Below are 288,358 nucleotides of genomic sequence, written 5' to 3'. Positions count from 1 at the left end.
ATCAAGGAATCAATAATTTATTATAGCTCACCCCTCATAGTAAATACAGGATATTTTACAACTGATGCCTAGCAAACTGGACAATTGCAGAGGGGATGTCTCCAATGTGAGTAGGGTAATGAATCTGCTCCACAGTTTAGTCTGAACCTTAAAGGAGCTATCAAAGGCATTGAGCACTGCACCTAACATAGTTTCAGCTCCATAGAAAGCACCATTAAAGCCTGGACTCTTCCACACAGCCAAATATCCCAGAATATCAAAGCAGAAAATCCCACAATATCTGCTTTGAACTGGGTTATCTGAGTTCACACTGCCATATAATTCCAGTTCAAAGCAGAAAATGTGGGATTTTATTCAGCTGTGTGGAAGGGGCCTCAGACTAAATTGACTGCCAACTGACATTGAAGACAATGGTGACAATTCTGATAATGGGAAGCTCATTGAAGAGGAATGGCATACCTGTAGACTGAAGGAGCATTGTTGTTTTTAACTTTCTGCAGCATTTCTCTACAAAATGTATACCCCCTTGTGCTAATTAATAGTACACCCCCTTCCCTCCCTTCACCTAACACAAGACCATTAAAACCCATGGATGGAGCCCCCGATGGCGTAGTGGGTTAAACCCCTGTGCTGGCAGGACTGAAGACCGACAGGTCGCAGGTTCGAATCCGGGGAGAGGCGGATGAGCTCCCTCTATCGGCTCCAGCTCCTCATGCGGGGACATGAGAGAAGCCTCCCACAAGGATGATAAAAACATCAGTTCATCTGGGCGTTCCCTGGGCAACGTCTTTGCAGATGGCCAATTCTCTCACACTAGAAGTGACTTGCAGTTTCTCAAATCGCTTCTGACACGACAAAAAATAAAATAAAACCCATTGCCTCATTCACTTCATGTTGTGACCATCATTTGTATTTAGTTGAGACAGGGCATGGCGTGAGTTCTTTAAGACAGCTTTTGTCATCAAGCCTCATTTATCCTTAGGCAAACCTGGAGCCCTGGGAAGAGGGCAATTGCTTTGATTACATACAGTAACCATAAGACCTAAGATAAAACTTTAATGCAATCTTATTGTCTCAGCATTTCTGAGTATTCAATTCTGTTGAGCGGTGCATGTTTCCCCACAAAACCAAGAGGCTATGGTGGTTTAAGATTAACTGATAACAGTGCCAGGACGTTTATCTCTGTTGAGCAAGTGCAGTAGTACTGCTGCTGTTGGTGGAGAAGTCATCTGCAGTCTAAGTTGGTATAGCTGGTGAAAAGGTTAGCAGATGGAGAGTGTGGAAGCCAGGTACAAAACCAACACAAAGCAGCCATCTCATCTGCCAAAGTCATAGCAAATTGTGAGAAACTACCAAATAGAAGAGAAGAAGGGAACTAAAGGCCCACTCATGGGTGTGTGTGAGGCAGAGACACCAGGTTTCCAATATAGCAATAAGGCAGAGCTGAAACTCATGACATGCAAAGTTGATAAACAGGAAGCAAATATTACTACCTAGTTGCCAAATTAATGTGTTATCTTAGCCATGCATTTCTCTGTAAAATGAATATATTGTCCATATTCATAAATTACATGATGTACATGTTTCTATCTTTATGAAAGTTTCTTTCCCTCAAATTACATGATTTTGGAGATCTTGTTCAGTTTGTATGAAAGGAAAACCTTTCCCACTGTCAAATAGGGGATATCCTTTAAAATAAGGGACACCTGCCACTCTGATAAGGAACATCACTTAGCAACCCTAGTGTGAACGGGGAATTGTAATACAGGGCTTGACAAAAGATGTCAGAGGAGAAAACTAGTTGTGACAGAAGATACAGAGCTACTGCCAAAAATATCAGCAACATTGTATCTTATTCTCATTATCTTCCCCTATAGAATACAAGACCGAGTTTTCCAACACCCCAAAGCACTACCTAGTAAATGGTATTATGGTTGTGTGTGCCTAGAAATTACAAGGAATATTCTATAGGCTCACTAGAAGTTGTTGGAGTACAGTCCCCATGGATTCTAGCCAGGGGTAGCCATGGGTAAAGGAACATGGGAGATGTAAACAATGCTTGGAGGATCACGTACTGCAAATTGCTGAAAAGAGTGAAGGAGAAAGAGACGTGACTGCTCTTCTTGGCAATAGTTCATCTCTGTGTTAATATCCAGTGTGATTCTACTGTTGGTATTGGGCAAGATTTTAAACAAATGTTTATGCCTGGAAATGCTCAACCTGCATGAGTTTCAGACTACACCAACCATTACAACCTATATGCATCTCTCTGATTTTTAAATTCACTCTGGAAAGATGCCCAAGGTGCTTACCTATTCCCCTAAGGTTTGGAATTGCCTGTCAGGGGCCACTCATGTTTCATTAGTAAATCCTATTTCCATTTGCCCATGTGGAAAGTGTACATTGCTTTAGAGATTACAGTTGCAGCAAGGTTTTGTTGTTGCTACTTTGCAGATTTGTTTTAGCAGGTTTCAGAAAGCCAATGTTCTTTTCATTCCCTTGACCCCAACTTGAGCTGTGTTGCTATGGAATAAGGCTCTTGCTCTGCCATAGAAGTAATCCAATCCTTCTGGATTTTTAATTCATTGGATTCCAGTGATACCAGAGCTGGGAAGCTGATACCCTCAAAGAAATGCTAATGAGGACCGAAAAGCTAATTAATTAATGACTAAGGAGGAGAGGGAATAACCGAAGAGCGTCTTTTACTTCAGCGCAACCTGCAGATGAGCAAATAAGTCACTCTTTTCAGGTGTTATTGTGTACTAGACTGGCAAAATATTAAAGCATCCCAAGCTGTTATTACAGTTCAGCAATATTTGGAGGCGTTCGAGTTGTCCACCCTTGTTTTATTGCTTGGCAGGAAAAGACCATCTCAGTGGTATAGGTTTGTTGTCTTTTCTGCAGGGCATGCAGCCCTTTGGGGGCAGACACTTCCATTTTTTTAAATGACACAGAAGAGGAGGCAGTTGTCTGTAGACACCTCCAATGTCATGTGGCTGGATACCTTCATGGCATTGATGGCATTGCTGGAAAAAAAAAGACAACAGTGCTCTCGAGGCTATTAAGCAAGTGACCTTTGTCATTTTTGCCTTACCCAAACTGAAGACGTTGGACTACATTGGGCCAAGGGTTTAGCACAGCTGGTAAATCACCAGCAATTATAAGATCTATCAACGGAAAGGTTGCAAGTTAAAAGCCCCGGGTTGGCATGAGCTGCTGACTGTCAGCCCAGCTTACTGTTGACCTAAGCAGTTTGAAAACAGCTTTAGCTGTAATTAGAGAAATTAGGTCTCCGTATTGCCTATACAAAGTGGCATTGAATGTTTGCCATGTATGTGTACTGTGATCTGCTCTGAGTCCCCTTTGGGGTGAGAAGGGTGAAATATAAATAAAGTGTTGTTGTTCTTAAAAGGGGAATACAAGTATACCAAGGGCCTAAAAGAAGATCAGCACAAATTGTTGTGATGTCCCAGAGTTAGGATTACGCCTTCCCAAACCCATATAACTGTATGATGAGGACAATGCCCTGCTTCATGACCCTGCTCTCACATGTCTACAAAGATTGCAAAGTCATAAGACACAATTTACCTCAGCAAGCAGCCTTTCCCCACAAACAAAACCTAACAAACACTGTAAGGAATGTAAAGTTCACTGCAGATATACCCAGACTTTGAATGTTCTGCTGCAGTGTCCTTGAGTGCCCTCCTTCTACCCCAATCCCTTTTTTATAATGCTTTCTGCATTTCCAGTTTAATCCATTTTATGAATTATTCTATCCCTTTCTATCTTAGTGCAGATCTCTGTATCTGTTCATGCTTGCACCTCTCTTGCTTGCTCCTGCTGCATTAATTCTAATTTTACTTTGTCTCTAGACAGAACAATTTTCATTTATGTAGCATAGAACTTTCCTTTCATAACGTAATTCTGTAGATGCCTATCAGAAGGAAGTCCCACTGAGTTCAATGTGATTTAATACCCACCCAAGGGTCTGTGTATATGGATTTAAAAATGTACTCACTTCATAGATCCCTTGATCCTGACACACAACTGCAAATCACTTCCTTTACCTTCTTATCGCCTTTATTTTTATGCTGGAAAGCAGTGGAAGGGCCAGGGTAGGAGGTCCCTGGCTCTTGCTTTCATGTCCACCATTGTTGCTGCCTTTCTGGCCAAACAGATTCCCAGCAGAATCCAGTTGGGGGAGTCACTTGCTTAGAACTGAGTGCCCTTCCATGAGATCAATGAGGAGGAAGACAAACAGGCTACTTCCACGGTGGGTCCACAGTGGCGCAATGGGTTAAACCATTGAACTGTTGAATCTGCTGTCCTAAAGATTTGCAGTTTGAAGCCATGGGTTAGGATGAACCCCCACTGTTAGCCATAGCTCCTGTCAAGCTAGCAGTTTGAAAACATGCAAATTTGGGTAGATCAATAGGTACCGCTTTGGCAGGAAGGTAATAAAGGCACCCATGCAACTATGCTGGCAACATGACCAGGAGGTGTTGATGGACAACAGGCTCCTCGGATTGGAAATGGAACAAGAGCACCTCCCCATAGCCAGAGTTGAATTCCACCTCCAGAAGCCAGAAATGAAAGGGGAAGCTTTTATCTATGTTCTGTGTGTTTGTATGTCATAGTTATTCCACTGTTCTAAAGGCATTGAATGTTTGCCTATCTGTGTATATTGTAATCTGCTCTGAGTCCCCTTGGGGAGATAAAGTGGAATATAAATAAAGTGTTATTATTATTTGATACATAAAAATATAAGTACACAGCAAACAAGATCACTATGCTGGCTTTTGTATTTGATCATACGTTGGACACTTCCCAAGTTTCTAGAACTGTGTGATGTATTGGCAAATAATGCACGCAGATCCAAGTAGGGTGGCCTTTTGTCAGCACCGATTTTTTTAAAAGTGCAGGCCAATGTCTTTAGGCAGTGTACCTAGTGTGCCAATCACTACTGGGACTACCTTTACTGGTTTATGCCAGTCTTTGCAGTTTGATCTTTAAGTCCTCATATCATGTAAGCTTTTACAGTTGCTTCTTGTCAATACTACTGTCACCTGGGACTGCAACATCGATGGTCCATGCTTGATTCCCCCCCCCCCCCCACACACACACACAATCGTGAGGTCAGGACCAATGTGCTTCTAAACTCGGATGTCCCACAGTAGTTTGATGTTGTCATTTTCCATAACTTTTTCAGGCTTGTGATCCCACCAGCTGGCAACAGGCATATTGCTTTGGACAAAGAGAAATAAAAACAGCACCAATTTGAATTTGGGGGTGTGGACAGCAATACAATTTCAGTGCAATATATTACAGGTAAACTCAAAAGGTGAATCTGGGGCAGCATCAGGACTCAATATTCCGAATTGCAACTGAATTATTTTGATGGTGTATACAAGCTGCAAGGAATTGTATACAGACTGGCAGTCCTGCTGAGGACAGCCAGCTATTTGCTGCACAAATGCTACAACATGAATGGGGCCTCAACTGTTAGCACCCACAATATAATGATGGTGGTTTATGTCAGATTTCCTACACAGCAATTTTACTTTCTTTCAGTGGCTGTGATAAACAACAAAACAATACTATTATATTTCTGGAAACTACTTACACTGAACAAAGGGAACATTTTCCTTGTGTGCTGTCTTCTCTAGCAACCATTTTTATTTCATAAACGTATATTTTTGAAACAGAAGGCATCCCTAATTTAAGTTTGTTCAGAAACATAATTCTGTCTTCCCTTCCAATATATGGATAGATTCCAGCTATAATAATGTTTCTGCTTTATGGCAGGCAGAACTTCTAAAATACAAATAATGTGTACAAATTATGAATGGGTGGCAAGCTTAGTTCAGTGCTTTACAGAACAAATTGCGGCACAATTTGTTTGGAAAGAATGGTATGAAAGGGAATTACTAAATTCTGTCAGGCTGCTGAATATCCTCAGTTCATTCATCTTAGGACGATGGAAGGATGCTGAGCAGGGAATGCAACTGGATTCTCAATTCCTGTGCCTGCATTTTTTCATCTTCTGTGTGGATAACAACAGCTTGCAATCATGTATGTGAGTGTGTGTATTTTACCATAATTTCAAATGAAGCTTTTACACTCGTCTTGTTTTGCTGTGTTGATTGATCTTTCATGTGGCTTTCACAAGACATCATCTTTGACTTGTTTATAGGCTGAGATTCTTTCCAAGCTGAAATGAAGCTGGTTTTGTCCTACAGCTTCCTTAACAACCAGTAACTACCACCCCCACCACTGTGTGTTTTTCCCTTCTAAATTGTGGTGCAGACTAAGCACAGCACCATTGGAGTTACAGCATGGTGTGCTATTTTGAGAAGTGTGCCTTTTGACCACATATCCCTGGCTTTTACTGTGGGAGGAAACAAGCAGAGTATGAGCAGCACCATGTGCTACGTTTCTTTTGAAACAGTAGCAGGAGGAACATAAAGAGATATGGATAAGCCACAACTGTAAGGCCTGGGCAGGCTTTCTAGCTTCCCTAGAAAGCCTGCAATTTAATTAAGGGAGGCCAGGGGGAGTAGGAGAGAGGGGGATTGTCTCCCATCCCACTGCTTTGAACAGAATATACCAGAACATCCACAGAAAATAGCAGAATTTTGTAGAATGTCCATTACAATTCAAATTACAGCACATGAGAGACAATGAATGGTTTGATATTGTTGGATTGCAGTTCCCAACATTCTTCAGTACTGTATAGAGTTGATGGGAGATATGATTTCCCAGCTATACTTTGCTTACCCTTGCCTTAGGTAAGGGGAAAGATGCACAGGAAGAAGTGAGACAACATTCTCCTCCATTTCTCATCAAATTTGGGCCTCTTGTATCTCTTCTAAAAAAATTAGGACTGGAAAGAGAAATCTGTCTTTCACTGATGTGTTGGACTGCTCTTGAGTTCTAGAAGGCATTATCTACAGCCCATAAAATGGTACAAATTAAGGGAAGTCTGCCACTAGTGAGGAAGATACTTTTCAGAGGAGTTTCAAAAGCTTTTCAGTTGCTTTTCTAGTTTGGCATGTAGAAAACAAGGTAAATAAATCCCAGAGGAAGGGGTTCCTCTTTGGCTTCCCAATAGACCTTGTGGATTCACACATATTGCTCCATCACTCTCTGTATTTTTTGAAAAACTTTTGTTTCATGTTTAAAAATAGAATTCTCTTGGAACTAAATTCCTCTTTCATGATGAAATTGCTTTCAGTGGGGGGGGGGGGATGTCAAGAAATGTCAATGTTTTTATTTCAATTGGTGGAGGGAGTGTGCTGGTCTCAAAGGTCACCCTGGCAACTGCGTGTTCTTTGGAAGCTGCAGTTTCCAGTTTCCACAATCCTGGTATAAAGGATTATGCCATTTTACATGCAATAGAGATTATATTTAGGAACATAAGACATTCCCTTATAAGATGCTAGACAATGTTTCATTTTTGCCCAATAAATGGTCTATTCTGACTTTCAGCAGCTCTCCAGAGTTTTGTTATTATCTGTTAACCAGATGCTTTAAACTAGAGATGCCTGGGATTGTGTCTGGGGGTTTTCAGGCAAAATAGGTCCCTTTCCACTGTGCTATGTTTGGTGCTGCCCAGGCCTGTAGCCGGGATTTCGATTGGGGGGGGGGGGGGCTGAGTCCGAGTGAAAGAGGGTCTACCCTAGCAAACCTTTTGTATCGTTACCCCAATACCCCCATGCATACGGGATATATTGAGTAGGGTGATCAGATCATGATATGAATAAACATAACAGTTTAAATAATGCACCAGTAAGGCCTTTTCGCAAACCACCATGAAAATTTCGGGGTGGGGGGGGGGGGGCTGAAGCCCCCCAGCCCCCCCCCCCCCCAGCTACATGTCTGGTGCTGCCTTAAACAAATTAGAAAGAATGTTAATGCCCCAGCTAGTGTTCCAGTTAAATTCACCTTGCAGTTCTAAATACCTCTACATCCCAATGAATTCAACAAAACTTACTTTTGAGAGTATGTGTATAGGATCACATTGTAACTTTGGGTAAATTAGACTGCAGTTCTAGACCTAGAATGAGTCAGCCTCATTGAACTCAGTGGAAATTCAGCACCATCAGAAGAACTCTTCAACCGACCAAGCAGGGCAAATGTAAATGTTTTACTCTGCATTACTCAGAAGAGATTAAATCTTGGTAGGGGTAAGGGGTGCTTTGTATTTTTCAAGAAAAGTATATTGGAAAGATAGAAGGAGAAGTATGATAAAGCAGAGAAAGCCTATGAGAGAAGATTGAATAAACCAGGCACATTGAATTTTAAAAAGAAAAGGCCTAGGGAACATAAGATTAGATTCCAAATGTATAAAATATTGTAATAAAAGAGGCTCGAATCAATGTTTCACTATAACTACTAAAGTGGGGACAAAAAAGGGAATAAGATTAGTTGCAGAAAAGAAGAATTTTGTAACTCAGTTGCCTGAATTTGCTTTGTGTGCTTCCAAATGAGTCTGACTGCTTTCCAGAAGCTGTCCTCTTTGGGTTAGCATTCTGTAGCTAAGGTTAAGCAGGCAATGGGTATTTTGTGTTGATTCGGTTTGTTTTATTATTAACTCAACTTTTATACAGCCCAAGTCTTAGAGAAAATGTGGGATAGAAACTGAATTGAAGGTATCCATTTGGCTTGATGTCTTGGTCATCCTGTGTGACTGCCACTCCCTTTTATTCATGTGCCTGGCTATCTAAATATCTGAATTACAGAACTGAACTTGATTTAGAGTGGCTAAGTAGTGGAACAAGTGAGCAGAAGAGTTCAGGAGAGCTAAGTCAATGGAAGGCTTTTCAGACAGACTAGTCTAACATGATGTCACAAATGTTTCCGATCCAATTAATCCTCTTTGGCATAGAGAGTGGTCTTTGAATTATGCTACAGCCTCAATGTTGACGGCATTTGAATCCCTGCCACCTCAAACTGCAGTGGACATATAAAAATGAAAGGCCAAGCTTTTACCACTGTGACATCTGCGAAAGAAGGCGGCCAAAGGGACTTGCATAGCTACTGCTGGTACTGCCAAACTGTCACTGTGTACCAGTGCCATAGAAAGCCCAGCCATTTCACTCTCGCTTGGCCTGATGCCTGCTCAGTCCTGATAATGAGATACAAGTTCTCTGCTTTACAAGCCTGCAGCAAATAATATGTTCCCGGTGGAGGGGCCATATGTGCAAAACTTCAGGTGTCCTAAGCCATGTTGTTTATATACCTCTGTGCATATCAGGGGGGAGGGAGGGAGAAAGCAGGAGTGCACACTTTTTTCTGCAAGGCAATGTAATATCTTCCTTCAGCAATGCAGATTCTATCTAAGGTTGAGAGGAGATATGATGGCCATGGATGTCATAATGAAGAGGGAGCATGCTTGTTTTCTGTTGTCCTAGAAACTAGAACTCAAGTGCAATGGGTACAAATTACAGAAAAGGAGATTCCACCTGAACATTAGGAAGAACTTCCTGACTGTAAGAGCTGTTCAGCAGTGGAACTCCCTGCTCAGAGTGTGGTGGAAGCTCCTTCACTGGAAGCTTTTAAACAGAGACTGGATGGCCATCTGTCAGGTGTGCTTTGATTGTGCTTTTCCTGCATGTCAGGGGTTGGACTGGATGGTGAATAAAGTCTCTTCCAACTCTCTTTGAACATCTGGGGAACAAGCCGTATGAGGAGTGGCTTAAAGAGCTGGGCATGTTTAGCCTGAAGAAGAGAAGGCTGAGAGGAGACATTATAGCCATGTATAAATATGTGAGAAGAAGTCATAGGGAGGAGGGAGCAAGCTTATTTTCTGCTGCCCTGGAGACTAGGATGTGGAACAATGGCTTCAAACTACAAGAAAGGAGATTCCATCTGAACATTAGGAAGAACTTCCTGACCGTGAGAGCTGTTCAGCAGTGGAACTCTCTGCCCCTGAGTGTGGTGGAGGCTCCTTCTTTGGAAGCTTTTAAAAAGAGGCTGGATAGCCATCTGTCGGGGGTGCTTTGAACGCAGTTTTCCTGCTTCTTGGCAGAATGGGTTTGGACTGGACGACCCATGAGGTCTCTTCCAACTCAATGATTCTAAGATTCTAATTAAAGATTTTCCCATCATTCTCCAAAATTGAATGAGGAGTGAGTGGATCAGACCATAGACACCCTCCCCATGGTAACTTAATAAGTCCTGCCTGAAATTCCACTGAACCGGCCTTCTAAAGGGACAAAGATTGAATCTGCATGAAGGCTTTACCCCAGCTCTAGTGTGCAGTATCTTGTTCCAATGTAACCCCTTTAACATCACACTTGCCTTTTTAAATCCAAACCCAAATATGTCTTGAAAGCCACATGTTCACCCTACCCTGAGGTCACCACAGTACAAAAGAACATATTACCATGTTTGTGAGTTTGTTGTATTGGATTATTTTAGGTTACATGACCACAGCAGCTGTGTATCTTTTTTTTTCTTCTGAACATGGAAATTGACTTTTTGCATTTGAGCAAGAGCACATGCAGTGTACTAGAGCAACAGATGTGTTTTTGGCACCACTATCAGGAGTGGTAGCTGAATCAGTTTGGAAGCCCAATATTTTTGGGACTGGTGGGTTTAACCTATGAAATGTGGGTTGGTGGGAGGTTTTTTCACCTGGTCAGATGAGAAATGAGCCATCATTCCCATGTCCTTCAGACCCCTACAGACAGGTGTCTCAATGATAGTTGTGGGGTGGTTGGGTTATAGAGATGCTTCCCCAACTGATTCATTATATGGTGGTTGGGGGATGACTTGTGGCTTTCCATATTATTTATAAAGAGCTATCAGTTTAGGATGTGCCTTTGCTGGTATTAAGTGTAGGAAGTGCAATGTGGTTTTTTCCTTCTTTCTGTTGTATGCTGACACAAGTATAATAACATCAATTTGAACCTGTGATTACAAATTTCTGCTTCTCATTAGAGGAGGATAGCAAAATATAATATTGAGTTTGTCTGTGTATCCACATAAACAGCTCAATGGGAGGCCAAGAGATGCATGCCCTGTGAGTGAGGGAGGACACACCCAGCTTGCTGGATTATTGTCCACCAGGTCAGTTTGTAGCACCAGCAAAGGGACAATATGTTCCCACTTCTACCATCAGCATAATCACAGAGAAACATAGTAAGCCAGGGGAAAGGCTAATTAATGACATTTCAGTCATTAATGACTAATGGTGAGGCTAATGTGGTGTTATAAAGGGGTCCCCTGGCTACATTTGTTCAGACATGGTGTGGCATTTCTTTTTCTCTGAAGCACATATCATGAGACTTGCCAAAGGTTACCCAGTAACTTTTCATCACTAAGAATGCATTTGAGCCCTGATCTCCTGAGTCCTATTCCAGCACCCAATCAACTCGACCATGTTGTCACCTAGGAACGGATTATGGGGTATTGTGCTTTAGCCTGATAGAGACTAATGGGAGCTGGGATCACAGTTTCCATTATTCTTTCTCAGGCAAGAAAGTTGTACATCTTCTCATAGAAGGGCATGGCAACTGTGTTGCTATCATTCCATGAATTGTAATTGCAGACTTCCCTATAGCACTGCCAGAGCCTTGTTATTCATCTTGTACTCTTGTCCAGTGTCTCATGTTCTTTTCCTGCATCTCATGAACAATATTATCAAAGATACCTATTTCTGTGGGTTTCCTTCAGTTGCCTTTAGACCTTCTCTTCACTGCAAATGGTGATTAGGTCCCTAGTTTCTTTCCCACTGCATGACACACCTCTGTCTTTTTTCTTAGCTGAAATGGGCATCTGCCATTCTGTAAACTGAAGACATTTGGTATTTTAAATGCCAACGTATGCTAGTATGCTTGGTATGTGAATATCTGCATCAAGCTTTTGGATGTGGATGCAAACAAGGGAGGTGTCCTTCTATGGCAGTGGTTCTCAACCTGTGGGTCCCCAGATATTTTGGCCTTCAACTCCCAGAAATCGTAACAGCTGGTAAACTGGCTGGGATTTCTGGGAGTTGTAGGCCAAAACACCTGGGGACCCACAGGCTACAAACTACTGCTCTATGGTCAGAATGATCAAGTAACTACCTGGCCTAGATAACTACCCACTAAACACTCCTGCCCTCCAACAATTCCCCCTCACCCCAAATTCCTCCCTGACTCTAATTTGAGGTACAGTGCACATATTTTCAAATAATGTCCCTCCCCCCCCCCCCCAAGAAACTGTAAAAATGTATTTTTAATCACATTAAAGCCACCAGTCCTCCAAAAGAAGTGCTTTGACTTCAAAATGGGAGGAACACTGCTTGCTCAAACAGGATCAGGACTGAGGTAAGGATGAATTGTTTCACAGTTGCAGATTCAGTCCAAGGCAGGATCTTTTGGCTTTAAGTGGAAGCTGGCAGCTTGTGATCCTTCCTCAAGTGAAAAGTTAGGTTTTATTAAGAAAATTATATGTCTGCCTTTACTGCCCTCTGTAGGCACATCATTGCTCATTAAAATATAGTTGTACTTACTCATTTCAAACAGAACTTAGGTTACCAGTTCAAAACCAGGTCAGTGGGAAATATTTGAACTATTCACACATTAATCTTGCAGTCCATATTGTAGTTTGGGATTGCACATTACAAAGCTATGCACCTGTTCCACACCTGCTGATCAGTTTATTTCATCCCATTCAGTGGCTCTAATACAAAAGCATTCTTCCCCTGAGTGCATCTCTATTGTGATGAGTGCCTTCTCAAGGTTGGCCCCAAAGTTCCCAGCCTTGGAAGCCTGCCACTATCACCTTAACCTATGATCCCTCTATAAAATCTTTCCTTGGATTTGGGTTCTGGGCTTCCAAGTGATCTTGGTGCATGTGGATAAAGTCATTGTAAACATGTTTTATTTGATGGTAAGTGTGACCTCTCTTTGTTTCAGGGTAATTGCAATCCATATTAAAATATTACCAAATTAGTCTAACTTTATTATACCAGGAAGAATAATTGTTTGACAAATTCTAGTGGCTACCTTAAAATAATTTACAGAACATAAGCAAGATTATACGCAAAAGTAGTTTGTATTCAATTAACTCAGGCAGAGGATGGGATGAGATAACAGGGGGCAGAATCTTGCCTTTCCCAGTCGGATCAGAAAACAGCAAAATGTTGCAGCCTTTCCTGGCTCATCTATTCATCCATTAATCTGTGTCATCTTCACCATACTCTGATATCACTTGACCACATGTGTCCTGGTTTTCATCTGTGAAATGTTGAAGACTATGATTGCCTCCATGAGATACTGTTCTCACTCTCCTAATCCAGGAGTTAACATCCTTGTTGGTCAGTATCACTGAACAAGTTTGCAAAAAGCCAACAATATTAAATCAGCCTTGTCTCCCAGACATCCTGCTGCCTCCTGAAACTATAGACAGTAATCCCCTCTGGAATTAGGAGTGCTGTTTTTTCTCTATCCACAGTAGCTGCTGTTGACAGCAGTAATATACACAAAGCAGAAAGGAGCGTACGGTTTGATTTTCTCGGAAATTGGGTTATTATGGCTGGCAAACTTGAGCACAGAGGCAATCTGACAAACAGACACATCAGACAAGCCAATCATACAGCTGGGTATCTATTTGCTTCATATGATGCATTTGCTTTGGGGAAAGGAACTCCCCCCTCCTTGCCCCTAGGATCTGTTTCCTGGGGACTCTGGTGCAGCTCCATCGAGTCTAGCAGACTTACATTAAAGATGAATATCAAGTACGAAGGATCAACAGGAAATTAAATTGTTTTACACAAGTGCATGTACACACACACACACACACACACACACACAGAGAGAAGCTTCAGTAGCACATTTTTGTGTGTCAACACTATAAATCTCAATTATTTATAGAATTACAAATGAATAAATGATGCGCTGAAGCATTCATCTGGCTGTGGGCCCGTGCATGTGTGTGTATTTTAATGCTACCTAATTTCTTTTTTGGTTTGTTTCCTAATTTCCCTTTAGTGCTTGCTGTGTTCTAAAAATAGATGTTCCCTATCCCTGCAAGAAAAAGGAGTGCCTTTAATGTATTCATCTAAGCTGCATTTCTCCACCCCTTTAGTTATCTCCCCCTCCTCCAGCTTCCACAAGCTGGAGTCACTGCTGCAGTCAGGCAATTACGTTTCAAAGCCAGAGAATGCCATTGAACTTTGCTGAAAACTGCTGAAGCAAGCAGGAAGAGGCACTGAATTTGAATGTACAGCACAGAAACAAGGGTGTCTTGTGATTGCATGCATTCTGAATTGCTGGCAGAGCTGGAAGAGGCAGCTGATGGAAACTTCCTAGTGGAACTGTTCTCAGTGAATGCCATGTGAATTCCTGTGAGCCATTCTATGCCCACACCCATCCATAGGTCCATCCAACAACCTGAACCAATGCTGCTCACAGAAGAGGAGGTTTTAAGATTGGCCCTCATGCTCCCAGTTTACCAAGATCTAAAAAGGATCCCCCGGTGACACAGTAAATCATTGTGCCAGCAGGACTGAAGACTAGCAGGTCTTATGTTCAAATCCAGGGAGAGAGTGGATGAGCTCCCTCTGTCAGCTCCAGCTCCCCATGCAGGGACATGAGAAAAGCCTCCCACAAGGATTATAAAACATCAAAAAAAAAACAAAAAACATCCAGGCGTCCCCTGGGCAATGTCCTTCCAGATGGTCAATTCTCTCACATCAGAAGCGACTTGCAGTTTCTCAAGTCGCTTCTGACAAGAAAAAAAATCAAGAACCTGTTTATAGAGATGATTTGGAAAAGCAAATATTTCTGTATTAATTACATTCTGTATTGAAGATTAATTTGAGCAGTGATACAAGACGTCAAAGGCAGAATCTCCTCCCACTTCCTGAATCTTTTGGATAAATCAGTATGTCTTAAGGCTTACTCTAGCCCTTGGCTAGAATCCAGATCTATGATTCACTTCTCTCATCTTCCTGAATTAAGAAAGGATTTGTGTTGCTTCTGTGGGTCTTTCCATGACAACCATTGCTAACTTCCTTCTATGCAAGCTATGCTGCTGCTTTAATCATACCCTCTCTTATTTACATGTAGTTGTAGGAAAGGAAGGTGCTATTTATCCTTTCATACTTGTCGAAATAACCCTGGTCTGCTCTGGAAGTTCCACAACTGATTTTATTTTTTGAACAATCTGCAGGTGATCCAATGATCCATCTCATCTTGTGTACACCAGGGTTGGGGCCCAAAGCAGCTAAAAAGTGATACAGATAAAAACATAAAATGGTAAATATTAAAATAGAATTAAACTAATTCAATAATTGATACAATTTAATTGATATACAATTATAAAATACATTTTAAAATATGTCAAACACAGTTCATCACCCTCTAGCCCATTTCTGTTTTAAAAACCTGCCCAATTAGAAAGTTATTGGCCTGTCATCAGAAGGACAAGGAGGCGGGAAGGGAGTCTAGGGGCAGCCACCGAGAAGGCCCTCTCTTGCCTCCCCCACCAACCCAGCTTATCATGGTGGGCCTCGGTTAGCTCACACAGGGAGATGCAATGCCGTGTCATTTTACCATTTATGCAGCAACACAGAAAAACTAACGTGGCAGGGGGCAGGGTAGACTAGGATAATTCTCTCTGACTTTTCCATACTGTGCAATCCTATGCATATGTACAAAATCACATTCTATTAAATTGGTGGAGCCCAGATCCAAGTAAGCTGCAGGGTTAATTTTGTATGAAGGATTGTTTTATCAAGCGAAACAACACCTGGGATACGAGAATCTTCTCCAATGAATTTAAGTCAGCATTTCCAGGCAAAGTACAAAATGTTGGTTATTACCTTTAAAATGTTGGTTATTACCTATGTGTTTTGGGTCCAAGTTACTAACAGGAGGACCACCTTCTCTTGTATAATTCACCCTGCAAAGTAACCTCAGGTTTTCTGCAGGACATTTACTTCAGTCAGTCAGCATCAGAAAGGTAACTGCGAACCGGAAGACTTTTTTCATCAGCTGCCCCCAAATTGTTGAATTACCTTCCAGAAAATATTCAAGACTGGATATGCTGTCTGTGTTTAAAGCAGCATTAAAGACCAGCTTCTTCTTGCAAGCCTTTCCAGATGGTTTTTAAATTATGAATTGATTGTATTACATATGCTTTTTAAGCTGACGTTATGTTATTTTAATTGATTATGTATTCTTAATGGGTATTTATGTTTTTAACTGTGCTATGTGTCTATTTGTTGTTTTATTTTCATCGTTGTTCCCTACTTTGATCCATAGGGACAGATGGGTAAGAAATAATAATAACAATAACAATAACAATAATAATAATAATAAAGCATGGCCTGATTTAAAACAGGACTTTACTACCAATATAAAAACCTACTGCAGCATCTTTCTTTCCTGTTTTGTCTTCATAATATGCTCTGTTCTGCTCTTCTGACTCCGTACACTGATTTCCCCACATATCCAGGATATTTGGCTGCTGTTCCTATGCCTTTTTTCCCATTGGCACTGTAACCCCAATTATGAAAAAAGCCTGAAGGAGCTTTTTGATTTCACAACCGGGTGAAGGCTAAGATAGAAACAAATACCTATTCATGGACAACACTCTCAGTTTGCTCAAACTAACATCATCACTGGGGGTGGGGCTCCTTTTTGGAAATGCAATTCAGGAAGAAAAATGGTGCGACAGCATATTCTCTGGGGGAATAAAGCAGAAAACAGCCTGGCAGTCTCAATTACGATGGAGACATAGTGGCTCCAATGACATTTTGACTCTGGCAGGCTTGTTTAAACCTAGGATTGCCCTAGTTATGTATAAAATAGAGACAGGTTTCAGAAGGAAATAATATTGGGAAAGCTCAGATGATCAACACTGCACTATAGTATTTAAAAAACTGACAGATGTTTCCATTAGGTTTCTAAATAAGCAATTATCTATGTGTTTATTTCAATCGATGCTCTTTCTCACACACAAAGACACATGGAAGCATGGAGATGTCCAAAATATGAAAAGATGGATTATAAAAATGGTGTCTGTATAAGATTTGTTATATTTGTTGCTATTATGTGTCTCCAAAAGTTCACCATACTGTAGAATTAATGTCAATTAATTGGCACCACCTTAACCGTCATGGCTCAATACTATAGAGCCCTGAGAACTGTAGTTTGCTGAGGTACTAGCACTTTTTGGCAGAGAAGGCTACAGACCTTGCAAAACTACAACTCCATACCATTAACCCATGGCAGTTAAAGTAATGCAATTTAGCACTACTTTAACTGTCATGGCTTAATGATATGAATGTACTCCGAGCCAATTCTTATACAGTGGAACCTCTACTTAATATGGTGTTCCAACTTAAGAATATTTAGAGTTAAGAGTTGTTGTTCAGCCTGGATTTAGCTTTGACATAAGAGCATCATTTTTAGTTAAGGGCTAGCAGCAGAGCACAGTGCTTTAGGGCTTCAAGAGAATAGCCTCCATGACTCATGTTTTTGTCTGCTTTGTTCTTGTTTGCTTTTAGGAACTTTGGGTAAGTTGATTCTGTGTGGTTTTTATTTCTAATATGTTTGGCTTCATGAAGACAGAGATCACATTAAGAAATTTCCAAGTCGTAGGACACTTCAGGTCCTCCAGCTGTTTGGGCTTCCATCTCCCAGAAGCCCTAATGAGCTTGTTCAATTGTCAGGAATTCTGGGAGTTGAAGGGCCAAATAGCTGGGGGTCTGCAGTCTGAGGATGCGTACTATAGGGTTTGATGTAGAACTATAGGATCCCATGGAAATAAATGGTTTTAACCTGGATCACTGTCTCTTGCATCCTATGGGGTTTGAGGCAGAAAAATAGGATCCCATGGAAAGAAGTGGTTTAAACCGGTGTCAGTTTTATTTAATGTACAGGGCTTTGGACAGGGCAAGGGATCTCTTGGTTTTCGCATATTGTTGGTTCTCTTGATTTAAAAAATAATAATACTGACCTTGTGATGAGTGTAAGATAAATATATTGCCAACTCTTAAGTTTCCACGTGTGAGTGTGATGGGGAGGCAAAATGTGTAATGGGACTGCTGATGACATAAGAGGGATGATTCTCTACTCTTAAAGGGATGGTCACCCATGTTTTCCAATCTCAATGTGATAAAGTGACAAGAGAGGGAGGGAGGCTGAGTACAGTGTGGAAAAATGATGCTTCTGCCTCTTCAATTTGTGCTTTTGTTTCTTTGTCACAATTTTTTGCTTCTACCATTTAAAAATTGATCTTTCTGTTTTTTGAAGGAACTAACAGAAGTAATCTTGGAACCATTGGCAATCATCTTTGAGAGTTCTTGGAGAATGAGAGAAGTTCCAGCAGATTGGAGGAGGGAAAATGTGGTCCCAATCTTCAAGAAGGGAAAAAAGATGACCCAAACAATTACCGTCCAGTCAGTCTCACGTCGATACCGGGCAAGATTCTGCAAAAGTTTGTTAAGGAAGTGGTCTGCAAACACTTAGAAACAAATGTGGTCATCGCTAGTAGTCAACATGGATTTATCAAAAACAAGTCATGATCTCTTTTTTTGATAGAGTTACAAGCTGGGTAGATGTGGGGAACGCCATGGAGGTAGTGTACCTGGACTTCAGTAAGGCCCTCGACAAGGTCCCCATGACCTTCTGGCAAACAAACTAGTCCAATGTGGGCTAGGCAAAACTAAAGTTAGGTGGATCTGTAATTGGTTAAATGGACGAACCCAGAAGGTGCTCACTAATTCTTCCTCTTCATCCTGGAAAGAAGTGATGAGTGGAGTGCCACAGGGTTCTGTCCTGGGCCCGGTCCTGTTCAACATCTTTATTAATGACTTAGTTGAAGGGTTAGAAGGCACTACCATCAAGTTTGCAGATGACACCAAATTGGGAGGGATAGCCAATACTCCAGAAGACAGGAGCAGAATTCAAAATTATCTTAACAAATTAGAGAGATGGGCCAAAACTAATGAAGTTCACCAGAGACAAATGCAAGATACTCCACTTAGGCAGAAAAAATGAAATGCAAAGATACAGAATGGGGGAAGTGTGGCTCGAGAGCAATAAGTGTGAAAAAGATCTTGGGGTCCTCGTGGACAACAAGTTAAGCATGAGCCAACAATGTGATGCGGCTGCAAAAAAAAAAAGCCAATGGGATTTTGGCCTGCATCAATAGGAGCATAGTGTCTAGATCTAGGGAAGTCATGCTACCTCTCTATTCCGCTTTGGTTAGACCACACCTGGAATATTGTGTCCAATTCTCGGCACCACAATTCAAAAGCGATATTGACAAGCTGGAATGTGTCCAGAGGAGGGCGACTGAAATGATCAAGGGTCTGGAGAACAAACTCTATGAGGAGCAGCTTAAAGAGCTGGGCATGTTTAGCCTGAAAAAGAGAAGGCTGAGAGAAGACATGATAGCCATGTATAAATATGTGAGAGGAAGTCGTAGGGAGGAAGCTTGTTTTCTGCTGCCCTGGAGACTAGGACGTGGAACAATGGCTTCAAACTACAAGAAAGGAGATTCCATCTGAACATTAGGAAGAACTTCTTGACTGTGAGAGCCATTCAGCAGTGGAACTCTCTGCTCTGGAGTGTGGTGGAGGCTCCTTCTTTGGAAGTTTTTAAACAGAGGCTGGATGGCCATCTGTCAGGAGTGCTTTGAATGCAATTTTCCTGCTTCTTGGCAGGGGGTGGGCCTGGATGGCCCATGAGGTCTCTTCCAACTTTATGATTCTATGATTCTATATAATTCAGTTTAAAGCAGATAATCTGGAATCAGAGCTTGGGATATAGGTCAGTGTAGAAGGGGCCTTAAATAGATCGGAGGTCTGATTAAGTGAAAGGCAATCTCCTGTGGTCTTATTTCTTTATTATTGTTACCTTGGATGGAAAACATTATACGTCAAAACTATTTCATGAACTAAATGCTAGCATTGTTGTTTCACTAGTGGAGTGGTTCTAGAGGAAGAGAAAATCAGTCTTGTCTTTTATGGCCTTGACAGCGATTCAAGATGACTGTTTAATCAAAGTGAATCGACATTGACCTATTGAATCTTTATCAGAGTTGCTTAGTCATTTGTGTGCCATCATACTTCAGAGTCAGGAACAAAGTGTATATTTAACCTGACACGAGCTGTTGCCACACATTAGCATTTCCCTGGCATTTGACTGACATCTCCATTTCATGGTGGTAAATGAGTCACCTTCGGATTGAGGTGATAGTGACCTCTGTGGTAACCACATTAGGGTTCAGTCAGAATTTTCCATCATTTCCTTGCCACCAAGAAACTAGCTTATTGGGAAGAAATCATATGTTTCTTTTCCTTCTGGTTTTATATCAATGAAAGCAAAAATTGAAATCTCCCAGTAAACTTGATCAGATAACTTTAAACTGCTCTATATAGGACTAAAGCAGACTATTCCAGACTAAAACATTTGTTCTCCTGTTGCCTTAGGCCTTGGGGAAGGACCCTGTTATTCAGTAAGCAGATGAATATAGCCTGTGTAAGTTTCAGCAACTGAATAGATTGGGTTAGGTGCATTAGCAATGAGCAGGGGGTGCTTTTCATGCAAAGCAGCAGAGTGTAATAAAGCAGCATATTTCTCTGTGAATGGTGACAGACATTACATGTGTAGATTCATAGATGGTCATAAAACCACTAATGTATTCTGCAGTAATGTTCAGATCATGTTTTTGTAGTCTGCAGGGAACCATTTCTGTGGTATTCTGGAATTGTTGTTGAAGGTATGGGGATGCATATGTCACTAGGATGGGTTCTATCTTGAGGAGAATGCATGCTTACTTATGGATGTGTGTGGTCATACATTGAGGGTACAATACAGTCAAGACTGAGAATAAGTCCACAATTAGGAAAGTCTAAATTGGTCTAAAGTCCAGTAAGCTGGAGAGAAGCTTCTTCCATCTCAACAGTCTTGTCCTTAGGAACTGAAATTGTTATTAACCATCTCCATAACATTCTACAATATACAAAAAAAATTCTAACTTATATCTCATGTAGTGGTTGGACTGGGACTCTGGGAAACCAGGGTTCAAAGCCCCGTTCAGCCATGAAAATCCTATCAGTCAATAGGAGGGCAATAATGATGGTTGGAGTTAACCTGATAACATGACCACAAATGTCCACATAGGCAGCAAATTTGTGACATTGAAGCAGGCATATAAAAACAGAACTCAAAATGTTTTTTGGAACTCCAACTCCCAGAAATCTTTGAATCTTCATTTATAGTTGGAATGTTAATCCAAAAATGCAAATTTTCTATCTGCTAGTAGCTTGACCTTTTTCTCTGAGGTCAAAACTGAGAAGTGTAGTCACCATCTTAGGACTTATAGATAAACTGAAACCACACAGATTTATATTTTGCATCACTTGATTACAGCTCACTCAGCAAGCTCCCTTATTGCAACTGCAACTAGTCTTTTTCACCATAAAAACATTTGCCATTTATAGCTTCCTTGTTTGGCCTCCAGAGAGCCAGGAACATTCAAGACTGGGAAGTTTGGGACATCCCATGTCTGCGTTTCATTAAATCCCATTTTGATGAGGGGCCAGGCATTGTAGCTACCTGAAGATCCTTCAATTCAGTCCTCCTTCTGGTTATTTTTTGGCAAGGAATCTGTTTGGCTTTGTAATAAAGATCATAGAATCATAGAGTTGAAAGAGACCAGAAGGACCATCCTGTCCAATCCCCTGCCATGCAAGAACACACAATCACAGATGGTAAGTGGATAATGAGATTGTTCTGCCTTTGGTGTTCTATCCTCTTAAGTAGACAACATTGTTTCTATCAGTTGGTTCAAAGAAATTAAACAACAGCCAAGGAAAGCATAATTCTGAACTACTACTTTTTGATCTACTGATTTCTTGAGGATCAAGATATGTCAGTTGGAACTCTTTAACTGATCCTTAATTCCCTTCTTTTTTCCCAAAGTTATGGCTGATATCAGTACCTGATCTCAGTGACTCCTTCTATCTAACTTCGCCTGATAGTCTCCCATTTGGAGATATTGAGATTATGGTCTGTTTGAATTTTGAGGCTTGTTGTTCATTCGTTCAGTCGTCTCCGACTCTTCGTGACCTCATGGACCAGCCCACGCCAGAGCTTCCTGTCGGCCGTTACCACCCCCAGCTCTTTCAAGGTCAGTCCAGTCACTTCAAGGATGCCATCCATCCATCTTGCCCTTGGTCGGCCCCTCTTCCTTTTGCCTTCCACTTTCCCCAGCATAATTGTCTTCTCTAGGCTTTGCTGTCTCCTCATGATGTGGCCAAAGTACTTCAACTTTGTCTCTAGTATCTTTCCCTCCAGTGAGCAGTCGGGCTTTATTTCCTGGAGGATGGACTGGTTGGATCTTCTCGCAGTCCAAGGCACTCTCAGAACTTTCCTCCAGCACCACAGTCCAAAAGCATCGATCTTCCTTCGCTCAGCCTTCCCTAAGGTCCAGCTCTCACATCCGTAGGTGACTACAGGGAATACCATGGCTTTGACTAGGCGGATCTTTGTTGCCAGTGTGATGTCTCTACTCTTTACTATTTTATCGAGATTGGACATTGCTCTCCTCCCAAGAAGTAAGCGTCTTCTGATTTCCTGGCCACAGTCTGCATCTGCAGTAATCTTTGCATCTGCAGTAATCTTTGTTTTTTGAGGCTACTAGCTTTCAAATTTTGGAAAATCCTTGGCTTGTGTCAACAATAAGTTAAAAAGCAGTCTTTATGATAATAAGGTCATTTATGTGAAATGTGACAGAGACATGACTACATTATCACATCAGCTCTTTAAAAATCATTTTACCCCTTCATATCAAAATTCAGTGGCTTGTCAGAGAAATAAAAATATCCAGATTATCACATGTGCAACTGATATATTTCCTCTCCTTTCCTTTTCACTGCAGCAGCTGTGAGCTTTGGAGATCTGTCTCACAGGGTTGTTAGGATGTATCTAGTCTTAAAAGAATTCCATTGGTTGCCAGTATGTTTCCAGTCTGAATTCAAGATGCCCAAGATGAGACTTAAAACCCTAAGTGGCTCGCGACTCCAGGCTTTTAAACAGAGACTGGATGGCAACTTGTTTCTGCATGTGTGTGCATATGCGTGACTGGGGGTGGGGGTGGGGGGGGGAGTGTTTACTTTGATTGTGCTTTTTCTGCATGGTAGGTGGTTGAGTTGGATGGCCCATGTGGTCTCTTCCAACTCTATGATTGAGGTGTTTTTCCTTCTATGTACCTGCCAGAGAATTAAGATCTGCTAGGATATGGGATGACTCTATATCCCAGCTGTGAGGTCAATATACTGTGTTGGGACATGTGAGAAGGCCTTCTTAGCTGTGGGACTCCAACTCGGAATGCTCTTTCCCGGGTGACCCATCTGGCACCAACACTCTAATCATGTAGGTGCCAAGCTAAAATTTGGCTGCTCACCAAATCCTTAAGGCAACATGAATTCAACCCAATGACTGTTATATGTATAAAGTTACAAAAAACTTTTAAATTTTAAAAACTGCTTTTAACTCATTGCATTGCCTAATATGTTTTAGCATCTTACTGTTTTCAGCATTTAGTTTACACCGAGATCCCTTGATCTAAGGTGGGATATAGGTATTTTAATACAATTAATAGTAAATAAATAATTGCTGGTGTTAGTGTGTAAAATGTATTTATGGAAGTAATTTATTATGTACTTGTCAGTATCCCAAAGATTACTTTGGGAGGTCAACAGGAATGTCCTGTGCTTGGATCACAGCTAGCAGAGTTATTCTTCAAATGTTTCTGTGGTCTCAGGGCCCTTCGACACAGCCCTATATCCCAGAATATCAAGGCAGAAAATCCCACAATATCTGCCTTGAACTTGGTTATCTGAGTCCACACTCGGATAATGTAGAATTTTCTGCCCTGATATCCTGGGATATAGGGCTGTATGGAAGGGTCCTCAGTTTCAAATATGTTGACATCCTTCTCCACAAACAGGGCACACAAGGAAGAGTCTCTTTACTGTGGCAGGGGTCCGACATCAGTGGTAGCCCAATGCTGTTGCACTGTTCCTTCTTCACAGAAAGACAGCTGCTCTTCTTCACTTGCTTTCTTGTTGCTTAATTGTCTAACAGAGCCCCCAGTGGCGCAGTGGGTTAAAGCACTGAGCTGCTGAGCTTGTTGATCGAAAGGTCGCAGGTTCGATTCCGGGGAGCGGCGTGAGCTTCCGCTGTCAGCCCTAGCTTCTGCCAACCTAGCAGTTCGAAAACATGCAAATGTAAGTAGATCAATAGGTACCGCTCCAGTGGGAAGGTAACAGCGCTCCACGCAGTCATGCCGGCCACATGACCTTGGAGGTGTCTACAGACAACGCTGGCTCTTCGGCTTAGAAATGGAGATGAGCACCACACCCCAGAGTCAGACATGACTGGACTTAATGTCAGGGGACTACCTTTACCTTTACTAATTGTCTAACTGCCATCACTGCCATGTCTTTGTTCTTCTTTACTTCCCATAGTTGAGAACCCGAAAAAGAAGATAGCAGTTCATGAGATAGGGAATGAAAACTCACATCAGAATTTGGAGCTGTTATAAATAGATTCATGGAAAATGGAGACCCGAATCCTACTGGTAATTTCAGCTGAAGAAAATCTAGTGAATCAATTATGGAATGGTGAGTCAACATGTCTACTCTTGTTGAAGGAGATAGGAATGTTTAATTTCATTCTGCTTGAATTTTCCTAATAGGATTCCAGTCAAAGTCCATGAACAGCCATAGTGTACCTAAATGTGATCAAACAAGGTAAAATAATGTGCCCAAGGCTTCAGCGCCAGGCACATTTAATACAAAGTATATATTAAAGGAGCCCCTGGTAGTGGTTTAAAGCACTGAACTACTGAATTGATTAAAAGGTCACAGGTTCAAATCCAGGGAGTGGTGTGAGCTCCCGCAATTAGCCCTGGTTTCTGCCAACCTAGCAGTTCAAAAACATGCAAATATGAGTAGATCAGTAGGTACCTCTCTGGCAGGAAGGTAACGATGCTCCATGCAGTCATGCCAGCCACATGACCTTGGAGGTGTCTATGGACAACACTGTCTCTTCAGTTTAGAAATGGAGATGAGCACTAACCCTTACCTTTACCCTAGATATTAATGAACTAAGTGGGGACCTGATTAATAATGGCTATGATTTCTCAACTGGAGTGGGAAAATGATCACTACTTAGATAATTGTGCCAACATGTGTGCTAATCATTGTTGAAGGTTTGTGATGCTACTGTATCAATTTTGTTTCCTGATGCCTTAACTCATCCTAGTATCTGCTATGCTAGAAATTGTCTAGAGAATCATGATATTTTATATAGAAGGACCACTCAAACTTAGTCTGATAACTTTGCTTTCTGGGCCAAGACTTTTAAAAAAATCAGGAATCCATATGATCCTTTTTAAAATGTTTTAAAGAAGGTTATTACGATCATGTCAGGGACTGCTGTGGTTTTTCATGTTTGTATTGATTTAATCTGAATTGTTTTTAATACTAACTTCTGAGATCCATAGACCTTATTTATATTTACATAACTAGATGAAGCCCATATAACACATTGCAACATACATATTTCTTGCAAATATAATTGGGAGTTTGGGTCCAAGAGATGCAGATGGCTCACTACTTAAAAGATAACACTAAATTTTAGTCCACTGCAGCTGCTCTGAAAATGCCAAAGGGGATGCTGTAGAGATACAGAATCCTCACATGTAGGCTTGGCCTGCTAAAGATGCACACATCAAAGGACACAAAGGAAGAATACAATACATTCCATCTCCCCTTCCATTTGTCTACATAAGTTTATTTTTCTGGGAAGCCAACTATAGCTGCTACATCATGATAACGGCATCTGCTGTTTTCAGGCTCATCATAATCAGAGCCCCCCTTGGGTTGCCAGGCAGCAAACTGATGGCTGGAACGCCCATTGGGAACCCATTACTCAAGTCATCCTGCGGACAGGATTACTCACATTCTGCTGCCGATATTTACAGTCACAGCTGCTAGGATAGTATTCACAAATTTGATTAGCTAGTTTGATCATCATCGCTCCTATGAGCAGGATTGGGCCATAAAATTACATTCTGCTGCATGTGTGACTCCATTTGAGGGTGTGTTGAAGAGATATTATGTTAATATCTTGCAGATGAACAAAGAGAACAGTAATATCGCAAGGGCTAGCAAGAGGCCATATGGTGCAATCAAGAGCCTTCATTCCCTGTAGTCCCTGGGCATTTTATATTCTATGAAACTCCAAGGAAGCCAAAGGACTATTGGTTCTTTCCAAACAGTGCAACTTCTCTATGAATCTTGCCATGTTTAATTGCTGGGTCATCTGTTTCCTCTGTATTTCTAGTGGAATCCCTGTTTTCAGGGATTATAATGTTCACTCCCATCTTAATATAGAAATTTTGGACATAGAATGTATTGCTGTTTGGCATTTACAAAGACAAAACAAGTTTATTCAAGCAAAATAATCAACAACAGAAAGAGATTGATAGAGAGAAACAAAGAGTGTGAGAGGGGTGTCTTTTAATAATTTTGCCCTGTTGAGATAACTTCAGAACATTCAACTTATTCCATCTAATAATCTTTCTTCACCAAGGATGCGCAGTTGCAGCAGAGAGCAAATGTAGCTTCTGCATTCAGCTGCATCACCTGACTTTTCAGTTGAAAATCAACATCAAATCAACCCACAAAATGACCAGAAATGTATTTTCTCATTTCCATCCCTCCCCGAACTCCAAATCCAGCATGGATCATGTGGTAGAGTTATAGAAGTTAAACATTACTCCAGGTGGCATTTTTACAATAGAGATTTTGCAATTTGAACAGTTTCTGCCTGATTGGCAGGTAGCTGGGGGACTTTGGGGTAATATTTGGAGAACACACTATCCATTAAGAATAATAAAGGTAAAGGTTTTCCCTTGACATTTGGGAGTTGGTGCTCATCTCCATTTCTAAGCCAAAGAGCCGGTGTTATCAGTAGACACCTCCAAGGTCATGTGGCCAGTATGACTGCATGGAGTGCCGTTATCTTCCCACCGGAGCGGTACCTATTGTTCTACGCACATTTGCATATTTTTGAACTGCTAGGTTGGCAGAAGCTGGAGCAAACAGCGGGAACTCACACCGCTCCTCAGATTCTAACCTGCGACCTTTCAGTTAGCAAGTTTAGCAGCTTTGCGGTTTAACCCACTGCACCACCAGGGGCTCTATCATCCATTAAGAATACTTATTATTATTATTATTATTATTATTATTATTATTATGTTTATATTATATCCTGCTTTTTCTCTCTGCAAAGGAGACTCAAAGCAGAATACTTTCTCCACCCTTCTACACAACTGATAGAAACAGAGGAACTTTCATCATCTAAACCAGTGGTTCTTAACCTGTGGGTCCCCAGATGTTTTGGCCTTCAACTCCCAGAAATCCTAACAGCTGGTAAACTGGTTGGGATTTCTAAAAAAACAAAAACAAAACTTTATTATAATCACTGACTAGCACAAAGTGGGCACAAGTGCCCTGGGAAGGGGAAACACAGCTCCTCAGCGAGGCAGTTATTAAAAAACAGATTAGAAAACAGTTTAAAATAACAGTTTAAAAACACAGATTAATGTAACAGGCATGGAATCGGGGGGGGGGGGGGTACTGATAGGAGGGATCTGAGCATGGGGGGCACTAAGGGAATGGGAGGGGCACATTTCAGTCTAGTAGCATTTCAGCTGTAACATGTTGCTCTAACTACATGCCCAACTGGGTGTTGCCTTGTGGTGTCAATCATCATCTGTCTATTTTTTTTGTGCTGCAGCACAAAAATTAGCAACACTATAAGTTATTGTAGTGCTATAGTCTGAAAGCAGCAGGCTGGAATAATATTTTTCACTGTGTCCTGGATATTTTAGAAGCCATGGTGTAATGAGATTAGTTCTAAAGTCTCTGTAGAACAGGGATCCCCAAACCAAGGCCCAAGGGCTGGATACGGCCCTTCAAGGTCATTTCCTCGGCCCTTGCTCAGAGTCTGAAATAAGTCTGAAATAACTTGAAAGCACACAACAACAACAACAACAACAACAACAACAATCCTTCTCATCAGCCAAAAGCAGGCCCACCCTTCCCATTGAAATAATGTTTATATTTGTTAAAATTGTTCTTCATGTGCTCAGTTGTTTCTACATGTCCAGACTCACAGGGGCATAATCTCTCCTTGAAAAGGATTTTCTAATTCCTCCCCTCCAATACAACCGATGGAAGGGCATGGCATCTTGCCAGGGTAAAAGCCCTTTGGTGTTTGGGTGCCTCTGTTAGGTATGCCATGGGGGACAGTGAGGTATCTATTGGCTTCCATAACAATAAAGGCTGGGAGTTGTAGGCCAAAACACCTGGGGACCCACAGGTTGAGAACCACTGAGATTCTAAACAGATGTCTCACTGATTTCACTTAAATGAATGGAGCCTACTTCCAGTGCATGTTGAGAATTGTAGCTTTCATTTTACAGCTTTCCTCAGATTTAACTCTAACATGTCTGGATAGACAGTTGATATTTTGCCTGTTTTGAACCATCCTTACTATTCCTCCTTTCCTTCTCTTACTTTCCTGTGCTTAAGATCTAAGCAACATTTTTAAAAAACCGGAATGCTTTCAGTGTTGCCACAGATTTAGATGAGCAACAACCATTACACTCCCCTTCTCAAAAAGATCTAGCAGGCAAACTTGACAGCTCAGTTAGCTTTCTGTTCTTAATAAACTAAACTGCAGGTTTTGTCTTCATAATCATGCCTGAAACCTTTAGGTAAGGCATTCATTAATCCATCAGTTTAATTTGCAACGACCCTATTCTCTTAAAACAAAGCAGAAGATAGAGAATGTGCAGTGAATATGGAAGAACTATTTTATGTATATGCCTAGTGTGTGTGAGAGGGAGATCCTCCTACATCTATATCACAATATATAAAACCTAAGGACTGATTCAAACATCACCATTACAACTTTCTTGTTCCAATAGTTGCATGGCTCAATCCAGTGCTCATCTTTCCATAGGGAATGGGCAGAGCATTCCTTGGTGGAGGCTGAAGTGGGAAATGGTGGCCATATTCAAAGCCCTTCATCATAGGTATGCAGACCAGGTGTTAGGACTTTTGGATCCCTCCTTGTTTGCTTTCAGGGTGAAAAAAGGAAAGGATTTACTTGAGCAAAGTACAAATGTATTGTCGAAGGCTTTCATGGCCTTGCCATAGATGCAGGCGAAACGTCAGGAGAGAATGCCTCTAGAACATGGCCATATAACCCGAAAAAACTTACAACAACCCAAAGTATGAATGTAAATAAAGGTACAGTAGCAAACCGTCCACTACTTCATAGACAAAAACTGGCACATACGTGGCCAAACAAAATCAGCCTGCAAAAGTTGTTAATGGGGGGAAAACACACACACACAGACTTAGGGATAACTAAAGCAGTTTATTTCTTCCATAGCAATGACAAGTTTTTATTCATCCTCTTTTCTTCCCTCACTGAGGGTGCATCTACAGCAGGCATGGGCCAACTTGGACCATCCCTCTAGGTGTTTTGGACTTCAACTCCCACCATTCCTAACAGCCTCAGGCCCTTTCCTTTTCTCTCTCATCTGCTTAAGTCCAACTTAACATAATGTAACACAGTTTCACAACTTTAAAAAAATCAAAAGTATTATTTCTTCGATTTTTGGTCGGTTGCTTGAGAATTCTGGTTAACTCAGAGTCTACTGCATTAAGAGTTATACCAGGCATGGGTAAACTTGGACCATCCCTCCAGGTGTTTTGGACTTCAACTCCCACCATTCCTAACAGCCTCAGATCTATTCCTTTTCCTCCTCTGCCACTTAAGCAGCTGAGGGAGAAAAGGAAAGGGACTGAGGCTGTTAGGAATTGAAGTCCAAAACATCTAGAGGGTCCGAGTTTGCCCATGCCTGATCTACACTGTAGAATTAGTGCAGTTTGATGCCACTTTGACTACCATGGCTCAATAATATGGAATGATGGGAGTTGTAGTTTGGTGAGGCACCAGCATGCTTTGGCAGAGAGAGCTAAAGGTCTTGGAGTTAATAGAGTGCAAATTACTTTTGGCACTGAATTCACTTGGCAGAAAGTGGGAAAAGGAGAAAGAAACTGGGGCATTTTAAAAGCAGCTCAAAAAGTGGGATGGTAGCAAATTAATCAGGATTGTCCCTGCAAAACCGTTGCAGCCTTTCCTCCCATGTCTGTTCTTCCTCTTTAATACATGTTGAATCTCAGCCATACTTTGATGTTTCCACGTGTCCCAATTTTCAACTATGAAATTGTTGGAGGATATGAAAAAGTGGCATGTGAATATAATGAAATCACATAACGAAATAACAGTTGCATGTTAGAATTTTCTTCCCCATATTATGGAGAAAGTCTTTGGAAATGTTTGACAAATATCAAAAGGTCAAGGATAATATTTTCAAAGCAACACTGAAAATAAAAGCGGGGTGTGTTTGTGGGAGAGTATGTTTACGAACAGCTCTCTCGGTTGCCAATTGATACACAAAATTTGTTTAACACACTCGTAAAAATGTGATCTCCATGCAAAAGGAACACAGTTCAGGGGAACAACAAACATTAATTATAGGCACTCAATGCTACAATATCAATAGCACAAAAAGACACTAATGAACAAATGAGAAAACTTTGCATGCCTATCAAAGTTTTTAAAAGATGGAGAAGGTATCTTTTGCCATTAATAGTAGCTGGCCTACTTCTAGGTTTTTGGCCATTCAGGCAAGTTGCTATGGCAACCTCAAAGGAACATGGCTCCTCCCAGCAGTCGCTTCATAGAGCTCTTGGCTCGCTCTCTTTGATGCCAAACAGCAGCAATGACAGAGTTGGGAAATTTCTGGATTGCAAGAGCTTGTTGCAACAGTGTGCAAACACCCAACCTCCCCAGAGCAGCAACTCACAACGTAATACCTAGTTTATGATCCTCAGCAAGGCTGCAATCCTGCCCATAGTTACCTAAGAGCAAGGCCTATTCAGTAGTGCATATTGCTGGCTGTTTAAGAAGCTTAAATGAAAGATCCCCAGCCAGCTGAGATGCCATCTTTTTGCTTCACTTAACAATACAAACAACTGTTGCCAAGAAATATTGCCTTGATAGGACTGCCATGTTGAAACTTGGAGTCAGTTGCTATATATTAATGGCTGTGTAGAGAAGGGGATTTCAGCCAGGGTTGCTTATCACACAACCATGTAACAAGCAACACCTGCTGAAATTCCCTTTTCTACACAACCATTAAGGATACATTTCTAGTTGGCAACACTAGGAAGCCCATTTGTTAAAAAGCAGAATAAGACTCCAGACATGATCACTTGATGATTATTTTTCTTGTTTGCTGATTTCCTCTGTGCTGATATGTCTCCAAAAGTAGCAAAATGGGACACCTCATTGGCACCTCATTCACGTCTCAAAGCAAGGAAGGTCCGTCAATTACCCTCTTGAGCCAGCGGATGATGTCTCTCAAAAGAAAAATCCTTCAGCTGCCCACTTAAGTACACTATTCAAGGAAGACACCTAAACCTTGCAGAAGAGTGAGGGGGAAAAAAGAAAAACAAATATCACTTGAAGTATCTCTGCAATGAATTGGTTAGGCCAGCATACCCCTTTACTTAGATAGCTGGTTTCCAACTTTTTTTTTTTACTAGGGACCACTTTAACCAGGGACCACTCTCCAACATTAGTACCGAAAGGATTACGAATCAGTTTTTGGTCAAATATAGATTTGGTTTGTGCTGGTAATTCAGAAAATTGTATTGGCTAGACCACTTCAGCTCTAGTTTCTGATACAGAACATAATGCCATGGTCAGCAACAGGGAAGGAGTGGCAGGTGGTGCAAAAGGAGATGTAATAAAATGTTTATTTGTTCAGTTGCTTCCGACTCTTTGTGACCTCACGGACCATCCCACACCAGAGCCCCCTGTCGGCTGTCACCACCCCCTAGCTCCTTCAAGGTCAAGCCAGTCACTTCAAGGATACCATCCATCCATCTTGCCCTTGGTCGGCCCCTCTTCCTTTTTCCTTCCACTTTCCTGTCTTCTCATTATGTGGCCAAAGTGCTTCAACTTTGTCTCTATTATCCTTACCTCCAATGAGCAGTTAGGCTTTATTTCCTGAAGTATGGACTGGTTGGATGTTCTCGTGGTCCAAGGCACTCTCAGAACTTTCCTCCAACACCACAGTTCAAAAGCATCTATCTTTCTTCGCTCAACCTTCCTTATGATCCAGCTCTCACATCCATAGGTTACTACATTACTTTAACTATGTGGATCTTCATTGTCAGTGTGATGTCTCTGCTCTGCATTATTTTATCGAGATTGGTCATTGCTCTTCTCCCAAGAAGTAAGCATTTTCTGATTTCCTGGCTGCAGTCTGCATCTGCAGTAATCTTTGCACCTAGGAATACAAAGTCTGTCACTGCCTCCATGTTTTCTCCATCTATTTGCCAGTTATTGATCAGTCTGGTTGCCACAATCTTGGTTTTTTGATGTTTATCTGCAACTCAGCTTTTGAACTTTCTTCTTTCACCTTGATTAGAAGGCTCCTCAGCTCCTCCTCACTTTCGGCCATCAAAATAAATAAAACAAAGTAAATAAATGAAGAGAAAGGAGACTCATGGACCAGATTTTCATCCTTGTGGACCACATCCCACAGGTTAAGAACCACTGACTTAGATGAAGTCAGTGGTTGCTAATCAGAATGGTTGCAAATGTCCAAATTTTATGCTTCCTGGGCACAACGTGGCCCCACTTACCAAGGAGCCTCCCATTCTCATCTAAGGAGAAAAATGCTACAGGAAACTCAAACATTTCAATGATGTGTATGGATTGTCCTGTTCCATGCAGAATAATAAAAAAGATCTAGATGTCCAACCACTGTGTTTTCATGTCCAAAGGCTCGTCCAGATTTGTTTGAAGGAGTATGAGTTCCTGCAATACAGCTCCTTGGAATTCAATGGTTGCTATCACCACTATGTCTATTTGTTCCATTCATTTGCGGAGTATTTGAAGCAATTTCTGAGATTTGCCTAATAGTAGTGGTGGTGGTGGTGGTGGTGGTGGTGGCGATGATATGTTCCCCAAATCTTCTCATGGCACCAGGGATCGTACAAAAAGTTTTGGGGATTTTTACTTTTTTAAAAAAACTGGGACATGGTTTGCTAAGGTTAACCAATGGTTTGAAGGACACATTTTCTCCTCTCTTTTTTCTTTTTTCATAGGTATAGTGCAACAGACTTATTAAAAGTGTTATAATGCAATTGTAGCATTATTACTCTTGTAAAAGAAAGGAGGAGAGGTGAAGAGAACACACTGTTCCAATAAAATTTGATATTTAAGGGCATATCCAGACTGAATCAAAAGTCCTAGATTTTGTTCCTGTTCTTTCCAGTTTTTACTGGGATAAAATCAGTTGACATGGGAAAAGTTTCTGATCAGACAAGAAATGACAGAAAATGTTCTGGTGTATACATCTCCAAATTGTGAGAAGGAACAAAGTTTATGGCTTTCCAATCCTTTTAATCAGCTAGGATGCACCCCCCTCCCCCAAATAGTCTTTTTAAGAGTGCAATATTCCTTCTTCTTGGCAGGGGGTTGGACTGTATGGCCCATGAGGTCTCTTCCAACTCTTTGATTCTATGATTCTAAGACAATACTGCATGAAAACAATGTGAGATGACAGAAATATTGTGTGTGTATGTCTGTGAATGTACATATGTGTATATACATATGCCTTGAGAACTATAGTAACACATTACTTAAAGCTCACAACGCAGCTGCTCCATTTAGAGCAGACCTAATCCAATTCTGCCTATATATAGTGGCTGGCCATATACTACTTCTGCATGACAAAGGTTCAAGAGGCAAGGCTCAGGCAATGCAGAAGAAGTTTTGAAATTCCTTGATGCTGGCAGTCAGAAAAGACAGTACTTGGAAGCAGCTTCTATCATGTAAAATACTTTTTTGTCACCTAGCAGGAACAAGAGTATAATGGTCAGGATACTGTTGGGGAATTATGAATGTGTAACCCTCCTTAGTTATATAGCTAAACAATGAATCCTGACTTGACCTCCAGTTGAGGAGCTGACATGTTCTCACAGCAGCTCAAGAACAATCTCAGTTGTGACAGGCACAAACATGGCCTGTCATAATTCCTCCTTGCACTATGTGTGTGTTCGTGTTCATTCATTCAGTCGTCTCCGACTCTTCGTGACCTCATGGACCAGCCCACGCCAGAGCTCCCTGTTGGCCGTTACCACCCCCAGCTCCCTCAAGGTCAGTCCAGTCACTTCAAGGATGCCATCCATCCATCTTGCCCTTGGTCAGCCCCTCTTCCTTTTGCCTTCCACTTTCCCCAGCATAATTGTCTTCTCTAAGCTTTCCTGTCTCCTCATGATGTGGCCAAAGTACTTCAACTTTGTCTCTAGTATCTTTCCCTCCAGTGAGCAGTCGGGCTTTATTTCCTGGAGGATGGACTGGTTGGATCTTCTCGCAGTCCAAGGCACTCTCAGCACTTTCCTCCAACACCACAGCTCAAAAGCATCGATCTTCCTTCGCTCAGCCTTCCCTAAGGTCCAGCTCTCACATCCGTAGGTGACTACAGGGAATGCCATGGCTTTGACTAGGCGGATCTTTGTTGTCAGTCTGATGTCTCTACTCTTCACTATTTTATCGAGACTGGACATTGCTCTCCTCCCAAGAAGTAAGCGTCTTCTGATTTCCTGGCCACAGTCTGCATCTGCAGTAATCTTTGCCCCTAGTAATCTTTGCCCCTTTCCTTGCACTATTGATCACCCAAAAGGCATTAGTTGGGAATATCAGTCAGTGCTTCCCAATTGAAAGGGGAATAGATTCCTATTTATCCCAGTGGCTGCTGCCCAGTAAGTAGGGATAGGAGGACTTTCACCTATCCCCTTCATATCCCTTAAACTGGGCAATACATAGGGTTTGTGAATATCACACAGTTAAAATGCATAACTCTAGGTTATCATTCATAAATCTCCAATAGGATACCAGCCAAGAAGAAGAAGAATGATGTGAGGATTCTGGCTTTCCCAAATTATTTTTCAAAATGCAGCAGTGCTGGATGGCCCTTGTGGTCTCTTCCAACTCTGTTTCTATGAGTCTAGGGTTAATGACAGTAGGGGCTGCTTTGTCCCCAAATATCACTGCATGTGCTGGGCTGCACCAGGGCTGCATTTTCAGTCAGCTGGGCTGCCAGTAATCTGTTAGGAAGCATACATGCTTAGGAGGGATTTCTGAAAGGAGGAGGCAGGTGCCCTGGGAAAAGAGCCACGTGGCTGATGTTCTGGAGAAAGGAATAGATAAAAGAGAAGCCAGTGTTTGTAGTGGAAATTAGTTCATTAGAAGATTATGTTTAGATTTTAAAGAGGCTATTATGGAGGGAGATGAGCTGGTATAATGAGTGCATATTTATATAAATGCTTAATTATTTATTTTTAACAGGACTAATATTGGGGGATGTTAGTCTAGGAAGAAGAACATCCCTACCTTTCTGAAATTTTCTCACAGCAGTGCATGGCAAACAGTTTAGTTCATGCTGGTGTCGCTCTATTTTCTTCTGTCAACACTTTGCTAGATTTTGGCTTTGCTGGAAGAACCAAATTCCATTTATAGAGACAGGATTTCTTACAGGGGGTACGAAGGGGGGGGGCACGGGAAAACTTTTGTGTTTTTCTCTCCACTGATCATTGCAGAAACAGAGATTTGTTTTGAGGTTGAGCTTCTATGGGTGGAAAAAGAACACAGTGTACAGGATCCAGCACAAGTTAAACAAATGAATAGTCCTCATAATTTTTAAAGTGAAAAAAATGAAGCTTATGCATTTTGTCACTTAAACCAGTAGTGTATAAAACCCTTAACTCTCAGCGGGTTGCGAACAGCTTTATAGATTGTGATCATCAATAAATCTACAATTTTCACCTGACAAATCAATTGCAATCCCTCTCCTTCACTGCAGTTGTCAGCACTGCTGACAGAGCGTGTGTTGCCAAGAGTATTAGTTACTGCCTGTGATGTTATTCGTCCTTCCTGTAATGTTCAGTAGTGGGGAATAACTTTGATGAGTAGGGGAAGAAGTTTTCACCTCCATCATCAGATAGCTTCACTTGGCCCAGAAATTCAAGAGAGGGTGGATGGGGGACCCAAACCAGAAGTAAGTAAAACACTTCTGGATTTTCTTGGGGGTGGGTTAGTGGAATAGGTTGTATTGGGCTTTGGGGACAATGCAAATCTCTCCCTGCAAAAATCTTCCAGAACAGAAAAATATCTTTCAAAGTCATTTTTTTTTCCTATATTGGGGTAATGAAGTTGGGGCTCCACAGGATCCTATAAGCTGTAAAAACCATAGGAGCATGTGTTCTGCCATTTGTTCCAAACCCTTGTGTGCATGTATCTAATTTTATATGCTTCTCAAGAACTTATTTATTTAGGCCTACATGCAGTTACTAATCTGCACTTGAGTAGAGGCTCATTAAATCAGTACAATTTCCATCCATGTTGATTTAGCATCCTGCATAGATTCAATTGGCATTACTTTAATTGGGAGTAGACAACTGTTCGCAATGTCTTGGAGAACAGACTATGGGCTGGTTTTGGACTGGGTTGTTGGTCGCTGAATCGGATTTAGATATGGCTATTTAGTTAATAATACTCTTTTAAATGGATCTTAACCTAATGTTTTGACCTATTATGTACTTGCTGTATTTTACTGTGTTTTGTATGTTTGGGCGTTGAATTGTTGCCAGCTGTAAGCTGCCCTGAGTCCCCTTTTGGGGGCTGAGAAGGGTGGGGTACAAATGTTTGAAATAGTAAATGGATTTTTCATTTTATAAATATATTTAGAATTTATTTTAATAGATTAGTGATCATCATGTAGTGAAAAAATAAGGAAAAGGGTGAAGGGGGATTCAAAACTCAGTATCCTTATCAAAGTTCCATACCATTTTTTTTAAAAAAAATATGTGAGCAGATGAAACAGAAACTTTGAGACAAGGATAAGCTGCAAAATGTTTGGTAATTGGTATAAAGTAAGGAGGTAATGGAATATTCCCAAAAGAGAGTTGGCACATTAAAGGGATGCCAGTGGGCAGAATGGATCTTTTCCAGACTTACGTTTAATTATATTTTCAGGTTAAAATGATAAAAATCAAGAAGAGGAGCAGAAGGAAGAAGAAAGGGGAGCTCACAGATTACTTGTCAACTAAAGAGGGTTCATTCAGACTGAACAAAAGCTTTGGGATCTAGTAGAAATTGTGCCAGTATGTATTCAGATTTTTTTAAAAACAAAACAAAATCCATATGGCATATACCTTCTATGACTAGCCATGACTTTATGGAACCAGAATGGTGTGTGTGTGTTTCCCAGTTTGGATAGTTTCTAATACAGACCTTTATTGTCTTGATTCCTAGACAGTTCTAATGATGGCATGTTGAATAAGACTGCAATATTTGCCAGAGACGTTTTCCTCTGAACTTAGTTCCCTCATTGCATATTTAGTTATTAGGCTGAAAAATTTCACTATGCAGTGCTGCATTCAAGAGTAGAGTCAGCCTTCTGTATCCATACACTATGCGCCTGCAGATTCTGCCATTTATGGCTTGAAAATATCTACCACACTTTGATTTTGCAATTTAAGGAAGGGACACCATTTTACTATGCCACTGTATAGAAGGGGACTTCAGCAACCATGGGGGATCCTGGAGCCAGCGGATACCAAGAGCCCACTGAATGATTTTCTTTTTTTTTCATTTTTCTTTGCAATTATAATTGCTGTACCACTATTGCTCTCTGATCCCAAGCATTTCAAATAATGGACATTCAATCTGTATATGTAACCCCTTCTTTCTTGAAGAGGACAATATCTCTCATGCTCACCTTGACTTTAAGGCCATTAGAATGTGGAAACATTCGTGAAATGACCTCACAACATCTGAGGATGTCTGCCATAGATGCAGGCGAAATGTCAGGAGAGAATGCTTCTAGAACGTAGCCATATAGCACAAAAAACCTACAACAACCCATTTGTGAAATGTTTCCTTAATCATGATTTTTAAAGAGTCAAAATGTGCATTTAATGGTTACTCATAACATAGAAGTCCACTTAAAACAACTCTTTGGCATTCTGTTTAGCTCAGCAGACTGATAAACTGTAGAGGAAGCTGCCTTCAGAAGACTAAATATCCAGACTAAATATGATACCACAAGGGCATGGTGAAAGAGGACAAAATTATGAGGAATGTTTGAATGGGGATAAGAGCAAGGAAAGAAGCATATTTATAGCCTGATGCCCTAATTTATTTCCTCTTATCCCAGCTGGAAGTATGGTCAAACTTGATAAATATAGACACAGATTGGTGCAAATACTAATGTATGTTGCTATCTCCTTGGAGCAGAGACTTGTCTTTTAATAATGTAACTATTTAAAGAACTATGTATATTGGAGATGCATTTATTATGTATTATTTATTTAAACAAACCAAAAGGGAATAACGCATGCAGAAATGCTGTGATCTATCAATCAAGAAATCGCTGTGAGAATCAGGGTGCATCTACACTATAGAATGAATGCAGTTTGATTCCACTTTAACTACATTGACTCAGTGCTTTGGAATCATGGTGTCATTGAGGACATCCCAGGCCCCTGCCTTCAAGCTGGTTTGACCACCAGCAGGGAGTTCCACAGTTCCTTATCGCCAAGTTGGTCCAAACTGATGAAATGTGCCCCAGCAGCAGCCTCAACCAGGGACTCTTTGCAACCGTGTGCTCTCTCCTTTCACTCCTTTGTTAGCCCCAACTATGTAACCAATACCCAAATAAAGGATAATCAAATTGCTACTTTTTAACTCTCCAGCTTGATACTTTGTGTCCCTCTCTTGCCTGAAACTATCAAAATGCATGAAACCAACCTTTTCCAGGCCGCGGTAGACTGCAGGCCTGCCCGGGATGCCTTCCCGGCGTCTCGGGGAGGCCGAATCTGCGCTCCCCAAACCACGGATACGGAAACCCCTCGGGCCCTCGTATCCGCGAGATGGCGGATTGACTCCATTTTGATGGCATATTTTTCCTGGCTAAATTTTGCTATTTTAATGTTTTAGTGTGATTTAGAATATGATGTTTTAATGACTGTAGTATTGATGTTGGAAACCGGCCTGAGTCCCTCGAACGGAGGTGAGAAGACCGGTATACAAAACTGCTAAATAAATAAATAAATAAATAAATAAATTCTAACACTATCTGCTATCTCGCTTTTTGTATTTCGGGCTTCTATGCTCGGGGAATAACCTTTTGAGTTTTAAGAATATAATTTTAAGGAAACAGCTGATTGTCAAAAGCCCAGCTTCGCTGCTGCTGCGCTGCCACTGCCCTCGCCACTTCTCTTCTCTGCCCCTGCCAAGCCCCTGCCCTGGAGACTCGGTGTGGCTACCCCACGAGGCTTTCGGGGGACAGCCTGGCCTTGGGACCGCAGCCATTGGAAGGAGTTGTAGTTTGCCAAGGACCGAGGAACGGCTTGATCTCGGCGCTGCAGGATTCCATCCTTTGGCTCAGTGGAAATCACCAGACTCCTTTTTGTGACTATTGGACTTTCTGCCAAGTGTTCTGGACTCAAAAAGACTTGTTTTCACCCATGAATTTCCCCTGAAGGAACTATGGACTCATATATTTCTGAAATTATTGCTTTAATCAATTTCTCCGGTGGGTGGGACATGGGTTTCTTGTTATTCCTATATTTCCCCATGTATTTTCCTCATATTTCTGACCTAGCCCTGAACCCTTTACCCCTTCCCCTCTCCTTGGGGGGAAAATCAACAAGGAAGCTGCCCTGGTTTTGAAAAGGCAATCAGCAACCACAAAAGAACTCTTATCTTGAAACTTGTGCATGGAAAATAGAACTGAAAATCCCTTTTTGATTTCAGAGTCGGGCCATCAAATTGGGGTTTCGCTTGGCCAACTTTTAATCACATAACAATGGGGGGCCAGACGACCCTCGAAAAGTCTCTTCCCCCCGACACTGTTTTTCCATTCAACACTCTCCACAACGGACATCCACCCCAGCCTCTTCATTGTGTCATATCTGATTGTGACAGGAAAACTCGGATTAAGTAATCATTACTTATTGCAGACCCATCAAAGGACAATAGCGTTAGTTTCTTTAGAAGGCCAATCCCCAGACTCAAGGAACCCCCGGACATTTAAATTCCATAATTCACTCAAAGAAAGCATTGTTTCTTTTCGTTCCGCCTCCCTTCCTCCTGATTCGCCAGAGCGCCGAGGCGGTAGAAGCTTCCTGATAGGCTCCTGCGCAGTGGAGGAGCTCTGTGATTGGTTCTGGTGCAGGGAGGGCAGCCACGCCTCCTCCCAGCTGTTATCACATCAGCCAATCAACGTCGAGCCGGGAGGAGGGCGGGGAGTGGGAATTTTGAAACTTCCAAGTCTGTATTTCCTATAAAAATGCCTCTGTTTACTGTAATTGCATGCTCTGCTTGGCGAATGATTGCTGCATTGCATCCTTTTCAGCTGAATCGCTAATAAAACACCTTGGTGCCGCTTTTTCAACTTTGGTGAGATTTCTTTTGGAATTTTAAGAAAATAAAATTGCTGAAAATCAGGCTTTTCTTTGCTCGCCAAAGTAGTGATCCCTCTTTGGTGGGGTCTCAGGGTCTCTCCTCCTGGGGTATAGACCCTCCTAAAGTTCCCATCGATTTCAATGGTGTTTTACAAGGTCTTTGGCTTTCTCTTCCAAAATAGTGCTGGTACTTCACCGAACTACAGCTCCCAGGATACCTTATCTCTGAGCTACACCATTTAAAATGTTGCCAAACAGCATTAATTCTTCAGCGTACACTCTCAGAGAGTTCATAACTGAATTCTGGGCTAAGCATTAGAAGATGCAAAAGAGGAAAAGGGAAAATCACTATCATCATGAAAAACTGTGATATCACATCTTGACCCAAAGAAGAATTGCACATGGATTATACAATGAATTTCACACAGAAAGTTGTCTATTGCTATCCCTCAAAGTAAGATGTTGCACAGGTAATATCCTGTTTGTATTCCATGTTTGGTGTTACTCTGGGAAATTAATCTTTAAGAGGAAGAACAGTACTTCTGTGAAACTTAATAACATAGAAGCAATAAATCAGAGAAGAAAGACCCAGTTTACATTACTGTCTACATTATGCTGACCAAAATCTGTATTTTCAGTACATTTTCCCCAAAAAGCCTACAGCCCATGCTTTGATAAAATAAAATACATTTCTTTTTTCAAAAACCAAACAAACAGGGGAGACATAATAAAAAGACATAATAAAGGCATTTGTAAATGTATGAGTTTCAGAGAAAATCTGGTCATAATTTTTTCTCAGCAACCTTGGAAGGGTCATTCTGTAAAGATGGGTATGGATTTAACAGACTTATTTGCCCCTCACTAGCCTGTGGTTGCTTCCAAATCAGCAGTGCATATTGCTAATACATCACAGTTCTGCTTCAACCAGAATTGTAATTGAGTTTTCACACTGTTGAAAGATACTATGCATTTTCCATTTGCAGACTTATGCATTCCCTTCCTATCAGTACCTGGGTCCTAATCTTCTGCCTTTTTAAAGGAATATTGTTTTGACATGAGTAGTGACTTTCAAGCAGTCAAATCTATCACAACCCAGAACACATTTACAGTACGCAATGCTGTGGTTTCCATTTTGCTTGTTGTAAGAAGAGGTAGAATCCAGTAAAAAGTTCTTTTGCTGACTCTCGCTGGATCTACACAACTATATAATGCAGTTTGAATTGCATTATATGGTCAGTGTAGACATTTATAATGCAGTTTAACTGCACTGAACTGCATTTTATGGGTCCATACTGACCATATAATACAGTTCAAACTGCATTATATGGTGGTATAGATCCAGCCTGTTGGACAGTTTGGCCTTTACTCACCTGTATTTGCTGCCGCTGCCGCCGCCGCCGCCGCCTCCTCCTCCTCCTCCTCCTCCTCCTCCTCCTCCTCCTCCTCCTCCTCCTCCTTTTTATCCTGCTGTTTCTCCAAGTGGCTTACAGATACTCCCAAGTTCCTTACAGTAAAACCAATAAAATGCAATTTAAAACCTACAAGTATACAAAAATTAAAATAGAATTAAAACAAACAGTTTAAACCCTTAAAGCTGACTAAAAACTTACTCATAGTCAAAACCACCCCCTAACGATGTTAAAAACCTCCTTATTTTTAAAAAATGACTGAATAAAAAGATTTTAGCCTGCCACTGGAGGACAGCAGGGAGGGGGCCATTCAGGCTTCCCTGGGAAGAAGCGAGTTCCAGAGTCGAGGGGCAGCCACAAGAAGAAAGGCCCATTCTCTCACTCCCACCAACCAAGATGGAAGTGGGACCGAGAGAAAGGCCTCTCCTGAAGATCTCAGGGCCTGGGCTTTCACGAGGAGATGTGTTCAGCCAAATAGCCTGGACCTGAGTCATATAGTGCTTTAAAGGTCACAACCAACAATACGAATTGTATCTGGAAACAAACTGGCAGCTAGTGGAGCTGCTGTAACAGGGAGTGGTTGTTCGCTCCCTGTAACCAGCCCCAGTTAGCAACCTGGCTGCAGCTCTTTGGATCAGCTGAAGTTTCTGAACACTTTTCAGAGCAGCCCCATGTAATCCATTAGAGTAATCCAAATGGGAAATAATAATAATAATAATAATAATAATAATAATAATAATAATTGTATCCGTCCGCTCTCCCAAAAGGTACTTGGAGCAGCTTACAACAAAAATATAATATACATAGTAATAATCAAAGGCATATACAAAAGGCATGTACCACCGTGGCCAGATCTGGCTTCTCAAAGAAGGAGTGAAGTTAGCACACAAATTTTAATCGTGAAAAGGCCCTCTTAGCACTACAGATACCCTGGCCTCCAGGTTCAATGCCAAATCCAGGAAGACCCCCAAACTGCTAAGCTATGTCTTCAGGGCGAGTGTAACGCCATCCAGTAGAGGCTGAATTCCTGTTCCCTAATATGTCCTTCGACTGACCAAAAGCTTGTCTGGCTTGTCTGCATTAAGTTTCAGTTTGTTTGCTCTCATTCAGTCCATTACTGATGACAGGTACTGGTTTAGGGTCAGGACAGCTTTCTTGGCTTTAGGTGGGAAGGAGTAATAGAGTTGGGTTCATCTGCTAATAGATGGTATGGCACCGTCAGATGACCTCTCCCAGCGGTTTCATGTATATGTTGAAGACCATGGGGGCCAAAACAAAACTCTGAGGAACCCCACAAGTTAATGGCCAGGTATTTGAACAGGAGTCTTCTAGCACCACCTTCTGGATATGGCCCCCTGGGAAGGAATGGAGCCACTGTAAAACAGTGCCTTTAGATCTCGTCCTAGGAAATCAGCACAGAAGGATGCAATGATTGATACCTGAAGATCTCTTGGTGGCTTTTGATACTATAATCCAGGCCCAAGAACCTGAAGTTCCAGAAGACTCTTGGACCTGGATTTACTCCTGGTAACATGCTACCTTCATCACCAGAAGCAAAAACAGGTGCAAGAGTCTGCTTGGACTTCAGAGTATGATCATAGATATGTGACACAAATATGGCTTGCCTCTCTCTTCCTCTTGTTTTTGCTGGCCTGTCCCAAATGCTCTTTTCAATCAATGCCATTTTTTATTTGAAGAGTGGGTCAGTATTTGAATACCAAATAGAAATGGCTAAACCCAGTTGCCATGTGATGCTTACTGAATATATAGTCTTCTCCAGATAATGGAGTGCTAACATCCTAGGTGAGTGCATACGAGCAGTCCCCAACTTATGAACAAGATAAGTTATGTAGGTTTGTTCTTAAGTTGAATTCGTTTGTAAGTCAGAACAGGTACATTTTAAGTGTAACATCAGCCACACACACACACACACACACACACAAATATATATAGAGAGAGCGCTTTGGATAGCTTATGGAAGGGTTAAGACCCCTGTGGTGTTTGTTTTGTTTTCTATGCCCCATTTCAGGTGATTTTGCTTCAGTTTCTGTCCCTGTGATACTGTAATTAGATTTTGAAAAATTGGCTTGTTGTGGAAACAAGGATAGGTGATAAAGCTTCAGTGGAGACCTTTCCCCCATGATAACCCTTTCAGGAATTTCCCTTCCTAGGGGTAGATTTCTCTCACTTCCTGTTATCTCACCCATTTGTAACTAGGGCGGTTCCAGACAGGCCTTTATCCCAGGAGAATCCATGTTTTTTTAAAAAAAACATCTTCCTGGTGGTCCATCTACACTCACCCCGGAAAGCACATGTTTCTGGGGTGGGTGTCCAGATGTTCTATTGGGACACTGTAATCCCCTTTCCAGAAGCTCCCAAAACACAGTAAAAAAGAGAAAATAACTCACTTGGGAAGCATGTGACGGCTGCTAGAGTTCTCCTGGTGCGTACAAATGATGCACCCTTTCTCCTGGTGCATCATTTGTACGTGCCAAGAGATCTCCGGCAGCCATCTCATGACTCTGGAAACCAAGGTTTGATTCCTCACTTGACCATGTTAAACCACTGGATGACCTTGAGTGAATGCCATCCACAGAAACTCCCATGATAGGTTCATCTTTGGGTTGCCAGAAGTCAGAAATAACTTGAAGGCACACATCAATAACAAATGTAGGTAGCAGCAATGTGCAGTTTTATCAGCCCCACATTATTTGAAAGCAGGCCCTAAAGAGCTATCATTTAACACTTGTGTATTCATAACTTCCAGGTTCATCTATAGTAATACACTTCATAGGGGACTGACTCTGAAAAACATTTGAAATCCTTTTTTATTAAGCTTTATCTCCCCAGAAGAATTGAAAACATAAATTTGGAAACAGTCACCTTTAGAATTGTGAATAAAAGGTGAAGACAAAGTGTCTATGTATTTACAACCCCACATTATTTATTTATTTATTTATTTCGCGCATTTCTACCCCGCCCTTCTCAACCCCCGAGGGGGGACTCAGGGCGGCTTACAAAAGGCACAATTCGATGCCAACATAAACATAACAATGGATAAAACATGTAAACAGCAATTATAACAATTAAGACAGTCAGTCCATACATTGAAATAAATAAAAACAATCTAATGCTCAGCGTTCACCATCTCGTAGTCCGTAAATTCATTCCACTTGTCAAGTACTCTCAATTCTGGTCATCATTGTCCTTATCTAACAGCCAGATTGCCCAAAAGCCTGGTCCTATAACCATGTTTTTAATTTCCTTCTGAAAGAGAGGAGAGATGTTGATGACCTAATTTCCCCAGGGAGTGAATTCCACAGGTGAGGGGCCACCACCGAGAAGGCCCTGCTCCTCGTCCCCACCAATCTCACTTGTGATAGAGGTGGGATTGAGAGCAGGGCCTCCTCAGAGGATCTCAAACTCCAAGGTGGGACGTAGAGGGAGATGTGTTCGGACAGATACGCTGGGCCGGAGCCCTATAGGGTTTTGTAGGTCAAAACCAGCACTTTGAATTGTGCTCGGAACTGGATCGGCAGCCAGTGGAGCTGACATAACAGAGGGGTGGTATGCTCCCTGTATGATGCTCCGGTGACTAATCCGGCTGCTAGAAGTGATGGAACAGCTAAACTTTTATGTAAAGATGTGTACAGTGTCTGACTGTTATCCCAGGTTTTTATTTCTTCTCAGTTTTGATAAGAATAACTACTTTATGTTTCAAAATCCACAGGCCAAGGTGTAATTCTAACGAACTGTGATCCAAAAACATCATTTCTCCAAGCTCTGCGTAGTAAAGAGGATGGTTGAGCTATCTAGACAGATGATCCTTCCTTAAGAATGCTGAGAAAAGATTATCAATGTTTACAAGCCATGCCAAACATTTAGAACCAGTATGGAAATAGTGAGGGCTGTCAAATACTGCAACTCCCATCAGCCCCAGTTTGGGAACTATTGATAGGATATGCAGTCCAACAACATCTGGGAAGCTGCATGTTTCCCACTCCTAAATGAGAGCATTTGCATCAAAGATCGCTCAATGAGCATTTCTGATTTCTGTGTCCTGGACAGAGCTCCTACAAGCACTACAGAGCTGAGGTTTGAATGGCCAGCCTAGGGGCTTTCTACACTGCCATATATTCCAGAATATCAAGACAGATAGTCCACATTATATGCTTTGAACTGGATTATTTCTGTCTGTCTACACTGCCCTATAATCCAGTTCAAAGCAGATAATCTGGATTTTATTCAGCTGTGCAGAAGAGGCCCTAGAAACACTAAATCTAAGAATTAGAGTATAAGGCTGTTGTTGTCATTGTCTCCATTTACGAAAATCTGCCTGCCATTCCATTCCTTACTGTGTATATTGTATACATGCATCAGTAGCAATCAAGCTCCTCCACCTGGCTCTGGCTTGTCTTCTGCTTTTTCTTCTTGCCTTTTTCATTCTAAGGAGAGGCACAAAAATGAGCTCACAGAAAGAAGGCTGCATTCCACTATTGCTCCACTGGAGGGTGCGTGACTATATGTTAGCGTGGGAGGCAAAGGAAAGACGGCTCCCGGGAAGCTGGCACTCTCAGCCATCAGCTGACATTAAAACAAACACCATCACCACCCTGCTTTGCAAAGGGCAGGCGGAGCATTTGGTATTTGTAATGAAAGCTTCTGGCTTGTTCACATGAGTCACTCTCAGGGTTGCTTTACCAAACCAGAGCGCATAACAACATTGCATCTAAGGTGGCAGCAAAACCCAGTTCTGTGTAAGAAACTTTGGCACTACTTGTCATTCAATCTCGTTGTTCAGATGGCGGTCAGTGGGTGTCCTTTCCTGTCCTGGTTTTTAGTCTCATGTTCTCTTCTATGTGTTTTGCAACATCTTTTAAAAATATATTTCCACAAGGTCAAAACATAGTAGATTTCCAGACAGGTTCAATGCAAAGTCCAAGGTAGTCTGACTGCACGGTAACACTTAGTTCTTTAGTGCCATTTCAAACCCAGAGCACATTTCAAACATGTGACAACTGTTTGAGGCAAAGGAGATGGTAAATTTTTTGTGTGAAAGGTCTAACTTCAAACATTTGGTACGTTCAATTGGAAGGAAGCTCAGGAACATCTCTGATAGTTTGCAGTAGTACAAGACTTTCAGATACCATATTGTTTCAGATATTAAATTATTTTCTAAATTAGGGCACTGAAATCAAGACCAGTTAAGGGAAAGCAGGAAAATATTTGTGTGTGAATGGATGTGTTTTGGTGATGCCTATCCAAGGTTGAATACATGCTCAGAGGTAACTCGTTCTGCAGTTTTATTATATTTGCCTTCCTGTTCTGCAACATGGATTCATTAGCAGAAAGTAAACTGGGCAGTCCTAAAGTCAGCCTACACTTGTACTTTACAGTTGCAGTTTCTGTGGTTGAAACAACCTCCACACAACATAATCTCATACTGTTTTAATTTGGCAAGGAGAGTCCTGATTAATTTTCTGTCATCTTACTTTCTCAACTACTTTTAAAAGCATCCTGATTTTTCTCTTTCCACTTTCTCCCGTTGGCTTCTGCTCATTTCAGTTGCTACAAATTGAATCCAAATGCTAAAGTAGTCAGTACTCAGGGCCCTTCCACACAGCCCTATATCCCAGAATATCAAGGCAGGAAATCCCACATTATCAGAGTGTGGACTCAGATAACCCAGTTCAAAGCAGATATTGTGGGATTTTCTGCCTTGATGTTCTGGGATCTAGGGCTGTGTGTAAGGGCCCTCAGTTAACTCATGAGAGTAATGAAGAGTGGACAGGATCCTGCCCTTCCCAAAAGGCAAGATAAAAGCAGACTGCTGCATCTTCTCCTAGCTTGTGTTTTCTTTTTCATTAACTGTTTTTACCATCTTGGCCACAGTGCAATGTTATTCAATTGCACATGTCCATTTTTTTAATCTGTTAAATGTCAAAGGCTAAGATACAGTTATGTTGGAAGTAGTCGTGGTTTGTTAATGTGAAATGGGTATAAATGGATTTCATATGGGGATGGATTATGTGCCCAGTGATCATGGTACACAACTGTGGTTACTATATAAATAGCCATTAACCATGATAGCTAAATGAACCTGCATGGGCAAATGCAGTATAACTTAATACCAATTTCAGATGGTGCTGGAGGAAAATTCTGAGAGTTCCTTGGACCGCAAGAAGGTCAAACCAGTCCATACTCCAGGAAATAAAGCCCAACTGCTCACTGGAGGGAAGGATATTAGAGGCAGACATGAAGTACTTTGGCCACATAAGACAGGAAAGCTTGGAAAAGACAGTGATGCTGGGGAAAGTGGGAGGAAAAGGAAGATGGGCCATCCAAGGGCAAGATGGATGGAGGTATCCTTGAAGTGATTGATTTGACTTTGAAGGATCTGGGGGTGGTCACGCCGGCAGAGAGCTCTGGTGTGGGCTTGTCCATAAGGTCACAAAGAGTCAGTAGTGACTGAATGAATAAACAACAACAATCAGATACAATAAGAGCATGATAACATGTGCTGCCACACTTGCACTTCAAGAAGGATTTGGCTGATACTGAAGCAAGAAGAACCACTGTAAGCCGCCCCCGAGTCCCTTTGGGGAGATGGTGGCAGTGCATAAGAATAAAATTATTATTGTTGTTGTTATTGTTATTATTATTACCACCCCCAACAGGGGGGCCTACCACCCCCCTGTTGTGTCAGCTCCACTGGCTGCCGATTCAGTTCCGAGCACAATTCAAGGTGCTGGTTTTGACCTACAAAACCCTGTACGGTTCCGGTCCAGTGTATCTGTCCGAACGTATCTCCCTTTATGCCCCACCCCGGACTTTGAGATCATCTGGGGAGGCCCTGCTCTCGACCCCACCACTCTCACAAGTGAGGCTGGTGGGGACGAGGAGCAGGGCTTTCTCAGTGGTGGCTCCTCACCTGTGGAACTCACTCCCGGGGGAAATCAGGGCAGCACCATCCCTCCTCGCCTTCAGGAGGAGGGTGAAGACGTGGTTGTGGGACCAGGCCTTTGGGCACCTTGGCAATTAAATCAGACAATCAGGCGAGTAAGACCAGCAGGATTGATGAAATGGAACGAAAATTAGATCTATGAGCGAAATGCTGACCATGTAAAGGAGAAATTGGGTTTGTATTTGTTTTTATTGATTTTATTGATTTTATGATAATTAATGCATGCACTTTTGTGAATTATATTATGATATGATGTAAGTTTATGTATGATTGTTTTATGATGCAGGCATCGAAGGGTGCCTTTGCTTCTGTAAGGCCGCTCCCTTCGGGGTGAGAAGGGCGGGGTAAAAGAACCCCAAATAAATAAATAAATAAATAAATTATTAGTGAAGATTAGGCCCAAAACCCCATCTAAACAGCCATATAAAATCCAGATTATCTTTGAACTGGATGATATGAGTATACACTGCCATAGAATCCAGCTCAAAGCAGATAATCTGGATTTTATACAGCAGTGTAGATAGGGTCTTTGGCCTTTTCTAAAACATAGCATTTTAGGCTAAATGGTTTCCTAGCATCTAAATTTCATCTGCCACTAGTCATATACTGGGCAGGCAAGGCACAACACATTTTCTATTGGTTTGTTTGCTTGTTGCCATTCTGAATTTCTTCTCTCTGTTGCCTCTCCACTGGGGGGAAAAAAGATGGGATATAAATACATTACATACATTATTGTGTATTTATAATCCACAACCAAAGTATATCCCCAATTAATCAGAATTACTTGTAAGTCAGGAGTTTGTGTGTGTTTAGCAGTATTCCAGAAATTAGTTTTCCTTGGCCACATCATCCCTTTTCTTCCTTCTCCTCTATTTTTCCTTTCCTCATTGAAAAAGACATTTCCCTTTTTTTACCGCTTTGAGTCCCCCTTGGGGTGAGAAAAGCGGTATACAAATACTGTAAACAAACAAATAAATAAATACCCATAAACCCATTCTTCCCTTCCTCAATTAGAAAACCCTGCACATTTCTGGACTATAGCTTCCAGCATTTCGGACCACTGCTTGGATTGCCAGGGGAGTGAAAGACTAAAAAATCCTAGAGAATGCCAGGCCCGAGAAGATGGCATTCACTTCACCTGCCTCTTCTGAGTTTGGGTTAGTAATACTAAGCCACTTGGGTCTGCTTGTCACAGAGGAGGGCTTTATGCTTGAAAGCCATATTAATGAGCATGAGGCTACGTATACACCTAAAACAGCAGACAAGCAAGTGCAGCCAGGATACAAACAGACCTCCTCATTAAGCTTCTGCCTCTTGTGATAGAGGCACATAAAGAGACACTGACGTCACACCACAGCCGCATACAAAGCCTTCTCTGGGCTGCATAAATCATGTATGGCCACATAATCTATTATAGATTCACGAAGCCGTAATCGCTAATTATAGTGAGGCATATTTAGTTTCCTATGGGATCTCTCTGGCTTGCAGAGCTTCAGGTCTCTTGGCATTAGCTTATTGCACATATGCAGTCTGCTAGTAATTTAATGACAATTTGATTTTATGACTCTTATTCTTGTCTTCTGCACCTCTGCCAATATCATAGAGGGTGTAACTAAGCTTCCTGTGCTAAAGCAAGCAGCAAAGGCCATTACTGTTTCAAGTGGTGACCTATTGAGGAAGGAGGGTAGCCAACTGAACAGTTAGCAGGAGAAACTAACAAAGAAGAAAATGGAGGGTCCTCCCATTTCCTTCCTACATCTTTCAGGGGTTTTGTTCTCAATCTGACAATCTGTCAGCTGGCAAAAGAAATACAACAGGAGATCCGTGGGCCAAGAAAAGTGTTTAGTTGTCATTACATTGTGGTTATCACAAGAATATATGTGTTTTTGTGTGTGGGAAACTGCTATACTCTGATGAGTCATCAGAACTCCCTCCCTCTTGTCACTACATCTTTACCAGCTAAGAGCTGTTACAGCCTGTCATCTGAGGTTGTAATTAAACATGCGAATTCATGCCCTTTCAAGCTACAATCTAACCTTAAAACCCAGTCCCTCTGTACATATATATTTACAACAACATCTGTACCAGGGTGGGAATTGTGTGGCCTTCCAGATATTGTTCAACCACAAATCTCAGCAGCTATGCCCAGCTGTTAGGAATGTTACAAATTGCAGGTCAGCAACATCTGGGGAAGTGCCCATTTTCCACTGCCAATTCTATGTTACTATTAAATATGAAAGATTTAAGGGTAGTGTGCAGTAAGAAGACCAGGCATAATTATCTGGAAAGGGTGGGGGGGGGGGTGGGCCTGTGTAGTCAATATCAGAGTCACTGAGAATGAGGGCGAGGCACTTTTTGTCTTTCAAATATTTTGGATTTCAATTCTCATCAGCTCATTCTTTATGTCTAATGGTAAAGGATCATGGAAGTCATAGTACAAAAATAATGGAGGGCAAAGGTTCCCCATTTCTACTGGTTTATATTATGAAGGAGTATATAAGATAGGCAATTATACATAAAATATAGAAACCAAGGACTTTATACATAAATTATACATAAAATATAGAAAATATAGAAACCAAGGCAGAAACCAAGGACTTTAACACACTAGCCTGTTGTCTCACAGCAATCACGTTATTTAAGCAAATGGTATGGAAACAGTCACTTTCACATTTATCTGTTACAGCACTGCTTTGGTGAAGCATGGTCCCATTATCACAAAACTCCCTTTCCTGCCCATGTATGCTCTATCCAGCACATGGCACCTTTTAATTTTTAAATTTATTTTGCCTAGGTTGCACAATTGTGGAAAAATGGTAAAATAAAAAGACAAGACCTGTAAAAGAAAAGAGAAATGGAATAAAGCCAACCACAACCTGCTTGGGAATGGCAAGAGGTAGAGGAGGAGAATTATATCCGTTAACACCATAGAACTTATCACACCAGAGGCAGTATTAGAACAGCAGTGATATTGGGAGTCATTGACAGGGTTTCCCTGTTCTTGAAAAGATGTGCCCCACTAACAATTGAAATGCAAAGCAGCAACAAGAGAGACACAATGTCATAAGATGAATACCACCCAAAGATTGTGTGCAACTGCAAATTTTGAGCCTAGTGTGATAAAGACCTACTACTTTCTTTGGGAGGAGCTCCTTTACCTTCTCTGTTCCTTCCTGACTTGAAGCACCAATAAAGTAGCTCTGTTGCTGGCACTACCTTTTGGCAGACGACTTGGGACAGCAGTGGGGACTGAGTTTTCCCACCTTCACAGTCCTGCCTGGAAGTCCCTTTGGGAAGAGGGAATCATTTCAGGGATAGCAGCAAAGTCCACTTTATTTGGTAAAATTAACACTAGGGTTGTGTAGGGCCATAGGCCAAAGACTTTGGGGCAGCCTGGTCTTAGTTTGGGCCCATGACCTGGGCCACAAGAATGACCAGCTTCATTGAGAGATGCAAAGCAAAATCACCAATTCTTTTCATGTACACTCATGCTTTTTGCCTTATGTGTCATGTCTTTTTAGAGGACGCTCCACACTACACAAATAAAACATTGTGATTCCATTTTAACTGTTTTGTTGCAATCTGCAGAATCCTGGGGTTGCGTTTGGTCAGATGCAACAGAGGAGAATTCTAACTGTCCCGTCCCCTAAACTGCAAATCCTAGGATTCCACAGGATGTTGCAATTTAAGAGACATATTGCAACCATAATGCTGTAATTGCCATAATGCTGCAGTAAGCCACCCATGAACCCTTCTATAATGGCTAGTGTCAATCTTCCATTTCTGAGCAATGTTCTGGAGTGTGTGGTGGCATCCCAACACCAGAGATTTCTGGATGAAATGGATTATCTAGATCCATTTCAATCTGGTTTCACATCTGGTTATGGGTCAGAGACCGCTTTGGTCACCTTGGTGGATGACCTATGAAGAGAGCTAGATGGGGGAGTATGTCCCTGTTGGTTCTCCTAGATCTCATAGTGGCTTTTAATACCATTGATCGTGGTATCCTTTGAATCGTCTCGCTAGGATGGGACTGGGAGACACTGTCTTACAGCAACGCTGATCCTTCCTGGAGGGCTATACCCAGAAGGTGGTGCTGGGGGACTCCTGTTTGAACCCCTGGAAATTGAACTGTGCAGTTCCTCAGGGTTCCATTTTGTACCCCATGTTATTTAACATATACACGAAACCGCTGGGAGTGGTCATTCAGAGTTTTGGAGTACAGTGCCACCTATATGCAGATGACACCCAATTCTACTATTTCTTTCCACCAAATGCCAAGGAAGCTGTCCTGACCATAAACCAGTGCCCATCATCAGTAATGAACTGTATAGGGCAAACAAATTGAAACTTAATCCAGACAAGACAGAGGTGCTCCTGGTCAGTCAGTTGTCAGGTCAGGAAACAGATTCAACCAGTGCTTGATGGGGTCACACTCTCCTTGGAAACACAAATCCACAGTTTGGGGGTGGTCCTGGATTTGGCATTGAACCTGGAGGCCCACGTGTCAGCAGTGGCTGGGAGGGCCTTTGCACAATTAAAACTTGTGCTCCAACTGCACCTGTTCCTTAAGAAGCCAGATCTGGTCACGGTGGTACATGCCTTAGTTACATCCCATCTGGATTACTGTAACATGTTCTACATGGACTGCCTCTGAAGAGTGCTTTTTTTTTTTTGGCCAAATGGGTATAATTACAGTATATACCCTATATGAATGAGTAATGGATGGATGGACAGATAGACAGACAGATAGATCGACCCATTTTATTGGCACAAAAAGACTATCCAATGCAGAGAATTCATGGTTGAATATAACAGTTGCATCTTCATTTCCTTTACACTGCATTACAGCCAAGAAGAAATTTGATGTGAAAGAACTGTCACCTCCCTGTCCCCCCAAAACATATTCTGGGATGCATACATTGTTTAGAAGAAACTGAACCAGAGCACCTGTCTTTTTTCTGCCATATGGCATCTAGTTTACTATTTTAATTCACAAAATGTGTGGCCAGATATGGCCCTTGACAAGCTTCTGTTAAGGGTCTACCTTTAGTGGTCTGAGACAGAAACAAAATAGAAACCCAAGGCTTGAAGGGAGTATGTGTCTGATGTAGGGCAACATTTCTGTGGCACTTTATTGTTTTTGAAGTTTGCTCCCCCTTAGATAGAATTTACACTCACCCCTTTTGCCTGTGGTGACATGACATCGTGGCTCATGTGTGAAATGACCATCTGAGATCAAACGAGCATCACAAATTTTGATTTTGCATCACCTCACATCACTTCAGGCATGACTGAGGCACTTCACAGTGCCAGTTGAGAGAGGCTGGCTGATGAGATGCTCCATGACAGGCAGGCATGAGCAAATCGGTGTTCCCTCTTTATATCAAGAAGCTTTCTAGTCATTCTTTGTAGAAGTATTTATAAACTGCTTTTCTTTTGGGGGTCTGACTAATTTCTGCTTCTGAACCCCTTCTTTGCTATATCTTGGCCCCAAACCTTCCCCTGCTTTGTGTCCTAGTGACGTGAAGCATGGTGACATCATGGAGCTTGGCCTTGAGTTTCAGATCCATCAAATCAGAATCTGTATTTTGGCACCGGCTGTTCGGCCATTTCATTTAGCTAATTTGTCTGATATGCTTGGACATTTTGATGAGTAAACACACATGAGACCATTGTTGACAAAGTGGGGGATGCGGGGAGATCAGGAAAGAACTTCCTATCTGGAACGAAGCCACTTAAATTAGCTAAACTAAACAGACATGAACTTTTCTGAAAACATTTAATGAATCCACGATATTCAGAGAGTGTATTACTAACAGATGTACTTGAACAGGCAGCAGATAAGCATACTTCAAAGTAAAAATACCTGCAAAATATGATAGGCTGAAATATATGTTGCAAGAGTAGGAACATATGCTGAAGCACTCTTTGGACTGTAGTAATGAGATTGAAAATGTTATGACAGGTTCTATCACAGGTTCAGTTGTCTGCATTGCTGTTTTTAAAAATAAATAAATAGAAAAGAAATTACAGGGGGGTAAGCCAGACATGGAAATAAGCGCAACTATCTATATTTGGAGTCCTATAGGCAGTAGCTGTTCTCTGATTTTAACAGTAATAGTTGCTGTAGTAGAAAAAGTGCAGTGAAATCCTGATGGACTAATTTTGACTCACAGGCAGTGGAGTGATTAGGATACTATCTGGCACCGCTGTGGTAGATGAGCCTATTACAGAGATCCCTTGAATACCTTGAACTAAAGGGCTTCTGTCTGAAAGGGTCCAGGAATCAGTACAGTAAAGTATCAGTCATTACACAAAGCCTCAAGGAGAGAATGCACTCCATTATGTGCTTTCCACAGCCTGCTGTGCCAAAGGCTCCTTTAAGGAACACTGGGCATCAGATAGTGTCTCAATTGCTCCTTCCTCTTCTACCAGCTGGCACCAGAATCCTTTAAAAACGGACACACCATCACAATACACGAAGTAACTGACTCTTCCTCTCACCTCACCCGTTGCTCGGTAATGGCCAGTCATCTGCGTGAGGAGTTTTAGAAAAGATGTGCCAAGCCCAGAGGCTTCCAACTGGTGAAATGCATCCTGTTTCTCAGCACTTTCACCATGTCCAGAGCAGGACACAAGTAATGGCAGAGGACAGGTGATGAAGACATTTGAGAATGCTAGCAGTCGCCAGAGAGAAAATTGGCAAAGGGTCTGGTGCCTTTAATGGCAGTGAAGAAGAAGAGGGAACAAACAACACCTGCAGAAATTCCCTCTCATATACAACTATTAAAGGTATAGGATTCCTTGCCAGTTTTCAGTCTGGCAACAGTAAGCACAGTCTAAGGATGTATAAAGTTTCTTATTACCTATAAGAAAGGAGAAAAAACTGGCACAGTGTAGTGTTTTGAGCATTTGACTTTAGAGATCAGAATTCGAATGACCACTATACCATGAAAATGCACTGTGTGACCTTGGAGGATGGCAATGACAACCTGTGAGCAGACCCCATGATCAAGTGGCCACGAGTTCCTAAATTGAGGAAAAGACATGTTACAAATAAAATAAAATAAAATAATCTATTTATTGGTTCACCTTAGCATCACCATATGTCAGAAACAAATGGAAAGCACATGACAAGTATTAGGAGGGTCCTGTGGATACATTGTGACCCCTTCATCTAGTATAGTTTTTTTCTGACATATGATTTAGCAATCCCTCTTTGTAAAGATTTGTCATACATTTTTTTTTAATGCACCACATAGCTATGCCAGATGAATGAGAAATACAAATGTGGCAACCTTTTCACTCGGTAACAATGATTGTGAGAAAGGATAAGGCTGGATCAGGGCATGAAATCACTGAATCCAGAAGTTTTGAGCATAAATACCTTCAAGGACCCTTTCACACAGCCCTATATCCCAGAATGTCAAGGTAGAAAATCCCACAATATCTGCTGTGTACTGGGCTATCTGACTCCACACTCTGATAATGTGGGATTTTCTGACTTGATATTCTGGGACGTAGGGCTGTGTGGAAGGGCCCCAAGTCATCATATCTTGCTTGATTCTGGAAACTAAAGGGTAAACTCAGGTGTTCACTTGAAGGAGGGATCACCCAGCAATAATAGGTGCTATAAGCTAAATTTCAGAGGATGGTAATGGCACCATTTCAGAGGATGGTAATGGCACCTGAGTGTTAGCTGCCAAAGAAAACCCAGTGACATTTAATGTTTATATATGTGTACCATCTTTTATGTCCCGGCAATGAATGTTGCCCATTTATATGTTGTGCTCCCCCCTGAGTCCCCGTCAGGGTGAGAAGGGTGGAGTATAAATGTTTTAAATGATGATGATGATGATGATGATGTCACCATAAACTGATAGGTACATAACACACAGAGCTGCTAGTGTACTTTGCCTTCTTTCTTGCCCCTGGGAATGGCTTCATGTGTCCAATCTGAGGTGCTGGCTTGGTGTAAGTGTACTAGACTCACTAGTTACTAGTGACTACAAGTTCATGGGGATTACAGCAAAAAAAAAATGTACTCAGGATGGTCTTTCATTCATTCAGTTGTTGTGGCAAAAGAGGAGGTGTTTGCCTTCTTTGCTAACAACCATGCTTATTTGGGCAGCCAAAAAAAGAGCATCACATTTAACTCTGAATGTTTGCAAGGCATATGGTTTTACTCTACCTCTCTTCTTTCTTTCAAGTGATTCTATGTGCTCCCTATCCCTCTGGCCGTTAGCCAAAACATACAGCATTGTGCCTGAAAGCACTGAGCATTCCCAGCTCTGTTTGAACTGCCAGGGGCCTACTTTGTCCTGCCGATCTTTGCTGCACATGCTGCATTGAAACTCTCCGTTGGAAATAAGTCAGTCCCTCTGTGGAACAATAGCAAGATCTATCTCCGATGAAATCATCTCCTTGGGACAGAGCAAACAGTTAATCTCCTAGCTGCTTAACCACTGTGTCAACAGAAAGGGCTGACTTGCAACATGAAATGAATGTGACTTTGGCAACATGACCTTTGCTCACCTCCCCCCCCCCCCTTTTTATCCAAACCAATGTAAAGTTATTAGAATTGTGGCTGTTCTAGTCTCTGGTGGCATTGACTGCTGAGGGACTGTCAAAGGCATCAAGAGAGGCCAGCATAACTCTGATGTGTTACAGCAAAGTAATTGAGAGGAGATATTTGAACTGAGGGTTGCTGTAACTGTCCGGCACATAAAGGAAACATAATACTTCATGTCTCAGCAGTGCTACAGTTATAGGACTGTTGGTTGTCATTCAAGAGAGAAAAGGGGAAATTCAGCGGATGGATACAGGATGCACATCTCCATAAACACAATGCAAAGGGAATGCATTATGCTGTCAACACAAAATGATGTTGTAACTCATTTCTAATCTGGCTGCATTTTGGACACCAGTATGAAATATTGGCAAGATTTTCAGCTCATGCTATCTTTTATTCAAATACTAAATGATACATTATAGATTTTATATGGAGGAGTAAGGTCACAGGCAGCTCACTTGACAAGTCAGTTTTGCATGAGGAAAGTCTCAGCTCCAGTTGAAGGTATCCTGAATGACAGGATTTCCTTTCACAGCCTTGGAGATAGCAGCTGTCCATAGTCTGTACATCTTTACATGCTTATTTGCGAAAATAACAACTCTAAGTGCTCTTCAGGATTTACATGTTTGCAAATCTGTGTGATATGCAAGTACAGACTTTGGAGTATTCACTAAAAGTTGTACAACACTCCATTGTGTGGAAACCACAGCACATTGTACTATTCTTACAATGGAACATTGTATCCTGAGGAGTATAATGTAACCAGAGATTTTATGGCATGCCACTTGTTGCCCTGAATTCTTAATAAACATTTTAAGTCCTTCAATAATTTCTCATGTGCTCTCTTTTTTATTAGTTAGGATTGTCGTTATTTCCTCATTGAAATAAGTTGTCCTTCTTGTGTTTTTGCATGTCACACAGCAGTTTGTTACTATTACTAGTTTTATTTATACCCTTCATTTCCTCCCAGATTTCCCAAACTGGGAGTCAAGGTAGCTTTGTTCAAACAATAGAGCTCTAATTGAAATGTGAGGACAAGTGCCCTGTTATTATTTTGATTTCTACATAACTTCTCTGAGGCCCCTTCTACACTGCCATATAAAATCTTGATTATCTGCTTTGAACTGGATTATAAGGAAATGTAGACTCATGTAATCCAGTTCAAAGCAGATAATGTGGATTATTTACTTTGATAATCTGGATTATATGGCAGTGTAGAAGGGGCCTCAAATTTGTCCATGTTCTTTTTATCTATTTCATCAGCAAACTTAAACTTGGAAAGTGGGAAGTCAAGAAGTTTGCTAATAATGATGTTCCTTTTCTCAAATACGAGAGGTGTATTATAGACCCCAGCTGGATAAGTTTATATCTTTATATTCAAAATTCATTAGATGAACTAGTACTGTTCCATTATCCAGGTGGAGCCCAAAAGGGGGCCTAGACTGAGCAGGGGGGGGGGGGGGCTGAAACCATTTCCCCCTGTTTTCCTGTTAACCTATATTTTCCACTACATTTAAGGGTGACTGGCTTGCTGCTGTAACCATGTTGGGAAAAAGAGAGCAACTTCATCTTTTCGGAGGATCAGTGAGACCTCTTCCACACAGCTGTATAAAATCCACATTGAACTGAATTATATGGCAGTGTGGACTCTGATAATCCAGTTCAAAGCAGATATTATGGATTACCTGCCTTGATATTCTGGGTTATATGGATGTGTGGAAGGGCCCTTAGACAAGTAGGTAAACTCAGGGCTAGCAGCTGAGCTCTATTCTGTTTTAGATTCAAGGCATGAGTAGAAAAACTTGCATTGTTTCCCTTACTTGAGGGTTGTATTTTGATTCATTCGCATTTGTAACTTGATCATAGGGATTACAGATTTTGGCAGCATCTCTACTTCCTAAACATTTTGATTTTTTTCAACTTTTAAGCAAAACAGACACTGTGGCCAGAAATCTATTTGGACTATAAACTATGTTTGCTGATCTACTTTTTTATACCATTGCATAAGGAGGTATATAGTAGCTTCTTACATGAGAAGTTTACTTGCCAGTACAATTGTTAGGCAGTACCCAGGACCAACTCTTACTCAGTCCCCAAAGATTCCCTATTGGGATGAACTGGGAAAGTTACCTCATGTTACCACTCAGAAAGTGGTCTCTGGCAGTCCAGACACCACATAAATGTGTTATGAGACTTCACGCTCTGTCACCTTTATACAGTCTCTGCCTTTGTTCAACTTTTGCACTTTCTTCATTCACTTTCTTCAGTAATATTTAAAAAGTGTTTGCTATTTTATACTAATAGTATAGTATCATCTGCATATCTTAAATTGTTGATGTCCCTTTTTACACCCCTTTTCTCTGACCCTAATCCTACTTTACATACAGATCAACATACAGTTTAAACGGAAAAGATGATAAAATGCAGCCTTGCTTAACCCCTTTGCCAATGGAAGCCATTCTATTTCTCCCTTTTTTGTCTAAACAGTAACCTTTTGCCCTGAGTATAGGTTACACAAGCCTAGAGAAGACAATTATGCTGGGGAAAGTGGAAGGCAAAAGGAAGAGGGGCCGACCAAGGGCAAGATGGATGGATGGCATCCTTGAAGTGACTGGACTGACCTTGAGGGAGCTGGGGGTGGTAACGGCCGACAGGGAGCTCTGGCGTGGGCTGGTCCATGAGGTCACGAAGAGTCGGAGACGACTGAACGAATGAACAACAACATAGGTTACACATCCAGATAAGCAAATATTATGGCACATCAATTTATTTAAATGCAAGTCATTTTTTTCATGATCCACCCAATCAAAGGTTTTGCAATAATCTATAACACACATGGACAAAATTCAGCTCTCCAGGTGTTTTGGACTTCAACTCCCAGAAATCCCAGCCAGCTTACCGGCTGTTAGGAATCGTGGGAGTTGAAATCCAAAACACCTGAAGGATTGAAGTTTGCCCATGCCTAAAATCCAAAGGTTGATTTTGGGAGGAAATTCTGTAGTGTGATCCATTATTCAACAATGTTTGCCATTGCTAGTGATTACTAGTGCCTCTTCCTTTCCTGAATCCAGCTGACCATATGTCATTTCCTCCTCCATATAAGGTTAAAGTATTTGTTTTACAATTTTGAGCATTGCTTGCACCAGAGATTAATGAGAGATCCTGTCCTTACTGCAATCACCAATATCCACTTTTTGGGGGACTGGAATGTGTATTGAGTGTTTCCAATCTCTGGGTCATTGTTTTGTTCTCCATATTTGTTGACAGATTTTAGTTGTGACTAGAGTAGATGTTGCCTCTCTAGCACGAAGAAGCTCTATTGGTGTGTCACTTATTCCAGGTGATTTATTCATCTGAGTGCAGTTTCCATATCACTTTCTAAGGACAGAAGTTCATTTTCAAATGGTTCTTTCTTCAGCCAAACAGTCATCTCTTTTAAATAGTTCATCAATATGTTGTTTCCATCATCTTTTTATTTGTACTGATTATATAGCATCCCCATTCTTGGTTTAAATTTCTCGTTGATTTCTTGGATCTTATTACAGTTTGTCCACGTGCACAAGTTACTAAAAAGTTGCATTCAAGGTTCTGGCTCTGTTTAGGCTGCCTTTTACATTTTCTTCTCATTTGTTCTTAACTTCTTTCAGAGTTTCATCTGTGATCCATTGAGGCTTGTCTTTCCTTTTGGCTGCAAATAGTGTCTTTTTGCAATTCCTCCCTGATAATGTCCAGAATTCTTCTGGCTCCTGGTAAATTATGTTTTGTCATGCAATTATTACATTTTAAATTCTACAGGAATGTTCTTCCAGCTGTATTCTAACACAATTTTGTGTCCAAAATTTTGCTTTACTCTTTAAAAAAAATATTGCAGTTCATGGTCTGTGCCACAATCTGCCCTTGGTCTTGTTTTTGCAGAGAGAATTGAACTTCTCCACCTTTTACTTCTGATTATGCCACCATCAGCTTATGGCCATGTATTTAGTTACTTCTTAGATTGCTTAAAGATGTGTTTGTAATGAAAAACCTGTTGGCCTCACAGAATTCAATCAGTCACTCTCTTGCTTACAGTCGTTCTTGAGTCTAGGGCAAGTATTTCTACAATCTTCAATTCTGCTCGGTTTCCTACTTCCTATAATAAACAAGAAATCTTCTTTTGGTGGGTAGTTTCGTCCTGGACTGGAGCATTGAATCTTTCTACATTTTCTTCTTCTGTCTTCAAAGTACCATTAAATTAAAACTGTACATTTTCCTCTTTGGAGTAATGGATGAACAGTTGGGAAATGTTGAGAAGAGGGAAGATGGGTAATTATTATAGTATATGAATATGACCGCATCATTATTTCTTGAGTCAAGTTGGAAGAATTCAATATTACCTGAAGTGGAAGAATGATTGTCAAAGCTGATACATTTTATAGAAATAGTTTGGTCTGATTAGAAAAAGATTGTTTGTGATGTGTCTTTGATAGCTAAGACCCCTTTAGACTTTCTGAGAAAGAAAAATGAAATAAATTGGTGACTTTGGATTCTGATGATTAGAATGAATAGGCTATTGAAAGAAGAGAATATGCTGTAATGTTTAGAGTGAGAGGTATGAATAACTATATGCACAAATAACCATTGAAAGGAAGACTGGAGTCTTCTTTTCCATTTCTTAAACCATTTCTCTCTTTAAGTTTTGTAATTTTAATGCATTTTTAAAATTATCAATATTTTAAAAAAGATTAAGAACCATAAGAAATGACTGCAGGAACCTGGAAGTTGCCCAATTAGTAGGGAGATGGGCAGCAGATGAATATCAGTCATATAGATCACCTAATTTCAAATTCTCTGCTATAGGAGTTGTATTAAATTTCATTTGAAGTTATAGTAATTATTTCTATATTTGCATCTATAAATATAAATCAACATGTACCTTTAATGCAAAGCTCTTACCTTTTTGGGTGAGCTACTATGTCTCAGATCTTTGCAAGTCCCTTTCAAAAGGTGTGGAGGTCAAAAGCCACAAAGGGAAAGGAGAACTAAAGTCTACTGTGCTTTCTACAAGCATGACCCTATGAAACATCATAAGGGTTTTGTTTTTAACAGACATTTCAGAATACAATGTGAAGGAATGCAAATATTTACATGAGCATTTTAGGGTGCTTTTGGCTTTGCCTTCTGAATGAGCCATGCAGTGGCAATAGACTATAGCATTTACAATCAGCTTGGCCACCAACCTGAATCTATTTTCTAGTTTTCATTTTTCAGTTTCTGTTTGCAGGTATGTTTCTCAGGTGTTAGAAGTGGCATGCACAACTGCCCCCCTACCCGAGAATTGCATTCTGCTTTTTGAAAATGCCATCTGATCCACTAGGACTATGCTAGCGATTAATACTGTGAATAAACAAGTCATGACACAAGAATCATTTGCCTCTTTGTTGGAATTTCAGTGTATTTTTGTATAGGTTGTTTGAGAGTGAGAGAGAAAGGGAGAAAGATAGAGAGATGAAGCAGGCTCAGACAGACAGATCGATGGGAGAGTTTACCTTTCTTAGATTTCTCTCCAATTCGGTCTGACAAGTCATTTCTAGCATTTGCCCTTTTTAACCTTTAGCAGGGTTTGGAGATTGTGTGGATATGTGCATGCACCCATGTGTAGCCTATCTTCAAAGTCTGCTTAAATTGAAATAATGCAGCCGTGTTACTCAAAAGCAAGGAAGCCCAGTAGCCTTGAATTATTCTGAGACAAGAAGCAAAGTATCTTGCTTCGTCTTCTCTCTTCTTCTTCTTCTTCTTCTTCTTCTTCTTCTTCTTCTTCTTCTTCTTCTTCAAATAATAATTTTATTTGTTACCTGCCTCTCCTAATGGCTCAAGGTAGGGTGCAATAGTGTCAAAACATGTGAACATAAAATATATACAACAAAATACATAGATAAAAACACACCATTATAAAAAACATACAGGATAGGTGTAATATTCTCACTCCTGGATGTTACTGTAACTGGCCTGGCCATTGTGTTTTGAACTAATTGGGGTTTCCAAGTTTGGTATAGCCCAAATACAAAGCCCATTACAGAAGTACAACCTTGAGATTACCAGCACGTGAACTTTAAGTCCTCCAATTTTAGGAAGGGGCACAGCTGGCATGTAAGCCAGAGCTGGTAATAAGCACTTCTGACGTATGCATCTACCTGGGCTGATATTTGGAGAGAGGGATCTAGGAGCACTCCCAAGCTGTGAACACAGTCTTTCAGGGGGAGTGTAACCCCATCCGGAACTGGTTGAAACACCTCCATCCCCAGGTTAGGACCCTTGATGGCAAGCACCTCTGTCTAGTCTGGATTCAGTTTCAATTTGTTTTTCCTCATATTAGTGCTAAGCCAAAACAAAAAGCTACTTCGGGAACACTTAGAGTTTCTATTTGAGGGACCTCATCTCTAGTTTAATTGCCATGCTCAATGCTATGAAATCATGGGATTTGTAGTTTGTTGAGGCATGCACCTTCTTTGGCAGAAAAGGCTCAAAACCTTGTGAAACTACAGCTCCCAGGATTCCATAATGTTGAACCACAGCAATTAAAGTAGATTCATTCAACAGCATAGATGCACCCCAAGTCTTTCTTTCCCATCGCTGGAAGCTTTTGTGTTCTAAAACAATTGTTTATAACAAAGGAATTCTAAGAAAGCAGCAATGGTAATGCACACCTTTTTTGGCCAAATTACGAAGAGCACACTTTTTTAACGCTGTGCATTACATTCGGTAGCAAATACTTCTTTTGGTTTCAGGGTTTTGAAAATTGAGGTGCGCATTAGATTAAATGGGCTTTATACTCAAATACTCAAATACAGGTATATTTGAGTGCCATCAGCATACTGATAACATCCTGGCCCATGACTCTGGATATTTCTCCCAGCGGTTTCATGTAAATGTTAAAGAGTATTAGGGATGACACCTTCTGGGATGCCATAACAGCTACTTTTTTGAGGAGCTGTTATCTCAAGCACCACAATCTGGAATCTTCTTGAGAAGTACAACTGGAACCACTGCAACATATTGCCTTTGATTCTCACTCCCCCCTCCCCCAACAAGGCATTTCAGAAGGATATTATGGTTGATGGTATCAAACACTGCTGAAAGATCTAGAAGCATCAATAGGGGCATACACCCCTTATCAGAGTTAAGATGGAGATCATCCACTAAGGCAGAGGTCCCCAAACTATGGCCCACAGGCCAGATACAGGCCCACCATGGTCATTTATCTACTCAACACCACCATTCCCATACCACCATTATTCTCTTTGCACGGCTGCCATTCCTTCCTTCTCGCTACCCCAATCCATTCTCACTGCACACACTGCACATGCCACCAAGGAAGGAAGGAAGGAAGGGAAGGAAGGTGGGTAGGCAGGATGGAGGGCAGGTAGGATAGAAGGAGAGAGAGAGAGAGAGAGAGAAGAAAGGAAGGAAGGAAGGAAGGAAGGAAGGAAGGAAGGAAGGAAGGGTGACTTTATCCAAGTCATGCTTCTCAGCCTTAGATGAAGACAAAGGAGAAACCCCTTTCAATAAATCTTGACAGGAAAACACTGTGATAAGAGTCTGACATGACTTGAACGCACACACAACAACAACAATAACAACAATCCTTATTAACTTTAGTATCTCATCAGCCAAAAGCAGGCCCTCACTTTCCATTGAAACACTGGCAAGTTTATGTTGGTTAACATTGTTCTTCATTTTAAATGTTGTATTATTTCATATTTTTGCACTACAAATAAGATATGTGCACTGTGCATAGGAATTTGTTCAATTTTTTTTTCAAACTATTGTCCAACCGGCCCTCTACTTAAAAGATTTGAGGACTCCCGCACTAAGTTGATCATAGCAGTCTCAATTATATCCTGCTTAAAAGCTGGTTTGAAATAGGTCAGGGCAATGTGTGTCGTCCAAGACTGCCTGCAGTTGATGGGCAACTGCCTTTGCAATCACTTATTATACTTATTACACATTCTTGATTCCATTGTAACAAGAATATTTCTTAAAATTATCATTTTATCTATTTTCTGTAAACACACAAGAATGGAGTTAATTTGTGAGATTTCATATATACGTGGAGCTGCTTATTCTCACTAGCTCATATTTTTACCAAGCAGTATCTTCTTGAGGATAATTATGCTTTATTGTTTTCTTCTGGTGTAAGAGTGTGAAAATGGAGTGTGGGATCAAATTTGGACTTCTTGGGACCCAAAGCTGCATCCTTTAAGAGTGGCTGTTCATAGCTACAAGTCCACAGAAATATGTTGAAAATCTGCAGATTTAATCATTTTGCTAATGTGTTAAAATAGGAGAAAAAAAATCTCTAGGGAACCCTAACCCTAACCCTAGCAGAAACAAATGATGTTCCAATCCTGGAACACGAATGATATTTGAATCCTCTCAAAGATCAGAGGTGGTCAAGTGTGAAATTCAGATACTGAATTAAAACTCTCATAATCTGTGTCATCTTTGATTACGTTGGCTATAACTAATGGAAGATGCAGTAAGTACATTTTTGGTTTAAAAACATTCTGAAGGGAGGGTGTCAATAGGAGCCTGAAACCTAGTAAAAAGCACATTTTAACTTGCTGGGCATAGTTTGGAAAACTTACGTTAGAGCCAGCCTGGCATGTATCTTATTTGGATAGTTACCCAACAAGCACTTTGGCACTGCCAGGAAAACTTACCCATGACTACCACACCTGATCATTTTGCTTTGCAGTCTTACCTGTAGAATCACCTTTGAGCAGTGTCAGGGGGAAAAGATATTTCGGCTGAAAGCCTTTGCTTTTCTGTTACAGCTGTGTGGGGCGAGGAAAAGGAACATACTGGGTGTTGTCCACTCACTTGAGTCTGTTCAGTACATTCTCTTCTCTTCTGCGGAGGGAGGTGACGTTGCCAGCCAAAAATGGGATATTCCACTTGAGCTGTTGTTCTTTCCTGGGCTATGCTTCACCCTGTCCTGTCCCCATCTGCAACATGGATGCAGCTTTGTATTACTTTCTAGCCTTTGTGTGGACATATCCTCTCCTGATCTCAGCAGTTCTTTGTTTTTAAAACAAATTTGGCAGGGGATGAGAACTGCTGTTTGGATAGCCATGGAGACAGAATTCCATTTTATTTTTCTATTATTTTTCTACACAGAACCCCCTCCCCTCTCAATGCCTTATTGTTTTTAGAAATGAGTGCAACAGACAGTGTTTGGACTGAGATGGAAATCTAGATCAGGCTAGAAAGCTGAGGCCCGTTGTTTAAGGCTGTTATAAGAACAAGAGTCAACTGAGTAAAGACAACCAACAATCTGCCCTCAGAAGTGTCCCTTGCTAACTAAAAGATCATTGGGTAAAAGGTAGGGCACATGAAATTTCCATACATAATTCCTACAGGAAGGTCTCTCCTCCTACAGCAAAGCCTGAAGTATTATTCATTTCTCTTAGAGCTGAGATTTATTTATTTATCATATCAGAAGCAAATCAAGGGTACAGTTGTAATCTATTTAAAAAACAAAAAGTTTTAAAACTTGGCATTATATTAAACGTCTTTGACCAGTAGCTGGCCACTTGGAGTGCCTCTGGTGTTGCTTTAAGGAGGTCCTCCATTGTGCATGTGACAAGGCACAGGCTGCATTGTAATAGCATGCCATTGGCTCCACTTTGTGGCCCCATTTCTTGAGTTAGGATCTGCATCTTGTGGTGCAAGAGTGCAGTCTGTTCAGAGCCTTCCAATTTGCCCAGTCTTCTGTGCGCCCAGGAGGGAGTCTTTCATCCGGTATCAGCTATGGCTTGAGGTTCCGGGTTTTAGCCTGCCACTTTTGCACTCTTGCTTGCTGAGGTGTTCCTGTGAGTATCTCTGTAGATTTTAGGAAGATATTTCTTTATTTAAGGTGTTGGAATACTGGCTGATAACCGAACAGGTGATGGGCCAGAGATGTCACTGCCTTGGTCCTTTCATTATTGGCTGCTACTTCCCGGCGCATGTCAGGTGGTGTGATACCAGCTAAACAGTATAATTTCTCCAGTGGTGCAGAGCGCAGACATCCTGTGATAATGTGGAAGCAACCAGAACTGAGATAATGCAACACTTTCCTGCAGCCATCTTCTTTCTCTGGGAAAGCCTTCTCTGAGGACCAAAGTCTGCGGGCCCTTTCACACTATGCAGTTATGAAATCCTTGGAGTTCTCTAAAGAGAATTCTAAGTACCATATTTCATTGCATAATAGTTGCATTCCCTCTTTTGGGATCCCAGTTTTGATAATTTTTGTTTCCTTGCATAATAATTGCATCCCTACCCATGTGCCTGCCTCTTGGAGCAGCACCAGTACCTCAGAGGGGCAGGCATGTGGGTGGATGAAGTTGACACACTTGTATTTCTCCATGTAATAGCCACACACCTTGCTCCAAAACAGGGGGGGGGGGGATGTTGACTATTGTGCGATGAACTACAGTAGCTTTCTCTAACTTCAGTATCCCAGGGTTCCATAAGATGTTGCCATGGTAGTTAATATGGAATCACAGTGCCATATTTGTGTAGTGTGAAAGGGCCCTAGATACAGCAGTGGCACATGTGTTCCTTTACAGTAGGTCAGTCATGTGGAAAGCTGTCCCCACTCCTGTTTTTACAAGCTGCCCTCCTCATTTTACCTCAAGTACATTTCTTTAAGCAAATATTTCCATCCCAATGCCAGGAAGAGAGAGAAAAAAATCCTGGGGAGACTGGTCATGAGAGGTTAAGGAGCAGGAAAAGGGAAGTGCCAGCCCCTCTGATCTATGCACAGTCTTTATGCTTGAAATGTCATCACATTTAATCTGGCCCTTACTTTTCCAGTTCTTCTTGGCTTTGTTCCACTTTGTTCTGATAGCTAAAGAATAAGAATAGATGGCTATTTTTTAAAAAATCTTATTTTGTCTGTGCATCCCTATTAGGTGTGTGCAGATAAATTGCCTGCCAATTTATGGCAATCCCACAAATTGCATGGGTTTTTCAAGGCAAGGAATACGCAGATGTGCTTTGCTAATTCCTTCCTCAGAAATATAGCCTACAGAACCCAATATTTGTTGGTGGTCTCCCATTTGAGTTCTAACCAGGGCTGAACCAGCTTAGCTTCCAAGATAGGTGTCTATGTCATAGCCATTTTCTCAAATGGCCGTGTATTTTTTCTTGTTGCTCATTATTTTGTTCTTTTCCAGGACTTTGCAACCAGAAACTCTGTGAGCTATCACCTCCCTTCACCTTCAAATCTCTTCTCAAAGTTTTTTTCCTCTTGAACCCTAATCCTCATTCCCAAAAAATGAAAATTGAGGCTATGTATATGTATTTCCTCACATTTTTATTGTTAATTTAATTAATTTAAATTAATTATTATAGTTTATTTATGTTCAGATGCTCTCTTTCCCTATAACTTTAATGAACTCTTTCATTCCCCATTCTAAGATTTTCTTTTCATGTCAGGAGCAACTTGAGAAACTGCAAGTTGCTTCTGGTGTGAGAGAATTAGCCGTCTGAAAGGACAATGCTCAGGGGATGCCTGGATGTTTTACCATCCTGTGGGAGGCTTGTCTCTGCATGAGAAACTGGAATTGACAGATGGGAGCTCACCCTGCTCCCTGGATTTGAACCGCCAACCTTTCAGTCACCAGTCCTGCTGGCACAAAGGCTTAACCCATTACACTACACTCCAAGATGATTTCCTTGAACAATTGTTTTGATTTTGGACCCTAGACATGCAAATATTCATATGGTAAATAAATATCGAAAAATATTGGAAGCAAAGAGGCATCAAAAGTTATTAGTGAGATAGGAGAGTCTAAATAATGCCTGTTGTTTATTTTCTCTTTTCTCTATCCTTCTTTGGACTGTCTACTCCAGCCTTTTACTTCCTTAGGAAATTATCTAAGATGGCAAAAATGTAACTCTGTAAAATTCTGGGGTTGCATTTCAGCTGAAATATATTAATGTTTATATTAAAAATCTCTGCGATTAGTTATATCTACAAAACCTTTTTCAAAAGCCCAGGTTATATTTACTGTATCAGTATAACTACAAGGCTAAAACTCTATTCGAATTTACTTTTTGAGTCCTCTAATGCATATGCACTCTGGTTAGAATTACAATTATGTCGCAATTACAAGGATTCTTCTAATCGTGTGCTGTTGTCTGCACATGCTACAAACATGTTTCTGTTGTCTTCATTGCTCTTGTCTTTTTTATAGTCACTGATTTTGTCAATTTTTTGGTATTTTAGCTACAATATTCTCCAGTGCAGAAGGACATCCATGGGGGTGACACCATGAATTACTGCATTGGGTGACACAAACTCTAGTGACACCAATGTTCAGATGTTGCTTTCACCTTTTCTTTTAAAAAGTTAGTGTTTTTTCTTTTCCTTTGTCTGAAAGGAGTGTTCATGAGTCTCCAAACCCAATAATGGATGATACATTTCACCCACACATGAGAAGATGCTTTTAGATACTCTTCTAACCAAGTTCAGGTCAACTTCTTTCACCTATCTCCATTACTATCCTAAAGTGGATTTCCTGAGAGCTGTGGGACCAAACTGGAGATTGGTGTTTAAGTCTAACATCTGGAGGGCTGTAAATATTCCATGCCTATTGTTTTTACAAAAGCTGAAAGTAGCTCCAAAGAAGCCTCACATTTCCCAAGGTGTTTCTTCAGCTTCTCTCTTGCCTTCAGTCAAACAAAACTTTCAGATTTTTATATAGAAAAAAACCCAACAGTGCTAAAACTTTCAAAATGTGTTTACCAAAGAGAAATGTAGGCTGAAAGTACACAATGTACCATGAACAGTGATCCTGTTTTGAAACTTTCATCACTGGAAAAAAAAAAGCAAACCACAAGTATTGGTGCAACATAGGTGAAGGGAGAGAGGGTATAACAATATGGACCTTTCCATCTAGCTTGGAAATTTCAAACAAAGGGATGATTTATGCAACATTATTCCCTGCACAGTGTACTGTGGCTGACCGGCATATGGTGAGCTCTGAATAATTCAATCTATGTTGAAGCTGTCATTTGATTGTTTCACCACGTGCCCAAAGCACTGATCAACCCTTGAAGCTGATGCTTAATGAAAGTAGAAATGTGCCAAAAGCCACAAACCTCTCAGCATGTACTTAGGCGTTAGTCCTGTTGAACTAAGGCTGTAACCCTCTAAAAACAAATGGGAGAGGGAAGCTGGGCTTTGTTGCTCAGAAAACAATGGACAAATCTATTCTCCTCCCTTACACTCTTTTTAAAGTAGTTAGGTTTTTCAGCCCCAAAACACCTTTAATCCAAAAAGTGGAACCTAGTTTTATTATAGTAGTTGGGCCCACATATCCATGGATTCTGCATCCACAGATTCAACAATCCATGCCTTGAAAAATTCCAAAAAGCAAACTTTGATTTTGCCATTTTACATAAAGGGACAGAAATTTACTGCATCGTTGTATATTATGGGACTTGAGGATTCACAGATCATTGCATCCACGGGGAATCTTGGAACCAAACCCCAGTGAATACCAAGGGTCCATTGTATTTTATTTGGAAAGTGTGTAGTTCTGCTCTTTCTGGCACAGCTACATTGTAGACACATTTAAGCATTTCACCCTCATTCCTTTGCCACAGTGCTTAGAAGGAACTTGTTACAACAAATTATTTATAATTAATTTCTTTTTATATTACAAATAACCTACAATATAACATTATAACATTACATTGTGATTGCAGTTTAACAAAGGATAAAATCACACTTACTGCAAAGGAACTCGAAATTTTCCATACTTTTTTTTAAAGCATATGTTTACTGGGATGTGATATCACAAATGATGGAGGAGGAAGAGTTTCACATGGATCAATTGTTGGCTTGTGTTTTACTTCTTACTCTGAGTATTGAGATGATGATGAAGTGAATGGGAGACAGTGAGTTTTGTGCTATAGGCAATAATAATAATAATAACAATAACAATAATAACAACAACAACTTTATACCCTTCCACCATCTCCCTGGAGGGACTCGATTACAACTCCCAACAATTAAATAAAATGAAACAAATTAAAATCACAACATCAGAAAAACAATTGCAGTCACAAGTGTACATTTTAAAAACAGTATAGTGGATGAAAGATTAGGTGCTGAGTGTGGAGGGATCAGGAAATGTGCAATCGTTACTACATAAAGTCCAGGAAAAGTGCGAAATATGATTCAGTTCAGTTCGGGTAACAGTATTCAGAGTAAAAGTAATTGTCCTCTTTTCTATCTAACTGGTTATCATTTTTGACATGGAACTGTAATTGTTGGAAATAGCAACCTTCTACAAGCCTCCTATACTAGTTATTTGTTATGTATATAATTCAGATTGCTTTCTGTATTGTATATGTGCATATCGGTATGCAGTTTTCCTTAACACTATGTTGTAAGAGAGACTGCAAAGCACATGATGAGATCTGGGACTGCTTTAAGATCTCAGACTCCATTTTAGAATACACAGACTCCATTAGATTCTCAGACCAGAGTGATGCTTAGACTTTGGACTGTAAAGATTATAAGAAAGATGCCCTGTGTTATCTGCACAGGGAAACTACTGAAAACTATCAATAACTGGATTTACAAGTAATGTACCTGTATGCTGAATACACAAAGTTTGTGAGTAAACCAGATATGTTACTTATTTTTATCTCTTGAAAGCATGATTTAAAAGCAATGCATTTTATGGGAGAGTAGATGTTTTTGGGCAACTGAAAATAACACTTCTGAAACTCTGCTGTTTTTGTGTATTGACAAATCTAACAGTTCGGAGCAGGCCCGTAGCCAGGATTTTGTTTCGGGGGGGGGGGGGGGGGGGAGTTTGGTTGGGGGAGGGGCTGAGTTTGAGTGAAAGAGGGTCTACCTTAGCAAACCCCAATACCCCCATGTATATGGGATATATTGAGTATAGTGATCAGATCATGATATGAATAAACATAGCAGTTTAAATAATGCACCAGTAAGGTCTTCTCGTGGTCCACCATCAGAATTTCGGGAGGGAGGGGTCTGAAGCCCCCAAGCCCCCCCCCCCCAGCTACATGCCTGGTTCGGAGAGATAACTAGGATTTCAGTCTAACAACTGAGAAACCTAAATTGCCTTGCATTAATACTAGTGGATATTCACCATTAAAGAGAAGGTTGACTCAAATAAGTTTTTAATTCTTCTCTGGAAGATCATACTTTCCAAAAGGTTATGTCCAAACGTATCTCCTTCTATGTCCCACCTCGGAGTTTAAGATCTTCTGGGGAGGCCCTGCTCTCGGCCCCACCTTTATCACAAGTGAGACTGGTGGGGACAAGGGAAAGGGCCTTCTCGGTGGTGGCCCCTCGCCTGTGGAATGCACTCCCCGGGGAGATCAGGTCATCAACATCCCTCCTCTGTTTCAGAAGGAAGTTAAAAACCTGGATGTGGGACCAGGCCTTCGGGTAAGCTGGCAGATGGACAAAAGACAATGACGACCAGAGTAGGAAAGGACAATGACGGTGCTAGATGGATTATGGATTTATGAATTGGCGAACACTGACCACAAGATGATTTTATTGCTGCGACTTTATTGTTTTGATTGTTTTAACTAGTTATAACTGTTGATGTTATTTTGTAATTTTGTATATTGTATTTTGTGAATTGTTGGGCATCGAATTGTGCCTTTTGGAAGCCGCCCTGAGTCCCCCCTAGGGGGTTGAGAAGGGCTGGGTAGAAGCACCCCAAATAAATAAATAAATAAATATTCCAAATAGTGTAAATGCCAAATAATCTCCAAAAGGGTCACACTTCCAAAAGCCTGTGGAGATTCCTGGTTTTCTCAAAAATGAATGCCATTTTCCAAAAATTGTAACCAGATACCACACTGAAGCATTGGTTCAAACCTACAACAGTCATCAAACATTTCTTGTAAAGAAGGAGTTCAGAGGCAAAAGTTTGGAGGAAATTTTATGTTGTCTCTCCTGAAAGTTGGATGGGGCAGAGGGGTACCTTAGTTTTCTGCTAAGGTAGCATGGTCTTGTAGCAGGAGGGAGGAACATATGCCCTTCTACATGATTTTGGAATACAACTCCCAACATTCCTAGCTAGCACAGCATAGGAACTGATAAAGCATCTTGGGAGCAGTAGCTCGAGTACTCTTGAAAAGTCACACATTCCCATTCTTGATTTTCTCTTATTCTTGAAAAAAATCAATGGACAACAAGCAACTACTTATTTTCATAACTAGTTATTTCCACGTTCTGGTTAAACTGACCTGGAGAAAAGAGGGCATTGTTAGGAGCGATAACATTCCTTGCTCCCACTGATGTGTGTGCAACTGCAGCGAGGCTGGAAGATTATAGTTGGTACAGTGGAGTATTATTGTTCTTGCAGCTTTGCTTTGTATCAAGCTCATCAGCAGGCAGTCATGAGTCACGCATACACACAGCCTACCTCTGCGGCCTGCCAGATTTCCACTGTGTTTCTTCTTTGCCTCCCTTTTGCTTCATGAGAGGGAAGATTATAGCCCTTGTATGTCCTCTGGCTTCATTAATTTTTGTCTGGACAAAGGCAAAATTATTCAAGTGGATCTTTTTATTTACGGAAGGGATTGAATTTGTGCATTAGATTAAACGTGGAATAAAAGGGACAAGCCAGTAGAAAAGGCATTAAGGATTCAAAGCCAGGGACATGTTGTTGCTGAAACAATACAAATATTCAGTCTGCTGAACAATACAGCTCCTGCACCAAAAATCCTGTTGGGTTTTCAGGAACAAGTCCTTTTCATCTTAAGAGAAAAAGATTGCATCCCCACCCCTACCCTCACCTTTGTCTGTGTCGAGACAGTGTGATGTTTGGCAGGCTTTCCTGGACAATACATGCTTGGGAGTGCATATATATTGGGACTACCTGGGGAAGAAAAGAAAGAAAGAAAGAACGAAAGAAAGAAAAGCAAGAAAGAAAGGAGATATTTTTTTTCACAATCTAATCCAATCTTAGAGCTGGAAGGGACCACAAGGGCCATCCAGCCCAACTCTCTGTAGTGCAGGCACACACAATCAAAGTAGACCAAACAGATGGCCATCCAGCCTCTCCTGAAAAGCTTCCAGAGAAGGAGATTCCACCAAACTCTGCAGCAGCATGTTCCATCTTTGAACAGCTATTACTGGCAGGAGATGATGCCTATGAACCATCTAGGCACTTAAGATCATCTGATGAGGCTCTGCTCTCAGTCCTGTCCCCCTTCGCAAATGCAATTGGCGGGAACGAGAGACAGGGCCTTCTCCGTGGTGGCCTCTCGACTATGGAAGGCCTTCCCTAGGGATATTAGATCGGCCCCCTCCCTCCTAACATTTTGAAAGGGAGTCAAAACCTGGCTGTTTGAGCAAGTATTTGCAGACGCAGTATAACAGACTGAGATCCACGGAACAACTGGACAATACGACGGAAAAATGATTTTAGTGATGAGACACTGAGGACTTGTGTTTTATGGTTTTTATTGTTTTATTGCTTTTATATAGTTTATATTATATGTAATGTTTTTAACTGTATTTATGTTGTTTGGGGGCATTGACTGCCGACTGTAAACCGCCTCGAGTTGCCTCTGGGTTGAGAGGGACAGTATATAAATAAATAATAAATTCCTAATGTTTAGATGGAATCTCTTTTCCTGCAGCTGGAATCCATTGTTCCTTGTCCTAGGGCCCTTCTACAATGACTGTTTAAGTGGGCTCAATCTGGTGTCCCAGATGCCAAAACAAGCCCACTTCACAGCTTGATAGAGACTCACAAAGCTCCCCAGGTTGCTCCAATCCTCCTCCCCTGTGAATCTAACCTCAGCTGTGACATGACCAGTTATCTTGCAGCCGGAGGTCTGGCATCCTTCTAGAAGGTCTTGGGCCTCACTAAGGAGGCTGGGGTGGAGGTCCAGCCATGTCATATGGAGGAGGGGATGGGAGGAAACAGCCATTCCATGTTGATGGGCTACCTGAGTCTGGGACAGCTGTTAAGATAGTTGCCACTGGTTCCATTTAGGAACTAACTCACCTGTCTGCACAGTCCCTAACTTGGGGGACAACCTGAATCCTGCCTTATTTAGATTTATGATAGTTAGTTTAATACAGATAATAATATGGGTAACCCACCAGTTAGTTTAATGCAGATAGTTTAAAGCGGACAGTATGCAATTTACCAGTTAGCTTCATAAGGACAATAACATGGGTAACCCACTGATTTCAGTGGAACAAAATCCTAAGCACAGTTCCCAAGATGCAAGATGTGTAATAAAGCATCTGACAGAATCCCAAAAAATAGGCATATCCACAAATCTTTACGTGAAATAATCCAATCCATAGATTCAACTCTCAGATTCTGGCCATGATTGTCATGTAATGCCAAATGACTTTGATTGTATACATTCAGTGTTGCAACCCAATGTGCAGATAGGAAGTCAAGGTAAATGAAAAATGACTGATGGGAACATATAGAATAGAATAAGAGGATAGGAAGGCATTCTTGATCTCTGGATCTATCTTTTTAAAAAAATCTCTGAAATGAATTTGAGGAGAGATGAAGTTTACATGAAATTTTTATACAGCTCTGTATTCAGCCCACTTTTGCCAGATCCATAGTAATAATTTTTCTCAATTTGCATATGATATTAACAATTATTAATTCATATGACATGAAGAGGGGGTAGGGCAGCCAGTACTAGTAATGATTAGATTGGTTAAACTATGTCTTGCAAATGCGGCCACCAAAGTGAATAAGGAAATATATTGCAATCATAATTTTATTAGCGTATAAAAAGATTTTATTGTTTTTCAAAGTAAATGTCAGCAATCATTTTGTGACTTAGTTTTGTTAAAATTGTATCATAATGTTCTCATGCTGGGAGGAAATGGAATGATATCTCCAAAGTCTCCTTAATGGTGTGTACTTTCTCTACATTTAGAAAATATAGGGTGCCTGGTAACTGGGCGATGCTGTGGAGCGCAATTGGAGTACCTAGCCACTTCCTAGTGAAAAATGGACATTTTGACTCTATTAAAATACATTTACATAATGACAGAGAAAACGATTTAAATGCAAATAGCCCAGTAATATGGGTGGGTAAACAAATGCATCCTCTGGTTGAGTGTCCATTTCTTGTATGCACGGCTTTCTTCCTTTGCAGCTGTTCTTCCTGAGGGGAGAAAAAAAGAATTATAAATAAGTGCAGCATCTTAAGTTATTGCAAAGAAAATATCCATCCATTCTGCATCAAGTTATTTAATCCACCCACCCAGAGCAATGAAAGCACATATATTTATTAGATCCCTTTAGCTGGGATTGTAAGTGTGGGTATGGTAAAAGAGGGAGTATGGAGTGCTTCCCGCCTTGCTCTATGGCAGTGGTGCACTACCTGCAGCCCACCAGGTATTTGGGATTCCAACTCCCAGAAGCCCTAGCTATCTTGTCCAATGGTCAGGAATTCTGGGAGTTGGAGGCCAAAACACCTGAAAGGCTACAGGTTGTGCTCTATGGTTTCTTTCACCACACGTCCTATTGAGCATCAGGGAGCATGACTCAATTCTATTTTGTTTTATTCTTGGCATTTGATTGGGGCCAAGGTATTGTGAAGGTTTGTTTGAACATTAAGAAAGACAATAAAAATGCTAATTTTTCTTGTCAAGTTCCCCCCAAATTTTTTCTCTTTAAGACAAAAGCAAGTAGGCGAAGATCTCAAGTGGTCCTGAAGAATCGCAGATGATAGATAGGGTGAATCTCTGTTCTGTCACTTTTATTCTTTTTTTTTTTTTTTGGTCAAATAATTGTGCAATGCTGTTTCACTATATAATGGGTTTCAGGGAGCGTTTGCTTAGATGTGTGGTGTGATAAGAAAATCTAGAGAAATAAGGATGATTCAACACAGAGACAAACACACGGGCACAGACATGCACAGTAATTTGAGGACAAACAGCATAATGACATAGTACCTCTCTTAACAATCTTTCTCCAGTTCAGTGATTCTTCAGGCTGTTTTCATGGATATAAATATGTTTTCACTCAATGGCAATTACTTCTGATTATCTATATGTACATAGGATTTCACGGTTAGTCTCTGTTCCCCACTCTTGCCGCCTATATAGAATGCAGTCTTTCCATAACACATCTTTAGTATTGTTATTTGCAAATAAGTATTTTTTTAAAGTTTCTAGGAGTTCAGACCTTTAAAACTGGGTATCATGCCAGCTTTGATCACTGTTCTTTCTTTCTAGAAATATTTGACAACAGCACCTTCAGATAAATTGATGCATAAAAGTACTGTGCTTTCATGCCATCTAGTCAGTCAAACTCTATATTCTTAGCGGCAGTCTATGGTTGAGTGGCAGAGGAGGTAGCCATTTCTATTTTTTAAATGGCACCTGCCATTTTGAATTTTCCAAAATTGAAAAAACGCCTATGCAGAAGGGTTCTGTGAAGATAAAATAGTATCTGCTTCATTTCACTGCCTCAACAAATTTTACTCTATGCTCTAATGCAGCCAGAGCCAAATGTTACGGCTTCTTGTAATGTGATCTCTCCCTGTTATTAACTTGCATTTCAAGCTTAAGCAAAATAGTTTTCTAAATTTCATCGGTTTTTTGAGCTGAAGTTACAGCACCTTTCAAGCTTGGTTGATGGGCACTTATGAGCCTTTACAAGAATAAAATCTTGCAGCTTCAGGCAGATTTGCTACAAAAGTCTCTTTGCATATTAAGTGAAATTTAGGCTCTTCTTTAAAATCATTTTAATGTACATTTCACTTTTTGGAAAATTGATGGAAAGAAATAATTACAAATACAGTGGCCCTTGGCACCCCTTTGAGTTTGGTTCCAGGAATCCCTGTAGGTCCAACGAGCAGCAGCCAGGATGTTAACTGGCGCTCCTTACAGAGAGAGGTCAACCCTCCTGTTCAAGGAGCTCCACTGGCTGCCGTTTATCTACCGAGCCCAATTTAAGGTGCAGGTGTTTACCTACAAAGCCCTGAACGGTTTGGGACCAGCCTACCTGCGTGATCACATCTCCGTCTACGAACCCACACACTCTCTTCATCTGGAGAGGCCCTGCTCGTGATTCCACCTGCGTCGCAAGCGCGTTTGGTGGGGACACGAGACAGGGCCTTTTCCATGGTGGCCCCCCGACTCTGGAACACCCTCCCCAAAGATCTTAGACAGGCCCCTACATTGGCAGTCTTCAGAAAGAACTTGAAGACCTGGCTGTTCCGATGTGCCTTCCCCGAATAGGAAACCTCCAATATCAAGTCCCATAAGCACTTTATTAAAGCTAAGACCGCCACACACCGCACACTGCACTTGCCCATAAGCCTCATATTCCACCTGTCACATCAGCACTTTTAACTCTTGTACCCTTACTCTGGCCCGGCCCAGTTTTATCGTGTTTTAGTGGATTGTTCATTGTTTGTTGTTTAGATTGCTTTAATTGTTTTTAATTTGCCTAGGTTTTGTACTGTTGTATTGTGTGTTGAGGCCTCGGCCTTTGTAAGCCGCATCGAGTCCTTCGGGAGATGCTAGTGGGGTACAAATAAAGTTTAATAATAATAATAATAATAAAAGGTAACAAATGCCCCATAATAGTGTAATAAAATGGCACCCTTATATAAAATGGGAACATCAAGGTCTGCTTTGGAAATCAAGGTTTGGTTTGGATTTTTCTTTGGTATACTTTCAAGCCATGTATTGCTGAATCCAAGGATACACAATCCAAAGATGAAGAGGGCTGTCTGTTTTTGCTGTTGTGTGCCTTTCAAGTTATTTCCAACTTTGGAAAACTCAAGACAGACCTATCAGGGAGTTTCCTTGTCAAGATTTGTTCAGACTGGATTTTGCCTTTGACTTCTTCTGAGGCTGAGAGAATGTGACAAGCCCAAGGTCACCCAGTAGGTTTCCATTGCTCATCAGGGTTTTGAACCCTGTTCTCCAGAGTCTTAGTCAAATGCTCAAACCACTATACCACACCAGCTTTCAACTGTTGCTGACTATTTCTTTTTCAAAAAGTTGGCATGCATCCCATTGAAAGGACACTATCTAGTTAGTACATCAAATCGCTGATATTTATCTATTCACTCTAACTCTGAATATAATTTATAGACTCTATTGTAGCCACTCTAAATATTTGGGGAAATACACTACTTACAAAAAAAAACCCTCCAAAAAAACAAAAAACAAGCTTTTCTAAACTACCATAGCTTGCTGTTTTCATATTCAAGCCAAAGTCAAGTTCAATGTCCTTTTTGAGGGAAGTGATCAATTAAAACATTTGGAAAAGTATAGATCAAACCAGGGTATTTTCACAGTTTCTTCTATGAATAAATCCCAAAATAGAAGTGCTAGTAAAGTGGAGGGTGGTGAGCTCACTGGTCTAAGCCAGCATTTGCACGCCAGCAGTTTTTCTTGTTGAAGCCAAGGAAATGGAAAGGATTGGCAAAATGATCTTTAGGGGACAGTTTGAAAATAGATTTGAAACCTTATTTTTTTCCTTGGGAATATACAAGAAATTCAGGCAGGAAAACAACAGAGGCTTAAAAGGGAAGACTCAAATCAGGTCATTGATACAAAGCTCTATATAGCTTAAATCCAAGGCAAGTCGGCATGCTTAGGCCCAATGAAATCAGTGGGCTTAAGTGTGCTTAACTCTGTGTTAGATTTAGACCTGTATTTTGAAAGCTGATACAGAGAGTTTTGATGCCCCTTGTTATCATGGATGAATTGTTTTGCATGTTTACAGTACAGAATCTGCACATATGTACATTTCAGCTCAAAATATATAGAGCACATGGCAAGGGTTGGGGAGGCAATGCTACATATCAATACATTTTCAATACCCCTATTCTTTGTTACAAGTCTGTCATTTTAGCTGCTGTGTAACAGGAATGTGGGTGAAGACTGAATAGCCTAGGGAGAGAGAAAAAACAAGAATTATACAGATGATAAATATAGGGAGAATCAAGAGATTTCGCCTTCAAATGAGAATCTGACCATGATCTCTGGAGCTTCAGTTTTTCACACTATACTTTATAGCACTTTGATTCCACTTTAATTGCCACGGCCTGCATCCTATGGAGCCCTGGGATTTGTAGGATGGAGAGGCAATGCAGTTCTCTGGCTGAGAATTATAAATAGCTTACAAAACTGTAAGAATCAGCCATGGCCTTTAGAGTGGTACAATGTGCTATAATTATGCATTGTGAAAGAAACATATCTGTGATAGAGAGGCAGGCAGGCAAGGAAAGAAAAAGATCTGTTCAAGTTTTTAACAGTAATATTGGGATAGCATATACCTATGCTTACAATACCTAAACATCTCTGCATCCAAAAAGCCTAATTTGAATATCTGCTGTGTCTCATCACAGGCCATCTTCACATAGTAATTAAATGCAGACTCTATGGCTGAAAGAGTCTCCCTTATCTGAAATTCTTACTACCGGAAGTTTTGCAGATTTGGCCTCCCCCCCCCCCCCCCCCGTTTTTAGAATGCCTATTTTTGCAAATACATAATGAATGATAGATGAGAGAAAGGGACATTAACCGCATGCCCAGCACCCACTGAGTTTTTTCTCAAGGAACACTTGCTCTACTACCATCAGAATTGTGATGGCGAAAGGGAGGACACCAGTTTCTCCACTCACACAAGGCCCCTATAAAAAAAACCAGTTGCCCAAGATGGTTTAGCACACCTTCTGTCCTTTCAGCAAAGTAACTGGGAGGAGAGGGCAAAATTCCTCCTCATTTTGAGTCTTTTTCATTCTCTCTGGGCTAAATAGAAGCAGTGGTAAATGGCGTCACTCTGCACTCACCCTCATGGCTCATTTCTCTAGCAACTGCCTCCTGCACAATAACATTGGTCAGGCTGAAGATGAGCACAAATGTGTCTGGGACATCTACTGTTTACAGGGGCCTTGTGTGAGCAGAGGCACAGGATCTAGGGTCCTCTTCTCATCTACTCTTCTCTTTCCCCATCACAGAAGATGAAGGGTCCTTGAGGAAAAACTCAATGGATGCTAGATGTATAACTACTAGTTCTCTTTTATCAAGGGTGGAAGTGAGAGGGTGGCAGCAAAATGTTTCAGTTTTTGAACATTTCAGATTTTGGTTTTCCAGATAAGGGACACCATACCTTTACTTAACAAAATACCTGTGGAAAAATGAAACACTGAGGAAACAGAAGTAATCCATGTGAAGATAACAACCCATCTAGAGGGATAAGGTAAAGGTAAAGGTAAAGGTTTTCCTTTGACATTAAGTTTAGTTGTGTCTGATTCTGCGGGGTGGTGCTCATCTCCATTTCTAAGCCAAAGAGCTGGCATTGTCTGTAGACACCTCCAAGGTCATGTGGCCGGCATGACTGCATGGAGTGGTGTTACCTTCCCGCTGGAATGATACCTATTGCTCTGCTCACATTTGCATGTTTTCGAACTGCTAGGTTGGCAGAAGCTGGGGTTAACAGGAAGCTCACCCTGCTCCCCAGATTCGAACTGCCGACCTTTCAATCAGCAAGTTCAGCAGCTCAGCGGTTTAACCCACTGTGCCACCAGGGGCTCTGTCTAGAGGGATAGTTACTAGCAAAATGCCCTCCAGATGAACAGCAGAATGCATGTGGTTAAGGAACATCAGAGAGGATTCAAGACAGAAAAGTTATTAAGGAAAGACACACAAGTTAGGAAATGCTGCAGCAGTTTAATTTTGCCAGAACCTGCTGGAAAGAGCAATATATCACACTCTTCTCTCCTTCCCCTGTTAAGGTGAATCAATGGGGAGCAAACTACTTTTGTCCTTTGAACTCAGTTTATAGCAGCTGGAGTAGGCTAAGGACAAAGGTGGGGGAGGAGGAAAGAGAAACTAGGACATTTGAAAAGCAATTGAAGAAGTGGAACAACCGAAGATTAATTGGGACTGTCCCTTCCAAATCTGGACAGCTGGAGGCTATGCCACACTCAGTGTCACAAGCCATGTCACAAACAAGGTGCCATAAATGAGCCAATGGTGATAACCTTTTAATTGAGTTTTTTAAAATAAAAAGTCAAGGGAGCATAAGCAAGGTGGTAACGAAATGACATTAAATGGTGCCACACTTTGTTGCAAAACTCACTAGTCTGGAAGCACCCAGAGTCAAGACTCTCTAAGGTCAGAAGGGCTCAAAAGCGTCCACCAGGTGGGGCCTGGAAACAAGTAGCTGTCCATTCCCACAACAGATTTATCCAGAGGTAGCAGCATATCGCCATCAAGTAGATGGGCCAAAGCAAGGAATGTAATCCTGAGCAGATAAACAGCTAGGGTCAAGTGGTAGAGAGGAGATAGAGGGAGATGGCACTGAGCCCAGTCAGATCTTTTCTAGGTGACAAGTATCTCGGGGGCTGATTCATGCTATGCAGTTAGGGCTGCATCCTATGAGCTCTCCTGGTTTGCATCTTGGGCAGAGGCATCAGAGACACTCTGGCTAAAGCTCAAATCCCTCCAAAGGGAATGAACACAAGTATTCTGCAGATTCTTATAAGAGTATATAGTACACTGGAGGATTAAATAGAGTTTGCCTATTGTTCTGTTTCAATTCTATAAAAGCATTTAGCAAAAAATAAAATTGTGCATTGTAAAAGGGATTCTACTGTTACTGTGGGGCTGAAGTGGTTGCCTGGATGCTGAGTTGTTGCCTCTGCATACCCATTGGGTAGTGCAGTTCATCCTGTTAAAACCTTCTCTAGTGGATGCACTTCTTTTGTAGTGGAGGAGGTATAAAGTGCTGCTGACTCATTGCATGAAGTCTTGGTATGAGACCCTTATGCATCGCACCAGGGACAAGGCAGCTGCATGCTAGGGATTTAGAAGGGGAAAAAAGCCTTGTCACCCTTCCAAACCTGAACGTTACTTCCTCCAATAAAAATGCTTTATTATATTTTGCTGAATCCTAACATGGATGCCCAAACATGAGCTATTTTTTCCTCCCTGTAATTGCTCAAAGGAAATGCAGGCAGCCACTATATTGAAAAGGAATGGTACAGTGGTAGATGTGGGCCCGTCTGAATTTCACAGTCTGCACCAGCCAAGTTGTGATATTATGGTGGCAAATATGTGTTGGCTCAATACTGTTCTGTGCTTGTAACCATGGTAATGCTGATGGCCCAACAGGGCTGGAATAATGCACATGGCTGCCTTCAATAGTCAGTTGACTAGCCTGGCCATAATAAGGTAGGCTACTAATGAAAGGCTGAGAGCTAGAGTGGATGACGGTGGTGTCTGGTTTTTACATATCCCCCACCCCCCAACCCACAATGAGCTAGCTAATGTGCTCTGAAAAAGTAAGCTATTATGAGTGTATTCACTTTGCTTCACTGAAACTGGTTGCTCACATCAACTCATGTACATTTGCCTGAATAACAATGCTACAGAACATGAGATAAGATAAACTAGAAATCTGCATTTTCATGTTGATTGAAACCATAAGCATTAAAGCAGTATGTCACAAGTCTGGGATCAAACTGAATAAAAGCAATATTAAGGTTCATTAATATATAAGCTGTAGATTTTCACATTTTACCAGAAGGTAAGACTTGTGCTTGCCTTAATCATCTTACTATTCTTTTTGAATAATAAAAGCACCAGCTTCTGCCTTTCACGTGTTAACAATGCTGGTTTTTGTTAAGGAACGGATCAATTGAACAGAAGTGCATCCTTCATAGTGTTTACATTGCAGCAGAGAATAACATAAGTTGTTCATCTCTCTTAGGGCTGACTCTCATTCCCATCTGTGAGAATGGTAGCCATAGCAAAAGCTTTGTCATGAAAGATCCCGACCTCTTTGGCCCATAGCGAGCCATTTGTTTGCATCGGCTGCTATGCACACAGGACTTGACGATTGGCAAACACTAGTAGCAACGTTTGCAGTGTCACAGACTGCGGTGCCTGGTGACAGCTAGTACCCCTGACTAGTTTACCATGGGTTGAAGCTGCAGGAGGGATATAAGAAAAAAAGTATCCTTCCCTTGTACCTTCTCTAAAATAACCACTTTTAGGAAAATCAATTCTTTGGACAAAAACTCACACAGTTCCCTAGACAATGTGACCATTGACTTGACCACGCAGTCTACTGTCTACAGAACACTCAGATTTGTTGTTTCCAAAGCTCTAGCAAGAAGAGTCATTGTTCCCAATCCTATTAGAGTAGACCCATTGAATGTTGGTGAGACAACAGAAATTTAAATCACATTTTGTTTGTTACGTTATGCCGGCATTGAGTTTTTGCCAATTTGCTGTTGTAAACCTCCCTGAGTGTCTCCTCAGGGAGATAGGGCGGTATAGAAATAAAGATTATTATTATTATTATTATTATTATTATTATTGTTATTATTATGGATTCAATGAGCCTACTTTTAATGGGGTTACCAATAGGATCTAGGCCATAACCTCCCTTCTTTTTGTAAAATGTGATACTGTGTTTGAGATTATATCTCTCATAAAGAGCACTATGCATAGGGATTTAGGGAGCAGCCTTACTGACTTGGAATCAGATCACTCCATTCAGCTCTATTGATGTGGACAGGGTCTTTGGATGCTTTCAATTAATTCACTGGTTCTCAACCTGTGCATTCCCAGGTGTTTTGGCCTACAACTCCCAGAAATCCCAGCCAGTTTATCAGCTGTGAGGATTTCTGGGAGTTGAAGGTCAAAACAACTGGGGCCCCACAAATGGAGATCCACTGGTTTAATTATAATGCTATTATTCCACTATGTTAAGTCCTTTCCTCAATGACACTCTCTCTTTATATTCAATTTTGAAAAGTGGATTCTGTTAGAAGAGAAATATGCTTTGCACAAATTAGAAAGTTTAAAAAAGCAGCAGTTAACTCATGTTGGACTTTGGATCTTCCATTAATCAAATATTGTAATAATGCATTGTACTTATAATTCTTTGCCATTTCTCTTTGCATAGGAAATATTCAGCTAGTCTTTACAGAAAAATTGGTATAGGGAGTGACTCCTTAATGATATATGCAGCCCAGTGCAGGATTGCTAACTTGATATAGCAATTATTTTTCCTTATGAGGAAAGAGGGCATTGCTCCTGAAGAGAGAGGTCATAATAGCAAAACCAACATTCATATGTTGTTTATATATGCTGATTACAGTTTTTCAGCTCCTTATTTGAGATATGGGAGGAACAGACTTCATGAGCCTGCTGTAATTATAAGTGTAGCTGTAGTCTTATTGTAATTGGATTTCTTATGGCAACTTAAGAGTGTTCATGAACCTATATATTTTTCACTTATCCAGAGAAAGATACCAGCTTTCATCTAATAAAAAGAAACCACCTTTGATGGAAATGAAAACTGGTTGTCTTCTATCAGTGCAAGTCCTTGCAAATAACAAGGCAAAGGATGTTGGTGGGTCTACAGACACTGATGCTCTTTCTTCCTCCAACAGGATAAAACTAGTACCAGACTTTAGACACCCCTGTCTTGAAAAGAAATTCATAGCAATCTATTATTTTATGTACAATTATGTGGCCCTCAAAATAAATAACAGAGGCTTTCATTAAAAATCCCCTGGAAAGGTTATACAGAATTAATTTACACTAGAACATAATCAACAATTAATGAAGTTTTAAAATATTCTGGTGAGCAAAGGCAAACATAGAGATGCATCCTATTTATTCTAGTTTGCTGAAAGACTCGAAGGTATGATTTCAGATTTACAATATATGCTTGGATTTGAAGCTAATTTGTAAGCAGGAACAAAGGATGACTGACTTTTCCACACACCACATAGGTAATTTAGCAATCATAAGTGCCATTAAAGTTTGTTTAGGTTCCATTTCTTATCAGTAATTCACTGCTGCTGGTACAGCCGAGTTAATCAATAAAAACAGTTTATTTTTGGAGGCCATGACCCAGCCACAAAGCAGGGAGATGGCACAGTTTCCTCTCCAGCCAGTAAATTGCTTGAGAACTGAAACACAGAAAGGGAAGAGAAAGGACAAAGTTATGTTTCCAATTCAATCTTCTGTAATATATTTGTGTGGCAATGAGAGCAAATTGATAGCTGATTGTAGATGAGGATGGGAACATCATCATGGCAACCCAGTAATATGAACAGTTTCATCATATACAACTGCAACTGTTACTGCAAACCACCATTATATATACTGAGCTGAGTAGCAAAATGGAAGGACACAACTTGCACCATAGACAACTAAGGTTGCTAAGTAGGGAAAAGAGCAAAAAGCTCTTTCCATGTTGAGTGCATCATCTTTTGAGTTTTGCTGAAGTGAACAGAAATTATTTGACTGGCATGATCAGTGCAGTGAAAGGGTGGTGGCAATTGTATGCATCTGAACAGTGGATGAGGCTACAATGGATTCAATCTAGCTGGCCAGATGGTCACAAAGTTCATGGATACTCCAAAGTTTCCTGACAACTCCAGAATATCCCCCCCCCCCCCAACTTTATTTAATGCAGAGCAAAGTTGGGTTAAGGGCAAACAAACAAACAAACAAAAAAACTCCAGATACTTATCGGAAGTTGTGAAGACTGTCAGCACTGTCAAGCAGACAAGACTTTATGTGATACAGAATGTGGAGTGGTTGGTGTTTTGTCCCCTTTCTTGCTACACAATGTTCTGGAAAGAAAATATGGCCAATATGTCATTCTCTGCAGCAACTTATATTTTAAATAGAATTTCAGATAATGCATGGTTTGATGATGCTCTCTTCTAGATTTCCTTTACTAATTGTTATGGTGAATTAAGTCAAAACTGGACATACAAATGCTGGTTTTGGTAGAATCCTCATGATTAACATCATGTCTTCTGAAGAAGAAATGCAGTTGTGCTGTGCTCCCTTTCTGAATGTATTTTGTGGTTTTGATATCTTTGTTTTATTATGTATGGTATATATCTACCTCATGTAATATGCCTTATCTTCTCATTTTAAAGAACACTTTCAGAAATATCTATCAATAAATAATTTCTTAGAGCTTTTGGATTTTCTTTAGTGGCTCACTTTGAACTGTGTTTGTATTTGTCTTTAAGTCATCTGTGACTTATGATGACCCCATGCATTTCATGGGGTTTTCTTCAGCAAGGAAGACTCAGAGTGATTTTTGCTGGTTCCTTCCTCTAAAATATAGCCTATATAAGTAACTTAGTATTTGTTGGTGCTCTCCCATCCATGTTACAACTAGGTCTAACCCTGCTTAGTTTGTTCAGTTTCTTTATGGCATTGAATGTTTGCCAATATTTGTTGTAAACCGCCCTAGTTCCCTTGGGGAGATAGGGTGGGATTTAAGTAAAGATTATTATTATTATTATTATTATTAGTAGTAGTAGTAGTAGTAGTAGTAGTTGTTGTAGTAACAGTAGTAGTAGTAGTATTTTCCAAGATCAGATGGAATCTGCTGCCTTTTGGAGCATTTGTTCAAATCTTGTATTACAGGACAGAAATAAAAAAAGAATGAGGGCAGGCTTAAGCATTTTTTCTCTCTCTGAAGCAAAGGACTAGCTGCCATCTCCTCCATTATATGCATAAAACAATTTTGACAGCTGAATCTTACTGCAGCATTTGTGGCAGAACAATGTCTTCAACTGCACATTGAGGCAGCAGACACTGAGAACTCTGTGCTCTGATATTTTAATACCATTTCCTGCTTCCCAGCATCTGCTGCCTTGGTTGGCATCCTCATACAACCTAATGGTAAGGGTTAAAACTCATGTAAAAATGAAAGCCTTTCCATCAGGATTGAGTTAAAAGCATGCTGTAAAGGTTTGACGCTTTTTTGATAGCAAATCCCAACCGCTGAACATCAGTTATAACAGATAGGGGATTACTTATGTGTAAATCCCACCAACTGGCCACCACGGGTAATAGAATGTGGCTTTTGTAATTAGAAATCAAAATCAAAAAGCTGCACTAAAGCTGGAACTAAAGCTGGAACTTTCTTCTGGCTGAAAAACCCTTTTGAAAGAACTCTGGCCACCACCAAACTTAAAAGGAAAGTTAAGCCCTTGGTTTACTTGAAGTATCTTAGGCAAGAGTGTGCTGGATTAGCACTCAGGCTTGTGTTCTGAGGTAACACTGAAAAGATTACTCTTTTAATCTCACCATTAGACTTTGATTACTGCAGGAAACAGCTTATAAAACTTCACCCACAGAGGCGCACATGAGGCAGATGTTGTGAATAAATAACAATGATGTTTATTTAAGAGAACTTGAACAAAACAGGCATTAAGCTTAGCTTTTTGGAAAAATTGTCATAAAAGTGTATGGTTTCTTTAAGCAGTTCAAACTTAATCGCAAATAACACTCCTCTATCTCTCCAGAAATTACTGACAGGATTTCTCCTCTGAAAGTAATTCTAAACTCCACCACAGATAGTCCTTTCCTGGATCTATCTCTTCACTTCTCCACCAGCTACCATCCCTAATAGCTGTAAAATCTTCTCACTAGCTATCTCTGCTAGCTAACTGACCAACTTCAGGCCTCTCTCACTATTCTCTTCTCCACTCCTAACGCTTTCTTCTTTGACACCCAGACTCAATCTGCCCTGACAGGGTTTTAAAACACACTCTTAAAGTCATTTTTTCCCTTTTCCAAGTTAAGCTCCTCCCACTCTCTCCCAGCCAATCACTAACTCCCCTCATTTCCATCCAAGTTGTTTCTAAGCACGCCACCTTCAGGAAATGAGATTTAAAATGGATGCCCCCTACAACCTTTCCAAAATGGCTGCTGAACTTCCTGGGCCTACTTTCCTAGGCTTTTCTTAGCCTAACAGGTAGGGAATTCATCACACATGCCTTTAGAGAACTTTGCCAATGGTGAACTTACAAATTAGTTGGTTCACACATGTGTTACCATCTATAGCAGGTGGATACTTAAAATGATACATTTAAAAAAAAAAAGGGAATAAGAATAGGGTTTTTTTTTATCATACCTATGGTTCATGTGTTCAGCATATTGTTTCCAAAAGTAGCTGGTCAAATGCCTTCAGGAGTCCATAAGTTGGGTAGAAATACAACATCTCTTCCTAGCCCATTCAGATGCTGTTGTGGTCCAGACCGATGACAATGAGGGGATTGGGATTCCAGAACCTGTAAAGCCTGGGAGAGTGGTGGATGGGTCTATCTATAAGGGGAATTTGGGGATTTCAGAGCAAGATTCTGTTTGTGAGATGAAGCTTGAAAGTGAAACTGTTTTGGAGTCCAGCAGACAGGGAGGTGACCCTTTACCCCCAAGGAGTTTAGCAACCCCTGATAAGGACCTGGCAGACCAAGACAGCTCACCTGAAGGAATAACTGGGCTAGATAGGGATATCAGGCTCAATCTTGGGGAGAAAAACATCAAGCTCAGGAAATCAAGGAGGTTTCATGAGAAGGAAGCACGGAGAAAAATTCACAATACGGAAAGTCAAGTTCAAAGAAATGACTTCATGTTTTGCAGTCCTTAAAGTAGAGAGTGCTAAGGGCAAGGTGAACTTTGGCTGGGGTGCAACAGGCACATGCACTCTCTTAGTCTAGATGTTTCTGTGTTATGGTTCATAGTTCTTTAAATGGCTATCATCCATGAAGTTGTCGTCAATATTTTAAACAATAGGGATCTAAGAGAAGCTGTGGTGGCTTATCCCAAGGCCTTTGGAAATCCCTCAAACAAAACCTACACATAAGATTGCCTTTCCACACAACATTCAGAGACCTGATGTCTCCATCCTGACTGTTGCAATACATTCTAACATGCAGTTACTTTTGCTCTCTCACCTTGGTGCTGTGATTTTTAATTGAGGAGGTGATTTGGGTGAGACTGGGGGGAATATGAGTTTTAAATGCCATTTTAGTAAATCTACTGTATTTTAATTTTGTTTTTACTACACTTCTATTATTTAATTGCTTTTGATTGCTTTTAAACTTTTAACTTGTCTTGTGTGGGTTGTTAGCTGCCTTAAGTCTAAAGAAAGGCAGGGCATACATAAAGATAATAAATAAATAGAAAATAAATATTTTCTCCTTGTGGAGTTGGGAGTTGAATGGGCCACAACCTGCTCTGTGCTCATTAGAGTTTAATGTTTACTTTGCACCCAAAGCCTGCCTTTCTATTGCCATTTGTTCTTCTCTGCTTGCAAAATAGCTTCATAACTTTCCCCAGCAACAGCCAGAATAGTGCAGGATCACCAAGCATGTCTTGTAGTAACTGTTATGCTGGCTGGTCCCAACCTTTACATTAATTAACTCATTGCATGGCTACCCTCTTGCTTTTCCTTCTATTACTCAACATTTGTTTAAACATAAATAAGGGGCTACAAACTGCCAGTTAGAAATCTTCCATGAATGCATACCAACATACACCCCCAGCTCATGAAGTTATGTTTCAGGAAAGCCACTCATTGTCTCAATTACAACAAATGGTGGTCATCTTCTTTCTCCTATATTATTGTTATTAATTGCCTCCAAGGCCCCTTCTGCACTGCCATATAAAATCCAGATTATCTGCTTTGAAGTGGTTTATATGGCAGTGTACTCATATAATCCAGTTCAAAGCAGATAATGTGGATTATATGATTTGATAATCTGGATTATATGGCAGTGTAGAAGGGGCCCAAGTCAACTTCAACTGATGGTGGTCCTATGAATGAGAAAACCTCCAAGTCAACAGCCTTGCTAATGCCTTGCAGATTCAGGGTTATGGCTGCTTTGATTAGGTCTATTCATTGCGAATGCATTATCCTCTTTTTCCTCTTGCCTCCAACCTTATCATTTCTTTTCTAGTGAGTCATGTCTTCTCATGAGATGGCAAAAGTATGATAGTCTGTTTAGTCATCATGGCTTCTGGGGAGAGTTCAGGCTTGATTTGCTCTAGGACCATTCATTTATCTTTTTAGCTGTCTATGCTGTCCACAGAATAGGATCAGAAAGGGCTGAACTCCAGTGCTGTAAGGTACCCTTTGCACTATCTGAGCATCTGTCATCCTTCCTCTGTCAGTGCTGGGCATCTCCAATGGCAAAATCTGATCTCAGTTTTTGCTTATTGACGAAGGGCTACCTAAAAATACAGCACATGACTACGGAGGCTGCGTCCCCATGTCACCTAGGAGTCAGCTAGGTTAAGGTAAAGGTTTTCCACTGACATTAAGTCCAGTTGTGTCTGACTCTGGGGGTTGGTGCTCATCTCCATTTCTAATCTGAAGAGCCAGCGTTGTCCATAGACACCTCCATGGTCATGTAGCCAGCATGACTGCACGGAGCGCTGTTAGGAGCCAGCTAGTGATAGGTAAAACTGAAGATAGGTGATTCCTGGAAGAGCTATAAAGGCAACCATGAGGTTGAAGCAAAAAACACAAGGTTCTGTTATTTTCTCACTCAAGATGAATATACCCTCCAACTGTCCCAGTTTTGCAAGGAAATCTGTATTTAATCCTCTGTCAGCCCATTTTTTTCTCAGCTGCTTTTAACACTATCTTCTTCCTGCTCCCATCTTGTTCTCAGATTACTTCAATGGCTGCACTTTGTTAACTCAACAGAGGAACAGGTAGAATCTGGCACTTCCCTGGAGACTGAGGCCCAGTCTACATTACCTAATAATAATAATAATAATAATAATAATAATAATAATAATAATTTATATTCCACCTCCCCTTGAGGAGACTCAGTTCAAAATAATGCACTTCCATGCAGTTAAACTGCATTATATGAGTCTATACTGCAGGGCTAATTTTGGCAGGACTCCGTGGAGCTCGTTGCAGCAGTGGAGCCCAGAGGAGTTGGGCTCCCAACTCCTTATTGAAGAAGGCAAGAGGAGCTGAAGAGAAAGGGGGGAAAGATGGGGAAACTACATGGAAAGAAAGACTGCAGACCCCAACAAGAGGAAACAGAGCCTGGTGGTTCCCTCTATTGCCCCACAATTTCCCCTACTTTAACCCTGCCCGTCTGATAAGGTCCTTATTTTTCTTCTGTGAAATGTTGGAAGGTATGAGTGAATGGTACTTATGCATTGTCTGGAAAACCTATTCTCACCTGCAATGTGGGTGTTGAAAAGGTCCATCTATTGTGATAAAATTACATGGCTGGAATCTGATTGTATGGAAGATAGAGTTCTATGTTTAAAAAGCAGCTTACAATTCCCTCTGTGAATTGTTTGATCTAGCCTTTAAATTCAGCCAAATTGTTTTTCTTGAAACTAACATCTTTCCTGAGTAACAGTAAATGAGATCTCCCTCCTCTCTCTTTTCAGGAAACAAGTGTTATCGTGCGGGATTTGAGCACAATAAAAATGAATAAGCACCTCCTGATAGCTCCTCTAACCTTTGACTCCAGTGTTGTCTTCTTGTAGCAACAGCCGAATAAGCCAAGATCATTTAATTGGCTTGGCTGAGCGATTTTGCTTTGGTGTCAGGGTGCAATCAGGGTTGAAAATTTGCCCCATGGCAACCCTTGAGCACATAGTCTCAGAAATGAGTGCCCTTGAACTAAATGCAACTTCTTCTGTAGGAAGTACAATTAGGATAGCAGCCTTAGCAATTCAGAGTGCTGAAGCAATAAAAACTTTTGCCTACTAAAACCAAGCAGTTGTTGCTATGGTGTCTGATTGCTCTCTTTGTGTCACTGGGGTACTGGCTGGCAAAGAAAAATTGAACACTATATTGCTTCCTATAAATACGTACACACATGGCAAAAGAGGAAGGAGTATGTTACTATTTCAATCTCTTAAGAGGAAAATATTCAGCAGAATCAGAAAAATATTGTTTCTGGACTGCACAATTTTTGGTTATTGGGTATTTTGGTAATATGTAGGATTCTTGTACTTCCCATTATAGAATGCTGTGCATTTTTAAAAGTACATGACAGGTTGCAGATAATGTATATTTTATAATGCTCTTCTGTTCAGTCTCATAATCTTTGGTTGCTGATTTCTTGTGAATGATCTTTATTTGTTTTGTTTTATTCAAGCATTTTTAACTCAAGTACAAGCTGCCACGAGAGCCATTGACTGGCAGAAAAGTGGCATATAGAGGATGTAATAATAGCATTGCTTCCTCTTGTCTGCACAACAGGTTCACATAAAAGTTATGATGGAGAACCAGAGAACTGGGTGCAAGCCAGATGATGGCTGCAAACACAACAGTGGAATAAGAGTGGGTTGTTTTGAAAGGTGGAACATGAATAGAGCTTTACTTCTGGATGCCTAGGGTTTCATATTCCGGTATCTTAAATCCAAATAGGATATTGTGAGAATTTGTATGGTATGCAAATGAAACACATTGTGGACATTTCATATTATGCAAATGAAGTATGTTGTTTCATTATTTTTCTACCACTGTGTTTCAGCTTTGACACTATTCAAACAGTAAGCATGGATCTGAGAAAGCCAGGACACAATAGAATGTTATACTCTGAACAGGAATACCCAACTTCTGCTCGACCCCAAAACTCGTAACGTCTATTGAAAATCTGGCTGAGAACTTCATGTAGCCTTTGTTGTACAACAGAGGCTTGGGCTCTCACTATTACTCCCCTCCTCATAGAAAAACTGTAATTTTAGACACAAAATGCCAGCTGCATATTCCCCAACATTTTAGAGATAAAAATCTGGACTTGTGAAGCCAAAATACATCAAAGTGTGATCAGGATGGCACACATTGTTGAATAGGAACACACAGACTAGGACAGCATTTCTCAACCTGGGGATCAGAACCCCTGAGGGGATTATGAGGGGAGTTTCAGAGGGATCGACAAAGACCATCAGAAAACATCTATTTCTGGTGGTCTTAGGAACCCCTTTGTCAGAGAAGGCTGAAGATCTCTCTTTTTGTCTTTCTTTTCCTTTTTTGGAAGCAGATGGGGAATCCTCTCACCAAAAGCCCTCTTCCTCTGTGATTGCCTGGCCTCTCAGCCAAGGGGCGGGCTGTTTCTGAGGCTCCAAGCAGGGAGGAGAGAGCAGGCATGCTCACGCCAGCAAGTCCCTTCATGGTTCAGAATGCTCTTTGATTGTAGGTGAACTATAAATCCCAGCAACTACAATTCACAAATGTCAAGGTCTATTTTCCCCAAACTCTACCATTGTTCACATTTGGGCATACTGAGTATTTGTGCCAAGTTTGGTCCTAATCTATCATTGTTTGAGTCCACAGTGCTCTCTGGATGTAGGCGAACTACAACTCCAAAACTCAAGGTCACTGCCCATCAAACCCTTCCAGTATTTTCTGTTGATCATGAGAGTTGTGTACCAAGTTTGATTAAATTCCATTGTTAGTGGAGTTCCGAATGCTCTTTGATTGCATGTTAACTATAAATCCCAGCAACTATAACTCCCAAATGACAAAATCAATCCTCTCCAACCCCATCAGTATTTAAATTGTATTGGGTATTTGTGCCAAATTTGGTCCAGTGAATGAAAATACACCCTTCATATCAGATATTTACATTATGATGCATAACAGTAGCAAAATTACAGTTATGAAGTAGCAACAAAATAATGTTATGGTTAAGGGGTCGAGCCATTAGGAAGGATGAGAAACACTGGACTAGGAGATGCTACACTACTTTGCTTTTAATTCCCTCTGTCCTCTACCACCTGCTGCCTGAACTGCATTTGCAAGCAGTGAAGAAAGCTGAGGACAAAGGGAGAAAAAAGAGGGGCAGAGAGAAACTGGGGCATTTTAAAAGCAGATGCAAAGAAAGGATGACAGAAGATTAATTGGGAATGACCCCTTTGTCTTCTGAGAAATCTCATCCTGAGGCTCTCTCATGAGGCAAGTTATTTCACTTGTGTTACCCCTTTGCCCTCTGAAAAATCTTGCTTTGAGGACCCATTCAGGAAGCTTCTGGCACTGTACAAGGGAATTAGCTAATCGTTGTGACAACAGCAGAGTGAGGGAGAGAATGAGCCCATCATATTATTTCACTTAACGTGGATGGGAGAGGAGGAAAAGGAGAAGAAAAACTTCAAGGAAAAGAAAGAGGGAGGGAATGCCCATTGCTTACAGAGGAGGAGGAAGCAGGAAGAAGGAGTGTTGGTGTGCTAAGGAGTGAAGTTTATTTTAAAATAAAAACAAGCAAAGGAGCAAGAATGAGAAGTAAAAGTTGTACCTCAAGTTCCAACCAAGTGCCAAAGTGGTCCCCAACACACCTCAAGCAGTTGCCTGTTTCCCTGACCTTCTGTCTCAAATTCCAGAAGAGCTGGAGTCCCGGTTCTGAAAAAGATAGGAAAGTGATCTGGACCAAGAAATTGTCCAACAGGATAATTATGCCTAGAATCCAAGTAAATTGTGTGCTTTATGGCAGCCCCTGAGGTACAGCATCTATGCAAGAGAAGCAATAGAGGAGGACAGGGCTGCAGCTAGAAAAAAATTCGGGAGGGGTTGAAAATTTCGGGGGGTGGAGGCTGAAAATTTCACGGGGGGGGGGGGGGGTTGAAACTTACCTCCTAGCTCACGTTGAAGCAAAGAGCACAGCAGGGGGCAGAGCAGCCTTCAATAGCCTGCAGCTTCGCCCCTGTCAACCACCCCCACCAAGTCTGGCCTCCTTAATGAGAGCCTTCAACAACCCCCCCCCCCCAACTTGGTTGCCTCACTACATCGGCTATTGCTGCAAGTAATGACAGTGTGAATAAATTGTCAATATTTGCCTGAGATAGTGCTTGCAGTTCTGGAGGGACTCTTATTTTTTTGCATCTCATAGACTTAGCATGGGGATTTGGTTAACCAGTTAAAATTCATGAGTAAACCAGTTTTTTTTTTAAAAAAATCTGAAACATTTCGGGGGGGGGGGGGTTGAACCCCTAACCCTCCCCCCCTCGCTACAAGCCTGGAGGAGGAACATCTTCTCACTCTCTGAATATTTTCTCCTTGGGGTTCCTGATCTGCAAATTGGTGTCACCAAGGAGAGGAGGAAGGGACAAGTCATGATGTAACACTGGTGTCTTTTTAGGGAAACATAGTGACCATATCTGTGGGTCTCTGGGTGGGAGCTGAGAGGGAAGACTCTTTCCATATTGGAATTCTGACCTTTTCTGTGATTTTCTCTCTCACTGTAGTATCAACAAACAGTCCCTGACCTTGCCTGTTGCTTTAAATGCCCAGTTACACTGCAAGCATGGGAATGAGCAAGTCACATGGAAAGTACTTAGGCTCACATGGACTGTTCATGTGCAAAGAAGGAGGGGAGGGGAAAGCCCTCACAAATACAATAATCTCTGCAGGAATCTCCTGTACAATCCCCCCACTCCAATAATGACCAGACAGGATAGCTAGGGTTTTCTTTTATTATTATTATTGCTTTAAGGCAGAATCATATCACAGTTTCAAGCCATTTACAAGGTGCCTAAACAAACCAATGCATTTTCAGTCTAATAGTTGCTGTATGTCACAGAGAAATTTCTAGTCTTCAGCAGAGAGCTGGTGCCATGAAGATGGGTAATCAAAAATCCCAGCATTTGCAAAGAGGTGAAGGGAGCATTGGTGGTGGTGTGTGTATAGGGGAAATAATTTCAATAGAATGCCATCTTACTTAGGAGTGAACTAGGCATTCCTATTGAATGTTTGGGTGCCTGCTTTGTTTTATGGCTCAGATGAATGCTGATTCAGCATTTTTTTTGTAAAATAAATAAATAAATAAAAAGATCCACCCCTTCCTGACCACAAAATTCAGATCGCATTACTACATTTTCTTTTGTCCCTGCTTGTCTTCACGGATGTCTATATTCAATTTACATGTTATTGGTAATTTATGCTTCCTTCCCTCAAGGGGAAGCTCAGAGCTGTTAACAGTATAAAAAGCATTTCCAAACACTCAATCACATAAGAATTGTAAACATGAATAAATATGCCACAGATGTATGTAAATTTACACTTAAATACAAATTGATGAACCTATCTTGCTCTAAAAATGCCGTTCTAATGATATTTTATCCCAACGTTTGCTATGTCTGAATGTATCTATAGTAAAATATGTATCTTTGAACACATTTTGATAATTTTTGGGTCATGTACATTCAGAGACGTGAAACATCACAAAGGACAATTGTGTCCTGATTGGCAGACTAGTTCACAAGGTGTGAATGAAGTCAATTCATACTGAAATTCACACAAACTCTATTCCTCAAATTCTTATGTTCGAGGATGATGGGATACAGAGCATGGCCTTTGATGCTCCAGTTAGTCAGCAGTCAGGTCAGAATGGAAGGAAATAATCCTTTGGAAATCATAGCTTGAACTGCATTGTATGGCCAGTGTAGATTCATATAATGTAGTTCCATGTAGTTAAATTACATTATATAGGTCTACACTGACCATGTAGTGCAGTTCGAACTGCATTATAAGGCAGTGTAGATCTGGCCAGAGTAAGCAGAATCATTTTTACCTCTTCTGACAACAAGCAAAAATTAAAACCACAGCACTGCAGTGCAGTTCAAACTGCATTATTTGACTATAAGAACACACTTGCAGATTAACCTCGAAATGGACTGCAAACTAGTGCAAATAAAACACAATTAGAGTAGAAATTATTCTAATCCTAGCACTTTAAACCTACAAAGACTGGAATACAGAGCTACACACACCAGGATAGACTCACACACCAGCATTACAAATGAACAGAATGCTTGGTATCAGAAATGTTTCCATTTTGGGAGGATTTTTTGAATATTTGCATACATGTACATACATGATGAGAGATTTTGGGAAAAGGGCCCAAGTCAAAACACAAAATTCATGTTTGTTTCATATACACCTTATATACATACCTTGAAGGTAATTTTATACCATATTCCTGATACTCAATCTGTATTGATTCATTCATTTGATTAGTCTGTCACCTTTCTCCCAGTGTGGGACTCAAGACAGCTCATATAGCTCTACCAACACTGCTATTTAATGCAGTTTCAAATCGGTATTAAAGAAAGTGATTATGCTGTTCAGATTATTACATTGGAAATCCCAGAACCAGTTTCAGAACTGGATGGTGATTACACAAACCACAGAGCACTGATTCACATTAAGGACCTCATCCCATGTATGTGTGTTGGGGGGGGGGGGGGGAAGCAGGGGGAAGTGGAGAAAAGTGAGAAAAAGAAAAGGGAATCATCTTACTTTACTACCTACTGCTGAGGTTTGTCTTCTGGGATGGCCAGCCATCCCATGTTCTTTCCCCCTCTTTCATTGTCTTTTGCTGAAACATATTCTGAGTTCCCTTTCCATGTGAGGGCTACAGCTGAGAAAAGGTGGATTTGGGAAAGAAGACTTGTATTGGAAATTGTTGTAGCCACATCTACTGATGCAAGATTGCTACCCCCAAGTTGAAAAATTCCCTCTTCTCTACTATAAGCATGCACACTGCGAAAAGCACATGTTTACTATTATATCACTTCTCTTATTCTCTAGTCAGCAATTGTTCTAGGAATCAAGTAATTAAAGTACAAGAACCCTTGAATAAATTCAATTCAAATTCATCACATGGTATCCACCCAGATGAAGGGGAAAACAAGACAGTGTTTGTCAGTCAATTTAGAAGTCTTTCAGTAAACTAGGAGTCCAAAGGAAACAAAGCCAGCAAGAAGTAAAACAGAATTGTAATTAGTTCAAGGACAGGAAAATATTAACATGGTTGGGGAATGGTACTGCTAATCTTCAAGAATGAGGGTTGAAAGCAACAAAGCTGCTGGGAGAGGCTAGAGATTTATAGCTAGCTGTCTCCAGACACCAGGTGCCTAATTAGGTCACTGTCTCCTACTTAAATCCAGGCACACTTTGAATGTGCTGCTCTTTGTCTCTGTGATGCACAACAAACCTTTGGTGTATATCAAGGGTTTCATTCAACTCATTCCCACTTTAAACATATCCAGGGGATACTCTGGAGTTTCCTGCAAAGATGCTCCCCACCCACCACTGAGTTCTATGAAAGTACCTAGCTGTCACCTATTGTGTGTGTGTGTGTGTGAAAGAGAGAGAGAGAGATGTCAGAATGGGGCACCCATCCAGAGTTCTAAAATATCCCAGGACCCGCAGAACATATGAGTTTACTTAGAATCCTGTTTAACAACACCGTTTGGTCCACATAGTAGGATTTTAATCTATCAACTTTTTTTTTTTACAGATTAAGGCCATTCATTTAGTAATACATATGGTAGAGAATAATGAATCTCGCATGGAAAACACAGACATGTGATCACATCAGTACAACACAGACTACGCTATTTCCCCTTCTAATAATCATAATCATAATAATCATAATCATAATCATCATCTTTATTTGTATTTTGCCCTATCTCCTCGAGGGGATACAGGGCGGTGAAATGAAATGAGATGATACACTCACTCTGGAACATTGCTGGGCACCAGCAGTTAGCCATGCTGGCTGGGGGATTCTGGGATTTATAGTCATCCAAAGTTCAATTTCCAGGCTCAGTAGCACATTCTGGTCCCTACTGTGTTTTCGCTTCATTACCGAACAACCAGCCACTTTTGATTCAGTGGAAATGCCCTGGGGACATCATTCCCTTCCAGCCTAAATCACCCTGTATAAAGCTACAATAGGAAATTCTTTGGAGGAAAGGCACAGTACAAATGTAACCGACATTTATTCCTCTCACTGCTTTGTTAATCAGTGCTGAAATTGCTTAGGTGGCAGTCCTTTTATTAGCAATGCAGTTCTCGCTGTGCTACATTTGGAAAATGATTCACATAGAGAGTGAGTGTACAGTGAGTGTCTGGTTGACCCTGTTCAAAAATTAGTGACAGAACTCCTATGCAGGTGCATCAGAATGTCTGTGGAGTTGGCCGCTAGCCCTGGTTGTCTGCTGTTTTTTTCCCTTTCCCCATGAAAGCACATCTGATTGTCTGTTGGTGTTTTCCTTTTCTCCTCCAAAGCACGTTTGCCTTCTCAGCCTTGATCCCGGCAACACAAAGTGAGCAGCCTTCCCACTCTTCAAAGTGCTAGCTTATTTATTTATTATTTTGCTCCAAACCAGTCAACCTTGCCACACTGATTTCGTAACCGTCCAAACTCCAATCCCTTGCAGGATAAACAAGATTGTAGGGCTAATGATTTGTGAGCTTGGCCTGGATACCATTTTGCTGCTAAAATTCCAGCCTAACAGACTTTGCAACTTGCTAATAAAGCACTTTTTGGGCAGAAGCTGTGTGAACAGGATTTCAGAGTCCTCGAATCTGGCTTTCTAGTACTGGTGCAAATTGCAGTGACAACATCCCTTTTCAGAGTAGCTTAACCCTACAATAATAAAATGGTGGTAGTTTTGCCAGGTTGTCTCCTCCTCCCAGCTCCTCCATCCACTAGTCCTTCTCTTCTACTTTAATTCATATATCAATAATAAGTAGAAAGAAGAAGCCCCTGCATAATTTAGAACAAAGTATCACTCCAGCAAATGCCATTTTGTTTTGTTTTTTGGGGGGCGGGATGTTGTTTTGGAAAAGCCCTTCATGCAGATCCAACAAATCACAACAAACAGCACCCCAAGTTGGGGCGAGAAAAGAGAATTACGTTAATGGTGGTTTTTCATATTTATTCAGGGTGGTTCTGGGATATTAAGTTGATCTCTTGCTGAGTTTTTAGTTTCATAGCTGCTGGACTGGTGACAACCTTTGCTGATAATTTTATTTTGATACTGTTTGACTAATGCTGATGGTGGATTTTTTAAAACATTTTTTATTATAATGATTTACAATCTGGATATTGGTTGTTCTTTTTGTGGTATTTTCTGACAACTGTTATTGTTTTATTACTTATCTTAAACACTGCTTATGTTGCTTTCAGTACTACTCTGTTGAGTATGCAGTGCATCTGATTTTGAAACCGGCAAAAACATTTATGATACCAACGTGGTGTACTAATTTGAGCATTGGACTACAACTCTGGAGACTAGGATTCAAATCCCTGCTCGGCCATAAAAACCCACTGGGTGACTTTGGGCAAGTCACATGCTCTCAGCCTCAGAGGAAGGCAGTGGGGAACCTTTTCTGAACACATCTTGCCAAGAAAATTGTATGATAGGGTCGACTTAGGATCTCCATAGGTCAGAAAATGATTTGAAGCACACAACAATGACAAGAAATACTAGTTAATATATTTGACTGGGATTTGGGAAAAAGCTCCAGCAAAGGATCACCGCCTTGTCGTGGCGCTGGAGCTTGAGCATCTCAATGAGAAAAGAAAGCGCAAAAGCTGGGTTGCAGCTAAACATAAAAAACCCAAGATTACGGCAACCAAGAATGATTGACAACTGGAAAATAGAGACAGAAAATGTGGAGGCCGTGACAGACTTTGTATTTCTAGGTGCAAAGATTACTGCAGATGCAGACTGTGGCCATGAAATCAGAAGACGCTTACTTCTTGGGAGGAGAGCAATGTCCAATCTCGATAAAATAGTAAAGAGTAGAGACATCACACTGGCAACAAAGATCCGCCTAGTCAAAGCCATGGTATTCCCTGTAGTAACCTACGGATGTGAGAGCTGGACCTTAGGGAAGGCTGAGCGAAGGAAGATAGATGCTTTTGAACTGTGGTGCTGGAGGAAAGTGCTGAGAGTGCCTTGGACTGCGAGAAGATCCAACCAGTCCATCCTCCAGGAAATAAAGCCCGACTACTCATTGGAGGGAAGGATACTAGAGACAAAGTTGAAGTACTTTGGCCACATCATGAGGAGACAGCAAAGCCTAGAGAAGACAATTATGCTGGGGAAAGTGGAAGGTAAAAGGAAGAGGGGCCGACTAAGGGCAAGATGGATGGATGGCATCCTTGAAGTGACTGGACTGACCTTGAAGGAGCTGGGGGTGGTGACAGCCGACAGGGAGCTCTGGCGTGGGCTGGTCCACGAGGTCACGAAGAGTTGGAGACGACTGAACGAAAGAACAACAACAATGGGAAAAAGACTTATGGCACTTTGAGCTCATAGAATGTGGGATATAAATCTTATAGAATTGTGTTGTTGTATCTTGCTTAGTTTATAGTTTTCCCATTCAGCATCAAGCTCACAGTCCATCATTGATTCAGTGGACAATGCATGCCGCATAACAGTTACAGCTCAGTTTAAATGCTGGATTTTAATATGCCTGATTTAGAAACCTCTTTCAAAACAACAACACATTAGCTGTCACAGCCTGGTCATTAAAAGGACAATAACAGGCTGCCCTGTATATAGCATTCCAGTAAGTACCTGCAGTTGATTCAAAACAGCTCCATTGATTAAAACTGGCTCTCATCATAAGCAGAGAGAACAATACTTACAATAGGATACTGGGCCATTAAAAATTACAGCAAACAAAGACCCTGCCACATGTTTTCCACTTTGTTGCTCTGTTATTTTATTTGTTTTGTTAGCTGCGAAATTACCCTTCAATCACTCTTAAAGCTCTTGAATGAAAGGGGAAAGTACCATGGGGCTTAATGAACTGCAGGCCAGTTTATTTGTATTTAATTCCTTTTTGTGAGGAAAGGCCTGTTCAGTTCCTAAGATTTTAGATGACAATTTTTCCCATACTCTGTTTCCATGTAGGGAGGTTTGCCTTGTAGCTGATTCACATGGCTTTCTTTAAAGGATAAGCAACCAGCCGTTAACTTCATCTTCCTTGTTGAATTATTGTTTCTTGCTCATGATCTTGACTAGTGGGAGATCCCTTTGGAAAACTCATTGCACATAGTTGACATATGGGTCAAACTGCTAAAAAGAAGAGGTGAATTGGTTGTATGTGATATGTTAGAGCAGGGGTTCTCAAATGTTTTCACCCGCAGAGCCCTTTTTGAAGCAAACGTTTTTCATGGAACTCCAATAAATGTTTATATATTTTATATTATATATAATGTGTATGCGTGTGTGTATGTGTGTGTATCTCAGACATGGGCAAACTTTTGGACACAGGGGACACATTGTGTTTTAAAATTTGAGGGACGGATTGGGCCAGTGACAGATTGATGGAAAGTCTTTGTGTGAACTAACTGAAAAACACATGAAGAAATTCCTATGCATACTGCACATATCTCATTTGTAGCGCAAAAAAGGAAAAGAATGAAAAATACAATATTTATTTATTTATTTGCAACATTTGTATCCTACTCATATCAGCCCGAAGACAGTATTTCACTTGAAGACTTCAGAGGCCATCCAGTCCAACTCCCTTATGCCATGCAGGAAAAACACAATAACATCACCCCCAAATATAGGACAATCTAGCCTTTGTAACAGCAACAGGAGCAGTCCCAGGGAGCATCCAGTCAACCCCCATGCCATGCAGGAAAAGCACAAACTGTCTCTGACAGATGGCAATCCAGCCTCTGTAGTAATAGTAGCAATAATAGGAGTAATAATAATAGTAATAGGAGCAACCCTAGGGGCCATTCGGTCCAATCACTTTCTGCCATGCAAGAAAAGCACAATCAAACCACCCCCAAAAGATGGCCACCTAGCCTTTGTAAGATTATTATTATTATTAATAATAATAATAATAATAATAATAACAACAACAACAACAACAACGAGGGAGGTGATGGAGAAAGAGTCTGTGCCCTCGAAGAATGCTGCTGCTGTTTCGGCAGCTCCAAAGTTTAACTTCCCTGCATTTCTCAGGAGGAGGAGGAGGAAGAAAAAGGAGGAGGCAGGCAGGAAGCAGAATGGCACTGCAGAGCCCCTGTATTACTGTGGTTCTCAAACTCTCTGTCACTGTGGTTCTCAAACTGTGCTCCATGGAGTGCCATGGAGCACAGTTTGAGAACCACAGTGATAGAGAGCATATGATTGCTGCCAGTCAGTGACAAAGCAGAATAAGACAGATCGGGGGGATGTGGAATCAAGTGAGGAGATGCTAGTAATTTGTTATAACATAGCTTCCTGTTCCTCCTTATGCATGATTGAAGCGACTTCTGCTAGAAAGTAAGGGCATGATGGCCATCAAGTGCATTTTTATTCTCAATATATGTATGTTGAGAGGATGCACTCACAAATCTTTCAAAGTAGGATCTGGCAGCTTCCTTGGGTCCCAGGGGTAACAAATCTTCTTCCATATAACCACTGGTAAGTACCTAAAACTGTACTCATAACAGTTTGATACAGTTATAATATTTTCATGGACCACTCAATATTCTGTTTGAGACAGCTGTAGAGCTGTAGTCTTGAGGAGTGAACTAGAAAACCCTTAACTACCTCAACAGATTTTGAATCCTACAATTCTACAGGATGGAGCCATGGTAGTTAAAGTGGCATCAACCACTTTGAGTTGCCTGAGGACTGAGAAAAGCAGTATGTAAATATAGTAAATAAATCAAAGTGGTATAACTGAATGGTTCCAATATACCTAGGGAGGCTATTGGGAGATCAGTTGTGCTTTGAAAGAAGAAGTGTTCACTCATGGTTGCCTTATCCTGTGTGTGTGTGTGTGTGTTTTGTGCTACCACCACTAACTCCTACATTTTGGGGATGTGGCAGTGGCTTTATTGGTGGCATCACGGGGGGTATGGAATTAAGTGAGCAGATGCAACCCAGAAGCTGCTGACCTATTCTAAAGAGAGGCCAGAAAAGTAACAACATCCAATGTATGTGCTTTACTATGACTTTGCTCTGGTCACCCAATGCCCCAAGAAAATTCCTGATCCAATTCTATGAAGAAATCTCCATCTTTATTAACAGGCACCTCGTCTTCACAACTACCATTCACAGTTTTGCCCTTTTCAACACATTATACAGCAAGTGGCAGTTGAATAAAATGCTCTACTTTTAAGAAGTACAATTTTTCAGCAAGGGAATAACTGCTTATTCTCCTATCCCATTTTCTGATTCTTCCTCTTGCTACATGTTCTATGGACGAAATATTGCACCCATGGAATATTTCAGATATACATAGGATTGTTTGTAGAAGCAGACAGCCTGTGTTAATAATACTCAGGGGGAAAATGCAACTCTGCTCCCTAAACTAATTAATCTGTACTATGTGTCCTCATATAGTTTCTGGTGCTTTTCTGGTTCACTCAGTTTCAATAGCTACATAAAAACTGGAGCCAGGGCTCCTGAATGACTACCTCAGAACAAAAGAAGGTCCCCTGAGCATTCTTGAGCAGCCAGCAAACTGAGAGAAAGTTATTTCAGGTTAATCAATGTACTTCACTTACAATCACATTTACCCCTAACAGTAGGAAGGACTACAAACAAGGAATTATTGTGCCTGACTTCAAAGTGTCACTAGTCAGACTGCTCTTAGGTGCTTTTATGTGCACACACACGCGCGCCACAAATTATGATAATATTTTCAAGATTGCAGATACTAATGACCAAGGTCCAAGGAAAACACCTCACAGGTCTTTGCTAAATGTGACCAAGTGCATAGCACTTCTGGGCTTTTAGTTTATGGGTTTATACTAGGCCTGGGTAACAACGGAAAAAATTGTTTCTAAAATCGATTTGTAATTGGGGGATTTTTTTGTTTCGATATTTAAAATAATTACAAAATTTTCCTTTTAAAAAGTTTGATATTTACGAAATTTCGTAAATGGTAAAAAATTAACGAATCGATTTCCGAAACAATAACGAATCGATTCGTTAATGGCGGACGCGACCGCGAAATACGCTAAAAACCTCCAAAACCTTCTGAAGCTTCCCTCTCCCTCTGTTGTTGACTGTTGGTGTGATATTATAATTTTTTTTCAATAATTAAACCATAAAACTGGCCCAGACATGCGGAAATAATAACGAAACGACCTCAAAACAATAACGAAACGAATACAATATCGAAATACAAAGCATTTACAAAACGTTTTTGAAAATTCGTTTTTTTAATAATTGCTCCAGAATAGTTCGTTATCGTTTTGTAATTGAAAAAATTAACGAATTATTAACGAATTACGAATTAACAAAACAAAACCGCCCAGCCCTAGTTTATACTGTTTACACTGGCATCCCATGCAGATGCTTTTTCAGTACAAGCTCAAGACATTTTTCTGCTTGAAGCAGATCTCAAATGATACACGTTCTCCCCATTAGCAGGACCCATAAGAGGACTTGTTATTACTTTTGCTCACTCAGTTAAATTGGAAAGAAATACTCATAAAATATATGCATAAACTGAAGGTAACTTTATTAGTTAATTACAGCCTGTCATCCACATTTGCAGGTTTGACTTTTGCTTTGATTATTTAAAGGTTTTACTAAAAAATCTCTAGGTCCTCCTGTGTCGAACATGAGGTGGGCCATGCTAGAGGATCTAGAGATTTCTAGAGAGGGCACCTCTCTAGGAATATCTAGTCTTCCAGTGTTTGTTTTATTATATTAGCTCCAGTCATTACCCACCCTTCTTTCCTCTAAGGAGCTCAAAGTGTTCTTCTTTCCATTTTTATTCTTATGACAATCTTGTTGAGAGTCAGTTCCTCAAAGTCACTCTGTGAAATTTGAATCCAAATATAGATTTGATGCAGGCTCTCTCCACAAAGATGGCAGTAGTGATGTTTGCTAAATGCTATGTCAAAAGAAGGCTTGGAAATTGTTTTTCAATTTTTTTCTATTATCTATCTATCTATCTATCTATCTATATATATATATATATATATATAAACGCTCTGTGCATAATGAGTACCTTAAAAAAAAGAACTAATGAATGAAATCACACTAAATTTGGCAACAAAACGTCTCACAACACAAGGAGTGGCCATCACTCAAAAAATTATGATTTTGTCATTTGGGAGTTGTAGTTGCTGGGATTTATAGTTCACCTATAATCAAAGAGCATTCTGAACTCCACCAACAATGGAATTGAACCAAACTTGGTACACAGAACTCCCATGACCAACAGAAAATACTGAAAGGTTTTGGTGGGCATTGACCTTGAGTTTTGGAATTGTAGTTCACCTCCATACAGAGAACACTGTGGACTCAAACAATGATGGATCTGGACCAAACTTGACAGGAATACTCAATATGCCCAAATGTGAACACAGATGGAGTTTGGGGGAAATAGACCTTGACATTTAGGAGTTATAGTTACTAGGATGTATAGTTCACCTACAATAAAAGACCATTCCGAACCCCACCAATGATGGAATTGGGCCAAACACCCCACACAGAACCCCCATTACCAACAGAAAATACTGTGTTTTCTGTTGGTCACCCCCCTGGTGACCCCACCCCCCTGGTGACCTCTCCCTCCGGGGCCTTGACTTTCCAGGTTCAGAAATGCTGCCTTAAGGCCATCCAGTCCAACTCCCTTCACCAGGGCAAGAAAACATAATCAAATCCCTCCTGACAAAGGACCATCCAACCATTCACACACACACACATATGTATATGACAGATGCAGTATCAAATATTTGAAAGGGACCCCTAAAGAAGGACTATGATATGTTGCATGTTCCAGAGTAGGCAAACCAGACAATCTCCACATCAACACTGGCAAAGAAACAGCAAGAAATACTGTTTACCCACAAGCATAAAGACATTACATATATTAGAAACGAACACTTTCTCATTACTTTATTATCCAGATCACCAGACTGGGCCACAGCAACGCGTGGCAGGGGACCACTAGTGAATAATAAAATTACATTTTAAGACTCTCTGTTACATATTACAAATGTCCCAATAGCACAGCAATAAAGAATAAGGAGAAAAAGGAGAAACAATTACTCATAAATGTTGGTAAAAGCAGACTAAATTGAATTGTGATAATATACCACTATTTTAAATGTTGCAAGTATTGTTAAATCTTCTATTAATTGGATCATATGTAGGGATGCATTATCTCTCTCATATTGGAATTTCAGTCTTAAGGGGGGGGGGGGACAGCGGACAAATGAACGACAAATAATCCATTTCCACTTATCATGAGTTAAGATCTACAACAGGGATAAAGAGTTTACAAGAAATTTTCATCACAAAATACCACAGTGCCTTCTAGAACCAAATTTATTCCATAGAACCATAAAAACATGAAATCATATAGTTGGAGGAGACTCCAAGGGTCTTCCATGCAGGAATACAAAACACAGCACTATTGAGAGATTATCTAAAACCTCCAGAGAAGGAGACCATGTGTACTTCTACACTGACAGGTTCCAACTTGAGGACCAGGTCATTGTGGGGAGATCACATTGACAGGAATAGAACCAGTTTGAGGCCAGGAAGGTGATTACACTGAATGTAGAACCTGGCCTCAAACTGCTTTTCAGAATTTCCTCCCCTCCATTCCTCAAAGAGATGTGCATCAGTGCACTAGGGGCATATTGGGGGGGGGGGGGGAGGGAAAGTGACGATTAGGAGTGGAGGTAATAACTTCCCGCTCCTAGGAGGCCAATTAGTCCCTTGCTGCCTAGCCATGCCCTTGGGGCATTTTTGGGAGCCCCCATAGGAAATTTTTTATTGAACTTCAGTAGGGTGGGTATCTGTAATGCACTCCACATTTTGCAGAGCAGATTTTACCCCAGATCTGGGATACATAGGGATCAGCTGCAGCACATTTCTTGGTTGAACTTGAACTTTCCTGGAAGCGTTGTATCATCCGTGTTGAGTGTTGCAGTGTGCATTGGCATGAGTTTTGTGGGCACTGCAGTCTTAAGTCAGCTTCAAACTGCATTATAGTGTCAGTGTAGAAGGGCCCTCCATACTCCGAGGAAGCACATTTGAGTGATTACTTCCCCAGAATGAGACAACTACAGGACATTTATTTATTTATTTACGATATTTCTATCCTGCCTTTTTCAAACCTGAAAGTGAATCAAGGTGGCTTACAACCAGGCAGCCATTTGATGTCTTAACAATATACACTTAAAACCACCTTTAAAACAGAATTTAAAAGTGCATACAATAAGACCTTTAAAAAACATATAAAACCAATACCTTCACTGTTACCAAAACATATGTGTTCAAGGGATATTAAGAGAAATAGTGTATGTTTGCATGTTGGACTAGGGCCCTGGAGATCAGAGACTGAATCTTTACTCAGACATTAAACCTATTGGGTAACCATGGGTACATCATCATATTTTTACATCAGAGAAATGAAAAAGACAAGTCTCATCTGAATAAGTGATAGTATCACCATAAGTCAGAAATGACTTGATGGCACATGACAACAAAAAAGTATTAACAGAATTACACTGCCAACAATTAGCCGATTTAGATATATGGATTTTTAAAGCTGTTATGCTGACCAATATACTCAACACAGCAATGTTTGTTGTATAAGACATAGTCAGCTATCGTCATGCTTGTCATAGATGTTAAAACTGCTGACCATCGATTGGTCAAAAACGAGCATTCCAAGGTCCTGTACCATTCCTGCCATAAATCTTGCATCTTATTTTTATGGATAACTAGCCTGGGGACCCGGCGCTGCCCGGGTTATTTGAGAAAGGAATTGGGTCTCAAGGTTGGTCTTTATCAGTTATTTATATGGCTTACAGTGGTCTTAGGAAGTTAGTGAAGGTACTGCGAGTCCCATCATCTGTGGTCCATCCTCCTCCAAACTGCACCAGAATGGAGAGTGGGTCATGAGGGCCCTGTGTGCCAAGTTTTGTTCTTGCTCAGTCATTGGATGAGGGTCACAGTGGTCTCAGAAAGTGAGTTTAGGTACTGCAAGTCCCATCCTCCATAGTCTGTTCTCCCCCAAACCTCATTTGAATGTTGAGTTGGCCAAGGGGGCTCTCTGTACCAAGTTTGGTCTTTATTGGTATTCGTATAAGTGTCGCTGTGGTTTCAGGGAGTGAGTGAAGGTACTTGGAGTCCCATCATCCATCATCCGTCCTCCTTCAAACAGCATTGGGATGTAGAGTGGATCATGGGTGCTCTGTGTGCCAAGTTTGGTTTTGATCGGACATTAGATGAGGGTTGCAGCAGTCTTGGGAAGGGAGTGGAGGTACTTGAAGTCCCATCATCCATGGTCTGTCCTCCTCGAAAGTGCACCAGGATGTAGAGTGGGCAATAGGGACTATGTGTGCCATATTTGGTCTTGATCAGTCATTAGCGAGGGTCTCAGTGGTCTCAGGAAGTGAGTGGTGACTGCAAGTCCCATCATCCATTGTCAAATTCTTCCAAACCGCACCAGGATGTAGAGTGGGTCATACGGGCTCTCTGTGTAAATTGTCGTCCTGATCCATCATTTTTAGCAGTTGTAATGGTCTTAGGAAGGGAGTGCAGGTATTGCAAGTCCCATCGTCCATGGTGCATCCTCCTCCAAACTGCACCAGGATGTAGAGTGTGTCATGGAGACTCAGTGTGCCAAGTTTGATCTATCGGTAATTGGATGAGGGTTGCAGTGGTCTCAAGAATTGAGCAAAGGTACTGCAAGTCCCATAATCCATGGTCCATCCCCCGCCAAACCACACCAGGACGTAAAGTGGGTCATGAGAGGTCTATGTGCCAAGTTTGGTCCTGTTCAGTCATTGGATGAGATTAACAGTGGTCTCAGAATGTGAGTGATGGTACTGCAAGTCCCATCATCCATGGTTCATCCTCCTCCAAACTGCAGTAGGATGTAGAGTGGGTCATGGGGGCTCTGTGTGCCAAGTGTGGTCTGTATTGGTAATTGTCTGACTCAGCCCCCTCTGGCCTTTTCCTTTCCTCTCTTGGTCATCTCGGAATCTTGAAATTGAGGCTGGCCAATCAGAGACCATATGCAAATTTCCTTCTCATGTCCCCGTTTCTGCCATGAACTCTTTTCTCCACCAGGGGCTCCTATTGAAGCTGGCCAATCAGAGACCATATGCAAATAGCACCACAGCGGCAGCCAATCAGAACGCTGGCACATACTCCTCCCGCCACACTTTTGTCCTCCGCATACAAGTTTTGACTTTTATTATATACATAGATAGATAATAAAAGATTATAGATAGATAGATAGATAGATAGATAGATAGATAGATAGATAGATGGATGGATGGTTGGCTTGGGTATTGGATCAGCTTCAGTAAGTGTTTCTAAAATTAAAGAAGCCTCAGAAGCACTAAGAGATACAAGGCCAAATGTAGATTATAACATTGTAAAGATTGTAATTGTAAATATTGCCAATTGGCTGTTGAAGATAGATTGAATTGATCTTGCAAAATTGAAAAGGACAGATATTAATCATAAGCCATTCATAATTGGTTTAATGTGGAAATTCTGCTTTCCACCCATCTTGGGTAATAATTTTTATGAACTTGGTTTTATTCAGTTTAATAATCAGAGACATAGCATTGGAAATAACGGTACCCAAGTAGATGGTAGAATATGAACAGTATTGGAACCTCTTTCTTTTAAGAGTGCTGGGCTCTATCTTAACTCTGACTGACATCATTTCTGATTTAAGACCAGTTAATTGAATAGCCAGATATCTTATCAAAATCCTTAATCAGTTTCATCAAGTCTGTGATTAACTGTTGAAGCTTTGAAATAAATATGGAAAGGTTATCTGCATAAAGAGCATTTTGAAATCTGAAGCCAACATGTACAAAATAGCTGAAATTAGAGATTTACCTGATGGTATATGCAAAGGATTCTGAGCAAAGATAAAATAAATACAGTATTAGTCAGGAAAGTGGACACCCTTTTCTGACACCTTTCGGTGGTGGAAAAGATGAAAAAGAAAGGTTTATATTGTGCTCTTACTTTTCATGGGTTCTTTCATACCTATGCGGACTTTACTGTGTCAAATTCCTGTCCTTTAGAACCAGGCGTGTAGCCAGGGGGGCGGGGGCTTGAGGGGCTTCAGCCCCCCCCCCCCCGGAAATTCTCATGGTGGTTCGCGAAAAGACCTTACTGGTGCATTATTTAAACTGCTACGTTTATTCATATCATGATCCGATCTCTATACTCAATATATCCCATATGCATGGGGGTATTGGGGTAACGATACAAAAGGTTTGCTAGGGTAGACCCTCTTTCACTCAGACTCAGCCTCCCCCCCCCCCCCGAAACAAACTCGCCCCCCCCCCCGAATCAAAATCCTGGCTACGGGCCTGTTTAGAACCATTTGCCCTCTAAATAATTTTATCAACACAGTGCCTCTTGTAGGTTTCTAGATAAAACTCTGGCTATGCATGATTAGAGAAGTGTTCCCAACAGAAAGTAAATATCAAGCTTTAAGATTCTAGTTCCAGCTAGGGCAGACTCAATGGATCAGCTGTGACCGGCTCTCTTCAAAGACTGTTTCATTTCCAGAATCAGCTTTATTTATTTATTTATTTAAGATTGTTGCCCCCAAAGAAGTCACTGAGAAACAAGTGGGAGATATCAGAATGTGTAGGGAAAATCTGAGCTTTGCAAAAGTATGCAGAGCCTGTGTGTGTGCATGCGCGCATGGGGCTACAAGGGGAGACTTTGGGTTTTATCTGATGAGCAAGGCAGATCAGCATTGTGGCTGGACCATCACCTAACACATGAGACCATGTGCATCCTTCTAGTGATTTATCTCCCATCTATGATTCCCCCGTCAACAACATTCCTATCACCTATCCCTTCCACTTCTGTGTTAATATGCTGGCAATAAAATTACACTGGGGGTAGATTCTCTTCCTCTTCTACATCCCCTCACTGTTCCCAAGCTGGGTGTTTTCCTATTATTTTATATCTCTTACTAGCCGTCCCCTGTCACATTTTGCTGTGGCCCAGTCTGTGTATATGTGTTTTGTGTGTGTATATGTGTGTGTATATATTTGTGTGTATGTGTATATATGTGTGTTTGCATTTATATATGTGGTTTTGCACCTGCGTTGTAATGTATTTATTAATTTTTGGCTGTTTAAATCTCTTCCACTGTGTTTTTCAGTGTTTTTATGAGTAATGGTCACTCGTTGGCCTGATGCGTGTATTGTGTCCATATTTCACCCAGTGGTTTTTGAGTTATGTTAATCCCACAAACAAACATTACATTTTTATTTATATAGATTTCTCTTTTGCCTTTTTAAAATGCTGCAATTATACTAAAAATAAAGCATAAGATAAATAGATAGTGCAGGAAGTCGGGCTTATGACGATTTGCAGAAGAATGATAATCAGACCACAGAATGCCAAATCAGCACATTTGCATTAATGAAGAGATGTGCAATATCAAAGGTGCTCAACATGGTACATATCCGCAATGACTGTAGTGAGATTGTGAGTTGGTGTGTCGATGTTCTCTAGCACATCTCCAATTCTGCATTACAACAGTCTAGAAAGGAACAAATGACTACACTGTGCCCAAAATAATAATAATAATAATAATAATAATAATAATAATAATAACAATAAATCTTTATTTGTATACTGCCACCATCTCCCTGGTGGGACTCGGGGTGGCTCACAGGATGCACTGAATAGTGCAACACAATACAAATATAACAATTACAAAAAGGCAAAATTAAAAACAATAAAATTAACCGAATTACACATAAAACAGCAATAAAAACATATTTTGGGAAGGGTTGGAAAACTGGAAGGAGATGGAAGAGGAATGGAGTGAAATATTCTGGAAGAGGATGTGGCTGGCTAGCTGGAATGTTGAACAAGACAGACATTAGCCATTTATTTTGCAGCTTTACACAAAGTGAAATGGAAGCATAATTAAGTCAGGCGCAGACTGTATGTGACAATGGCAAGCCCAGATCTGTCCCAAGATCATAGAAAATTGAGTGAGTAAGTGTAAAGATGGGGAATCCATGTTCAGAGCAAAAAATGGGTGAGTGTATGTGTTGACTAAACACTCCCTGCACCTGCTACTTATCTTCCTGCATTTCTTCTCTACCACCTCCAGCACTTTTCTTCACAGCAGACCTTTGATGTTAGAAGGGCGTGAGAAACATTGCTGTCTGATAGCCTCCTCCATGGCACCCTTGGGAAACCAGGCTAGTTTAGCAGAGACTGTCAAGCCTTAGGGAAGGTATGTTTTTGGGTCACAGTCCTCAGAAGTTCCTCAGTCAGCATAACTGCTGTTTGAAGTAGGTTGCTGGCCATGCTGGCTAGAGCATTTTGGGAGCAACAATATTAAAAGTAATTTTCATAAGGCCTATGTGCCTCACTGTTCAATGACAAGGTCCTGTTCCTTCCTGTGTATGACTTGTGGCAAGAACTCATTGAGACAAATAGGTACTGGTGCTGTTGGGTGTTCTTATCTCCATTAATACCTTGTGGATTCTAAAGAGGCCAACATTTTCATATTACTCACAGTGCATTATGAATTCATCAGGACTCTCTTCTTCCTGGAGCCCCATGTAACTGAGCTCCATTGTTGTAAGACTAAACCAGGGGTAATGTTTCAGTGCAGGGTTCACAAACACATCCATGGATTAAATTTCTCCACCAAGCAACTGTGCAACTCAGGTAGTATCAATGACCAATGAGAGCTGCAATTATTATTACTCTTTCCATGGTCCCAGACAGTAAATATCTATCCTAGAAACCTAAAATAAGTATGCTCATTTGTTCAGTATTCTCTGCAAAGCTGGGGACTCAAAGCCACTGGGTATAGTAATTTCTTGTGGCAGTGAGCTCCATATGCTAATTATGCACTGTGTAAGGAAATATTTTCTTTATTCCCTCTTGAATTGAATATTGGTCAGTCTCACTGAGCCCCTTGAGAACTAGCAAAGGGATAAAGTAAAATATATGTCTCCATATGTCATGCACAGTTATAGTTGTATAGATGCTTAACTCTGAATTTTAAAAATAATTTGTATTAAGAATACAAGACTCTACTATTTAAAATATATTTTTAAAAAGTGAGGTATCTGAATTTTGAAGACTTGTTCATCTAAGCTATTTTTGTTTTTCCATACCTCATCATTATGGAGGGCCAAGTACTTGACTGAAAATATTTAGCTGATTCATTGATGAAACGCAGTCACTCAAATATTTATTTATTTATTTACTTACTTACTTCATTTCTACCCTGCCTTTCTCAACCTAAGAAGGGACTCAAGATAGCTTACAAATTTGGCAAAAATTCAATGCCACACAGGTAACAATAAAACACATCTCATAAAAATATAAACAATCTAAGCATATAAACAATTAAAACTCATACCAATCTATCAAACAGATTAAAAACTACATATAAAATGCCAAATCATGGTCTCATATCCAAATTATTTTCCAAAATCCATGTTCTATTATTCAAGCTGTTAACAATTGCTCTCTGAACAAGGAAAATTGGACTTTAATTAGCAAGTCATATGTCCTGCCCCCAAATGGGGCCATCTACACTATAGAACTGATGCAGTTTGACACCACTTTTAATTGCCATGAATTAATGTAATTAATTGTAAAAACTGTAGTTTTACAAGGTCTTTAGCCTTATGTGCCAAAGATTCTTGGTGTCTTGGTAAACTACAAATCTCAGGTTTTTATAGCATAGGGCTATGGCAGTTAAAGTAGAGTCGAACTGCATCAATTCTACAGTGTAGATGCACCTCATATTAATGTGTGGAAAATCATATGACTTTCAATAGCATGGCACTTTTTAGTTATCTACATGTCCTCACCTTAATACAAAAAAAATTCTCAAATAATGAGATGGATGGATTCCAGGCATTATCCAACTGATTTGGCCATTGGCAGCAGTTCTTGGAGCACTGTGCTTTTCAGTGCATAAAGCTCATAGGAACATACATCAGCAAATGACTTTGCTGATAGAAAATTGTAAAGAAGCAAGGTCACTGAATGGCAAATGGTTTCAAATGATGTTACACCAAACTGCGTAGGCAGGATGGGCAAACCTGAAAGGTCTGAAAATTGCTGAATTAATTTAATGCAGGATAATGCATTTTATGGTATCTGAAGTATACATTTTGAAAACTCTAGTGGAAAGTGTTTGAAAAACTCTGTGTCCAGTGGGGAATGCCAATGTAAGCCTAACCCAGGTTAAACCAATACTGTGGATATTCTGCATTTCTGATAGATTTCTTATTCAATGCCATTTCTCCATTAAATAATAAAAGATGCATGATTGTTAATAATAATAGCTGAGAGAAAGAGTGAGAGTGAGAACTGAAGTTATTGGCTATATACCCTATTCTTTCATCAAAGTGTTATGCTGAGTGGAAAATATTTGACGAGATGTCTTCCTTTGCTGGAGCTTTGGGGGCAAAGAGATGATAGTGTGCAAGAGTGCTAAAGTGTCTTAGAAAAACTCAAGTCCATATTGGCCTTTTCCTATTTCTGTGATATTTTGGTATGACAAAAGATATAATAATAAAATTATCTCACTGGATTTTATAATTCAGGTCAGGTTTTCCTTTTCCTTTTTCTTTGTTCCTCTGATTCTTAAAACAATGAGCACTTTATCCCAATGAAAAGCTCTAGTAATTAGATTAATCTGCTCTGTAACTGGCAGGTCAGATTTCTCAGCTGAAAGAGATGTCTGCATTCTTATTGTGTCTTTATTATTACAGGATTAAATTTTGATCACAACTTGGCAGCAGAAGATTTTTGGGTACTGACATCTAGAGTTTATATCTTTACCTGGTTCAAATGGGAATCCCTGCATAGGAGTATGGAACTGGTTGAAGATCCAAGAACCTCTTTTATTATTTCGGTTTTTTAATTAGTTAAGCCTCATCTGAGAAACCACCCACACTGCAGAATTAAAGCAGTTTAATACCACTTCAGCTGTCATGATTCTATTCTATGGATTCTTGGGAATTGTAGTTTGTTAGGGCACAAGAGCTCTCTGATAGAGAAGGGTAAGTAACTCATAAATCTACAAATTCCATAATTCCATAGCATAGTCAAAGCAATGGCATTCTCCATAGTAACCTATGAATGCAAGAGCTGAACCATAAGGAAGGCTGAGCGAAGGAAGATAAACACTTTTGAACTGTGGTGCTGGAGGAAAATTCTGAGTGTGCCTTGGACCGCAAGAAGATCAAACCAGTCCATAATCCAGGAAATAAAGCCTGACCGTTTACTGGAGGGAAGGATATTAGAGGCAAAGATGAAGTAATTTGACCACATAATGAGAAGACAGGAAAGCTTGGAGAAGACAATGATGTTGGGGAAAACGGAAGGAAAAAGGAAGAGGGACCGACCAAGGGCAAGGTGGATGGATGGTATCCTTGGCTTGTCCTTGACTTTGAAGGAGCTGGGGGTGGTCACAGCCGACAGGAAGCTCTGGTGTGGGCTGGTCCATAAGGTCACAAAGAGTCGGAATAGACTGAATGAATAAACAACAACAAAGAACCAGGAAAGTTAATGTGGTGTCGGGGCTTGGGAAAATTAGTTTTGTGGATCACACAAGTGGTGTTCTGGGAGTTACGATTTTACAAAATGATATTTCCAATTTTGCAGGAAAGAGATTGTTTTTGAAGCAATTCTATAAGGCAGCCCCCTAGTTACCAACATCTGGCTTACAAATGACTCATAGTTGCAAGCGGGGGGGGGGGGGGAAGGGGTGAGACAACAGGAAGTGAGAGAAATCAACCCCTCAACTTAAAAAACCCTACCTGTTCTGACTTATAAACAAATTCAACTTAAGAGCAGAATCTAGGTAACTTTGGGACTGTCTGTAATCTCACTGAGCTCATTAAGGCACAGAGTTGGTCCATATGGTTGCAACCCTATACATCACAGACAGCTTGTGTTCCTAAGGTGATGTTAGATGGCAGTTCTTATCTTATTGTACAACTTGTTATGAAGGTTAGGATTGATGGGAGTTGCAGCAAATTTTAGAGGGGCTACTGCCTATGGGATACTTGGAGCCCAAAGTTGCCCACACCTTCTGTAAACATTTATCTGACTGTATTGAACTCAGCAGGACTTACCTCTAGCAGGCATGAACAAGACTATGCTACCCTATTAACAACACAACATGTTCTGTTAGTTAGCCAAGAGTCATCAAATGCACCAAATAACGTTGTTTACAAAATACAATGACACAGGCAACTTACAAACACAATACAGGTACCAATAATAAAAGGCATGTAAACAAAATATTTATCCAACAGCAGTTCTATTTACATGCTCATTATTCCCTCTCATTTTCATTATGCTGAGTCATTTTGACTATCTTATCACATGGAGCTCAGCTGCTTGCATAATATTCACAACAACAGTTTACTTGTATGTAAGAGCCTGCTTGCCTACTAACAAGAGTTAATCATTTATTTGGAATGCAAATTGTGGCCAACACATATACACATGGCTACTTAGGCATGTGTCACCATTGGGCTATTCCAAAATTCTCCTCGAAAATAATAATTCCAATATCCAGAACACTTCTGGCTTCAAGTGTTTTGGGTAAGGAAGACTCAAAATGTATCTGTATGAGATATAAACCCACTTTGAATACAAAATTTGCAGAAAACAGATATATAAATAAACATGCTTAGGATTGGGCTGCACATCTCCCTCCTCCTTTTCCTGCTGCAGTGCAGTGTCCTTAGAATACTGAACATCTGCAAGCATAATTGGGCATCAAACAACCTTGACATTATTGCTCTGCAAAGAGAACCTCAGCATAGCGATGATTGCTGGCACATCAGATGCGATATCCTTGATTACATCCCCTAAAATCTAGTTTAACCAAGCTGTAACACAACAGGGGAGAATAAATCAGTCACAGAAAATAGAAGGCTCCATGACTGCAGTTGCAGGGAGAACATAAATAGAAATTCCCAAAGCAAACATGATGAGGCAGCTGACCAGACAGAAGATGTCAATTTTTCCTTCTTGTGACTGGCAACACCAACACAAATCCAAAACACTCTCCTTTAAAAAAAAACAGACAGTGGGAAAGAGAGCCTGTTTCTGGACCTACTGAGTGTTTTTTAAAAAATCGTACCTCAACTCTAGAGTTCCCACTCTTCAGGGGTTCCCTAGATAGATGGTCATGGTCTCTGTCCTAAGACTTGGCAGGTTTCTAGCTTTTGTTTGTAGTGTCCCCCATCTTGTAAAGTTGGAATGCCTCTTGCAAGTCATTACTAGCAGTGAGCGCTTTAAGTTAAATCCAAAATGAGGATGCTAGTGTTTTGAATCCCATGTTTTTGAATTCTACCTTTTGTCTTTAGCAAGATTCACTCATAAAATGCAACCCTCCAAGCAGGCCCGTAGCCAGGATTTCGTTTCGGGGGGGGGGGGGGGGCTGAATTTTTTTTCAGGGGGGGTTTCGGGGGGGGGGCTGAGTCTGAGTGAAAGAGGGTCTAGCCTAGCAAACCTTTTGTATCATTACCCCAATACCCCCATGCATATGGGAAATAATGAGTATGGTGATCAGATCATGATATGAATAAACATAACAGTTTAAATAATGCACCAATAAGGCCTTTTCGCGAACCACCATGAAAATTTCGGGGGGGGGGGGCTGAAGCCCCCCGAACCCTCCCCCCCCCCCCGCTACATGCCTGCCTCCAAGAACCTCTGTGAAATTAAATTTGATACTTGGAATGAACAGGTTCTTGCATTTTGCGTAGGGAAATTATTGAAGCAAAAACCTCCATTTTATGCCCCCATGTGAAGTCTTGGCTCTGCCTTTTCATCTCCTCTGTTTCAGTTCCCCTTGTTCATAGGTTTTCCCAATAGTGTAGATACCTTCCTTTGTATTAGTTTTGGGTGAAGCTTAAAATCCCCCCAGAAGCCAGCGTTAGTTGGTCTATTCGATTTACCTGTATACAGCTCTCTTACTGGACTCCTCCTTTTTCTACAGTCACTAGAGGCTTGGGGCATTGTCTAGTATCCTAGGCCCAAACAATCCAAAAGCAGGCATCCTTAGCATTTTTATGTATTTTTGTGCCATCAGTCCAAAGGACAACAGAAGCTTCTGCTTCACAAGAAAGAAGTTTGATACAGTTTATAACCATCATTTTGCACTAGAGGCAGAAGACTCCAGAGAGATGACTGCAACCAGCAAAGGCTCCTTTGCTAATGTATTATTTTAAGTTACTTTATGATACTTAAGTTACTTTAAGTTACTTTATGACTTTATGCAGTTTCTCAAGTCGCTCCTGACACAACAACAAAAAAAAAAAAAGTCCCGGGTGGAGTTAACCCTTTATTAATCTTGTTTTTAGTAAACTCTTTTTGGTTATCTTTTCACTTTGCCTAAAGTGCCTCTGTCTGCTAAGGGTCTTAATCTTAACAGAAGGTATACAGATAGCCCCTGAGTAAAGCCAGACACTACAGTTTTCTCATATGGCTCGGGCATGCCATCATACCCCAACAGCACTTTTTTGTGTTTTAGGTAAAAAGGAAAAATACTTAAAATTGCATGATAATCAGATGTATAGTTTAAAAGGCCTCCTTGCCTCCTGAACTATCAAAAACTGCTGAAAAACAAGGAAAGCGATAGTACACATTTGACCATGTCTAGGACTAATTTTCACCCAATTTTTGCCTGAAAATTCCATAGGTGTACTCACCGTGGAGCTTAATATGTGTGTGAAAATGGCATCCTGTCCTTGCTACATTTGCCCATTTTTCCAGCCCTATCATTGGAGAATAGACAGGTTTGTGCAAAAGCCATGCCAGTTGGCTGGGCTGCTCCCCTCAAGTTTTCATCCTTGGACTCACTACATCCCAAGGCAGAATTTTTATTTTCAAAATCAGGCAACCTTACTCATGAGAAAAGGTCAGGAAGAAAATGTTCTAAGTCAATAGACACTGGCTTCCTCCCCCTTTTAGATCATCCTACTAATGAATTGGACCCAAGTTTCAATTTCTTGCTTCATTGATGAATTGAGTGAACAGTGAAGAAAGGCATGCCAGGTTTCCCAGGTACCATAGTGCTTAGCCAGCAAATGAGGAGCCAGCTTTATACTCTGGGATGAGATTAAATATTAAGTCCAGAAAAGAGTGTAAGAAAATAGTTCAAGGGTCAGGTGGCTTTTCTGAATATATGAACATTTCCCCAAGAGTTTCTATTTCTCTACAGACATACATCTCTGTATATCCTGAATTCAAGCGATCATTCTCCTTGTCCCATTACCAGCTGTAGCTCATTAAACTGTGAAGTGTCCACCCTTTCAGAGAACAGGGAAAGCGATAGCTTCATTCTGAGTCTAAAGTCACCATCTAGTCTCCATTCTCCTGTATTCCCTTGAATATCCAAAAACATTGGTTAGTGTCTTGCTAGGAAAAGCCTCCCAACTGGCTCCAGGTTCTGCCTGAAGGTACTGACCTGGGGGTGATTCCCTGGTATGCATTTAGTGCAAAATTGACATATTTTGTTCACTCACATTTTATAGAAAGTCCACATAGTGCCATCATACAGGGGGGAAAAACTAAAGAATTAGTACTTTATTCCACTATCTAGTGCTAAAGTTACACGGCTTGTGTTGTGTGCCTTCAATGAATTTCAATTTGTTGTGACCCTAAGCTGACTTTATCACAGGAGTTTCTTAGCAAGATTTGTTCAGGTGATGTTTGCTTTGCCAAGCTCTGAGGCTGAGATAGTGTGACTTGCTCAAGGTCACAGAGTGCATTTTCTGGCTGAGTGGGAACCCTGGCCTCCAGTATTGTAGTCCAACCCTCAAATGATGCTACTTACTTAACATAAATCTTAGCTTCAAGCCAAATTTCCTAGTCAAGTTTTGGTACCAGTCTTGGGGATTTTACTATGGATTCAAGCTCATGTTTTGTTATTTATTTCTTGGACTACTCAAGCTCATGCTTTATTCCTTGTCTCTTGGATTAATCAAGCTCATGTTTGCTCCATGCATTTTGGATTAATGTTCATGCTTTAACTTTTGCATTAGAGATTTATCCCTGGCTTTTGGGACTCCTTCTGTCTTTACATATTTGGATTTTTTACTCTTTTACTGTGTGTGTTTTATCCCTGGTGACTGCTTGAGCAAGGTGAACTCTAGCTGACGTGCAACATAAAATGGGGTATAAATAATAATAATAATAATAATAATAATAATAATAATAATCACCATCATCATCATCTCCTGGGACTGCCTTCCATGATCCCAGGGGTCAATCCCCATTGCCATCACAGTTCTTCAGGCCCTGAGAGCCTGAAAGAACAGGATAACACACACACCCTCCCCTTTCAGCCCCATTCTCCCTCCAAGCTTAGTAGACGGGTCTGCCTGCATTTTCAGACCTCTCGGAGAGAGCTTCTGATCCGTCAACATGGCATGTTGGGAGCTTTCTCAGAGGGGCCTGAAGGTGCAGCTAGGCCCTTTTGGTAAGTTTGGAGGGAAATGGGGGGGGGGGGGGAGATGGTGACTGGCTAGATGTCTTCCCAAGGTTTGGGGCTTTTGTGTGACCTCAATTCTGAGAGGAAGTGGGATATAAAATCCCAGTTCCTCTTGGAATTTGGGCCTGTGTGGAGGGCCCTCCTTTTCATGTTATTTATTTCTTGATTTGTGTACTTCCCAACAGACACTAAATCCTTTTACACTCTAGGAAATAAGGAAGAATGTGAAGCCTATGCAAAACAAAAAGAGGTAGGTTTTCTTGAACCATTTTGTTTCATGAAGGTTGTGCTTGGCTGATTCCAAACTTCCTTTCTGGACCAACTTTCCTTTCTGGACTTCCTTTCTGCAACACTGGAAAGTACTTTCCAATACTGAGTCTTGAGCATAATTAGACACCATTTTGTGTGAGTTAAAGCTAGAAAGTAATATAAGCACAACTCGTCTTAAAACTTTGTTTACCATTTGTTCATAATAGTTCGCAATCCAGTTTTTCAGAAGCCAGTCTAACAACTGCCTCAGGAGCAAAATGGGGCAGTTGTTGTTTTCACTTCTGTATTTTGCTATCTCTTCTTGGTTTCCATACCTTTAATTTATGTATGGGTGGTTTTGATACTTTCAGTAGGGAGCAGGCTGCATCATAGGGCTTCACTAGCCCAAAAATCCAGGACATGGCTGGTATGGTATACACTGGATTGGCCCTGGTATGGGGCACACCTAGCCCCCAATCACCCTCTGTGTTGCTGCATTCTTTGGCCATCTCATTGCCCATCACATGCAGTGACATTAGAGAGGGTGATGTGGTGACAAGCAAAGAAAGGAATCCCTCTCACCTCTTCCCTCTGCCTTCATAAATCACTCTCTCGTGCCTTCTGCTGATGAAGACTGACAGATAGGACTTATGTCATTGCCAGAGACCACTATCTCATGTCCCCTAACTACTTGAGCCCAGAAAACACAGGGCACCAGTGGGAACAGTTGTAGCTGCTTCCATTCCAGAACCAGCCTAACTGTTCAGACTAACCCAAAATCAAGGACAGAATCTGGACTATCCTCCAACTTTAGTTAACTCACAGCAAGGTGGTCTTGCCTTGCATTACTCTGAATGACCTTCATGTGGTGTTTGGCCACCACAGATCCGATCTGGCCCTAATCCAACCTAAGAGGTAAATGTAGATCACCTCTGCTAACACCACAACTCCTTATTTCCAGTAGAGTTCATATAGGCACATTTTTGTTACTACACTTCCAAGCACTGCCCTTGTCAGTGTGGAGTTGCTAATCATGTAGTAGTAGAAGCATTAGTAAATCCTCTCCTCCTTCTCTTCCCCTTTTTCATTTTAAGAAATGGCTGGTAATGACCAAAGGAAGACTAACATCACTAAAAGTGATGTTGTTGCATGGCAACAGAAGCATGTGGAATATGAATGTGTGTAGGCCAGGAATACAGTCATTCAGAACCAGGGGGGGGGGGGGATGAGGCTGTTGCCCCTCCCCCTAAGAATGCTGTCCTTTCCAAATTGACTTTTTCTTCAGCCCCCACATTTCTAGCACTGCAGTAAATTACAACTTCAGTTGAGCATTCAGAAATACAATTTAGGCATCCAATGAAAAGGGGCAGCTAAAAATGAATGCAGCAAAAAGAGTTCTAGGTGTGAAATATTTTCTGCATATCAGTCTCTGTAATATTAAAAATTTAAGTTCTGAAGGGAAATGTCATTCTTTTTTGGGGGGCGGCAGGGGGGGTGTCCTCATGTTTTCTTCCTAGTAGCTATTCCGCTGGTGATGATGTGCAGATGGCTGCAAACATGCATATGTGGTATCAGTCTTTGACGAGTTTCATGAGGGAATGCAGACTTCTGGCCAAAAAGGTTTCTGCATTCCTGGCATAAGGATGTTTTTCTATAAGAATCTCCATAGGTCACAGCTTAGGGATTGTCACTGGAAGAGAACACCACTTTGTCACTCCTGAGTTCTTCTGTGGCCTTCTTTCTCCCATTTGTACTCTTCTATTACTTTGATTCAATAAAAAAAAAACAACAGCCACAGTTTGTATTTCTGGCAGTTTCCTTATCCAACTGTTTCGCCCCTGTTTTGGTTTAGTAAGCATGTGAAATAGCTCTGAGGTAATGAGAAGAAGGCTTAGGGTGGAATATGGCATGGAAAAATACAAAGTACTCTATTGATACAAGTTCTAATATAACAAATAATACCCTAGTATAATTGTCACAAAGAACTGTAAATATATTCAAAGATACTTTGTGCTGAAAGAACCTGCATTAATTCAGATGGCTATTCTCATCAGTTTGGAGGCTAATCAATGTTTTGCTTAAATTGAGAATACTGTTCTGACTTCACATAATTACATCTGAGCCCATGCCCTGTAATTTAGTTGTTCTAAAGCAGGCAAAATGCCACCACACCGCATTCTCACTCAGGGTGTTTTCCTGGCGGCTTGCTTACAAGGTTTCTAAAGTAAAATGTGTTAGCTTGCATGCTAACACCCACTACACACACAGACCGAAATGTTGTCTTTAGCTGTCATTGCAATGAAGACACAGAGGGAAACCTGATGGGAGATATTGTCACCCACAATTAAGCAGCTACATAATTCAGATTCTTCCCAATCCAAACAAGTGGACATAAGCTCCCACTATTGACAATGTACACAGCTTCTCCCAGATACAGATGTCTTAGCTCTTCCCACTCTGGTTATCACCCTTTTGCTCAACAGAAGAACTCCCCACACCTTCTCATCACTATCCTTCGTTCCTTCGTATCATGGAGATATAAAGATGTCCAATGAAGAAATAAAAAAGAACCAACAAATAGGGGAACATTAAGCATGAGGGTGAGAGTTGTGACAATCCAAACCCCCAATAATGCCGCTCTACTAGCTAGTCTACTCACTAGCGATGGCTTACATCTAGTTCTTCTTTGATCATCTGCTAAAGGAGCCCCTGGTGGCGCAGTGGGTTAAACCCTTGTGCTGGCAGGACTGATGACTTGAAAGTTGGGTTGCTGACCTGAAGGTTGCTGGTTCAAATCCAACCCAGGGAGAGCGTGGATCAGCTCCCTCTATCAGCTTCAGCTCCATGTGGGAACACGAGAGAAGCCTCCCACAAGGATGTTAAAAACATTTTTTTAAAAAACACATCCGGGTGTCCCTTGGGCAATGTCCTTGCAGATAGCCAATTCTCTCACACCAGAAGCGACTTGCATTTTCTCCTGACATACACAAAAAATCTGCTAAAAGCACCTCACGAATGCTCGGGCACCGTCCTATGTGCATGTGTGTGCAGGGAAGTCTATTTCCCATTGACTTCTTATGCCTCCATGGCCAATCACTGTTGTATTTAATTGTAATGTTTTGGTGTAGATATAATCCTGTTTTGCAGTTCTGTCTTGTCACATCATCCATATTTCGAATTTGATCCAGAGTTGACTGGATGCATAGGTGCCACCAAATGAACTGGTTTGGGTAACTGATATCATCTTCTGCTTTCCATTTCTGCCTTTAAGTGTATAATGTAAGTTTTTGAGAGCAATTTTTCCTGTTAGGGCAGGGGTGGGCAACAATGTGGGAACCAGTTCCCCCAACTCTAGGCTACATACACTCATTCCAAACTCAAATATCACCATTGCCCTACACAGTCCACTCTGCCATCTTGAGAGGGACTATGTAGGAAAAGAAAATGGAAGAAAGGACAGTAAAGGAAAATGAAGGTTTGGGGAGTACAGACCAAGTATTTTTTATCTGAAATACTTGGGACCAGAAATTGAACTTGATGGGGTTCCGTTTTGGCAGCGTGGAGAAATTGAGCCCACCGTATCTTTGGCACAAAGCAGAGAAACATAGAGGAAAGACAGACCTGAAGGGAGAAAGGATGTGGGATGGCAGAAGGTGGACCTGGATGGGAGGGAACAGAGCAAGATGGTTCCCTCTGCTATCTCACGCTTCCCCCTGCCAGTCTGATGAGGTCCTTTGAAGAATTACAGAGCTTCAGTATACCAGTCGTACATTGCTTACAAGCCACATAAAGACTTCTTTTGTATCAGGGTTTAGGAAACTATAATCCTGGAGATAGGGGAAGAAAGGACACTAATTGGGAGAGAGAAACCCCCCTCAGTTCCACACATAATATCAGACATGTTCCCCCGTAAACCAATACTTTGTAACTGGCTTAAATCACATAAACACATTTTATTTTAGATCATTAGATTTAGCACAGCATGAGAGAAAAATACCTTGATACCAGAAAAGGAAACTTAACAAATCAGAAAAAGGGGTGTGTTGTTTGGATTGTCCGGGGGGGGGGGGGGGACGGGACGGGACTGTGGTGTCCTGTGTATAAATAGTCCTCTAGAGTGTGACAAAGTCCTGTCTTCATGGATTAACAAATGTCAAACCTATAAATTTACTGGTCAATGGAGACCCCATTTGGCAATCATGTTGCTGTCATTTCCATTGTTAGACCAACTTTCAGCGGGACAACATTATAGATGATATATTTTAATTCATTTAATTTTTTGTGTGCATTGAACTATTTTTATGAAGAGGAGAGCCACAGATAATTTGTTTAAAAAAATCACTAACAGATGCCACGTCTAATTTGATGTTTTTGTTTCTCCTGTATTAATCTAAGCAGTATTAGAATGGACCTCTTGGCCTCAGGAAAAAAGGTGTGTCAGTTGCTTACTGGAGGAGCAACAAGGGGACCATTGAAAGACTTGCTGGATGAGAGAGATAGGATATTAGTTGTCTGAAGCCTACTATTATTTGATTCAGCATTTCAAAGGTACTTCCCTTTTAATTAAAGATTATCCATTTGGGTCAACTGAGATTATTCTTATGGGACAATGTATGCATTATTGCTGCACTCCTCTTTGAGGAACTGGGTTGAATCTTGTAGTAGAACTCATAGGAAGATAAGAAGGGCCTTCCAAATGGTTTTCCTTATAGATTATTAAGGTGCTAAAAGCAACTATATAGTAACATCTGTGTAAATGGCACTCTATTGAGAAAAAGAAGACATGAGATAATTCCAGGGGTCTTCCAACCTAAAATACAGGGTAGAAATAGTTGAGGGGAAGGAAAGATAAGGCACATGTAAATGTAGCATGACCCCATATCTGTGGTGGATACATTTCTGAGCTTACCATGGAAATGTAGATCTGCAAATAGTTTTCTGAAATGAACAACTTCTGATGGAAGCATATCATTTAATTGTGCAGGAAGACCTAGAAAATGCCTAGTGAGAACATACAGGCTGTCCCTGAGTTAGAAACATCCAACTTACAAATGACTTATAGTTACAAACAGTGTTGAGACAACAGGAAGTGAGAGAAATCTATTCCCAGGAAGGGAAAATCACTCCTGGAACAGTTAGCATGGCTAAAAAGTGCCTCCACTGAAGCTTTACCACCAGCTCTTGTTTCCACAACATGCCATTTTTTTCATGGCTGGAGTATACCTGTTCCCACTTACAAACAAATTTAATCTAAGAACAAACCTACAAAACCTATCTTGTTCATAATTTGGGGGCTGTCTCTATTTGTGAGAGCAGGGGCACTGACAAGTGAAATTGCAGGTGTTGTTTCCAAGGATACAAGAGTCACAATATACAAGTGTACTACTACATACACTCCAAATGTCCTAGTTAATTTTCTGTCATTTCACTTCTGCTGATAGGGCCTTTGTGAACATTGGCACCCCCATGGCCAAGCAACACTGGAGTGTGACCAAGATGGCAAAAGTTATGAATGTGGGAGTGTTCTGCCCCCACACTATCTTAACTACTTGCAAGGTAAGAACTGTGCAGGGAACAGATCAGAGACTATATAGTTGAATCAAAACAAGCATTTATTAACTGACAGGAATTTTAGATGTTCTCTCTTCCTGAGTCTCTTATGAGGAGAGGCAAAGTCTTTGAGAGATAGACACAGTTCCAGCTGAACTGGGGCCCTTGAATCTTTATTTCTTCTTATTGTCTCTTTCCTTTATGGTGTTCAACTGTCTCTAAGATGGTCTCAGTATTTAACTCTGACTGCACTTGAATACAGCTCCAACTGGACTTGAATACAACTCATATAGCTCCAATTGGATGTGCTATTCTGTAGACCTACCAGCTTTCCTCTTTCTTTACCTTCTAGTCATGAAAAAGGCTGACTCTTCCAAGAATCAGAAATGTGCTCCTGCCCTGAGAGGATTCTTGGAGGGGCAGCGTGGCGGACGCTTCAAATGCAAAGAGGCTGTCTAGACTGACCCTCCAGAAACTGTACATAAAATATTAATCCCTCTAACTAAAAAGGGTTTAACTAGGGGTAAACAGTGAATGCCTTCCTGGGGCACGACAGGGAGAATATAAGCTAAGAGAAGCTGAAACTGTTTTTGCATGTGTTTCTTCTCCTCTTCCACCTGCTCAATTAATTGAGTGCAAACTACTTGGACACACTATGAAATGTCTGAAGACAAAATAAAGTGGGGGAGGAGAGAAAAACTGGGATTTTTTTTAAAAAAGTGGGATGACAGAAGATTAATATCTACCAAGCTGGTACAGATGGAGGGTATGGGATTTCCATGTTCAGAAGGTATTTTTATAGATAGGACCTGTAGAAATGACACAGGCCAAGAAATATGAATTTAGTGAGCATTACGTCCTATTACTGACACGCTCATATTCTAAAGAAAGTAACAGCTACCCGAAATTTATTAGTGCAGCAAATAATATTGAAATATAGTTGCTCTAGTTTTACTGAATAACTGGGGGCAACCAAATAAGTGAGAGGGCACAAGACAACTTGCAGTGGTTGCAGGACAAGAGTTTTAATCAGGCAAAGTATCTGAATGTTTACAGACAGGACAATGGGAACATCTGTTCCTAACCTCTCTGTACAATCATTTCCTTGCATACATTCTTAAATTAGAATTAATTTCTATATGCATGCAGGCCAAGAAAATGGAGACACTAACACCTTGACAAGGATCATATGTCCTTTGTTATGAAATTTCATTTCCTACCTAATAACCTTTGCTGACTTGGCTCCCAGGGACACCGTCATGATTTTTAAAACTGTCAGAAAAGTTCCGGACAGAGTCTGGGTTTAGCCAAAGTAATGTTCAAAAGCAAACAGTAGAAACTAAATTGGCTCTTTTTCCTGAATTGGTGCCTCATGCTGGGAAATGAACAGCTCATGCAAGGACTGGGGTCCAGTTTGAAAAAAAGTAGTGTGTTTCATCTTGCTCTTCCTCCTCAAATCTGATTTCACCTGAAAATGCTTCATATGTTGAAGCAAGGGAGGGCTAGGTGGCCCAGTCCTACTGTTATCACCTCCAGGGGTCTCTACTTTAGGCACACCTACACTGAAGAAAAGTCAGTTTGACATCATTTTAGCTGCCAAGGCTCAATGCTGTGGAATAATGGGATTTGTAGTTTGATGAGGCAGCAGCATGCATTGGCAAAGAAGGCTAAAGATCTTGTAAAACTACAAATCCCATGATTCCATAGCACTGAGCCGTGGCAGTTCACCTGCTGCAATCTGAATTCAAAGTGTAAAAGGAAATTTGCACCAGTTGAGGGGAGAGGACTCTGACAAAAGCAAACTGCTACATTTTCTCCGGGTTTTTGGGTTCTTACTCATTGATATCTTTTGCTACCTTGACCAAACTTTAATGCTGCTTAGCCACACACACAGTGTGAAATGTTGGAGGGTATGTAAAGAGGGAACTCATGTTTTCTTTAGAAATTGTGTATTATTGTTTTGATTGATTTTGCATCACAAGGTCAGACAATATGTAAAATACATTTTATCTTTTTTCATTAAGACTTATAAATATCTAGTTCCACCTTTCCTGCTCCCCTGCTCTCTGTTATGCTGAGACACTTTCAGGTTTTTGTTTTCTTGCTCCAGTCTGTATCTTTCCTCTTATTGAGTGAGTAGTCCTGCCTGATTTCCCAATTCTGTTATTTAGGTCCATGCATAGCGATGAATACATTGACACGTGTGTTGCTCTTTGTCCTGTTTCCTTTTATAAAATAAGTAGCACCAGTGGTCTGTTTTTTTTCATTTTTTTAATAATAAGGGAATTTACAAACATTTTTTAAAAGTCTAACAAATCCCCCTGCCTGGAAGCCTTGCAATCATTGCTAAAGCATCTGTAAAAATTGCCAATGGCTTCTCTTTTGTTGCTATGGTTTGAACCAGAGGTGGAGAAGTTAGATCTGTGGTGGTACTCACTGTGGGGAGGGGGGCATAAGGAAATTGACCTCCAAAAATAATTCTCCCTCTCCCTATAAAAGTATATTTCAGTTCTCAAATTAACATTTTAGTAATTTATAACTTCATTTGAGCAATTAGAAATGCGTCCAAAGAAACAGGGCAGACAAAGCAACCAAGGGAATATGAACAAAGGAAATACAGTCAGCCCTCGAGGTTTTGACTTTTGTGGATTTGATTATTTAAAATTTGGTTACAACGTTCTTTTGGGAATCTCTAGTTCCTCAAGTGAGATTCTGTGATCAATTTGCAATGGAAGTTTACCATAAAGTCATGCTTGAAAACCTAGAAATTCCTAGAGTTTTTTTTCCTTATTAAAATTAGTTAAAATATATATTTATTGAGATTAGTATACTACCAACAGATAAGAAACACAACTTTTAAAATAGCAGTTTTAAAAATCATGGTTTTTCATTTGCACAAGGGTCCTGTGCCCCTTACTCCAGTGAATGTGGAGGGCTGACTAGAACAGTTTGGGGTGTGAATAATTTTCAGTGTCTCATTTCCTGCAATGCTAGAAATTTGGGAATTCAAGGTAAATTTCATTGGGGGCAGACTTCTTATGAGGAGAACATGCTTTTATTTTGTTACCCTTCCTCCCTGTTGATCCTGAGTCACGTCCATTTCTGTCTTCAGGTTCAGACTGCTAATAGCTGTTGTATGATTTCTGGAGTATTGAACCCATTGTTGCAAAGATACTTCCCAGTTTTCATCATTCCCTACAGGTCGAACTATAAATATCCCCTGAAAGCAGCTAGGCAAGAAAACATGGCCTTTACTTTAATAGCCAGACTTGAATTGAAGGTCATGATTAACATTATTACAGTCTTTCACTGGCATGTTCAGTAGTGTGTTGTTAAAGGCCAATTCAAATATGGACCTGGTTCAGTCATGTAGAAATGAAAACATGGATCCATTTTTCACAGTGAAAGTGACTGTGTGGATGAGGAATGCTACACTCCCAGAGTTTCCTTCCTGGTGTTTTCCCTTTGCCCTCCTGCAATTGTCTTGGAGCTGACCTGAACTTTGATACTAGAAGGGTATGTGGCTGGCAGAAGAATGAGTTGGGAGAAGAGATGAAGGAACAGACAACAAACACAACGTTTGTGCTCTTCTCACTCACACCCACAGCTTGGAAAGTTGTTGAGAAGTAATGCATTCCCATTACTCACATTTCATTGTCAGAATTTTATTTTATTTATTTTTATTTTATTTACAGTTTTTATATTCCACCCTTCTCACCCCTCAGGGGACTCAGGGCAGATTACAATGTACATATACATGGCAAACATTCAGTGCCAGTTAGACATACAACACATATGAACAGACATACAGGCAATTTAACATTCCAGCTTTTTCCGGCTTCATGAGGGTATGCTGGATTCCGGCTCAATTCTAGCCACAGGGGGAGTTGCCACTTCATTGTGTCCATTGTGACACCGAGTCCTTTGATTGAGTACTTCCTCATTCTTCTGCACGCTGCTGGAAGGTGCAGAATAATTAGTTAAATTAGCCAAAGCAGTACCTAAATTTCCTACTTGACAGATGCAACTATCTTTTGAGCTGCATAGTTTGACAGCAAGCTAGACAAATGATTTAATGCAGCTAGCTCTCAGATAACTGTGCCACAGCCTGGTCCTTAGAGTACCCTGTTAGCACTGCTTGTGGGAAATTGTTAATTACACTTCTAATTCCTTGTCTAATACTTTCTGTTACTTTTTTGAGATGGAAAAAAACCCTAGGAATGATAAAAGAATGCCATCAAACTGGAACAGTCTGTCAAGGTTCCTTTGAAAATGGCCTGAGCAAATAACTAGAAACATCATTCATTACATGAAGGAATTAACATCTCATCTATTATGCTACTTTTGAGATGTGACTTTGTTATTTCCACATTTCCCCAAGTAACTCATTACTTGTAACAAAACAGGGTGAAACTATAGATCAGGGATCCTCAAACTTTTTAAACCGGGGGCCAGTTCACTGTCCCTCAGACCGTTGGAGGGCCAGACTATAGGTTTTTTTTAATCAATTAAAAATTCCTATGCACATTGCACATATCTTATTTTGCTGTGTGGAAGGGCCCTTAGAGGGCGTTCTTTCTAGCCCTCTTTAGGCAGTTAATTCCAGGAGCAGAGAATGGGAAATCTTCATATTTCTAGTCTGAACAAAATCTGGCTACCAGTATTTAAAAAAACTCTAAAATTATAACTGTAAATAAAGAACAACACTCAAACACAGGGGAACTCCAGACAAGAAACAATCAGGGCCAGCTAATCACATCTCAACAAAGGATTCTCCCTAAAAACTGTCAGGCTATGAAATGGTAATCAAGGTGGCCAATTGAAACATTCATACCTACCTCCAACAGACAAGAGTTCTTTCTCCCACAATTTTCCGTGTTAAAGGTTTTCCTCTGACATGAAGTCCAGTCATGTGTGACTCTGAGGTGTGGTGCTCATCTGCATTTCTAAGCCGAAGAACCGGCGTTGTCCGTAGACACCTCCAAGGTCATGTGGCTGGCATGACTGCATGGAGCGCCGGGTCAGCCTCACTTGGCTGGCTCACGCTGCCCATAGGCCCGATGGGCAGCGTGAGCCTGCCAAGGGAGGAGCAGCACTGTGCGGCCTACTCTTGCGTAAAGCACCTCGCGAGGTACTTTACGCGAGAGTAGGCCATGCGGGGCAGCCGCCCTTGGCTGGCTCACACTGCCCATCGGGCCTGACGGATAGCGTGAGCCAGCCAAGGGAGGGGCACTGTGTGGGGGGACGGGACGCTGTTCCTCCGCAGGCCGGATAAGTGCCCTTGGTGGGCCAGAAGTGGCCCACGGGCTGTAGTTTGAGGACCCCTGCTATAGATAATTGTTTTCAAGCTCTGCCTCCACCACTGTACCCCCTTGCTTTTGCATCTGTTTAGAGAAGACCCCATTTTAAAGCTAGGGGTATTTTGCTGCAATTTCTCATTTGGCCTCTGGGCAATGTGTGGCGTGTGTATATGTGTCTGTCCTCTTGGCAACCCCATGAATGTTATAGGGTTTTTCAGGCAAGGAAAACTCAGAGGTGGTTTTGCCATTCCGTCCTTTGAAATACAGCCTGCAACACTTGATATTCCTTGGCAGTCTTCTATACAAGTACTACACCTCAATTGATTCCATAGCATTAAGCCATCGTAGTTAAAGTGCTGCCAAACTGCCTTAATTTTACAATGTAGCTGTACTGCTTGGCCACAGAAACCTCCTGGGTGCAAGTCACACTTTCTCGGCTTCAGAGGAAGGCAAGGTCAAACTTTGGCTAAATTCTGCCAAGAAAACCCCATGATAACTTTGCCATAGGGGTGCCATAAGCCAGAAATGACTTGAAGGCATGCAACAACAGTCTTAAAAAAGCCACACACAGAGTATGCAATTTTGTGTAAAATATTCCATACATCTTCCACTGTCTTGGCCACATGACTGTGCAAGGCTGTGTCTCTTGATATTGGCTGCTGGATTTAGACTTCATCAGCATTCAAGTGTGCCAATGCGTAGGCAGTTTGCTCAGTATCAGATGCAGCAGAATCACAACCTTCTTCTAGTTCAGAATGCCTGCAGCACAGTGTAATCACTCCATAAAGCCTCATGGAAGAACACAGCCTTTCCTGGAACAGGACTATGTCTGTTTGTTGTTGTGGCTTGGACTCTAGCACCTCCTTTACTTTCCTGGAAAAGCAGTTCAATTATTAATCACGAACCCTACTGCTGTCAGCAGTGGACAATGGAGGATTTTGCTTCCTTTTATTTACTCCTCTTACTCAGCACATCTCTTTCCACCCTCCCCCCATTCTTTTTTTACAGCTCAGCAGATTCATCAATGCAGAGGCATCAGCTGATAATACAACAGGCATCCGACAGAGAGAGAGAGATGCAGGAAGCAAATGTGGCTTTATCTCTGTTTTTGGATTTAGTGAGGAAAAGATACATATTGGTACAATGTACATTTATTTTAGCAAAGGGGTGTTTCTTGGCTTCTAATCACAAATGAGGGATCAGCAATCAAATGCTCCAGGATCAAATCTTGCCCTTTGAGAAGTTGTAAAGCATCCCTTCACCCCCATTTCTTACCCATTTGCAAGATGAGAATTAGAGGAATTTATGCAATGGTGGCAGTATTTTCTCCCTTCTTCCTTTGTTGTCCAGAAATGCGGAATGCAATGCAATAGGAAGAGGAAAAGAAATTCTAGCTGTGAATCACAATTTCTTGCTCCCAGAAAGACACCCAATATCAAGCTTAATAGTTGTGACATAACAGCCTCCTTCATCTGTGTCTTCCAGGGTGCCATCCTTGCCTCTGAGCAAAACAGAACCGGAGAAGAGGAATGAAGCCAGGGTATGAGCAGCACATCTGCAAAGAGATTTCCCCAGGGGCTTATGAAGGAGAGCGAGAGAGCTAAATTTGGAGGCAGCAAGGACAGCAACATGGATGCTTCTGATCCAAACTGTACATTCTAGAGGAAGTGAATTTAATATCCCATGATTCTCTCTGACTGATGCAAGCCTGGTTTTTTTTTAAACAAAACAAAGGTTTATCTGACACTTTGGCAAAGGTCCTTTTTTGGGACTCCAACGCCCACAATATTCCAGCCAATAACCTGGTTGAAGAGGTTTGGGAGCTATAGTCCAAAAAAGGTGTTTTCCCAAGCTGTGGAGAATCCCATAGCCTTCACTGAGGAGCCTTGTGAGAACGTTTTACAAACCAGTTATGGTACATAGCCGATGAGTTACTTAGTAGGTGAGCTTCTCGTCTTGGAAAATTCCTTTGTGTCTGAAAACATCCAGATAAAAGCTGAAAAAGTCTCCTCGCAGCTGTTGAGGCGAGCTCCAGACCAGGTTGCAAAGGCCCCACACTGGAGTCAAGCCAGAGAAAGAATGTGTGAACTGAAAGATCTTGTTTACTGTTCAAATAGTAAGGAGAAATGTTTTCTCTTCAGTTCACTGCACCCCTTATATAGATGGAGGTAAATACAGGGGTTGCCATTGCTACATGGGTCACAGAAGCACATGCCATTCAGAAGCCCATGAGCGACCACAAAGTAGCAGCCCCAGAAAGCTTTCACTTGTCTTTTTTAGTACTAGTAACAAGCAAATACAAACATGGCTAGCACCTATCACATGGCAGATGCTTTCAGAGATTTGTAAACTCTTTTGCTCAACTCAACACAAAACAGGATTCTGTGTGCAGAAGGATGAGCAGAAATGCTCTTGTGCTTCAGTCATGAGCGTGACAGTAAAGCCTTCTTCCTTCTGTCACCTTCAAAATGGCAGGTTTATTATTGTGCAAGTTTCCCTTCCCCAATTCTCTGGTTTCATTTTGTAATGGGTTGTGGCTCCTAAAGTTGGGGCCTGAAAACATTTCTTCCACCCAGCCACTTGTTCTGTCTCTCCCTCTCCTCAAACCACTCTCAAATTACCAACACCCATCCACTTTGCTTTAATCCTAAAGCCACTTTATGGAGACTGTTCCACAATCACCCAAGAAGCTCCATAGCTTAGTGGAGATTTGAACCTCAATGTCGATAGCTCTGGTCAAATATTCTAACCACCTTCTATCCAAATTGAAGTAAATTTTGTATTGTTGTTTTTTGCGTGCCTTCAAGTCATGCTTGACTTAGGATGACCCTAAGTAAGTAAGTAAAGCTTTTTTTCCATCTCACCCTATCTCCCCAAGGGGCTCACAACATAAAAGGCAAATATTCAATGCCATAAAAATACAACAATAAATTCAACAATAAATTAAGATGTGGTGATGTGTGAATTTTAACTTTTACTCATGTGTAATTATAGATAGGTGTTTAAAAAGGGTAAGTATTTAAAATAGCATAACTGGGGGGATGGTAGCCAGCTCAGCTCACTTTGAGCTGGGTTGCCATGGAAAAAGGGCAGAGCCAACTGCCACTTGGCAGGGCAGGCATTTTGAAACAGTCAGTCTGTAGTCGGAGAACTACAGGGAAGGCTGATTCTCCTGTGTTGAGAATCAGAAAGGGAGTCTGTAGTCTGAGAACTGCAGGAAAGGCTGGTTCTACAGTGTTGAGAATCAGGGAAGCAGTCTGTAGTTAACGAACTTCAGGGAAAGGCTGGTTCTACTGTGTTGAGAACCAGGAAGGTTTAGGCTTTTAGCCTGTGTGGTTTAGATAGTTCAAGTTGACTTATTTAGATTAGTAGTTAGTGTTGAGCAAAAAGAGGGAGAGAACCCCAGCAAGCATCTTTAGTGCAACAGAAATAACATAGGGAAAGAATAAGCTGGTACTTGATGTGAACTGTTAAGGAAGGAAACTCAGTTTGAAGAAAAAATAAGTTTAAAACCTGTTTAGTGGAAGGAACATCCCTCTCAAGAGTTGCTTTATGAAATGTTATAAATGTAACCTCTAAAGAAATGTGCCTCTAGGAGTTAAGAAATATTGAAACCATTAAGCTTCTTCTATACTTCAATAAACTTGTTACAGTTTCTCTTAAAGCCAAGTCTCTGTTATGAATATTTTCAAGTCAAGCCACACCACACATTAAAGAAAGCCCAACCAACAAAATATTATAAGCTATTAGCTGTGTTATCAATTTTATAAATCCATTAGAAATAGTAGGAGACCTTCTGGTGTCATCTTTACAAAGTGGAGGTGTCGTTACAAAGTGGTGGCATCATTGCAAAGTCTGTAGTCAGAGAATCAGCCTTCCCTGTAGTTCTCCGACTACAGACTGCTTTCCTGATTTTCAACATAGGAGAACCAACCTTCCTTGTAGTTCTCCGACTACAGACTGACTGTTTCAAAATGCCTGCGCTGCCAATTGACAGTTGGCTCCACCCCTTTTTCCATGGCAACCCAGCTCAGAGTGAGCTGAGGTGGCTACCATCCCCCCAGTTATGCTATTTTAAATACTTACCCCTATTAAACATCTATCTATAATTACACATGACTAAAAGTTAACATTCACACTTCACCACATAAGGTGACCCCATCAATGTTTTATGGGGCAGAGAATGAGTCCAAGTTTACCTGGTGGGTTTCCATGGCTTATCAGGGAACAGAACCCTGGTCTATATAATTTAGTCCAACACTAAAAATGCAACACTGCACTAGCATTCTCAGATAAAAGTACTGGATCCATCATTAATTTATCATCCCTCTCTCTTCATTATTCTTAGGATTCACAGTACTTTCTCTCTTCTTGGTCAGCCCTACTGTTCCAGCTGCAATCCTATAGTCATTCACTTGGGAACTAAATGCCACTGAATTCAACAGAACTTGTTTCTGAGTTTAAAGACAGGTGGGGCTGAGTCATGATCAGTGTGTGTTGATCTATTTTCTTTTTTGCATCAATTTCTGAGCTCCTTTCACCCACCTCATTAGTTCTTTCATGTATTGCAATCCATAACCACATTCATCTTCACCCTCAACTTATGCTTATCTTGAGCTGCATGCCTTATTGATGTTCCTGGAACCCTGATAACTCCCTCTTTCCTGCATATCTTTTGTACACAGTTGTTCTGTTTCTGGACTCTCTGCTCCTTCTCTCTCAGCTACTGGATATTGGTGTCACTTACTCAGTCATTCTTCCAGTTTGTCCTCATGCTGATTCCTGGGCATGATATCTCATTGGCTCTTTGCTGCAAACACTCACAGCCTCCTAATATTTCCTTGCTGTTTGTGGAAGCTTTTCCCCTTCAGTTTTTGTTTTGTCCATTCTGGCCATCTATATGTCTTTGACAGACATTCCACTGTGTTAAGAAGGTTAGCCTGCGAGGCTGTGTTCAGATGACAGAAGTAAGCATACCAGGAATGTACTCTTCTTGCACTCCCTCTTTGCCATCTCCTCACACTTGGTGATGATTTTTTCTTTGACTTTCTGGTTCAAATTGAGTGCCCTGAGTGTGGTTTAAAGGTAATGTATGATAACCATCTTTAGTCCAATAAAGTTGTCATACCAAACTATGGTGTCTTTAAACCTGGAAGAGACAGAGGGATAAAGTGTTTGATATGGGCATTCCATGATAATGTGCTTTGCAGATGAAAAAGGATTTGGTCACAAATCTCCAAAGCTTGAAAACAATACTAATCCAAAACACATAACGTCTCCAAGCTCTTATTTTAGCACACCAAGAATCAGCTTGATTCAGATGATTACATTTTTTTCCGTTTTCTCTCTTTAAGGCACTCAGACTTCATCTACACTGGGGACAGTTTGAATCTGAATTATATGGTTAGTGTAGACTCAAGTAATGCAGTTTAACTGCATTGAACTCCATTACATGAGTCTATACTGACCATGCAACACTGTTTCAAAGTGTATTATATGGCAGTTTAGATGGGGCCTCAGGAGCAGCATACAAAAGGGGTAAGGATGTTTTGGTCTTCCAATGTGTTGGACTAAAATGCCCATAGTTCCTTACCATTGGCTTTGCTAGTTTAGGTTTCTGGGAGAAGTTCAAAACATCTGGAGGGCCAAATGTTCCCCAATGGGAGACTTCTATATAGTATCTGTAAAAGACCTATAGTTGAATGTGTTGCTCTATGTCAGTGTTCCCAACCTTTGATCCTCCAGTTGTTTTGGACTTCAACTCCCAGAAATGCCACCTAGATTACCAGCTTACCAGCTGTTAGGAAGACCAAAGGTTGGGAACCACTGCTCTGTGGGATTTCCTTCTGTGGTAGACCTTTGCAGATATGACCCCATGCCAGCCTCATTTTCTTGAGCTCTTATGCTTCTACATGTATTGGACAAGATCCTTTTGTTTCCTCCTCCCTTCCCCCCCTTTTTTTGCTTTGTGTGGTACGATAGCAGATATAGATCCACATTATTAATAATCTACAGATAGACAGCATATGTAGTACCAGTTAAATTAAAAAGGGGGGGGGGTGGAGGAGTTTGATATGCACAGAAGTATGCCATAATGAATGCAAAACTGCAAATGTAGAGCTCTGCGAAAAGAGCCACGTCTGGCATTAGAGGAGGCGATGCTGCAGATAATTGCATATGGCATTCATTACAGATGTGTGTTATTGTTTGCATACATTGGCAACTGTGTGAATATAAATCTGAAGAAGGGCAAAATGGATGTTTTTTGTGCAAATATGATAATTTGAATATATCATTTGTTTTTCAAAATCAACATGATTCATATTACAGCCGCACATCAGCAAGAAAAATAAATTATGAAACCCAAGAGGGCCACCAATAGCCTGCTAGTCTTTATTAGGAAAGGGGCTGCTTTTCAGGAGGCACCTTCCTCTGTTGAAGTTGTGTTGTGTGAGGTGATCATGTATGCCACTCCTAACCCAGTCTCCTTGTTTAGAGATGTAAATGATTTGATAGACCCCCTCATAATGTCATTTTCTCACAAAACCAACATTTTAAATCTGACTGATGATCCGCTATTATTCAGCATGTCTCTGAGTTTTAAGCACATGTGCATCAGTGAGGTGTATCGTGAAACTTTATGATATTCTCCTCTCCCTCACCCTGCAAGGCTCCCTCCTGGGTATGATGCATCCATTTCTGGTTGACTATTATCACATCTGCATAGATTTCAATAGCAGATCATCACAGAGTAAACACAGCAGAATTAGCACTAACAGAAGCAGAACTAACACAAAAAGTAACAAGAATAAATTAAAAAACCAGCTTGTCAGAGTGTGTTTTTGATGCTATTAAAGAGATTGCTCCTGTGAGGCATCTCACATTGAACTTTCAGTGGTTAATAAATACATTTTCCTTTATATACAACATGGTGAAAAAGCAATGGGAAATGTACCAATGTGGTGAAGTAGCTCAGTCATCTGGATGCAGGAAACCATTGGTGCCATCTTATCTCTCTCTTCAGTACTGCCACCAGCTTCTAGTTCTGAGCATTTATAAAGGCAAAAAAAGGAAACAACACCTACATACCCCTCATCCATCCATCCACCCACCCACCCACCTGTGTTTACATACATTTTTGTCTATGTGTACACACACACATACACATTCACCCAACCCAAACTTGGGAGTCCAGTACAATTAAATCATTAAAACGTTACCAAAATGGGAACAGCAAAACAGGGAAAACACACTCCACTCACCATATAATGAAATGTAAAAATGACACTGAGATTAGGACAGTACAGATAGAACAGTAAATAACATCAAACAAAACAATATTTACTGTGTTTGTAAAGAAAAATAATGAAATAGGTATTCCCACCTGCCTTGGGAAAAGGTTCCCAGCTTTGCTTGTTACAACTGAAAATAACCCTCATCTTGATGACTGACCAGATTAACATCTGTGAGTGGCTGGATGTATAACAGAACTCCAATGCTGACTATAAATCACAGGTTGAACTGAAGATGTTATTTTTTTAACAGATCCGACATCATTCCTCTTTCTTTCTCTTTCTTCTTGGATTCCTATGTGGATATAGAATGTAACTTGGCAAAGAGTAAAGCCACCAATGCCTGCAGGTCTTCTTATGCAACAAAAAATAAAGGGTCAGAGGAATATATGGGTTGCATTTGTGTAATGGGAGGTGGTTGTGCAACATGTAACCAACAATTTCTTGGGGGGGGGGGGAGCCTAAACGTGTAGTTCCATTGTACTAATGAAACCTTGCATAACTTTGAAAACATCTTGGGGGGAGAGATATGGCGGATAAGGTTTTACTTTGCTATGCTGCTCAGTCTCCACACTGCCTTCCCTGACAGTTTTTTACTCCATGCAGCAAGAGGGAGCAAGGAACAGGAAGAGGAGGCCCATGGTACACTCCACTCCCTTATTGTGCAGAGATATGTTTGGAAAAGGCATGCTGGTTGACAGAATATTTGACATTGTGGGAAAGGGTGAGTGAGGCAAGAGAACAGGGAGCAGAGAAAGAGAGACCCAGAGGGAATCCCTCGTAAGATAGACCCCAAGAAGGAAGAGTGGGAAGATGAGAGGAAGAGAGCTGGGATTCTGGGTGGAGTGTAATGCCAAGGAGACACAACGACAACAGAAGAATCAGTCAAGGTGGAAAAGGATTTTAAAGAACTATGCTGGCTTGTCACTAAACTATTTCTGAGAATTGATCTAGTATTTTTATAGGCGTAGTGATATGGTTTTGTTAAGGGTGAAAGCTGATGTGGATCTGAGGTTATAGTTTATATTTATAGTTAAATGTTTTTGTTTCTGCGTCCATTTTTAATTTCACTCATTCCTTTTCAATTGATGGAAGGGAAAAATGTTTTTTCCCAAACCGATGAAGTTCTTTCCTTTCCTCACAAACACAAAGCAGGAACAGGGTGAGGAGAAGTGAAATAACTGATGGTATTTTTAGTAATAAGACATACATTTAATTGCTAAGTTAGAACCAACGTAATTAAAATAATCATTTCTTTTCCACTATAAGTTCAATTAAAATATTTTTGAAGTTTTTGAAAATAAATAAAACCAAACACCTTTCTTCCAGGTTTTCTGTCTCTACCTTCCTGTTCTTCCATCCTTCTGATTTCTCCGTCAAAGTAGATCTGCTGAACTCAATCTGAAGAGTTCATACACCCTGGTAACCTGACTAAAGAGCCTCTCTATAAAGTATTCAGTACTGAGCTCAGATATCTGATAAATCTAGAAGGAACACTCAAAGACTCTCTTGTGTGACACTCATGACAGTCACCAAACAAAACTTGCCTGCTATTTTCCCTCTTTTATGTATGTTCTTCTATAAACCAAATGTAAAGAACATTTGCTTATGTATTTAAACCAATGCAGAGACAAGTGGATAATCTGTCTAATGTATTCTGCTCCGCTAGAGATTTTGAATATAGACCTTATTGCAATATCTTGTGGAAATGTCTGAAAGTTGGTAAGTTCTAAAAAGTCAGCAGAACCAGCAAATATATTCAAGACATCCTAACCATTAGTTGCTGCTGTTGACATACACCTTTTCTTAATAATTGTAGAGTTAGCACTAAAGTTGCATTCTGATCTCAAATAGCAACCATTCTGAATTTAGTGTTCAGAAGATGTCTGAGAACTTCTTCATACATACTGTATTTAATGTGTATATGGACAGATGCCCAGGCCCATGGCTATGATGCTATGTGGAAAATACATTCAAATTATGTGAAAAATGCAAGCACCCAAATTACATGTGCTTAGCATGTCATTTGGCATTCTGCGGCTTTAAAATATGTAGCACAGCAAGCCCTCCATTTGCATTGTATTTACATATGCACATAACCATTCTTTTTTTCCCTCTACAAGGCAAGAAGTGTATCATTACATTTTGCATCTGGGTAATTGCCAAGATGGAGTGGGAGATGTGAGAAGGACATGATAGGAATTATAAATATCTATTGTTTAGTTCACTAATAAAACAGGGTCTAAACCAGTTTTAGCCTCTGGCAACTGTGCTGTTTTTGTAACAAATAATGTTGCTTTTCAAGTACTGCTAGTCTGGTGATTTCAGAAGCAGCTTTTCCTCACTCACATCTGACCTGTATACTATTTGGACTTTAAAATAGTTGGTTTCTGGTATTCCTTGAACACAAGACAATACTCTTCTGATGTCTTCCCAAGACACACGGACTCCTTTGAATTCACAATCTCCATCTGCTTAAACATTTTCTCATGTTAAAAATAGAACCTAGTAGGCAGGATAATCAAGAGATGGGAGTTTTATTTTAATACAAGCTATGTTGGTCGTAGGAATAACATATGGGGTTGGGTGGGGGCAACAAGAATAAGACACACAGTACGTGCGTGCGCACACACACACACATGTATATATATATATATATATGTGTGTGTGTGTGTATATATATGTGTGTGTGTGTCTATGTTTGTTTCTTGATTTTCCCACCAGAAGAAAAGCAAGATATACTGGTATATGGAAGGACTATGGGGGGACCAAAGTTCAGTACAAAAGCATGTGTTTTGCAAAGAGGAGGTCTAAGGTTCAATCCCTGACATCTCTAGATATAACTGAAAGTTATGCTGAAAGGCAGGCCATTCTTTTTTTTTACTCTTTAATGGTTTTGTTGTATAGTGAGCCATTGGTATCTGCTGGGAATTAGTTGCATAACCCCCCCACCCCCCAAATGGATAATCAACTCCATAGATGCTCATGGTAAAATGTTGTCCCTTATAAGAATGATAAAATCAAGCACTGCTTTTTGGAATTCAAAAAATATTTTGATGTCATGAATAGTGGAATTTGTGAATATGATGAGCCGGCTGTAGTTCATTATTTTACTGACATATGGCTTTACTATATGGCTTGGGTCCTCTGTTCCAATACCTGCCATATAGGAATGCACAGTCTGAATCACTCCTGAGAGATGGCCATCCAATTTCTGTTGGAAGACCTCCAGTGAAGGAGAGTCCACCATCTTCCGAGGCAGGCCATTCCATCTGAAAGCAGCCAAAAACCTCAAACACCTGTTGCCAGTCAGTGTAAACAACATTAGATCAGATGGATCAGTGGTATGACCTGATGTAAGTCAGTTTCCATATTTCTTAATGTAACTTACTGAAAAAAAATGAAGAAATCATCAAATCATAGGGCTTATTGCTGAATTTTCATGTTTGTGCAATATTGCAAGTAGAAATATCTAGGATCAGAACACTCTGATGGTGGAGAGCTCTAAAAACTAATCTTCTTAGGGCCATTCCACTCAGCCCTATATGCCAGCCCTATATCCCAGAATATCAAGGCAGAAAATCCCACAATATCTGCTTTGAACTGGGTTATCTGAGTCCACACTCAGATAATGTGGGATTTTCTGCCTTGATATTCAGGGGTATAGGGCTGTGTGGGAGGGCCCTGAGATTGGAGCAAGCATTTTCTTACTTGTTCATTTTAGTTCTTTTTTCATATGCAAACACAATAGTTTTTTGTTTTGTTTTTTGGAATAGTATATATAAAATAATCACCACAAAGAATGCATGCATCCACTGAAAATTGACCAAGGTGCTTAGGAAATGCTTTGTGACAAATATTAAGGCTAAACTACACACTACAGTTTGCTCTCCACATTTGCTGGGATTAGGGGCATAGAGCCCCAATGAAAGTGAAAAACCACAAAATGCTATTACTGGTATTTTACCTGAGAAAACTTCTCTCTAGGCAATTTTAGGTCCTCCAGCATGATTTCAGGTGGGTCAACTTCAAGTGGAAATTTACCTTACAGGACCTAGAGAAAACATTTTAATCAAATCCAGGAATAATCGAATCCACAAAAGTCAAACCCACAAATGTCAAAGGCTGTGTGCAAAATATACAGGGTACCATTAAAATCTTTCTTACACAGCTCAAATCTATATAAGGATCATGATGTGAAAATGGGGGAAAGCATTCTGCTTTTGCCCCCTCTTTATTTTTATTTAACCAATACTCCCCCTCCACCCCACGATAAAAAGGGAGGAAATACATACAATTACAAGGGGGTAGTGCACACATATTTCAAACACTAACAAGATGGAGTACACATTTAAATCCTTGAGATTTTTCAGTTGAATTAAATTAATGTTATCTTATACACATTCATTCCTCAACAGAGGCCTTGAAAAACCTTTCGGTGACAATTAAGCAGTGACCTCCAGTGTTATAGCTTTGAAATATTTCATATATGCATATATCCAAACCAGATTTTTCAGGTACTCCATAGACTGAGAAGATGATCTCATATAGTGGTAGAAGGTCAAGGAAACACTTTAAGCATGGTTAATTTCCTCTTTCCTCTTCTAACCTGGTAAGAATGTAGCCTTTAATTTAGTGTGTTGCTACAAGTGTTATTCCGCAACTGGTAATAAAGGGATTTTGCATTAAATCTGCCACTCTATTCCAGGTCTCTATCAGCCTCTCCCACAGTGAAAGATTTGGCATCCTAGCATGTCTCACAATGACTGAAGAGGTACTTCAGGATTCTGAGTTTGGGAGAAAGGTTTCTTGCCACAATACATCCTAGAATTATGTGGGTTTGAAAGTGTTCTTCAAACAGGGATAATTGTATCAGGAAAAACACCATTTGGGTTTGGATTCCTCTCATCCCTAAATGTACTGGCATATCTGCACAAATGGCTTGCAATTGTTGTCTGCAGTCATGTAATACAGAATAATAACAACAACAACAACAACAACAACAACAATCTGAATTCAGACAGAGTTTTGGAGCACAATACTCCTGACCTCATGATTGTGTTAAAAAACAAAGTATGGATCGTTGGTGTTGCAATCCCAGGCAACAGCAGGATTGAAGAGAAACAACTGGAAAAGCTGACACGATATGAGGATTTAAAGATTGAACTGCAAAGACTCTGGCACAAGCCAGTAAAGGTGGTCCCAGTGGTGATCGGCACACTGGGTGCAGTGCCTAAAGACCTTGGCTGGCACTTAAAAACAATAGGCGCTGAAAAAGTTACGATCTGCCAGCTGCAAAAGGCAACCTTACTGGGATCTGCACATATTATTCGCCGATACTTCACACAGTCCTAGACATTTGGGAAGTGTCCGACGTGTGATCCAATACAACAGCCAGCAGAGTGATCTTGTTTGCTGTGGACTCATCTTGTGTTTCAAATAATAATAATAATAATAATAATAATAATAATAATAATAATAATAATAATAATAGTTTATTTATATTCCACTCTATCTCCCCGGAGGGACTCAGGGCAGATTCCAAACATAAAAGGCAAACATTCAAAGCCCAAATACAACAACAATACATCCATACTAACAAAATTTAAACAACCCAACATATAAACATGAATTATACTTAACAAACTAAAATAAAATAAAAAACACAGCCTTATAACAGACGTAAGACAAAACATCAAACATTGAATGGAAACAATAATTTCCCATTTCTTTGGGGCAAATCGATTAATTATTGCTCAGGATATCTATTGAACTGGTGGGGTGAGGATGGCAACTATTAATAAGACGTATAATGGTAGTATTACCAACTACTATTCCTCCTCCTTGTAAGCCAGTGAGCAAAGGTATGTCTTCAGCTGCTTCTTGAAAGCGGGGAGTGAAGTAGGCAAAAGTAGGCACACCCTATACTAAATGTGTATAAACTGGCATAGCAAGTCCTGAGTTCAGGCCATAAAGGTGGTTCATTATTTGCTAATTAAGGAAGAGACAGTCAAGGAAGAGCTATTGTCAAACAGCAATAGTATCCTATGGGCAAATGCTCTTTGCTAAAAAGATTAATTCAACAGATAACATTTGCCCTCAATCATATTTTGGTTCCAAGTACATTGCTATTAATGGATTTCCAATGTGTTTCTATTACTGTAGAGCAGAAAGAGGATCTAGCATGGTGTAGGTTTGCTTCATTTGACCAGCTTCTAAAAATAATGTTAAATTGAAGCTCAAACAGGAAAGTGGTGGTGGGGGAACCTGACACTTTAACTTGTCTCTTTAGATCGTTTTGATGTTTGCATGTTTCATTTAAAAGAATAATCTGTAAATGGCTTATTATCAAGAAAAGTTATTTGTGCCAATCAAGCCTTAAACTTGGAAGCATAATGCAGAACTAATTCCTTTTAACCAACTAATCAACATGTTTCATTCATAACTTTGGATTTATCAATATAGCATATGAAAGGGGAGAGCATATTTTTATTTCAATTTAGATAATATGCAAAAAAAGCCTTGTGTTTGTAATGACCTGCTTTCACTGAATATAATCAAGCTGCAAAGCTCTATTACAGGCTGGAAATAGCAGCAGCTTACTTTAATGAGATTGCTGGCTCTGGGTCCCAGCTGTTCTATGCAGGGCTGTCCCCTTGCTCTATGACCTACCAATATGTGCTGTCACCAGTAATGAGACAGACTTAGTTCCCGAACAGGAGGGGAAAAAACTACTAGGCTCTTTCTACCACCCCAGCAGATGCCTAATTCCTTTTTCCCTCCATTGCATTGAAGAAAATAGTGGAATATTAAACATGCCATATTTCTTTTCTTCAACCCAGCCGTTTTTTTGTCTAAAATAAACCATGCAAAGTTAAAAATTCAATTCTTAAAACCTAAGCATTTAATTTTGCTCCTCTAAAATGCTGTGAAGACTTGCTGCTTGACTTTACTGGCATTATATGCCATAATGTGCCAGTATGACATAGTTTTATGGCTCTGTCCTCCAGTTTCCTGAATCATGGTCTTTTTGTATTTAGTAAGGCATGGAAAAACAGATGATTTACTAATTTTACATGCAAGCTTGAATTTTCTGGATTTTGTACGTTTATGCTAAATCAAAAGCTGGAATGGAAAAGTGCCAGGATGAGTTGAAAACTCTGCACCTGATCTGCATAAAACAGCAGATTGCAGATGCTCTTGTTATGAATACAGAAATACAGCTTAGAGACTACCAGTCCCAACAAGCAATTATCCATCTTCATCAGAGCAGCCGGCTCAAAGTGATCAAGAGAAGATCTCGGATATTCATAGGAGTAGTTTCTGAAAGCTCTAGCCTTGAAATCTGATGTTGGAGCCTCTTTAAAGTCTTTGCTGGCAAACACTGAGCACAATCAGGATATAATGTATTTAGAAGTCATGGGATCTTACTTCATTTCAAAAGATGAAGCCTTTTGTCCTCTTTGTCATGCCATGCTATACACTATGGGAAAAAAACAAGTCTAATGCAATGTCCCCCCCCCCCCCCCCCATGGGTTTGCTATTTCATTTATTGTGTATTCTCCTTTCTTGAACATCTTTATGCAAAGGTTGGACAGATATCTTTTGGGGGTAATTTACAATTTGCTACACAATTGCAGAAAATTATACCTCCTGCTTCCCAAATCTTAAGATGCAATTCTATTTCGGAATTAAGGGCCCATCTACACTGACCATTTAATGCAGTTCAAAACTAGCTTCAAACTGCCAGACAACAAACACACACAAAAGCACATGAAAGAAGGCCCTTAATGTGCACCTGCGCTCTGTCATTTGTGTAATCACCATGTGGCCTCAAACTGGTTCCAAGATTTCCCATGTAATATTTGCACAGCAACGGGTCCATCCAGACAGCCCCTTTATTGCGGAAACTTCCACGATAAAAAGGGGACTGTCCAGATTACGTTTTGGCCAACCCACAATTAACCAACCCTGGTTTGTGGCGAATTAATTAGATAGTGGATTTATTCCATGCCATCTTGGAAGGCGCAGGATAAACACCATTCCCAGTTTTCCGGACTTTATCCCCCCCCCTTCCCCCCACTCTCCTGGCGCGTCATTTCTAAGTGCCAGAAGAGCTCAGGAATACTCTAATGGAGGCTGGGTAAGTTTTCCTTACTTTTAAAAGGGGATTGGGGGCTTGGGGGGGGGGGGTAGGGTCTCCACATGTTCTGCAAGGCCAGTTCCAGAAGAACATCTGAACACCCACCCCAGAAAGCATGCGGTTTTTGGGATGGGTATGAACAGGCCCTCAGGAACATCTGCGTTTTAAAATGCAGAAGCTCCTGGGATAATGGCTTGTCTGGAAAGGCCCAACATCACTTTATTTAATACTGGTCTGAAACGGCATTAAATGTTCTGTGTAGATGACCCCTAAATTGCACTGAATGCAATGAGATTCATTTTTTGAATGGACATATGTGGGATTGTACTGAAGTATAATTCAGTAGCAAGCCTGGCTATAGCATAATGTGGAACAGTACTCATTTTGACCTACTCCTAACATTTACATGTGCTAATGCTGAGTGAAATAGGAGTCCTCCATGGAATTAAATGCCAGAATTTTACATATGATAGTGTAAGTACCAATACTCCTAAATGCTACCTATTTCTGATTCTCAATTATTTATGCATTTACATTACATGAGCCGTTAAACCTGCGGCATTTTTGCAATGTCAGGTCATTTTGAAGAAGGATAATATGTACAATGAATCTCTTTCACTACATTAAAAGGTTTGCAAATACAACTACATGTTGTACTGTTCATTAATATTACATAATTACTACATCTTTGGGCAGTGATGTCTTAAAAAGAGAGAGATGGGGAGGAGTGGGTGAAGGCTTGAAGGCATTTCTGAAGGAGTTATATTACAAGCTTGTTTAACATATGAGGGTGTGTCACTACATAGTACCTTAATGTAATCAAAGAAAAATAGCAAAGGCAGATTTATTAAATGATGTTGTTTACATATATATACTTGCCTTATGTCCAACTTAAACAGTGAAGTGAAATGATAGAACTAGTGTTTTTGTATTGCAGTGGCTGATCTGAGAAACCAAACAGTATAACTGCAGCTGCATCTTGCCTCAGACAAAGACTGTGTGTGTACAAAAGACTTATTTGTGTTGCTGGGATCTAATGCTGCAATCCTATAAATACTGGACAAGAATTAAGCCCAAATAGCCAGTATGGCTGTCTAAGTAAATAAGCATAGGATTGCTCTGTATGTTGTCTCACAGGGACAAGTGAGATACTTCAAATGGATGTTTCTCTATTCTGCATTAGCTGTCATTGAGAACACAAGCTGAAATGGATGAGAACAAAATGTATATATTGGAACTTTTCTTTTGTAACTTGCGTTTTCTAGGATTCAGTATGAAGATCCCTTGTTAGGGATGGCAAGGTAGAAATGTCAGTAATTGAACTTGAAATTCTGATGGTTTCCTAATATAAACTTCACTATATGACTTGTTGTTGTTGTTTATTCATTCAGTTGCTTCTGACTCTTCATGACCAACCCACGCTAGAGCTCCCTGTTGGCCGTCGCCATCCTCAGCTCCTTCAAGGTCAAGTCAGTCACTTCAAGGATATCATTCATCCATCTTGCCCTTGGTTTGCCCCTCTTCCTTTTTCCTATCATATTCCCCAGCATCATTGTCTTCTTTAAGTTTTCCAGTCTTCTCATTATGTGGCCAAAGTACTTCATCTTTGTCTCTAGTATAATTCCCTCCAGCGAGGAGTCGGGAATTATTTCCTGGAGTATGGACTGGTTTGATCTTCTCATGGTCGAAGGCACTCTAAGAATTTTCCTCCAACACCACAGTTCAAAAGCGTCTATCTTCCTTTGCTCAGCCATCCTTATGGTCCAGCTCTCACATCCATGGGTTACTACAGGAGATACCATTGCTTTGACTATGCAGACCTTCATTGCCAGTATGATGTCTCTACTTTTCACTATTTTATTGAGATTGGTCATTGCTCTCCTCCCAAGTAAATGTTTTCTGATTCTGCATCTGTAGTAATCTTTGCACCTAGAAATACAAAGTCTGTCACTGCCTCCATGTTTTCTCCCTCTATTTGCCAGTTATCAGTCAGTCTGGTTGCCATAATCTTGGGTTTTTTTTATGTTTACTGCAACCCAGCATTTGCACTTTCTTCTTTCACCTTCATTAGAAGGCTCCTCAGCTCCTCCTCACTTTCGGCCATTAAAGTTGTATCATCTGCATATTTAAGGTTGTTAATGTTTCTTCCAGCAATTTTAACTCCAGCGTTGGATTCATCAAGCCCCGCACGTTGCATGATGTGTTCTGCATATATGACTTGTATTCTGATAATATTCTCCTTTAAGCTCCTTATTTATTTTAGGTGGCTGTAAATACGTATTACAAGGCAAAAAAATTGGTTTGAAAACATTTTATTTGTGAAATTTGTATCCCATGAAGTGATGGGTAAAGTAGTTAACAATAACAAAACCAAGTAAATACAAAATGATACTTGAAAATGTAAGAGCAAGTGACATTGAACACATCAGTAAACAATTGGTTACAGCAAGTAAAACAGTTTCAGCAAAATGTCTCTCAGCTGTGACACTACTAATAAAAAAAGCCAATTTGGCTGGCAGTTCTTCCCACCCTCCTCTTACGATCAGAAATCAAAAGGTCATGGAGTTGTTTTAAATGCTCTGTGGAAAGAGATGGAGGTGAGGGTTTCCTTTCCTTTAACCAGAAGATGCTTTGGCAGTTTTAATCCATAAAAGGTACTCAAATTGTGTTTCCCCTGACTTTAAAAGGAAAGGCACTCTCAGGAAACCCATTTTCTATCACAGTATCCCTATTTTGGAAGGGGATGCTCTTAGAGAATTTACAAGACACTCACATAACTAATTCTTTGGAAAATTTTGAGAGGTAGCAACTCTGTCTGAAAATCCTTGAATAGTTCTGAACCTGATGGATCTGGGTTTGTTCCAGCAAGGTACTTCTTAAGGATTACATACCCAGGATCACTTCAAGCAAACAATGGATGCTTGAGATCTTCAATATGTCTTCTTGGCTTTTACTGGAATCTTGGTGTATGTGTTTAAACAACTAGGAAAAGAACAGCAACAAAAACACAGTACAAAAACTGGTTAGTCTACTCATGTTGGGGTCTATACATCATGCACTGCTTTAAGCTGAATGCCTGTGGGGAGTTGTCATATATGAGAAATGGTGTAAAGCAGCGGAAATGTTGTGGTTCAATATTATTTAGGGCATTAATATGTTACGTGCCTTCAACTTGCTTCCAACCTATGGTGACCCTAAGGCAACCTTATCATGGAGTTTTCTTGATAAGCTTTGTTCAGAGAGGTTTTGCCACAGATTTCCTCTGAGGTGGGGAGAATGTAACTTGCCCTAGGTCACCCAGAGGGTTTCTAGGATTGAGTGGGAATTCAAACTCTGGTCTCCTGGAGTCCTAATCCAACACTCAAATCATGGCACCACATTGGCTTTTTAGGCTTTTTCATGTATTAAAATATTTAGGCAGTTTGTATTAAAAATAAAAGCAATATAAAAGACAATACAAAACAATTTTAAAAAAGCTTAATAATAATAATAGGTCTGTAAACATCTAGCCACTCTTGTTTCCCTTTTGAGTCAGCATTTCACTTCCCTCTAAAGGACAATTTTCCTACATGAATATCACTTCTCTGGAGAAAATTAGATGCAGTAGACATTATGTATAATTCAAAAGTGTGCACATTTCACATGTGCTGTAGTACACATACTGGCTGGCATCTCGTTAGTGGCATACTCAGACACAAGCCCAGCTTGCACCCAAGTACTTCTCCAGGGTGGGGTCATCATGGAGGCAGGCATTTCCTTCTGTCCTTCACAATGAACAAAGCTTCCCCACTCTAGATGTACATTTGAGCTGCTGCAGGCCGAGGGCCATTCCACAGCAGCTGCTGGTGGAATCTGAAGGAGTGTCTGGCTATGTCTCCACAGCCAGACACAAAATGATCATATCATATGCTGAGATCTGTGAAGGATCCCAGCAATGATGTAATCTCTCTACATCTGGCTTTAGAGACATAACCAAATGGAGGCAATCCACCCCTGCTTACCATCAGCCCAGGATGGTTACATGCATATGGGGAGTAGTAATGGTTCAATGGTAAGTCCATGGGATGTTGACCTGTACCATAGTCCCATATGCAGAGCTGTCATGCTAGGCTGTGCTATACAGGAGCTTGGCTACTGTACGTGCACCAAGGCACAAGAAATACTGGAATGTCCTGATGGAAGTGAATGTCAGCCTAGGACAGTAACATGAAGCATATACACAATTTTCATAATTAAATTATAGATACTATATTTCTATGCACCCCACACTTCTCCAAATGGGTACCCAAATTGATCATGCGTAAAGCAGTGTAGAAAGTTTTTGACAGGAAGAACATGGATCCAGACTACTGTTAAGAGTATTCAATCAATACCAAATTACTCAATATTATTTATCATGGACTACATAATCTGTATTTTTTAACCCCTTTGATTTGGCAGGCTTACGGGGATGTCCAATTTGAATAACTTTAAATCACTGGATCTATCATTCCTGACAAAACAATGAAAAACTGCATACAAATTACGAACCTGTTTTGAGGGATGAGCAGAATATTTGCAGAGTAGCTTGGGAGATTCAGAGCTATACATACATACTGTTTTGGTGGGAATGGAAAGGAAATGCAGGAACACTGGTGTGTGCTGGGCCAGACAGGAATGGCACAAAGTAATAGTTATATGGTACAAAGGATGCAAAATGCATCTGGCACAGCATCAAGTTGCAGTGATTTGCTTCAGCTTTGCAAATTCACTTTGCATAATAGAATTCTGGTTTACTAATCTTCCTGGCATATTGCAATATGCATCTACAAGCTCTTGCAAGCTCTTTGGGATGGGCTGAGAAAGGCTTTAGGGATTATTATTTATGGTTGAGGATTTTTCTAAAATTGGTTTGCCTGCTTCTGTTTCTCCTGCTTCTCTTTTTCCCTCTTCTCCTTCTCTCTCCTCTCCTTCTCCTCCCTTTCCTTCCTTTCCTTCTCCTTCATCTCCTTCATCTTCTTCATCATCATCAACATCTTTGGGCTCCAAATATCTACAGGAACAAGAAATAATAATCCAGATCTGCAATGAGAAAGCTCATATTACCAGAGGTTAAATTAATGTTTCTTATTTATTCTAGTCATAAGTCTGGATATTGTATTGCTATGCACCATGTACTTCTTTGAAGGATGAACAGTTCCAGAGACCACACTTCATGGTTTCAGTTCATCTGGAAGAGTTGACTTAGGGCACAATCCTAAGGTGCCATGGTCTACTCTGCCAATTCAAGCAACTTTTCTGGATCAGAGCATAGCACCAACTGGAAGATAGCAGAGCAATCCATCTCTGTTGACAGCAGCTCCAGAGCCAGCACAACAGCTTTAATGCGTGACAGATTTTGCTGTCACCCTGGCCCTGCAGTAGCTGTATTACATACAACCATTTTACTCCTGCCACAGCACTCCCTTAGTAACAGGCATCATTGCCACTAATGCAGCATAGTTATGCCAGCAAAAAAAATGTATCCTGATGGAGATTTGCATCATTTGCTTTATTTTCAAAAGTACATGCATATATTTGAAATCTGATGGTGTGCCCATTTTGTACCCCAGATATATTGGAGGCGCAATTCAGTCAAAACAAAGGGCCTTCTTAGTAGCTGCATCTGAACTGAGGAGTTCTTTGCTCTCAAAGATAGATTGGCACCATCACATTTTGTGTTGTGCCAAACTTATTTTTAACAAAGTTTTAATGGTTTTGTCAAATAGTTTTATCTGCAATATCAATTTTGTGATTCATTAGTTGTTTTGGATTTTACTTTATGGTTGGTATTAATTGTTGTTAGGTGTGTATAATCACCCCAAATATTTGATGCAACATAAATAAACAGATAAGATTCAAAACCATTTGATCCCATTTTCCTGCCATCATTTTGTATTGTCATATTATGAAAAAAAGTGATGAGAGGAACATTTGACTCAAGTCTGAATAATACTTCCTTAAAATCTATTTATGGGGTGAAGCATGGTAACTGCACAAAGGCCATGGAAAACCGAACACAAATAATTTGCACATAACAGTTGATGGTTGGCGGAAGGAAAGCAGGACCACCTTTTAACCACAGGAGTGTGGGGCTTAATAGTAAGACTGCTGCTTGCAAAAAAGTATAGGATTTGGGACACCAGGAAATTCCAATATGTTTTAAACCCACTCATCAGTTATGCTTAACAAAGAGGGTAGCTTCATGCATCCCAGCCCAAACCATTTGCTTGAGAAGTAAATACACTGAAGTCACCAAGACTTACTTCCAAATAGGTTTGCAAACAACTGCACTGCAAGGTTGCTTGCTTAGGCAAAATAATGTTCCTACATAGGTTCCTAGATTGCAAAAATTGCTTTCTGATCTGGTTTTTAAATATTTTTAGATACCATGGCATAGGAGAATCACTTTCTTATCAAACACTCCTACAAAACATACTGATCAAAATACAGTTATCTGCTGCAACAAGAAGATAAAGGCCAGATTCTATACTGACTTATTTTTATTGATCTAGATATACTGCAACTTTATGGAACCCTAAATTATGGTACGGTGAAAAATAGTGCTGCTATAAAATGTGTAGACTGAATTGTCACTCAGCAAATGTCCATATAGAACTACTGCTGCCATGATGCCTTGCAGCAAGATCTAAGATGGATGGTGACCTTTGAATCTATCATAAAAAATTGACTCATAAAAAAGACAATCTATTCAGAATTGCTTGGAAGCCTAAATGATCAGTTTTGGCTTTTCTAACAATTACAATTAGCAGTTTGTATGCAGAATGTATGTTGGCCAGTTTCTTTGTCTTAGGAGGCCACTTAACCAAATAGTGACTATCCATGTTTTGAGGCGAAAATATTTCCTGTCAACTCTTTCCTTTAGAGATATTTAGAAGAGAATCCAAAACTTCTCCATGAAAAGGATGCTAAGATCTACCACTATGCTGCAAAATTTCAGCATGAAATGCTCTTTATTTTCTTTGGATGCATACAATGATTGAAAAGTCCCAGATTTCCTTTCTAATCTTTCTGACTTCCTCATTAACAGTACTTATTGACAGTGATTCCAGGTGTTTTTCCTACATTTCCCCATTTTTATTGTCCTCTTATTAAAAGAAATATACTGAGAGAAAAAAATAGAATAACTCTTTGAATGGCTATCCTAGAAGCACTTCTGTTCCTGTTTTTATATTACCAAGATGACTTTTTATGCCTTGTTAAATACTCATAAATAAAGATTCTTTTGCCTGATGTATATGCTCATCCATAGATACAGATATAATATTTTGGACATTTACAGCTGGTCCTAAAATGACCCAGGGCAGAGAAACTTGATTCAGGTAACACACATAAATGCAAACAAGCACCAGGAAGCTTTGGCTGTGATCAGGAGATGGTTTCATTCATGTATCTGCCTACAGGGACATAGCTAAATGCCAAATGCTTTTTGAACATCTCCACTCTCCATCAGTCACTATAATACCATGTTGTCTTCTCCAACAGCTCCTGGAGGGGGGCATCACAATTGAGAAAAAAGAGGCTATTACAGTGGTGTGTGGCACTAAGAGGATACTATCTGACCTTTTCATGTGTATAATGAATGATTTGGAAGTTTGAAATTTGTGTGTTTATTACATCTCCCAATATTTGATTATCCTAACACACTGTGAAAGGTGTGTCTAAATTTAAACAAGGAACACTAGCATGCATCATTTCCCAACCATTTATTCAGCAAGAGTTCATTATTGAAGGCATCCTCATCACTTTTTGACAGAGGTGCTTGTTAACTCTGAATCTATGATTGTGGTAATAACAGCACGGTGGCCAGAAGAATGTAGGAAAATAGTATTTTAAAAGTCTGATAGGCTTGACTTCATTGCACAATAACATGCTGAACTGGAATAGTTAAGTTTTTAATTGCTAAGCTAACAGTGGAGGTTTTTATTGTCTGCATGTAAACAGATAGATTTGTATGAGGAAATAGATATGGATGGGTGTGAGCCAAAGAGGGTGGTTCATGTTATTATATGTATCAGCAAACACCATTATAAGAGACAGAACACAGCCACAGACAAAAGAGCAAAGGAGCTGCCTCTTCCACTGATGCAACATTAAAGACACACAAAGATTTAGCCTTTGTGTACAAACAAAAGACTCAATAAGGCACTTTCCTAATTGATTCCCTGATCATTAATTTTGTTAATTAACCACCATTATTTTAATAAAGTATTCTATTGCCATATTCATTTATTAATCAATCTTTTTTGTTGGAGGTTTTTTAACTGTTGTAAATTGCTTTTAAAATGAAAAGTGCTAAAGAAGTATTCTTAAATAAGTAATATAAATGTTATTTTCTATAAAAACTATACAATTCTAGGAACTCCTTTCAATCCATCACCTTGCTGCTATATTGACCTTGTCTATATTTATTAGTCTACAGCAGGCATGGGCAAGCTTATCATAATGTCTGTTAGGAATTGTGGGAGTTGAAGTCCAAAACTCCTGGAAAGCTGAAGTTTGCCCATGCCTGGTCTAGATCAATGGTTCCCAATCGTTGGTCCTCCAGGTGTTTTGAACTTCAGCTCCCGTAATTCGTAACAGCTGGTAAACTAGCTGGGATTTCTGGGAGCTGAAGTTCAAAAGAACGTGAGGACCAAAGGTTGGGAACCATTGATCTAGAGTGTTATATTATACCACAAAAAGATGAACTTTTTTTCAACTTGAAGCAGACAAAATTCACACAAAAGTACAGGTAGAACCCTTGCACTATATAATAATATAATAATCAAACTTTATTTATAACCCGGCCTCTCTCCCCAAAGAGATTCAGTGTGGCTTCCAAAAACAAAGATGGCAAACATTCAGTGCCATGTGCAATGACAAAATAAAACAGAAACAAACAATTAAAACTAACAGTTAAAAATAAGCAAATAAAACAACCTTGACTATAACATGAGGAGCGGCTTAAAGAGCTGGGCATGTTTAGCCTGAAGAAGAGAAGGCTGAGAGGAGACATGATAGCCATGTATAAATATGTGAGAAGAAGTCATAGGGAGGCGGGAGCAAGCTTGTTTACTGCTTCCCTGGAGACTAGGACACGGAACAATGGCTCCAAACTACAAGAAAGGAGATTCCATCTGAACATTAGGAAGAACTTCCTGACTGTGAGAGCTGTTCAGCAGTGGAACTCTCCGCCCCAGAGTGTGGTAGAGCCTCCTTCTTTGGAAGCTTTTAAACAGAGTCTGGATGGCCATCTGTCGGGGGTGCTTTGAATGCAATTTTCCTGCTTCTTGGCAGGGGGTTGGACTGAAAGGCCCATGAGGTCTCTTCCAACTTTATGATTCTATGATTCTATAAACATAAAACCAATTGGCCTCATAAATAACACAATAGGCAGTTAAAATCTGTATAAAAATATAAAAATGCGAAAATGTCTCTCACCAATAAGTTAATATAATAACTGTCAGCATCATCAGGCTAGGTAGAATAAAAAATAAAAATCATCTTCCTCTCCATAAGCTAATGTGAAAAATAAAGTTTTAATTGTTTCTTTAAAAAGAGTGAAGAGGCTGTTCTCATTTCTATAGAGAGGGCGTTCCAAAGAGAAGGAGCAACCATGGAGAAGGCCCCCTCTCTCATCCCCACCAGCCGCGCTTGAGACTGGGGTGGGACCGAGAGGAGGGCCCCATCAATGACCGCAGTGTCTGAGCAGATTTGTAAGTGGGGATGAAGTTTGTCAAGTAGTCTGGGCTTGAACCATTTAGGGCTTTGTAGGTAATAATCAGCCGGCAAGTGGACCGGTAGCCAGTGGAGCTGCCATAACATGGGAGTTGTCTGCTCTTTGGACGGCGTTCCCGTTATTAATCTGGCTGCCAATCTCTTAACCAATTGAAACTTCTGAGCTATCTTCAAAGGCAGCCCCATGTAGAGAGCACTGCAATAGTTCAGGCAAGATGTAACAAAAGTGTGGGCAACCATAGCCAGATCTGGTGTCTCAAGGTACGAGCACAGCTGGCACATAAATCACTCTGGAATACTCTGCCACCTGAAGTCCGTGCCTTGCGGGACTTACCAGCTTTCTGCAGGGCATGTAAGACATACCTGTTTCGACAGGCTTTTAATGTTTGATATTGCTGTTTTTAAATTGTTTTAAATTGCTTTAAAATTTTGTTATATTTTAGCCATTCTTGTAAGTTGCTCCGAGCCCCAGGGGAGTGGTGGCATATAAGTTCAAATAAATAATAAATAAAATAAAAGTGTACAAAGGAGGTCCTTGCCTCTGCCAACACCTGGGGCTTCAGGGTCAGTTATGAGTCCAGGATCACCCCCTTACTGCAACTTCAGGGAGAATGTGAACCCGTCAAGCATAGGTTGCAATCTCACGCCCTGATCCACTTTTTGACTGACCAGGAGTACCTCTGTCTTGTCTGGATTTAATTTCAACCTGTTATCCCTCATCCAGTCCATTACTGATGACAGGCACTGGATCAGGACAAGGATGGGATCCTTGACTTTAGGTGGAAAGAAGTGATACAGTTGGGTGTCATCTGCATACATTTGACACCGAACTCCAAAACTCCGGATGATCTCTCCGAGCAGTTTCATGTAGATATTAAACAGCGTGGAGGACAGAATGAAACTTGGGAGACCCCACAGGCCACTAGTCAGGGAGTCAAACAGACATCCACAGGCACCACCATCTGGGACCAGCCCTCCAGGAAGGTCCGGAGCCACTGTAAAACAGTGCCTCCAAGCCCCATCCCAGAGAGACAGTCCAGAAGGATACCATGGTTGATGGTATCGAACACCGCTTAGAGGTCCAGGAGAACTAGCAGGGACACACTCCTCCTATCTAGCTGTCTTCATAAATCATCCACCAAGGCAACCAATCCAGTCTCAGTTCTGAAACTGGGCCTGAAACCAGATTGAAATATCTTTTTGCAAGCTTATAAGCATTTAGTACAGGAATTCTAAATATTAGTGTGGCACTCTGACCTGATATTTACTGCAGATAATACAAAATCACAATGATAAGTAAAAACCCAACCACCCATCCATAAACAAAACAAACAAACAAAAAAGCCAAGGCTCGTGGACTTTATCCCATGCAATAAATTTTAGAAAACTGATTTCTAGATCTAAATTCAGATCAGGACGACAATTTAATCGGTAATACTACAAAAGTCCACTGAAAACTAAGATTTAGTGTTTAATGCAGTGTTTCCTACATTGCTTCTAAAATGAGAGCACATGGAAATAAAAAAAAAACCCCTTGCAAATGCTTTTGAAATTTAGTAACAACACTTTTTAGCTGACCTCACTGTGAAGCTTATCTGCTTTTGTTGGCTCTGACAATGCTGGATCTTGAGCTGTTGCCTCCAGACTTAGGAAGGCAGTCGGATCAATATGTTGAGAAGGGAACTTCTCACCCCTCAATGTTTTTCTTTTCAATTTTAACATAAAGTTAACAGTGATGTTTGCAAGACAAGCCAGGCTTAGCAGTCAATCGCCAATAGTGATCATCACTTACGAGAAAAGAATTCCTTCATTTTTAGGAGCAAGTCAGATTTTGTAAATATGCTGCTCTTCTTAATCACCTTACATCTGTGTGAAGCTCTCCATGCTTCAGCAATTCCATTTGTAACCTGAACATTTCCTTCTAAAAACTTCCAGTTCTTTTCAAATTGCTATTTCCATGGTGACACCCACATTAGTAATATTTAGTGTTATACAATAATTTCCTTTAAGGAGGCAGGAAAAGTGAATTTGACCAGCTGTGGAAATTGCTCAGCCTGTGCTGAATTCAGATGAAGATGCATAACTGCGAGGTGCCAATTATGTCTGCAGATGAAGAAGCTGGAGGCAAAAACAAAAACACTGCAATGTCATTGTTGTGTGTGTGTGTTTGTGGGTGGGGGGATAGTAGTAGCGACTTCCCAAATCTCCCAGCAAGAAACTCGCTCTACTTGACCCCTTTGTCAATCGGAATATCAATCACAAGTTCCACTCCATGTAGCAAGTCATTGGTAGGAAGCCAGTCTTGCTTGCATTTTTGACCTTCATCCATATCCTACCAGAGGTGATGGGATTTCAAGAGTCCCAGGCAGATAGTGTGTGAGAATCATTCTGCCCCATTCCTCCCTTTTCTTTGGTTTCAAAGAATGACTAGAAGTATAGCAGTTCTCCTCTATTTTACATATTAATGGACCATACATCAATGTTGTCTCCTGCCAATCCAGTTTTTGCTAGAAGCATAAGACAACCATATGATGCTATGCACTGGAGGATCACAGAGGCAAGTCAAAACAGAGAAGCAAGACGCCAGTAATAACTATCATAGAAGATACAGACATTAGGAAAAACATGCAATCAAAGTCCTTGCATGCTGATTTGGGGCGGGGGGGGGGGGGGGGAGCAAACTGCACATGTATTCTGAGTGTGAATAAATGAGTACATAAACAAACATACAAAATAAATATGTACATATTTGTATCCACGGAGCCTTTGTATCCACTGAGGTTTGTATCCACAGGTTTGGTTCCAGGGTCTAAGGTGGATAAAAAAAATCAATGGATACTCAAGTCAAGTATGTAAAACCTTTTCTCTTACATAAAATGGCAAATTATTGAAATCATATGCTGGAGTGAACCTGTGTATCTGTAAAATGGTGGGAGGCTACAGCATGGTATACCTGCAACTTGGCAATGCTTGGCATGTGCCAAATAAAGGTTTGATTTTTGCAACTCCCCCCTCTTCTCCCAAACATTTTTGAGATGGGATCCATGGTTGCAAAATGCATGGATACTGAGGGCTGACTGCATGGACTAAATTGGGAGAATGGGGGTTACAAAATAATTATGTAGTATATTTAATGAAAGGGGAAAATATTTCGAACAATTCTGAATTCCTCCTAGATTAGTATAAATTTGATGTTTATTAACTAGTATTTTGACACATCTTCCCTTTAAATTAATTAATGTAAAGTATACATATAGATTTATGTGTGATGTGCGTGTAGGAAATAGTTGGAATTAACAGATGTTGCATGTGTTGTAAATGCAATGGTTTATTAAACTTTGTAAAATACAGCTTCAAGGATTTATTTTTACAGTGCATTCCCACATTTAGTAATATGGAGTCCTATCAAGCTCAATGACACAGCAAAGCAATGTTTTTACAAATTAACCTGCTTCATTCATAGAACTTTATTGTGAGGCTAATCACGAGAGTTTATCAGACAATCTCTCAGATCCATTGTGACTTAGACGTTGGAATTCAGACAAGTATGTAATGTTGGCACCTCCTTGTCCTGTATTATCGGGTACATTTCAATTTGTGCAGCGTGGAGATGTGAACAGGATATCTGGAAAGGTGAGCGCTGTCACATCCAAGTGACTAAGGGGAGTGATGAATGCCTCCCCATAGCCAGTGAAATATCCATAATAATAATAATAATAATAATAATAATAATGGTACTAATAATAATAATAATCATTTTATTTTTGTACCCCACCTCCATCTCCCCGAAGGGATTTGGGACAGCTTACAAACAGCACAATGTGCCTGGAACAACGCCAAAAAAATGAACATACAATACAATAAAAGATAAAGCCACAAGCATATAAAACAATTATTTAAACTTAAATCATAGCCCAATAACCTATGGTGAGAACTGTTGTAAAACATGGCCAACAGTAACCTGGAGCAGGGGAATAGGATAGTGCAAGTTGTAGCTCATGAACTAGAGAATGGGAGGAAAGTGCAGTGCTGTCATTAATTGTAGACCATTGGGGTTGGACATTCTCAAAGGCTTGTCCAAACATTCAAGTCTTCAATTTCTTCCGAAAGAATGACAGTGTGGGGGCCTGCCTGATCTCCCTGGAAATGGTGTTCCAAAGCCTAAAAGAACCAGTGATTAGGCTGTGACTAAATATCCCACCATCCTTAATAATTATTGGCCAGTCTCCGACATCTTTGTTCTGCTATGTGTAGCAGCCCCCCCGCCCCCCCTTTCAAGGGGGCTCTGGATGAAATGAGTCATCTAGATCCATTTTAATCTGGCTTCAGGACGGAGGCAGCTTTGGTTACCTTGGTGGATGACTGCAGGGAACTGGACAGGGGGAGCATGTTCCGTTGGCTCTGCTGGGCTGCTCAGTGGCTTTTGATATCACCAACCATGGTATTCTTCTGGGGTTTGGGGGACACTATTCTGCAGTGGTTTCAGTCATTCCAGGAGTGACAAACCCAGATGGTGATGAAGGGCTACTGATTAATGCCTTGGCCACTGGCCTGTGCACTCCTTTGAAACCTATTTGGAAATTTAAATGGATCCAAAATGCTGTGGCCAGATACAGGGATCACGTATCTCCCCTGTTTAAAAAAAGCTTTGTGATCAACTCTATGATTCTACAAAACTCATGGCTTAGGTCCAGACTATATGAAAGGCCCTATTTCCCCATATGAACCTACCAGAGTCTTAAGATCTATAGGGAAAACTAGTTTCAATTGTCTTTAAAACTGTATGTTGACTTTTAACTGATTTCTTGCGTAAGATGCCAAGTGTTCCACTCTTGAAGAAAAGTAGCATATAAATGACATACACAAATCATAATAATCAAACAACAAACTCCATTTGTAATCCCCTTTGCGTGTTCCCACTGGTTGCAAGTGTTAAGGAAAGATGACATACCTGAGCGATGTCTTTTGACTGGTAATGCCAGGAGCATTCTACCCGGAAACACTGTTAGTCCCATGTGAATAGAGTACTAAAGCTTTATTTATTTACGCACACACATATACAGAAATAAAATAAAACTTCTTAAAGGAAATCACACTTTTGATGTAGCTGTGATTGGGTACAATCAAGCAAATGGTTGAAGATTATTATTTTTAACAGTCCTGAGTGTATTAGAAAACAATCCTGCAAATACAGCTCATAATCCCAATGCTGTCATGGCTCCAAAAAGAGACTTCCAACATTAGCTTAGTGTAATTCATTTGTGTCTTTAAGGATCTAAAAATATGAATCAGCAGGATACACCCAGTAGTTTAAAACACTTGTGATGAAATCAGATTTTATTAATTCAATAGTATTACTCTCTTGCATTATATGTTAGAAAGATACATGTCACAACATTTATGTATAGTTATCCTACTATTCCCACAGTGTTAGTTCAGAGGCCAAGCTGAAAGGGAAGCACCACAACCCATAAATGTAACTCCCATGAGGGACCATGGCTGGTCTGGCCTAAGGTTTACAAATTCAGAAAATGACAACTTCAGAAATAATTTTAGTTCTATGCCCGTAAGCAACTTTAGCCTTTTTCTGTGAAATGGGTTTGTGACAGAACAGTGTGAATCTAAAGGAGTATTTAACAGTGCTGCAGGGTGATCCACTCCAATGGTTTTCCCAATCGCTTTATTAAACGGACTTTTATTACAAATTTTGTTTTATAAAGACTGAAGACTAATGAAATGGTTTTACTCTCATGGTTGTATCTCTCTCTTTGGGGTAGACAAGAGAAAATGCCTCACCTGGAAGAACCTTTAGATTCTCACATTTGCAATTTTTGCAGCCAAATCTTGGACAACCCGAACAACTTGCAATGAAAGAAAAGAATTATCATTACAAATTATTACTGCAGTGGGACCTACTCCTTTGCAAAATAGGCTGCCACTTTATCTTCCCCACTCCATTTTCAAATTTTAAAAAGGACTGTGCTGTATATATGTGCTTTAGTTGCTCTGAAAATTGATTAACAGGCCAAAGGAGACTCAGCTCACAGTATATTCTGCTCCACTGCTGGGCACACTTCCTCTTCACTTGTCTCCTGCTTCCTTTATTCTGAAATATAATGAACAAATATTTGTTGATCAGATATGGCATGCAATACAATAAAATACAGAAAACTATTAATTTGATCACAAATGTCCAAATGCAGAAAACAGAATGTGTACAGTGTGTCCATGCTCTAACTTCCTCTCAAACATCTCTACTGTTCAAATCTGTAATCACCAGATCAGAACAAACTCGTTCAGGGAGAGATGCATCCTGAATGTCAGCAGCAGAGACAAGTTATGAGCACACTTCAATCTGTTTCATCAGCTGTTTTGAAACATCTACTTCTTAAGAAAAAGCAAAGATCCTCCTCAGAAAGGTCATAACTAAAACACTGGAAGATGGTGTTTGGTGCACCATCAAGCTGCCCCAAGGGCGAATCAACCCCCACTCCCATCATTGGCAGCACTGGGATCAGAAATGACACTTAAAAGACTGTCTATATATTTTGTGCAGTGTTTATGTATGTTTCTTTTGTACAAAAAGCACTGTGTCCAGCTAGTTGAGCTTTCTTTCTTGCGCCTTTCTTGTTTGTCATTTTTGGGTTATTCCAAGTCACATGAATACTGCATAATGTTGAGAAATGTCATTTCCAGAGATTCATCTTGGGCCTTCATAATCCGTCTTGCTTTCCAAACAAGTTGAACAAGATGTCGCTTTGGGAATGCCCGCATGACATGAGGCACATGTAATTGTAAATATGTTTAGGCTGTAGGTATGATATTGTAATTCAAAAGTATGATTTTACTTTTTCAGGTGCCTTTCTACTATTTCCATTCCATGTAGTGATATACAGGGACCACAATTTACAGTTGCCCCACTACATTTGCAGGTTTGGCATTTGTGGATATGATTATTTGTAGGGGGCAGAGAAGCTTGAAGTGAACGGTGCTTTGTAGACTTTGGGGTGTCTATGGCAGCCAGCACTACTCTGCTCCCCGGTTTCAGGGGCTGGGATCTCAGTCGCCAACTGCTCTTGAACTCTGCTGCTTTGAGGCTTGAGGGGAACAGTTTCAAAGTATTTTTTTGTTTTTTTCCACATTCAAAGGGTTTCTAACCCCCATGAATGTGTAGGGCCGACTGTACAAGTATCACCAGCACACACACAAAAAAACCCACACAAAAAACATTATTAAGGTCTGATATGGGAGAAGATCATTGAGTTACTTCCTGGGTGACCCCAGAAATTACCCCTGGGCCCCCAACTTCTTGGCCAAAGTTCCCGCTATCATTGTCCTCACACAACCGATGCCTGGTTTTGCCTGCCTGAAATCCAAGCAGTTGGTGCTTTGATGGCTCCACATAATGAGAAATGAAATCCAAATATGGAGAGCTGGGGCTAAATTCTCAATTGCGCCGACCTGTCAGAAACTGCTCTCCCTTTAACTCCTTCAACAACAGCCTTTTAAGGCATCGGTATGACATGGGCTGAGGGGATGTCAGTGGCCCCTTCCTCTTTTCTTCTGGCCACCTCCAGACCAAGAAAAGTTACTGGTGCCACCTGAACCATCTCCCAACTCCAAAAGCTCAACAGCTTAGGAACTGAGGACTTTTGGGACTAAAGCTCCCAGGCTTCCCCAACCAGGAGGACCCCGGAGTCGCAGTCCAAAAAACCACACCCTCACATTCTTTACTGTGGAGGCCAGTAAATGTTTTGGACTCCAGTTCCCAGAAGTCCTAACTATTGGCCAAATGGCTGGGGCCTCTGTGAAGTGAAGTCCCAACACCAGGACCACCAAAGTTTGGGAAAGTGTAAAATACAAAAAAGACAAAGAATAGTGGGAGGCTCTGCCACAAAGGTATGGGGGGAAACCCCACGCTTCTAAGCATTTTAAAGGAATTCAAGCACCAGAACGACATGGGGTGCCCCTACACTATGGAATCAATGCAGTTTGACTCCAAGTGAACTTCCATGGCGGGGAAGGCTCAGGTCCTTCTAAGATTACAATTCCCAGGCTTCCATAGCATTGAACAATGGCAGTTAAAGTGGTGTCAAACTGCACGACAGTGCAGGTGCACCCAGGGTCAGGGTTACGCTTCCCCATTGGCTCAGTGGAGGCCCCACTGTTTTGTGGCTTCTCAGGAGAGGAGGTCCTTCCACACTCCTGCTCATCCCCCCCCCTCCTCCACACGCCCCGCCCTACCTTTCCTGGGCGCCTCTCTCGCGCCCCCTCCTCAAGGTCTCAGCAGGAGCATGCTCCCCTCCTCCTCCTCCTCCTCCTCCTCCTCCTCCTCCTCCTCCTCCCCCAGCAAGGGCTCAGCCTCGTTGCTCTCGCTCTGGCGCGCGCCGGGGCCGCTCCCGTTCACGTGGCTCTGTGCGCGCAGGTGGGGCGGGCCAGGGCTCCTTCGCCCAATCAGGAGCCGCGGCGAGGCACGAGAAGGCGGGACCACGAGGGCTGATGGACAGCGCCCAGCGCTGGTAGGGTGAGATGGAGGAGAGCCTTTTTGGGATCTTTTGCACCAGAACCAACCAACAAGGGGCGGGGCCGGAGGGAGAGATAGGAGGAGGAGGAGAAAGGGGCGGGGCAAACAGAACATTTACTGCGAGTGAGTGACAGGGAGGTGGCGCTTCGGGGAGCCAAGAGAGAAGAGAGAGAGAGAGAGTGTGTGTGAGCGAGAGAGGGGCGTGGCCTGCCTGAACCGGAAGTGCCGCGCGGCCCCTCCTCCTCCCCCCCTCTTTCCCCAGCTGGTTGTCATTTCGCTCGGAGGCTCCGTCCTGTAGAGACGGTGACGACGACGGCGGCGGCTGAGGCGGCCGGGCCGGACGCCTGACGAAGTAGAGTAGCGCCTGCCTCGCCACTTGACGGAGCCCCCGCTCTCCTCCTCCTGCTCACCCCCGCTCCTTGCCCCTCACGACGCCCACCCGCCAAACGCCTGGTCCTGTTTTTGATGAGGGGCGAAGAACAGCGCCGGCGGGGGAGAAGCAGCCGCCTCAGCGAAGGGCGAAGAGCAGGAGGAGCCCAGGGAGCCGCCGCAGTCGCCACCGCCCTTTCGCCTCCTCGCCTCCTCCTCCTCCTCCTGCTGCTGCCTTGAGAAGCCGGCTCCCATGGGGGAGAGAGGAGCCCGGCCCTTCGCCCCGCTGGAGACTGTGCCCCTCCTGAGGTAAAACCCGCCCCCTTCGCCCCCCCCCCCGCTCAGCCTTTCAACGGTCAGATGCCTCTTTCCCACCTCCACCCTCCCCAACATTATTAAAAGCCTTTCCTCCCACCCAGGGAACCTCCCTTCCTTCTCCTTTGCTGTCGCATTATAAGCGAGTATAGGTGGCACATTGGAAAATCGGTCTAATTTTGGCGATGTCCCTTTAAAAAGGGTCTCGTTTATCCTCCCTATGTATTCTCTCTCTCTCCCCCCCCCCCTTCCTCCTCCTCCTCTTCCTCCCAAGCCCTTGACTGCTGATTTTTCTGAGGTGATTTTTCCCCCCTCTCTGCAGGCTGCCAGGATTCGCCTGAAGGACACAAACACAAGAACCGGATCCTCATATAGGAGGCGAGCTTGAAAAAGCAGGAACCCACCCAGCCATTGCCAGCAGCAGCAGCAGCAATCCACCCTTCTCCTCCTCCTGCACAACTGAGCCTGCATACACACACACTCACCCACTCACACTAGAGATTTTAGAGGAAAAAAAAGGAACCAACCCACACGCCCTGCCCTCTCTCTCTATAAAAAGGCCCTGTCAGAAGGGCATCCGCATTGAGCTCACCAGTCACATAGTTCTGCAAGGCAAAGGCAGTTACAGCACAGCACAGGTTGCGGGTGGTGGGGGAAAAAGCCCTTCAGTCCACATACCCTTTCTTAACACCCTGACAAGAGAAACCATTACATGTTAAACAGCAAAGGCTGTTAGAATAGAACACAGATATATATTAGAGTATATAGAATTTATTAAATTATTCCAGATTTAAATATATTTTTGGAGCTGTGAAGGCGTGAGGAGTACCAGATGTCATGGTTATCTTTTTTCCATTGAAGTGTTTGTAGGCAGGTTGAGGCACTTGATAAAGCAAGAAAGCTTGATATATATAATAATTCCCAGGAGCTTTGTTTCATCTCCATTCTTTTAGGAAAAGGAAACCTCTTATTTTGTTAACCAAAGATTTACTTTTTACTCCTTCTTGGTTGTCAGAAGGAAGCAAACACAAATTGAGCCACATCATTATTTTAAGTAGTCTCATGTAAAAGAATCCAGAATTAATATCCAATTAGATATCTCAAGTGGATTGGTGGAAAAGAAAGGGGTGGAAGATCTTTTACGAAATATATTTTCTAGTCTCTTGCTTTAGTAAAGGAAAGGAAACATTTGAGGTGTTTTTTTTCTCCCAGTGAAATTAAAATCCTAAATAAAATAAATGGGGGATTACGGGTTCGGTGTTTTAGTGCAAAACAATACTGGGAATAAGTCGGCTTTTCCAGTCAGATTTCATCCACATCTGCAGCCTCCACACCACCATCAAAATGCAACCCCCAGTCCTGCTGCTTTTATAAATAACACAGCTGCCAATGGCAGTAGTGCTGGGTCAGCTTGGCTCTTTCCTGCTCCAGCTGCCCATAACATTCAGGATGAGATTCTGGGGTCAGAAAAATCTAAAGCTCAGCAACAGGAAAAACAAGACTCCCTAGAAAAACAGCAGCTTTCCCCTAGTCAAAGTCAGGAAGCAGGCATGCTGCCTGAATCCGAGAAAGCTAAATCTGAAGAAAATCAGGGGGATAATTCTTCTGAGAATGGCAATGGGAAGGAGAAAATAAGAATAGACTCTCCAGTGCTAACAGGATTTGATTACCAAGAGGCTACAGGGCTAGGTTCTTCGAGCCAGCCTTTGACATCTACTGCATCTTCTCTGACTGGTTTCAGTAACTGGTCAGCTGCTATAGCTCCTTCTTCTTCAACAATAATAAATGAAGATGCAAGTTTCTTCCACCAGGGAGGGGTTCCTCCTGCTTCAGCTAATAATGGTGCTTTGCTCTTTCAGAATTTTCCACATCATGTCAGCCCTGGTTTTGGGGGTAGCTTTTCTCCTCAGATTGGACCCCTCTCTCAGCACCACCCTCATCACCCCCATTTTCAGCATCATCACAATCAGCATCAACAACAGCGAAGGTCTCCTGCAAGTCCTCATCCACCTCCATTTACACATAGAAATGCTGCTTTTAATCAACTGCCTCATCTTGCTAATAATCTTAACAAACCACCTTCTCCATGGAGCAGCTACCAAAGCCCATCACCTACGCCATCTTCTTCATGGAGTCCCGGTGGTGGTGGTGGATATGGTGGGTGGGGAGGGTCCCAAGGGCGAGACCACCGCAGGGGACTAAATGGAGGAATAACTCCCCTGAACTCCATCTCACCCCTCAAGAAGAATTTCCCAAGTAATCATATCCAGTTGCAGAAGTATGCACGGCCCAGCTCCGCTTTTGCTCCAAAATCCTGGATGGAAGACAGTTTGAACAGAGCTGACAATATATTTCCATTTCAGGTGAGATTGTTCTAGTAGTGTCAGAATAATAGCTTACAAATACGTGACGTAAAATGTTACATAAATGACAAGATCTGTCTTTTCTTGCATTGTTTTAATAATTACAGCTGTCTGAGTGGGAACTTTAAAAAAACCCCCCACCTCTAATAAGTAGTTTATCTTGTGACATTTCAAGTGGCATGATTGCTCATCTCTGAATCATGGATGCTCTGTATCGTGTTTGTCGCAGAAATAGCTATCACCAAATAGCTCATCTATTATATGGTTAGTGTGCTGTCAGATTAGTAAACCGGATCGATAAAACTGTTGCAAAGATAATTATTCTTAAAAGTTGAATGAATAAAATAAGTCCTGAAACAACTATTTTTTTCCGATTGTGTAAAAAATGTTTCGTATCCAGAAAACAATAACTAGATTTTAAAAGTGTTCTGTTAGAAATCTCCAGCCTTGTGCAGATGCTGTTTGGTTAATTTCAAATGCTTCTGCACAATAGAATGTTCATGCTGATATTCTCCAACAAGGCCTGCAGGTTTCAGTGGTAGTCATGTAGTCATGACTAAAAATAGATGTGGACTTACTTCAGATGTTGGCCTGTCGTGTTCATATGTGATGCACTTCAAGCACTGAACATTTTTTCCTGTTTATGCAAATTAATGATAATTAAAATTGCCAGTTAGGCATAATGACAATGCATTTTTTAATTCATCTACAAACTCACATTAAGGTTGTTTTAGACACAGGATTCTAAAACCTTAGGATTTGTGGGTAAAAAAGAAAAATTGTCAATTATTGCTGCGTTTATATTTATGATATAAGCAGGCGTTATGCCCTACTTTTACTCTAATTCCGAATATAATCAGAAGAGACTCAAAACTGTGCTAGATACAAATTTAAAACATTTTTATTTTATTTTATAATCCAGTAATGTGTACTGTAGACATTTCTTGCATTATCATTTATGTCTGGCCTTTGTGAAGACTACTTTAATTAGCAAGGCTTTATCGGTTCATGTACATAGGCAGAAATCCTGAAATCCTGTAGTTTAAAAGTCTAGAAGCAGTATAAGGGTTCCTGCAGACCAAATTTAACCTTGGAAACCATTAGCAGTAGGATTTGTCTTGGGGAGGGGGTGAGAATGGGTGATTGTGTTGAGCCTGGCTGCAGCAAGATCTGACTCCATATCTTATTCATTCTGGTTCATGACAACGAAATGAGCTACTCTGTGACAAAATAAAATGGCCTTGATCATGTCATTAAGCTCTTAAATCTATGAATATTTGAAATGAATATTTCTCTTGTTAAAATACGTTAGTTATGTATTATGTTTCCAATATTGATATGTGCTGTTCTGAGAATTGTGACCAGGAAAATAAAAACAAGAATTACACATACCATATGTATGTTACTGTCTGTTTATCAAAGCAGACACCTGAACTGAAGGGCTTATCAGGACCATATCTGTCACTATTTTGGGCCTAGCAAAGAGAAGGTATTTTATTTTAATGAAATATTCAGTCAGTAGCAATTGCTTGCACTGTGAGCTGAACCTGGGGGTGGGAGGACCAGCATTTTAATAGTTTTAGTAAATTCTCAATTGAAATTTGAAATAATTTTGGCATTTATCCTTTGTGGTTTGATCTCCTTTCTTCCTTCTTCCGCAATGGTTACTTTACAGTTATCTAAAAACACAGAACTGGTACTCATTGTTCAAGTGTATGTGCTCAAGGTATAACTGTAGTTCTAAGCAAATTGTATGCAGAAATATGTTTGTGAGTATTTGCAGATATGTTAGATTTTAAATGCAGCAACTCAGTTATGTCTTGAACTCTTTGTTAGAACCTACTTGGGTCCATGTTTAATATCACCACACATATGATCTTGGCAGCTATATCAAAAAGAAAGCTCAATTTGATAGCAATATTATTTGTTTCTGATTTATCTCCTTCAATGACTGACCTTTTCTCATTTTAATGTAGTCATACACAGTTAACTTATGTAAAAATAATTCCTTATCTGCAAAGGAGTTTGGTACTATTTATATAACCATAATAGTCACAGTATTGCCTTTTTGAGAAACAGGCCTTATCTAAATGCTGTGTGAAATATAGAAGCACATATTCTTGAGGAATTGCAATTATGATAAAAAGGTTATCTACTAAATTGCTGATTTTTTTGTAATGATATTGAATAATATTCATATAGATAACCAAGAGCTCCTGCAATTATATGTATTCTGCTGTGATTTAGGGAGAATTTTATTTTAAAGATTGTCACTGCCTGCTTTTGATACAAATTCAGTTGGACTTGAATCTTGGAATTCAGCAATTACTAACTGATCTTGTAAAAGCGTCTCAGCTTAAATTATTCTTACACAAATGTGGAAAGGTAGCAGATAATAAATTAAATTCTACCACTCTGAATTGCCTGGCAGCATATAGGACAAAGCAGTGGATACTGAAGGGATGCCAAAATGTATTTTCAATAACAGAATCTAGTTCCGCACCTAACAGCTGTTACTGGCGTGGCTTGCACCACTATTTCTCCCAGATGATATGCTGCAGTGCTGCATAGGAGTTCTTGTAGCATAATACTGGGAAGGAGACAAGAAACCCATACACATCTATTAAACAACTTTTTCAAGACCTTTGAGACCTTTTCGAACTGTGAAAGCTAGCATGGTATTTGCCATTGATTGGTGCTTGGGAATATCCATAGTAGAGAGCTAATTGGATAGGATTCCATTATAATTTGCAGACCTGGATTGGAGAAAGGGGGCCACAGCTGTTAGTCCCAATTCAAACAGACCTACTGGATCAATTGGAATTTAGTAACTTAATGAACATATTTGAAAGTTATGTTAATTTTAATGGGTCTTCTCTACATGATACAGAAATTGAATTTAGGCCATCATATAATGTGCAGAAAGTAAAATATAATATAGCTTACTGTATATGTATGGCTAGTAGCAGTTGATTTCTAGTGAACAGATAAATGGTGGGTGACGACTGGACACTGAGGGCTAGTTTCTATCCTTGCCTGTTTGCACACATAGCAACTGTCTGGATGCATTTAGGACTGTGCATTATTCTGCTTTGGTTTCCCAAATGAAATACAATACAATACTAGTGAGTGACCTTAGGCTGTTATTACTAGGGTTGTAAAGGGAGAAGACAGCTGCATGCAGAGCCTCCAATTGAACCTGCAGTCTGATTCCAGTTCATAAACAGTGCTAAGCTATGAAGGTTGAGCATGTGGCTTGCTCTCCTTTTTAGTTTTAAAGGGCCTATATCCTTGTTAAAGGCAGTGTGTATACATGTACCTGATGTGGATGCCAGCGGCCTAGCAGTGGCCATAAGAAGTTCTTCCCATAGCTTGGCTTTGTTTCTAATGTTGAGACAGAAAGGGGAAAGGTTAAAGTTGACATAAAATCCAGCTCTGGATGAAGTGAGGTTTACTTACTATTTACATGCTGCTCATAATAATATTTTTTTTATCTGGATATTTTACGTAACCTGGCTGAGAGAATTAGACATGCAGATAGAAAAATCCACCATCTGATCTTTAATGGTTGTTGAATTTATTGCAATTTCTGTTTTAGAAGGACATCTCCAAAACAGTTGTATGTAATTTTGGCAAACTACATTTCATTCAGTGCAAGTTTTCTTTCCTGTTTTCTTTCTATTTTGATGCTAGAGACCATTCTTGGATTGACACAATGTGCATACAGCCATTGGAGAGGAAGGTGGGCATTCCATAATTATATGCAAGGTTGTTACAAGGACAAAGACAAAACAAAAATTATCACTGAAGAAGCAATTCTGGATACGCTTCACTTATTTTTCTGTTGACTATATTCTGGTATCATTGTCTTGTAATTCATAGAGAGCTATAAAATGTCAGTGCAATATTATTTTACAGAGAATATCGATGCAAGAGTACTGTGAGAGTGTTGATCATGTGACAGACAAGGAAGAGGTCTGAATGACTGGGCAAAGGGAAGTATTTTCATGGATCTTCCTCCAAGTAGAATTGGCCCCACAAACCACTGAATTTGTAATCCATCTTTTCCTCATTGTGAGTCCAACTAGGCTTCCCGTTTTATCTCTTCTCTGACTGCTTTATTCAGTCGATGGATTGTGACTTGGTTAGGTGAACATTAAGTGAACAGTGGATGGGAAGTCTGTGATTTGTTTACCTGCTTCCACTTGCCTTCCAGTGAAGACCAGCACAATGCCTTGTTCACTTGTAAAAGTGGGATAAATACCACATACTATTTTATAGGGTTTTAAAAAAAATGTTTCTTTTAAAGTAAGTACATGAGAAATGCATTTCACAGAAAACAAAGATTTTGCATTTCAACTACATCAAGTACATGGAATCTTAAGTTTTCAGAAGGGTTTTGGATAATGTACTCCATCTTTTTCATTGAAACCTGGCTGTTGCTTCCGAGAGGTAAAGTCCAAAATGTTGAGGCTAAAGATTTCCCATGATTAAACTACAAATGCTTTTCTCCCTCACAGCAGTTTGTTAGTTTGTTAGTCTCTTAGACTGGGGCTTCTTCAACATTTGAGATCCCTTTTGTTCTGAGAAACAAAGGGGGTCTCAACCCCTTTTATATAGATATATAAAATAGGTATATAAATCAAACATTTACTGATAACAAATTGGAATTTGCAAGGCTTGCTAAACAGCGTGATTTTCCTTTTTATGAGGTACAGCTGAAACATCTTTTGCAAACTCCTGTAGATTCATATAGATGTCTAAAACATCCACTGGGTAATGTTCAGAAAACTTTTATTGTTGCCATTTTTTGTGACCCCAATATTGAGATAAGGGGACCCTGTTTGAGGTTGGGACCCACAGTTTAAGAAGCGGAGTCCTAGACGATAGCAAATGGTGGTTGTTGCTTTCTATCTTGCACTTTAGCATCCTGCTGAAAATTCAGTGGAGAAAAAGAAACTACTGTTGGCAATAATAACATTCCTGTGAAAGATGAAGTTATATCATTTCCCAGCCTTACTTTGAAACTTAACAAGTATTTTAAAAAATACCTCATTGCCTAATTTTTCACTGTATCACTTTTTGGCAATGTAAATTAGGTGGCACATAGCAGTTAGTTTTTGGTGATGCACTGCTTTCGTGTTTGCAGAGACCTTCTTCCTGCTGTGCATATTTTTGTAGAAGTAGGACACCCTGTCAGTTTTATAACAAAGAAGAAATGAAATCATATCCTTGATTATAGGTAAAACGTAACTACCAAAAGGATTATTGTATTCTTATAACAGTAGACTTTTGTAATAATAATAATAATAATAATAATAATAAAAGCTAGAAGAATTAATCTAAAATAGGAATTTTAAAAACATGTCTGCTTTTTCATGCAGATGCACTGAAATATTTAGGGGTAATACTTATACATAACCAATTTCTCAGTAGCAAGCTAAATATTAATCATGTTATTGTTATGATCTCCAGTTATATGTCTGAACAGCTTTTTTATTTTAATGTGAGAAATTACTGAATTTTCCCTAGATGCTTTCAAATCTGTTTTTCAGAGTCTCTTTTGTATTTGCCTGATGCTTTTGAATTGTTTCTAATCTGTCTTTGGTACTAAAACACCTTAATTTACAGCTGTAAAATGTATTTAGAATTTTTCATCTTACCTGATCATATTCTTCCTGACCTTGAATATGCTTCTGACATGAACACCTTAAACTGGCCTTTTTGAAGACAATGTTTTGTGTAATTACTTGTATTTTATAATTTGTGAAAGACGTCACCCATTCACCTGCATCAGATCATGCTTATGAGGACAGTATGTTCATTAAAATTTTAGATCAAACATTTTAGATCTGATTAGTGGTGGTGCACAAGTTCCACTTGTGTAATCTCAGAATAGATAATAAATTGAGTCCGAATTACTTTTGAGCTCTCCTTCATCTGTTTGTCATTTGTTGCCCTGCAACTCAAGGACAGAAATACGATGAACATTGAATCTGACATGTAGATAGAGTGAACAAACATTTCACCCAGGCTTCAATGAAGTTTGTTCACAAAAATAGACACACCTATCATTTCAGGAAGACAAAACTGTTGTTACAGAATAAAAGTATATACTTAGTGAATGAATGCTTATCCTGTAAACAGTGCTTCAGTTAAATTGTTTGCATCATCAGAAAACTTAACTACTGAACCCATTACATACATACATACACAGACACACACACACACACACACACACACACACACACACATAGCTTAAAAGATGTGTCACAGCCTTTTGCTATCGGCAGATTTGTCACATCCAGACAGGCTTTTGAGTGTTTGAATCTGATGCCCTGTTTGGTAACATAGAGATAAGATTGCTCCACCTTGAGAAATGAGTGTAGAAACTTTAAACAGTAGCTAGTCAGATGATACAGCTACAACTTGTATTACCTCTTGTTCCTTTAACTGAGTTTTGTCTAGGTAGGAATGGGGTGAATTAGTACTAGAATTGGAGCTTACTGTGCTGCAATGACAGAGGAGATATCAAAAAGAAAATAAAGAGAAAAAGAAAGAAACTCTAGATGTTTTAATTTATATGGTGTCTCCTTTTGTAATGTACAGATAATATATGCAGTGGTAAAGTCCAGGGCTAATATTCCTGGAATGATTTGTCACATGAATGCAACCAGTACTTGAATTACAAGGGACTAGGTTACTTGCATTATATGGCATTATAGGAGTTACTGATTTTAACGGCATGAATTGTCTAAATTTGCCAGTAGTCCCTAAGCTTGGTTTTATGGATTTCATCAACTGGTCCTCACTATTCTGGCTTGTAGTTCAACAGTGGGTGCAACCTTGCAGTTTAAATACAGTGGTATTCTGTTGCTATACTACAAATTGAAAGTTACTGTTTCATAAGTTCATAACCTTGTCTGTATCCTGAACAAACTGGAACAAGGTGATTTGGCTACTTATTGTTAGAAAAAATGCTGATGGCCCAAAGCTGTATTAATATGAAAGCTTTTGAATATATTGCATAATTGCTTGAGCCTCTTATTTCTAATATATTCAAGAATAATGCAGTTGATGTAGTGAGTATTTAAGGTATGTTATCTTAGATCATCCTTCCCTTCTGACTTGAAGAGAGCCTTTACACAATGTGAACTCTGATTCCAAAAGGAAATATCACTTTTTAGTAAGTAGATTTGATCTAAAATTAATCTATATTATGGAATAGTACCACCAAAACGGAAACAAATGCCTACCAAATTGGATTTAGTCTGTGTTATGCAGTCTGTTAGTGTGCTTTCTTGTACTACGTGACACTTTTGTAAGCAATATTGCAAGATCAAAATGATTTTTAAGAGGCCTTTAAAAAACTGTCATCTTATTTCCCATTTAAATGGAGCTCTTGTAGTGAAGTATATTCCACTCATTGTCATTTGGCATAAATCAAACAAAAATATTGTTACCACACATTATTATGTTTTAAAAAAAGCACTGTTTACAAAAAAGCACTGTTTAGGAACAGTTTGAGTCTTGACTAAATGTGCACAATGGAATGATGATCCTGGGATTCGTCTCTGAGAAACAGCTGCTATAACATAATTCTATTATTTAATGGGAAAATGTAACTATTTAGAGATGTAATATTTATTAGACAGGCTGTTATTAGCAGAATTATGTGCTTCTTCTTTCTAGACTTTGCAATTTAGTATCCATAGCACCATCTTCTAAAGTAAAACTTTATATATAATGTTCCAGAAAAAATGTAGTAAATTGAATCATTTGTGCTTTATTGTGGTGTTGGCCATCAGCTCAATTATTATGCATATATAGTTATCAGCTTAATTGAATAATACATGTTGGCATTCTGTGGTCAGGAAAGTGACTGTTCAGGATGGTGCTGGTTTTTATAGGATTCTTGGTTGGTACCACTTCTCTCAGTAGAATAGCAAAACGCAAGAGCTTAGTTCATCCCAAGAAAAACCAAAGAAAGCATTGTCCCTCTCTACTCTCTTAGGGCTCCTTTGAGGGGAAGTACCAAAGATTGTTACCACCACCACCACCACCATTTTCATTACTAGGCATCTAAAAAGGCCAGAACTGGTGCAGCAGCAGAGAGAGGAGAGGGGATCAGTGCTTCTTTTAAATACTCCCAGGGTGAAATAAAGCTTTAATCTTATCTACCCAGATTACGGGATGTGTGTTTTTATATATATATAGAAGAGTTATGGTACGGTATGTACATTGACCACTGCATACATTGGCCCTGGTTTTGGAAGGTTGACTTAATTTCCTATCTCTCTTTGAGTTTGCCCTTACAATTAGTTCTCCTCCCTTAGCTCACCCGGAGTTTTTAAATCATTTTATGTACATGCGGCCTGCCCTTTTTCTGTCTGTCATTATGCTTAGTTTCTATGTTTTGTGTATATTGTTTTATATGCTTTGATGTTTTATATTTTACTGTTATGTTGTTTATTTGCTTGTAATTTGTATTGTTATATTGTAATTTTTGTTCGGGCTTGGTCCCATGTAAGCCGCTCCGAGTCCCCTTTGGGGAGATGGTGGCGGGGTACAAATAAAATTTATTATTATTATTATTATTATTATTATTATTATTATTATTATTATTTCTAGACTTATACATGATTGTATACATGACTTAGCACTGCCCCCCCCCCCTTCCGAACAAAGCCCTCACAGACATGAAGTTATTATGTTTTTGTATCATATCATGAAGGAGTGGCCTTTGGATGGAGGTAGTCTGGTACATTTTAACAATACACAGACACTTTCGGAAACTATATACCATTTTAGAATGAAAATATAAGGCTATCTCACAGTGGATCATATTATTAGCCATACAAGGCCAGTGCCATCTATACTTCTTCACGGAAGTATCTCACGGTTTTATTTGGAGCTACATTTAAAAAAAACCCAAAACAGAGATGCTGAGAATTTAACCAAGATATGGCTACTACTTCTGAGGAAAGTATTTATTTTGCCTTCCCCACAATGAAGTGAACATTTGCTTCACAGAGATAAATGGCTTCTCTTTTTAAATGTTAGAACATGAAACAAAAACTAGAGTTACAAGTGACTTTCACATCTGCTTTTACTATATGTTGTAATGTACAAAGCAACCCTGCAGCCACTAGTACTCACAGCAGTCCTTAACAGACACAAGAGAAACTTCCCTCTAAGTGGAAATTTCTATTTCTGTTTAGGAGGCTTGTTTGATCCCATTGTTCCTTACAATTTAGCCAGTTTCCATGGTTAAGTATGTTTTGGCTAAAGTACAAATGGATGGGTTAAACAGAGTATAGGGTTTATTGACCAGAGCTGTAGATCCTTTTAAATCTATATTGCAGCAAAGCTATGTTTTAAGTTTTCACGTTCTGTATTTGAAAAGAGCAGAAAACACAGATTGAAGGGAGCAGTTGGCCTAATCTCACAGGTGTGCATTTAAACATAAGCATTGTCTTGTAAAACTTTCATTAGCTATAGTGGTTTGCTGACGAAATGTATGAACCCATCCTTTGCAACTATGACGCATTTTTAAGTGAACATAGGAGGTGGATCACACAATATTGGATTTCTTCTTTGCAAAAAAACAGGTTTTATTTCAGACCTATGCATATAGCAACTTCATGCGTTTTTCTAGTAAAAATATCCAGGATTTATTTTCAGAATGTTTAAATGGGTGTCAACTTGGAAATATATGTTCTTCATTTCAATATGGCTGCAGAATGTTATCTGCCAAAAAATGGAAATATGTGTTGCCATATGTAGCAATTGCAGAATAAAAGCTTTGGGTGTGGGAAAATAAAAAGAAAAGCGAACAGATCTCCTTGAGTTCATTGTGCTCTTAATTCCGGGGGAGATACGATCAATATAAAAGCAGTTGGTAAAGTGCAGTGGAGATAGGTGGTCAAATGGTCCCTAGTACTTGTCAGTCAGAGACAACAGCCTCCCTTTTTTGACCTTGTTATTGCATACATATATTAGATATGTTTGGTAGAAAGTACATGCATTTGTGTGTGTGTGTTGTTGTTTTTTTTGGGAATTAGTTGTATTTGTGAATTCACTCTTAGCGAATCTCATGCCATTTCAGAATATGTGTACTGGAATAGATGCCAAGACATGGGCCATCAGCTTGATATCCTTTTGACTTTGGACATTTACTGAATAACTGCCGAGCTGTTCTTGATGCATGAATATTGTCTGTTACTGGCTTTTGTTTACACAAGACATGGCATTGCACTGATTTAACACCATCTTGTAATTTATTGTGATGATTGTGTGACTACTTGCAAAGACTTTCAGTTTTTTTCTTGATGTTCAAATGTGCTCAGAATAAAATAAACTCTTTGTCACAGGTCAATTTGAGTTTACTTACTTACCAGTAGTTATTTTCTGAAAATACTAGGGCAAAAATTTGCAAATGCTCAGTTGAATAGAATTGTTGGCACACTGATGTGGCTAATGAGATCCCGTTCCAACCATCAGTTGCAACACAGACTAAGTTCTGGTGACCCATAGGATTAACCTGAGATCTTCACCAGTACTTAGCAAATGTATGCACTGTAAGTAGAATTCTTATGAAATGAATTACAAAATTACTAGTATTCTTTGATTGTGCACTATTTAGCATTATTTATATTTATATTGTCTAATGAAAATATGAGAGCTGGGGTTTCATTATAGCTTTCTATCCATGAATTTGCTTTGGAGTGTGATGATTGCAATTGCGAAATTGCTCTCTTATAACTCTGTTAAGATACTGTAATGCCAAAACTATTTTTAGCTCTGCACGCCTTTGCACTTTTCCAAGCCATCTTATATACTGTCTCATGGGCATTTTCCTCTATAGTTATAAAAGTATTTGGCACCATTTATAAACTTGCTCTAAATATCCTAAGAGTATGCAGAAACAATTTAAGTTCTGACTGTAACATTTGAGATGAAATATCAATATAATTGAAATTACACAAGCTTATTAATTTAACATATGTTCTTATGAAAACAAGGGCTTATCCTGCCTGCTTTTATTTTCCACATGTTGAAATACTCCCTCTGTTTAGTTTGGAAATGGTCTCTTTGTGTTCTTTATTCATGTAAGATGCAATTTTTAAGAGAAAGCATGCATATTTGTGTACTAACTGAATACGAGATGGTTGCTTCAGAATTTCCAGGGCAAGAATAACCCAATTCCAACATTACACTGGCACAGCAAAGTCAGTGTGACATAACTTCTTCTCTTCTTCTTTCCTTCCCCTCTGTAGCCTAGAAGGTTTCTCATCAGATGCTTGTGGTGCATGGTGGTGCATGGTTGTTGAAGTGGGCTTTGGGGGTGGGGTACAGAAGCAATTCCATCAGTGGATGTTTCATGGATGGATTTAGGCTAATACTTCCAGAGCACAGGATACAATTTGGGGATATGAGTTTAAAGAGGATATGGAGCAAATAATATTTATCTAGCTACATGATGTTCTTGTTCCCATCTGTTCTTGCTTTTTAAAATGGGTTTTAATTTTCAAAGAGAAGTTTGGGTATTTAGAGGCAGATTCTGAAAGACTGTAAATGTCAGTCAGGCAAATATCCATATAGATCATAACTATAGTGTAATATTTAAATTGCCAATGTGTTACCATAGAATGAAAATTAGATTTTTTTCTGGTTTGTGAAGAGTTTTGAGTGTTACATTCAAAAGAAGATTGCAAAGGGTAATTTTCTCAATTTCTGTAGTGTAGAAATTGAAATTACCTAAAAATTTAAAGATTTTGTGGTACTCACATCTCAAGGTATTGATGTAGCCTGAATTTCACACTTCTGGCCCAGAGAGGACTGCAGTGCCTATCACAGCTGTTTGTCAATGGATATGAGATATGCAACAAAGACCACAATGATTGGATAAGGTCTGTTTGATAACTTTCTCCTTGTTATATAGTAAGGACAGGAAAGCACCCTTCAAGGCCAAATTGTGATATAAGGTCTTAAGCATTGAAAGCAGCCTTATAATGCAGAGCCTTCTTGTTAACCCTTTACTACAGATCTGAAGTGAGAAGATAAGCTCCTACCCAGTGACTTTGTGACTGAAGAATTTCACACTTAAGGCTCCTGTTTTTCTTTATTGGGTCAGCATTAAAGCAAGTTGCTAAAGTGCAACATGTATCATTTCATTTCAAGGCTAAGAAAACACTTTATTCCCAGTAATACTTCTTTTTATGACCATACAAATATCCACTTAAAGAATAATACCATCATCACTAGAAACTATCAAGACATTGTAAAATATTTAACTAAGCATTTTCCTAGACTCAACAAAGAGAACTTTCAAGTTTCATATCTGTAAATATTCAAAGCCAAAGATGTCTGCAGAAAAAGCCTTGGTTTTGATCGTTAAGAAAAAAGTAACTGTGCATTTGAATGTTTTAGGGAGTTGGTAATGAGTAGTTGACATGTGCAATGGAGGCTAGGCAGAAATAACACTAATTGCCTAAAATGGGGTTTTGAAACAAAACTAATGCTTATGTAAATATTAATTTTGTATGTGATGCAATGTAAGGATTGTCCCTACTTGTTGGAATAAATTTGCTTTAGATTGTTAATCTGTCTTTTTATAATGAGATTACTGCAGCACAGGAAGTATCAGTATTACCACAAGCTACTCCTTGTGATATGGTATTTGAGGGGGAAATCTTGGCAACATCTTCACACATTCAAGTATCAGTAACTCTATTCATTCGGTTACAGCCAGCTCTTTTCACCGGTGGTAAAGGATAAGCCTCTCCAGGTTCTTCTCAACACAATAGATCTTCGTGGTACAGGTGCAGCTGGTTAGATTTGACTTCTTCAACCTTGCCATCTTATTCTCCCCATGATCCTGAAGATCTCATTGGTCTTGAGTTAAACACCATGGGTGGAAGTGTTGTCATCATAAGGGAGATTGTCTTTGCTACCATCACTGCAGTATACAATCTCTCCTTGTTTTCAGTGTGTACACCTTTAATCTCTGGACTACCTCTTCTATAGGGTCTACAGGTATGCAGACTGTTATTGGATGTCAGAGGAGGAACTCTACCATTATCAATAGCATGATCAAGAATTTTCTCACCATAACTCTGAAGCAATGGCTGTACCACCTGATCATCCAACTTTATCTTCATTTGCTTCTCCCTTGATTCTTAGAATTGGGATGTAGTAGACCAAACTCAGGAACAGCAGTCAAGTACAGGACTCCCACTTCTGATCCAAACATGGAAGCAGATCCATCAGAGAATTGATCATTTACCCCATCTTGAGCACATTGGATTCCACTTTGTTTTAGACTTTGTTGTCATCCTCCTTTCCTCTCCAGTGCCTATCATGGTGGTGACCCCATGAATTTTATAGGGTTTTGTAGGCAGGGAATATAGATGGTTGTGTTAGTTCGTTCCTCTGAAATATAGGTATTTGTTGGTGATCTCCTATCCAAGTATTAACTATGACTTACTCTACTTATCTCCCAAGATTAAATAAAATCTGGTGTGCTTAGGGTATTTAGTCCATGCTTATGTTATAGAATTTTTTAAAAATAATATGGATAACAGAAGTCTTCATTCTAAAACATTGCAAAGACTTTAAATCCAATGTATTGTCGAAGGCTTTCATGGCTGAAATCACTAGGTTCTTGTGGGTTTTTTCGGGCTATAGAGCCATGTTCTAGAGGCATTTCTCCTGACGTTTCGCCTGCATCTATGGCAAGCATCCTCAGAGGTAGTGAGGTCTGTTGGAATTAGGACAATGGGTTTATATATCTGTGGAATGGCTGGGGTGCGGCAAGGAGCTCTTCCCTGCTGCAGTTAGGTGTGAATGTTTCAGCTGATCACCTTCATTAGCATTTGAAGGCCTGCCTGAGCCTGGGAAAATCTCTTGCTGGGAGGTGTTAATCTGTGCCTGGTTGTTTCCTCTCTGTTGTTTTGCTGTTGTAATTTTAGAGTTTTTTTTAATACTGGTAGCCAGATTTTGTTCATTTTCATGGTCTCTTCCTTTCTGTTGAAATTGTCCACATGCTTGTGGATTTCAATGGCTTCTCTGTGTAGTCTGACATGGTGGTTGCTGGTGTGGTCCAGCATTTCTGTGTTCTCAAATAATATGCTGTGTCCAGGCTGGTTCATCAGGTGCTCTGCTATGGCTGACTTCTCTGGTTGAAGTAGTCTGCAGTGCCTTTCATGTTCCTTGATGCGTGTCTGGGTGCTGCGTTTGGTGGTCCCTATGTAGACTTGTCCACAGCTGCATGGTATACAGTAGACTCCTGCTGTCTCCCCCACATACGACCTAGCAAAATTTCTTGCTGCACAGTTACAAAGCCATATTGGGCTCACTACACACTACATCAAGGACTCAGCCCACTTCATAGAAAAAATCAGCAATCTCAAGCTAAATACCAACGACAAACTGATCAGCTTCGATGTGGTATCTCTATTTACCATGGTCCCAGTAGCAGACACCATGGCACTCATCAACCAGAGGTTCCCAGAAGACATCACGGCTCTGTTTCACCATTGCCTCACCACCAGTTACTTTCAGTGGGACAATGAATTCTATGAACAGAAAGATGGAGTAGCTATGGGGAGCCCTCTCAGCCCGGTCATAGCTAACTTCTACATGGAACACTTTGAAAAACAAGCCCTGGAGACAGCAACCAAAAAGCCCACGATATGGTTCAGATATGTGGATGACACCTTCACCATTTGGAGCCATGGAGAAGAAGAACTCAACAGGTTCCTGGACCATCTTAACAGCATCCACCCAAACATCCAGTTCACCATGGAAAAAGAAAATGAAGGAAGACTGCCTTTTCTAGATGTCCTAGTCATCCGCAAACCAGATCAACAATTGGGTCACACCGTCTACAGAAAACCCACACACACAGATAGATATCTACATAAAAACTCCAACCATCACCCAGGTCAAAAAAGAAGCACCATTAAAGCCTTGGCAGACCGTGCAAAAAGAATCTGCGAACCCCATCTCCTCCAAGATGAACTGAACCACCTCAACTGGGCTCTCCAGGCCAATGGATACTCCACCTCAGACATCAGAAGAGCTGCAAGACCAAGAACAAACCACGAGAGTAAAGATGAAGATCCACCCAGAGGAAAAGTGTTCCTGCCATACATCAAGGGAACCACTGATCGCATAGGGAAGCTGATGAGGAAACACAACATACAAACAATCTGCAAACCCACCAAGAAAATCCAACAAATGCTCCGTTCAGCAAAGGACAAGAGGGATCCTCTCACCTCTGCAGGAGTCTACCGTATACCATGCAGCTGTGGACAAGTCTACATAGGGACCACCAAACGCAGCGCCCAGACACGAATCAAGGAACATGAAAGGCACTGCAGACTACTTCAACCAGAGAAGTCAGCCATAGCAGAGCACCTGATGAACCAGCCTGGACACAGCATATTATTTGAGAACACAGAAATGGTGGACCACACCAACAACCACCATGTCAGACTACACAGAGAAGCCATTGAAATCCACAAGCATGTGGACAATTTCAACAGAAAGGAAGAGACCATGAAAATGAACAAAATCTGGCTACCAGTATTAAAAAACTCTAAAATTACAACAGCAAAACAGCAGAGAGGAAACAACCAGGCACAGATTAACACCTCCCAGCAAGAGATTTTCCCAGGCTCAGGCAGGCCTTCAAATGCTAATGAAGGTGATCAGCTGAAACATTCACACCTAACTGCAGCAGGGAAGAGTTCCTTGCCCCACCCCAGCCATTCCACAGATATATAAACCCATTGTCCTAATTCCAACAGACCTCACTACCTCTGAGGATGCTTGCCATAGATGCAGGTGAAACATCAGGAGAAATGCCTCTAGAACATGGCTCTATAGCCCGAAAAAACCCACAAGAACCTACTTTAAATCCACCTAAGAAAGACATTGTATTTAGTAATAGTGGTCACATTTACCCAAATATTATTTTGTATTTAACTACCTACAACAGGGTGTACTAGTACCGTTTTTTAAATGTCTCTGATTCATTTAATAAACATTTTTTTTCTATTTAACTTCGGAAAATTATAAGTTGATCTTAAGAGTATGGAGGCAAGAAGTGAGTTGTGTATATGCCTGAAACCTCATTTCTAATCCCGTTTGATGAATAACTTCATAACACTTAACTTGGACTCCACACTTGCATTAATTTTAGATATTTAAGTAAAATATTTGAGTTTAAAGCTACTTCAATTAAAACAACAGCAAGAAACTATATTTGGTATAAAATCAGCATTTTAGCGCCATGTTCTTTTTCTTGGGAGTCCAGGGACCTAAATGTATACTGTATATGATGCTATTGTATTGTAAATTAAAAACAAACAAAGGAATTAAATATTGAAAATCTGTGAGTTTTGGACCACCTTGTATAAGCTATATATCCAAGTGAAATAGATACATTGAATGAATGTGAATTGTTAATATAAGCAGATTTTACTCTAGTTTTAGAACTAATACATGCATTTGATTATTTTGGATTGCTGTAATGGCATATAAAATGTTCATAAATGGAAGTCAGAATAAAATTGAAATATGTGTATTCTTCTTCATCTTTTTAGATGATCGTATCCTGTTTTACACTAAATAAGCATTGACTTTGCTGCTATAAGTGAGCACTACTTGGGAAGGGTATAGTAGATGGACCTAAATATCAAGATGGTCTGCTATGCAAATATCAGTTAGGTATTTATGTACATTATTATGTTGATGTAAGTACTCTGAATGAAATTTCAAAGGGTGCTGTGTAATCGGGTTATCTGGAACACTAGGAAATTTGGAATTCCAAGATTTGCAGGGAATACAGTTCCAAGACTTGCAGTTTTAATTGTGCACCATCTAAAGCTACTGATGACTATGTGTATCACAGAGTAAATGACATTACAAGTGGTGTATTAAAAGTTTAGGTGCTTTCCTAAATGATTTGATGAATTCTTTGGTGTTTGAATTTTAGAAGAAAGCATTGTGCTATCAAATATTTGCTATAAAATTGAAAACATTTAAGATAGAAAATTTTTCTTTAATTGTGTGTACTGGGGGGGGGGGGGGGGAAGCAAATGTGGATCTATCCTAGGGGAGCACCAATCAAAAAGATCTTTCCCACTCCTTTGGGTATTGTATCCTTTAATTTATGTTTTTTAAAAGGGTGGAGATTATCCAGAGGTTTGGGGTGCAGTGTCACCTGTACTCGGATGACGTCCAACTCTGTCACTCCTTCCCACCTGCTACTAAGGAGGCTGTTCAGGTCCTGAACTGGTGCTTGGCAGCTGTGACGGTCTGGATGAGGGCTAACAAATTGAAATTGAATCCAGACAAGACAGAGGTATTCCTGGTCAGTCGTAATTGCGAACAGGGCATAAGGTTACAGCCTGTGTTGGAAGGGATTACATTCCCCCTGAAGATGCAGGTTCACAGCTTGAGTGTGATCTGGACTCATTGTTGAACCTGGAACTCCAGGTTTCGGCGGTGACCAGGGGAGCATTTGCACAGTTAAATCTTGTGTGCCAGCTGTGCCTGTACCTTGGGAAGTCTGACTTGGCCATGGTAGTCCACGCTCTGGTTACATCCCATATAGCAACATGCTCTGGTTACATCCCATATAGCAACACACTCTACATGGGGTTGCCTTTGAAGACTGTATGGAAGCTTCAATTGGTCCAATGGACAGCAGCCAGATTACTAACAGGAGTGACGCTCAGGGAGCATACAACTTCTCTGCTGCGCCAACTCCACTGGCTGCCAGTCTGCTACTGGGCACAATTCAAAGTGTTGGCTTTAGCCTATAAAGCCCTAAATGGTTCTGGCCCAACTTACCTGCCTGAATGCATCTTCCCTTACAAACCAGCTAGGACTTTAAGATTGTCCAGGGAGGCCCTGCTCTCGATCCTGCCTGTGTCACAAACATGTTTGGTGGGGACGAGAGACAGGGCCTTCTCAGTGGTGGCCCCTCGGCTATGGAATGCCCTTCCTGGGGACATTAGATCAGCCCCCTCCCTCTTAACATTTCAGAAGAGAGTCAAGACTTGGTTATTTGAGCAAGCGTTTGAAAATGCAAGGTAAAAGACAGGAATTTGAACGACTGGACAACGAGATGAGACAATGTTTTAATAGGAGACACAAATATGTATGCTTTTAGTATTCTTGTTACAGTTTTATATTATGTGTTAATGTTTTAAAATGTTTTATGGTGTTTTGAGGCATTGAATCGTTGCCATTGTAAACCGCCCTGAGTCGCTTAAGGGCTGAGAAGGGTGGTATACAAATATAGTAAATAAATAAAATACATAAATAAACATAAATTTGATTGTGCTTTATTATATTATTAATTCTGTGTACAGCAGTGGTTCTCAACCTGTGGGTCCCCAGGTGTTTTGGCCTACAACTCCCAGGAATCCTAGCCAGTTTACCAACTGTTAGGATTTCTGGGAATTGAAGTCCAAAAACATCTGGGGACCCCAGGTTGAGAACCACTGGTGTACAGTAAAACTCCCATATCTGTTGGAAATGGGTTTTTGAGTTTATAGCGGTAACAGGAAACTGTGATTTTCCTAGAGAGGACATGTTACATCCTGCAGGTTGACTCTGTGGAACCTCAGGTGGAGGCATACCATAGACTCACATAGAGGACCTATAAAATTCCTATAAAGGACATATTTTGGGGATGTGGGTAGGTGAAATTGCGGATACCGGTCCCATGGGTACAGTCATCATGCTGTTCTTGAGGCCATGCTTTTTATCAGAATGTGAATATGGTAGTCAAACTGATTACATTTAGCAAACAAGATGTTGGAGTAGATATATTATTTCTGATTGTTCTTGGGTGTCTTACATTTGCTCAAATATATGTATATATTGTATATATTATTAAAATTTCCAAGCCTCAGTAAGGTAATTTTTGTGGCTTATGCCGTATATCCTAAAGTTAAGCATACTCATCCTTTATTAGTACTTGAATGGATGACCACCAACAAACACCAGGAGCTGTAAGCTAATTTTAGAGATAGGAACTAGTGAAACCATCCGAGTCCTCCTGGAAATTATGCAGTCACTTTAAGTTTTCAGGGGACTTGAAGGCATGTACACATATATATGCAAGATAATGTTTTTATGTTGAATGTTTTTATATTGAATGTTTTATATTGTGTATAAGCTATTCTAAATTGTAAGTCGCTCGGAGCACTTTGGTGGAGAGCGACTAATTAAGAAATAAAGTGATGATGATGATGATAATTTACAATAACATGAGGTAGTTTGCAGCAACATAACATAGTATAGGCAGTCCCAGAGTTACAAACATCTGACTTATTAACAACGTATATTTAAGAACGGGGTGAGACAACAGTAAGTGAGAAAAATGTACTGCCAGGAAGGGAAATTCCCTCTTGAAAGACTTATCATAGAGAAAAAGTGTCTCCACTGAAGCTCTCGCACAAATTTTTGTTTCAACAACAAGCTAAAATTTTCAAAATCCAGTGATCACAGGGACAGAAAGTGAGGTGAAATCTAATGAGCAGAGAACAGATAACAAAGTAAACACTACAGGGGTGTTTTCCTTCTCTGTACAATCCAAAGTACTGATATATATATGTATATATATATATAGAGAGAGAGAGAGAGTGTGTGTTACACTTAAAATGCCCCTATCTTGTTTGTAATTTGGAGACGGCTTGTATAGTAGAAGATTGCCACAGTACCAATTTATAAACGAAATATATAGTAAAGGCACAAAAACTTTTCATGTTGCTACTGATCAACTAAAGAAGTGAATACATTATTTTTTGACATATCATTCCTCATGATTTTTTTGTGTGTGTCAGGAGCGACTTGAGAAACTGCAAGTTGCTTCTGGTGTGAGATAATTGGCCATTTGCAAGAACGTTGCCTCAATGTTTTAAAGTTTTACCATCCTTGTGGGAGGTTTCCCTCATGTCCCCGCATGGGGAGCCAGAGCTGACAGAGGGAGCTCATCTGTGTTTTCCCCTTGTGCTGGCAGGTCTTCAGTCCTGTTGGCACAAAGGTTTAACCCACTGCGCCACCAGGGACTCCTTTCACTCATTTCTCATGATGTCACTCAGCAAGACTTGCTAGAAAGAATTCAGGGGCCCACCATCACAGAAGAAGCTTCATTTTGTGTGTTGTGCTTATATCTAATTCTCCTTGAATGAGTGCCTAGTGTGATTCATATATTTCTCCCTGAAATGGGACTACCACTGGCTAGATGTATACTTGTTTAATTTAGCTGATACTTTAGCCACTGTTGTTTCTGAAAAAGTTGTGTGCAAGTGTGTGTGTGTATGTATGTGTGTGTACATGAATACTACTACTGTTTTAGGAAATTTAATTAAAAATAAATCCTGGATTTTTTGGTTCTCTTTCTAAAACTGATATTTGTGTTTACTTGCAGGATCGCACAAGAACTTTCGACATGCATTCACTGGAGAATTCACTAATTGACATAATGAGAGCTGAAAGTGATTCACTGAAAGGTAAACTTGGATTACTGTTTTTCCTACAGTAAATAATTAGGCTGACATAGCTGGACAGCCTATGAAGTTTGAATATTTATTAAATAGCTAAAATATTTGCTTTCTTCTGTGATTTGATAGTTTTAGTTTTTTCTGACTCTTCGGTCTCCTTTTTTATTTAGCTCAAGAAGCAGCTTTTGGTAAACCATTTCTATGCATAATGTACTCCTTGGAAAAATAACATTTCAAATTTTTGCCTATATTTTCCAATTTTTACATGGTTTCAAGAGATTTTCAAATGAGTAGAAATAGTATGGAGTCAAACACTGAAGCTGATCAGTAATTTTTTTCCTAGCCAATTAGCATATTTTTCTTGAAATAATATTGATAAAACCAGTATATCTTGAGTACTTCTTTCCTTCCAGCATAGCACAGACATCACTGGCAAGAGTTGTTAGAGTTGTAGAGGCTTCATTAAACTAGAAGGGGATCGATGGACTGACCCTTGAGCTATGTTGATGTTGACTGTCGTGTAAACCAGAGGAACAAATAGGGCAGATAGATATTGACTACCTTTGACAGATTCTAGTTAATGTTGTTTTACATTTCTCAATAGTCCATCATACAGTCTTTGGTACATCATGATGTAGAATAGGCCACTGAATAGAAGTTTGTGGTTTAGATAGCTAGGGTTATGTGAAACTTACAGTTTCACATCATAATCTTTTCATATTCTTTACATTATAGGAAATGTAGTTCTTGTGGGCTGATATCTTTGCCTTCACCTCCCATATCCACTCAAGTCAGGGATTAGATGGAAACTACATTTTCCTGTGATACAGAATGGCCCAAGCATTTCTTGCATCATTCAGGATTCAAATGTAGTCTTAGTATGGTATGGATTTGTACTGCTTCCATTATTTTGGGGTGTCAAAGTGGCAATTTCAGGCCTGGGCCTATTAAAAAATCTTTTAGATTCAGGTACGTGGATTAATAGCACTGGCAATCTTGAGTAAGCTTCTGCCTTGCCCCATTTTTTAATATTGCAGACTCCAAGAAGTCTAGGCCTGATCTAAAATGGAAGATGACCTCTTAACCCCAGAACTGAAATCTGATAAACCATATCACTGGCACCACTGCTGCAAAAAACCTTTGCCAGAACCATCTCTGTGGGTGCACATGTTCTCTGCTTTGAATGCAGAATTAAATTAAATTGGATGCAGAATGAATTAAATGTCTGCCATTTTACAAAATAAACAATTTGACAAAATAAACAGTGCATTTACCTGCTGAAAATGCAAGAATTTTGACCAGTTTTGAACTCATATAAATATTTCTTCTGTTGTAAATAGGTTTGGATATTCATGAAAAATCATTTGGAAACGTAATGTTATGCAAGTCATTTATCTTGTGTGGGCTCAGTACTTAAGCAATAGTTTTAGCTTACATGTCATGGGGTTTTATGTGTTCAACTTTTTATTTATTCAGTTTGTCCCAAGCATTTGCTGTTCTTTATTACTGACCTTGGGAGGCTAGAGCAGATTTATGGTCTTCTTTGAAAGTAATTTCTTCTGTTGTTGAGGCTGCTGGTAGTAATACAATTACCTTAAAATTTTAATTGTGATTCTTGCCTCAAAGAATCCCAAAATGCTTGATAGACTGACAGGATAGCATTGCTTCCTCTCTCTTCTGGGGTAAAAAGCAGTAGCTTTTACTGTCATCATCCTACATAGTAATTTAGGGTGGGAAATGCATTATTCAGATAAAAATAAATAGTCATATATTTTCTCCAATCCAGGTTCAATAGAGTTTTCTGTGCCATGATTTTTTTTTTAAAGAAATGTGAAATGAACCAATGATTATTACTATAGTAATACAGTAATATTATTTTGCACTTTGTGGCAGTGAATAAATTTCCCATCCACTTCACATGTTCCTATTCATAAATAGGCTGGAATTAAAAATATACCTTGCCTTTTCTAGAAGCTAGTTCTACCCTTTGTAATGTAAATTATTTAATAATATGTTGCAATTGGAGAACTTTCATGTCTTAAACAACAATGAAGACCATAAGTTACTGCTTGATTTCAGTCAGGTTTTATTAGTGTTTGGTCCCACAATCTTGCCGGAGACACAATAAGTTCCTTATTTGTGTACTAGATAAAATTGTATTTTGTTTTCTTTTGGGAGAGGAAGACAGACATCAAATCTCTTAATAGTTCCCATGTGTCTTGAGGCTAGTGAAGAGGAGTTTCAAGCCAAATTATTATATTGCTTTTCAGAGGCAGAATTTTAAGGTGTCCAGTTCTTACCCTTCTGCTAATTATGCCTTTTCCCCACAAGACAGTTATTTATTTATTTATTTATTTATTTATTTGCAGTATTTATATTCCACCCTTCTTATCCCGAAGGGAACTCAGGGTGGATTACAATGCACATATACATGGCAAACATTCAATGCCATAGGCATACAACATATATAGATAGATACACAGAGGCAATTTAATGTTCCATCTTTTCTAGCTTCATGAGGGTATGCTCGATTGTGGCTACAGGGGGAGCTGTCGCTTCACTGTCCATTTGTGACACTGAGTCCTTGATGAAGTACTTCCTCATTCTTACACACACTGCTACAAGATTTTATGATGTTGTAAATTAGTTAAACTAGCCTCCTTGCAAAATGGTACCTAAATTTCCTACTTGAGAGATACAACTGTCTTTTGGGCTGCATCAGTCAACAGCAAGCTAGACTATTCATGGTCGGGAGCTTACTCCGACCATAGCTGGCTTTGAACTCATGACCTCTTGGTCAGGAGTGATTTAATGCAGCTGCGCCACAGCCCGGTCTACATTACATGTAAAAGCTGGTTTTTATTAACTTCATATCTGTATTTCAATAAATACAGAGCAATAGGGATAACAACACTGTATGTATGTTACTATTAAAGGGGGTGGCAGTTGATTAATCATGTGGTGAGAACAGCATTCTGTATTATGCTACTAAATCTTCATAGGAAAAGAGAGTGATACAATACAAAGGTAATGTTACTATATTTTTGAAAGCAGTATCTACTGTGTGATGTAGGAGCAACTTCATTTGCACTCTTACACATCACTTTAATATAGTACCAATTCATGGTCTTAATTAAAAACCTGTGTTGGTTTTTAAAAGTATCTACATGTCTATACAGGGGGAATTAATTACTCTAATAGCCCATTTAATTCAGATGTAATAAAAATGTTGGAATTTTTTTTTTTACACAAACTGCAATAATCCCAGGGTCTCTATTGTTCCCTTCATCCACACAGTTCACTTTACTCTTTCCTCACACTGACAGCAAACCATAGTTTGTCATTACATCTAAACTGGGAAACTGGATTTTTCTTGGCTTGGATTATTAATCTAGCAGAGGTTTGTCTTGTTCAAATGAGTGCATGTTGTACATTTGTGTTTAGACCAAAACTGAAAAAAGTACTTTTTGTCTTTCAAGTTACAAAATCTTCCAAGAAGAAATTAGATTAAAAACAACTTTCCCAAGTGCTGGCTTAGAGTGCAGTTGCATTCAAGAACAAGTGGCTGTCACTTGCAGTTTTCACTGACATTCCCCATCTCTTGAGTCTTCCAACATATTGGGTTCATTGAACTGAGGGAGCATCTCAATTTTCAATAGCAGTTTAGAGAATTATAAGAATCACGAAGAGATCCTTCTGCCACTTGGGAAGAGACCCATGTTTTATATCTTCTTTGATGGACAGGGGAGTGGGAGCTGCTGGAAATCCTGCTTCCCAGTGGGACAGGAACCCTTTCCCATAGTTAGCTGGTGGATGGATTTGTGTAGGCCTGATCACATCAGTCTGATTTTCTTGGCCTGGGAAATATTTTATGTATTTTTAGTCAGATGCTTCATCCTGATAGTAGCTGGAGAAACTGACATAGTTTCCTTTCATAAATATGCAGTGCAGGTTGATAGGCTCCCCAATAGATCTAATCTAAAGTGGAATTGCTGTCAAGGTTCTTAATCATGAAGGCCTCATGTATGCACATTGGCTGTTTAATGTGAGATGTACACTTCATGTCATTTGTTCTATACCTAGTTTGTTACTAAAAGTTTCTCAAAATCTATTGACTAGATTTATTTGAGTTCATATTTCCCAAGGAAAATTGGGATATTGCAAAAGTTTAAAGCTTTTTGTCAGTTAAGTGAATACTGGTATCCAGATTTATAAATGTTGCTTTCATGTGCTACAGTTTATTTTTCAAGATGAAGTTTCCCTTAAGATGCTGTGAGAGAATTGATAGAAGGCTTTATCGCGTGTGAGTTTTTAAAAATAGATTACACTGTAACCTTAGAAAACATTCTAAGTCCCATGAAATAGGATTGGCATACTGAATAAAAGTAGCAGAGTTAACATCCAACTGAGTGCCTGGCTACGTGCTATATTCCTTGGTTTAAAAGCAAGCACATGTAAACTCAAAAATCTATTAAGTTTGTCTTTGGCCGTAGTAAACTTTTTAAGTTTTTACCACTGAACTTGCCAAGTTACACTTGAAAATGAGAAACTCTGAAGTTCCTACAGAAATGAATAAAGGGACATAGAGCGCGTGTACAGCTCTATTTCAATGTCATAGCTAAGATTAGAAATAAATGAGTGTTATATTGGCATGACTAATTTTCCTGTAATACGCCAGAGCAGCTATACACTTACTCTCTTCATAAAATGTTTGCTAATCAAGTGGAATCAATGCCTATGTCAGTTATTCTCAACTTTTCATCGTTGAAATGTTTTACTTTTCTAGTTCCCAGCATGATCAAAGGTTGGGGATTGTGGGAGTTGAAATTCAAAACAACTGGAATACAAAACCTATAATGAATGCTTTAATTTCACCTTCACAACAACTGTGTGGGTATATATATTGTAAGGCATATGATTTAGAGAATTAGCCCCAAACCAAAGAAAACAGAAAAAAAATGCTTCTAGAAAATGTAAAGTGGTTCACCTCTTGTTCTTGCAGGTAAAGATAGAAAAAAAGAGCCACTGTTTTAAACATGCAGAGCAAAACACACTGAGAACCCAGTTTGCTTATGAGTGGTAGTTTTGAAGAACAACAGGATCGATTTCTGAGATAATTCCTGTCTTGCACTGACAATGCTTGCAGACCACATTTTGATCCAGCACTCATAGCATGATTCATAGTCCATCCTGGTCATTGTAGATTAGCTTTTGTTTCAAGATCTCATGTCTTCTTGTAGTAAAAGCCAGTTCCTTAGCTTTAAAAAAATTATATGTGTACTTGTTCAGCGCTTTAAAAAAAAAACAGTGGCAGAAGATGTTTAATGGCCAAACGTTTGTACGCAAAAATATTATCAATTGCCATAGAACTTTGTTTTTACTGATCCATACCTGAATACTTTATTGTTTTTTTTTTGAGCACCTGTCATTTTCAGTGTGGTATTTATATCTACCGAAGTGTCTACAGAAGCTAGGAACTTAATTGCATTTTCTTTATGAGATACTTAACTTTCATGGACTATGTCACGTTATCTGAGATTATAGTTTAGTAATTTATTTATTTATTTGCTTTATTTCTATACTGCATTTTTCAGCCCAAACAGGCGACTCAATGCGGTTGGCAGACTAATGAAAAAAAACAAGCTATATACGTTCATGTTTATGTAGAATAAAATATAGCATGTGTACAAGCCCATAGCTAAAGGGGTAGTTTAGGGATTCAACCCACCCCAAAATTTTTCAGGTTAAAAAAAAACCTGGCTTATTTATGAATTTTAACTGGTTTACCAACTCCCCATGCTAAATCTATGAGAGGCAAAAATTCAAGGCCTTGTTGAGATCTTGTGCCAGATCAGGAGACACTGACCTGAAATGATATCTGGAGATTGCAGCTATGAACACCCAATATACTAGTCCTCAAATACAGAATGAACTAATAGACATTTGTGGTGACAAGATAGTCCAAAATTGGTGAAAGATGCAGTGCATCACAGTGTTTCTCTGTTTCTGCAGATGAAGCTTTAGATGTGAGTACCTCAGAACAGCTATCGTTCTCTGTAAGGCATGCTGATGTTGAAGCTGCAGGAGTAAGAGACGACTTTATAAGCATTGTGAAGATAAGTGATATGACAGGTGGAGGACTTGCAGGCATTATTTTGAAAACACTAGGAAAAATGGGCTGAACTTGCAATACTTGTGTAGACAGGATTATGATGGACCTGCTAATATGAATGGTCATATTAGTGGTGCACATAGTTACATTGCAGAAGTATCCAATGGCTGTCTACATCCACTGCAGTACTCACTCACTAAGTCTAGCCTTAGCAAAGAATTGCCACACCCCATCTGTCAGAAATGGCCAAGGAACAATATTATCTGAGCGCAGTTTCTTCAGAGCACCATCCCTCAAACTAGAATTGTTGAAGAAATATATAAACTGTTTCCCTGAATCAAGAGAAAACAACCTGTTACCATTTTGTGAAACCCATTGGGTTGAGCAACATTATGCAGTGTTACATTTTGTTGAACTGTACAGTGTAGTGGTGAGAACACTTGAAGAACTAAGAGAGTACTCTATACAACAGTGAGACTTCTTCCCAAGCTGGGCATCTTCTAGCTGTTCTGAATGCTGAATTTGTATTAACTATACGCATCATAAGAAAACTTCTGTCATCATCTCTTCAGCTTAGCAAAACATTAGTAGGTATGGATATTTTAGCCGTCTGTAACATGTCAACAGTCTCTTAGAAAAAGCCAGAGAAATGTGCACGGAATCTGTGAAAGAATTTCAGGAGACTTTTGACACAGCAATATCAGTGGTAGAGTCTATGGGTGGTGAAATTAGGATTCCTTGCAAGGCAGACTGGTAAAAGCAACATCCATGCAACTTCACTGACACCAAACAAATATAGGCTAAATATGTACATCCCATTTCTAGACTTATTCTGCAGTCAGCTTCAATAAAGGTTTACAAGGCACAGAGAAGTAGTTCAGGAACTGTAAGTGTTCCTGCCTGTTCATTGTAGCAATTTAAAATCCAGCTTGAACAAATACACAGAACTTTACAATAAATGCCTTCCAGATACTGACACATTGATGGAAGACTTTGACCTGTAGTGTTTTGAAAACACATAAGATGCATAATGGGGCAAGAATGACTGACTGGACTTGCTCTTTTGAATGTCCTTTGAAGTTTATCAATGGAGCCTGATTTCTGTCAAAGTGTATTTACACAGTTTTCAAGTGTTTCCAACAGGCATTGTGGTATTCTTTTGTAACCACTAAATTACAATTAAGAGTCATTTTCAGTTTTTTTAGACTTTGAACTTTGTAGCTAAAATAGAAATTTGATTTAATTAAGTCTATATAAAATATTTAATAAGTAATAGAATTTTAAATGATTTTGTGCTGTGGACCCACACTTTATGATTTACTAAAATAAAGTTTTAACCCCTCCTGATTTTTTTTTCTGGCTATGGGCCTACATGTGTGGCTCTGAAATATTAAGTTGTCCGAAAGCAGCAATAAAATGAGCCCTTATTATTGCTTCCTCAGTTTTGTGCATAAAAAAGCGGGTTATATGCATAATGAAGTATAAAGAAGCAGCTTATTGGAGGAAGCCCATCTCAAGTTCCTGGCCCATCCCAAAACTTCATGTAATCTACAGTGGTCAACCAAGAATTTCTGGGAAGCTCACAACCAGGGCATGAAATCAATAAGTCTCCCTTCTAACTGATGTTCAGTAGCACAGTGTCTCTACTGCAAATGGGCCTTTCAGTAGAAAAGAGCCAAAACCATGTCTGAGTCTGCTTGTAGAGAGAAAAAGTGGGGTATAAAGAAACATAATAATAATAATAATAATAATAATAATAATAATAATAATACATCTTTACTTCCATGACTGTTGATGAAAGAAATATTTTCTTTTGCCTATCATTAGATGCCTCTAACTCTGATATTAGAGAGAAATGAAGAGATGGTGGCTTCATTTTGTGCACATGGCCCATAAAGATCCCTTAAAAAAAATCCCAGTGGAAAATGTATTTATTTATTTATTTATTTATTTATTTGATATATTTAATATATTTATATCCCACTCTTCTCACTCTGAAGGGGACTCAGGGCATCTTGCAGATTATGGCAAAATTAAATGCCACATTATATATACAAATAAACAAATATAACATCTATATAAATAAAAATGTAATGTTTGTTTGTGGGATTAACAGAAGTCAAAAACCCCTGGACGAATTGGCACCAAATTTGGCAGCAAAACACATTCTAATCCGATCTATGTCTTCCAAACAAAAAAATCTTAAAAAATGAAGGTGAAATGACTTTAATACCCCCCCCCCCCAATACCTAACAGAGCATGCGCAAAAGGCCCTCTCCCCTGCGCGCAAGAAGACTGACGCACCAACCGTTCTGAGGGAAGAGGAGCCTCGCCATGGAATCCCTTTGCATGCGTGGGCCCTCCTTCCTCTTTGTTGGCTCCACCAAACACAGACCTCTCCTCCTCCTTTTCCCCCTGGAGAGACGGGTGTGTGGCTGCTTCATGTGGACGCTGCTCACCAGGCTTCACCTTCCCTTGCCTGGGTGCCGACAAGAAGGGTGTTCTACAGCACTCAGCCTTTCAGGGCCTGGCGGGGGCAGGAGGCATTTTTCAAGGTGGGCCTTGCTCACCCACATTGGCCCCTTCTTTCTGCCTCAGTTCCAGGGTGCCTTCCATATGACCCTGCCTGCATGCCCACCCACCAAACAGGGAAGGCGCCCCGAAGCCATGGCAGAAAGAAGAAGGGGCGGGGCGGCGCTGGTTGAGCAAGGCCCTGCAAGCCTACCTTTCTGCTGGAGCTCAGGCAAGAGATAGAGAAGGGAAGGAAAGAAAGTGGGAGAAAAGAAAGGAGAGAAAGAGGGCGGGAAAGAGAGAAGGAAGGATGGAAGCCAAGAGCAAAGGAAAGGAGGAAAGAAAGAGGTAGAGAAGGAAGAAAGGAGAGAAAGAAGGTAAAGAAAGGGTGGGGGGGGAGGAAAGAGAGAAGGAAAGAAAAAAAAGAGAAAGGAATGAAGGAAAGAGGGAGGGAAGGAAGGAAGGAGAGAGAGAAAAAGGGAAGGTTGGCCACAGCAATGCTAACAGACCAGTGAGTGTCCGTCACTCATAACCCCCTCCCCCCCCCAAAAAAAACAGTGGAAAGGACTTTAAAAACCCCAAAAGATAAATGACAAAAAGATAAATGACATACAGAAAAAAAAGGGAAGGAAGAGGGAGGGAAGGAAGGAAGGGGAAAAGAAGGAAGGAAGGAAGGATAGAAGGAAGGAAGGATAGAAGGAAGCATGGAAGCAAAGAGCGAAGGAAGGAAGGAAGGAAAGAGGTAGAGAAGAAAGAAAGGAGAGAAAGAGGAAAAGAAGAGGGTTGGAAAGAAATGGGTCGGGAAAGAAGGAAGGATAGAAGGAAAGGAAAGAAAGGAAAGAGGGAACGAAGGAAGACGAGAAAGAAAGAGAAAGAGAGAGTGAAGGAAGGAAAGACAAGAAAGGATGGAAACAAAAAGCAAAGGAAGGAAGGAAAGAGGCAGAGAAGGAAGAAAGAGAAAGGGAAGGAAAAGAAAAAGGGAGGAAGGAAGGAATTAGAGAAGGAAGGACTTTTTTTCACCTCTGCTACACAAGGAAATGTAATTTTGCTGACAACAAGGTTAGGTATGTGGGCAATAATTTAAAAACCTTTCAATGCATCAAGGCACCTGTTGAGAAACTGATGACAGAGTGAGAACGAGCCCTTTATTATTCCTTCCTCATTTTTGCGCAAGGTACCTGCAAAAAAACCCAAAAACAACCTAAACAAACATGCAACACTGAACCCTTTCACCTTTTGTAGCAAAATTCCTATACAGAAGGGCAAGCTTATTGATAAAAAAGATGCAGGTGACACTTTAAATTAGTTTGCTTTTTAAAAGCTCATATAGCAACATTTTCTTATTTTGTTCAAAATGTGTTGGTCAGTTTTGTGAAATAAGCATTTTTTTTCACATTAAAATGATCACATTAAAATTTATTTAAAAATGTACTGTCTCATAGGAAGGATTTTTTTTTCTCATGAAAGAAATTTCCACATTTTTCTTCTTGCATATTGGAATGTATGAACAAGATAAGTGAGGATTTACATTCCAAAAAGGAATGAATTGTTAAAAAAGCATGTGAGAAGTTGAGAGTTTCAAGGTTTCTTATGTTTCTTATGTTTTTTTCCACAAAGAGTGCATACAATTGTACAATGCTGACTTCAAACTAGCTGAATGATATTCAGTGTCATGTGAAGTAAACTAGAGCATAGAGTTGTTGAGGCTGTTGGCCTTTTGCAAGTATTGAAGTATGTGTGTTTTATAACTGAACTGAAAAGTAATTAGATTTTAAACCTTTATAAGGATTCCTTTTGAGAAAGCATCGTAGAGTAAGTGTTGGTGCAGAAAAGAAGACTGCTTTATACTCATTTTGTTTACTGCAGAGGTGAATCCATCATTCTTGTTGTAATGCTTTACGTTTTTTGCTATTTCTGAAAAGCACCTGTTATACTTGGAGGATTCTTATCTATTAGGCCTGGGTAACAACGGAAAAATTTGTTTCTAAAATCGATTCGTTTTTGGGGGGTTTTGCGTTTCGCTATTTAAAAGAATTCTGAAATTTTTCTTTTAAAAAGTTCGATATTTACGAAATTTCGTAAATGTTTAAAAAATTACGAAACATTAACGAAACAAATACGAAACAATAACGAATCGATTCGTTAATGGCGGACGCGACCGCGCAATACGCTAAAAAACCTCCAAATGGGACAGGGGGAACTTCTGAAGCTTCCCTCTCCCTCTGTTGTTGACTGTTGGTGCGATATTATAATTTTTTTACACTAATTAAACAAAAAACAACTATAACACTTGCCCCAGACATGCGGAAATAATAACGAAACGACCTCAAACCGATAACGAAACAAATACATAACGAATCCGAAGCATTTACGAAACGAATTTAAAAATTCGTTTCGTTTTTAAGTTGCTCCAGAATGGTTCTTTATCGCTTCGTTATAAAAAAAATAACGAATTTTTAACGAATTACGAATTAACGAAACGAAACCGCCCAGCCCTATTATCTATATGTAGTGATTGTGTGGTCTGATAATTTCTCTGTTGTGGTTGGTGTATAATGTGTCCATTAACATGTGTTAGAGTAAAACAGCAACTACTAAGTAATTGAACATCCTTTGACCAGATGCTCAGGAAGCCATAGCCACCAGTGTGTGACATCAAAGACAAATGACTGGCTTATTTGTAGCTGGGGCAAATAACATACAGTTCATTAAAGCTCTGCAAAAGTTTGGCCTTATTCAAAAAGTTTGTTCCAAAGCTGTGTTCCCAAAGTTTGATCATCTGCTCTCAGTTTCTGGTGAGTACAGCTAATACATACAGATTTGAGGAGTTGATGTCTAACAACAAGGTTGGCAACTCTTGTTTTTTTTTTTTAAATTAAACTGCTACCTTCTTTACAACAGACAAAATGCCTCTGAACTGACTAAACTGTAGACCTGTGGTAGACAATTGTGGTAAGCTAAAAGCCTCATTAGTCTCCAAGAAAACTTGGAGGTAGGACCAGCCCATCACGCCTGATCATTTTTATGCCTTCAAATTCCTTCTAGGGAGCATGAAAGACACTTTTGACTCATTAAATATCCTTTAAAGCAGCAAATGATCAGATATAATTTCCTGTTTCAAAAGAGGCCTATCTTAAGCCTGAACTATCAGGGAGAGGGACAAAATATGATAGAACCTCAAGAAATGAGATTAAACTGAACATTTGTTACACAAAGAATTTTAAGACATGGTTGAGTGTGTCAAACTACAGATCAATGGTATTTGGACCTCTGTGTCCATGTAATTGATAATACCTAGATTGACAATTACCAGTTTTGTTCATTTTAGGGTGGCAGGGGATAGCTTAGTTTTTTACTGTGGATTTTTTTTAGTATTTTCTACCCACTTTAATAGAAGGTGGCTTTCTGGGTACATAAAGAGGAAATGGAATACTTGTGTAACATTCAAGTAGGAAGAGAAGTGTGTTGCAGGAATGAGAAACTTCTGTACTGTGTGAGCAGATAAACTAGGAGATGGCTTTGTCAGTAAAGAACATTACAATGGAAAGTTTTTAAAGACTGAGTTAAGGGGACTGTACTGTTTCAGAGATAATTGTTTCAACTTTTTAATTGTATTTTCTAAGTGTAATTTGGAATCATGTTAATAGTCACTTTTTGTATGTTTTAGCTTTTTTTTAAATTGTATGCTATCATCAGTCCCAATTATGGGAGAAAGACAAGGTATAATTTTAGCAGTATTTTTTTTTAAAATAATACATGTGAGAGAAAGATGATGCATTATGTTTTGCCAACTGGATAAGAGTGATGAGCAAAGATATGAGAAGGAACTCGCTCATGTTAGAGCTTCAGGACATGAAATATATTGTGACTGATATCTTAACCAAAATTATATTGTTTGATTGTGAAATTTTAAAGGAAGCTTCTTTAATTTCATCTAGACAGTTATGACTAATATTTTCCATCTTTGATAAATAACTACAAGCTGTAATTCTTTAAAAGTGCTGAAGAAGACCTTTGACATTATTGTTGGGAAATTTAAAAAGGAAATAGAAATCTTCAATATTGCAATATTACAGTAAACAAATGGAAGATTTTGTGATTTGAGAGTAGAAGGGGTGACTTGGATTCAAATGAAACCTGCTGTTTTCCATATCGAAGGAGGAAGATGTGTTTTGCTTGGTTTACTCAAACACTTAGGAATAACTAAAGTAGTTCTTTGAAACCTGTCTAATATATAATAAGGCTGTGCAGAAAGTCATTTCTGCCTTCTATGTTGGATCTGTTTTGTAAGATTCATACCTACGACATGATATTAAAATACACGAATGGCGGCTTAGCAAAAACTTAAGATTCAAAACACTGGTCTACCATCATCAGAGTAATCCTTTTTATTCTGAAAGCTATCAAGAAAAGAGCACATTTCCTGAAAGAAGAATCAGGAAAATAAGATTCTGACTGTAAATAGAAGGTCAGCTGCTGTCCCCTCCTTTCTGCCTTGCCTTTTATTCGTGTTGTATTTTGAAATGGTCATATGACTGGTCAAATAAATAAATTATTATTATTATTATTATTATTATTATTACACTCACATGACTTTTTGGATGAGTTATGTAAGTCTTGTATATGGCTCCAGGTCTCCCTCACGGGGGCCACGTCTCCCCCAAAAGAACTGGGTTTGGTTCCCCCAAAGGGTCCTGAGGCTCTTTCCTCAAAGGGGGTGGCGAGGGGGGGCTGGGTGGGGAAGCAGGAGGGATGCCTGGCTGGATGGTCAGGCCAAGAAGAAGCCCCTCTGACACATAACCGGCCCAGAGAGAGACAGGCAGAGACCATCACATTGAGGCTTTAATGATGGCAGCCCCAGTATTCTAAAGTGAACAGAATTCTGGGTATTGTAGTTTAGGGTGGGGCCTTTTGAATTCTCTGCACTGGGGTCCTCACCTTCCCAAACTACATTTCCCAGAATTCCTCTCTAAAAGTTTTGGTGTTCATTCTCTAAAGAGATTTCGAAATAAAAGGGGATTGTTGGGAGCTGAATCAACCCTGTAAGGTAGGCAAAGTTGAGAGATAGTGACCTAGTAGGTTTCTGTTGTTGTTGTTGTTGTTGTTGTTGTTATTTCAAAAGCTGGATGGACATCTGTTGGGGGTACTTTGACTGTGCTTTTTCTGCCTGGCAGAAGTGGGTTGGACTGGATGGTCCTTGGGGACTTCCAGTAAAATACTACAGTTAAGTTTATGTTGTATAGAATTCCCTAAAAATCAGTGTATGTGTAAATCTTTCTGAAACATGGGGGGAATGATGCCCTGGTTATGTTTTTTTTAAAGTTGTTCATAAAACAACTTTTTTAAAGGCCCAAAAATCAGTGGATGTGTGAAATGTTCTGAAACTGGGGGGGGGGGGGGGGTTGGTGGTGGTGGTGGTGGTGGTAAATGTGTTACCCAATTGTAGCAAGTTTCATCCCAGTAGCTCTAAAAATGAGGGATAAAGGAGCCCCAGAAGCTTCCCCACTTGCACAATTACATAACAGAAAAGTAATGAAAATTTCATTACATTGTTGTACTTATGATACGGACCCTTATGTTAATTTAGAAACACTTTGGAATTGACATTTTGCCCTGTAATTTAGTAATGAATATTGAAACATTTTTTCATTGATTGCACAGGCCTAATATGTAACATTTGACATTATCATGAAGAAGCAAAACAATCCTTATTTTTAGAGCAAATGTTGAGGAAAATAAACATCCTTATAGTGTAGCTAAAGGTGTAGGAAAGTGTTAGGGCACTCCGTTCAATGTTATATTGAACTTTTCAACAGCATATCCTTGCACACATGATGTAAAGTCAAAACTTCAGACTAAGTCCTAATGAATTATCCTGATCCTATGTTGAGATTATATATATATATATATATTATATATATATCTAAGTTAATATACTCTTAAATTATGCATCCTCTCAGTAAGTCTTAAATCATTGAATATACTAACTCACTTTAATATTTTTACCCATAAAGTCTTAACTTTGAAGAACCTCTAACTTCTTATTTTAAGGACAATAAACAGTGGTTGATCAGATGAAAAACCTATCTTGTCAAGTATCCAGTTCCTGCAGTGATCAACCAAATGCTTGCGGGAAGTCCAGAGGCATCTCATGAGGGCAGTAACAACCTCCTTGTTGTTTTCTGCAGCAGCTGAAAATGAGAAACATACTGTCTCTCACATTAGAGGTAGTAATGTGTCTATCATGACTAGTAGCCTTTGATAGGCTTAGTCTACATACATTTATCTGATACCCTTTGAAAGTCAACCAAATCTCTGGCCTTCATTAAGTTATGTGGTAGCTAGCACTCACTATACTTTCTATGTATGCTGCGCCAAGATGTACTATATTTTATTTGTTGTGTATCTCCTGTCATTCAGCTTCATTAGATTACTCCAAATACTAGAGTTATGTGAAAGGAAGAAAATATTTATGCATGAACTTGTATTGTTGCCCGTCCATATACACAGATTCAACCAACCATAGTTTAAACTCCCCCTAAAAACAAATATCACAAAAGCAAATTTTGACTTTCTCATTTTATCTAAGGTATACCGATTTATTAGGACATGGTATGTAATGGGGCTTGCGCATTCATGGATTTCTGTATACATGTGGAATCCTGGAATCAAATCCTAATCGATAGTGAAACCCATTGTATTTATAGCTTTCTGCAACATTTTTTTACTGTGGTAATCATAGTTTGAATCTGTGCATAATACATTTTTACTAAGCAGATTCTTTAATATCTTCCAAAATAAGGGAAAAATGCTTGGGTCAAAGTGGTTGCATGAGAAACTTACATTTTGTTGAAGCATCTGTGAAATGGTGATTTATTGTTATAAATAGGATTGCCACCTAATGATAATATAGTCAATGTCTTACTTGCTTACTTTAATACTTTTACTTATAAAAGTATAGTATAGTCAGTATCTTAGTGAATATTGCCATTAAGTTGTTCACTACAAGTGTAGTTTTGACAGTTCCATTTGACATGATTATCTAGGCCAGTGCAGTATAGTGGTGGTCTGTGGAGTATTGCCTACGCATTATTGGCTGCTAGTCAGTGATACATTTCTGGGAAAAAGGAAACAGTCACTCACGTCAGATAGCTTAACAAGCCCTGATCTAGACTACCTTGGACTTGTCATGAAGCCAACAAATATAACTAATCTTGAAAAGTGTTGCTTGCCATATACATGAATAGAACCAATCAAGTAACAAGAATACTGTGAGTTGGTTGAGCAATGTCCAGCAGGCTGCTTAATAGCCCATGAGTTCAGAAACTGCTGTTGTGATGAAATCTACTTCCCATTTTTGGTTTCTGAAGGATTTTCAATGTTCCTGCTAGAAAATATTGCTGTGCAGGAAAAGGCAATTCAGAATATCAGCCTTTATAATGAAGTTTAGAAATATTGGATACAAAATAATAAAGTTGTCTCTCAGAATAGAATTCTCTTTTTTTGTGGAGCCAGCAATGCTCCACAGACCACCACTATACTGCATTGGCCTAGATAATAATGTCAAATGGAACTGTCAAAGCTACACTTATAGTGAACAACTTAATTTCTCATCTCAGGGTGCTCTGATTTATTTTTGTAATGGCAATTAAAACTAAGCCATTCCTAGAGTTCTCTGTGAGAGAAAGCTATAAGTAACTTGTAATACCTACAGCACTGTTGTTCTCTAGCAGAAACATTTACCTTATTGATCAAACTACAAATCCTAGGATTTTGTAGAATGATATTAACAAAGTTGTGTGGATGCATGCCAAATCAGCTGAGTGAGAAATACAACTTAAAAAGAAGCTTTGCAAGACCTAAGAAATTTCTTTCCTGTTCAGTTTCTGCCTCAATTCTTTGCCTAATAATTCAATGTCTTTTCCCCCACACAGATTCTGAATGAGATTATAGACTGTTGAAATAGCTCTATAGAATGTGTTTGTATGAGTTTGGCAAACAATCTTTATTATGTACTGTAACATTGAGAGTAACAAAACAATGCTTGCCTCCGCACCAGTGGCATTTTGTGAACTTTTATTTGTATGCATTCTTGAAAACAGCTGACTGCTGTGCACTCTACCCTTAGAACTGGATTGCTTATCCAGCGGTATTTGAAGGGAATGGACGTAAAATTGCGAATCAGCTATATCCGTTTTTACTGCTTTTGTTTGGAGTAACTGTTTTACTGTTCATTTCTAACTTTAAAATGCCAGGATACACAAAGCTAGAATAATAATTTTAAAAATCAGCAATAGCAATGGATTCATCCTCTCTATCTTTGAACCAAAGTACATAATTCTTTCCACTGTTTGTCTCAGTGTCTATTTCAAGGTAATTATTAGGGAGTTCTTGTGGCTATAAGTATATATTTAGTATAGGACACTAAATATGAGAAACAGTTGAAGCAAAATTATTCATTTCAATCTGCTGAAAGACCTCGGTCTTTCTTTTGCAATGTTTGAAAAAAGAATGGTTATAATAGAATTTTCATTTAGAAGATCTTAGCAAGGGGTATCTATGTGGGTCTGGGAGAAGTTATATGGTGGGTACTATCTTTGATGATTATGGAGTTTTGGATTTTTTCTCTCTCAGGAATCTATGCAGTTGCATGGGCTCCAAGCAAGCAGGAGAAATGGTAGCTACAAAATTCAAATTAAGTAGCTGGGCATAGTGAGTAGCCCAAACGAAGGTTTTATTCCATTCAGGAGTTAGGATATAAATGACTGCTCCTCTATTCTGCAGCCTTCAATTGGCTTCATCCTGGGTGATGGCCACTTTAGTAGGAAGTCCTCAGTATACTGCCCTTTGCCCAAGGACACGAGAAATAAATAACATGTATGTGAAATTATCATTTTTTAAATGTCCTTCTCACTGAAGAACTGAGCACATATCAACTATGGACTGTTGTATATTAATACAATTTTTCAGTCTGTATGGCTAAAATAAGACTTGTAGATGACCTAAATGCATCAAAATCCTCTGCCAGAAATTCTTCATAGAATTTTGCTAACTGTTGAGTATAGCTCTGTTGCTATGGAAGCATGAACAAAAAATAAGAAAAAAACTGTAGGAGGATTTTTCATTGTGATGGAGATATTTTATAGGATTAGAGTACTTGCTATAATCTAATTCCAGGAAGATAGTTTTAGACACAAAATGCTAAAATTTGAATGTCGGCTACTCGGAAGAAACCTCGAATCCACCTTCTGAACTTAGGTTCTGTTCTATTTCTGGATGATATCACATTAGAGTTCTAAAGTTCAGGTTTGCATTTCCTTATCACCCTGTTGGCTCCTGCAGAATTCTGGGAAATGTACTTTAGGGAAGCTGAGTACTTCTCTGGCTGAGAATTCCAAAGGCTCTGCCTTAAACTATATTTTCCAGAACTATGCCGGAATAAACTGGGTGATTGGGAAACAGTGCTTTAGAGCGCTAATGTGATATTGTAGTAAATTAATGTAATCCATCAGTTAGTCTCACTGAATCTGTTCTCCTTCATATACTTTGAAATGCAAGTGATAGGAACTGTATTTCAAAATCAAGAGGGCACAACATTTGAATTTTCAATGTTATTTGGGATAGTAGATTTTACTGCATATTATGATCAGGCCTGAAAAGTCAAGAACTCTATCTAGCCTTCTGAATATGAACTCAACTGCCTTTTTTTACTTTAATGTAAACATCAGACCCATGGTGATAGTGTTTGTTTGTTAGCATTTCAAAGTACTGTATAATAGGTTTCTGTAGTTTTTATTAAAAGGGAATTAAGGAAAATACAATATATTAAATAAGAATTAGTTCGTGAAGTAAATCATAATATAAGCTGATCACTATAAAGCTGTATACCGAACATTCCATTTAAAGTCTAGTTTTGTAGATAGTAAGCAACAATGAAATCTCTTGTTCAACACTGAGCAAAGTTGAAGTAATATAAGTAACACCTAATAGGATTTATTTGGAATAGTATGTTCCTATGCTTTCAGATGTAGAGAGGCACTCAAGGATGAGACACAAATGCATAAGCTGTGACATTTGCTAAGGAGCCAACTTTGCATCTGTGTCAACAAACAATGAGGTGGGGAAAAGAGACAGCAAGCAGCACAAGTTTTGAAAGAAGTATTATATTAAGTAAATTATTGTCCTCCAGAGGTTGGATTGAAACCCATGAGCCTAGCCAGCATAGCCAATAATCACATTAGTCCAAAAGCTGGGAGCCACAAGTTACTCCAAGCTTATAGGGTAATGGATCACTATCACTCAGCCTATCGTATTTATTTCTCTTTTAAGTCCTTCCCAATTCTTCTAGCAGAGGGTCCACTTTGATTCCTACCTGCCATTTCATGTCCTGAAATTGGAGTAGAAGATTGTGGGTTTAATAGGGAATATGAAAACCGAAGTTTATTTATTCGGTGTCAAAAGCATTGCATAAATAAATAAATAAGTATAAAGCATAAAATAAAGTTAGCACAAGCAGCTAAATAGACCAAAAATGGGTAACAGCAACTGCATAGTCTGTAGTTTTTCTTCATTTATGCCAATGCTAAGATGACCTCATTATGGTGCTTTTTGTGACTGAAAATGCGTGACTTGCCCAAGTCTTCCTCTGAAGTTAAAACTGGGAAAAGTGAACTGCAAAAAATAACCAAGAGTTGAATTATTAGGTGATTGTTTGATCTCCTGACTGTCTTGGGGGAAATCTCCCATGTGGTTAATATCTTTCAAAAAGGCGTGCCTTTCATAAAGAGAGTGCATTTCTGTTCATGCTTGCATTGCTTTTGCTATTTTTGGGTGGTGTGATAGGGTGGTGTGATAACTTGTTAGAAGATACAGATATAGAAATGTGTTCTTCATTGAATTAGGACAATTTAAAGGCACCTAATTTCAGGTGATGATATTTAGTGCTGTGATGTTGGACCAACCTAGAAATAGGTATGTCAAGAAGGCCTGCAACAAAGCTCACCAACTGTTCTGTCCATCTGTCCTAATAACATTATTGCTGGGTAGTAATGTCAGCTGTTCTAGTAAACACTTGTTCAGCTGCATATCCAGTGCTATTCTGTGTACCATCCTCTGCCAGCATTGCAATGTAGCAGTATTTTATACGAAGATGAACAAAGGACGTAGAAAACATGAACCAATGAATAAATATTTGGTCTTTCTAGGTACTCCATGTCAAGACCCAGAAGCCTTAAGTAGAGTCAAACACAAGATAAAGAGTTCAAACACAGCTTTATTATACAAAAATAGTCTTTCAAAGCACTTAACTTCAGTGCAGAGAGTCAGAGCAGCAATTTGGCATCAAAAACTAAGTGATACCAACAACAAAAATATAACCCGGATTATAACGCTGTTTAATCCGGGTTAAACTCAAAGTTCAGCAATCTGCTTCAAAGTTCACACAGTTCAAAAACACAGTCACAGAAGGTAGAAAACGAAGTCCCAAAACAATACAAGGTTCAATCACAAAGTTAGCAATGTTTTCAGGATCCCCCCCCCCCACCATGGAACCCTAATTCTATCCCAAAACTTGTTGAACCCATAAAGTTCTTACTCCTTTCGTCTACTCCTATTCTCTGAGCATTGATATAGTAGACTTGGAAATAAAGAAAAAAAGCATAGATTCACACCCAAAGTGATGAATGACATTTTCATTTTTGTATTTAAAATTGTTTTGAAATGGAACTTTATATTTAACAGCTGAATACGTAAGTCAGGGGCAACATCCAACTTACTCATAAATTTGTTTTTGGTGTAAGCATAAGCTAAAAAGCTTGCTTCACGCCAATAGATGGATATAAAGTGGAACATTGCTTGGACAAACCAGTGACAGTTTTACCCAATAGTCATTGAGTAGCACAGATTCAATTTTTGTTTTTAAAGCAGTGGTACATTGAATTTCAATAAAAACTTCATCCTTTAGGACAGACTTTTAAAAAAGATTTTAAAAAAAGATTTTAAATATTTTTTGCAGAACCCCTACAATGCTTTTTCAGAATCTTAGGGTTTTGTGGAACACTGTTCAGGAAGCACTGACTTAATATATGATTGCCATATAGCAATTTCTCTCAAAACAGCTTTTATTAAACAAAATTATCTGTGGCCTTTTAGATCAGTGGTTTTCAATCTGTGAGTCTCCAGATGTCTGGGCTTTCAACTCCCAGAAATCCTAACAGCTGCTAAACTGGCTGGAATTTCTGGGAGTTATAGGCCAAAACACTGGAGACCCACTGGTTGAGAACCACTGTTTTAGATCATTAGGGCATCCTCATATTATCTTAGACTCCGTTGTACAATTTTATGTTGTTGTGTGTCCAAGTCATTACTGACTTTTGCCAACAGGAAGATGACCCCATTATAGTGTTTTTGTGACTGTATAAATATGTGAAAGGAAGCCACAGGGAGGAGGGAGCAAGCTTGTTTTCTGCTTCCCTGGAGACTAGGAAATGAAACAATGGCTTCAAACTACGAAAAAGGAGATTCCATCTGAACATGAGGAAGAACTTCCTGACTGTGAGAGCCATTCAGCAGTGGAACACTCTGCCCCGGAGTGTGGTGGAGGCTTCTTCTTTGGAAGCTTTTAAACAGAGGCTGGATGGCCATCTGTCAGGGGTGATTTGAATGCAATATTCCTGCTTCTTGGCAGGGGGTTGGGCTGGATGGCCCATGAGGTGTCTTCCAACTCTTTGATTCTATGATTCTATGACTGAAAATGTGTGACATGCCCAAGGTCACTCACCAGCTTTCCATTGCCGAGTGTAGAATTGAATCCTGATCTCCAGAGTCATAGTCAAATATGAAACTAGTACACCACATTGGCTCTTCTTGTATACAATAAATCAGGACAACTGTTGGTCAATGATTCTGAGGAAGCTTTTTTTTTGGCGGCGGCGGCGGGGTGGGTGGGTGGATGGGGTTGTTTTTGTCTGTAGGTATAGTTGAAATTTTAGTGTACTGGATTTTTATGGACAGAGGTATTGGGTTATAAATTATGCATGAATTCCATTAAAATGATTTATTTAATTATATGGGTTTTACTGACAGAAAAAGGCTTATTACCTTGGAGGGTTCAGAGGTAGCTCTTGCTACAGGAAGAACCATCATAAAAGTCACCCTAAAATTGAAAACAGGTATTTGAATGGAAATACAGAAATACTCTTTCAGTGGCTGTGATATTTTGAAAGACCTAAGAGTATGTGGTTTTTTTTTCAGGGAACGTTTAAAAAAAATTAGTACTGTCGGTAGTTCCAGAATGAATCAGTAATCATTTTTTAATTCATTGTTAAGTTTATTAGATAGATTCAATAGGATGCTTCAATACTGAGGAGGATTTAATAGGAGCAATGACATAACTGATAAGAGTAAATCTGACCTATTACTTGGTGCAATATTGCAAACTATATAAATGTAGATACTTGGTGAGAACAACATAATGGAATTAACTTTCCCCCCCTAATATATAGGTAATATATTTCAGAGTGGATTGCATTTTAATTTTGGGAAGAAAAGCCATGTGCTGTTCTGGGATTGGAAAAACTTGGCTTCAGACCTTTTTTTGCTACCTTCTCTTTTTTTTTAAGAAAAGAGTATTTTTATACATTAGAGAGCAGTGCTTCAAATCAACTCATCAGTGATATTTATATACATTCATCATATTTTTTTAAAAAAACCTCTAAATACTGGGTACATTTATGGTGGGATTGCTCCCGTTTTTGTATAACTAGGATAACATTTTCAAGGGGAACGATGAGGTTATTGTTAAACATATTTCAGTATTACCTTATTTCCATGTTTAAAGGAATCCCTTTGGAATTACAGTATAGATACCACTCCTTTTCTCATTGTAGTATTGAAAAAGTTCAGTACACTTGTGCTTATTCATCAGGCAGGAGATTTAACTCTGATGCCATTTTTGTTGTTTGTTCTCAAAATAAGAGGATCCTTGCATTTGAAGCAGGTGGATGAAAAAAAATCTAATCACATTCCTGACTGGTGTATGATTGATTCTTCTTTCCATAGGCAAAAAAGCAAAACATTTTCCTCCTGAATAGATTCGTATTTTCCAAACAAAATTCACAGTAGTTTAAATCTGGTGGCATGCTTGTACTTGCCAGTTTAAATCTTAGAACAAGCCTGGCAAGTGAATCATACATAGGAACTGAATTCCAGTTATTATCAAAAGCTCCTTAAGAACATAGCCTTCCCATGATTTTAAATTTCTTGCAAGTGTGGGAGGAAGCCAGCACCAGCTAGAAGAGGAATGCTGTTACAAAGTTGTGAAAATTAAGCCTTTGATAGTAACATCATCTGTATCTGTAAATGAATGGTTTTCTCAAGCTACTAGAAAACTTTTCCAAATGTCTCTTCTTAGGTTGTCTAAACCTGCCATGCTGTGTGGGATTCAGGCTATAGTAATTGCCTGGAAATTGATGTGCAATAGCAGCGAGTAGTTACTGTTCAAAACTTTAATGCTGTTGTTTTTTAAAATCATGTCTGGAAGTTTAGCCAAAACCTGATTTCTGCTTTGTGTTATCTTGGAATGGTCACAGGCTGATTTTTGTAGAAATCAATTCATTTTTTTTGCAAAAATTAAAAAATGTGACTATACATTTTTCACTGAAGATGGAAGTATTTGGAAAAATACTTCCAGACCTAGGCCCCAAATGGCAAATAGCTCTTTATAAATTATGAAACTTCCTTCTGCAGTCAGATTTTTATTCGACTTAGTTTTAACTTATCTGAGTGGGTCTTTGTGCTATGATCTGGTAATGGATCTGAGATACTTTAAGTGGAAGATGTTAGGAAATGAAACTGTCTGGAAATTTATTGCCATTAACGTGCATTCGGAGCTTGGAAAAGTTACTTTCTGAACTACAACTCAAGTAATCTTCTGGCTCATCCAGTTGTTAGCCTATCTTCCAAGTCTACTTACTTTCCATGGCCTGAATTCGATTGCTTGTCCCAGCTAGCTTTAATTTGTGTAGCCAGTTGGTGAATGGAAAACAATAACTGCCACAAATCCCACTGATTCAGTGTGAGCCTATTCTTGTTGAGACTAGAAATTATATTTAGGCTGGGAATCCATGGTCAATTTATTCCAGGACCATGTTTTATAATCAGATGGATTATCTGAATTACCTAAGGTTGCTAGTTAACAAAAAGCTTTGTTTTATGGAAATATTCAAAAGAGGGCCTCATTTTTTTTTCTATCTATGAATATTTTCTTATTTGTTAGTAATGACTATCACTCCATATCATAACATGGGAAATAATTGGCCTGTATTTGATAATATTTAAGGTATAACTCCAAAGTGATGTAGTGATGTCTTTGAAATTGGATAGGTAATATCTTGAGAAGAGCTGGCAGTGACTTCAACAAGAAAAAGTGTTGAAAGTTTGGAGATTTTTGTGTAGTAAAATTATGAAATAAGGGCATTCATAGTTCTAAAATAATTCTTATCTTGCTCAATGGATTAATTGCCCAAGTATTATTTGTGAGACTTTATTTGCTTGCTTCCTATATAGCAATTTTATTCCTTGATGTAAAAAAAGAAAAAAAAATGTTTGCAGTCTGGACAACCTATCAAATATAGATGCATATAATGGGATTCGTTGTGAACATTGTCTGCCTACCCTACTAGTGCTAGTTTTGACACTTACTCAACATCCTCATGATGACTGTCAAAATTTTCCTTAATAAAGTGAAAGAAGGGCAGTTATTTGGCACAACAGGAAGAAAAGGAAGCATTCATTTAGGTGCAGTAATCCTTTAAATTCACCATGAAGTCTTACCTTCAAGTACTAAATATGTGATATTTAAGAGGACAAAAATCACAAAATGAAGGTTTTTTTTTAAAAAAAAGAAAATTATGGGAAATTTTGGATCTGAAAGACAAACATAGGATCTTTGATTCCATAACCTGACCATAGCCTATGATTATTAAATAATGTGACATATAACAGACTAAGATATGGGGAGTCAAGATGCTTGACTGCAGCAGTATGTAAAGTTGGAATAAATTTAATTCAATTCTGGGTATGTGCATAGTAGAAGAAAAGAGTTAGAGACAGGGAGAAATGTAGTGGCAACTTTGATAAGGCAGTAATATATACTGGCCACTTTTAATTGACGCTGCAGCTTGAAAAGCCAATGGGATTTGGAGCTGCATCAAAAGGAGTTAGTGTTTAGATCCAGGGAAGTCATGGTGCCTCTCTGTTCTGCTGTGGTTAGACCTCACCACAGTTTAAAACAGATATTGGCAATCTGGAAGGTGTCCAGAGGAGGGCAACTAATATGATCAAAGGTCTGGAGACTATCCTCTATGAGAAGCATCTTAAAGACCTGGGTATGTTTAGCCTGCAGGTTGAGAGGAGACATGATAACCATGTACAAATATGTGAAAGGATGCCAAAAGGAAGAGGGAGTAGGTTTGTTTTCTGCTGCTCTGGATCTAGCAGTTGAAGCAATGGGTTCAAATTATAGAAAAAGAGATTCCACCTGAACATTAGGAAGAACTTCCTTACTGTGAGAACTATCCAGCAGTGGAACTCTCTGCCTCAGAGTGTGGTGGAATCTGCTTCCTTGGAAGCTTTTAAACAGAGGCTGGATGGGGTACTTTGCTTGTGCATTTCCTGCATGGCAGGGGGTTGGACTACATGACCCATGTGGTTTCTTTCTACTCTATTATTCTATGATTCTAAAAGTGATTTGAAATTAAGTTGTGGTCACATGGCTATCACATCAACATGTGTTCATTTTCAAATAACAGGTGTGTTTAGACTTTTTGGGCATCTTCATCTTTACCAATATAGGATAGCCCAGATGATGTTATGTTATTAATGAGTTATTCATGTCTAATCACAACAACAAGATAATGTCCACCATAGTGTTCAAACTGCATAGCTACGTTTCATTGCTATAGTATTCAAATAAGTCAGTATCCTCTTCATTCTTTATGGCCATATCAGATGGGTCCTGAAGTTATGAAATAATACATTTCGCAGATAAAATAAGTTGAAGACAAAGAACTTCAAGAGGAACACTACTTGTGTAACATGGGGTGTTGTTTGTTTATTTGTTTGGCTGACTTCATATTGTAAATAGTTATCCCTGAATTCCAGAGGATCCTCTCAATATTTGGAATGGGACCTGAGTTTAGAGAAGTCAGTGTTTGGATTACAAATCTAATAATCTCTAGTCTAGAAGCAGGGCCTCTGTTTATACTAGTTGGGGATATCCTAGGAGCCATAGCCTAAAGATTTGGGTGGTGCGGCTGTAGCATTAAAGGGGAAGCAACAAATTGGGGTAACTGGCGTTTCATTTTCATTTTTTAAATAAATAAATCTTTTGCCCTTATGCCCCAATTTGTTATTTTTGTAGTGCTAGAAGTGATGCTTACCCTTTTTTCATTAGCAGAATTTTTTTTCTGTAGCTTTCGGATACTATTAAAGATTAAAATAAAAGAAGAGAGTTGTTTAATGGAATGTATACCATAGGTGTCATGCATTAAGGATATACGTGTGTTCAAAAGATAAAAGTTTCATTTGCTTTTAAACAGATATGTGGTAGATAAGTGTATGTTTCCCCATATGCATAAATTAGAGGTGACAAAATAAAAGATCACGATAAAACTCACAGTCATGGAAACCATACTTTGTGTTATTGTTTAAATCCAACAATTCTCACTAAACAAGAAACTATTTTGCAAGTAAATTTCAAGAGCTCAGAGTTTCATTCAGCTCAGTCATGTTTTTCAGCACATGTTCTGGATTGTTCGCCCATTTCTAAACTAGGTGGCTTTAGAGTACAGTATGTACTCTGTGAAGTATCATTCAGTAGAAGCTCACTGAAATGTCAGTTCAGCATGCAGAGCCAGTGCATTATCAGCCATGAGGAGCACAAAATGACAACGTAAAAAATTTATGGGCTACTAGTTCATCTCTGGGCTAAATGAAAGATGATGGCATTGACCTTTAGAAGCTTGCATTATCGAGATCTAGAACACCTTAAGGGTATCCTTTGTTCATATGGACCACTCTGTACTTCAGGATTTCCTCAGAGGGCCTGCTCTGTTTGAAGTATTGTGGCACTAAAAGATGATCTGGGACAATGGCAGCACGGCTTTGCCATGCTGGGAATTTTGTGCCACCTATTTGTGGGGGTTTGCATACCAGTCAAAAACTTTGCTTTTCCTGAGGGCTATTAAGAGATGGCGTTTTATTCAGAGGAGATGGCTTCATCTGCCTGTTTCTCCCATTTTAAACACTGCCAGTCTTAATATTAGGGTTTTCCTTAATTTTGTTTCTGTTTTGCATATTGTGTTTTTCTGAGTTTCCAAATTTATTTTAGCTTTTAAATTTGTGAGCCTTTTGGTAGAAATAATGATAATAACAGTAACAATAACAACAACAACAACAACAACAACAACAACAATGATAAGTATTTGTTACCCATCTCCCCTCAAGGCTCAAGATGGGATATAATAAACAGATAAAAATATATGGGTGTTCCTGATCAACACATCTGGAAGTCCCCATCTTGAAGAAGGGTGCAGTATATCCAGGCAACTTGCTTGGGTTTTCATTTCATAAACAAAGATTTTGTTTAAAAAATTCTCCAGAAGGGCTTGTGTTTTAAGAGCTGATAGATCGCTTGATACTTTGGTATTCAGACAGTGTGGAAACCTGAAACCTACCAAAAACAAAAAAAACATTTAACATAGATATATGTAATTGTGGGAGGCAGGAGACTTTATGATAGATTGAATGCTGCCTGTGGTTTTGTGGCTTCTTCTATCAATTTCACTGTTGTACCCTGACTTAGGAAACTTCCAGAGAATAGAGTTGCACAATTAAAATTGCAGTCAACCTTGTCCTGTGGTTACATCAGCATATCTTGCAGGAGAAAAGTTCCTGAATGAATGAAGCTTACTTACTGAGGCAGACCATGGGCTGAGAAGTGCTGTTCTGACAGCATTTGCTTCCTGAGCCCTCAGGCTGAAGTTCTTCCTCAGCTATGTTCTCTTTTTAATCGACTATGCTATAAACTGAACCTGGGAAAACCTGCTCATTACATGCTTTTTCTTAGGATCAAGAGGAACTATGGTTCAATGAGATGTCCAACACTTTATAAGTCTCCTGCTTTATATTCCTGATAAACAGTGTGGCTGTATTAAGTGTGGAGACACTCAAAACCATAAGTGTGTAGTACATAATGTACCTGGTAATGTTAAAACAGAATTCCTGGCCACCTGATGCAACTCCTTTCATTCAGTTAGCTTCTGTTCTCCTGTTCCTCTTCAAAACCTGTTTCTCCTGCTGAGCTTGCTGCTCTTTGTCCTGTCAGCTGGCACTACCTGTCCATCCACCTTTAGGTGTTGCTTAAGTCCTGTGAATTCCTTTCATTTCCACTCAGATAAATTGCACACATTGTAAATTCTCCAAAAGGGTCATGTCGTCTTTTCCTTCAGAACAGTCCTATATTGGTGGCCCTAAGTAAATGAAGACTTGAGGTGTTTTCACTGATGTTAGAAGCTTCAATAGAATTTTTTCCCCAGTTCCATCACTAAATTTAGCACTGACTGTCGTTCACATCTGAGATTTTCTGTGACAAGTAGTTAATATAAGCATAATTTTTGTGACTTCTCCTTACTCTATGCTTGATCATGAACAGAATTGCTTAATGTTTGATACTCAGCTCTGGTATTTTTAGTTTGTTCTTGGGCAAAGTTGTATGCAAATTACATTTTTTTGGGGTTCCTGGGTCTAATCGCAAATATATATTTTATGGTCATGATTGAGTTGATGAGAGAAGTAATACAAGGAGGCCTGAAGAAATAGTCTGTAATCGTGTAGGTGCATATTTACATGTTCAGGCCCTATTGTAGGATTAAAATTGGATCATATCTCAGGAAAAGCTTAAGTATAAATTCAAGAAATAAATAAATACAAATAATAAAACTAAATGCTTCCAATTACTATATATAAGAATATGTATATATTCACACTGAAAAATCTTATTTTTTAAAAAATGTGGTGTTCTGTAACGGGCACATTTTAAAAAGAGATTTTTCTGAAAGGATTTTACCGAAACTTTTGCAAAACTCTTTAATATGATTGTGCCAAACTATTTATCTGCTTATACAAAGTACAGATAATAGAGCTTTTCATTATACTGATTCTGAATGCCAGAAGATAATTTTTAACATTCATCAAACACTTTGCAGTTTTCAGGCATAATTAATGGAGTTAGGGATGGAGTTACAGACCATTTTCCCAGTTGCAAGCCATTCATGTAGTTTCTTTAGTACCGAGAGAAATTTAGGAATGAAAGCGGGGTTCACCAACAAAGAAAGCTGTGCATAGTCGGACTAAAATGAGCTCACTTTTATCCTAACAGGATTTTTTGTTTTATAAGGATTTTAGACTTATTCCTCCTTTTTCTTTGTTGAAAAGCATATTTTAGTGTCATCTGAACTGGGACTAAATTTCTTTCAAATAAATAAAAATAGTGGAAAAAAAGCTTCTGTAAATATGATGGATGTTTTTGTCTGTCAAACTCTTTTGTGAATAGCCTAGGAAGAGTACCGGTGGGCTGAGAATGCCTTGCAGCATAGCCAGCAATTGAAATTTCCCATTCTATATGAATTAGAAATACTTAAAAAGCGTTGAGATGTTTCAAACAGGGTTAAAACACTGCATCCAGTACAGTGTTTATTGCATGGTTTCAGTTATATAAACTGGAATGAAACCAATGATCTTTTATTTTCAGTTATGCAAATAAATAGTTCAGAATATATCTGATAAAATTTTTAATGCATACGGTTTGGATGCAGCCTGTCTCAGAAATCTCAACTTGCACAATTTGGAGACATTCAGTAGGAAAACATGCCTGCATTATATTCTTGGTTCTGCCTCTGGAAAAACACTTCTCAACTCTTACAGTTATACACAAAGATGTAGAACAGCAAATTACCAATTTAACGTTACTCTTGTGGGCCTCATTGGGCATGAGAGTTATGTTGACCAGCATGAGAGTGCACATTTGGTTTAGTTATCCAGGTATAGACCACAGACAGGATTTTATAGCTTTTTAGGTAAGGGACACTCTGCAAACACTTGATCATCTGTACACAAGGCATGATAGTGTAAGGTTATTACTTTAGGAATTACAGAAACACCTTCAGTACATCTATAAACAATAAAATACTTAATGTTAAATAGAGATTTAAGCACTGATCAGTCAAACTGCTCAGGAACTTCAGACAATTCACTATGGTTCTTGCCCCATTGAGGATTCTTCTGATTTTAATCTAGTTTTCCCTGACTCTCTGATTGAGGGACTATGTCTGAAATCTTTTTGGGGAGAGCCCTTGGAAAGGTGGAGACAGCTTTTGCTAAAGGCTGTTTCCTGTGGGAGATGGACAAATAAATGAGAGTTCATATGTTCTTTTTTAATGTTTGTAACAGTATGTTGATGTGTGTTTTAAATAACTGATTGTGTGAGTTTTGTCAGTCTGATAGTTATGACTGATGACATTATCATGTGAGGCGCTATGTACTTAGTCATACTGGAAATCATAAAAACAAATTCTGCTTGCAGGGTTCATAGGTAAAAGAGAACAATTCTTAGCTGTTGCTTTGTGCATGAAGTGTGTGCTGATGCTTGAAAGCTTTTTTACAAGATGGTAGCCTCACTATTTTTTCTTAATTATTAATCCAGAGTATGTGCCCATTAGAAAGGGGTATATGTTTGAGCAGTGAAACAATATATTCTCTTTGGCCAGTCAGAGCTGAGTAATAGCGAATGAGAGGAAGCCCCAGAGATACAACTAGAAGGCAACTTGTTTTCATTTATCATTCTTAATCTGTGAATAATGTGCTCACCAAATAATGTGCTAGATGCTAGGCTGAACTGGAAAGAGCAGGCCCCTAAATATTAAGCTTTCTATCTCTGTTTTTGTTGTAACCATATGACTATTTTTCTCCTGGGAACACTGTTAATTTCAGAGGTTTGGTACACTGAAACAAAATTGCGCAAAGCTTAGAAAACACAGAGTGGTAGGAACAGGGTCAAAGTATGCTGTTTTTCAGCAACATGAGAAAAACAGTTACTAGAGATGAAGTTGCCGATCCACAGGTTGCATTAGTGAGCCTCAAACAGCTATAGACAGTATCCCTTATTGTACGACCAAGGACAAAAGATGGGCAGAAGGTTCTGATGTGTTCTGCAGTGCACTAAAGCTTGAGAACCACTGAACTACCATAAAGAAGATGAAACAATTCATTTTTAACAATGTTTGAAAGGCTGTTTTTCTTCTCATTTGACATGCAGCAAGGACATATGGGAGAAGGCGAGGTAACAACATTCCTCTTTAATTTTCTGATGTTTAAAATGTCTCATGGCACAGCTAATGCACAAGCTTGTGTAAGGAAGACTGAAAGCAGCTTTTCATTTCTTTTATTTTCTTTTTAAAGCCAGGCTTCCTCAATTTGCATGCCATGGTAATCTTTAATAACTGAATGTAGTGTCTCCCAAAATAAGATTGTCAAGGCCAAATTATTAGAGTTATATTAGAAATGGAGGGTGGAAGTGGGCAAGGGTGTGTCAAACAATGAGTTGGCAGCTGCAGAGCTGAAACCAAAATCAAACAATAAGTTAGTCAGTGTATGGGATGGAGTGGAGGTTTACAACCTAGAGAAGCACCTAAATGACTTGAATTCCCAGGTCTTTCTTCCACAAATTTGACTTTGGCCATAATCCACTGCAATTAACATTAAAGTAGTCCCAACGTATCATATACTATTGCAAAGACCCAGTGTTTTTTCATACCTATTAAGTTGTTGAGCCCTTAGGTATAGATGGCTTTATACTGCTCAAACAGTAGTCTCCTTTGGAGTCTGATCATCTAATCTGGCCCTCATCTGTGAACAAACCAAATGCCCCTCCACCTGAACAGGGCCTAGTGTCTTGAAATTGGTTTTGTTTTGAAGAGATCTTCAACATTATAGAACAAGTTGTGGGGGGATGATAGGTTTGGGGATATTTTATATCTTTTGAGAGAATAGAACCTGGCATTTAGAGTCACCTAGGTGCTTTTTAAATTTTATGGAATGAGCAAACCACATTGCTAGGGCTGCATCCCCTGAAAGAGCATGCTGAGTCAATAGTCTTGGATGTGTGCCACTTCTCCATCTTTCTCCACATTGCCTGGTTTTTGCAGAGGATGGAAAGGGGGAAAGAATGACTGTTTCTCCATTATAGAATTTCTCCATAATAAACTTTCTCCATAATAAGAATGGATTTGTTAGGTGAGTTAAAATATTAACACTCTATGGAAATGTGGGTTCAAAGATTGTTGTTATTTTTGAATGATTTCTACCAGTGGTGTTCAGACCATTACTTTAGCAAAACAAATGTTTCAAAGTGCAGATGATAAAAACATGATTATTATTGTTGTGCTGATCTTTGAAACAGCTTTTAGTTTTGTTGGATATTTTTGTAGCAGGTAGCAACTGGCAAATTTCCAAGTATTTAGCTCCTAGAATTTTGTGTGTGTGTGTGATAGTGGTGGTGGGGCCAGCTTTTTACTGAAGTCAGTTTCTTTGCCATTTGTTTGGCAAGAGGGAGGGGATGGGGAGGCAGATCTTCTGCTTCTTTGACCTTTGCTTTTTGTCTGGGTTCTGTGGCTTTAGGGGTTGGCTTCTTGGGTTTCTCACTCCACATGTAAAAAAAGCATGTGGGACTTCCTTTGCTAACTTCATCAGTGAATGCTTCTGCTGTCTGCTCACACCTGGGATTTGAGAGGTGGAAGTGTCACTGTACCATATATAGCAATCACGTATCAGATTCTTTACACTTAATTTTACTGTGGTTGGTTGGCCATTTCTATATCAAACACATAAGTCATTTAAAAAGTTTTATATGAGTATATTTTCATCATTTATATGAGTATATTTTCATCAGTCTGGATGTACTCTGAACAAAGTGACATTATAGTGATTCTTGGGGACGGGGGTTTGGGAAGTCTAAGGGATTTTAACACATTTTTTCTTTAGTGTGAACATTAATCTAAAAACAAATGAGAAAAAAAAAACCCAAGCTGGAAACACAAGTTGTTTCAAGCTGGTCTTGAAATGTGAAAGTGATCAGTTTTGTCTATACATATGTTAAGTGGGAGTAAAACAAAACCAAGAAATATGCAGAAAGTACCATACATACAGCACCTGACAAAATGAGTAACAAGCAATCTACTAGTATGTTACATTATTTATTCATAAAATACAGGTTATTTATTTCCTGCCTTATATTGTATGATCTCAGAGTGGTATAAAATAAATTATGTAATATCAAAGTAATAATTGCTACAAAGAAAAAAGCTTCTTTGTGCATAGAAAAAACAGCATTGTAGGGATACGACTTGGCTATAGTCTTCATATCTGACATGCTAGTATTATATGTGGAAAAGACATTTTAAGGTAAATAAGCATACATTTATACAAGAGGACAGCTAATACCTGAGATGGGATGATTCAGGTTGGCTTCAGAATAAGGCACATCCCCCATTCCCACCCTGTTCGGGAAAGAGCTTGTATCACAGTCTTCTCAAACCCATCTTCCTCCCTGCCTCAATCCCTAACCTGAATGTTTCGGCAGTCAACTTGAGTATGTATCAACAGATTAGTTGAGCATAGTTATTGGCTGGTTCAAGGACATCTTCTAGCCTTCATGGCACAATTGGACCCTTGATCTGTCCAGCTAAGTGCTACATCAGATTGATGGCCTAGTACTATGAGATCTATGAAACACATTTCTACTTAGAAATACAAGGATGCTTTCCAGCTCAATAAGAACCAAGGCTAAACGATTTCAGGATCTTGTAATGCTGCTTTTTCTGGATGGCTTCTGCTTGGTAGGACTCTTTTCTGCATTTATTAGATTTGTCTTATCAAGAATTTACATCTAAATATAAACTAGGTATAGGATATTTCATTTGAAGTAGGCAGTCAAAGGATGTGAGTAAAATCTCGCAATATTTTTTCTTGTGGCACTGGCGCAAGGCACTGGGAGTCACTCATAAATCATTTCTATATTATTTCTGTGATATTTGACATATATATACATAAGGAGTAGTAGCTGTTGTTTTGGAACAGAGTTAGGTGATGCTTTAATAGGGAGAGCTTGTAGTCATTAACTTTCTAGTATTAAGAAAATTTGATTTGCCTATCCTTGGTAATGTGGTGGCAACAGTTAACATGTGTCTATGGAGCTGCTAACAGGTCTTCACATACCAATATTTTAGGCAGTATAAAAAGCAAGTAGTTAAATGTTTGTTTTATTTATTATAATAATTATAATAATTATAATAGGTGAAGTGCTGCAAAGCTGCTAATGTAGCAGTTTATGTCAATGAAAATAGTCACGGCTGTGGAATTTAATATTCTTCTGTTAGTATGTTTTGCCTTTTTGTCTCTTTCAATGTAGGTCAGTCCTCCCTGTTCCCAATGGAAGATGGGTTTTTGGATGATGGACGTGGGGATCAGACTCTCCATAGCGGCTTGGGATCACCACACTGCTTCTCTCACCAAAATGGCGAGCGAGTAGAACGTTACTCCCGCAAGGTGTTCGTTGGAGGCCTCCCACCTGATATTGATGAAGGTATACTTGGGTTTCAGTAAGCATATCTAGCGGTAGCCATTTTGGCAATATAGAAAAATATAGCAACATCAAATCCATAAAGCATGGGCAAATCAAAAGTATGTAAAATCTATCATGCAGGCTTTTGCAACTCCACTGGTTTCCTCATCAGGCAAAGGTGTTAAAAATAATACAGGGGAAGAAGAGAAAAGATAGTATTACAAGATATTATTTTGTTGTTGTCAGTTAAGATGGTCTAGATGTTGTCACTCCTCTCTTTGGCCATGTGGGCACTGGGAAATAAAGAGCCATAAATCTAGGCGATAACATTTTTCAACCACATTAGCCAAAGAAAAAGTAGCTTCCCTTGGTATCATTGTTTTTTTTTTTAATCATTGTAGCCATGATTGCCCACATTAACTATGTTCTAGGCTTAGTTGTGAAATGGGGTAAGCAAAGAAGTATTCCAGTTGCAGCACTGTGGTGTTTTGAGTACAGGCAGTTTTCTCTTAGACTGTGAAAAGAATTACCTAAACTGCCAAACATACAAGCTGCTGGATTATGAACTGTTAGGAATAAGGAGTTATGAGCTGTACAGCTCATGTGATAGGTTTTATCTCCATCTGGTTCAGATTCTTGGATATTATGTTGAATGACATCATAAAACTCTTTATGGAGGGTTTTTTATTTTGGAGATGGTTGTGCTTTATGTTAAAGGTATTAATATAGACTCAAATTTAATAGAATGCAGTGCTTCTGATAGCCAAGGGAGCCTTTTTGCAATTCCCATATAATTTACTGGGGAAATGAATTATCCCTATGTAATTTATTTGCAATCCTATGCAGGCATAAGAAATACTGCTGGGGAATGATCAATAGATGAAAGTGATTGCTATATAAGCTTTTATTGGAGAATACTCTAGGCAAATGCCCTTAGATCACTCAATTGTGTGTGTGTGTGCTTTCAAATAGTTTCTGACTTATACCCTATGCTGAACCCGTCACTGGGTTTTCTTGGCACAGTTGGTTCAGAGGGGTTTTTCCTTTGCCTTCCTCTGAGGCCAAGGTAGTGCGATTTGCCCAAGATCATCCAGTGTGTTTCCATGACTGAGAGGATCTGAATCCTGGTTTCTAGAGCTATAGCCCAATACTCGAACCATTGCACCAAGCTGGCTCTCTAAATCTCTGAAGACGAGTAATTAAAAGAATAAGACAGGATTTCCATTTTTTCATCATAATACACATTTTAATTTTGTTTCATGGCTAACATGGCTGCCTTTGCTTCTTTGGAAATGTTATATTCACCATTTAATGAATTTTTTTGAGATGCCCCAACTTTAAACAATTTTTAAAATAAAACTCTGGAAAACAGTATGCCACACTGCATGTCCAGTTTAGCTCACACCATCTTTTTCCCCAGGATCAGTATTTATCTTGTTTGTATACATATGAAAGAATCTAACAGACTTGTGACCAGATAAGAGACCACTTGCTTTGCAGGTGCTTTGTAGAAAGAATTCCTGATAGAAGTATGTATAAATCTAGAGGCAAGCTGGGTCAAATAACAAACACACGGAGGAGAGCAGATCAATTATTTTTTTTACCATGTCCTTCCTAAGCATTTTATTTTTCTATCCTTCAAATAGGCTTAACTGCGAGCTTCTTTTAAAATTAGACTAGAGAGGAAAAATTCCATACTGAGCTTGGAAAAAAACCTGCATTTCAATGTTTGTAGCATTAGCCAGTGTGCTTGTCACCTGAGCTGAATTTTGAAATGGAAGGAAGCTTTGAAATGGCTGCAGCATTTGCTTTCTGTTAATGTGCTGTGCATATACTGTCTGTATTCTCGTCTCTGTAGCTATTACATAACTATTTTCTGCAAGCACTGCTGAAGTTAGTCTGAGGTCAAGCTCAGATAATGTGCACAGATGTGGCTTAAGCATGTGATGGAAGCATTAAACATGACTAGACTGTGCGATATTTTTCTTCCTTTCTCCCAGCCTTTTGCAAGGCTGATCTCAGAGCCGACTGTGTTCAGCACTCTGATTTGAGCACTGCACGCTATCTGTGGGAGAATGCCTGCAGCTAGGATGTGGTATCTCTTTACATTCAGTGATTTTGTTCCTTGGAGTGATCTTCTGGAAGGCTTTCTTTTAACTTAAAAGATTTAGCTTTAATAATTCTTGTTTTCTTCATTATTAAGAATATGTTTCAGCTTGCCAAGCTGTTTTAGGATGGCTAGAAATCCTTGCTGTTTTTGATTATTTTTTACCAAATTGTTTAAAATAGATTTATACGGGCAAGCTTTTAAAATGAGGATATTAAGGTTTTTTCTCTTTGTGTCTCCTCCCATCCCTGCTCCACAAACCTGTAGATGAGATTACAGCTAGCTTTCGTCGCTTTGGTCCTTTGATTGTGGATTGGCCTCACAAGGCTGAAAGCAAGTCTTATTTTCCACCCAAAGGTAACGACTTTTAATTTGCTTGTCACTTTTTATATTTTGCTCATTTTCAACATGGCTTAGAAGAATTAATGATATCCCTGTGAGTTGGGTTAAAGTCGTGTTTCTCAAATTGTGGTCCTCCAGGTGTTTTGGACTTCATCTCCCAAAAATCCCAGCCAGTTTACCAGCTGTTAGGAATGGTGGGAGTTGAAGTCCAAAACATCTGGAAAAGCTTGGTCTGAGAAACTCTTGAGTTAAAGAATTTATAGCTGGATCTCATTCTTTCTGGATTGGGTTTAATAATTTGTTCACTGGACACATAGGTTTCTTCTGTAATGTAGCCATTTTTAGTAATAATATTACTGATTAAGAAGTATAAAAGTATACAATGTTTTCCATTTTGTTCTGGTTTGAAATCGTTGTTTATTGTTTCTTTTAATATTTACAAACATGATAGATACACATGATACACATGACACCCACACTATAACATATAAGACATCCCTCTTGCCCACATCCTATACAAGGTTAATCTTTATCCCACACACCTGTGCGTCCCGCACCTTGGCTTACATCCCTAGTCACTGTGGTGCCTATAACATTACTTATATACTCTTCTATCGTGTTTACCCATAAATTCCTCTTGGGACTATTTATCATTCACTTCTTTGACACTCCTTCCAGATATGCCATCATCCATTTCCATGTCTTTAGGAACTCTTCATTGTTTTTGCCTGCCAAGTTATTGGATATCGTGGCCATTTGCATGTAATCCGAGCATAATGGTCCTCCAAGTGTAGTAATCCATTACCTTATTTCTCCAAGTGTAGTAATCCATTACCTTATTTCTCCAAGTTAACACTTTTCCCTCTTTCCAATTCCTAGCAATTATGGTTCTTGCTGCCACAAAACTGTATTGGACAATTTCTTTCTCATCCCAGTTGAAACCTTCCCTGAATACGTCTAGCAGACACATCCCTGATTTTTTTTTTTACCTTATTGCACAACATTTTATTTGTTTCCTTAATTACATTGCTTCAAAATCCTTGAATATTCTCACATAACCACCACATATGGAAGAAGGTTCCTCTGCATTTTACACCTCCAGCACCTGCCTCGTTAAGATTTATGTATTTTTGTGAGTAGATCTGGTGTTATATAACTTCTGTAGAACATTTTGCTGTTAATGAGGATTTCATAGGCTCATAGAAGTGGAAGAGACCACAGGAGTCAACATCTGCAAATTTCAAATTTCTTGAGATTTTTAAAAACGTCATATGTGAGAAGTTGAATCTGTCCATCCAAGTCCAAGGTTTAACCTTAAAAGTTCGGATCGAAATATCCCTAAGGAGTAACATGGTTTTTGCTTTTAGGTTGTTTGACATATAAGTGAGCATATGTTCTAGATAAAATAGATAACCAACTCTTAGGATCTCATAGAAATCATTTCTTTATCTAGGATATGCATTTTTACTGTTCCAAGATGAAAGCTCTGTACAGGCTTTGATTGATGCATGTATTGAAGAGGATGGAAAACTCTACCTATGTGTTTCCAGTCCCACAATTAAAGACAAACCGGTAAGCTGAATTGCCATATATGGATAGTTTAATAGAAAATATACATAGGAATTGGGGGTTAAGTGAAATATTTGCTTACATGAGCAATGCACCAATAGCTTTTTACTCAAGGTGCATTGAGCAACTTTTTCTTTGTGATAACAGAATATGATATAGAAGTTAATTTGCCAAAGTAGAAAATGCCAAGCACTATGCCAAAATTTGCTAGCCTTTAATAAGCTGAGCAATTAGAGTTTCAGGGCCTATATTCTTTCTATACATTTCAGCATTGTCTTTCAAGATGAGATCTTGCTACTGTCCCAGTGTGAGGTGCAGCTAAGGATGTACTGAAGTTGTGCTATGCAAGCACTCCAGCTGCTCACTTTTATGCATAAGTAAAGGCCTTGACAAATAAAAACGAGAAGCACAAAGAAAAGAGATTTGGCACAGTACCCAAGACATAACTTTTAAAAGAACCCCCTACTTGGCATATGGAGGCAGAGGCAATACTGCTGGTCCTTCAAACTCATGTTGAACTCAATGTACAGACTCTGTAAGCATCACCTGATGACCAAAGCTTTACTTAAAATATTCAGAATGTGTCTTTGTTAACCCTATGTACTGGTTCAACATGAATGCACTCCCTCATATAATACACTCATGTGGAAGTCCACAGAGTTCCGTATCAAAGTGGGCACTTCTGCGTTCTGAATAATGCTTCTAATGTTGCCCTTCTAATGTAGTGTCTGGATAGTGACTTGTTCTGGTGGCTGACCCAGTTTGACTAGAAAGCTAACATCTTCAGAACAAGAGTGCCTCTTACCTGTTAACAAATAAACAAATAAATGTCCGGTACCTGTGGTACAATAATGGTGCCCAGGAAGATATGGCCTTGTTTAAAGGAACAAAAGTTATGTTTGCATAATATAAGTAAATGTTATCTACTTTCTTGAAAAGATAAGAAATATTGTATAATTTTAGCAAAATCATAAGCTGTTGTAAATAGTGTGATAATATCCTTCAGGAAAACAGGAGTTTTAAAAATATAGTTCAGAGACTGAGCAGGATAAATCAGGTATATCTTAGCTATTGTTTAATCGAATTCAAGTTTTAATGGATTTCTGTATTTGATAATTTAGGAAGATAATTTTTGGCAAGTCTGCTTAGTTATGTGTTTGTTTTGGATTTTTCATTTATCATAGTGTAGTTACAAATTAGACTATTTTACCAAGGTTTTATTTTAAAAATGTTTCCTATGCCACCATTTTATATACATTTTCAAACCAATATATAATTTTAATTACAAAATTTCTAAATTTAAATTATTTCTGGAACTGGGAGGGCATCTGGCTTGTTTTGTTTGCTTATGATGTGCACTAATAATGTTAATTAATTGTAAGCGAATGTAGGTTAATGTGATGTAACTATACTTAATTATAAAGAATTCTTATTTTGTGCACAGGTAATAATAATTCTTAGGTGCTTTTGAAGCATAGGATTTGCTCTAGAGTCCAAGAACCAGTGATGAAGTCTGTTCATATTATTGCACTTCCAGTACTAGCACAGCAAGCTGGATAGGAGAAATATCCCATCCTGGATCATCTGTCCTGCTAAACAGAGCCTGTGAGGCCTTTGGACTCTGCCTAGCAATCTCCTGTTTGTGTAAGGAATTTCTGAGTGAGGTCTGGTGGCCATGCAGTCTTGCCAGAGGCTTTTGGTCAAAGTTCACCTACTACTATTATTCATATGGTTGAGGGAAGTAGGAAAATGCACATCTCTAGTTAAATTTCTTGTTCCTTAATACCTTCACTTCCCCACAGTAGGCCTTCATGCCCTGGCTACATATAATACATGGCAACTTGGTTGTGCTAGTGCTTGGCTTATTTAGTAGAAAATAGAATCTAAAAGTCAATGCATAAGTACCTCTGTTGCACAGGGAAGGCTAGTGTGCTGTGAATGATTTTGGGGGTTGGGGTGTATGGGTGTGAATTCATCTCAACTACTTAATTGATTTACAGTGAATGTAAATTCTTGTTTTGCTTTTTTTCTTTGTAGGTTCAGATCCGGCCTTGGAATCTTAGTGATAGTGACTTTGTGATGGATGGCTCGCAGCCTCTTGATCCACGGAAAACTATTTTTGTAGGAGGAGTTCCTCGACCCTTAAGAGCAGGTATGTATGCAAAGGACAAGGAAAATGGCTTGTTGATTTCTCCACGCTGCCTCACTGCTGCGAGGGAACATTGTGTCCTTATTTCTGTTATACAAATATGCCAGTGCTTGCTAAATTTAACTTTTGCTGACACTCCAATTATTTCCAGATATGGGAGTACAAATAAACACACTTGCCTAGGGCCTAGAAAGAAAGGGGACTTTCGTGTGTAAAATACCTAAATACATTGTTTGTCATTTCTTTCTTTTAGTGGAGCTTGCAATGATAATGGACCGGCTGTATGGAGGAGTTTGCTATGCTGGAATTGACACAGACCCTGAGCTGAAATACCCAAAAGGAGCTGGGCGTGTGGCATTTTCTAATCAACAGAGTTATATAGCTGCTATCAGTGCCCGCTTTGTTCAGCTGCAACATGGAGAGATAGATAAACGGGTAAGGGCTGGAGCACATTCTATTTTTTACTCTGCATTCTTTTCCTGGCTCATTTGTCTAGAATTGTCCAAAGGGAAGGCTTTCTTTACCAGTTTCTTCACCATTATTTCTGGTCTGCATGTTTTAGAAAACCAACCAACCTGAGATTGGGTATCTAGTTTTAACACTGTTTTTTCCTACCTTCTGGCACCTTCTAAAGCAGTTGTTCCCTCCAGAGACATTTCCTGTAGTACAGCATAAGCCTGTGTTCTTAATGTTATCCTGTTACCTCTGCATGACTTGCTTACTGTTGGCCTCTCTTTCACCCTTGCTTGTGTGCTTAAAAGTAGAACGGCCAACTGGTTTATCAAAGTGGAAGGCATGCTGCTGCACTGTCTTCATTAATTTCTACAGGATTTGTTAGACTTCTACCAAAATCCTATTTTAATTCATTGTAGACCATATAACAACAATCATTGATATGTGTACACCATCTAATATTGATATTAAAGCTACTGATATTAAAACCCAAGCCAATAAAAGCAAAAATATTTTAACCACAAATTGCTTTTGGTTGTTTTTAGCCCCACTCCATACTTCACTGCCATCTTGTTAAGGCTGGGTTACGAAAAAAAGCATTGTTTTGCGCTTCACAGAAGATTGTAAAGACAATTTCAGTTCCTGATTTATCTTTCTTACTGTCACATTCTGGTTCTTAATACATAATAATGCAGGTTAGATTTCCTGTCAGAATGTAATAGGACTTACTTGAAGTCTGAGTGAGAAATGAAAATAGTTCCATATGACCCTTCAGTTAGCGCACATATGTTAAATGCTAGGCCAGGGGCTGAATCCAGCCTGCCATGTCATTTAATGTGGCCCATGAGGCTTTCGGTGCCAGTGCAACATTGCTACATTTATACAGTCTTACAATGACAAATTGCCCCTTGCAGACAACCATACGGCTGATGTGGCACTTGGTGAAAATGAGGTTGATGCCCCTAAGTTGGAGTACATCCATGTGCACATCCTTTCTGGGCAGAGCCTCCTATGCATAGAGAAGTTCTGTTTTGGCCCCATGCTGGATCTCCATGTCTCCAGTTTCTGTGTCCTCATTTTCCCATGGGGAATATAGCCTTGATATAAGATCAAATAGTGATTCTTTCTGCAGATTGTACAATTCTCATGAACTGAATTACTTCTGAACAGTCTAAAAATTGTGGATGCTAAGGGTTTTTTTCTAGGCTCTATACTCCCCTTTCAAATGGGGTGCCACTGTTAAAAGTGTCTATGTCAGCCATTGGAAGTTGTGCATGCAGTCTTGCATGCCATGGCACTTCTTGGGATGTAGTTGGGGTGAGGTGGAAGGCAAAATGGGCGCAATGAGCTTCTTAAGAGGTCATTGCACAAATTATTTTTTTTCTTTTAGGTCCTCAAATATCTCATGCTGCAGCAACCCAAAATTTGAACTGAACATTGAGAAATAGAGTTGAGACAGTCAAATAAAGGGGGCAGAAAAAGCCACCAAGGGCATGTAGCACTATTATTTCTACAGTTCCTAATTACTTGCCTATTTCCAGTTCCTTCTGAATATATGTATCACTTTGAAATATTTTTGAACTTGCAATGCTGTTGACTTGAAACCCATATTTATCTATTTTTATTTATAATAAAAGTGAAAATGTGTGTATGCATGTATGTGACAGAGGTGTTCACTTACACAGCCTCCCTCCTCAAACAGGCTACAATTCCAAGTGCTGAGAAACCTCCAAAGGCACTCTCTCAACTGAAATTGTAGGTTATAGTGAGTGCCATGAACATGTAGCCCAGCACCCACCAATGTCCTCCCCAAACACCAACTACCCAAGGAATGATTTCATTTGGGGACCATTTCATCCTAGATTTTTTTTCTCCAGAATGGGCATCCCAGGGATCCTTTCTTTCTCCAAATTTGCATGACCCCACCCACTGCCTCTCACTTAACTCTTTCCTACCCATTCCTATGGCACACAGCAAACAGAAATTGATCAGCAACTGAATGAGAGGTTTGGGAAAAAATCACCATGATTTAAAGTTGTAGTTCATTTACATCCAGAGAGCACTGTAAACCCAACCACACTTGCCATGGATGATGGGATTTGCAGTACCTTCACTCAGTTCCAGAGACCACTGCAACCCCCACGAATGACAGACCTGGACTACATTTGACACACAGACTCCCCATAACCCACTATACATCCTGGTGCGGTTTGGGGGAGGATAGATCATGGACGATGGGTATGCAGTACCTTCACCAGATTTGCCTCCCACAGCCCACTGCAACCCCCACAAATGAAGGACCTGGACCAAACTTGGCACACAGACTCCCCATGACCAAGAGAACATACTGGAGATGTTGTGTATCACAGCAGCTCCAGTATGTACTCTTGGTCATGGGGAGTCTGTGTCTCCCCCTGAGTTTTTAAATAATTGTATGTACATGCGGTCCGCTCACTGTCATTATGTTTGGTCTGCTGCTTTTTTTGTATTTTGTTTATTGTAGTCATATGTTCTGTATTTTTCTGTGATGTTGTTTTATTGTAACTTGTATCTTATTTTATTGTAATTTTTTTGTATTGGCTTGGCCTCATGTAAGCTGCCCCGAGGGTTGCAGTGGGCTGTGGGAGACAAATCTGGTGAAGGTACTTCATATCCAATGGTACATAGCTCCACAAAAATTGAGAAAAATCTATAAGAACATAAACAATAATTGCTGGAAATGCAAAATCCAGGAAGGCACATTTTACCATATGTGGTGGATGTGTACTAAAGCAAAAGAATACTGAAAAGGGATTCAAGAAACAATACAAAAAATCTTTAAAAGACAATAAAACTGAAACCAGAATATTTTCTATTAGGAATAATTGATATAAATATGGATGAAAATACAGATAGACTATTCAGCTATTTTACGACAACAGCAAGAATAGTATTTGCAAAAAACTGGAGAACTACACAAATACTCTCAATACATCAATGGTTAGTAAAAAAAAAATACTGGAAATTATGAAAATGGATGGATTTACACACTTATTATTAAAAATGAAGGGAAACCGAAGGGGGGGAAAACGGATTGGCAGCTATTTAAAGAATTCATGACTCAAGAGAAAAAAGCTTAAAATTTTAAAACAATCCAACACGTAATTTTTAAGAGAATTATCCCCCCCCCCCAAAAAAAAAAAAATAAAAGGGAGAAGCAAAGGGAGAAGAAAAATTTAAGGATAAAGAGACTGAGAATTTAAAAAAAACCACTATGAAGGAGATCAGAAGTCAACAAATCCCACCCCTCTTTTGTTCTTCCTTATACCCACCCATCCTTCCTTCCTACCCGTAACCCCCCCCCCCACTTTTCCTTCTTTTGTTTACCTTAAACCCAAATACCTTACCATGTTTTATATCAGTTTTTATAGTGTTATTGAATAAAAATTATTTTGCAAAAAACATGTTGGAGATGTTCGGGGGAAACTGATCTTCATGGGAGTTATAGTTCACCTGCATCCAGAGAAACCGTGACCTCCACCAACAATGGACCAGGACAAACTTGGCACAGAGAAGCCCCATGACCAACTGAACATACTGCAGGCAGGCCTGTAGCGAGGGGGGGGGGGGTTAGGGGTTCAACCCCCCCCCCAAATGTTTCAGATTTTTTTAAAAAAAACTGGTTTACTCATGAATTTTAACTGGTTAACCAAATCCCCATGCTAAGTCTATGAGATGCAAAAAATTAAGAGTCCCTCCAGAACTGTAAGCACTATCTCAAGCAAATATTGACAATTTATTCACACTGTCATTACTTGCAGCAATAGCCGATGTAGTGAAGCAACCAAGTTGGGGGGGGGGGGTGTTGAATGCTCTCATTAAGGAGGCCAGACTTGGTGGAGGTGGTTGACAGGGGCAGAGCTGCAGGCTATTGAAGGCTGCTCTGCCCCCTGCTATGCTCTTTGCTTCAGCATGAGCTAGGAGGCAGGTTTCAACACACACACCCCCGCAAAATTTTCAACCCCCCCCCCCCCGAAAATTTCAACCCCTCCCGTAATTTTTTTCTGGCTATGGCCCTGACTGCAGGGGTTTGGGAGAATGAACCTTGATGTTGGCAGTTGTAGTTCACCCTTATCCAGAAAGCACTGAACCCAGCTGACATTGGATCTGCACCAAATTTGACACACAGACCCAACATGCCCAACTGTGCATACAGGCAGGGTTTGGGGTTGAATGACCTTGGGTCTGGAAGTCATAGTTCACCCTTATATAGAGAGCCCTGAACCCAGTCGACATCAGAACTAGATCAAACTTGGCACACAGACCCAATATGGCCAACTGTGCATACAGGTGGGGTTTGGGGCTGATTGTCCTTGGCTCTGGGAGTTGTAGTAAACCCTTATCCAGAGATTACTGAACCTAGCCAACTATGGATCTGGACCAAACCTGGCACACCGACCCAATATGGCCACCTGTTTTAATATATTGCTTTTTTATATTTAATGGCACCAAATTGTGCCAAATGTAAATTGTCCTGTGTCCCTTTCGGGGGTTGAGAAGGATGGGGTAGAAATGCTGGAAATAAATAAATGAAATAAATAAACTGTGCATATAGGCAGGGTTTGGGGGTTAATGACCTCTGATCTGGGAGTTGTAGTTCACCCTTATCCATAGAGCACTGAATGCCACCGACGTCAGATCTAGACCAAACCTGGCACACAGATCCATCATGGTCAACTTTGAATACTGGTAGGTTTCAGGGTGATTGACTCACAATTTTGGGAATAGCAATTCACCCACATCCCTGTGCATTTTCTAATGGGAACATTCATTAAAAAAAAAAAACAATAGGAAAGACTGGCTTTTTCCCAAGAAATAGAGCTACAAATTACCAAACCGGTATTAACTAACAACCCCAAACAAGCAGTGCCTTTTTCAAATAAGCTGGGCCAACTTAACATACTGGAGTGGTTTGGCGGGGGAGGGGGATGACCCACCTGCGTAGGAGTTATAGTTCATCTTGCATTCAGAGATATTACCAAACTTCCCAAAAGAAACAGTAACTTTCATAAGTAACCTAGGCATCACCAGGTCCCCAAGTTAGTAATATAATAAAAGTGAATGTTTGTATGTATCTTTGTATGTATGTATCTTTGTATGTATGTATTTTCCAATATGGCCTTCAATTTCAGAAAACACAGTAACTCCCATGAACAATGGATCTGAATCAAACTTGACAAACAGATCCCCATGACCAACAGAACATACTACAGGGGTTTGGGGTGGTTGGACCCTAGATTATGGGAGTTATAGTTCATCAACATCCAGAGAGCACTGTGAACTTAAATGACTATAGATTTGGAGCAAACTTGGAACACATACCCAATATACTGGTAGGGTTTGTGGGGGAATTGACCTTGACATTTGTAGTTGCTGGGATTTATAGTTCAGCTACAATCAATGAGCACTCTAAACCCCACTGATGGAATTAGATCAAACATGGCACATAGAACCCCATAACAATACTGCTTTTATCTTTTTCAAGCTGAGAGTAGTTTGATTTGAGTCAGAGTTGGAAGGATCTCCCCTCCCAATGCATTATTTTGTACCTTTAAATCTACCTGAAATATGATAAATTTTGTTTCATGGGGCAAACAGAAATGAAAGTGGGTAATTTGGATCAAGAAGCTTGAATAGGAGATAGATTAGAGCAGGAGCAGGGGTTTTCAAACTTTTTCAGCCTTACGTAAAACAGTCTTACATAAGTCCTTTTTGAAGCAAAAGTTTTTCGGGGAGCCCAAATTAATGTTTATATATTGTATTACATATTATATAATGTAAAGCTATCAGACATAGGCGAAGTTTTTGACCAACATAAACTTAACAGTTTTTCAGTTGAAGACTCCAGAGGCGATCTAGTCCAACCCCCTTCTGTCGTACAGGAATAACACATAGCACCCCCTGAGCAATGAGAGGGAAAGAGGGTTTTGCAAGTTAGCAAGGTGAGGGGGAAAGGGTCTAGGGAGTAAGGGGGTGAAGAAAAAGTCTTCTTGGGCGAGGAAGATGAGGAAAAACGGCTTTTAGCAGCAAGAGAAGGCAGGTTTTTTGCCACAAGTGAGGCAGCTTGAAAAGGATTTTGGTGGTGAGGGAGGCGGGGAAGTTGGAGGAGCAGGAAAGCAAAGGAAAAGCTTGAAGGGGGAGGAAGGAATCACGGAACCCTTCAGTATGCTTTGTGGAGCCCCAAGAGCTCCACGGAGCACAATGTTAACTGCTGAGTTAAAGCCCTCTCTATGCTAGTGCTCTGGTCTTGCCATATGTATTATTTTTAATCTGAGAAAATTCAATGGTAAATTCTTAAAAAAATTAAGTTATTAATGCAGACTTCTCCTGTTAGTAAAATGTAAGTGAACCATAAATGCGAAAAGTAAATATCTGACTAGGCTTTTTATGAGGCAACTCAGTATCCTTAATTAAAAATATTTTAACATGATCGTAATTGATTTGACATGCTGCCAGTTCAGGACAAAGGCTGTTTTGTGAATTTTGACTAGCAACATAATGCGTCCTTATTAAACTAGAACTTGGGACAGTTACATTTTTGGACTGTAGCTCCTAGGAGGAAAGAGCCTGAGGAATCTTGGAATTGTAGTTATATTGGGTAGATGGTTCTCTGTTGCTTAGTAAAATGAATTTGGTTTTTCAGTCTTTATTTGCAATCTTGGTGAGGGGGTTATGGGAGTTATAGTACTTTAAAATGACTTTCTCAAGCCCTAGAGTAAACACGAATATGGTTGGCACTCCATGCCCATGGATTGTGCATACACGGCTTGAAAATATCTCACCCCTCCCCAAAAAAATCCAGAAGACAAGCCTTGATTTTGCCCTTTTGTATAAGGCACCTCATTTTACCATGCCATTGTATTTACTGGGACTTAAGCATCCATAGATTTTGCTATCCATGGAGGGTCCTGGAACAAAATCCTAGTGGATACCAAGAGCCTCACTCTACAAACAAAATGTTACTCTGCTAACCTGAGAAGATCTGTTAGCTTTCTTCTTCACCGGTTCCTGCTCTGAAAATCTCAATGCAGGATGATCTTTCAAAATGCTAATAGTAGTAATAGTTAACTGTGATCGTATTTCTTTTTATGAAACTGCCCGACCCCTCCGATCCTCTGGGAAGGCCCGCCTCTCGCTTCCCCCTCCATCGCAAGTGCGACTCGTGGGGACGAGGGAGAGGGCCTTCTCTGTGGTGGCCCCTCGGCTTTGGAATTCGCTACCCGGAGAGATTAGGCAAGCGCCCACCCTGGCAGCCTTCAGGAAGAGCCTAAAAACCTGGCTGTTTTGGTGTGCCTTTGGGGAATGAATACAATCCCCACACCATGACTAGCTCAGCACAATATGCCCGTCAATGAACTTTATCTCATCCTTTAGTGATATTCACTCCGTTGCTTGTTCCCGTCTGAAACCCCCCACCAGGCACTCTACCCTATTCATCCATATTACCCAGAGGTTTTTATATTTTTAATTCTACCCCTTTTAACTTGGCCCAGCCTGCTGTGCACATTTTTGTTGTTTTATTTCATTTCCTGTATTTGATTTTAATTTTTGTTGTATGAAATTTTATCTTGACATTTTAATGATAATACTTTTAGTTATCTTTTAACCTAATGTGTGTTGGTTCACTGTTGTGGGGGTCTTGGGATGGTGATTGTTGTCTGTTTGTGCACGTGTCTGTTTTTGTTTTTAATGTTGATGCGGTCAATAGACTATTCAATAAACTTTGCTTTGCTTTGCTGTATTTGATTTTGCATTAACTTGTTTTCTTTATATTTCATTTGATGTTATTACTTGCTGTATGTATTTTATTTTGGTTTGCTGTAATTGTTGGGCTTGGCCTCATGTTATCTGCCTCGAGTCCCTGTTGGGGAGATGGTGGCAGGGTATAAATAAAGTTTATTATTATTATTGTTATTATTATTATTAATAATAATAATAATAATAGTGGTATCATGGTACTGATGGTGATGATGACTGTTATCCAAGTAAGAATTGCAGTGGTTATAAATAATCTTGTATCTCCGTAGACTCTATTATAGAATATATCATCTACCCGCACATTTTACCTTCCCAATAATCCTTTTGGGGTTCTTGGTTATTTATACACAGTCACCAGGTAATCTTCATATCCTCATGTACCTTTAAACGCAGGTCTCCATTATCTTGATATACCATTTTGACCCTCCCCTAAACCCTCAAGTTCAGAGAAAGTATACTTCTGAATATTAGCTGCTGAAGGACATTTCATGGGGTGAATTATTACTTTGATTCTGTGTTTGTGGGGTTTAAACTGATTGGCCACTGTTAAAAATTTGATACTGACCTCAGTGGATGCTTAACCTGATCCACCTGGGTGGTTCTTACAGCATTTAGGATTTTAACTGGTCTATTTGTATACACGGTAATTTTGCTGTGATATCTGAAGAGGTAAAACTCGAGGAGTGTAATCTTTTTCTTCTCCTTCTTTCAACACAGGTGGAAGTTAAGCCATATGTCTTGGATGATCAGCTGTGTGATGAATGTCAGGGGGCCCGTTGTGGTGGAAAATTTGCTCCATTTTTCTGCGCTAACGTTACCTGTCTGCAGTATTACTGTGAATATTGCTGGGCTGCTATCCATTCGCGCGCTGGCAGGGAATTCCACAAGCCCCTGGTGAAAGAGGGAGGCGATCGCCCGAGACATATTTCATTCCGCTGGAACTAAGTGATTACTGAAGCGTCTTCATATGCAGGCCTCAAAATAAGTGCACTCTTCTGTTCTCCTGATTCCCTTGCCCTCCCTTCCTCTTCTCTCTTACTCAAGATAGCATGTCCTACTGTTGTAATCTGTAATTTAACAATAGTGTAACAAAAGAATGACCTATAACCATATAGGTATTTTGTAGACTCTCGTCATAAAACTGTATTGGGAACTCTTTTTCATAGGAATAACACAGTGCATGGAAGCCAGGTTCTCTTACCTTTAGTCACCCAGAGGACAATGCTCTCCTGCTATCTTTTCTTGAAGGAAGAGAGAACAATATTAAGAGAAGAGAAATGAAACAATAGAGTATTTTCTTTTTTAATTAAATTATTGCTAATAACAACAAATCACTAGAAGACTTTTATTAAACTAACCATGCGATAGGAACACTATGAGTCTATTCTGACACTTTCTCCAACCCACCTTTCCTTCTACCCCCCTTTCCCTTTCCTTTTCCCTAAACCCAAAACCTCTGGGGAGCCTGTTTTCTTGCCGCCTATGATTTTATAGCAATGGAAGCAGTTAGCCGTTAACCTAGTAACAGGAAAGAGCATGTTTAAAGCAACAAAAATGCATGAGCAAGGTTTAAAGCAGCATTAAGTTAATTTTTTTAATTTAAGGGTTCCAAAGCTAAATTTTTAGCACAGTATGTGTCTCACCGTGCCTCCGACTTCCCACCACATTCAAACGTTTACTAATTGAGTAGGCAGAGCTTAGATCTGTGTTCTTCATCCAAGCAATCACATTTTAAAAGTTCCCGAATGTATATCCTGGGTCAATTTACTACTGGGGGGTGGGTGGGGAGTGCACTTATTCTTTGTTGTTGTTGTTCTTGTTGTTTATTTTTTAAAAAGAAACGTCATTATCAGAATACAGCCCTAGAAATCCTACCAAAGCTAAAGTAATGACAACTAGTGAACTGGCATGTCCTCTCCTGAAGAACAAATGTATAGATTTTATTTTTTTGATGGTTATATAGAACTCTATATCCTAATTTACTAATGTTAATCAGGGGCCAGCTTTTGCTCTCCATTTTGACATGAAATACAAGAACCTAAATATATACCTCAAGATTATTGTATTGATTCCCACCCACTTCTAAAAAAAACCCTAGGAATCTACTCTTACAACATAAATGAAAATTGGCTGTTTTATTGGGCTTACTCTGGGATATAAAATGAGTTTAACAATGTAATCCTAGGCATGTCTACTCAGAAGTAAGTCCCCCTGAGTTCAGTGAGACTTATCCCAGGTAGGGCTGGATAGGATTGTTGCCTTAACCTCCTAATGAAGCTGTATTGTGGAAAGAATAAAGAAGGCAATGTGAAGTTTGTTTCCAGGAATGTTTTGCACTGTTGGCTGAATGAATCAGCAGGCATGTTTGCTAAGAGGAACATGTTTGTCTTTCAGCTGAGAGCAAGTAATGAAGTAAAGGGACGCTTGAAAAAAAAAAAGAACTCTTTTCGTAACTTAGCCCAGAAAATAAAGAATTATATGACTTCAATTCATCAAGTTGCAGTGTAACTGAGAGAGAGGTGTTTTAAATATGTGACTGGGACATGCCCCTGTTAAGGCTAAGGTGCATGGTAGAGTTGCTTACTTTGAAATAGTCATTTGATGATCTGAGAAAAATGGAGAGGAGAAGTCTGAGAAAATGGAGAGGAGTGAATGTGTTCAGTTCAAAATAAGCAATTTTGTAGCAGTGTGCAAAACAACCCAAGCTATTGGCAATCTGAACTGGCAATGGTTACCACCATAGACTCTTAAACCAAAGACTTGCCTTAGCACAGCTACAGGAAAACATCTCTTTTGTAAGCCCTCTCCTCCCTTTTCTTTCCCTTCCAATTAGCTTTGAGAAGCAGGTTTCTTACTTTCAATACATAAAACATACCTTGTTATTTTCCAAAGGTCAAAATGGAGACATTTGCTGTCTACTCGTCAAGTAGAGAAAGGGAGCTGCTTTTAATGAAATCCCTGCAAATATTGACAACAGTAAACGCAAATGGAGAGTGTTCTTTTGTAGACTGTCAGGGACCTTTTTCTCTGAAGTACATAATTATAGTTGGAATATTCCTTTTAATTTTTTAAAATGCTTGTAGGTTGCTTGGGGTGTCTTATTGTGCCGATCCTACCCAGTGAACAGGTGAGATGGGTTACCATTACAAGAAATAACACTGTTTGAGAAGTAGCTTTGAATAATAATTTTTCCCTTTGTACATGACCTGCTGAATTTCGGTACAGTGTTTTTGTAGCTAACTTATTTTGTCATGCACATAATGTATATTTGTTATGCACTACTTTTGTATATCTTGTTTTTCCAACAGTGAGCATTTTTAGGCACACTTTTCACTGACGGGATATCTCTTTATGCAATACCTCAATTTTTCATATTGCAAAGAGTAGCTTTTTGTACTTTTATTACTGAGAGATCTTCATATACTTCATTTTTTAATATAAATAATTTTAATAAATTTTATTTTCTTATATTCTGCTTTTTATACATTTCAGTGCTCTGCATACATTTTGAATTATGGATGTTGTGCACTGGCAATGCTATTTTAGAATTTGCAGAGAAAAGAAAGCATGTTGCTTAAACATCTTTAGCCCAGCACCAGGTGTTTGGTGTACATATAATTTAAGAAATACTTATATGTAAAGTTGAGACTTAAAAAGACATTTTTAAAAAGCATGAAAGTGACAAATGAGAGAGTTTGTCTTTAGACCCTTGAAATTTAATGCATAAGCATAGAGTAGAAATTTAAAAGTAACATCCCAAATTGTCTACCGCTTCTTAATAGGTTTTTAAAAGTAATACACAAATACAGATGTTTTTTGGTGAATGTTTAGCCATTTTTAATCTTAACAAATTGATGTTAGGTGTTTGCAGAGATGTGTCTGCTCTTTTAAATCATATTTAAGAAATAAACCCAAGCCTGCCCAGTGGTGGGCATGTAATGTTAGTATGCATGACTAATATTAAAAGAAAATGTTATTCTACTAATATTCACTTGTGGTGATTGTGTGAAAAGCGTGTTTACAGATTATTTGGTTACACTTCAATTTACAGGGCATAAATGATTATCTATATTACTCTGTACTCGGAATAGTGCTAATATAAAATGTCCTTCTGATTACATGGGAGGAGGTGGAGTTGCCATGTCACTCCAAGCATAACTAACATTACATTAGAATGAAAACCTTAGAATATCACTTTATTTTAAAGGGGTGTAAATGAGCATGTCATTTTCTCTCATAAGCATGGCATTGGCCATGTACTTACAATGTAGTTACAGAGTAATTACATGGTTATTTTTGCAATGTAAAATAAAGTGTTTCTGATTATTTTATATGTAAAGGAACCCCCACTGCCCCGTGCTTTTTTGGTATATAGTATCTACTTCTCCATACACAGACCTCTGCAGAGAGCAAATCTAAAACTTGCAGTGAATGACTTTAGTGTTTTATAAGGATGCTGTTGGAAAGACTTGATAATTCACCCCTTTTTTGTTTCTTGAAGAGTTAAAGCCTTCTGTTTTAAAAGGTGATTTAAAACTTGAATGTGATGAATTGTGGCAAGTTAACTTCAAGTTATGTGCAATACTTATTTCAGACTTCTGGAAGATCTTTGCAGTGTAATTCTTTGTTTTTAATTGCAGACATTTAAAAATGTCATTTTCTACTGTTCTAGTAAATCCTCTTTCTTGCTGGTGTTTCTAAAGAAAAGAATCAGAAATCAATCTTTCTACTAATGTAAATTTGAAATTATTTTTTAAAAAAAAGGAATAAAAGAGGTTTTGGTCATTTGCTTTATTTTATTATCTTATTTTAAAGCTACTGTGATTGATAGCATTGTAAGAATTGGGACAATATTGTATTCAACTGTTTTATTTTTTATATTTTTAAAATTTAAAGTATAATTAGTTTTTATAATTTTCATCAGATTCTTTTGTTATATTTTTTGGAAGTGAAAATTTTAGCAAGTGGGTGTCTAGTTTTTACTAATCCCTAATATGTTTTCCCCCAATGTAATGCTCATATTATCAGAAGGAAAAGTTATTTAAGTATGTCAGTTACTTGTACTACTTGGCTGAATTTCCATATAGTTTTTACTGTGTATGGGGAGGTTGTAGTATTTATTATAGCATTTTAAATAAGGGTAATTCATTTTTTATTAAAGTCATTTTCACAATTTAAGTTCATATTTTTGTATGTTCTATTCTAAGTTATAACACAAGTTTCTTTTTTAAGAGAGTTCATTTGTTGAAGTGCTAGTGAAAAATTAATGTTATTAAATAGTTTGCAAATGACTATTTATACCAGTATGCATATAATTTTTAAATATTTGTAATGTGAGATGTTGAATGAATAAAACTTTTAACGCAATGACTTCTAGGTCTATTACTTGGAATTCTTAAGGGCCAAGTCTTCTCTCTCCAGTTGGGTCAAGAGTCTGTCTCTCTTGTTATTCATGAAGTACCAGTGTGTTGCAATGGTAAGAAATGTTGGGATGATTACAGCAGTTTCACATTCAAATCTGTACTTAGCCACAAACTGCATTGGTTGGCCTTAAGGCCAATCATTTCTCATCATTACTCACACTCCCATTATTGCTGTTAACAGTAGCAAATGTAGAACACTGTATTAAGTATTACAGAAGCAACTATCATCTGTTTTTTGAGCAGTACATCATACACTGCTTAAGAGGAAGCACACAGCAGGACAATACAGTAGTCATTTTTTAATTTCTTTTTTAAGAAATGAGCAAAATATAGAAGATGGAACAGGGAAATATAGAAGATGGATTTCAAGATATGAACCTGTTGTACCCATTATCAGGCTCTGGTTGAGTAAGGAATGGAGGAAGTGTAAATCAAGAGAGAAAACCAGAAAGATGCACTAAGTTTTATTTAGGTCAACACATTACAAACCTTACAACGTGTTCTCATAAATATTGGCTAACAAAAGCTATTTTCTTCTGCCACTTCCTGAAAGTTGTTTACTGCTATCTTTTAAAGATTCTAGTTACTTTAAAAAAATTCAAATCAAAATCAAATCTTTATTTACAGTCAGTGACCAGTGTAGAATCCTACTTTGCAATCATACAACCCCATCAATACGATGTTAATAATAATAATAATAATAACGACAACAACTTTATTTATATCTTGCTCTATCTCCCCAAGGAGACTTAGGGCAGTTGGCAACAAATATCAGTAAATATTCAATGTTGTAAAAACTAGCCCAAGACAAAATAAACCATCCCAGCCTAACCCAAAACAAACCAGAAAACAAACCAGAAAAAGTAACAACAAATTAACAAGAAGTAAATAGTACTATAACAAATATACGATTCCACAACTTACATTGGGAAGAAACAGCCAGAATCTAAACATGGCAAAATAAAGTAAAAAATATTGGAATTTTTGCAGCCGGTGGCCAGAGTGACCAGACATTTCTGCTCCATGGTTACTATGTAAGAGATTCTATGCCTCCTCTTGAAAAGTTTGGGAGCAGAAATAGATTTTTAATTGTTTTTACAAGAGTGTAAGGAAGGGGCCGTTTTGATCTCTTTGAGGATTGAGTTCCAGAGGCGGGGGGTGTGAAGAACCCTTACCTTATTTACTGCCAGGATGCAGGGCCAGGAAAAGCCTGTAAGACTAGAAAGATAGAGAATGGGCAAGTCGAAGCATCAGCAGCCATTTTGGAGAAGGGAGACGCCATCTTGAGTGTAGTTCAGAGCAGGGGGGGCATGTCCTAGGTATTAGACAGCAGAGAATGGCCAGGATTGGTGTAGAGAAAGGGGGCGGAGTTTAGGAGAAGCTGAGAGGAAAAAAGGAGTGTTTTAAAGAGTTGTTGGAGTTTGGGGTTTGAAGAGAAAGGGTGTTTAGGAGTGGAGTGGTGTTAGGGTTAGAAGAAAAGGCCTAAGTCTGCCAGGAGTTTGCTAGGAAGGTAGCTAAAGCAAAGTTACAGCTAATAGGAGATTAGCTGGGTAGTAGCAGGATAGAATCAGGCTAGATTTATCTGGGCTACTGAAGAATCTCTGGCAGAGACACAGTTCTATTGGGATTCTTGTTTTGTTTTGGAGGGAGAGAAGAAACACTTTAGTAACAAAGATAGAACCATTCTTGTAACCATCATGCTTTTAAGACACAACTTTCTGTAACAGCCAAGATATTGACTGCATTTGTACCCGTTCTAAATAATAAACTTTGTTGATTATTGTTCATCAAAACCTGACTCAAGTGTGCCTCAAAGTTTGAAGATTACAGAAGCAACATTTGAAGAAACTAATGGTGGCAGCATACATAACTGGTCTGTGAAGCTTTATTATTTAATTTGGCAGCTAGTGGGATCTATTAGTGATCCGGTATATATAATTGGTGGCAGCGAGTGAGATCTGATTTATCTGATCTTTATAGGGGGCAATCATGGAGAAAGCCCTGTCTCTCATCCCAACTGGCGATGCTTGAGATGGAGGTGGGACCGAGAGCAGGGCCTTCTTAGCTGATCATAGTAGTGCCCAAGCAGGTTTGTAAGTGGAGTGTTTACATTAGGTTAGGATATAAATTAAAATTTATTATATTGCATTTCATAATATAGTTAAACATTACCCTAGTGACATTTTGCAAGATGTAATTTATACGATGTCAATCGATTTATGCCTGATCACATTCAAATCCACTCTCTTCTATCAGAACCAATATAGTGGTTACCAAGCTTTTCTGGAATAAGTTGGCATGTTCCAGTGCCAACCCTAAACAGGCCCTGAGCAATCTTTAAAAGGCACCAAATAGGCAACACTGGCCACAAACAACCCTAAACAGGCCCCGAACAACCTTTAAAAGGCACCAAACGGGGAAAACTGGCACTGAACAACCCTAAACATGTCCTGAACAAAGTTTAAAATCTCCAGATGAGTCAAACCGTCCCCAAACAACTCTAAACCGGCCCTGAACAACCTTTAAAGGGCACCTAGTGGGCAAAACTGGTTCTGAACAACCTTTAAAAGGCAACAAAAGGGCAAAATGCCCCAAATAACCCTAAACAGGCCAACAACCTTGAAAAGGCACCACATGGACACAACCGGCCCTGAACTGTCATCTCTTATTGGATGGTGTCTCCGTCCATGGCAATTCAGGCCCAGTACTTGGGATAGTATTAAAGGACTCTCTTCCAGATATTGATGATTACGGATAGTGTGCTGTGGGGATAAGCCTTCAGCTGTCAGCTCAAATGACACTCTGGGGGAAGAGCCAAATACTGACTATTTATATTTTGTAAATTTGGTACTTGGGGAAGATTTGCTGTCTCTGGCTAGAGTCTCATGTGACTTTGGCATGAATCTTCAGCACACTCAGCATCCCAGCCTCTATTTTTAAACATTGAGTCTTCCGTATGTCAGCTTGGCCAAAAACAAGCAGCCAAGTGTTCAGTCACCTGCTTCCACTTACTGCTCTTCTGCTTCTTAAATCATCAGAGACAAAGGGAAGCCCAGTGCGTGATGCTCAAATGATGGAATGCTGGATAAGCAGGAAAGCTATTAGGGAGGCAAGGGAAGAATTTAAACCATTGAGCCACTTGGACACAGTTGAAAACAGTCGTAAAAGAAGCTTGGCTAAATCTTTGTAGGGCAGGTCTTGTGAATTTCTCCCTCATCTTTCCCAAAACACACATTTTAGTTGAAAGATGGGCTTGCCATATTCAGATCCTTTAAAATACCTGATGCAGCAGAAAACCCGCCTTTAAATCCCTTGATGGAGCATAAAACAACACAAGGCTCCCATCTGTTCCTGTTTCGGCTATCACTAGGCCAAGAAGAGTGCAGGACATGCTGTTTAGCAAAAGTTGGTCTGTGCAGATGATAGGAAAAGACGATAGAGAAAAGAAGTGGGAAGAAACACTGTTCTTCACTTCATTTGGTATTTAAACTGCGTGTCCAGGTGGAGAAATGGCAACCCTGTCTTCTAATTGAAATATGCTGTATGATATGCTAGCTCAAAGGAAGGAGTTGGCAAAGTTAAACCTACAGCATATGGCCCCAAGGTTGTTTCAGTGACCCTGAAGATTCCATGGACCATCCTTTTTCTGGCCAGAAAGAAAGATAAATTGCTTCTTCTGAAAGCTTCCAGAAATGGCAATTCACTTAACAAAAAAAGATTGCAGAAATACTATACTGTTTAACATTTTTAAAACACAGTGCTGTTTCTAAATCAGAAGTGAATTTCTGACGTCTGGGAGTGGGGGGGACTTGCTATCAATACTTTCTAAAACAACTGCCGAGCCCTTTATAATTCCCTGTTGCACCTATAAGGTCAACCAAAGAAATTCCTCAGTGAATCCTGCTGCATTTTGAGTGATTGGGTGGACATAGAGGGAGGGAGCAATCAGATTATCTCAGGAGGCCTGGTTGTGTTTTTCCCCTCCCATTTCATAGTTGCTGTCAGCTAGTCCGCCTATCCCCAGTTGCTGTATATACTTGTCTTTTAGTTTAATAATCTCAGGAGCCCCCAGTGGCACAGTGGGTTAAACCACAGAGCTGCTGAACTTGCTGACCGAAAGGTCACTGGTTCAAATCCAGGGAACGGATTAGGAACAAATAGGTTAGGGATGGCTTCAGAATGTAATGCTATAACAGTTTTTTTTATTCAACACAATTCTTAAGACAGCTCAGACATACATTATGGCCTCTTTGCAAGTTTTTATAATGATTTTTTTTGGCATGGTGCTTTAAACAATTGCATTATATTTGAATATGGCATTTTCACACAAATATGGTACTGTTCTAACTGTCCTCACAAAGTAAGCTTATAATTTATACAAAATATTTTTTTCAATAAAAATCCTGAGATAATGTCAAAGAAGCATTCACTTCACACATCATGTGCTGACCAGTTATTTTTTATTTTAAAAGTTCCAAGGAGCATCTTGGAAGCACGGCTTGGACTGTCCCACAGGCAAAATTGAAAAATGTCCAGCCTGAATTTGAAGGTATTAATGTTTTATATTATGTATGGATGTTGTGATTATGGCAATGGGCTGGCAATGCCTAGTGCTATGGCATACATATCCTATGTAAAAAGTGGCAGAGTACCAAATCGATTTTCAAAAAATGAAGGAGTTTGGAGGTGTATATGGTGATACTACAGATACCTTCCTCTGCCCTGTTTGTTTTCCTAAATTTAAATATGAAATGTGTCCAACTCTATGAACAGTAGGCAACAATCATGTTTCTTCCAGAGACTACTAAATGCCACCCATATTGTCAAAGCACAATTTGCATAAGACATAATCAAAACATGTAGGTTTAGCCGGGCCTCTAGCACCATTAAAATCATTTAAAAAGTACTACAAATAGGGTTTTTTGAAGTGCTGGCATAAGACATTTTGCTGCCTGAGGTGAAGGATGAGATGATGTGCAGTCCCTTTTAATCTGAAAACCAAGGGCTAGCAGCTTAATTCTGCTTTCACGCTAGCTGTGGGGCAGTATTCACCACCATACCTAAGGCAGGTGGAGAGCATAGGCAGTTCTGAACTAGCTGTGTGGCACTTTCTTTCAATACCTTGCTTGTTGTCTGGCAGCAACTAGCGCCTTAAAGGATTGCCTGATGTTTTGGGCTGGCCCTTGGCTATTATTACCAAGTACAATATTAACCTTGTAACTTTCAGTTTTTGACCTCAGTTGTTAGTTAAAGATTAGATGTTTTACAGCATGCTCTGAGGGCACATGATGAGTCTGTTCAGTTGGAGCCAAGGAGGCCTGGATTTGTCTACTGTTTCGATAGGAGGCTGTCTGGGAATCCTACATACCCTGCTTTGTTCTTAGTTCCTATTTTTGCAAGTGGGGAGCAAGGCAGGAAACAATAATAATAGTTGTATTGTTGAAGGCTTTAATGGCTGGAATCACTGGGTTGTTGTAGGTTTTTCGGGCTATATGGCCATGTTCTAGAGGCATTCTCTCCTGGTGTTTTGCCTGCATCTATGGCAAGCATCCTCAGAGGTTGTGAGGTCTGACCTCACAACCTCTGAGGATACTTGCCATAGATGCAGGCAAAACGTTAGGAGAGAATGCCTCTAGAACATGGCCATATAGCCCGAAAAACCTACAACAACCCAATAATAATAGTTGTCCCACAATAGTGCTGTTCTTGCTCATATATTGCAACTCCCTGGGCTGGCCAAGAATGAGGCCAAGAGCTAGCAGATACTGGGGGCTGCAACTGTTCAACCATGGGCATTCCTCTGGTGTACCACAGCCTTTACTTTCTGTTGGAGTTGTTCATGCCCCAATGGCTGGCCCTCCACCTACCATAGGAAGAGTTTGATACTTTTAATTGTACCAGCGAACACTGATATGTTAGCAATGTTCAAATAAAATTCAGCTTCAGGCCTGCCCGGGTTGCTTCTGGATGAGGAAGGAGGCATCTTGCCTTTTGCCTCAACATACAAAACCTCTTGACATCCTTTATTGGAGAGAAGATAAATGTTTTCAAAAGAGGATGCAAGTCCATTGTTGCCCCATGATTTACCAGGCCTGGATTTAGTTTGCACAAGTGCAGTCAACAGAAGGTTTTTTTTTTCCTTCCAGGCTAGAGCTTGTATTTTTCATCAGCTTTGCAATGGATGTTGAACTAATTCTGTCTAAAATGTGTTCAAAAAAGAACAGCTTAGGTAGTGAGGCCATGCTGCTAATAATAGGTTAGAACACTGTGCCATTCTCTTGAGAACACATCCTGCTTCCATTTTGACAGACTCAGAATGCATGAAAAACCATTCTTCTCCTCTATTTGCTTTTTATTATTACCATTTAAAACCTTCTTTACTTATACACCTGTTTTCTCTCCTTTTGCTCTCTCTCTCACACACACTACACCCATAAAACGTGAGCAAAAGCAAAACAGATCGAAATGAAATGGTGTCTATCCTCATTACTTTTCAATCGGATTCCTCTGTAGAAATTACTGTTCAGGAAAGGCTTACAAAGCAATTCCTCAGCTGCTCTTTATTCAGGATCGTGAAAGCTGGCTTAGACAACAGTCCAAAAGGCCCATTGCTAGCCTACAGGAAATCAGAGACAAATAATAGCCTCAGAAAAGGATAGCCAGAGCAGAAAACATTCACATCTCTTCCTCTCAGTAAAATAAGCCAATTCAGTCTGTTGGTATGAAACACAGTGGGATGAGGCTGCATGGTGCACCTGCCTTCTTAGGAGGTTTTTTTAAAAAAAAGAATGTGTGTGTGTGTGTGTGTGTGCACGTGCTGGTGAGGATACTATTGGAGATGTTGAGGTGAACAGCTTTAATCTTGTATCACTGTGTTGTGTGATATAATGATTATTTTTGTGAAACAGTAATGCCTTTAAAAATGAGTGTACTGACAGAGATGAGTTTGTTAGCTTTTTCTGCTTTCAGTGCTCAAGACGAAATCACCCACCTCCTATGTTACCAAATAATGGCTTCGTACTCCCTCTGCTGGACTTACTGCAGAATTCTGTTCATACCAGTTCCAGAGTTATGCATGGAATTAAGGCTGGGCTGAAATCTCACATGCCAGTTCCTTGCAAATAGTCTTCCATCTACCCAAATGGGAGCTGATTTTTCTATTGATTTTTGCAGGTCAAGGAGAAGAATTGTGCTGTAACTTTTTTGATTGGGAATATTGTTACTTGGTCTTATATGAGATTGGAGAATTTCTATATTCAGTTTCTTCTGGAAGATTTTTTTTTGACCACTCACAAAAGCAAAAGGCTGATGTCACACTGTTCCCCAAATGTTCCAGGAAAAGAAATGGTCAGCAAGAAACTGTGGAGAAAATGCATCCTGCTTCCCATTAAGCACACCACAAGGAATGCTATATCAGCAGCATGAAGTAATCTGATGTGATGCAGCAACATTTCCAAGGTGTTTCAGGGAGCCTCTGGCTGCTGCACATGGCGTTTGGCTCATTTTGAAAATTAACAACAAAGAAAATTAGACCCTAACTAAGTTAGCATCTCTTCCCAGCACACAAATTTGGGGGGAAATGGCTTCCCTCTACCTTCTGATTTTGTTGACCATCAACAGACATGTTGGTTAGTCATGTAGTGACTGAAGATGGTAGAAACCATATCTAAATTATCACCTTATTAAATGCCAGATAATTCTAAAGTTATAAGCAAGATATCTTTATATATGCATAAATCTAATTGGTAGTCCATGGTCATTTTACCGGTGGCCATTTTACCAATGGCAAGATGGAAGTACCTGCCCTCCAAATAGGTTTAGAGTGAAGTTGAACCATCTCCAGTGGTTTGATGGTGATTTTTCCTCCTTAAGACTTGGAACTCGCCATAGATTGTACCATTTTTCCAAATAAAACTGAAAGTGTCTGTTAAATCTACTTTTGGTTCTGTAAAAACATTTGGGGAAACAAGTGTTTATATACACCTGGGTCTACATGTCTGTATCTTGTATAGGAGAATTGCTATTCCCAAGGCTTCCTGGAGCAGCAATTCTCTTTCCCCTCCAGCTCTTTTTTTTTTGGGGGGGGGGAGGGGATTGAGCCAGTGGGGTGCTGCGATGTGACTCACAGGCCAGATGATTCCCTCCCCTGACTTAGGAGGTCAACAGGGACTATTAAGCAGCACTCAGTTTGATAGGGAAATCACACTGCTTCAGGATTGGAACCTGGACCAAATTTTAACCCTGCCTTCCAATCATAAAGTTCTGGCCTAATAAAATGCTTCAGTGCACTTAGTTTTTGCCTTGCATACAGCTGTTTTAAATCAGGGGAGGGAATCGTATGGCCCTCCAAATGCTACTGGACCACAGCTCCTACTATTGGCTGCCATTGGCTATGCTGGCCAGGACTGCTAGAAATTGGGTTGTTTGATTGGGCTGTGTTTTCTTCTTTGGGTTACTGTGAATCAAAAATAAACATAACCCAATCCCAGGTCGGTTGTGTTTTTTAAATCTTTTCTTAAAGTTGATAAGGATTGTAGGGATTTCAAATATTTTTTAGTAGCCATTGCTGTATGCCTTCACATTATCTCTGACTTGTAGCAACACTATCATGTTATTTTCTTAGCAAAATTTATTCGGACCAGGCTTGGTTTCCTCTGAGGCTGAGACAGTGTGACTCATCCAAGATCACCTGATGGGTTTCCATGGCTGAGAGGGGATTCAAACTCTGGTCCCCAGAGCTGTTGTTTGATGTTCAAAGTACAACACCATGCTGGCTCCTCTTGCTAGGACTGCAAGGAGTTTATATAAGGTGCAAATTTAAAATAATTGAAAAATGAGTTATAGGTGGGAGTACATTGTTGGCTAGAGTAGAAGATTGTGTGGTGGTCAAAACTGTCAAAATGTATAAAATCACGGTCTGTAAAACTGCATTTTATAGCACTTTTGCCACACTTGTGTCAATTTTATATATAGTTGGGAAGCTTAGACCCACAAACATTTTGAATGGGAAAAAGGAAACTTGGTAACCATTTCTTTTTAAAAATATATATCTTTATTTATATGGCTGCAATTTGGCTAGCATCTTACCCTGACAATTGGGGTTAGCAACTATGTTTAGGCCTGGGTTTCATGATCTCAGAGTTATGGTATAAGCAGACATACAGATTATTATAGATGTACGAGTATTTCCATGGAGATGAAAAAGAGATTGATTTTTTCCACCTGCTGAAAGCAGCACATACTCTCTTGGCATGAATCAAGCATATCCAGATGGGCTTAATTTGGGGAAGAAAAAGAGCTGTTTCAGAAGCTGTTTTCCAAAAGCCTGGCAATGAGATTCCAACAGCACTATGTTCTGTACTAAATCGCTCTGTATCTACTGTCCCAATTTCCTATTTTGGATGGCAGTATTGCACATTTTATAGAAGTCTATGCCCACAAATGCCCTACATTTTGGGACCAGTTTATTGAGCAGTGTAGGCATTGAGGGGCTGTCATGGGCACACAGCCTCTGAAAGTGTTTTGTGTAGGCAGGAGATCATATCTATATAAGCTGGAACCTTTTTAGAATGAGCACAGAATTTACTTAGGGAAGGGTGGTTTGCTACCAAGAAGAAGTTACTTTTTTGGACTACAGTTCCCAGGATTGCTCAACCAGCGTGAGCTCCTGATTAGCTCCAAAGAGGGATTATCAGTTCTGTCTTCGTGCCATGTCTCACTGAAGCCCCTCAACTATTACTCCACTCTAAATGTTCTCTCCTATATGCTCACCAGTGTTGAAACTAGAGAAGACAATTTTGTAATTGGTTTTGAACCAAGCTTTAATAATCTCCACTAAGGGGATTTATATCTTCTATGTTGGTAGTTACACAGGCTGAAATCACACTTGGCTCTGCTTGCTTCATAAGCTGCCAGATGTCTTTTAAGTTAGATCAGACCTATGTGCTTGTTCCAAGAGTTTCAGGTTTGCTGTGAAACCTAATAGGATATGAAGGACTATAAGTTAGTGAACATATTTGCAAAGAACAATGTTTTGAAATGGCTAGTATCTTCATTTCCACCACTTTCTCTCCTCATTAATTTTATGAACATACACTACCACATTCCTTTAGATCCTTGTCACAGTCCCCATCAAGCCTATGCTGGGGTTTTTTAAATTCTAAAAACCACTGTGTCCTGCAAGAAGGCCTCCCTCTCCTTTCCTTGCTGCTGAAATAATTGAGTGTTTTGTCAAACTCCTTGTGAGTTTGATAAAACAGCTTACTTTATGTGAGTCTGTTGCATATAGTATGAAGGCTATATTCCTAGCATTGTATTGATTTTCAACCTGTTCATTTGTAAATATACTTTCAAAGATGCTGAAAGCCTCAAGTGCACTTTTCTTTATGGGAAATTGATCTGCGATGCTTCTGAGCTTCCCACTGAGTCAGGGAAAGGGTTTATTTATTTATTTACATTTCTCACCCCAAATGGGACTCAGAGTGGCTTACAGAACATACTTATGGCAAACATTCAATGCTGACTATACAATTAACAAGTACAGACAACACAAACAGAGGTAAAGGCAGTTTTTCCCATCTTATTTCTGGCATCTTGGAGGCTGTGCTCAACTCCAGCCATTTGGGGGGGGGGGGTTGTCGCTTCATCTTCTATCTCAAGGAACTTTCCTCCAATCAATGTCCTTAAAGGCACCTTTATTACCTCCTCGCTAAAAGCGGCATCTATTTTATTTACTCACATTTCTGCTTTCGACCTGTTAGTTGGGCATTTCTGCTTTCGACCTGTTAGTTGCTTTCGACCTGTTAGAAAGGTCAGCAACTTAAGCCTGGGTTGGGCTAACAGTGGGTGCTCAGCCCAACCCAGGCTTAAGTTGCTGACCTTTCATTCAGCAGGATTTTTCTGCAGCACAATGGTTTAGCCTGCTGTGCTAAGCCCAGCCCTTATGTTGTCCCTTGTGTGTGGATGTGTGTGTATCATAACATATGTTTCAAACAATTGAACATTTAAAATGTATTAAAATTTTGTCAAGTTACACTCTTTCAGCCTCAGAAGAAGGCAAAGGCACTCCTCATGACAAACCTTGTCAAGAAAACCCCGATAGGTCAGAGATAACTTGAAGACACACAAAATAACAAACCTTCCTTTTTGTTCAGCATACTGTATATAATGGTCCAAGGAAAAGCAGAATACATTTTCCGCTATCTTCTTTTAGAGTGAGAATTTTTTTTTTCCTTATCTACATGGGCATCTAGTCTCTTGACAGCAGAATAATCAGCTTGCAACCCAAAAGGCTTACCACCAAAAAACACCTACTTGTTTCATTCAACGTTATTCTGCCCTTGTTTAAAAATCCTAAAACCCATTTCATTCTTTTTGCTTCACTGGCTGTTATACTGCTTGTTTGTGATCTCATTTTTATTGAAAGGCTATTGCTGCAGAGTATCCGATTGGGTCTGTAGAAAACTCATGGCAAAGCATCCTCCTTTGTCTCTGCAGGCTGTATCCATGTGCCAAGAAGGCACTGTGCCTGCAGTGTAAAAATCCTTTGCTGCCCTGGATTGCAAGGGAGTTCTTGTAATGATGTCTTCCGCAGATTTTTTTAAATTTTGAAGCTTTATTTAAACTGCCTGTATTTGTATATGTGCATGCTCCTGTGTCTGCTGTTTGACAGTAAAGACTGCCATCTTATGGTTTGTTTCTGAACCAAAGTTTGTCCAGTTTTTTATTCGGCTGTTCTTCATGACCATTAAAAACTATACTATAATAGATAAAGGCGCTCTTTACACTGGAGAATGCTTCATACAAATCGGAACGGTCATCGTATATATTAGACACCACTTTACTATGCTATTGTATATAATGGGACTTGAGTACCAACCAATGGTTTTTTGTCATTCACTGGTGAGCTGGCACCAGTTATAAACAACCCACTGTAAAAAATATTTTTAAATGCCAAGTACGGGCTATTAGTACTATGAGGAAACAACTCCCCACATTTCAGAGAACACTGTCATAGGCCTGATTTGCACTGCCATATAGAGCAGTTTGAATTGCATTATATCAGTGGTTCCCAACCTGTGGTCCCCAGATGTTTTGGCCATAAACTGATTTTTTTTGTCATGTCAGGAGTGACTTGAGAAACTGCAAGTCGCTTCTAGTGTGAGAGAATTGGCTGTCTGCAAGGATGTTGCCCAGGGGACGCCCGGATGTTTTTGATTTGTTATCATCCTTGTGGAAGGCTTCTCTCATGTCCCCACATGGGTAGCGGGAGCTGATAGAGGGAGCTCAGCCATGCTCTCCCCAGATTCGAACCTGTGACCTGTCGGTCTTCAGTCCTGCGCCACGAGGGGCTCCTAACAGTTGATAAACTGGCTGGGATTTCTGTGAGGTGTAGGCCAAAACACCTGGGGACCCACAGGTTGCAAACCACTGCATTATATGGTCATTGTAGCTGAGGCATGGGCAAACTTCAGCCCTCCGGGTGTTTTGGACTTCAACTCCCACAATCCCTCGCAGTTTCAGGCCCTTTCCTTTTCGCTTAAGCGGCTAAGGGGGAAAAGGAATGGACCTGAGGCTGTTAGGAATTGTCGGAGTTGAAATTTGAAACACTTGGAGGGCCCAAGTTTACCCATGCCGCTGTAGCCGAATATAATGCAATTTTAACTGCATTATATGGGCTTACACTGACCATATAATGCAGTTCAAACTGCACCCTATGGCAGTGTAGATCCAGGCCAAGGTTGGATGAATGCATGCATTGCAGAGGAATTAAGAGTTCGCTTCACCCTCTTCAATGTTTTTGAACCAGCAGCAAAAGCTAGAAAACAAAAATAGACAAAAGGAAAACCCATGTCAGCTTTTCAGCATAGCAACCCTCAGTGGAAAATCCATGGCAACCACAGAGCTGCCTGAATGTGATCAATTGGCCAAGGCAATGCTGCCATTTAAAAGAGACTCCCTTCTAATATGTATCACATTTTTTCAGCCAGTTACAATTGTACTGATATTATAACACGACATGGATCAATGCAGGTGCTGGGTGGGGAGAAATCAAAGAATAACTCCTTTTGCTGTCTATCTGCTTCTGCTCTTATGGGCTTGGTGCATGCATGGCCAGAACATCTTCGGTTGAAAATCCTGTCAACTTTCAATTTCAATATGGTGGGCCCTTGGTATCCGCTGTGGTTTGGTTCCAGGACCCCCCATGACTGCCAAAATCTGTGGATGTTCATGTACCATTATATAATGTCAAAATTAACATTTGGAGAAGGAACTGATTTTTTTATTTTATTTTACAAAACATATGAGTTCAGATATGGAAAAAATGGTTCTGTAAATCAAAGCATAAAGCAATATTCTAAAGAAGTAATTTGCACTCAATAAAAGCTTGCAAGCAACGCTGATAGGCCTTTGATATTTGTCCCCAGGGATTATTTAAACCCATGGATGTTCAAGTCCCATTATATACAAAGGTGAAGTAATGAGATGTGCGTGTGTGTTAATATTTCCCAGCCATGGATGGTTGAATCCATGGGCACAGTACCCGTGGGCATTAGGGGTGTGTGTGTGATTCTATAAGCCCTTTGTTGTTCTTGCTACAGGACGTTGACATATACTGATGTTAGATTGCCAGTCTCTTTCCTAGGAAGCAAATTGCTTGCTCACGGCTGCTGCAACATGAATCATCCAGGCCAAATCTATACACTAGCTGTTGGAAGTGTATTTCTGTGCTTCCCATCCTTTCTCTCCTTATACAATTTTCTCACAGGTTTGAATTAGAGGAGCAGCATGAATTCTCACTGTCAGCCCTGGCTTCTGCCAACCTAGCAGTTTCAGAAACATGCAAATGTGAGTAGATCAACAGGTACCGTTCTGGCGGGAAGGTAACAGTGCTCCATGCAGTCATGCTGGCCACATGATCTTGAAGGTGTCTACGGACAATGCTGGCTCTTCGGCTTAGAAATGGAGATGAGCACCAACCCTGAGAGTTGGACACAACTAGACTTAATGTCAGGGGAAAACCTTTACCTTTACTTTAATCCTCTTTTTAAAAAAAAAAAGTTTTTCATTTGTAGTTTTGGCACTGTTTTTGGTATTGTATTATTTTTGAAAATAATTTATTGTGTCTTGATGTATATTTTGTTTGGACACTTCTATGTCTGAACAGATCAAACAGATCAAAGGTGGTTTACAACAAGTCAGTACACATAATATCAAAATACAAATTAAAACATTAAAAGCAATATAAAACCACAACAGAAACAATAAAACCAGCATCATCTGCGTCTCCTTGTTAAAACCTTATCCAATTCCATCATCTAGTCATTCCATTTCCTATGTCAGTTACTCTGTATTTGTAAACTCTTGCTCAAACAACCATGTTTTAAGTTTTCTCCGAAACATTAAGAGGGAGGGAGCCGATCTGATATCCCTAGGGAGGACGTTCCATTGCCGAGGGGCCACCACTGAGAAGGCCCTATCTCTTGTCCCCACCAACTGTACAACTGGACTTAATGTCAGGGGAAAACCTTTGCCTTTAGCTTATAATTTTCTCACACCTCTTCCTCTTTATTTATTTACTTTACTAGCCCATCCCCTGCCACGCGTTGCTGTGGCCCAGTCTGTGTATATGTGTTTTGTGTGTGTATATATGTGTAAGTATATATTTGTGTAATTGTGTGTTTGCGTATATATATGTGTGTGTGTGTGTGTGGTTTTGTGCAGAACATGTTGCTGTGGCCCAGTCTGTGTATATGTGTTTTGTGTGTGTATATATATGTGGTTTTGCACATGCATTGTAATGTATTTTTTTCTTTTTTGGCTTTTAAAGTCTGTTCTGATGTGCTTTCCTGTGTTTTATTAGTGTTGGCTTGATAGGTGTCTTGTGTCCAAATTTGGTGTCAATTGGTCCAGTGGTTTTTGAGTTATGTTAATCCCACAAACGAACATTACATTTTTATTTATATATAGATTTGTATCCCGCCTTTCTCTATCCCGAAGAGGACTCAAGGCGGCTTTACGTATGGCAACTATTCAATGCCTTTGGACAACAAACAGAATATACTTAAGTTAAAAATTAAAGGCACAGTAAAACACATAAAGCATTGCATTCACTATTAAAAACACACCATCTTTGGGTGCATCTACACTGCAGAATTAGTGCAGTTTGACACCACTTTAGCTTCCCTGGCTCCAAACTACTGAATCATGGGAGTTGTTTGGCAAGGCCTTTACCCTTCTCGGCCAATGAGAACTCCCAGGATCCCATAGCAATGAGCCATGCCAGTCAAAGCAGTGTCCGAGTGCAGTGTGGGTGGGCATTGCTCATTCTCATTGGCTCAGCCCTGAGTCCTCCTCCCTCTCGGGCTCATGAGGAGAAGTGGCTGATTCTCTGAGCTCTTGCTAGGCCTCACGCCTCACCATGAAGCCTGTTAATGGCTCCCGCTTTGGCCGAAACAGGTTCCGGATTGTTTACGTGAACCATTTCGGTAGCCACCGCTGTGGCTCCGTGATTCATTATGGCAGTGGCCACCTCAGGCCTGAGGGACAAGCTCCCCTGGCAACACCCATTTCTGAGAGAAGAGGGTGTGCAACCCTTTCTCCTTCCCCCCGGGGACAAAAGAGTCCATGTTTTGTGCTTCGAGCCGGGCCCAAGATGCAAGCGGGCAAAGCGGGAGCCTGTGGAAGCCGTCCACTTGGCAGAGAAGGGCAGGCCGCATCCACCACAGCCAAAGACATGCCTGAGCTGCCATGCACACCCAATGCAGACTGGAGTTGTGAGAGGGAGGCTGTCAGCTCCACGGCCTCCAGTAGGCAGAAGCAAACTGGTATGAACAGAGCACATATCAGATTCCCGAGGCTGTTAGGGATTGGGTTGTTGTAGGTTTTTTGGGCTATATGGCCATGTTCTATAAGCATCCTCTCCTGACATTTCACCTGCATCTATGGCAAGCATCCTCAGAGTTTGTGAGGTCTCACAACCTCTGAGGATGCTTGCCATAGATGAAGGCGAAACTTCAGGAGAGAATGCTTCTAGAGCATGGCCATATAGCCCGAAAAACCTACAACAACCCAGTGATTCTGGCCATGAAAGCCTTCGACAATACTGTTAGAAATTGTGGGAGTTGGCACATGTCTTATTGTGTTTGTTTACTGGCTTATTATTTGTTAAATTTACCATATACCTCTCCCTGCTTCCCCACCAAATCAGCAGGTATGGCACTTCAGTTCCTCAGTTTATTCTTCAGCCAGCAAGTTTGAGGGCTCAAGGTGCATCTACTCTGCATAATTCATCCAGTTTGATATTGCTTTAACTGCCATGGCTTGGTGCTGTGGACTCATGGGAGATGTAGTTTTACCTCTCTGGCCTCATCTGCTCAATACACTATTTGAAGTGTCACATTTAATGCAGTTTTAAAAATACATTATATGGTGAGTCACACCAGCCATGGGCAAACTTCAGCCTTCCATGTGTTTTGGACTCCAACTCCCACCATTCCTAACAGTCTCAGGCCCCTTCCTTTTCCTCCTCAGCCACTTAAGCAGCTGAGGGGAAAAGGAAAGGGCCTGAGGCTGTTAGGAAATGTGGGAGTTGGAGTCCAAACACCAGGAGGGCCAACGTTTGTCCATGCCTGGTGTAGATTCACCATATATGAGTTTAAACTGACCATATAGTCAGTTCAAGACAGTTAAATTGTGTTTATATAGCTTCAAACTGCATTATATAGCAGTGTAGATGGGGCCTCTGTTGAAATCAACAACCAGTCTGTATTTTTAAATTACGGTTTATAAAGTATTTATTGGTGGATCTTTAATAAGTATTGCTTTTATATGCTCTTTTAACTGATGTGATGTGTTGTGTTATTTGCTCTTGTTCCCTGCCATGATCCTCAGGTATAGACAGGTATGAAAATAATAGTAGTAGTAATAATACCAATATTAATAATAATAATAATAATAATAATAATAATAAGCTGACACAATATGAGGATTTAAAGATCGAACTGAAAGGCTCTAGCACAAGCCAGAAAAGGTGGTCATAATGGTGAATCAGCATACTGGGTGCAGTGCCTAAAGACATTGACCTGCACTTAAATATAATCGATGCTGACAAAATTACCATTTGCCAGCTGCAGAAGGCCACCTTACTGGGATCTGCACGCATTATTCGCCGATACATCACACAGTCCTATACACTTAGGAAGTGTCCGATGTGTGATCCAATACAACAGCCAGCAGAGTGAGCTTGTCTTGTTGTGTTTCAAATAATAATAGTAACAACAACAACAACAACAACAACAACAGCAACAACACATCAAACTACTCTGGGACTTCTCAGTTCAGACTGACAGAGTTTTTGGAGCACAATACTCCTGACCTCACAATCGTGGAAAAAAGCAAAATATGAATCGTCAATGTTGCAATTCAAGGTGACAGCAGAATTGATGAGAAGCAACTGGAAAAGCTTACACAACATCAGAATTTAAAGATAGAACTGCAAAGACTCTGGCACAAGCCAGTAAAGCATGTCCCAGTGTTGATCGACACCCTGGGTGCAGTGTCTAAAGACCTTGGCCTGCACTTTAAAGCAATTGGAGATAACAAAATTACCATCTCTCAGCTGCAAAAAGGCCACCTTACTCTGATTATTCACCGATCCATCACACAGTCTTAGACACTTGAGAAGTGTGTAACATGTGATCAAATACAAAAGCCAGCATAGTGATCTTGTTTGCTGTGTACTAATCTTGTTGTGTATCCAATAATAATAATAATAATAATAATAATAATAATAATAATAATACAACAACAACAACAACAACAACAACGTGAATTATCTGTATATATTTTTCTTCACTGTGTTCACAGTTTTAAACCCTACAATGCTGACACTTGTAGTTTTAAATCAGCAAGGAATTAGATCATATTTATCTTTCCATTGGTGGGCAAAGAATTTTGAAAAGTTTGAAAAGCTCCTTGGTTTCTGACAGTGCAAAGATCAGAATTTAGGGAGAAATAAGTTACTTTTTGCAAGAATTGCTAAATTCAGTACAGGGTATCTAAAAATAGAATTGTAATGTATTGCTTCTTTTGTCAGCATGGCACTAGCACATGACACTGAATATTTTGATAGTCTTCCCACAGATGCAATTATTAATATTATAGAAACCCCAACATATGCTGAATTTTACTGCTTACACACTACAATTACATTTATTTCGAATATATTTCTAAACTCTATTAGAAATAGTTTTTGGACAATGGGTAAGTCAATAATGAAATAATTTATTCTTCAATATATGATGCAACATTGGGCTACTTTTGTGAAAATTTCAGCATTTATATCATTTATAGATTCCAAGTTAAATTTTAATGTGCAAAATAACATGAATATTGTATTTATTTATTTCCTATATTTATACCCTGCCCTTCTCACCCCCGAGGGGGGACTCAGGGCAGCCTCTCACACACCATAATAAAAAATCAATAATACATTAAAATACTAAAAATATGAAAACAATAATTAAAACAATTGATGAACACACGCCTATTAAAATCAGAGTCTAAAATCCAGTCTGGGTCAAATCACTGCCATAAGTGTTAAAATCTTCTTTTACTTGTTGCTCACTAATCGAACGCTTGGTCCCAAAGCCAGATCGTGATTTTTCTGCTAAAAGACAGGAGGGAGGTGGCCATTCTGATGTCTCTGGGGAGAGCGTTCCACAGGTGGGGGGGGGGGGGGGCACTGATGAGAATATGCTTTCAGAATAAAGGCAAATAGTTCATTGCTAGTTTCTCATGCCAATCCAGTTCTGTTTCATATGCACTTTTAATTTTTAAATACTAAATTGCAATTGGCCAATTGCAGTAAATCCAGGAGTCATTTTTCAGTTCCTGGCGCATTATGGGAAGTGCACATATCCCGAAAAGCTCCAACACATCAAAATGACCAGTTCTGGTTTTTCAAAATAGACATGTTAAAGTGTGGAACAGTGTAGAGAGGGTCTGCAATCTTTGAATGTCACTCCAGAAGGGTCATATGGGAAATCTGAGATTCAGAGGGCTACAGACTTGCAGCTTCCCCAAGGCCAACCTTTGCTCAGTTTTGGGCTAAATCCAGCATTTTCCCACCTAGAATAGACCAATTGAAACACATTATATTTAGGTTAGTTTTGATTAACATTTTTCATTCATTTCAATGAAGCTGTTGTAGATAGGTCAACCATTGGATTAAGCCCAAAGGTACCACAAAAAGTGCAGTTGGCATAGAAATAGCGAGAAAAACTTGATTACAGTGCGTATAAACAAGTGAATCCTGAAAAAAATTGATTTGTCCTATAGTATCAAAAGGCCCTTTCACACTTGCAGCAGGCAACATACTGAGCCCTCAAAATCACCTTACTTCAATTGCCATCTTTCCTTTAATTCAAGGTGCTAATTGAAGAAAGAAGATGAGCTATGTAAGACAGCATTATACAGTACCTATGGAAGGCTGGAGCTCCTGCTTTCAAGTAATATGAAATATTGATTTTTTAAAAGTAGTTTTCTAGAGATGACCACTTAAATTTGCCCCATGACTGCAGTGGAGGGAGGAAAATAAGATTTCAATTAAACTTGTGAGATCTGATTTAACCCTTCCAAGTTTCAGAGCCAAGGTTTATTGGTTGGATAATAGCAGTTTAAATGAATGTAATCCAATTGTTTTAATAGGTGACTGCCAAGAGTCTCGAAGAGATGTATTTGAATTTTCTGCTCCTTTGGAAAATGCTAACAACCTGATTAGGAAACACAAGGAAAAGGTAAAATATTAATATAATACAATGGCACTAGAAATAAAACATAAATATGTTCTGGATAAAGTTCCAGAACTAGCTAGTTAACCATTCTGGTACGCTGTGCTGTTTAAGCATATCTTAGCTTGTTATAGAAAGAGTAATGTGCCCAACTGTGGATAATGGTAAAATACTTGTAGTATGAAGAACAGAGTTGAGATTTTTCAGATGAAATACTAAGAATTCAAAATGGCCTAGAATTCATGTCTGGTGATCTGGAGGCATTTCCCCACTATCTTGTGGGATTTCACTTTTGCTGATTGATGTTCTCGAAGACACACGTATTTTATTTCTCACCCTAGAATTAATTCCAAACATTAAAAACAGCCTTTTTAATGTTTGGAAGGTAAACCTATGTTACCCTCCCCTCTTCATATTACAATTGATATTTTGAACAGCAGAAAATGCCAGTGCTGATGCTCATGTCTGCTTCAACAGAAGTGCAAAATCATTTGTGATGAGCCAAGCTATCAAGGCACTGAAGGAATAACGGCACATTATTTGAATGGAGTATGTGGGGGTGGATGCAAAAATAGCCTATCGTGCCAGGTTTTCTCTCTTCTATAATGTGCAGACAAATCCCGTATTATGTATTCACTGTGTGTTTCATCATCCCTGTCTCCACATCCTTGACTGAAGGCAATGAAGGTTGAGGAATATACAGTATGATAGTGGCACAATGCAGAATAAATGTCCATACAGGGTGGAAGAAGGTTAGAACTTTATCCTGTATGCTGAATCCCTGACAGGTTTTTAAAGCGGGGGGTGGGGTGGGGTGGGGTGTAAGGCTGCCTGATATTATGCTTTTTTGTACACAAAATATTTTCTGTATACAGCAAAAGAAGAAAATCACAGATGGTGTTGCTTATGAAGTGTGGTAAAAAAGACACACATGGAGAAATGAGCTGTTTAGTTCTGTCCTTCATGCCAATGCCTAGAGCAAGCCGTGTTGTCAGGAGACATGGCAACATGGTGAGGATGAGAGGAAGAAGGTCACTCCATGACAAAATAATCTGTAACATCTGCTCACACTGATCCACAGATTCTGTTGGCTCTCTGGAACTGGGACTTGGAAGCACTGTTTTACAATGATTCTGATCTTCCTGGAGGGCAAAGATACATACTTTGAGGGATTCCTGTTTGACATGATGGCATTGGCCCGTGGGATTGTCAATGGCTTGATCTTGTCCCCTATGCTATTTAACATTTGCATAACATGAGTGAGAGAGGTAACCTGAAGCCTTGGGCTTCAGTGTCCCAAGTATGCTGTATCTCCTTTCTATTTAAATCCAAATACATTGCACTAATTGGACTAATTAGCACTAATTCTGAACTACTGTTGATATTGTACTGGAGAAGGGTATGGTAATTAAACATAAAAATGGACATAGCTAGTCACAAGACAGGTTAAAGAGCAAGTATTTTACTTGTATTGAATGAGGTTATACTCACCCCGAAAAGTTACATTCACAGAGGGTGCACCAACATGGGCCACATGTTCTCAATTGGGCAAGAATTAGTTTCATGGCGTTTACATGGCACACAGGACATCTCACTCCCGATGTATGCAAGGCCACAATTGCACTGGCACAGTGGGTTTAAACCCTTATGCCAGCTCAACTGCCGACCTGAAGGTCGGCAGTTCAAATCCGGGGAACAGGGTGAGCACCCATTTGTCAGTTCCAGCTTCCTATGTGGGAACATGAGAGAAGGCTCGCACAAGGTGGTAACATTTCCGGGCATCCCTTGGGCATCACCACTAATTCTCTGACACCAGAAGTGACTTGCAGTTTTTCATGTCACTTCTGATATCATAAAACACAGTTTTACTCTGTGTTAGGGAAAGTTAGGGAAAGTTAGTTTTCATGGAACTCCAGAGCATCCCCTCATTTCATAGTGGCATGAGCAGCCCATTTCAAGGTGGGCTGAATAGTGGTGTCCGTGGGGTTCCTGGCTGTTACTGGACACCTTTGCTGATGTCATCAGAGGCACCTGTGCAATTTGGGGGGGGGGGGCAGTGACCTCCATTTCTCCCTCTCCTTTCCAAATCAATGCTACCTTTGATGACACTGGCAAAGGCACTCAGTGATATCCAGCAGTTCTTTGGAGTTCTATGGCCACAACTACCGTAACCAAGAAACAACATAGGTGAAAGTGACCAATCTGAGCTCCATCCTGTTCCCATAGTGGAAAGGAGAGAGGGCAGTATAGCCAGTCTGGAATACTGCCACTCTGGACCTGCCCAATATTAAGTCCACTGTGTATATAGGCCTAGCTTATTTGCAAACCTGCAATCTTAAATGCAGGATTGCTCAGTTTTTGGCAGTGATCAAGTGCATCTACATTATTATGGCAAGCAAATCACCCATTCTTTAGATGAGACACAATCATACTGGGTTGCCTCTGAAAAATGTTTATTTTGCTAGATCAAATGTTCACTGGGGCTGGTTAGAAAGATCATGTGATTCCCTTGTACCTACAGCTGTATTGGCTCTTGGTTTGCTTCCAGGCACAAAAGCCCTATATGACCTGGAATTTTGAAAGACTGTATTCTTCTTTACAAGCCTGCCTGGGTTGAAAGAGAGGTTGCTGTTTAGATGTCACCCTTTGGGGCATATTTGGTGTTATTCATTTAGATTTATGGTGACCCCAAAGTGACCCTATCACAAGATTTTCTTGATAAGATTTGTCCCGAAGGGGTCTTTTTTACTTTCCTCCAAGGCTAAGATAGTATGACTTGCTCAAGGGCACTCAATATGCTTCTATAGTTGAGCAAGCATCAAACCATGGTCTTGCAGAGTCGTACTCCAATAATGGGACCACTACACCACACTGGCTACATGTTCGTTAAGGGTTAATATTGTTTGGACTAAAATATTGACTTTTTACCCATCATCTGCATTAACCTGAAAAAGAATGCTAGAGAATATGAAAACGTGTTCACTTTCATAATCTTTTGGTTGGTCCTAAAATGTAGTGCTGGGGTCCTGGGTGATAAACGGGTTCCCAATGAACCAATACTTTTATATTTTCACTTGTTTTGTTTAAAAGGGAAGTCTTAGTTCAGAAATTTGGAAAATAGCGAGAAAATTAGATTATCTTTATAGGATTTCTTGATTTGAGGAAGGACCAGATTAGTGAGAAGGCAGATTCCATTCTCCATCGTGAATACTCTCAGAAGTTCACTTAGTGCTTGAAGAAAACCAGACATGTTTATTAAATCTCTGGTTTGTTATTAGTTCTGTTATGTGAAAAGCAAATTTAATACGCTCAAATGTCACAGTTGCATGATTTAAAACAGGTTTGGGAATCCAGATGTTGCTGAATTGAAACTCCAGGCATTGCTCCTCATTGATTATGCTAGCTGGGATTGCTTGGATTTGCAACTCAACAATTCCTGAAGGGTTGTGGAATTCCTCTCTTGTTGAAACCAGAGAGAAAAACTACTACCCACTGAGGAATATTTAACATTAGTTATATACCATCTTCTTTTTTTTGCAAAAAACTCCAAAAGAAATATGTCTCACAGTTTACCATCAAACATGACATAGCTGTAGTCTCTCATTATCATTAAGTTTCAGCCACTTTCTGTGATTATAATTCAATACACATAATTGAATGTAACACAGAGGAGCAATTTTGGTTGTGTTGTTCTGGTTTTGAGTGTATGCAAGCTGACTTTTCATTTTTGATGTGTTTACCAGTTTTCAGATACAGTGGTTAAAGATAAGATTCTGCTTTGTCCTTTAAGGTCCATCCTAGGAGTTGTATTGTTAACATGCACGCACTATCTGCTTATGTCAGTGTGAGGAAATAAACACCTGTTGTCATAAACATCCACAAGTACTTGGATACTACACCACACTGGCTACATGTTCGTTACGTAATGATTCTTCTAAAGATACACACACACACATTTACTTGCCATAATGAGAGCCCGGAAAGTGCCTAACTTTCCAGCAGTCTCTTGGCACTGGCTGCATTGTGTAAGAAACTATAGTCCACAACACTTACTTTGATGTTCCATTCTGCTTTACTTTGTTCATGCAAAAAGTTGATTCTCCTACAAGTAGAAAACAAACAGTTAAAATACACATGTTGTTGCATGACTAGATGCGAGTTTTTTTATTGGCTGTTTCATGAAGCTCCAAGGGCTTTGTAAAGGACACTTTGAGAACCACTGTATTAGAGCAACCACTTGGTTTAATATAACAAGAGAATGAATTACTCAAACCTTTTCCTTGGCAGAGAGCTAAGCTGAAATTCTGCCTAACTATTAAGGATCCTCTCCTCTACAGTCTTTTTTCACAGTTCCATTTTTCCTATTAGCAAACTACATCTAGTTATTCCAGTTTGTACAGATGAGAGGAAAGCATTTAAAATAATCTAACATTGATTAAGGGCATAAATAATTTAGAAAAATAATAAAGAGCAAGATCCTAAGGCTGGCAATTCCTAAATAAAAAAGTAAGTATGAATAGAAATTATATAAAGATTAATATTGGGGCAAAGAGGGAGAAAGGGGAAATGGGACTGAAGTACATGTGAGCTTTGAAGGTTGCAGGCCACACAGAAACCATCCATGTATCAGTATTATCCAGACATGGGCAAACATCGACCCTCCAGGTGTTGGCTGTTAGGAATTGTAGAAGTTGAAGTTCAAAGCACCTGGATAGACAAAGTTTGCTCAAGCCTATTGCCTTATTTACATACTATGCATGCGCAAAATACATTTGTCTTCTTTCTAATTCTGAATATACCAACCACTAAGTAAGTATCCCAACACCTGAAAATGTGGTTGGTGAAGCTCCAGAAAATATTTTTAGGGAGAAATGAATTTTTCTACATAACAAAAGAAATAAGATTATTTTGTTCATATATTAGACCCATAATGCATTCCACAAAATGATTCCCCAGGGATTAGCATCAAATTATGACCTTACTTACTGAAAGGCCAGTTTCAGAAATGCTTGTTCATGAGAAACAATGTGACATGGGAGAGATGACTACTAGTTAGGCTGAAAGAATTCATATTGGATAATTCCTCACTTTTAGAAGTAAAGGCCTAGGAACAAGTAAAGGTTACAACGGAACAAAATATTGTTTGGTGACTTTTGTCAGTTTTAGATTTTTTTTAAATTGCATAAGGCACCATGCTTATATACACATCTTACCTTTCTTTCTAGTCTGCAGTGTGGCACAGAGTTTCTAAAGTGATTTCTAAGATGATAGAAGAAAATGGACATTTTCGAAACCGACTTAAACTCTCCAGCCAACTTTCAAATGAAGGTAAGTGGTAGATAGCAAGTACATGTAAATTCTTTGGGGTGTTCCTGGTTCTACTGCTGTGTCTGGAGTGTAAAGATCATCCAATTTGCTTTCCAGTTCGGTACACAACATTTTCTAGAATTCTAGAATGCCCTCCCTTACCTTGAGAATCAGAGAAGAAGGTTCAGACCATAAGACTGAGAATCCGTTCTAGAGACTTAAACTTGCAAATAATTTCTACAATCTTCCTCCATGTCAGATTCAATGTATCCCTGCTTTGCAACTGTTTTCGCATACCTGGTGCATCACAATTAAAAACAAACAAAATGAGATATGTTTACCAACCTCTTTTATTTTAAGAAAAAGCCCTCTGCGCATGTTCAATTAATCATAGTGCTGTTATTACTGCATAAATCCAAATAGTAGTTTGATCCAACTGACAACTAGTAGGGTGTTAGCCCTGATGTTCCATAGTAGCCCTTGTGTATTCCTGTCATTTGAAGAACATGCTTGCTACTTATTTGAGGCCTCCTTTGGTAGTGTCTCCAGGTTTACTCCTCTAGGTCTAGTCCTAACTGCAGGAAAAAAAGACGTTTAAGTTTTAATATCTATGAGGAGGCAAGGGGGAAAGAAAGGCAAGATTTTTTCCCCCTCAAAATGCGTCTAACCTACTAAAGGAGTATTCTGCTTTTACCTGTAATTTTCTTAACAAATGAGACATTGGCCACGTTTGCCAGGCCCATTAAGGCAGTCACCAACAGTACTTCCAGCTGCATTAACTCTCCGCTGTCCAAAATCCAGTCTTTCAAAATAGTGAAGAAGATGAAAGGGACTACATATGTTGATAGGATACATAATTTTCCCTGAAGGTATATTCAGAATTAGAAAGAAGACAAATTTATTTTGCGCATGCATGGTATGTAAATAAGTAAGCATAGTATGTATGTTCTGTGCAACTTACAATAATACAAAGTTAGAATATGTGCCATCCAGTCATGACTTGGATGCAAAATTTTGTTTTGGATGAAAATGAAATGAAGTATGAATTAAAACTGACACTCTACTGATATTGTTTCCTTTAGAGCTTTTATTTGCTGCAAAATTCAAAGTAGCACAATATTATGCTTACAAATATAATTGGAATTTCTGGCTTCACAGATTAATTCATTATAGAAAACAAATTTACCAGTCTATTAAGTGTTATTCGCTAAATTTAAAGTGACATATTCTCCCTCCTCGATATGGCTGTTTAAAGAGTTATATTAGAAATGTGAAGCTTACTTGAGTATAGAAAACATATCAAGGTATGTAGGAAGTTTCTACAGTGATATTTTGAATGTTTCTTCATTATTTTTACATGTCAATTTAACCTTGAAGGGTGAGATTTTTAATTAATGGAAAGTTCTTATTATCAGTCAAGGAAGTCCTGTGTTACAAACTGCCTTTAAGTATACCGGCATCAAAAATAACCCAACCCACAATTGTTATGTTATGCCAGTACAAACACTTAAAATGAAATGCTGTATATGTTTGCTGAGACATAAATCCCTCTGTAATTCATGTAAATGTACACAGGATTGCAGCCCGAGGACAGGATTAGGGCATTAAGCTCACATTTAACTTCCTCAGAGGAGCCAGAGATGTCGGCATCTAATGGTGAAATTCAGCTAATTATTAAAAAGTTCTGTTACAAAGGGATTCAGTGTTGTGCTCACAGGCATGACTTTGTTGGGAGACGCTTCTGCCTCTGCCTACCCCAGTAATAACTATGGTTTCTTAATTTGTTTATTTAATTCAGGGACTGTGTGGCCTGCAAGGTGCATATGGTATGGTGGAAGATCCCCTGTGGCTCTTTACCTCTGGAATCTGAATTTAATTTGATTGGGTGGAGAAGACCTTTCCCTTAGTAAAACAAAAACTTTCATAGAATCATAGAATCAAAGATTTGGAAGAGACCTCATGGGCCATCCAGTCCAACCCCCTGCCAAGAATCAGGAATATTGCATTCAAATTACCCCTGACAGATGGCCATCCAGTCTCTGTTTAAAAGCTTCCAAAGAAGGAGCCTCCACCACACTCCGGGGCAGAGAGTTCCACTGCTGAACGGCTCTCACAGTCAGGAAGTTCTTCCTCATGTTCAGATGGAATCTCCTCTCTTGTAGTTTGAAGCCATTGTTCCGCGTCCTAGTCTCCAGGGAAGCAGAAAACAAGCTTGCTCCCTCCTCCCTGTGGCTTCCTCTCACATATTTATATATGGCTATCATATCCCCTCTCAGCCTTCTCTTCTTCAGGCTAAACATGCCCAGCTCCTTAAGCCGCTCCTCATAGGGCTTGTTCTCCAGACCTTTTATCATTTTAGTCGCTCTCCTCTGGACACATTCCAGCTTGTCAATATCTCTCTTGAATTGTGGTGCCCAGAATTGGACACAATATTTCAGATGTGGTCTAACCAAAACAGAATAGAGGGGTAGCATTACTTCCCTAGATCTAGACTAGATACTTTCTGATCTTTAAAAAGAATCAGAAAGTATCTAAAATTACTTATGGCCACTCAAAATGTCACATCTCATAGGGCCAGCTGGGGGCCAGGAGGAGTCAAAAATGCCTTCTAACTCTAGGCACATGCCCACCCTGAAATTCTAAAAATGATACATGCTTAGAGGTGCTTCAGAGATAAACAATGGCTTCCAGCCACTTGCTGTCTATACTTCCTTGAACACCTCTCTGGTCCTCATGAAAGATATTTTGGGAGATAAAGACGGCATGGAGCTGGAGGCCAGCTTTCCTTCGCGTCTTTCAGAGAAGGAAGAAAAGAAGAACAGAGGGAGATAATCTGCTTAGAAAGGGGGAGATGCCTGTGGCTAGCAGAGAAGGAACTGGAGAATAGCTAATAGGAGGATGAGGATAATGGGAGATATTATTTTATTTGAGCTGAAAAACAGTATTGCAGGACAGGACATTCCCATTGAGTCAGGAAGGAAGGAGGAGGCTTAGGCTCTGGAAGGGCTGTGAAATTCCATAGGAGAGCTATGAAGGCTCATGCAGTGGAGGTTTCCCTACAGGGTTTTCCTGTTTTGCTTTATGGGATCTGTGAGGATATTTCAATAGAATCCAAAGCAACAACAAATCCCGGAATCTTTAGGGATGTGTTGCCTTCATCTTTGAAAAGTCATTTCTTTTTCTGGTTTGCTGTGAGTTTTCCAGGCTCTGTGGCCATGTTTCAGAAGCATTCTCTTCTGACCTTTCGTCCACATTTCTCCATGTCAAGAGAGAATGCTTCTGGAACATGGCCATACAGCCCAAAAAACTCACAGCAACCCAGTGATTTCTGCCATGAAAACCTTCGACAACACACTTCTCTTTCATTGACTTAATGACTATAAACACTGACTGGTCTGTACATCAGGATAACAGACTGACCATGGGCAATTGCCATCTTCCCATGTGTTTTCTGATGCCCATTCTGTTACCATCCATTAGGAATTACATAGTGGCAAATATCTTTGGCTATAATTTGCATCTTTTTGAGAGGTGCCATTATGTTGCCTGCAGTGCTAATTGTGGCTCATTTTTCCAAAGCTTTAATTGTAGCTCACTTATTCAGTGCTATTTAGCTGAAAGCCCTTGATTCTACTGCCTTCTTTCTAATTAGCAGATTTTGCACAATATTGCACCAAGAAGACAACTCCTCTATTGAATTGAATTCTATAGTTGATAAATAGTAAAAATACACTATAATAATGATGTCAGGACTGCAAATACAGAACAACACATCTGAATTAAGCTCTGTCCACACCAAGGTTTTAAAAAAATAGAAACAAGATTATTAGTGCAACTTCACTATTTCTGTAAAGTGCTATCTCTTAAAGATGATGAGACATAGTATTGTTGTGGTATAAACTGCTATGCAGAAGTGATAATAAGTTTCAGTGCAAATGCAAGGGATCTTTTATTTTCACTCATAAAATTCTTCTACAGGTAGGAATGTAAATGAAAATATCGCAACTGAAGCTTCATGCATGGATGCAGTAAGTAAAACTGTGTCATCGACAAAATAGGGATATGAAATTGTCATCAAACTATACATGGCACTATATCTTGTTTCATGTAATGGGGCCCTACACCTTGACCATCTTCTTATTCCAGATTATCTGTCAGTGGAGACTCATATAACCCAGTTTAAAGCAGATAATCTGCGATCCGATCCTGGGATATAGGGCAGTGTAGAAGGGGCATTATAAGAGTAGTGTTAGGCAGGGACAACATCAACTGGACAAGGTGAAAGGGTAAGATTAGCTTTCATGATCTGTTAGAACTCCCAGTATTTCAGCCTAGATGGAGACTGTGAAAATAGCTAGTTTCTCAAGTGATATTTTATAGCTGTAAGACCTAAATATGGCATCAATATTCTGAAGAAAAACAGAGCAGACTGCAAAATTAAAGAAAAAAAAATGGATGATAACAGGATCCAAAAAGTGTAGTTTCCTTTCATATTCTTTAATAGTGAGGAAAATATTGTATTTCTTCAATTCTAAGAGACTTTTCCCTATATAAATGCCCTAAAAACAAGGTGCATCTTAGAATAGCAGGTATGTATTTTTGTTGGTGGTGATGGTACTGAAATTAGGGTGCATCTTACAATCAATACCATCTTAGAATTGATGAAATACAGCATACCTAACAGGGCCAATCTTTAATACGTTGAAACATAGAAAATTGTAAGAATACATGTCTTATTATGCATCTGATTTGTGGATATGTTCAAGAATGATCATAAGAGCAGATGGTAGACCTAGTCCAACAGCCTTCTGTTCTTTCCCTCCTCTTATTCTATCATGCCGTTGACTATTCATTTAGTGCAAAATCCTAGCCTGTTGGCATTGGACAGTTAATTGGCTGCATTGCAAAGGAGACCTTTTCCAGATTTCTTTATGTTTATACATACACATACCTCTATGTAGTAAATTGTTCCATAATTGGATTTCCTTTTACTATTCAGACAAGTGTAAAAAATAACTGCCAGGAATTTAGGCCTCTTCTACACTGCCATATAATCCAGATTATCAAAGCAGATAATCCACATTATCTGCTTTGAAGTGGATTATATGAGTCTACACTGCTATATAACCCACTTCAAAGCAGATAGTCTGGATTTTATATGACAGTGTAGAAGGGGCCTTACAATTCTGTATGTCAGGCTACTTTTAAAGGAGTTGGAGCAATGCTGTTCTTCAGAACAGTATGTGATAAATAGGCAATGGTTTCAGCACAGCTCAATAAATAAAGAATTATGATTGATTTCTTCTGCTAGATAACGTTCACCTGTTGAAAAAGCTGATTTAGATAAACCCATCCTCTGACCTACATATGTATAAATGTTTGTATCATATTTTTCCTTCAAAGAACTCACTCAAATGCATTACTGCAAAATATGCTAGTTTTTTAAAATAATATTTTTTCATTAATTGCTTCAGCATATGGGGAGGTTAGGTTTCACTCTTTTTTCTCTAGGTGTGTTCCTGAAGATCCCCCCTCCCTTTGCAGAGCTTGCTGTCACCCTTAATCTTCCATAAATCCTGATGGAAGTTTGTCTCCCCTGGCCCTAATACTAATAGCAGCTAGGGATGGAAACTTAAACCCCATCCCAGCTACAATAATGATGAAATTTGGGTTCTTCTGGGTGTGTCATTAATTAAGTGGAGGACATCCTGAGATGCTTCCAAATGACAGCTTTAGCACCATGTCTGGCTTGGTCCTCTGGGTCTTCAAAAACTAGTTTCACATAGTCCTGGTCTTGTGATTAAAATATCCTGGTTTTCATATATATATAATCATATATATACTTAAATAAAATGTCCTAGAACTGAAGAAACCTTCAAATATGCAAAGTTAACAGAGAATTTTAGGCCTTTAACATGAGATACAAGTCTGCATGTAGTAGGCAAGACACTTATAACCATATTTTTTCATCTTTTTCTGTTAGGAAGAAGCCATTTTTGGATGGGTGTGAGAAATTAAAAAATGAGAAAATGAAGCTTTATTATGATGAGTATTATTGTATTTTTTAATATTTTGTCTTTGAAAATAGGCTGATTGTTCTTATTTGCCATCAAGTCAAGTTCAACTTATGATGACTTTATGAATGAGAGACCTCCAGCCATCAGTTGCCCTATTCAGGTCTAATAAGTCCAGGACAGAACCAAACTCCCTGCAGTGTGGTCTTCCTCTTCACCTGCTCTCCCCCATTATCGTCTTTTCCAGTAAATTATAGGTCATTACATGTCCAAAGTACAACAGTCACTCTTTAGCAATTTTAGGCCTCTAGGGAGAGTTCAGGCTTCATTTGTCTTTTTAGCAGTCCATGTATCAATCTTACAGTATCCTTCCAGGTGGGGTGCAAAGTTAGGATAATCATGAAATGGAGCAGGAAGGAAAACAGATGGCAAACAATAACTCTAGCCAAAGGAACTACCACTCAGAGATAGAGTTTATTCAAACATCAATATTTTATACGATTCAGAGGTACAAAGAAAACACAAAACATGGTATCCACAGTTCTGCAATGCCATACTGCAAATGAGTTGATTATCTTTCTTTCAATTGTCTTTATTGTTCAGTGAGAAATACAAAATACTAATCATAAAACAGAGTAGTATCAAAGCAAGCAAGATATGAAGATGATGAAATTAAGCTGCATTGTCAGTTTTTGTTGGTGTAAAGAGGAGTTATTCATATAAATGTAGCTTACCAATAACTAGAGGAGTTCTCCATCTTCTTCCAGAGTTCACTCACCTGAAATGGATCTCCTACACTCCCAGTAATTGCCTAGAAAGAGCTGTATGGTTTCTGATGCTTCAGAGAGAAAAAGATAGTTTAAAAACAGTCACATCCTTATGTTGTTGTTTTTTTTTTTGCCAGAAGTAAAAACAAAATTAATATCTCCCCTCACCTCAAAATAAATAAAATAAAAAGGAGTAGAAAAAGATATGTGGATCTTGTATCTATACCTGGCTCTCTATTATAGCTTCGTGACACAAGGTATTATGAATATATCTTTCCAAGAGCTCTTGGTTTTACAGACACAAATTAAGTCCCTAAAGAATGGTTGAGCTTACATTTAAAACTATTGGTGATGATATCTGTACAGTTAATACTGTGAACATACTGTGAGGAGATATGTCTGGTAAACATTCTAAATCTGATGATTTTTCTTCACTGAAAGCAACCTTACATCCACTTACATGTTAGCAAGCTTTGCTGAATTAATTAGGACTTATTTAGCTCTATTTAGATCTGTGTGAGAATATCTCGAGTGATTTTGTCAGCTCTCCTGTGAATATGATACCTGTAATCTGCAACTGGTTGCCAAAAGCAAAATACTATATTTTAGAAATGTGTTTTAGAGAATGACAGTTCCTTCCTTCTGGTCCAAATCCAATATTCCCTAATTGTCTGAAGGAGTGAGTTCACAAACCAACCTCTAATGGCATTCACTTCAATAGAAGGAATAGATCCATGATGTCCCATTCCACCAGTGAATATTGAAATGTGTTTGCATGTATTATCTGCAAATCATAGTTCATGTTGAGCTCTGGATTGGGACCACTCCTTCTTGCAAAAACATGTTTTATAACTAGGGTCTTTGCAGCCCATCCCACAGTAGAACTCAGACCATTTAACAGGCTGCTGTAAAGGATTTCTTGGCAATTTCCAAATAAAATTACTAATGTTCATTCTGCCTCTAACTGTATAGTTAATACAGATCCAATGGATATGACCCTCTTCTTGTCCAGGTATAAAGAATACTTTTCAAATTATGCAGGCCAAGGATGTAGACAGATGAGAGCCATCACATTTTCCAGTGTCATGTCCCACTTGGCTCATTTTTAATAGATCACAGGAGGACTAGAATGGTTGAGCTTACATTTAAAGCTATTGGTGGAGTAGCCAAGAGAGTAAAAGGATTCCAACATTCCTGAAGGAGGTAAATGTTAAGATTTCTGCTGAAAAAATCTTCCTGGATCTCACTGTGATGACTAACCTATGAACAAGTTTTCAATATTCCATTTTAGGCAGTTTACCGGAGCATATGATGGCCTCTCATCTCCATGGGTTCCTGAATGCAATAGATTATCCCAAGTTATTTTGGTTTCGTTTCAGGCCTCTTTATGGGTCAGAGACAGCTTTGGTTGCCTTGGTGGATGGCTTAGACCAGGAACTGGGCAGGAAGTTTCCCCTTTTCAATTCTGTTGGACTTTTTGGTGGCTTTTAGAGCCATCAGCCATGATATTGTTCTGGGCCGACTTGCTATTATGGAGTTATAAGTGCTTTTACAGTTGCTTTTCTCTTTTCTAGATGAGAAAGAGATGGGAGTTATAGTTCGCCTACAATACCAGTAATGACCAACTTTAAATATTGGTGGGGCTTAGAGGGGGTAGCGACAGGATGATAGGTATTGCATATAGACAGCACCATGAACCCCACTGATTGTGGATTTGGACCAAACTTAGCACACTTACCAACCATGGCCAACTTTAAGTATTTGTGGGTTTGTAAGGCAATGATAGAGGATGATGGGAGTTATAGTTTACCCATATGCAAAGATCACTATGAACCCCACTGTTGATGGATCTGGACCAAACATGGCATACAGACCCAACATAACCATCATAAAAAAGACGCAGGGTTTGGGGTGATTCATCCAACATGGTGGGAGTTCCAGTTCACCTAGAAAATTATACATTCTCTAATGGGTCCATTCATAAAATCCAAAACCAAAAATGACTATTTCTAATGTTTATCCTTATAAAATGCCAAATCCGAGCATTGCCGGATACCAAAGATGGGATGATGGAAGTGGTAGTTTACATACATACTCATTTTCTAATGGGACCATTCATACAATCAAAAAACAAACAATTGACTTTTTCTAATAAATGGTGTTACATATTAACTAATCCAGGTAGTGCTGGGTACCAAAGCTAATCCCTAACCTTTTTTTTTTTTTTAAAAGAGGAAAGATATGAATGAATAAAATACAGAGAATGAGAATGAGAAAAAATATGTGAATGTGCAGCAGATACCGATATATTGACTTATATTTTCATTAGGGGAATAAATAAGAAGAAAGAAGAAAATTAAATTTGCTCTTGAGAGCTTGGCATATACTTTGTAAATGATGCTGGTTGCTTTTCTCTCTTTTTGATTAAGTATTTCTCAGGATTAAAACTTTGTACTCATCATCTATTGTATCGTGTATTATAAGGCTCTGTTCTCCTTATAGCCTTGACAAAACAATGTGTTTACTTGGCCACAATCCTGATTTGTGTAATAGGGATGAATCACAATAGAATGATTTTCTCTTGTTCTGTGCATAGTTCTCAGACTTTGGAACAGAATACAGGGCTAACACAAATAATATGCAAAATTAATATATAAGCTTTAGTAGATGTTATTTCCCTATTTCATGTTAAAAAATTCAAATATTTGTTTTTGTATTCAACTCAATAATTTTGCTTGAACATTTCAGCATCTCAGTCATCAACTGAAATCTGGTATATATGCGTTTTTCAACTGATATCAAAACACATTGAAAGTTTGTTTCAAGATTGCTTGATTACTTACTAACATGCATATCTTCATAATTGTTACCTCTTATCCCTTCCCAGGATAGGAGTTTGTGGCAATTTTCTGTAATCATAACCCATTCATGTTGGTAAGGTATAGCACTGTGACTGAGATAAAAACAATGATAAGACGGGAAGGGGTGAAGAAAGAAGCAGAGCTCCTGAATACCCATTTATGTTTTATGGGTTCCTGGAGATGGAGCACATGCTAGCTCATTGTGCAGATGCTGCTAGAAGTGGCCTCCCCATTAGCCCCCTGTTGTAACCAGGATGTTGAGCAGGTTTGTAACATTTGTAATGACAGCATATTTATATAATAAGTTAAGCTTTGTATAAGAGTTTTGTCCATGCAAATAGCCCTTTCCACCATTGTGCCATGTTTTAATAAGACAGTAGGTTTCTTAAGATCTATAGTTCTTTGCTTCATTGTCCATTTCTTTGGAGTGTATTTGGAGACTTCTGGAATTTCAGTGTAAAGCCACTGAGGAAGGCCAATTCTGTTAGGACGCAAAATGCACTAGGCTTTAAAAAAACAAATAAAGCAAGACCATATTTCAGAACGTGGTGTTTTGTCTCCTATTTTGCTTTGAGAGTTTGTATTGGGTAACTTTGCTATTTCCTTTGACAAATACATTGTTTGCTCAATTTTGTTTTTGAACGGTTGAATGGAAATTGTCAGACCTTGCCTAAGATAACCAGAACAAAGAAATAGTTGTCGTTCTTTGTGCAGGAAGAAGAGGAATCAGAGGAACATAAAAAGCCAAAGCCCTCTGAATATTTGGGGGTAGGGATGACCATCAGTGTCACAAAAGGTATTTTCTTCAACACAGAAGTGAAGGGACATACATTCAGGTTTTCTTTTCCACTTCAACTTTTTCTGACTGTTTGGGATAAAAGGATTGTATGGACTGATAGATGCAAAAGGGCCTTGTTTTGCAATGATTATGTAGCATTTTGGATGCCATTAGAGGGAAATCACAAAGTTCAAGAGTTTCCTTTAGGATGGGTCTTGGGTACACAGAACTGGAGTTGGGTATCAATGAGGACCACAAGCCACACTTTCCCTTTTCAATGTTCTAAGAAGAGCAAACATACAAAATGAGAACAAAGGATTTTACATGATGCCAAACAAAGCTATATTCTGGTCTAAGTGAAAAACTGAGGGCAGCCAAGAAAACACTTTTATCATGTCAAAATACCAGAAATGGTAGGTCTGAACTGCAAAAAGCCTCACTTGCTGAGCTCTACCCAGGTTGACATGGAAAGCTGTTTGCCAGAGGAAGGATACGCTCAAAGCTGGACTTCAGACAATCTCTTGAAAACTCTACAATAATCCTGTAGTCTGGGTATGAGGAAAGGTGAAACATTCTTTTCATATGTACAAAAAAAAAACATATCACAAAGACATACATTGGTCAAAGCTTCAAGGGAAGCATTTTGAGATACTGTAGATTGTTTACCATAATGCACAAGATATACTCATGGTAAGATCACATTAAGTAGGCATTTTGAAGTGAAGCAATGTCCCTGTTAGATGCCAGTTCCATTGCAAATCTTCTTCAATTAGATTTCATGATTGTCACCCTGTCTCCTCAAGATCAAGAATAAGGTGGAGATCATTCTTCCTGGTGATGGCTACTATCATCACCCTTTCCCTGCACTGACCAGCAGCCTCTTCTTGCTGTTTGCATGGGTGCTCCATTCCGATGTCAGCAGAGGTGCCTGCAATGGTCTAGGGATCCGATAGAGCTCCATGACTGACCAGGGGCAGCAGTGACATGGGAAAGGTGTCAGTCAAGTGGAATGGGTGCAGTCTTGATTCATCTGGACAACAGTCCTGGATTCAGCACGTAAGCATTGAATTTGGGGCTGCTCTGAGAAGAGATTTACACTGGGAATGATGTGTACAGTGTAGGCATGCCATGAGAAGGTGGTTCAGAAGAGCATTTTTAAAAAGAACAAGAAAAAGTCAAAATAGCGTGATGCCATTGTTGCCTTTATTAGGTTGTTTGATTCTGTATTTGAATGCTGCTCATCACTTTGATAACTGTCCTATGATGGATCTATTCCAAAGTAGCTGTTGGTCCCAAAGCCTGTGGTTTGAATTCAGTGCTGATTCATTGAGTACCACTGATTGCGAAAGTTTGTTTTGCTGACATCCTATGAGACTGTTATTCCAATTCTTTGGACAAGGATGGAAATTTATATATTGAGGCAGAAAAACTAGAATGCATCATCAGAACTAATAAGAACTCTCCCACCAATGGATTCAAAAACTCAAATGTGTGTTTATAGATTCTGTCTCACAACACCTTTAGAAGAATTTGTTGTTGTTCATTCGCTCAGTCGTCTCCGACTCTTCGTGACCTCATGGACCAGCCCACGCCGGAGCTCCCTGTCGGCCGTCACCACCCCCAGTCACTTCAAGGATGCCTTTAGAATACTTTAGAAGAATACATGTTGCATATTGTACTATAACAGGTTTAGTTTCCAAGATGTGTTGGGTAAACAAACTACTTTCAGTTGCCAATTTCTGTGTCACCTTATAAACTGGAAAGGTAGTTTTGTCCTTGTTTTGGCATGATGTATTCCTGTTTCCAGTAGCTTAATTCTTTAATTACTCTTTTCTGTGGGTCGTACAACATGCACAAACACTCAAACAATGATGATGACAATAATGCTGATATTGATAGTGCTGGAGGATGAGGTGGAGGAGAACTACCACCACGACAATAATAATTTATTTCAATTGTTGATTGCTTGAATGGTCATCTGTGAACAGGCACAACTTCCTCTCTTTCCTCTTTCTATGTTCTTTTTTGATGTGGCAGATGTTGCAACTTATAGATAGTAGCTGAAGCATGCTGAGTGCTCTGAGGGAGTGGGTCACAGTTTTATCTACTCAGTGGAAGGATTTTCTGACCAGGACTCTGGGTTAAAGATGCATTTGTGTGCATTTATGGATGACAACCTGAAGAACCATAGTTATGAGTAAGCAACGTGTTCTTCACCACAGTGCATGTGTGCAGGAGGTAGGGCCATCATTTAGTTAATTCCTCTATGTGCCATTTTACTTAATCCATACTATGATTAAATAGTCGGAAAAAGTTTCACCCTAAATGCACTTCCTTATAGGGCTGGGAAAGAGTCCTGTCTGAAAAAGCTGCCCACTGCTCCCAGTCATTGAAGGCAGTACCGAGACAGACAGATATATGGTTGGAAATTATAGAAGACAAATACTTATTACTTACATTTCATTATATTATACATTTCAGTGTGTGTGTGTGTGTGTGTGTGTGAGTGAGTGAGTGAGTGAGTGAAATGTATGGATTGATTTCACAGAGGTATGATATTCCCCTATGATCCATATAAAACCTAGTTGGGCTGTATGGATCTGGTCATCACACGAGAGTCTCTAATTTTAGTGTTATAAAACAATATTCTGTGTATGTCTCTGTGTTCATGAGTACTTTTTGAGTTGGGATAGAAAGCCTTAGGGTTTTGTTAAGATACAACAAGATTGTCATACCTGTTGTTTTGCTGACATAAACACAAGCATTTTGCCTATGTAGCTATTTCAGGCTGCTGCTCAATGTGGCCAATGTAACTATAGTTTTATTTCCAGAAACACATGAAATAAAGACAAGACGTGCTTGGAGTTTTAAACATTTGCAGGAATAGAGAAAATGGGTTTCCTGGCTAGAAATACTAGGGAAATGTAATATCGAAGGCAATCTAATGGAAGACAAGCATGTTGGTTGCCCTGACAATTTGCTCTTGTGTGTTGCAGAGAGAAAGATGTAAATAAATGTTCTTCAGGCAGCTACAGCAGAAAACCCACTCTCCTGATTTCCCTCCCCCAACTTAGTTCTCTGTGATACAGTAATTGTCCCTAGAAGATTTCCAAGATTTTTGAGCCTCGTTTTGGAGGGGTGGGGGTTGATATGGAGGGCTGGACTCCCAATTCTTCTGGATCCCACTCTTCCACTGTTGGCTTAATGCTCTGAATCCCTAAGGCAAAATGCACCTGAAATAGGTGGAACCAACCTTTTAAATATGTATGATCATTGCAAGAGACAGTGAAAGTGGGAATTCCCCGTCATCTAGTTCCCATAAAAAGGGAACTTGTATATTGTGAAACTCTTATTCAAAGGATAAGAGGAGGATACAATTTTCTTTCAGCAGAAAGGAACACTTGATGTGGTTCCTATAGAATCCTCAGTTGCACAAATTGGCCTTGTGTGGGTGGATATGTCAGATTATGTCTAATATGCAATAAAACTTACAAGTTTCTCTTTGATTTGTTGTTTCCAGCTTGCTTTGCCTTCTGCAGTCTTAATGGTATCCCTACTGAGATTTCACTTGTGCTCAGTCTCTGGGCATTGCTGACAGCTTTAAACATGAAGTACCCAGTTTATATAAACTCATTACTGCTCCTTCATATAAATCGCAAAGAATTGATTTGGCAAGTTTCAAAGAGAAGGGTTTTCAACCCTAAAATCAACCTTTTAAACTTTGTGAAATAGCTGCAGGGGCTTCCTCTCCCTTAAGGAGAAAGTTATAAATTAATTTTCTCTTCGGAGATTACAGCACTCTTGTTTCCTTTTAAAACAAAGAATGTTGCTACATGTGTGGTTCTGGCCACCAAAGTAACAATGATGCTAATTATTTTTTTAAACTGACAAATTGCATTCAGGCCTCATATGTAATGAAGTGGATATTTTGTCTGGTTATAAGGCGAGAGGAGACAGACATCCTCTGATATCTGAAAGATAATGAGTTTTGCCCTCTCTTTATCCCACTCTTATTGTTTACCTTTTACATTTATATAGATACCATGGTGGCAAGAAATAAAGGAGTGCCCTTGTTGACTAGTTTTCCTAATTTTCCCCTTTTAATTTCAAATGTCCACAAAATATGGCTATTAGAGCAATGACTCTTTGTCTACATATGGGATCTAAGCCAGTATATGTGTGTGTAAAAATCCAGAATGATAACATATCTTTCACCAACATTCTTGAATTCTGATGATCTCTTCACCATCTACATAGTCCTGTTCCCTCTGTGCCTCCATAGATCACTAAAATGAATCTACATTCTTGGAAAGTCCTGTCTACATGAGCTTAGTCATCCAATACAACTTCAACAAAAACAACTTACCCAGAATGGGTAAGATCTCTCTTGTATGAAGAGTGCTGGTAGAATAGATAAAACTGTAACTTTCAAAGGATGGCTATGCTGAATTAATGACATACATTGAGAATAACTGTGTAAGCTATACAATATCCTACATGGAAGCTTGCTAGAGTTGTGTATGTTTCTTCAACAGATGAATACAAATGTGAAGATTGTGTAAGATGTTGTTCCAATATCAGTACAAAGTGTGTACTATGAGTACCTTGTATCTTATAAGTTTGAGAGATGTTATTTGCCCAAATAACATCTCTCAAACTAGCAAGATACCTAGAAGATGTAAAGTCTGTAATAATAAATATAGACCTAGACTGGACATGTCTATGAGAAACAGAAGAGACTCTATTACAAAAGTATAGAAGCTATGTACCTAGGCTAAGTAATGTCTGTGTGATGAATTATCCTTCCAGGAAATGTAGAAATGTATAATACTGTTTTGCAGACAAATAAACAGCATCGAAAGATATAAAGCTGCATGTTTATTTTCTTATTATAAATTTTCCGAAACCCCAGTTTTTAAGGATATTTTAAACTTTAAGGATATTTAAGTTTTAAAGGATACTTAAGATAAGGAGCCCCCAGTGGCACAATGGGTTAAACCCTTGTGCTGCCAGAACAGCTGGCTGAAAGGTTGGCAATTCGAATATGGAGAGCGGAGTGAGCTCCCATCTGTCAGCTCCAGCTTCTCATGCAGGGACAAGAGAGAAGCCTTCTATAGGATGGTAAAACATTTGGGTGTCCCCTGGGCAACGCCTTTGCAGATGGCCAATTCTCTCACACCAGAAGTGACTTGAAGTTTTTCAAGTCGCTCCTGACACAACAAAAGAAAAGAATATTTAAGAAAAGTTGGTCTTAATTTGATTACCTAGAAAATATTGGTGTTCACAAGTGAGAAGCCAGAGTTACCGGAAAGTAACTCAAGAGAAAGCCGGATGGATGGACAAACTGGAAAGAATGCAATCCCTGGGAGATGGGTGGGGAATCGTGCCTGTTTCATTTGAGAATACTTGAAGGAGACTCACAAGAATCACGCCACTCACATTGTTGGATGTTCCATTTAAAGATCTGCCCTTCAAAAAAATCTTTGCTGTTTTTAAAAGGTACATCACTCAAGGGACTTCAAATAGGGAGAAAGCAAATGATGCTTTCAGACTCAATTCCTAAACCTTCTTAAAACACGGCAGTGCAAGCCTGACTTGACAAAATCTTCCCTGCTCTTTCTTTTTAATGTTCTGGGGACTACTTTGTTTGTCACAGTTTTGCCCTCTGGGAATCAACACTGAGGTCCAGATCCATTTTTACATGTTCTGTCACATTGGTAGCTGTGTTATTGACTGATTAAACACTGCAGAACTTGGGGTTAAGCTGCAATGTGGTCCGGCAAGACGGATGAATAGCTGGAAAGAGCGATTAAGTCTGAGCAAATATAATCTTTGACATCTTTATGTCTATAGCACTGGATACATTATTGACTTTTCCACTGCGAGGCTGAAAGGGAGTCCTTATCTTATTTTGCAGGCAAGCTATACTCGGCATCTCATGCTCTGATCCTAAACCTGCTCACTTGGAAGGAACCCAGAAGCAATTAAGCAAGACCCTTTCCCCCTTGTATTCAGAGTTTCCTTAACAAATATGTGCCATTATAACCACATTCATCCCTCAAACATGCAGTATAGTAGAAGCATGACAATTTTGTTGTTGTTTATTCCTTCAGACGCTTCTGACTCATGGACTAGCCCTCATCAGAGCTCACTGTTGACCGTCACCACCCCCAGCTCCTTCAGAGTCAAGCCAGTCACTCCAAGAATAACATCCCTCCATCTTGCCCTTGGTTTGGCCCCTCTTCCTTTTTCCTTCCATTTTCCCCAGCATCATTGTCTTCTAGGGCTGGGCGGTTTCGTTTTGTTAATTCGTAATTCGTTAATAATTCGTTATTTTTTTCAATTACAAAACGATAACGAACCATTCTGGAGCAATTTTTTAAAAAAACGAATTTTTAAACACGTTTTGTAAATGCTTCGTATTTCGTTATTGTATTCATTTCGTTATTGTTCTGAGGTTGTTTCGTTATTATTTCCGCATGTCTGGGGCAAGTTTTTTGTTTAATTAGTGAAAAAAAATTATAATATCACACCAACAGTCAACAACAGAGGGAAAGGGAAGCTTCAGAAGTTTTTGGAGGTTTTTTAGCGTATTTCGCGGTCGCGTCCGCCATTAACGAATCGATTCGTTATTGTTTCGGAAATCGATTCGTTAATGTTTTGTAATTTTTTCACATTTACAAAATTTCGTAAATATCGAACTTTTTAAAAGGAAAATTTTGTAATTATTTTAAATAACGAAACGCAAAAAACCCCAAAAAACGAATCGATTTTAGAAACAAATTTTTCCGTTGTTACCCAGGCCTATTGTCTTCTCCAAGCTTTCCTGCCTTCTCATTGTGTGGCCAAAGTACTTTTTCTTTGCCTCTAATATCCTTCCCTCCAGTGAGCAGCCGGGCTTTATTTCCTGGACTGATTTGACCTTCTCACAGTCCAAGGCACTCTCAGAACTTTCCTCCAACACCACAGTTCAAAAGCGTCTATCTTCCTTCACTCAGCCTTCCTTATGGTCCAGCTCTCACACCCATAGGTTACCTCAGGGAATACCATTGCTTTGACTATGTGGACCTTTGTTGCCAGTGTGATGTCTCTACTCATCACTATTTAATCGAGATGATGACAATATAATTTAAAGAGAGTAGACTAGTAGGAGATTAAAACCTTCAGATATAGAATGGGAAATTTGAAGGTGTGGGGTTTTTTGTGTATGTGTGTATGTGCATTTCATTTGTATTTGTATTATTCTGTTTCATATTTTCAGTGTTGTAGTAACAGATAAAACACAGCTGCATAGTTTTAGTGTTACATGCAGCTTTAGTTTTCTAAGATCTACAGAGATACTCGCAGGAAGACCTCAGCAAGAGAGAGTCCAAAAGTGGCAGGCAAAAACCTGGAACCTCAAGCCATGGCTGATACCAAATGAGAGACTCCCTCTTGGGCACACAGAAGACTGGGAGACTTGGAATGCGCCGAACAGGCCGCGCTCTGGCACCACAAGATGCAGAGCCAACCTTAAGAAATGGGGCTACAAAGTGGAGTCCACAACATGCGAGTGTGGAGAAGAGCAAACCACAGATCACCTATTATTATTATTATTATTGTTGTTGTTGTTGTTGTTGTTATTATTACAATGC

General features: G+C 39.7%; 2 protein-coding genes and 1 long non-coding RNA gene across 8 annotated transcripts; 2 read left to right on the top strand and 1 right to left on the bottom strand.

The window, feature by feature from the left end:
- Positions 1 to 132,122: 132,122 nt before the first annotated feature.
- Positions 132,123 to 167,291, bottom strand: LOC132768825 (uncharacterized). Of its 5 annotated transcripts, none has more exons than XR_010909191.1 (9): positions 167,212 to 167,291; positions 165,013 to 165,073; positions 164,764 to 164,828; positions 145,033 to 145,119; positions 141,158 to 141,360; positions 140,729 to 140,818; positions 138,521 to 138,922; positions 135,049 to 135,830; positions 132,123 to 132,431 (listed from the first exon to the last, which is right to left on the bottom strand). It is a non-coding gene; the product is annotated as an uncharacterized lncRNA (long non-coding RNA). The 5 variants fall into 5 exon arrangements; XR_010909193.1 differs by having other exon boundaries at positions 135,049 to 135,274; XR_010909192.1 differs by lacking the exon at positions 135,049 to 135,830.
- Positions 167,292 to 167,734: 443 nt separating this feature from the next.
- CPEB4 (cytoplasmic polyadenylation element binding protein 4) lies at positions 167,735 to 245,151 on the top strand. 2 transcript variants are annotated; one of them, XM_060765119.2, is made up of 10 exons: positions 167,735 to 168,169; positions 168,498 to 170,538; positions 190,994 to 191,075; positions 222,062 to 222,085; positions 225,212 to 225,385; positions 227,739 to 227,828; positions 229,267 to 229,385; positions 231,420 to 231,534; positions 231,785 to 231,966; positions 240,499 to 245,151. In XM_060765119.2, exons 2-10 carry the CDS (start codon positions 169,414 to 169,416, stop codon positions 240,724 to 240,726), a joined length of 2,139 nt encoding a protein of 712 aa, XP_060621102.1. In that variant the 5' UTR covers positions 167,735 to 168,169; positions 168,498 to 169,413; the 3' UTR covers positions 240,727 to 245,151. The 2 variants fall into 2 exon arrangements, with proteins under 2 accessions (XP_060621102.1, XP_060621103.1); XM_060765120.2 differs by lacking the exon at positions 222,062 to 222,085.
- A 14,318-nt stretch (positions 245,152 to 259,469) lies between these two features.
- On the top strand, positions 259,470 to 281,601 carry C2H5orf47 (chromosome 2 C5orf47 homolog). The gene is made up of 5 exons (XM_067463712.1): positions 259,470 to 261,031; positions 264,915 to 265,003; positions 270,223 to 270,325; positions 274,283 to 274,332; positions 276,288 to 281,601. Exons 1-5 carry the CDS (start codon positions 260,626 to 260,628, stop codon positions 276,312 to 276,314), a joined length of 675 nt encoding a protein of 224 aa, XP_067319813.1. The 5' UTR covers positions 259,470 to 260,625; the 3' UTR covers positions 276,315 to 281,601.
- The last annotated feature ends 6,757 nt before the right edge of the window (positions 281,602 to 288,358 follow it).

Source organism: Anolis sagrei, chromosome 2 (genome assembly GCF_037176765.1).
Source record: "Anolis sagrei isolate rAnoSag1 chromosome 2, rAnoSag1.mat, whole genome shotgun sequence".
NCBI classification, from domain to species: domain Eukaryota; kingdom Metazoa; phylum Chordata; class Lepidosauria; order Squamata; family Dactyloidae; genus Anolis; species Anolis sagrei.
The sequence above is the reverse complement of the archived record's forward strand: the minus strand, read 5'-3'. Positions and strand labels throughout refer to the sequence as shown.

Bases quoted from the DNA above. Each gene is read 5' to 3' on its own strand.
- CPEB4 (XM_060765119.2), top strand. From the start codon at position 169,414: ATGGGGGATTACGGGTTCGGTGTTTTAGTGCAAAACAATACTGGGAAT. The intron at 222,086-225,211 runs GTAACAACATTC...CTTTCAATGTAG, and splicing joins GACATATGGGAGAAGGCGAG to GTCAGTCCTCCCTGTTCCCA. The intron at 227,829-229,266 runs GTAACGACTTTT...TTCTTTATCTAG, and splicing joins GTCTTATTTTCCACCCAAAG to GATATGCATTTTTACTGTTC.
- C2H5orf47 (XM_067463712.1), top strand. From the start codon at position 260,626: ATGAAGCCTGTTAATGGCTCCCGCTTTGGCCGAAACAGGTTCCGGATT. The intron at 261,032-264,914 runs GTATGAACAGAG...TTGTTTTAATAG, and splicing joins CAGTAGGCAGAAGCAAACTG to GTGACTGCCAAGAGTCTCGA. The intron at 274,333-276,287 runs GTAAGTAAAACT...TTTTTCTGTTAG, and splicing joins AAGCTTCATGCATGGATGCA to GAAGAAGCCATTTTTGGATG.